General features: G+C 49.5%; 7 protein-coding genes, 6 non-coding genes and 29 pseudogenes across 13 annotated transcripts; 36 read left to right on the top strand and 6 right to left on the bottom strand.

The window, feature by feature from the left end:
• The first annotated feature begins 115138 nt into the window (after positions 1-115138).
• Positions 115139-125718, top strand: LOC119948205 (heat shock cognate 71 kDa protein-like). The gene is made up of 2 exons (XM_038770113.1): positions 115139-115869; positions 124872-125718. The coding sequence occupies exons 1-2, from the start codon at positions 115139-115141 to the stop codon at positions 125716-125718; spliced, it is 1578 nt and encodes a 525-aa protein (XP_038626041.1).
• Positions 119690-121271, top strand: LOC119947957 (annotated as a pseudogene).
• Positions 125719-128595: 2877 nt separating the features above from the next.
• On the top strand, positions 128596-129492 carry LOC119948215 (annotated as a pseudogene).
• Positions 129493-132085: 2593 nt separating this feature from the next.
• LOC119948204 lies at positions 132086-135157 on the top strand (annotated as a pseudogene).
• Positions 135158-137039: 1882 nt separating this feature from the next.
• Positions 137040-138623, top strand: LOC119948203 (annotated as a pseudogene).
• Positions 138624-140517: 1894 nt separating this feature from the next.
• Positions 140518-140589, bottom strand: TRNAA-CGC. The gene has a single exon. It is a non-coding gene; the product is annotated as a tRNA-Ala (tRNA).
• A 1780-nt stretch (positions 140590-142369) lies between these two features.
• LOC119948202 lies at positions 142370-150815 on the top strand (annotated as a pseudogene).
• TRNAA-CGC lies at positions 145890-145961 on the bottom strand. The gene has a single exon. It is a non-coding gene; the product is annotated as a tRNA-Ala (tRNA).
• Positions 149242-150203, top strand: LOC119948213 (heat shock cognate 71 kDa protein-like). Its single transcript, XM_038770121.1, is given in 2 exon segments — positions 149242-149680; positions 149683-150203. Coding segments are annotated over 2 exon segments (960 nt in total).
• A 3075-nt stretch (positions 150816-153890) lies between the features above and the next one.
• LOC119948214 lies at positions 153891-154867 on the top strand (annotated as a pseudogene).
• Positions 154868-157308: 2441 nt separating this feature from the next.
• Positions 157309-160339, top strand: LOC119948201 (annotated as a pseudogene).
• Positions 160340-162226: 1887 nt separating this feature from the next.
• LOC119948199 (heat shock cognate 71 kDa protein-like) lies at positions 162227-163786 on the top strand. Its single transcript, XM_038770111.1, has one exon. It carries the CDS (start codon positions 162389-162391, stop codon positions 163784-163786), a length of 1398 nt encoding a protein of 465 aa, XP_038626039.1. The 5' UTR covers positions 162227-162388.
• Positions 163787-166795: 3009 nt separating this feature from the next.
• On the top strand, positions 166796-168318 carry LOC119948198 (annotated as a pseudogene).
• A 1888-nt stretch (positions 168319-170206) lies between these two features.
• On the bottom strand, positions 170207-170278 carry TRNAA-CGC. The gene has a single exon. It is a non-coding gene; the product is annotated as a tRNA-Ala (tRNA).
• Positions 170279-171950: 1672 nt separating this feature from the next.
• On the top strand, positions 171951-173528 carry LOC119948197 (annotated as a pseudogene).
• A 3306-nt stretch (positions 173529-176834) lies between these two features.
• Positions 176835-178408, top strand: LOC119948196 (annotated as a pseudogene).
• A 2856-nt stretch (positions 178409-181264) lies between these two features.
• On the top strand, positions 181265-182843 carry LOC119948195 (annotated as a pseudogene).
• A 3157-nt stretch (positions 182844-186000) lies between these two features.
• On the top strand, positions 186001-187424 carry LOC119947847 (annotated as a pseudogene).
• Positions 187425-189151: 1727 nt separating this feature from the next.
• Positions 189152-189762, top strand: LOC119947849 (heat shock cognate 71 kDa protein-like). The gene has a single exon (XM_038769500.1). The coding sequence runs from the start codon at positions 189214-189216 to the stop codon at positions 189745-189747; it is 534 nt and encodes a 177-aa protein (XP_038625428.1). The 5' UTR covers positions 189152-189213; the 3' UTR covers positions 189748-189762.
• Positions 189763-192187: 2425 nt separating this feature from the next.
• On the top strand, positions 192188-193766 carry LOC119948194 (annotated as a pseudogene).
• Positions 193767-196802: 3036 nt separating this feature from the next.
• Positions 196803-199837, top strand: LOC119948193 (annotated as a pseudogene).
• A 1893-nt stretch (positions 199838-201730) lies between these two features.
• On the top strand, positions 201731-203301 carry LOC119948192 (annotated as a pseudogene).
• Positions 203302-205178: 1877 nt separating this feature from the next.
• On the bottom strand, positions 205179-205250 carry TRNAA-CGC. The gene has a single exon. It is a non-coding gene; the product is annotated as a tRNA-Ala (tRNA).
• Positions 205251-206400: 1150 nt separating this feature from the next.
• LOC119948190 lies at positions 206401-215466 on the top strand (annotated as a pseudogene).
• TRNAA-CGC lies at positions 210538-210609 on the bottom strand. The gene has a single exon. It is a non-coding gene; the product is annotated as a tRNA-Ala (tRNA).
• Positions 213895-214855, top strand: LOC119947848 (annotated as a pseudogene).
• Positions 215467-218559: 3093 nt separating the features above from the next.
• On the top strand, positions 218560-223829 carry LOC119948188 (annotated as a pseudogene).
• Positions 223830-226819: 2990 nt separating this feature from the next.
• LOC119947934 lies at positions 226820-228272 on the top strand (annotated as a pseudogene).
• Positions 228273-231309: 3037 nt separating this feature from the next.
• LOC119948187 lies at positions 231310-232954 on the top strand (annotated as a pseudogene).
• Positions 232955-234874: 1920 nt separating this feature from the next.
• Positions 234875-234948, bottom strand: TRNAA-CGC. Its single transcript has one exon. It is a non-coding gene; the product is annotated as a tRNA-Ala (tRNA).
• Positions 234949-236654: 1706 nt separating this feature from the next.
• LOC119948186 lies at positions 236655-238250 on the top strand (annotated as a pseudogene).
• A 3360-nt stretch (positions 238251-241610) lies between these two features.
• Positions 241611-243207, top strand: LOC119948185 (annotated as a pseudogene).
• Positions 243208-246094: 2887 nt separating this feature from the next.
• LOC119948184 lies at positions 246095-247696 on the top strand (annotated as a pseudogene).
• A 3198-nt stretch (positions 247697-250894) lies between these two features.
• On the top strand, positions 250895-253544 carry LOC119948183 (annotated as a pseudogene).
• Positions 253545-254053: 509 nt separating this feature from the next.
• Positions 254054-255187, top strand: LOC119948182 (annotated as a pseudogene).
• Positions 255188-257097: 1910 nt separating this feature from the next.
• Positions 257098-263608, top strand: LOC119948181 (heat shock cognate 71 kDa protein-like). The gene is given in 3 exon segments (XM_038770107.1): positions 257098-258132; positions 258135-258576; positions 263088-263608. Coding segments are annotated over 3 exon segments (1998 nt in total).
• On the top strand, positions 261721-262715 carry LOC119947986 (annotated as a pseudogene).
• A 3217-nt stretch (positions 263609-266825) lies between the features above and the next one.
• Positions 266826-268238, top strand: LOC119948180 (heat shock cognate 71 kDa protein-like). The gene is made up of 2 exons (XM_038770106.1): positions 266826-266858; positions 266913-268238. The coding sequence occupies exons 1-2, from the start codon at positions 266841-266843 to the stop codon at positions 268236-268238; spliced, it is 1344 nt and encodes a 447-aa protein (XP_038626034.1). The 5' UTR covers positions 266826-266840.
• Positions 268239-271146: 2908 nt separating this feature from the next.
• LOC119948179 lies at positions 271147-272722 on the top strand (annotated as a pseudogene).
• Positions 272723-275993: 3271 nt separating this feature from the next.
• On the top strand, positions 275994-277986 carry LOC119948177 (annotated as a pseudogene).
• A 2988-nt stretch (positions 277987-280974) lies between these two features.
• Positions 280975-282559, top strand: LOC119948176 (annotated as a pseudogene).
• A 2948-nt stretch (positions 282560-285507) lies between these two features.
• LOC119947995 (heat shock cognate 71 kDa protein-like) lies at positions 285508-286411 on the top strand. Its single transcript, XM_038769768.1, has one exon. It carries the CDS (start codon positions 285508-285510, stop codon positions 286402-286404), a length of 897 nt encoding a protein of 298 aa, XP_038625696.1. The 3' UTR covers positions 286405-286411.
• The last annotated feature ends 1111 nt before the right edge of the window (positions 286412-287522 follow it).

Here is a 287522-nt window from a genome sequence, read left to right as displayed (position 1 = left end):
TGGAAAGAGTGTTGGCTTGGGAGTCAGAGGTCGTGGGTTCAAATCCCGGCTCAGCCACTTGTCAGCTGTGTGACCTTGGGCAAGTCACTTAACTTCTCTGGGCCTCAGTTCCCTCATCTGTAAAATGGGGATTAAGACTGTGAGCCCCACGTGGGACAACCTGATCACCTTGTATCCCCCCCAGTGCTTAGAACAGTGCTTTGCACATAGTAAGTGCTTAACAAATACCACCATTATTATTAATAATAAATACCACTGACTGGTCGAGGGTTTGATTTTGTATGTTTTGTGCCAGAGGTGCATTCAGCCACCTGGAGGCAGGGGGATGGACCAGATGACCCTTTGAAGACCCTGCCTTCCAGTGCTGGTTCTCCCAGGGCCAATCTGGGCATTGCATATATGGCAGGGATGCAGCCGGATGTCCCCCCCTCAATCGTCAGTTCCCGCCTGTCCCTTCCACACCCTCCCCTTACCCCTCACCCCCCCCACCCCCGGCCTGTTATTAAAGCAAGGAAGGGGGATGAAGGCCTTTCTGGGGCTTTTTGGGTTGTCCCCTCCCATCAGAATCAGGCCCATTGTTCCTGCTCCCTTTTCTCTGTCTTTTGAAAACCCACCCCCTAGCTTAAGAGAAAGCAGAAAGTCAGGGCCAGGGGGAGGTTCTAAAGGGAAACTCTGACAGCAGTGGCTATTTACAATGCCCTAGGGCGACGGCCATCCCGCCTTTCCCACCCTGCCTTAGCTCTTATTGACACAATTATTCTGCTTCATTACACTTATTTAAAACCTGATCCACCTGCTGCTAAACACAACTCTGATTTGTTCACAACTGCCTGGGTCCCTGTAATTATCTGTGAAGAGGACAAATTACCTGTAAAATATCTTCCAACTTTTCCTCACATTCTGCAGGGCAAGATGGCTTGCGTCCAAGCAGAAGCCTAGTCAGTTCGTTGGGGAGGCTGGATTTCGGCTCAGCCTCAAGAAAGCCCTTCTCCAGCTACGTAGGGACCTCGGTACCCAGCCAGGGTAGCTGGGGTTTGTTTGGTTTCAGCTAACCATAATTGCCGCCATTTCCTGAGATGATTTGGGGCACGTTTGAAGTTGGCCATGAGACACAGGCCGGCTGCCTGTTTGGGAGCTTTTCAAGGGTCGGCAGGCGGGGGCCTGTGAGGGGCGGGGGTGGCGGGAGAGAAGAGGAGGAGAGACCGACAGAGCAGGGAGAGGGGGGCTGGAGAGACAGAGCGGGAGAAATAAGAATTGTGATATTTGTTAAGCATTTACCATGTGCCAAGCACTGTACAAAGTGCTGGGCTAGCTTTGTTCTATGCAGATAGGCCAGAGGCCCTGTCATTCATTCATTCATTCATTCTATCGTATTCATTGAGCACTTACTGTGTGCAGAGCACTGTACTAAGCGCTTGGGAAATACAAGTTGGCAACATATAGAGATGGTCCCTACCCATCAATGGGCTCACAGTCTAGAAGGGGAGGGAGAACAGATATTTAGTGCCCATTTTATAGATGAGGAAACTGAGGCATAGGGGAAGTCAAGTGACTTGCCCAAGGTCACCCAGCAGGTAAGTGATGGAGCTGGGCTTAGAACCCAGGTCTTCTGACTCCCAGGATGTGGCTCTTTCCACTAGGCTGTGCTGCTTCTCTAAGACGAGTGAAGTGATTTGCCCAGGGTCACACAACAGACAAGCGGCACAGCTGGAATTAGAACCCCCGTCCTCTCACTCCCAGGCCTGCACTCTTTCCACTAGGCCATGCTGCTTCTCTAAGAAAGAGAGAGAGAGAGGGTGGAGGGGGGAGAAACAGGAGAGAAAAGAGGGGAAGGAGGGGGCAAGAGAGAGACAGATGCAGAGATCAAGAATGAGAGTGAAGATGTGCACACACACCCACGTATATATGAAGATATATATATATATATATAAACATCTGCCACTAACTGTCATCTGTTTACTCATGACTCTGAGAGCTTACTCCCAGGGAATGGCTGGCAGTAGGGAAGAAATGAAGTCTGGAAGGCCAACTAGTATGCTAGAATTCTGGAAACCACAAAGCTCAGAAAAGGAAAGTAATCTACCATTATGGGAACCCTGAAATTCCCCAGTCTCTGGAGAAGCCAAGGTCGATGGGGACAAGGCGCCTTTGTCCCTCTTTCTAGAACATGCTACATCAGCAAAATGGCTAAGCAGTTTAATCGCGAGCTGTGTTATCACACTGGAAATCCTGATTCCCTATTCTCCCGTCCCTTGTGAGCTATCCTTTGAAGAGCCTCGAGGATGGGTTCCTCTAAGTTTTAAGGGTGTGACTAAAATTATTTGGCTCAGGACAGATTTCTGATGCAATCCATCAGTTGATCATTAACCAATCAGGGGTATAGATTGAACGCCTCCTGAGGGCTAGGCCCTGTATTCAGCACTTAGGAGAACACAGCATAGTAGCAATCAATCAATCAATCGATCAATGGTATTTATTGAGCATTTACTGTGTGCAGACCACTGTACTAAGCACTCAGAAGAAGACTACTGTCTACAGAGTTGGTAAACACATTCCCTTCCCTCACGGAGCTTGCACTCTGGTGGAGGAGACAGACGGGCAAAGATGATCTCCAGAAAGTGAGAGCAGGATGCATTTTTACTGCTAGTAACCCTATCTCAACTTCTCAGTACCGAGCCCTAGGGAAGTTGGGATGTGGGAGGGTGAGGGAAGAGGGATAGAAGGACCTGGAAAAGAGGCAGGATGGGATCTGAAGAGAAGGGCATAGGGGCTGTTGGCTATTAGAGAAAGCAGAGGCTCCTACTCCCTGCCACGGAGTGCGATATTCCCGCTGATTCCTTGATAGCTAGACCTGCTTCAGTCGAGAAGCGGTATGGTGTAGGGTTCTAATACCGTCTCCACCACTTGTCTGCTGTGCGACCTTGGGCAAACCACTAATCAGCAGGGTCAGCTCCCCTCGACCTTCCCCGAGCTGCCCCCACGGGAGCCGACCCTCCTCAGTCCCCACCGTTGGGTTCCGTGGCTTCTCCTCGGCCTTTGAGCGGACATCGGCATCCCTAGGTCTCCGTGATAACCGTTCATCGCTCTTAGTCCCTCCTCCAACGGTCTGTTGATCCGCACCTCGCGGCCCGATCCGCCGGGAGTGGGGAGGCACCTTCTGGACAACGTGAACGGTGGCTCAGGCCATCAGCACGTGCCACAGATGAGAGGGTACGGAGGAGGGGAAGGGCAGCATCAACAGGTCGGAACTCCCCCCTCTCTGCGGAGCTCAACCCAGACCACAATTTGGAGCCAGAGTAGTATCTACATGGGCACCACGGCCCAAGGGAACCAGTTTTTCAGCTAAGCCTGAGGACAAGGCAGCAAGTGACTCTGATTTCTCCCAAGCGCTTAGTACAGTCTCTGCGCACAGTAAGCACTCAATAAATTGAATAAATGAATGCATGAATGAATGCATGAAGTAACTTGTACTTCCCAAGTTCTTATTACAGTGCTCTGCACACAGTAAGTGCTCAATAAATACGATTGAATGAATGAATGAATTTCCCTCTGAATTAGGCTGGAGGAGGGTTGGGATCACGTCATCTCTAGAATCCAGGCTTCACTTGGCCTTCAACTCTCAGCTTTCAGTGGGGGCTTATCAGCGTGTGCTATCCCTCCACCCCAAAACGAAGCAGCGTGGCTCAGTGGAAAGAGCACGGGCTTGGGAGTCAGAGGTCATGGGTTCAAATCCCAGCTCTGCCACTTGTCAGCTGTGTGACTTTGGGCAAGTCACTTAAGTTCTCTGTGCTTCAGTTCCCTCGTCTGTAAAATGAGGGAACAGTTCCCCCTTCTAGACTGTGAGCCCGTTGTTGGATAGAGACTGTCTCCATATGTTGCCAACTTGTACTACCCAAGCGCTTAGTACAGTGCTCTGCACACAGTAAGTGCTCAATAAATATGATCGAATGAATGAATGAATAAAATGGGGATTAAGACCGTGAGCCCCACGTGGGACAACTTAATCATCTTGTATCCTCCCCAGCGCTTAGAACAGTGCTTTGCACATAGTAAGCATTTAACAAATGCCATCATTATTATTCCCCCTGAAGTTGGCATCATGGCCATCCCATCTCCTATTTTGTTTCTCCAACCTGCTACTCAGTAATGCTTGGATCCATTCTAGTGTCCCCTTGCCCCCAGGACCACAAAGACCACCTAGTCCTCACCCTACCATGGACCAAGGGAACCAAATTTTCAGTTGACCGAGAGGACCAGGCACTAAGCGATTTCCATTTCCCGCCGACCTGGGTGTGCGGAAAGCCAGGATCACATCTTTTCTTGGATCCAGGCAGCACTTAGCTCTGAACCCTGAGCTTTCAATGGGTGATTATCAGCAAGGGCTGTCTCTTCCAGCCAGCATGAAGATAGCCATACACCCAAACTGCTTCCATGTAGTAGGCTTCAGGCCACCTCCGCCTTTGTTTCCCAGGCCTGGCAGGCTATAATCATCATGCCTTTCCTACCAGCCCCTTCCCCCTGGGTCCACAGAGACGGCTTAGTTTTTTCCCTAAATGGATCACGGGAACCCACTTATCAGTCAATCGATAGCAAGAGGTGCCTCGTGATTCCGATTTCACTCCAATTTGGATGGGACAAGCGCCAGGCACTCATCAGTTTTAGAATCCATGGCCACAGAGTTTGGGGTTTATAACGGCTGGGCTGCTTCTTTCCACTCTCGGCCCCCTGGTCTCCTGGACGCGGTCCTTCCCGGCCCCTTGACATCCCACTGATTATGGCAGTAGCATTAGTAATAATAAAAATAATAATAATTAGGGCATTTGTTAGATGCTTTCATTAGTAATAATAATAATAATTTTGTTATTTGTTAAGTGCTTTCTATGTGCCAAGCACTGTTCTAAGCGCTGGGGGAGATACAAGGTAATCAGGTTGTCCCACATGGGGCTCACAGTTTTAATCCCCATTTTCCAGCTGAGGTAACTGAGGCCCAGAGAAGTGAAGTGTCTTGCTCAAAGTCACACAGCTGATAAGTGGTGGAGCTGGGATTAGATCCCATGACCTCTGACTCCCAAACCCATGCTTTTTCCACTGAACCACACTGCTTCTCTTACATGTGCCAGACACTCAACTAAGTGCTGGGGTGGATACAAGCAAATCGGGTTAGACACAGATCCTGTCCCACGTGGGGCTCACCATCTCAATCCCCATTTTACAGCTGAGGTAACTGAGGCACAGAGAAGTGAAGTGACTTGCCTGAGGTCACACAGCAGACAAGCGGCGGAGCCAGGATTAGAACCCAGGTCCTCTGACTCCCAGGCTCAGGCTCTATCCACTTCGCCATGATCCCTGCCCTCGAGGAGTTGACAGTCTACTGTGGACACAGCATTGGACTGAGCACTTGGGAGAATACACTACAACAGATAGAAGATAATCAGGTCAGACCCAATCCCTGTCCTATGTGGAGCTCACAGTCTAAGGGAAAGGGATAATAGGGATTGAATCCCCATTAGGCATATGAGGAAACCGAGGCCCAGAGAAGCCTTGGTGTGTCTTGGTTCCATCATCATCATCAATCGTATTTATTGAGCACTTACTGTGTGCAGAGCACTGTTGATGGTGTAAGGTGTTGATGGTGTAAGGTAAGGAGATACAAGGTGATCAAGTTGTCCCACCTGGGGCTCACAGTCTTAATCCCTATTTTACAGATGAGGTAACTGAGGCTCAGAGAAGTTAAGTGACTTGCCCAATGTCACACAGCAGACATGTGGCGGAGTCTGGATTCAAACTCATGCCCTCTGACTCCAAAGCCCATGCTCCTGAGCCATGCTGGCTCATATTCAGATCACTGGATCGACGGCCATTAATTTGTTGATGATTAATAATTTGGACAGTTCCCCACCCCGGCTACAAAAACCCATCTTCGGCTCTTATCTAAGCTAACTTTGATCAGAGCCCAGAGTCTATATAGGATTAGAGATGTCCCAGTCGGCCCCTCCCCGATTGCTGAGTTTCAGTTCACACATGAATGCGAGCGGCAGAGGGAAAACAGCAATTAAATCCTCTGGGAACAGCATCGGTAATCACCGAGTCCGTCCGAGCTCTCCCAGCTCAGCTGGGGGCAGGCTTCAGTGACCAAAGAGAGGGCTAACCCCGATGAATCTTCCGTGACGACATCATAACGCGGGCAGTGAGATCAACCTACGTCTGTGGCACAGATTGGAGTGGAAGGGGGGAGCTGGTTGGAAATCCAGAGCCACAGCTCTTCAGTTCCTTGGCAAGATCCCCGGGTGGGTACTTCGTCAAGCTGGGTGCCCGGGCCCCTCCTCCAAATGGCCGGGGCGAAGCCTTCTTCACTGAGGGGATCGGCCGAGCGGCACGGGGTAGCGGAACAAAGAGGGCTCGCATCCCGAGGCCCAACCGAGGCTGGGTGGAATCTGGCTCGGCCAGTTTTCCAGAGTCGGACTGACATCCGTTGTTCCCGGGCCAGTTTTGCCGAGATTGAGAAACTGCGGGCAGCAGTTCTACACCCCCAGCCTGATGAAGAAAGTTTTCAAAGTTGCCTTAGATGAAAATTTGAAAGCGATTAAAAAAAATAGTTGAACTCTTTCCATCCATGTGCAATAGTAATGAACCCCAATTCAGGACACTCTGGCTAAATGGTCTTGGGTGGGAACGTCAGCTGTGGCCCAGCCGTAAACATCCTTTCTGAATGTCTTTTTCTGCAGCCAGTGAGCTGGGGCTCTGAAGACCTGGGAATGACCGTGGCCGGGTCTCAGGGTCAACAGGCCCGAAGACGTAACTCCTGTGGACAGAGCCCCGCAGCACTTAAGTCCATATTCAGTCATTCATTTATTCAATTTTTTGAGCGCTTACTTTGTGCAGAGCATTGTACTAAGCTCTTGGGAGAGCAAAATATAGCAATAACTTTCCATTCTGATGCTTCCCCCACTCGTGATTTATTTCTAGACTGTGAGCCCATTGTTGGGTAGGGATTGTCTCTATCTGTTGCCGAATTGTACTTTCCAAACGATTAGTACAGTGCTCTGCACACAGGAAGCGCTCAATAAATTCGACTGAATGAATGAATTTTAATGTCTGCCTCCTCCTCTTAGACAGTAAGCTCCTCGAGGGTGCGGATCTTCATGTCTACTGATGCTATTGGACTCTCCTGAGTCCTCATCACAGTGTTCTGCACACAGGAGACTGTAAGCTATTTCAGGGCAGGGATTGGGGCTACCAAGTTCATTGTGCTCTCCCAAGCTGTCAGCTCCTTGAGAGCAGGACTCACGCTATTAAGTCTACTGAACTCTCCCAAGCACTTAGTACAGTGCTCTGCACACATTAAGCACTCGATAAACACCATCAATTGATGGAAAATGTGCAGAAGTGAAAAATATCCACCCTGCCTTCAAAGAGCTTCCATCTCATGAGAGAGGTAGGAGACGAATGTACGAATACTCCCTTGTTAAGAGGGTGAGGGTGGATATAAGTAATATACACCTGCCATCTTGGGAGTGACACCCGACCCTATCAATCAATCAATCAATCGTATTTGAGCACTTACTGTGTGCAGAGCACTGTACTAAGCGTTTGGAAAGTACAAGTTGGCAACATATAGAGGCGGTCCCTACCCAACAGTGGGCTCATCGTGTTGCGGATGGGGGGGAGGGAAATGAAGCCCGGTGGAACAGAGGGAGGGGAGAATCCACCTGAAATTTTAGAAAGTTCCGAGCTGTTGGTGAAATCACCCCAGCACTTAGTACAGTGCTTAGTGAATGAACACGGCAATAATAGTCCTTGTGAGATGGATAATTCAATAGTAGTAGTAGTAGTAGTACTAATCAATCAATCAATCCATCAGTGATATTTATTGAGTGCTTACGGTATGCAGAGCACTGTACGTGGTTGGGAAATATAATACAATGGGATGGGAAACACTCCCTGTCCTCAAGGAGGTCACAGTCTAGAGAGGGGAGAGAGACATTAAATTGATTATGGGTATGGACATGTTCCCTGTCTTAATGTCTGTCACCCTCTCAAGACCCTTGTGGACAGGGAATGTTTCTACCAGCTCTGTTGTACTGGACTCTCCCAAGTACATAGTACAGGGAGGGAGTAAGGGGAGAGAGGGTTTAGTTGGGGAAGGCCTCTTGGAGGAGATGTTATCTTAAAAAGGCTTTGAAAGTAGAAAGAGTGATGGTCTGTCAGATATGGAAGGGGAGGGAGATCCAGGCCAGGGGGAGATCGTGGGCGAGGGGTCGGCGGCAAGATAGACGAGGTCAAGGTACAGTGAGAAGATTAGCATTAGAGGAGCGAAGTGTACGGGCTGGATTGGAGTTGGAGAGCAGTGAGGTGAGGTAAGAAGGGGGCGAGGCGATTGACTGCTTTAAGGTGAGGAGTTTCTGTTTGAGGCGGAGGAGGATGGGCAACTACTGGAGGGTTGTAAGGAGTGAGGAGACGTGGTCTGAACCCCGTCCATAGGCTGACGCCAGACCCCCGGTCTCTACAGACCTTCCCGAGCTAATAGTAGTACCATCATTCATTAGATGGAGGTCGCTGTGACTGCCGAGCAAAGCAGCATGGCTCAGTGGAAAGAGCGTGGGCATGGGAGTTAGAGGTCATGGGTTCTAATCCCTGCTCCGCCACTTGTCGGCTGTGTGACTTAGGACCAGTCACTTAACTTCTCTGGGCCTCAGTTACCTCATCTGTAAAATGGGGATGAAGACTGTGAGCCCCACTTGGGACAACCTGATCACCTTGTAACCTCCCCAGCTCTTAGACCAGTGCTTTGCACATAGTAAGCGCTTAATAAATGCCATTATTATTATGACGATTATTACCAGGATCTCGGGGGACAGAAACAAGGACAGAGACACAAACTCCCTGAGCTCAGGGACTTACAATGCAACAGAGACCAACGTTCTGGAGTTTTGTTCGTGCTATTTACCGTCCTTTCCACCCTATCTCTGGACTTCTCCCTTGCCGACTCCTCCCGCTGTGTGACGTCGTCCATTTCTCAATTGTTCTCTCTGTCAAAAACATTCCCTGATACCCCGCCAACTTTCTCCTCCTTGGCTTCGGCCCAAAACAGTTTGTTCATTCCTGACATCCAGACATTAAAACGCGTAGCAAGATCAAACATGCATAATGGAAAGCTACCTATACATGTCTCCTTCGTGCCTTTTTCAGCGCATTCTTATGCAGAGAGAACCTCTTTTCTAGAAGAGTGGAATTTAGGAATAAAATGTCTTTTGGCATCTTTAGAAGGTGAAATGCCTGTTGGAATAACATGTTTTACTTCCACACCCAGCAGTAATTTAGCATGGAAACTCCATGAGGGTAAGGAATGGGTCTACTGACTCTGGTGTTCTGCACTCTCCCAAGTGCTTAGTACAGTGCTCTGCACACAATAAGAGCTCAATAAATACCACTGATTGATTGAGAGATTGTGTCTTTTGCCTTTATTGTCCTCTTCTGAGCTCTTAGTACAAGCAAAATTACTGATTTATTGACTATGCATATATGTATTTATATATATATATATATATATATATATATATACATATATATATATATATATATATATAGTATTTGTTAAGCTCTTACTATGTGCCAGGCACTGTACTAAGCACTGGGGTAGATGCAAGCTAATCAGTTTGGACACAGTTCCTGTCCACATGGGGTTCACAGATTTAATTCCCATTCTACAGATGAGGTAACTGAGGCGCCAGAGAAGCGAAGTGTTATGCCCAAGGTCACACAGCATACAAATGGTAGAGCCAGGATTAGAACCCACATCCTTTTGGTTCCCAGGCCCGGGCTCTATCCTCTAGGCCATGCTGCTTCTCTTATTATCTCAATAAATATTATTAACTGCTTGTCAAATCAGACATCCAGGATTTAAAAAGGCCTTTTGTATACCACATCACAGGTCAAGATATCTGGGAGACTAGAGACACCATGTACAACCTTATTGTGAAGAGCGCTCATTTAATATACCATTGATTGATTGATTGCTAAATGCCAGAATCATTACAAGATATTCAGATCGGACCCAGTCCCTGAGCTATACGGGACTCACAACCTAAGCAGTAAAGAGAGGAAAGCATTCTTATCCCCATTTTACAGATGAAGAAACTGAGGCCCGAAGAGGTGAAACGACTGGCCCAAGGTCACCCACAAGGCCAGGGGCTGAATTGGAACTAGGGCCCAGGTCTCCTCATTTCCAGGCCTCTTTGCTTTCCTCTAGGCTGGAATGTATCAGGGCAGACCATCTGGAGGAGATGGGTTTTTACCAAAGGTCTCAGCTAGCAGAAAATAATCAGCCAGTCAGGTAATTGCTAAACCATCTTCATATCCATTCCGTACGGGTCGCCCCGGGAAGAAAATCTGCTGTCAAAAAACGGACCACCAGAGGGTCAGCTAGAACACCTGGAGGATGCTCGGGGAAGGCTGTTACTACTACCGATGCTGGTATGTGGTGGGGGGGCAGGGGGCAGAAGGGGGGCACCTGCATTCGGGGTTCATTCGACCACTCGGTCCGAAGCCCACATCATCCTTGCCATCCATCCCGGAGGAAGACCGATGACTTGAAGGGGAAAACCATTCTGGGAAAGCAGCTGCAAAATATTTGGAAGCGTGGTTATTCCTTTCCTCAGCTGACCTCGAAGACGGGCTGTGAAGTTGGCTAAGATACCTTTTTTGTTATTTTTTTTCTAATGGTATTTGTTAAGTGCTTACTATGTGCCAAGCGCTGTACTGAGTGCTGGGGTAGATACAAGCTAATCAGGTCGGACACAGTCGCTCTCCCGTATGGGGGTCACAGTCTTAATCCCCATTTTGCAGGTGAGGTTACAAGTCCGAAGTAGCAAAAGTGATTTGCCCAACGTCACACAGCAGACAAGGGTGGAACCGGGATTGGAACCCAGATCCTTCTTACTCCCAGCCCCGGGCTCTTTCCACTAGGCCGCACTGCTTTTCACATCTTTCTGTGACTGACTCCAAAGTCAATAACTGCCAAACAATCACCAAAAAATGGAAAAAATCAGCACCTTGCACATAATAATAACAATAATAATAATAATAATAATAACGATGATGATGGTATTTGTTAAGCGCCAAGTGCCAAGTACTGTTCTAAGCACTGGGGTAGATACAAGGTTATCAGGTTGTCCCACGTGGGGCTCACAGTCTTAATCCTCATTTTACAGATTAGGTAACTGAGGCAAAGAGAAGTGACTTGCCCAAAGTCACATAGCTGATAAGTGGTGGAGTCAGGATTAGAACCCATGACCTCTGACTTCCAAGCCCGGGCTCTTTCCACTCACACATACACACTCACACATCCTAAAAACACAAAGTTGTGTATCTCTAAGGTCTCCGCCCTCCCCCCGATCTCGAGTCCAGCCATCGTATTTTCTTCCCCAAACAGGCACCCGGGGGGAGAGCGATGATTCTTTCATTAAAGGTCTCTCAGCTGATGAAAAGCTGTCCTGGGACGGATCAGCACCGTGGCAAGCTGATGCCACGCTCAGCCACCGTCACCCTCAAACTGGAGTCATCCGCAAGACGGCACCTAATTCCGTTCCGGTTTCTAATACCACGGCAGCCGGGGTGGTGGGTGAGGGGCAGTGGCGGGGGGATTTCTTAGACCGGCCGGCTTCTTTGCAGAATGCACACCCAATGTAAATTACACAGTGAAGCCGGTAGAGGGGCATAATTTATTTCACAAATAAACAAACATTATTTCGTTCCTCTGTGGCTACTGCAGTTATAATGAAAGTCTAAAAACAACTGTAAGGCTTCTGACCATGAAATTATAAGGCAAGGAAATGGATTTAGATAACTGTAAGATCCTTAATTGTATGTTTGTACAGTCCCAGACCAGGTTCCTACTCAAATTTAGCCCTCGCTTGAATAGCACATTTTTTTTATTTTTATTTTACCCCTTTCCATCTCATCTGCGGGCCTCGCTACGCTTCACAGTGGGGATGGTAGAGCCTCCAGCAGATCAACTGGGTGACTTATTCGAGCTGCAGAAAGAGCTCAATAAATACCACTGATCGATCGATGGGGGATGCGGCCTATGAATCGATCGTCAATCAATCAATAGTATTTATTAGGCATTTACTGTGGGCAGAGTACTGTAGTAAGTGCTGGGGCGAGGACGATATATCAGAGTTGGTAGATGTGTTCCCTCGCCCACCTGGAGCTTGCAGTCCAGAGGAATGAAATGAAATGAAACAAATGAGAAAACAAAACAGAAGCCAGCCTCCGTGAGAAAAACTGAGGAGAAAATATTAAGGGAAATGCCACAAGATCTTTTTTCCCAAGCACAGTCTTACTGACTACAAACATAGTCATCATCTTGAAAAACAATCCACCCAAAAACACCGATTTAAGAATCCCCAGAGGCTTAAGTTCCACTGGCTTTGTTTTTTCCCTTCTTCCTCCAAGCAAGATGGGGACCGGACATGACAACGGGCCAGCCGGAAAGGGAGAGGCTACCGTCGCGGGCAAGAGGTGAATTCGTGGGCTGCTGAGCGCTCGAGACTGTCAACTCGTTGTGGACAGGGAATGCGTCTGTTTATTGTTAAACTGTATTCTCCCAAGCGCTTAGTACAGTGCTCTGCACACAGTGAGTGCTCAATAAATACAATAGACTGACTGACTCTAGTGAGGGTGGCCTGCAAGCCGGGGTGAGTCAGGGCTGAGAGAGGCTGGGGAGGGAGGGTGAGGATGCAGTGCTTGGCCAAATGTTCCCGTGGGTAACACGGGGACGACACCAGGCTGGAGTGGCACTGTGACCCGGAGGGCAACGGTCCCTGTAGCCCCTGGGGTCTTCACTGCCCACATTGGCCGGCTGTTTTTTCGCTGTTTTTTCGTGACACGTGTCAGCTGGCTGTTTTTCAGGACTCCCACTGGGCTTGTTCCCATTGCAGAGCACTCCAGGCAGCTCTTGCATCAGAAACAGGGTGGCTGATTCCCTTGTATCTACCCCAGCACTTAGAACAGTGCTTGGCAATTAGTAAGCACTTAACAAATACCACCATTATCATTATTATTAAGTGGATTGAGCGTGTGTCTGGGAGTTAGAGGACTTGGTGCTAATGCCGGCTCCGCCACTCATCTGCTATGTGACCTTGGGCAAGTCGCTTCATTTCTCTTAGGGAAGTAGCTCAGCCTAATGGAAAGTGCCTGGGGCTGGGAGTCAGAGGACCTGGGTTCTAATCCCAGTCCTGTATGTAGACAAGATCTCTGCACTGGAGGAGTTTACAATATAGCAAGGAACGAACAAATGAAGTTTTTCTAGAGTGTGAGCCCATTGTTGGGTAGGGACCGTCTCTATATGTTGCCAACTTGTACTTCCCAAGCACTTAGTACAGTGCTCTGCACACAGTAAGCGCTCAATAAATATGATTGAATGAATGAATGAATGAAGGGCTAATAGCTCTGTATTATGATGAAGTAAAAACGCTCTGGAAAACTTTGCCTTTTTAACTGTCATTAGTAATGAGAACTGACCTCCTTTCAGAAACAATTTCTTCAGACTGCAAAGCTATGTTCATTTCACCTAATCAATCATACTAGAAATCAGCATGAAAAGTCCCCTAAAGATATAATCCCTGCTGACTCCACCTCTATAAATTACTCAGATTAACCAGAACTTTTAAATTTGGAGACAATGATGAACCTCAAGAGGTAAAGGGGGAGAAATAAACAAAGAAGGGTGGAGGAATAGGGGCCACAGATAAGAGTCTGGTACATGGCTCAGTGGAAAGAGCATGGCTTGAGAGTCAGAGGTCATGGGTTCAAATCCAGGCTCCACCGCTTGTCAGCTGTGTGACTTTGGGCAAGTCATTTCACTTCTCTGTGCTTCAGTGACTTCATGTGTAAAATGAGGATTAAGATTGTGAGCCCCACGTGGGACAACCTGATCACCTTGTATCCTCCCCAGTGCTTAGAACAGTGCACATAGTAAGCGCTTAACAAATACCAAAATTATTATTATTATCATTATCGTTTAGATCTTCTAGACTGTGAGCCCATTGTTGGGTAGGGACCGTCTCTATATGTTGCTGACTTGTACTTCCCAAGCACTTAATACAGTGCTCTGCACACAGTAAGCGCTCAATAAATAAGATTGAATGAATGAATGAATGCCAAAAACAGATCACACATACTGCTTTTTCAACTGCTCTTTGTTCTCTTTTTAATCAATCAATCATATTTATTGAGCGCTTAGTGTGTGCAGAGCCCTGAACTAAGCACTTAGGAGAGTACAAAAAACAAACAAACCCATAAAACAGCATTCTGGAGCTTCTTTCCCAAACTGACTCTACCAAAATTCTTCCCACCACCCCCCTGAAGTCCACAGGGAAATATATTCCACAGTGGACAATGGCAGAGTGCATCTTAAATGCATGTTTGGGTGAGGCTAAATGAGTGTTTAAATGTTTGGAGTAAAAAAAAAAGTGTTTCTCTCTTCCATTTAGAATTATTTAAAGCCAATTTTCTTAATGGCATTTGTTGAGCACTTACTATGTGTCAAGCACTGTTCTAAGCTCTGGAGTAGATACAAGTTAATTAGGTGGGGCACAGTACCTGTCCCACATGGGGCTCAGAGTCTAAGTAAGAGGAAGAACAGGACTTAATCCCCATTTTACAATTGAGGAAACTAAGCAGGCAGATGACTTCCCCAAGGTCACACAACAAGCAATTGGCAGACCCAGGATTAGAATCAAGGTCCTCTGACCATCAAGTCTGTGCTCTTTCCACTAGCCCACACTGCTTCTCTTAAGTGAATGATTCCTTAAGTGATCAGAAGAGTGGGAAATTTCGGGAATGATAGAAATGAGTTATAGTAACAGTATGAGCGAGCGAGGAGGGTGAAATAATGACTGAGATAAGGAAGATTTGGAAACATAACATGAGAATGCCCTGGAATGGGGCCAGCCTTCTGGACTACGATTATATCGCTAACCTAATTAACTTATACCTACCTCAGCAATTGGCACAGGGTTTGACACATAGTAAGCGCTTAACGAATGCCATTAAAATAGAGGGCTTGAGCTGTAGTTCCTAAAGAAAAGACTTTCCAATTGTCATAAGCATAAACCTCTGCAAAGGGGTGGCCAACATTTCTCAGCTTAGATTTTTCTCTCCCTAACTGGGCTGAACTGTTTTCCTCCCGCAGATAGTGAGAGGCCCAGTCGGTCCAGAGAAGAGCAGGCTGAGTAGGCTGGACACCTAATCAATCAATCAATCGATGGTATTTACTGTGTGTCAAACACTGTTCTAAGAGCTGGGGTAGGCTCAAGTTGCTGGGTGACCTTGGGCAAGTCACTTCACTTCTCTTAGAGGAGAAGCGCGGCCTGGTGGAAAGATCGCGGCCCTGGGAGACAGTGGCCTGGGTTCTCGCCTGGCTTGCTGGTGTGATCTTTGAGCACTGTACTAGGCGCTTGGGAGAGGGCAATATAACAGAGTTGGTAATAATAATAATAATCATAATAATGATGGCATTTATTAAGTGCTTACTATGTGCAAGGCACTGTTCTAAGTGCTGGGGAGGTAACAAGGTGATCAGGTTGTCCCACGGGGGGGCGGGGAGGGGGCTCACAGTCTTAATCCCCATTTTACAGATGAAGTAACTGAGGCCCAGAGAAGTTAAGTGACTTGCCCAAAGTCACACAGCTGACAATTGGCGGAGCGGGGATTTGAACCTATGACCTCTGACTCCAAAAACTGGGCTCTTGAGCAACGTTGCTTCTCTGGTAGACGCATTCCCTTCCCACAAGGAGCTTGCAGTCTGGAGACGCTGCATAGTCTAGTGGCAAGGGCACGGGCTCGGGAGTCAGAAGTTGCGGGTTCTAATTCTGCTCATTACTCATTCAATGGTATATAATTTTGTTGTATTTATTTTGTTGCCAAATTGTACTTTTCAAGCACTTAATACAGTGCTCTGTACATAGTAAGTGTTCAATATATATGATTGAATGAATTCAATGAGCACCTACTATGTGCAGAGCACTGTACTGATTGCTTGGGAGAGGATAATAAGGTTGGTAAACACGATCCCTTCTCTCAAGGACCTTACAGTCTACAGGGTGCAGGGCACTGTACTGAGCATTTGGGAGACAACAGAGCTAGTAGACACTTCCTACTGTGTGCATAGCACTGTGTTAAACACCTGGGAGAGTCCAATACAGTTAGAAGACATGAGCCCTGCCTTCTGGGAGTTTGCCATCTTGCTGGGGGAGAAAAAAAAAACAAAAATACTACCCATCTCTTGAGGGAGTGTGTCTCAGGGAACCGATTCATTCACTCAGTCGTACTTCTTGAGTGCTTACTAAGTGCTTGAGAGTACAATATAACAACAAACACCAGTATAACAACACATATGAATAAAGGTTCGCTACAGCATTCATTCATAAAAAGCCTATGAAGATAGAGCTTAGTTTGAACACAAGAAAGCCAAGTCATAGTGGGGAGAGGAAGCTTTAGGATTAAAGAATTTCAGAGCTGAAGGTTGTTGAATTACTTGGAAAAGGGCGGAGAACCCCAAGATGGGGGAATTTGACAGGAAGGGAAGTTTTCCATCTGGATGATGGGTTGGAAGAAACCCCTCTCTCATCCCCAGTGGATTCTCTGAGGCCATGAGTTGTTTTCATGTCATCTAAAGCTGTAATAATAATAAACAGAAAAAGATACTATTAATAACAATCATTCATGGAATTCCGTGAAAGCAGAGCACTCTGTTAAACCGCAATTCTGGCCACGGTGTTCCCAGTAGGAGACAGAGTACAAGAAGTTGGAACTGGGTTTTCTTCAACGTAAAATTTGCAGGACATGTCAGCCCTCTCTTCAAAAATTTCCAGCGGCTGCCCGTCCACCTCGGCATCAAACAAAAATTCCTCACCATTGGCTTTAAAGCAATCTACCACCTTGCCCCCTCCTACCTCACCTCACTTCTCTCCTTATACATCCCGGCTCGAATACTCCGGTAACCTTCTCGCTGTTCCACATTCTCCCCTATCTCACCACCCACCCCTAATCCACGTCCTGCCTCTGGCCGGGAACGCCCTTCCTCCTCAAATTTGACAGATGATTACTCTCCCCCTCTATTTAAAGCCTTATTGAAGGCACATGTTTTCCAAGATGCACCCCCACCCCTTTCCTCATCCCCCACTCTCTTCTGCATCATCCCCCCCCCAGCCCCACAGCACTTATATATCTGTAATTTATTTATTTGTATTGATGTGTCTCCCCCACTCTAGACTGTACGTTCACTTTGGGCAGGGATTGCATCTGTTTATTGTTGTACTCTCCCAAGTGCTTAGTACAGTGCTCTGCACACAGTAAGTGCTCAATAAATAAATGAATAAATGAATACACACCTGACAGAGCCAGGTTTGAAACCAATGGGCCACTACTGTGTTCCGAACACTGACTGTACTAAGCTCTTGGAAAAGTTCACTAGATGTAAAAGACATAGTGTCTCCCCTCAAGGAGTTTATAATCTAGTGGATTCTTCTGTCCAATCAGTCAGTGGTATTTATTGAGCACTTACTGTGGGCAAAGCATTGGACTAAGTGTTAGGGAGAGGTCAGTAAAACAGTTGGCAGGCATATTCCCTGCCCACAATGAGCTTACATTCTAGATGGGGTTCCTTTGAGTAAGTTTCTGCTTTTATGTATTAAATGATACCACGTTGGCCTGAAAGACTGAATGTAGTTTCCCATTTTTTGTCCTACCCTCTGACCCTGGGGTGAAGATTCTGGCTAAGGAAATTGGGGAGGAGACTCCAGGTGAAGGGCTCCCCCCTACCACCTCCTCCCGATTGTCTGCCACAACTACCCTCTGAAACAGATTTGTGTGGTGTGCCTGGAAGCAGGCACACAAATCCCCTTGTCAGCTGTGTGACCTTGGGCAAGTCATTTAACTTCTGGGCCTCAGTAACTTCATCTGTAAAATGGGGATGAAGACTGTGAGCCCTACGTGGGACAACCTGATTACCTTGTATCTACCCCAGAGCTTAGAACAGCACTTGGCACATAGTAAGCACTTAACGAATACCAACATTATTATTATTATTATTATTATTATTATTATTAAAAGTGGATGCAATTTGCCACCCAGCTAAATACTTCTTCCGCATCACCCTGCTCCCTTTATTCATCCCCCCCTTCCAACCCCACAGAGCTTAGAACAGTGCCTGGCACATAGTAAGTTCTTAACAAATTCATTATTATTATTGTTATGTCCCTATCATTTTATTTATATGAATGCCTGCCTCCCCGTCTAGACTATAAGCTCACTGTGGGCAGGGAATGTGTCAGTTATATTGTTGCACTGTACTCTCCCAAACGCTTAGTATAGTGCTCTAAGCCCTCAATAAATACAATTAACCGACTGACTTCCACACCAAGGAATTCCCAGCTCTATTTCCAAAAAGTCAAGAGGATTTGCTTCCCACGTCTTTCCTTTTGAAGGCTACCTTGCAAATAAGTTTAAAATCTCCCAGCCACTAAACTATTTTCACCGGATTTGCTGCAGAGCTGGGATAATTGAGGTTCTTTATTACTTCCCCTTAGCAAGTGACCACTTAGAAGACTGTTAAACTCATTGCAGACAGGGAATGTGTCTGTTAAATTGTCATGTTGTACTCTCCCAAGTGCTTAGTTCAGTGCTCCGTACACAGTAAGCACTCAACGAATATGATTGATTGAATGCTGACTTACCACTTTCTGCAACGTAGCGGAGTCTATTTATCATGATGGGCTTATGGAAAGGTTCAGTAACCCTTATGCCTGATCTGCGCTGGGCTGGTGAAGAGTTGTTTTCCAGAAAGGTTGAAGGAAAATCTAGACAACCCCTGAACTAGCCAAGACTTGGCAAACATTGTTTAAGGTTATATAAAGCTTATAAAAAAAAAAAAACAGGAAGCAAGGAGCCCAGGGGGATAATACCAAAGAAACGGTAGAACAGACCGATGTGCAAATGAGAAGTCTGAGAAAAAGACACAGGACGATGAATTCAAAACCGTTCCTCACTGCTGTGGCCAAAGGACGGTACGAGAGGAAATTGGAATACTGACAAAGTTGAGCATCCTGGATTCTACATCTGTATTACACATCTGTAATACATCCTAGATCACATAAAGTTAGGCGATCAATTCATTCATTCAATTGTATTGAGCGCTTACTGTGTGCAGAGCACTGTACTAAGCACTTGGGAAGTACAAGTTGGCAACGTATAGAGACGGCCCCTACCCAACAGTGGGCTCACAGTAATTATTGAGCATTTACTATGTGATGAACACTGTATTGAGCACTTGGTAGAGTCCAGTAGAGTTAGTAAGCATGATCCCCACCCTCAAGGAGCTTACCATCTGTTTTTTTTAACAGTATTTGTTAAGCACTTATTCATCTATTCATTCGATCATATTTATTGAGCACTTGTGTGCAGAGCACTATGCAAAGCGCTTGGAAAGTACAATACACTTATTATATGTCAGGTACTGTACTAAGTGGGGGTAACAATAATAATAATAATGGCATTTATTAAGCGCTTACTATGTGCAAAGCACTGTTCTAAGCACTGGGGAGGTTACAAGGTGATCAGGTTGTCCCATGGGGAGCTCAGTCTTAATCCCCATTTTACAGATGAGATAACTGAGGCCCAGAGAAGTTAAGTGACTTGCCCAAAGTCACACAGCTGGGATTTGATCCCATGCCCAGGCTCTTTCCACTGAGCCATGCTGCTTCAGCTAATCAAGTTGGATACAGTCCATGCCCACATGAGGCTCACAGTCTTAATTCCCATTTTACAGATGAGGTAACTATGGTGTTTCCAGTGCCAATGTATGGATCCAAAAGCTGGACAGTGAAAAATCAGGATAGAAAGAACATTGATTCTTTTGAATCGTGGTGTTGGATGAGGCTTTTGTGAATACCAAGGACTGCCTGAAAGACAAACAAATGGATTTTGGAGCAAATTAAACCAAAGTGGTCTTTGGAAGGCCAAATGACTCGACCTAGATGAGCATATTTTGGACACATAATCAGGAGGACTGATTCTTTGGAGAAGACACTAATGCTAGGAAAAGTCCAGGGAAAACATGGAAGAGGTGGACCAGCAGCTAGATGGACAAACCGTAACAACAATAACGGAAGAACTGTTAGAACATTGCAGATTATGGCAGAGGACAGTTCTGGAGAGGGTATATCCATGGAGTCACTATGAAACAGAAACGACCAAGACGGCACTTAATAATAATAACTGAGGCCCAGAGAAGTGAAGCGATTTGTCCAAGGTCACACAGTAGACAAGTGGCGGAGCTGGAATTAGAACCCAGGTCCTCTGATTCCCAGGCCCGTGCTCTTTCCACTAGGCCACGCTGCTTGTCTTCCGTGTGCAGGGCACTTTACTGAGTTCTCGAGGGAGGAAAATAAAGTTCGTTCTCGCCTGTCCCGCCATTCGTTCTCGCCTGTCCCGCCATCGACCCCCGGCCCACGTCATCCCCCGGGCCTGGAATGCCCTCCCTCTGCCCACCCGCCAAGCTAGCTCTCTTCCTCCCTTCAAGGCTCTACTGAGAGCTCACCTCCTCCAGGAGGTCTTCCCAGACTGAGCCCCTTTCTTCCTGTCCCCCTCTCCATCCCCCCCATCTTACCTTGTTCCCTTCCCCACAGCACCTGTATATATGTATATATGTTTGTACATATTTATTACTCTATTTTACTTGTACATATCTATTCTATTTTATTTTGTTAGTATGTTTGGTTTTGTTCTCCATCTCCCCCTTTTAGACTGTGAGCCCACTGTTGGGTAGGGACTGTCTCTATATGTTGCCAACTTGTACTTCCCATGTGCTTAGTACAGTGCTCTGCACACAGTAAGTGCTCAATAAATGATTGATTGATTAGTAGACAAAATCCCTGTCCTCAAGGAGTTTTATGGTCTACTACAGGCAGAACACTGTACTAATTTCTTGGGAGAGGCAATTTTACAAAGCTAACTTTAGAGACTTAGCCACCCTAAGAAAAGCATATGATGTCATTAGGTTATTCTGCATGCACACCTAGTTTGCTGCTTAAAGCTCATTGTTGGGTAGGGATCATCTCTATATGTTGCCGACTTGTACTTCCTAAGCGCTTAGTACAGTGCTCTGCACACAGTAAGCACTCAATAAATATGATAGAATGAATGAATTACCCAGGTAGGCTGCAGTGTACGGTGATGATGTCATAGGGAACTCCGTCCAAATCCTTGAACATAGAGCATTTCTCTATGGGGAGGGTCTCACTTCTCTTTTGAGGGAAAGCAGTATGATCTGGCAGAAAGAGCCCTGGCCTGGGAATAAGGGAGCCTGGGTTCTAATCCCGGCTCTGCTACTCACCTGCTCTGTGTCCTTGGGCAAGCCACTTCACTTCTCTGTACCTCAGTTTCCTCATCTGCAAAATGGGAATTTAATACCCGTTCCCCATCCCACTTCAGACTGTGAGCCCCATACGGGACAGGGACTGTATCCAGCCTTCTATTGACCCGAACATTTAGTACAGTGCTTGGCACATACTAAATGCTTAACAAATACCTCAATTATTATTGAAATTAATAATAATAATGAAAGTGCTTACTATGTGCCAAGCACTGTTCTAATCGCTGGGGTAGATAAAAGTTAGTCAGGTTGTCTCATGTGGGGCTCACAGTCTTCATCCCCATTTTATAGATGAGATAACTGAGGCACAGAGAAGGTGAGTGACTTGCCAAAGGTCACACAGCTGACAGACGGTGGTGCCGGGATTAGAACCCATGACCTCTGACTTCCAAGCCCATGCTCTTTCCACTAAACCAAGCTGCTTATTATTCAGGAGTTCCCAGGTGTGGACAGCTACCTAACTTCTGTTTTTTTTCGGACTTATTCCCAGACTCCAGCACTGTGGATGTGCTGGGTCCCTGATGGGAAGTTCAGAGAAGATTTTTAGTTAGCAATGAAAACAATGGGGATTAAAGAAAAATAATGGTGGAGTGAATCTTCCAGTCAAGGGAAACAAAATCAATCAGTGGTATCTAATGAGCACTTACTGGGTGCGGAACACTGTACTACTACTACTGCTAATAATAATGGCATTAAGTGCTTACTATGTGCATAGCACTGTTCTAAGCACTGGGGAGGTTACAAGGTGATCAGGTTGTCTCACGGGGGGGCTCACAGTCTTAATCCCCATTTTACAGATGAGGTAACTGAGGCACAGAGAAGTTAAGTGACTTGCCCAAAGTCACACAGCTGACAACTGGTGGCGGGATTTGAACCCCTGACCTCTAACTCCAAAGCTAATGTTCTTTCCACTGAGCCACGCTGCTTCTACTAAGCATTTGGGAGTATACAACAGAGTTGTCAATCGGTCAGTCAGTCAATTGAATTTATTCTGTCATATTTATTATGATACATTGTATTGTATCATAAGAGTTGTAAGACACATTCCCTGCCCACAATGAGCTTAGAGGAATTAAATTAATGTAAACAAATGAAAAAATTAGAAAATGAAACAAGTCTGCCACTGTGAGAGAAACTGAGGAGAAAATATTAAAGGAAATGCCGCAAGATCATTTCTCACAAACACGGTCTTTCTGACTACAAACATCATCTTGAAAAAACGCCACCCAAAACCACCGATTTAAGAATCCCGAAAGGCTTAATTTTCACTGGTTTTTTGTTTCCCCTCCTTCCCCCAAGATGCCAGAAGCCATATTTTCTGTCCCCCAGAATGTTTTAGAAAGTTTAAAATGGCTGACGTGGAACCAGGGAGAAACCTAGCACTAATGATGCTAGAAAAAATGAATTCAGAGCCTTACCCCCAGTTCCTTCAAGTAACCAGACCAGTAAGGAATGATGAAGTCATTGTAGCCTCCTGGAAGACTTTGTCAAGTTTAAATGTTAAAAGGCAACTTGACTCTCCCAAAAGGGAAATATTTTATCCTTTGCATCATGGGTTATCCATTAACTTGCAGTTGAAAACGGGTAAGAGAAAAGATACTCAAGGGTCAGAGAAACTCAAACAGGGATGAAAACATGAATTGCTTTCCTAGAACAATATTGTGCTGAGTGATATGCAAATAATCAGAAACATATTGGGCGGATTATGTTTCCCTCGAAATGCATTCGCTTTTAAAAATTATGGGACAAAGTTCTTGGCAGAAACGTAACTGAGTGAAGCAGGCATGTTTGGGGTTTTGCCAACCTCAAAATCTCTGGAAAAAAATAGTTTATGACTTCCCCCCCAGCCTCCAGAAACCAAGATGCCTCCCCATCACCCGCTTCCCTGGCCAGGATGGACTGATTAGTCCATAGATAGTTTGGTTTGACGCATTAATTCGGAACCTTCCCTTACCTTCAATCTGTTGGATGGTTTGTTTTCCCCAAAGTGCTTTTGCATTTATTTCATTTCAGTCTTACAATCGCCCCAGGAGGGTGGGGCAGGGGTTATAATCTCCATTTTTCAGATGAGGAGACTGAGGACCAGAGAGGTTAAGGTGACGTACCCTTGGTCACACAGCAGGCCGGTAGTAGAAGAGGCACTGGAACCCAAGACTCCAGACTCCCAAGCCTGTTTTCTTTCGTTCGCGAACCAGCTCTTCCCAGTTGAAGGAATCCTAAAAACCAGGGGGAATTCTGGGATTCGACTGCTTAAACGTGACCCTCCCTGTTCTTTCAGGGGGCAAAAAGCCCCCAGCAACAGGCTAGTTTTAGAAAATTGTACCAAAGTCCTGGAAATGGTGGGGGTTGGAGGGGAGGGGGTATTTCAGAGAAACTGACCAGACTGCTTTGACTGCCTGCGTTTCTGCTCTTGCTCCCTTTAAATGTTTGAATTTCCATGTCCGGCCTGGAGTCTGCTCAGCACATACTCAGTTTAGGTCCACAGCATCCTGAGACTTTTACAGAGAAGCAGTGTGGTCTAGTAGATAGAGCCCGGGATGTGAGTCAGAGGGCCTGGGTTCTAATTCTGGCTCCGCCGTGTGCCTGCTGTATGACTTCAGGCAAGTCACTTCACTTCTCTGGGCCTCGGTTTCCTCGCCCAAAAATTCATTCATTCAATCGTTTTTATTGGCACATACTGTGTGCAGAGCACTGTACTGAGCGCCTGGGAGAGTACAGTACATCGATCAACAGTCACATTCGCTGCCCACAATGAGCTTTGTCGAGACGAGGGGAGACAGACAATATAAATAAATGGGGATTCTGCATCTGTTCTCCCCCCTATTTAGATTGTGAGCCCCAAGTGGGACAAGGACTGTGTCTGACCTGATTAACTTTCATTCAATTGTATTTATTGAGCACTTACTAAGCACTTGTAAAGTACAATTCAGCAACAGAGACGGTCCCTACCCAACAACGGGCTCACAATCTCTACCCCAGCGCTTAGAACAGTGCTTGCTTGATGTATAGTAAGGGACTATGTCAGATCCATGTATACTACATCTACCCCACCGTTTAGCACGGTACCTGGCAAATAATAAGGGATTAACAGATAGTACTATTATTATTATTATTATCCCAGTATGCTGAGAGGCTTTAGTCTCCCTCTTCCCCCACATGACCGCTCTTAGAGTCACTTATGGGGAGGGGGAAAGCACATAAACTTGGGCTGGTCTTCTGACAGCTGAGCTTTCAACAAATACTTCTCGTTCCCTTTCTGTCTCTGCAGACTAACCTGATGTCTTCCTAGTGGTTTGCTTCTGTTGTACTCTCCCAAGCACCTATCACAGTGTTCTGCACACAGGAGGCACTGGGTTCAGTGCTCTGTACATAGTAGATGCTCGATATAGTGCTCTGCAACAGTAGACACTCAGTACAGAGCTGTACACACAGTAGGGGCTCAAAACACTGCTCTGTCCATTGTAGTTGTCCAGTACAGTGCGCACACAGTTGGCACCCAGTACAGTGTTCTGCATACTGTGGCCGCTCAACAAATTCCACTGATTGTTTAGGTGCGATTGTTGATGGAGTGTTACCTCAAGGAACTCAGGAAAAGCAACTGACAAAGATTATGTATAATAAACTACTGATTTAGATTCATGTCTGTCTCCCCACCTAGACAGGGAAAGTGCCTACCACCTCAGTTGTATTGGACTCTCCCAACCACTTAGTTCAGTGCTCTGCATGCAGTAAGCGCTCAGTAAATACCACTGATTGGCCAATCGGCAATTTACTTTAATGTCTATCTCCCCTCTAGACTGTAAGCTCACTGTGGGCAGGGAACTTCTGTTGTATTGGACTCATCCAAGGGCTTAATACGGTGCTCTGCACATAGTAAGCGCTCGATAAATACCAGCGATGATGATGATAATGACAGTGATAAAATGGAAACTGTCTGAAACTTCCTGAGTCGCTGATCCTGAAAGCCCATCGATCAAGCGTATTTATTGAGCACTTACTGTGTTCCGAGCACTGCACTAAGTGCCGGGGAAGAGAACACTGAAGCATGGGCTTGGGAGTCGGAGGTCGTGGGTTCTAATCCCGGCTCCGCCACTTAGCTGTGTGACTTTGGGCAAGTCACTTAACTTCTTTGTGCCTCAGTTGCCTCATCTGTAAAATGGGGATTAAGACTGTGAGACCCACGGGGGACAACCTGATTTATCTTCAATCTACCCCTTTGCTTAGAACAGTGCTTGGCACATAGTAAGCGCTTAATAAATACCATTATTATTAAAGGATGAACCAGTGTTGGTCCCTGGCTCCCAATCCCAAAGACACATGAGGAGGGATGGAATATATTCATTCAATTGTATTTACTGAACGCTTACTGTGTGCAGAGCACTGTACCACACACTTGGAAAGTATAATAAAGCAATAAATGATTTTTAAGCTCATTGTGGGCAGGTAAGGTGTCTTTTTATTGTCGTATTGTCCTCTCCCAAACACTTAGTACAGTTCTCGGTACACAGTATGTGCTCAATAAATTTGATTGAATGAATGATTGGGGTTCAGGATCAGCAACTGAACGGGAGTTTCAGCGTGTCCCATTTTATCACCATCATCATTACTGGCTGGTATTTATCGAGCACTTACTATGTGCAGAACACTGTGCTAAGCCCTTGGATGAGTCCAACACAACAGTCGGTTGACACGTTCCCTGCCCACAGTAATAATAATGGCATTTGTTAAGCACTTACTATGTGCAAAGCACTGTTCTAGCGCTGGGGAGGTTACAAGTGATCAGGTTGTCCCACGGGGGGCTCACAGTCTTAATCCCCACTTCACAGATGAGGTAACTGAGGCACAGAGAAGTGAAGTGACTTGCCCAAAGTCACACAGCTGACAATTGGGGGAGCCGGGATTTGAACCCCTGACCTCTGACTCTAAACCCCGGGCTCTGTCCACTGAGCCACGCTGCTTCTCTGAGCTGACAGTCTAGAGGGGGAGATGGATGTTCAAGTTCATTGCCGATCGGTCAATCAGTGCTATTTATGGAGCGCTTACTGCGCGCAGAGCACTGAACTAAGTGCTTGGGAGAGGACGACACTTGATTTCTTTAGCTCCCTTGGTAAAAAAAGAAAATGTTGTCATTTTCATGTAGGTTTTTAAAGAGCCGCAGCTTCTGAATGGGGGAGCAGCTCCCCTTTGTGGCTACTCCGAGTGACTGCCTGCTAGCCCCCAGGTGTTCAATACAGAGAGAAGCAACAGCCTCTGTAGCCCCTCAGGCCCCCCCCCAAAAAATCCTTCCCCCCCCCCCCATTGCCAACAGTCCTAGTGATAAGCCCTAGAGATAATGCAAATTTGCTTTAGTCAATGTTTTGAATTAACTCTCGTGCACGCAACATAACAGGATGATATCGTACTGGTACAGTTTTTCCCCAGCTGAGTGGCCACCACGCCATCTCCCCTGCCGATCTGTCCACCCGTGCTATTTACTGAACGCTTACTGGGTGCAGAGTACTGGACTAAGCGCTTGGGAGAGGGCAGCGCAACGGAATTGGTGGACTCGTCCTCTGCCCCATGAGGAGCGTACAGTCTAGAGGGGGAGACGGACATTAATATAAAGAGATTGCAGGTGATAATCAATTATAACTGTGGTATTAAGCACTTAGTATATGTCAGGCACATACAAGCAAATCGGGTGGGACATGGTCCCTGTCAATCAATCAATCGATCGTATTTATTGAGTGCTTACTGTGTGCAGAGCACTGTACTAAGCGCTTGGGAAGTACAAGTTGGCAACATAGAGAGACAGTCCCTACCCAACAGCAGGATCACAGTCTAGAAGGGGGAGACAGAGAAAAAAACCAAACATACTAACAAAATAAAATAAATAGAATAGATATGTACAAGTAAGATAAATAGAGTAATAAATATGTACAAACATACATGCATATATACAGGTGCTATGGGGAAGGGAAGGAGGTAAGATGGGGGGATGGAGAGGGGGACAAGGGGGAAAGCACCCTGTCCCGCATAGGGCTCACAGTCTTATTCCCCATTTTACAGATGAGGTAACTGAGGCACAGAGAAGTGAAGTGACTTGCCTAAGGTAACACAGCAGACAAGTGGTGGAGTCGGGATTAGAACCCATGACCTTCTGATGCCCAGGCTCTATCCACTACACCATCCCATCTCCATCACCCCCTGCCTTACCTCCTTCCCTTCCCCACAGCACCCGTATATATGTTTGTACATATTTCTTACTCTATCTTACTTGTACATACCTATTCTATTTATTTTCTTTTGTTAATATGTTTAGTTTTGTTCTTTGTCTCCCCCTTCTAGACTGTGAGCCCACTGTTGGGTAGGGACCTTCTCTATATGTTGCCAACTTGTACTTCCCAAGTGCTTAGTACAGTGCTCTGCACACAGTAAGCACTCAATAAATACAATTGAGTGCTCTGAACCAGCTACCCTTTGACCTATGACCCCGGGTACCTTGGATCTAGGACCCCAGTGTACATCCCTGCTAATAGAGAGCCAGTCATTCGTGCCACCATCTTTGTAAAGGGTAGTAGACCGTCTTTGAGAGAATCAATCCATCAGTGGAATTTTTTGAGCACTTACTGTGTGCAGAGCACTGTACTAACTGCTTGGGAGAGGACAACACAACAGACTTGGTAGACACGATCCCTGCCCACGATGAGTTTACAGTCTAGAGAGAAGTCTATGGGAAGCAACATGGCTTAGTGGATAGAGCATGGGCCTGGGAGCTGAGTGGTCATGGGTTCTAATTCATTCAATCGTATTTATTGAGTGCTTACTGTGTGCAGAGCACTGTACTAAGTGCTTGGGAAGTACAAGTTGGCAACATATAGAGACGGTCCCTACCCAACAGCGGGCTCACTCTGCCACTTGTCTGCTGTGTGGACTTGGACAAGTAACTTTTCTCCTCTGTGCCTCAGTTACCGCATCTGTAAAATGGGGATTAAGACTGTGAGCCCTATGCGAGACAGGAACCGTGTCCAACCCGATTTCCTTCTATCCACCCCAGTGCTTACTACAGTGCCTAGAACACAGTAAGTGCTTAACAAATATCACAAATATCATTTATTATTATCTGGGAGTCAGAGGTCATGGGTTCTAATCCTGGCTCTGCCGCTTGTCAGCTGTGTGACTTTGGGCACGTCACTTAACTTCTCTGTGCCTCAGTTCCCTCATCTGTAGAATAGGGATTAAGACTGTGAGCCCCATGTGGGACAACCTGATCACCTTGTATCCTCCCTAGTGCTTAGAACAGTGCTTTGCACATAGTAAGTGCTTAACAAATGCTATTATTATTATTATCATTCTACAGGGGGCCATCTTTGGAAAGTCCTGTGTGGTTGGTCCCTGAGGAGATGGTTTTAACCTCATTTTATGTCTGAACCTAACTAGGGTTAGGGTTCAGGTTAGGGTCACGGCCACGTTCTTCTAGTATCACAGTAGATCATTTAATAACTGAATTAGACTGTAAGCTCCCCCTCTAGACTGTAACCTCATTGTGGGCTGGGAATGTCTGTTTATTGTTATACAGTACCCTCCCAAGTGCTTAATACAGTGTTTTGCACACAGTAAGCACCCAATAAATATGACTGAATGAATGGAAGGCCCATCTGTAGGATCGATCTTCACATCTCCAGACTCTGCCCCTTCAATCAACCAATCATATTTAGTGAGGGCTTACTGTGTGCAGAGCACTGTGCTAAGCACTTGGGAGAGTGCAATACTAAAGAGTTGGTAGACACATTCCCTTGCCCACAATGATTTTACAATCTACGGTATTCTATAATCCAAGAAAAAGAGCACAATCCTGGGAGTCAGGAGATCCAAGTTCTGGTTCCAACTCTGCCACTCGCCTGCTGTGTGACCTTAAACAAGGCACCTTAACTTCTCTGTGCCTCATCTGGAAAATGGGGATGATATCTGTCTCCCTCTTAAATTGTGAGCCCTGAGTAGGACAGCGACTGATCTATTTTGGTTATCGTGCATCTATTCCAGAATTGAGCCCAAAATAGGTCCTTAGTAAATGCCATAAAAAGAAACCCTATTTGAGTGCACAATGTGGCAAGCAGCATGTGGCCTTCCAGAAAGAACAGAGGACCTGGGTTCTAATCCCAGATTCTGATCCATTATCTATAAATGGGGGATTAAGTATGTGAGCCCCATGCAGGACATTGGCCGTGTCCATCTGATTATCTTGTCATCTAATCCAACACTTCAGACAGACATTAATACAACTAATATATTAATGGGACTCAATGCTTAAAACCCCAATTACAGATGAGGTAACTGTGGCTCAGAGAAGTGAAGTGACTTGCCCGAAGTCACCCAGCAGACAAGTGGCAGAGCTGGGATTAGAACCCAGGTCCTTGAACTCCTAGGCCTGTGCTAGTCTCGAGGGGAAGACAGAATTTAAGAATAATTTATAATACATAATTTATAGATATGTATATAAGTGCTGTGGGGCTGAGGGTGGGGAAAAATACCAAATGTCCAAAGGGCATAGATACAAGTACGTATGTAGATGATGTAGAAGGAAGAGCGAGCCAGAGAAAAGAAGGCTTAATCTGAGAAGGAATAATAATAATAATAGCATTTGTTAAACACTATCTGCCAGGCACTGTAATGAGCCCTGGGGTGGATACAAGCAAATCTGACTGGACACAGCCCCTGCCTGTCCCACAGAGTGCTCAGTCTTAAATCCGCATTTTACGGATGAGGTAATTGAGGCCCAGTGAAGTGACTTGCCCAAGGTCACACAGAAGACAAGTGGCACAACTAGAATTAGAACCCAGGTCCTTTTGACTCCCAGGCCTATGCTCTAGCCACTAGGCACACCGCTTCTCAAGGAGCAGAAATGCCTTGATTTCAAGTCTTCTCATTATCAAGTGAATTGAAGCTTTTCTTTTCAAAGAAGGGTGTAGTGATTTTTCCAATGGTTCGGGGGGCCTATTTATACTCAAAGCAAATGAGAATGGATTGGCAGAAATAATCTTTTGAAGCCAGATTTATTTTAACCTCTGAGATGAACTTGGGAAATGTTCTGCTCTTGTCAAATTAGACTGTGAACGCTGTAATAATAATGCTGATTCTTGTATTTGCTGATGTGCCAAGCACTGTTTATAGCCAAGACAATCTGATCAAACTCAATCCCACAGTTTAAGGGGGAGGGAGAACAGGTCCTTTATGGTTTGGTGAATTGACAATACCACATTCAATTCTATAACAGTGATGTTGAACTGCCTCCTACGTTCAGTTTTAGGCAATTTCCACAGTCAATGAGCAGTTTGTTTGCACCCTCTCCATTCTTCTTAATAGTGTAGGTTCTTCCTCAAAGATGTGTGGATTGACTCTGAAACAATCTCTCTCTCAACCTGTGGGAAGATGAATCGATCCTTCTTGTGTCCTGGGCACTAACTGGGGCTAGAGCACTCTCTATGAGTCATGGGGAGAGCCCCGGAAAACCAGGAGTGAAAGGATTCACATTCCCTCTGGGTTGACAGTGAAGTCAAGAGGCCGTGGAGCAGCCTTTGGGGTCAGGGCCTTCCATCCAAACTCTGGAACTCGTTGGCGGGAGCCATGGAGGAGATAGGTGGGGTTGAAAAAAGATAAATCCTAGTCAGCAAGGCCCCAGGGTCATGGCATCCACATTGGCCAGGAGCGAACCTGCAGAAAACCGGGATAAAATCTGACCTAAGAAGTGCTGCTCCTTAAGACTCGGGCTAAACAGAGTCACATTTACCTCAATGGTTGTTCTTTCACAGCCCCCACCCCCACCCCCCAGTGAGGTTTCAGCCGGGGCCGTTGGGATGGGGGCAGGGAGAGGTGAAGTGTAAGGAGAGAACCAATCATAGCACTGTTGCCAAGGCCATTCATTCATTCAATCGTATTTATTGAGGGCTTACTGCATGCAGAGCACTGTACTAAGCGCTTGGGAAGTACAAGTCGGCAACATATAGAGATGGTCCCTACCCAACAATGGGCTCAGTCTAGAAGGGGGAGACAGGCAACAAAACATGTAGACAGGTGTCAAAATTGTCAGAACAAATAGAATTATAGCTATATGCACACCATTAACAAAATAGAATAGTAAATATGTACCAGGAAAATAGAGTAATAAATCTGTACAAATATATAAAAGTGCTGTTGGGAGGGGAAGGGGGTAGGGTGAGGGGATGGGGAGGAGGAGAGGAAAAAGGGGGATCAGTTTGGGAAGGCCTCTTGGAGGAGGGGAGCTCTCAATAGGGCTTTGAAGGGAGGAAGAGAACTAGCTTGGCAGATGTGTGGAGGGAGGGCATTCCAGGCCAGGAGAAGGACGTGGGCCGGGGGTCAACAGTGAGAAGCCGAGCTGGGTGTGGGCTCCCCTGCTCTGGGGTGGGTGGGAATGGTGTTGGGAAAGTGGTCGGACGAGGAGGTTAGGCAAAGAGATAAGCTGATAAATGGACTAACAGATGATAAACTAGACTGTAAACTCATTGTGGGCAGGGATTGTGTCTGTCTAGCGGTCTATTGTACACGCCCAAGCACTTCATTCACGCTCTGTCCACAGAAACGCTCAATAAATGCGATTGAATAAACGGACAAATCATTTAGTGTAGGGACAGGCAAAGAGGTGCCTGACAACAAAGAAATGGCGTCCTGAGGCCCCTAACTTAAAAGACATACAGAGAGTTGGAGCAATGGGCCCCCTGCTCCCAATTTTGAGAGAAATGGAGTCGAGTGGCCCTTTGTGGGCACAGTAGGAATAAGCGAAGTACCAAGAAGTCGTGTGGGCTGCTTGGAAAGCCGGGGGAAGGAGGGCGGTTTGGCGGGCGGTGACGATGGAGCCCTGCAGCCGGGCCACCTCCGTGAGGCGAGAAATGCCCGGGAGGGGCCCACAGTATTCTGCCCGGGCCTGGCCCCGGCCCACAGAAACACAGCCTTGGCTGATGTTGACCTTGGCCAGGCGGCGGGAGGGGAGCGGCCGGGACTGGAGAAAATGTTCCTCGTTCCCTGTTGGGCTGTGCAGCCCGGAGTCATGCGGCGAAGGGACCCGGGGCCTGTTCGGGGGTGCCAATGGGGCCTGGGGGATCAAGAAAGGAGACTCGGGGCAGGGGTGGCAGACACAGTAAGAGCTTAACAAATACCACCACACACAGTAGGGTGAGGACTAGTTGGTCTTGGTGATACCAGGGGTAAAGGACTCAGGCATTACGATGTAGCAGCTCAAAGAAAACCAAACAGGAGATGGGATGGCTGTGATGCCAACCGCAGGAAAATAGTTTGGACATGCAGCAAGCTTCATTTTGGGATGGAGGGACATCAAATATGGATAAGCACCCTCTGGAAGCTCAGGGTTCAAATGTGGATGAGCACCCTCTGAAAGCTCAGAGTTCAAGGCCAAGTGATGTGCTGAATGCCCTGCCCTCTTCCATCTCACTGTAGAGAAATCCGAGTCATGTGGAACCTAGTATGGATAAGAAGTTTTCCTTGATCCATTTAGGGAAAGGACTAGCTGATCTTTGTGGAACCAGGGAGAAGGGTTCGCTAGGAAAGGCCCAGTGATTATAGCCTTCCAGGTCTGAGAAACAAAATCAAGGTGGCCATGACGTTAATTCTGTGAGAGCAGTTTGGGTGTATGGGAAGTTTCACACGGGGTGGAAGGGACATTATGTGCTGATGATCACCCATTGAAAGCTCAGGGTTCAAGGCTAAGTGAAAATTGGGTTCTAAAAGTCACGGGGTCTCAGCGTTCCTTCAGCCCAGCTCAGAGACAAATGGGAGTCACTTGGTGGCTGGCACTCTTGCTTTCACAGAAAATGTGGTTCCCTTGGACCATGGTTCTCATGTGTCGGACTAGGTGGTCTTTGTGACCCTGGGGGTAAGGATCCCCTAGGAAGGAACCTAACATTACCCCATAGCAGGTCACACAAACACAATAGGAGATGGGATAGCCATGATGCCAACTGCAGGAGGGCAGTTCTTATGTATGACAAGGTTTATGCCAAGACAATGACTCTCCTCATCTTCTAAGCCTTATTGAAGGCACACCTCCTCCAAGAGGCCCGCCCTAACTAAGCCCTCCTTGCCTCTTCTCACACTCCTGTCTGCATCGCCCTGACTTGTTTCCTTGATTCATCCCCTCCCAGCCTCACAGCACTTATCTGTAATTTTTATTTGTTTATATTAAAGTCTGTCTACCTCTTCAGACTACAAGCTTGTTGTGGGTAGGGAATGTGTCTGTATATTGTTATTTTTTACTCTCCCAAGCACTTAGGACATCGAACGTGGTGATCTTTTTCGGTTCGGGAAAAGGGGCTGCTAGGAAGGACACAATGATTATAACCTTCCAGGCCTGGGAAACCAAATAAGAGGAGGACATGAAGCCTACTGCATGGGTGCAGTTTGAGGGTGTGGCAAGCCTCATGCCGGTTGGAAGAGACAGACCTTGCTGGTAATCACCCATTGAAAGCTCAGGGTTCAGCGCTAAGTGATGCCTGGATCCTGTAGGTTTCAGGTCAAAGAAACAAAATGGGTGGTGGGATGGCTGTGAAGCCAACTGCAAAGGGCAGGTTTTGCCATGAGGCAAGCTTCCATTTGGGGTGGAGGGACAGCACACGTTGATAAGCACCCACCGAAAGCTCAGAGTTGAAGACCGAGCGATGTCTTGATTCTAGAAGTGATGAGTACTCGGGAACCTCCCAACCAGTTAGTAGAGAAATCAGAGTCATGAGGCTCCTGGTGTTATTAACTGACTGATAATCAATCAATCAATCAATCGTATTTATTGAGTGCTAACTGTGTGCAGAGCACTGTACTAAGCGCTTGGGAAGTACAAGTTGGCAACATATAGAGACAATCCCTACCCAACAGTGGCTCACAGTCTAAAAGGGGGATTCCCTTGGTCCATTTAGGGCGAAAACTAGGTGGTCTTTATGGATCCAGGGGGAAGTGGTCTCTAGGAGAGCAGCATGGCCTATTGGATAGAACACAGACCTGGAGTCAGAAGAACTTGGGTTCCAATCCTAGCTCTGCCACTTGTATGCTGTATGACCTTATGCAAGTCCCTTGACTTTTCTGGGCCTCAGTTACCTCATCTGGAAAATGGGGATTAAGACTGTGAGCCCCACTTGGGACAGGGACTGTGTCCAACATTATTTACCAGTGTCTGCCCCAATGCTTAATACAGTACCTGGCACATAGTAAGCCCTTAACAAATACCGCAGTTATTATTGTTATTATTATTATTATTATTATTATTATTATTATTATTATTATTATTATTATTATTATTATTACAAAAGGCACAAGGATTATGGGCTTCCAGGCCTTGGAAACAAAATAGGAGTTAGCCATAATGCCAACTCCATGACAGTCTGGGTATTTGGCAAGCTTCATGCCGGCTCTGTGACAGAAAATTCCAATAAGCACCCACTGAAATGTCAGAGTTGAAGGCCAAGTGTGGCCTGGTATCGAAACGTGACGCACTTCCTGCGTTTCTCAACCCAAGTTGGAGAGAAATTGGAGTCCCTTGGCTCCTTGCTGTCTTGATTAACTGAAAAATGGTTTCCTTTGGTCCATGATGCCCATGTAGGGTGATGACTAAGCTATCTTTGTGATCCCAGTGGGAAGGAACCTCTGTAATGGATCCATGCCTAACTGGTCAGAAAAACAATATGGGAGGTTGGCTGACTGTGATGCCAACTGCAAGGGAGCAGTTTTAGCGTGTGCCAAGCTTTATTATGGTATGGAGCGATGGCATTTGCTGATAAGCCCCCATTGAAAGCTCAGAGTTAACAGTTAAACAGGCTAAATGATGCCTGATTTCTAGAGGTGATGAGTAACTGATGCTTCTTCCACCTAGATTCGAGAGAAATCAGTCAATGTGGCACTTGATGCTATCGACTGATAGATAAGTGGGGTCCCTTGGTCCATTTACGGAGAAACCTAGGTGATCTTTCTGGACCCTAGGGGAAGGAAACAATAATTATAGCCTTCAAGGCCTGGGAAATAGGATTGGAGGTGGCTGCCATGTCTACTCCAGAAGAGCAGTGTGGGAGTGTAGCAAAATCATGTCCTATCACAGCTGGGGTTTCACTCAGTGCCCCGGCTTTACTCAACACCTTGTTATTTGGAAGGTGCCCCCTGCCCTCCCCCGAGGCCATGTTGCTCCAAGAAGGCAGGTCAGGCAATGAGGTGGAGATCATGAGGTGGTTGCAGGAGGGACTAAGAGTGATGAACAGGTACCATGGATACTGAGGGTTGCCAACTTCCTGTCCAACTGCCAGTGAGAAACTATGGAATCCAACGGACATCAAGGGGACTGAGGGAAGGTTTGCTCCCATGGGAGCATCTTCGCCAAGGCCGAGGGAAGCTGCCCGTCTCAGCCGGGGGTGGGAATATGCAAATGAGAGCATGTGTTCCAACTGCCACCCGCGTAACCGTCCTGCGCTCATTCCCTGGGCCGGCGGACAGCCATGTGTTGTGCTCACCCCGAAAGGAGTGGGATTAGAGGAGACTGACTTGGAGCGAGCTGTGGTCTTTGTGTTCTCTATGCTGCGCTTCTCTGGTAGCGGTGGCAGGACACGGCAGCACCAGCAGATAGAGCAGGAGCCTGGGTGTCAGGTCTCTCAAGGGTTCTAGTCCAGGCTCTGCCACTTATCTGCTGTGTGACGTTGGGCAACTCACTTCACATCTCTGTGCCTGTTACCTCATCTGTATAAGGGGGATTGAGACTGTGAGCTCCATGTGGGACAGGGACTGTGTCCATGCAGTTTACTTTTGTCCATCCCAGCTATTAGTACAGTACCTGCGACAAAGTAAGATCTTGACAAATACCATAATTATCGTTGTTATCGTGGTTATGATACCAACTGCAGGAAAGTAGTTTTGGCATGCGGCAATCTTCCTTTCTCACAGTAGAGAGAAGTCGGAGTCAAATGGCACCTGGTACCGATAAGCAGGTTTCCTTGGGCCATTTAGGGAGAGAACTAGCTTGGTTTTTGTGGGCCCAGGTGGAATAGGTCACTAGGAAAGGCACCGTGATTACAGCATTCCCGGCCTGGGAAACAAAATAAAGGTGGCCGTGATGTCAATTCCATGAGAGCAGTTTGGGTGTATGGCACACTTCACGTGGGGTGGGGGGGAGGGACAGCATGTCCTGAGAATCACCACTAAAAGCTCAGGTTTCAAGGCCAAGTGAAATCTGGATTCTAGAAGTCGTGGGGTCCCAGCTTTCCTTCAACCTACTTTGCAGAGAAATAGGGATCACGCAGTGCCTGGCCCTCTTGCTTAACAGAAAAATTGGTTCCCTTGGTCCTTGGTGCTCATGTATCATGAGGACTAGGTAGATTTTTGTGATCCTGGGGGGAAGGAGATGCAAGAATGGATCCAAACTATACTCCATAGTTGGTCACAGAAACAAAATAGGAGATGGGATAGCCATGATGCCAACTGCAGGAGAGCAGATTTGGTGTGTGACAAGCATCATGCCCAGACAATGACTCTCGCCACCTTCACAGCCTTATTGAAGGCACATCTCCTCCAAGAGGACTTCCCTGACTAAGCCTTCCTTTTCTCTTCTCCCACACCCTTGGGTGACACCCCAACTTGTTCCCTTTATTCATACCCTCCTCCCAGCTCCACAGCACTTCTGTACTTATCTGCAATTTTTCTTTATATTAATGTCTGTCTCTCCTTCCAGCCTGTAAACTCACTGTAGGCTGTGAATAGGTCTGTTAGGTTATATTGAACACTCCCAAGTGCTTAGTACATTGATCTGCACGAAGTAAATGTTCAAAAAATACGAATGACTAACTGACTGAAGAGGAGGGACAGTGGAGCTGATAATCTCCCGGTGAAAGCTCAGAGTTCAAAGTGAAATGATGTCTGGATTCCTGAGGTGAGGAGTCCTCGGCACTCCTCCCACCCAGGTCGGAGAGAAATTGGAGTCACATGGCTCCCGGTGCTATCGATTGGCAGATAAGTGGGTTCCCTTGGTCCAAGGTGCCCATTTAGGGAGAGATGTAGGCCGGTTTTTTTGGCCCTTGGCAAAGGGGATAAGAAGGACACAGTGATGATAGCCTGCCAGGCATGGGAAACAGAATAGGCAGTGGCCCTGATGTCAAATCCATGAGAGCTGTTTGGGTATAAGACAAGCTTCATACTGGCTGGAAGAGACAGCCCATACTGATAATCACCCATCCAATGCTCAGCGTTCAAAGCTAAGTGATGCCTGGATTCCAGAGGTTTCAGGGCCCAGGAGCTTCTCCTGCCGAGGGGGAATTGCAGTCACTTGTTGCTTGGCCCTCTTGATTAACAGAAAAGTGGGCACCTTTGGTGCACAATGCCCACCTGAACCAAAGACTAGGAGGTCTCTGTGGCCCTGGGCAGAAGGGCCCACGAGTAAGGACATAGATATTCTAAGCACCACATCGCAGCAAGGCCATTAAAGAACACACGAGATGTCCCTGATGCCAACTGCACGGAATACATTTTGGCAGGTGGCAAGCTTCATGCCAGGAGGAAGGGACAGTGGGAGCTGATAAGCAGCCATTGAAATGTCAGAATTCAAGGTCAAACGATGCCTGGATTCTCGAGGAGATGTGGCCCTTACGCTCCTCCCACCCTGGAGGGAGAGAAATTGGAGTTATTTGACACCTCGACCTTCTTAAATAATGGAAAACTGTGTTCTTTTGGTCCATGGTGCCCATGTAAGATGAGGACTAGGCAGTGTTTGGGCTCCCCGGGGAAGGGGCCACTAGAATGGATCCAAGCATTACTGTTTAGTGGGTAGAAGAAACAAAATAGGCGGTGAGATGGCCGTGATGCCAACTGCAGGGGGAAGGTGTTGGTGTGCGGCAAGCTTCCAGTAGGGGTGGAGGGACCGTAAACGTTGATAAGCATCCACTGAAAGCTCAGAGTTGAAGACCAAGCGATGCCTTGATTGTAGAATTGATGAGTGCTCGGGGATCCTCCTGCCCAGTTTGTAGAGAAATCGGAGTCATGAGGCTCCTGGTGTTATTCACTGGCTGATAAGTGGATTCCCTTGGTCCATTTAGGGAGAACACCAGGTGGTCAGGGGGACGTGGTCTCTAGGAGAGCAGCATGGCCTAATGGATAGAACACAGGAGTCAGAATGGCTTGGGTCCCAATCCGGGCTCCGCCACCAGTATGCTCTATGACCTTATGCAAGTCCCTTGACTTTTCTAGGCCAGTTACCTCATTTGGAAAATGGGGATTAGGACTGTGAGCCCCACTTGGGACAAGGACTGTGTACAACATGATTTTCCTGGGTCTGCCCCAGTGCTTAGTACAGTGCCTGGTGCATAGTAAGCACTTAACAAATACCACAGTTATCATTGTTATTCCTTCATTCATTTAATTGTATTTATTGAGCGATTACTGTGTGCCGAGCACTGTACTAAGCACTTCGGAAGTACAAGTTGGAAGTTTATTATTTATAAACCAGTTGTTATGTTCATTATTAGTATTAGAAAAGGCACAAGAATTATGGACTTCCAGGCCTTGGAAATAAAATCGGAGGTGGCCATGATGCCAATTCCATGACAGTTTGTGTTTGGGAAGCTTCATGCCGGGTCTGTGACAGAAATTTCCGATAAGCACTCACTGAAATGTCAGTTGAAGGCCAACTTTGACATGGAATCGAGAGGTGATATGCTCCCAGCGCTTCTCAACCCAAGTTGGAGAGCAATTGGAGTCCCTTGGCCCCTTGCCCTCTTGATTAACTGAAAAATGGGTTCCTTTGGTCTATGATGCCCATGTAGGGTGACGACTGAGCTATCTTTGTGATCCCGGTGGGAAGGAGCCTCTATAAGGATCCATGAATTACTGCCTAGCTGGTCAGAAAAACATCATGTGAGGTTGGGTGACTGTGATGCCAACTGCAGGGGAGCAGTTTTATCGTGTGCCAAGCTTCATTATGGAATGGAGGGACAGCACTTGCTGAAAAGCACCCACTGAAAGGTCAGAGTTGAAGGCTAAGTGATGCCAGGTTTCTTGAGGTTATGAGTAACCGATGCTCCTTCCACCCAGATTCGAGAGAAATCGGGGTCAATGTGGCACTTGGTGCTATCGACTGATCGATAAGCGGGGTCCCTTGGTCCATTTAAGGAGAAACTTAGGTGGTTTTTCAGAACCTGGGGGAAGGAAACTATGATTATAGCCTTCCAGGCCTGGGAAACATAGTAGGAAGTGGCAGTGATGTCTTCTCCAGGAGAGCAGTGTGAGGGTGTCACAAGATCATGTCCTATTACAGCTGGGGTTTGACCCAGTGCCCCAGCTTTACTCAACACCTTGTTATTTGGAAGGTGCCCCCTGCCCTCCCCCGAGGCTGCGTTGCTCCAAGAAGGCAGGTCAGGCCATGAGATGGAGATCATGAGGAGGTTGGAGGAAGGACTAAGAGTGATGAACGGGTACCATGGATACTAAGGGTTGCCAACTTCCTGTTCAACTGCCAGTGAGAAACTGTGGAATCCAACGGACATCAAGTGGACTGAGGGAGGGTTTGCTCCCGTGGGAGCATCTTTGCATGGGCCAAGGGGAGCTGCCTGTCTCAGCTGGGGGTGGGCATACGCAAATGGGAGCATGTGTTCCAAGTGCTGCCCGCGTAAACGTCCTATGCTCAGTCCCTGGGCCGGCAGACGGCCGTGTGTTGTGCTCACCCCAAAGGGAGTGGGATTAAAGGAGCCTGACTTGGAGCGAGCTGTGGTCTGTGTGTTCTCTATGCTGCGCTTCTCTGGGAGCAGTGGCAGGACACAGCAGCACCAGCAGATAGAGCATGAGCCTGGGTGTCAGGTGGTCACGGGTTCTAGTCCGGGCTCTGCCACTTGTCTGCTGTGTGACGTTGGGCAAATGACTTCACATCTCTGTGCCTGTTACCTCATCTGTGAAAGAGGGATTGAGACTGTGAGCCCCACGTGGGACAGGGACTGTGTCCACTCAGTTTGCTTTTATCCATCTCAGCACTTAGTACAGTACCTGCCATGTACTAAGAGCTTAACAAATACCATAATTATCGTTATCATTATGGCTATGATACCAACTGCAGGAAAGTAGTTTTGGCATGCAGCAATCTTCCTTTTGGGATAGAGGGACACCACATATTGAGAAGCCCCCACTGAAAGCTCAGAGTTCAAGGCCAAGTGATGCCTGAATTCTAGCAATTATGAGTGCCCAGCCCTCATCCCAATCACAGTGGAGAGAAATCGGAGTCACGTGGCACCTGGTACCGATAAGCAGGGTTCCTTGGGCCGTTTAGGGAGAGAACTAGCTGGTTTTTGTGGACCCAGGTGGAAGAGTTCACTAGGAAAGGCACAGTGATTCTAACCTTCCCGGCCTGGAAAAAAAATAAAGGTGGCCATGATGCCAATTCCACGAGAGCAGTTTGGGGGTATGGCATGCTTCACGTGGGGTGGGTGGGAAGGACAGCACGTCATGAGAATCACCACTAAAAGCTCAGGTTTCAAAGCCAAGTGAAACCTGGGTTCTAGAAGATGTGGTGTCCCAGCATTCCTTCAACCCTCATCACAGAGATATCGGAGTCACTTGGTGCCTGGCCCTCTTAACAGAAAAATTTGTTACCATCATCCGTGGTGCTCATGTAAGCATGTGGACTAGGTAGACTTTGTGATGATGATGATGATGATGGCATGTGTTAAGTGCTTACTACGTGGAAAGTACTGTTCTAAGTGCTGGGGAGGATGTTAGATGATCAGGTTGTCCCTCGTGGGGCTCAGTCTTCATCCCCATTTTATAGATGAGGTAACTGAGGCACAGAGAAGTTAAGTGACTTGCCCAAAGTCACACAACTGACAAGTGGCAGAACCAGGATAAGAACCCACGACCTCTGACTCCCAAACCTGCGCTCTTTCCAGTAAGCCACGCTGCTTCTTATGCAAGTCACCTGACTTCTCTGGGCCTCAGTTACCTCATCTGAAAAATGGGAATTAAGACTTGTGAGCCCCACTTAGGATGGGAACTGTGTCCAACACAATTTACCAGTGTCTTCCCCAGTGCTCAATACAGTGCCTGGCACATAGTAAGCACTTAAAAAATAACACAGGTATTATAATTATATTATTATTAGAAAAGGTGCAATGCTTATAGACTTCCAGGCCTTGGAAACAAAATAGGAATTGGCCAAGATGCCAACCCCATGACAGTTTGGGTGTTTGGGAAGCTTCATGCCGGGTCTCAGTGACAGATATTTCCAATAAGCCCCCACTGAAATGTCAGAGTCGAGACCAAGTGTGGCCTAGATTTGAGAGGTGATGCACTTGCAGCATTTCTCAACCAAGGTTGTAGAGAAATTGGAGTCCCTTGGCTCCTGGCCCTCTTGATTAACTGAAAAATGGGTTCCTTTGGTCTGTGATGCCATTGCAGGGTGATGACTAAGCTATCTTTGTGATCCCGGTGGGAAGGAGCCTGTATAATGGATCCATGAATTACTGCCTAACTGGTCAGAAAAACAACATGGGAGGTTGGGTGACTGCGATGCCAACAGCCAGGGAGCAGTTTTGGATTGTGCCACGCTTCATTATGGAACCGAGGGACAGCACTTGCTGATAGGCACCCTGTGAAAGGTCAGAGTTGAAGGCTAAGGGATGCCTGGTTTCTAGAGGTGATGAGTAAACAATGCTCCTTCCACCCAGATTCGAGAGAAATCAGAGTCAATGTGGCACTTGGTGCTATCAACTGATCGATAAGCGGGGTCCCTTGGTCCATTTAAGGAGAAACCTAGACGGTCTTTCTGGACCCTGGGGGAAGGGAACAGTGATTATAGCCTTCCAGGCCTGGGAAACAAAATAGGAGGTGGCCACGATGCCTACTCTAAAAGAGCAGTGTGGGGGTGTGGCAAGATCATGTCCTATCACAGTGCCCCGGCTTTACTCAACACATTGCTATTTTGATGAAGCCCCCTGCCCTCTCCCGAGGCCATGTTGCTCAAAGAAGGCAGGTCGGGCCACGAGGTGGAGAGCAACAGACCGTTGGAGGAGGGACTATGAGTGATGAACAGGTACCATGGAAACCGAGGGCTGCCAACTTCCTGTTCAACTGCCAGTGAGAAACTATGGAATCCAACGGACATCAAGGGGACTGAGGGAGGGTTTGCTGCCATGGGAGCATCTTCGCATGGGCCAAGGGAAGCTGCCCGTCTCAGCCGGGGGTGGGCATATGCCAATGAGAGGATGTGTTCAAACTGTCACCCGTGTAAACATCCTGCGCTCAGTCCCTGGACTGGCAGGTGGCTGTGTGTTGTGCTCTCCCCAAAGGGAGTGGGATTAAAGGAGCCTGACATGGAGCGAGCTGTGGTCTGTGTGTTCTGGCAGGGGCAGATAATAATAATAATAATAATGATAGCATTTATTAAGTACTTACTATGTGCAAAGCACTGTTCTAAGCACTGGGAGGGTTACAAGGTGATCAGGTTGTCCCATGGTGGGGGGGGGGGGGGGCTCACAGTCTTAATCCCCATTTTCCAGATGAGGTAACTGAGGCACAGAGAAGTTAAGTGACTTGCCCAAAGTCACACAGCTGACAATTGGCGGAGTGGGGATTTGAACCCATGATTCTGACTCCAAAGCCCGTGCTCTTTCCCCTGAGCCATGCTGCTTCTCTTAGATGAGTGGCAAAACTAATGTTGGTTGATGGGGGCCAGTGCCTGATGCAGCCAGGAGAGGATTAGGCAATCTTTGTGGTTCTGAGGGAAAGGGGTTGTTAAGAAGGACACCAGAATTAGAGCATAGCTGGTCTTGGGAACAGAAGGGTAGCGGGGCCTTAATTTGAACTGCGGGGAGGCAGTCTTGGCATGTGGCAAGCTTCATTTTGAGGTGGAGGGGCAGAACGCCCTGAGAAGCACCCAGTGAAAGCTCAGAGCTGAAGGCCGTGGGATGTCTGGATTTTAGAGGTGATGAGTGCTCGGTGCTCCTCCCACACAGATTCCAGGGAAATCGGAGTCACGGGTCATTTGGTGTTATTGCTAGAGTGATAAAGTGATTCTCTTCATCCATTTAGGGAGGGAACTAGATGGTCTTTGTGGCCCTGAGGGAAGGGGCTGCTAGGCAAAGGAATAATTATTATAACCTTCCTGGCCTCAAACAAAAACTCCTCACCCTCGGCTTCAAGGCTTTCCATCCCCTCGCCCCTCCTACTTCACCTCCCTTCTCTCCTTCTCCAGCCCAGGCCGCACCCTCCACTCCTCTGCCGCCCCTAACCTCCTCACTGGGCCTCGTTCTCACCTGTCCCACCATCGACCCCAAGCCCACGTCCTCCCCCGGCCTGGAATGCCCTCCCTGCACACATACGCCAAGCTAGCTCTCTTCTTCCCTTCAAAGCCCTTCTGAGAGCTCACCTCCTCCAGGAGGCCTTCCTGGACTTAGGCCCCTTTTTCCTCTCCTCCTCCCCAACCCCCGCCCTACCTCCTTCCCCTCCCCACAGCACTTGTATATATTTGTACAGATTTATTACTCTATTCATTTTCCTTGTACATATTTACTATTCTATTTATTTTGTTAATGACGTGCATATAGCTTTACTTCTATTTGTTCTGACGATTTTGACACCTGTCTACATGTTTTGTTGTCTGTCTCCCCCTTCTGGACTGTGAACCCATCGCTGGGTAGGGACCGTCTCTATATGTTGCCGACTTGTACTTCCCAACTGCTTAGTCCAGTGCTCTGCACACAGTAAGCGCTTAATAAATACGATTGAATGAATGAAATAAAATAGGAGATATCTGTGACGCCTGCTTCGTGGAAGCAGGTCAGTTGCATGGGAAACGTCTTGCCAGGTTAGAAGAATAACACACATTGCTAAGTACCCACTGAGAGCTCAGAGTTCAAGGCTAAGTGATGCCTGGGTTCCAGTAGTGATGCATCCCCGGTAATCCTCTGACACAGGTCGGAGAGAAATTGGAGTCACGTGGCTCCTGGAGCTAGTCATTGTGTTCCCTTGGTCCAAGGTGCCCATTTAGGGAGAGAACATGGTGGTCTTTTTGGCCCTGGGGAAAGGGGCTGCTAGGAAGGGCACAATGATTATAGCCTTCTAGGCCTGGGAGACAAAATTAGGAGGTGGCCATAAAGCCTACTGCACAGGAGGAGCTAGGGGGTGTGGCAACCTTCATGCTGGCTGGAAGAGATACCCCGTGCTGATAATCACCCATCAATAGCTCAAGTTTCAGAGCTAGGTGATGCCCGGATCCTAGAGGTTTCAAGTCGAAGAAACAAAATGCGTGGTTGGCTGGCTGTGACGGCAACTGCATGGGGCAGGTTTTGGCGTGTGGCAAGCTTTCGGTAGGGATGGAGTGACAGCACACGTTAAGAAGCACCCACTGAAAGCTCAGAGTCGAAGGCCAAGTGATGCCTGATTTCTACAGGGGATGAGTAACCAGTTTTCCTTCCACCAAGATTTGAGAGAAATCGGAGTCCGTGCGATACTTGGTGCTGTTGATTGACCAATATGCAGGTTACTCCCGTCCATTTAGGGAGAAATCTAGGTGGTCTTTCTGGACCCTAGGGGAAGGGGACAATGATTATAGTCTTCCAGGCCTGAGAAACAAAAGAGTAAGTGGCCGTGATGCCAACACCATGAGAGCAGTGTGGGAGTTTGACAAAATCATACCCTATCGCAGCTGGCGCTTGACCCAGTGCCCCGGGTTTCTACAATGCCTTGTTATTTTGGAGGCACCCCCTGCCCTCCCCCCAGATCACGTTGCTCCAAGAAGGCAGGTCGTGCTACGAGGTGAAGAGCCACAGACTGTTAGAGGAGGGACTAAGAGTGATGAACGGCTACCATGGAAACCAAGGGCTGACAACTTCCAGTTCAACTGCCAGTGAGAAGCTGTGGAATCCAACGGGCAGCTCGGGGACAAAGGAGGGTTCGCACCCGTGGGGAGCACCTTCGCGAGGGCCAAGGAGAGCTGATCGGTTCAGCTGAGTGCGGACCTATTTAAATGAGAGGATGTGTTGAAACCGCCGCCCCCCCCCCAAACTGTATAAACAGCCTGCGCTCAATATCTGTCCAGGCGGGTGGCTGTGAGCTGAGCCCACCTGGGAGTTTGTGGGATTAAAGGAGCCTGATAGAGAGCGAGCCGTTGTCTGTGTGCTCTCTACACTGTACTTCTCTGACAGTGGTAGCAGGATGCAGCAGCTGCAGATAGAGCACCAGCCTGGGAGGCAGAAGGTCGTGGGTTCTAATTCCAGCTCTGCCACTTGTCTGTGGTGTGATCTTGGGCAAGTCACTTTACTTCACTGGGGCTCAGTTTCCTCATCTGTAAAATGGGGATTGAAGCTCTGAGCCCCATGGGGGACAAGGACAGTCCAACCCGATTTACTCATAATCACCCCAGCTCTTAGTACGGTGCCTGGCACAAAATAAGGACTTCACAAATACCACCATTCATTCATTCATTCAATCGTATTTATTGAGCACTTACTGTGTGCAGAGCAGTAGGGTGAGGACTAATCAGTCTTGGTAATCCCAGGGGTAAAGGAATCAAGCGATACTATGTAGTAGCTCAAAGAAATAAAACAGGAGATGGGATGGCTGTGATGCCAACTGCAGAAAAATCGTTTGGGCATGTGGCAAGCTTCCTTTAGGATGGAGGGACATCACATATTGATAAGCACCCACTGCAAGCTCAGAGTTCAAGGCCAAGTGATGCCTAGGTTCTGTAAGTGCTGAACATCTGGCCCTCTCCCATCTCACTGTAGAGGAATCCGAGTCACGTGGAACCTAATATGAATAAGCAGGTTTCCTTGATCCATTTAGGGAGAGAACTAGCTGATCTTTGTGGACACAGGGAGAAGGGTTCTCCAGGAAAGGCCCAGTGTTTATAGCCTTCTAGGCCGGGGAAACAAAATCAAGGTGGCCATGACGTTAATTCTGTGAGAGCAGTTTGGGTGTATGGCAAGCTTCATGTGGGGTGGAAAGGACATTACGTGCTGATGATCACCTTTTGAAAGCTCAGGGTTCAAGGCCACGTGAAAATTGGGGTCTTTTAAATCATGGTTTCTCAGAGTTCCTTCAGCCCAGCTTGGAGAGAAATGGGAGTCACTTGGTGCCTGGCCCTCTTGCTTAACAGAAGAATTCGTTCCCAAGGACCATGGTTCTCATGTAGCGTGTGGATTAGGTGGTCTTTTAGACCCTGGGGGGGAAGGGGACGCTAGGATGGATCCTAACATTACTCCATAGCAGGTCAAAGAAAAACAATAGGAGATGGGATAGCTATGATGCCAACTGCAGGAGAGCAGATTTTGTGTGACAAGCTTTATGCGAAGATAATGACTCTCCCCACCTTCAAAGCCTTATTAAAGGCACAACTCCTCCAGGAGTCTCTCCCTAAGCCCTCCTTTCCTCTTCTCCCACTCCCTTTTGCATCACCCTGACTTGTTTCCTTAATTCATCCCCCTCCCCAACCCACAATACGTATCTGTAGTTTTTATTTGTTTATATTAATGTCTGTCTCCCCCTCCAGATTACAAACTTGTTATGGGTGGGGGAATATACCTGTATATTGTTATCTTGTACTCTCCCAAGCACTTAGGACATAGAACGTGGTGGTCTTTTTTGGCCCTGGGAAAGGGGGCTGCTAGGAAGGGTACAATGATTATAGCTTTCCAGGCCAGGGAATCAAAATAGGTGTCCATGAAGCCTACTGCATGGGAGCAGTTTGAGGATGTGGCAAGCTTCATGCATGCTGGAAGAGGCAGTCCATGCTGGATAATCACCCAGTGGAAGCTCAGGGTTCAGCACTTAGTGATGCCTGGATCCTATAGGTTTCAGGTCAAACAAACAAAATGGGTGGTGGGATGGCTGTGATGCCAACTTCAGGGGACAGGTTTTGCCGTGTGGCAAGCTTCCATTTGGGGTGGAGGGACTGCACACATTGATAATCGCCCACTGAAACCTCAGAGTCGAAGACCAAGTGATGCCTTGATTTTAGAAGTGATGAATAACTGGGGATCCTCCCACCCAGTTTGTAGAGGAATCAGAGTCATGAGACTCCTGGTGTTATTAACTGACTGATAAGTGGATTCCCTTTGTCCATTTAGGGAGAAAATTAGGTGGTCTTTATGGATCCAGGGGGAAATGGTCTGTAGAACAGCACCATGGCCTAGTGGATAGATCACTGACCTATGTGTCAGCAGGGCTTGGGTTCCAATCCAGACTCCACAACTTCTATGCTGTATGACCTTATGATGATGATGATATTTGTTAAGCACTTTCTATGTGACAAGCACAGTTCTAAGCACTGGGGGAGATACAAGTTTATCAGGTTGCCCCAAGTGGGGCTCACAGTCTTAATCCCCATTTTATAGATGCACAGAGGCACAGAGAAGTTAAGTGACTTGCCCAAAGTCACACAACTGACAAGTGTCAGAACCAGGATAAGAACCCACGACCTCTGACTCCCATGCCCATGCTCTTTCCAGTAAGCCACGCTTCTTCTTATGCAAGTCACTTGACTTCTCTGGGCCTCAGTTACCTCATCTGGAAAATGGGGATTTAGACTGTGAGCCCCACTTGGGACGGACTGTGTCCAACATGATTTATCAAGGTCTGCCCCAGTGCTTAGTACGGTGCCTGGCACATAGTAAACACTTAACAAATACCACAGTTATTATTATTATATTTATTATTTTTAGAAAAGGTACAATGATTATAGACTTCCAGGCCTTGGAAACAAAATAGGAGTTGGCCATGATGCCAACTCCATGACAGTTTGCGTGTTTGGCAAGCTTCATGCCGGGTGGCATAGGAGTTGGCCATGATGCCAACTCCATGACAGTTTGCATATTTGGCAAGCTTCATGCCGGGTGGCAGTGACAGAAAATTCCAAAAAGTACCCGCTGATATGTCAGAGTCGAAGGCCAATTGCGGCCTGGATTCGAGAGGTCATGCGCTTGCAGCATTTCTCAACCAAGGTTGGAGAGAAATTGGAGCCCCTTGGCTCCTGGTCCTCTTGACTAACTGAAAAATGGGTTACTTTGGTCTGTGATACCCATGTAGGGTGACGACTAAGCTATCCTTGTGATCCCGGTGGGAAGGAGCCTGTACAATGGATCTATGAATTACTGCCTAACTGGTCAGAAAAACAACATGGGATGTTGGGTGACTGTGATGCCAACTGTAAGGAAGCAGTTTTGTCAATCAATCAATCGTATTTATTGAGCACTTACTGTGTGCAGAGCACTGTACTAAGCGCTGTCGTGTGCCAAGCTTCATTATGGAATGGAGGGACAGCACTTGCTGATAAGCACCCACTGAAAGCTCAGAGATGAAGGCTAAGTGATGCCTGGTTTCTAGAGGTGATGAGTAACCGATGCTCCTTCCACCCAGATTCGAGAGAAATCGGGGTCCATGGGGCACCTGCTGCTATCGATTGATCGATAAGCTGGATCCCTTGGTCCATTTATCCATTTACAGAGAAACCTAGGTGGTCTTTCAGAACCTGGGTGAAAGAAACTATGATTATAGCCTTCCGGGCCCGGGGAAACTAAATTGGAGGTGGCCGCCATATCTACTCCAGGAGAGCAGAGTGGGGGTGTCACGAAATCATGTCCTATCACAGCTGGGGTTTGACCCAGTGCCCCGGCTTTACTCAACACCTTGTAATTTGAAGGTGCCCCCTGCCCTCCACCGAGGCCGGGTTGCTCAAAGAAGGCAGGTCAGGCCATGAGGTGGAGATCATGAGGTCACCAATGACCTCCTGCTTGCCAAATCCAACAGCTCCTACTCTATCCTAATCCACCTCGACCTCTCAGCTGCCTTCGACACTATGGACCACCCCCTTCTCCTCACTCAACACGCTATCCAACCTCGGCTTCACAGACTCTGTCCTCTCCTGGTTCTCCTCTTATCTCTCCGGACATTCATTCTCAGTCTCTTGCGGGCTCCTCCTCCCCCTCCCATCCCCTTACTGTAGGGGTTCCTCAAGGGCCAGTTCTTGGTCCAATTCTGCTCTCCATCTACACTCACTCCCTTGGTGAACTCATTCACTCCCATGGCTTGAACTATCATCTCTACGCTGATGACACCCAAATCTACATCTCTGCCCCTGCTCTCTCCCTGTCCCTCCAGGCTCGCATCTCCTCCTGCCTTCAGGACATCTCCATCTGGATGTCTGCCCGCCACCTAAAACTCAACATGTCCAAGACTGAACTCCTTGTCTTCCCTCCCAAACCCTGCCCTCTCCCTGACTTTCCCATCACTGTTGATGGCACTACCATCCTTCCCGTCTCACAAGCCCACAACCTTGGTGTCATCCTCGACTCTGCTCTCTCGTTCACCCCTCACATCCAATCCGTCACCAAAACCTGCCGGTCTCACCTCCACAACATCACCAAGATCTGCCCTTACCTCTCCATCCAAACCACTACCCCGCTTGTTCAATCCTCTCTGATCTCCTATCCTCCTGTCTCTCCCCACTTCAGTCTATACTTCACGCTGCTGCCTGGATCGTCTTTGTGCAGAAATGCTCTGGGCATGTTACTCCCCTCCTCAAAAATCTCCAGTGGCTACCAATCAACCTATGCATCAGGCAGAAACTCCTCACCCTGGGCTTCAAGGCTGTCCATCGCCTCGCCCCCTCCTACCTCACCTCCCTTCTGTCCTTCTCCAGCCCAGCCTGCACCCTCCTCTCCTCTTCCACTCACCTCCTCACCGTGCCTCGTTCTCGCCTGTCCTGCCGTCGACCCCCGGCCCACGTCCTCCCCCTGGCCTGGAATGCCCTCCCTCCGCACATCCGCCAAGCTAGCTCTCTTCCTCCCTTCAAAGCCCTACTGAGAGCTCACCTCCTCCAGGAGGCCTTCCCAGACTCAGCCCCCTCCTTCCTCTCCCCCTACTCCGCCTCCCCATCCCCTCTGCCTTACCTCCTTCCCCTTCCCACAGCGCCTGTATATAAATTTATACACATTTATTACTCTATTTTACTTGTACATATTTACTATTCTATTTATTTTATTTTGTTAATATGTTTTGTTGTCTGTCTCCCCATTCTAGACTGTGAGCCCACTGTTGGGTAGGGACCGTCTCTATATGTTGCCAACTTGTACTTCCCAAGCGCTTAGTACAGTGCTCTGCACACAGTAAGTGCTCAATAAATACGATTGAATGAATGAATGAATGAGGCGGTTGGAGGAGGGACTAAGAGCGATGACCGGGTACCATGGATACTGAGGGTTGCCAACTTCCTGTTCAACTGCCAGTGAGAAACTGTGGAATCCAACGGACGTCAAGAGGAGTGAGGGAGGGTTTACTCCCGTGAGAGCATCTTCGCTAAGGCCAAGGGGGGCTGCCCATCTCAGCCGGGGGTGGGCATACACAAATGAGAGGATGTGTTGAAACTGTCACCCGCATAAACATCCTGCACTCAGTCCATGTGTGTTGTGCTCACCCCGAAGGGAGTGGGATTAAAGGAGCCTGACTTGGAGTGAGCTGTGGTCTGTGTGTTCTCTATGCTGCGCTTCTCTGTGAGTGATGGCAGGACGCAGGAGCAGATAGAGCATGATCCTGGGTGTCAGGTGGTCACGGTTTGTAGTTTTGGGCTTTTCAACCTGTCTGCTCTGTGCCCCTGAACAAGTCACTTCACATATCTGTGCCTGTTACCTCATCTGTAAAAGGGGGATTGAGACTGTGAACCCCACGTGGGACAGGGACTCTGTCCAACCCAATTTTCTTTTATCCATCCCAAGTGCTTAGTACATTGATCTGCATGAAGTAAATGTTCAAAAAATACGAATGACTGACTGAGGAGGGGGGACAGTGGAGCTGATAATCACCCGGTGAAAGCTCAGAGTTCAAGGTGAAATGATGTCTGGATTTCTGAGGTGAGGAGTCCTCGGCTCTCCTCCCACTCAGGTTGGGGAGAAATTGGAGTCACGTGGCTCCTCGTGCTATCGATTGGCAGATAAGTGAGTTCCCTGGGTCCAAGGTGCCCATTTATGGAGAGAAAGGGGCAGATTTTTGGGCCCCCAGCCAAGGGGCTCCTGAGAAGGACATAATGATGACAGACTGCCAGGCCTAGGAAAAAGAATAGGCAGTGACCCTGATGTCAAATCCATGAGAGCAGTTTAGGTATAGGACAAGCTTCATACTGGCTGGAAGAAACAGCCCATGCTGATAATCACCATCCAAAGCTCAGCGTTCAAAGCTAAGTGATGCCTGGATTCCAGAGGTTTCAGGGCCCTGGGGCTTCTCCTGCCGAGGGTGAGGGGGGAATTGCGGTCACTTGTCGCTTGGCCCTCTCGATGAACTGAAAAGTGGGTGCCCTTGGTCCACAATGCCCACATGAGCCAAGGACTAGGAGGTCTCTGTGGCCCTAGGTGGAAGGGCCCACGAAGGACACAAATATTCTCAGTACCAAATCCAATAAGGACCATAAGAGGTGTCCCTGTTGCCAACTGCACGGAAGCCATTTTTGCAAGTGGCAAGCTTCATGCCAGGAGGGAGGGACAGTAGGAGCTGATAAGCAGCCAGTGAAAGGTCAGGATTCAGGGTCAAATGATGCCTGGATTTTCGAGGTGATGTGACCCTTAGGCTCCTCCCACCCTGGAGGGAGAGAAATCAGAGTTATTTGGCACCTCGACCTTCTTGAATAATGGAAAACTGTGTTCCTTTGGTCCGTGGTGCCCATGTAGGCTGAGGACTAGGTGGTGTTTTGGGTCCCCAAGGAAGGGGCCACTAGAATGGATCCAAGCATTACTGCTTAGTGGGTAGAAGAAACAAAATAGGTGGTGGGATGGCCGTGATGCCAACTGCAGGGGGAAGGCCTGAGGTGATCGGCCAATGAAAAAAAAGTGTGGGGCTGAGGGGGAGGGGACGGACAGGGGGAGAGCTCTGAGGTAGAGAGACGTTGGGCCGGAAGCCTGGCTGGGTATGGGATCGCCATTTCTGGGCTGGGTGGGGACGGTGTCGGGAAAGTGGTCGAATCGACGAGTCGAGCTGATAAACGGACTAAGAGATGATAAAATAGACTGTGAGCTCGCTGTGGGCAAGAAATGTCAGTCGATTGTACACTCCCAAGAGCTTCGTTCATGCTCTGTACACAGAAGCGCTCAGTAAATGTGAATGAATGAATGAATAAATGGACAAATCCTTAGCGTAGGGAGGTGCCTGACGACAAAGAAATGGCGTCCTGAGGCCCCTAACTTAAAAGACGTACAGAGAGTTGGAGCGAGGGACCCCCTGCTCCCAATTTAGAGAGAAATGCAGTCGAGTGGCCCTTTGTGGGCACAGTAGGAATGAGCGAAGTACCAAGAAGTCATGTGGGCACAGTAGGAATGAGTGAAGTACCCAGAAGTCGTGTGGGCTGGCTTGAAAAGCTGGGGGAAGGAGGGCGGTCTGGCGGGTGGTGACGATGGAGCGCCGCAGCCGGGCCACCTCCGTGAGGCAAGAAATGCCCGGGAGGGGCCCGCAGTATTCGACCCAGCCCTGGCCCACAGAAACGCGGCCTTGGCCGATGTTGACCTTGGCCAGGTGGCGGGAGGGGAGTGGCCGGCAATGGAGAAAACATTCCTTGTTCCCCATTGGGCTGTGCAGCCCGGAGTCGTGTGGCCAGGGGACCCGGGGCCTCCTCAGGGGCGCCATTAGGGCCAGAAGGGATCAGGAAAGGCCAGGAAAGGAGGCACGGGGCTGGCGGCCCCGGGGATGAGGGACCAACCACCATTAGGTGATAACGAGAACAAAAAAGTGGCGATTGTGGGGACCCAGCGCTAAGATCCTCCCCCGCCGTGTGGGTTGGTGTTTAAGGGATGAAGATTTCTCCCCATGAGGTGAACATTTCACAGTTGATGCCACTGTCTGCTTTGGCCAAATGGGGCACGGTTTTCAGATTGGGTTTATTCAAGATTTCCCAAACACGAGGCTCCTGGTGCTATTGACTGACTGATAAGAGGACCCTTGGTGGTCTGTATGAATCCAGGCAGAAGGGATCTCTCGGGAAGCAGCATAGCTTAGTGGATAGAGCATAGGCCTGGGAGTTGGAAGGTTCTGATCCTAGCTCTTCCACTTGTCTGTTTGGTGACCTTGAGCAAATCACTTCACCTCTCTGAGCCTCAGTTCCCTCATCTGTGAAATGGGGATTAAGATATCGAGCCCCACAAGGGACGGGGACTGTGTCCAACCCGATTTTGCTTGTGTTAATACCATGCCTGGCACATAATAAATACTTAACAAATACCATAATTATTATTATAATTGTAGACTTGTGAGTCGTGACAACAAAATAGGAGGCGGCCATGATGCTAAGTCCATGGGAGCAGTTTGGGTGTTTGGCAAGCATCATGCTGGGTGGCAGGGACAGAAAATACCAATAAGCATCCACTGAAATGTCAGAATTTAAGGCCAAGTGTGGTCTAGATTCAAGAGGTGATGGGTTCCTGCGTTCCTCCAAACCAGGTCGGAGAGAAATCAGAGTCCCTTGGCACCTAGCCCTCTTGATTAACTGAAAAATGGGTTCCTTTGGTCCATGGTGCCCATGTAGGGTGAGGACTAGGTGGTCTTTGTGATACCAGGGGGAGGGAGCCGCAATAGTGGATCCACACATTACTGCCTGGCATTTCAGAGAAAGAAAATGAGAGGTGGGATGACTATGATGCCAAATGCAGTGAAGCAGTTTTGGCATGTGGCAAGATTCATTATGGTGTGGAGGGACAACACACACTGAGAAGGACCCAGTGAAAGCTCAGAGTTATGCCTGGGTTCTTGAGGTGATGACTAACTGGTTTTCCTTCCACCCAGATTTGAGAGAATCAGAGTCAATGTGGCACTTGGTGCTATTGATAGACCGATAAGCAGGTTCCCTTGGTCCATTTATGGAGAAACCTAGGCAGTCTTTCTGGATCCTGGGGAAAGGGAACAATGATTATAGCCTTCCAGGCCTGGGAAACAAAAATAGCGGGTGGTTGTGATGCCAACTCCATGAGAACAGTGTGGGGGTTTGGCAAAATGATGTCCTATCACAGCTGGGGCTTGATCCCGAGCCCAGTGTTATTTTGTAGGCACCCCCCACCCCCCAGCCGCGTTGATCCAAGAAGGTGGGACGGGTCATGGGGTGGAGAGCAACAGAAATTTAGAGGGGGGGGGACTAAATGCAATGAGCGGTTACCATGGAAGCCGAGGGTTCCCGACTCCCTCTTCAACCTCCAGTGAGAAGCTATGGAATCCAACGGACATCAAAGGGACTAAGGAGGGCAAATCACTTCATTACTCTGTGCCTCAGTTACCTCATCTGTAAAATGAAAATTGTAACAGTGAGCCCCATTTGGGACAGGAACTGTGTCCAACACGATTTGCTTATATACACCCCAGCGCTTAGTATAGTACCTTGCACACAGTAGGTGTTTAGCTAATAGTCCTCACACATTAGGGTGAGGACTAGGTGGTCTTGGTGATGTAGCAGCGCTAAGAAACAAAATAGAAGATGGGATGGCTTTGATGCCAACTGCAGGAAAGTAGGTTTGGCATGTGGCAAGCTTCCTTTTGGAATGGAGGAACATCACATATCGATAAACCCTCCTGAAAGCTCAGAGTTCAAGGATAAGTGATGCCCGGAGTCCAGAAGTACTGAATGCCCATTCCTCTCCCACTCCACTGTAGAAAAATTGGAGTCATGTTGCACCTGGTACTGATAAACGGGTTTCATTGGTCCATTTAGGGAGATAACTAGGTTGTCTTTTGTGGACCTAAGGATATGGGTTCACTAGGAAAGGAACAAAGATTATAGCCTTCCAGGCCTGGAAAACAAAATCTGGGTGGCCACGGTGACAACTCGTTGGGAGCCGTTTGGGTGAATGTCAAGCTTCGTGTGAGGTGGGAGGGACGTTATATGCTGATAATCGCCCATTGAAACCTCAGAGTTCAAGGCCAAGTGAAACCTGAGGTCTAAAAGTCAGTTCTCCTTCAACCCAGCTCAGAGAGAAATGGGGATCACTTGATGCCTGACCCTCTTGCTTAACAGAAAATTGGTTCCCTTAGAACATGGTTCTTATGTAGCATGAGGACTAGGTGGCTGTTGTGATTCTGGGAGGAAGGGCCGCTAGGATGAATCCAAACCTTACTCCATAGCAGGTCAAAGAAACAAAAGAGGAGGTGGGATAGCCATGATGCCAACTGCAGGAGAGCACATTTTGTTTGACAAGCTTTATGCCAAGACAATGACTCTCCCTACCTTCAAAGCCTTATTGAAGGCACACCTCCTCCAAGCCATCCGTTCCTCTTCTCCCACTACCTTCTGCATTGCCCTAACTAGTTCCCATGATTCATCCCCCCTTCCAGTCTCACAGCCCTTGTATACTGATATGCAATTTTTCTTTATTTATACTAATGTCTGCCTCCTCCTCTAGGCTGTAAGCTCGTTGTGGGTGGGAATTTGTCAGTATACTATAATTTTGTACTCTCCAAAGTGCTAGTACATTGACCTGCACAGAGTAAGCATTCAATAAATACAGTTGACTGACTGATGAGTAGGAGGGACAGCAGAGCTGATAATCACCCCCTGAAAGTTCAGATTTCTAGGTGAAGTGATGCCTGGATTCCTGAGTTGAGGAGTCCCTGTTGCTCCTCTCACCCAGATTAGAGAGAAATTAGTCATGTAGCGCCTGGTGCTATTGTGTCATATAAGCGGATGCCCTTCATTCAAGGTGCCCATCTAGGAAGAGAACAGGGCGGTCTTTTTGGGCCCCAGTGAAGGAGATCCTAAGAAGGACACAACGATTGTAGCCTGCCAGTCCTGGGAAACCGAATGGGAGGTGGCCATGTTGTCAACTCCATGGGAGCAGTTTGGGCATATGGCATGCTTCATACTGGCTGGAACAGACAATACATGCTGATAATCACCCATTGAAAGCTCAGGGTTCAAAGCTAAGTGATGCCTGAATTTTACAGGTTTCAGGGCAATGAGTTCCCCCTGTCCAGTGCTAAGGGAAATCAGTCACTTGATGCTTGGCCCTCTTGATTAACAGAAAAATCGGTGCCCTTGGTCAACGATGGCCATGAGAGGCAAGGACTAGGAGTCTCTGTGGCCCTGGGTGGAAGGGCCCATGAAGAAAGGCAAAAATATTTTAAGTACCACATCACAGCAAGTATATTAAAGAATGCTGGATGTGACCTTGATGCCAACTGCATGAGAGCAGTTTTGGCATGGCAAGCTTCCTGCTGGGTGGGAGGGACAACAGGAGCTGATAAACAGCCATTGAAACGTCAGAGTTCAAGGCCTAGAATCTTGAGGTGACAAGGGCCTGACACTCCTCCCAGCCTGGAGGAAGAGAAATCATAGTTATTGGGCCCTTGCAGGCCTGGGAAACAAAATAGGAGGTGGCTGTGATGCCCACTCCAGGACAGCAGTGCCGGGGGTTGGACAAATCATGCCTTATCACAGCTGTGCCCCAGGTCTCCCCAACGCCTTGTTATTTTTGAGGGGACTCTGCCCTCCTCCCAGACCACGTTGCTCCAAGAAGGCAGATCGGGCTATGAGGTGCAGAGCAACAGACCATTGGAGGAGGGACTAAGGGTGACGAACGGGTACCATGGAAACTGAGGGGTGCCAACTTCCTGTTCAACTGCCAGTGAGAAGCAATGGAATCCAACGGAAATCACGGGGACCAAGGGGGTTAGCTCCCATGGGAGCAACCCCGCACGGGCTGAGGGGCGGCCAGGGGGGGATTTATGGAAATGAGAAAATGTGTTGAAACTGCCATCCATGTAAACGATCCTTTGCTCAGTCCCTGGACCAGCAGGCGGCCGTGTGCTGAGCCCTCCAGGGAGTTTGTGGGATTAAAGGAGCCTGATCGGGAGTGAGCAGTTGTCTGTGATCTCCCTAGGTTTCCATTTCTCTGGGAGTGATAGCAGTGTTGCATAGTGGATAGACCACGAGCCTGAGAGTCAGAGGTTCATGGGTTCTAGTCACTGCCACTTGTCTGTGGTGTGACCTTGCACAAATGCCAAGACAAAGACTCTCCCCACCTTCAAAGCTTTATTGAAGGCACATCTCCTACAGTGACCCTAAACCAGAGCCCACCCGCCCAAAGCTAAGGGAAATCAGAGTCATTTGGCGCTTGGCCCTCTTGATTAACAGAAAAATGGGTTCCTTGTGTCCACGATGCCCACGTGAGGCAGGGACCATGAGTCTCTGTGGCCCTGGGTGGAAGGGCCCACGAAGAAATGCACCAATATTCCAAGTACCGCATCACATCAAGTATATAAAAAAACATTGGAGGTGGCCCTGATGCCAACCGCATGAAAGCAGTTTAGTCATGACAAGCTTCATACCGGGTGGGAAAGACCACAGGAGCTGTGAAACAGCCATTAAAAGGTCAGAGTTCAAGGCCAGCTGATGCCTGGAATGTCGAGGTGACATGGCCCTGACACTTCTCCCAGCCCGGAGGGAGAGAAATCGAACTTATTTTGCCGTAGCTATAGTTAATGGGATCCCTTGTTCCATGGTGCCCAGGAAGGATGAGTACTGGGTGGTTTATGTTGTCTCGAGGTGTAGGACCCACTAAACTGGATCCAAGCATTACTGTATAGCGGGTCAAAAAAAATAGGTGGTGGGATGGCCTGTAATGCCAACTGCGGGGGTGCAGTTTGGGAATATGGTGAGCTTCGTTTTGCAGTGGAGGGCCATCATCCATGATGCCTGATTTCTAGGAGCAGTCAGGTTGTATGGCAAGCTTTATGCCAGGTTTGAGGAACAGCGCCTGCTGATAATCACCCATTGAAAGACTAGAGTTGAAGGCCAAGTGGTGCCTGCATTCTAGAAGAAATGAGTGCCTGGGCAGAAGGGGTGAAGGAAGAAGGGTGGAGAATTAAGGAGGGAAGAGAAGAAAGAGGGATGGAGGAGGAAGGCAGCAGCTCATCACCTTTGCACCCACACAATCCGATGAAGAAGTTGAAAATCTCTAGGAAGCCCAAATCACAATTCTGCTTGTAGCACTTCAGCCAGCAACCCTCCAGAGACTTGAACAGGACAGACAAGGGAAGGAGGGGAATGAACTCAGGGGAGGGAGAGGGGAAAGGAAACCCGACACTCCGTGGGACGCGGGGGGGGAAATCCTAAATGCCCACTGCCCGTCCTCAGCCACCTGATTCCAACCCCCATGCATATCATTCATTAATTTGTTCGATCGTATTTATTGAGCACTTACTGTGTGCCGAGGATTGTACTAAGCGCTTGGGAAGTACAAATCGGCAACATATAGAGACAGTCCCTACCCAACAATGGGCTAACAGTCTAGAAGGGGGAGACAGACAACAAAACCAGACAAGTAAACAGCTGTCAATACCATCAGAATGAATAGAGTTATAGCTATATACACATCATAAATAAAATATACTAAATATGTACAAAGAAAATAGAGTAATAAATATGTGCAAAAATGCAAATGCTGTGGGGAGGGGAAGGGGGTGATGGAGTGGGGAGGAAAACACGGGGGGTTCAGTCTGGGAGGTGAGCTCTCAGTAGGGCTCTGAAGGGAGGAAGAGAGCTAGGTTGGTGGATGTGTGAAGGGAGGGCATTCCAGGCCAGAGGAAGGACGTGGGCCAGGGGTCGACAGCGAGACAGTTGAGAACGAGGCACAGTGAGGATGTTAGCAGCAGAAGAGCAGAGTGTGCAGGCTGGGCCATAATGCAGTAGTGAACTGGGCTTCTGCATTATCCATGCAATTAACAGAAATACAATACAGGCCTAACAGAGTGTGTAACTGGGCAGCATGATTGGAAAACAGCCTAGGAGACTGTTGGTACAGCTGACAGACTTGGGATATCTCTTGTAATGCTGTAGTTTTGTGTCCTGAGACAAGTCGACACATGATAATGTGCTCCAGTAAAATAACTTGGAAAGAAGATAATGTAGGACTGCAGTCTAACATTTTCAGCTTTTCTAGTTGCATAAGTGCTTTGTGTATTTCTGAGCCTTCTCCAAATAGCCTGCTTGCATTGAGTGCATTACCGTAACCAGGTAGACGAGGACACACATATGCTCCATTGGCAGCCAATGGAAGAGATCAGTAGGGTTGGTGGGTCACATTTCATCATCATGAAGTGTGGAAGTGGCTTGAATGCATTGCTAGAGCTGCTTTAAACATGGCTTCACACTTTTCACCTGCCCAGCATCCAGGTAATTAGTCGAAGAACCAGAAAAAACACCCAGAGGGACTCCTTCTGAATGGGGTTTCCTTGCTAGTTTTCCACTATTTGTCCACAGAGGGTTAAGAGTGGATGAACTTCTTGCAATTTCTCCAGGGAAGGAGACTCCCGATCCCTTCTGGCAGTGCTCTCTGAGGTCTCTCCTCCTCCCATCTTACCATCCTCCAAATCTGCCAAAACGCATGGGCCCAGCCTACGGAGGGCTCCAAGGGGATGATTATTTTGTGGGCCTCGGTCTTTCCCTTCATGGCACTCCTGCACATTTTCACAGTTTCGAAGAGGTCTCTGGGCAGGGTCTCCCGCACCTCCTCATGATCCTGAAAGTCCCGTCCAGCCCCAGCCTCTTTCCTCGAATACTTTGCCTTCTGTAAGGGGCAGTTGATCAGTGAGTACAATGTTGGTTGACGGGGGCCGGTGACTGAGCTAGCCAGGAGAGGACCTGGCAGTCTTTGCAGTTCTGAGGGAAATGGGCAGCAAAGGAGGACACTGGATTTAGAGTTAAAGCTGGTCTTGGGAACAGAAGGGTAGGGGGCCCTGATGCCAGCTGCGGGGAAGTAGTTTTGGCATATGGCAAGATCCGTTTTGGGGTGGAGGGACGGCGCACCCTGAGAAGTACCCAGTGAAAACTGAGAATTGAAGATCATGCAATGCCTGGATTCTAGCAGTTATGAGAAGCCAGCACTCCTCCCAAACCGATTCCAGAGAAATCGGAGTCTCATGTGGAACTTGGTGTTATTGTTTGAGCGATAAGGTGGCTACGTTGGTCCATTTAGGGAGAGAATTACATGGTCTCTGTAGCCCTGAGGGAAGGGGCCTGTAGGGATGGGCACAATCATGATAACTTTTCTGGCCTGGGAAGCAAAATCGGTAATGTCTATGCTGCCTGCCGCTTGGAAGCAGTTTGGTAGTATGGCGATCTTCTTGCCAGGTTAGAGAAATACCACACATTGCTAAGCAAAATAGGTGGTGACCATGATACCAGCTCCCTGAGAGCAGTTTGGGTTTTTGGCAAGCTTCATGCTGGGTGGGAGGGACAGAAAATGCCAATACGTGCACCCATTGAAAGACTAGAGTTGAAGGCAAAGTCATGCCTGCATTTTAGAAGAAATGAGCGCCTGGGCAGAAGGGGTGAAGGAGGAAGGGTGGAGAATTAAGGATAGAGGGAAGAGGAGAAAGAGGGATGGAGGAGGAAGGGAGCAGCTCATCACTTTTGCACCCTCACAATCTGATGAAGGAACTGACAATCTCTAGGAAGCCCAAATCACAATTCTGCTTGCAGCGCTCTAGCCAGCCATCCTCCAGAGACTTGAGCAGGACAGACAGGGGAAGGAGGGGAATGAACTCAGGGGAGGGAGAGGGGAAAGGAAATTGGAGACTCCATAGGATGGGGGGAAATCCTAAATGCCCACCGCCCGTCCTCAGCCCCCTGATTCCAACCCCCATGCGTCTCATTCATTCATTCACTCGATCGTATTGGTTGAGCACTTACTGTGTGCAGAGTACTGTACTAAGCGCTTGGGAAGTAGAAATCGGCAACAAATACAGTCCCTACCCAACAATGGGCTCACAGTCTGGAAGGGGGAGACATACAACAAAACAAGACAAGTAAACAGGTGTCAATACCATCAGAATAAATACAGTTATAGCTATGTACATATCATTAATAAAAGATATTAAATATGTACAAAGAAAATGGGGTAATAAATATGTACAAAAATATACGAGTCTGTGGGGAGGGGAAGGGGGTAGGGCAGAGGGAGGGAGGGGGGTGATGGGGAGGGGAAGAGGAGGAGAGGAAAAAACGGTGGGTTCAGTCTGGGTGGTGAGCTCTCAGTAGGGCTTTGAAGGGAGGAAGAGAGCTAGTTTGGCACATGTGTGGAGCAAGGGCATTCCAGGCCAGAGGAAGGAAATGGGCCGGGGGTCGATGGCAGGACAGACAAGAACCAGGCCCAGTGAGGAGGTTAGCGGCAGAGGAGCAGGATGTGCGGAATGTGCCATAATGCAGTAGTGAACTGGGCTTCTGCATTATCCATGCAATTAACGGAAATACAAGACAGGCTTAATAGAGTGTGTAACTGGGCAGCATGATTGGAAAACAGCCTAGGAGACTGTTGGCACAGCTGACAGACTTGGGATGTCTCTTGTAATGCTGTAGCTTTGTGTCCGGTGATGAGTCGACACATGATAATGTGCTCCAATAAAATAACTTGGAAAGAAGATGATGTAGGACTGCAGTCTAACATTTTCAGCTTTTCTAGTTGCATAAGTTCTTTGTGTATTTTTGAGCCTTCTCCAAATAGCCTGCTTGCATTGAGTGCGTTACTGTAACCGGGTAGACGAGGACACACATATGCTCCTTTGGCAACCAATGGAAGAGATCAGTAGGGTTGGTGGGTCAAATTCATTATCATGAAGTGTGGAAGTGGCTTGAATGCATTGCTGGAGCTGCTTTAAACATGCTTCACACTTTTCCCCTGCCCAGCATCCAGGTAATGAGTCACTTGAAGACCCAGAAAAAACACCCAGAAGTACTCCTTCTGAATGGGGTTTCCTTGCCAGTTTTCCACTATTTATCCACAGAAGGTTAAGAGTGGGTGAACTTCTTGCAATTTCTCCAGGGAAGGAGACTCCCGGTCCCTTCTGGCAGTGCTCTCTGAGGCCTTTCCTCCTCCCCTCTCACCGTCCTCCAAATCTCCCAAAACGAATGGGCCCAGCCTACGGAGGGCTCCGAGAGGATGATTATTTTGTGGGCCTTGGTCTTTCCCTTCATGGCCCTCCTGCATGTCTTCACGGTTTCAAAGAGGTCTCTGGGCATGGGCTCCTGCACCTCCTCATGGGCCTGAGAGTCCCGTCCACCCCTGGCCTCTTGCCTTGAATGCTTTGCCTTCTGGAAGGGGCAGTTGAGCAGTGAGTGCAATGTTGGTTGAAGGGGGCCGGTGACTAAGCTAGCCAGGAGAGGACCTGGCAGTCTTTGCTTTCCTGAGGGAAATGAGCAGCGAAGGACACCGGAATTAGAGTTAAAGCTGGTCTTGGGAACAGAAGGGTAGGGGACCCTGATGACAGCTGTGGAGAAGTAGTTTTGGCATATGGCAAGATCTGTTTTTGGGTGGAGGGACGGCACACCCTGAGAAGCACTCAGTGAAAACTGAAAGTTGAAGAGCATACGATGCCTGGATTCTAGCGGTTAGGAGAATCCAGCACTCCTCCCAAACCGATTTCAGAGAAATTGGAGTCTCATGTGCAACTTGGTGTTATTGCTTGAGTGACAAGGTGGTTCCATTGGTCCATTTAGGGAGAGAACTAGGTGGTCTCTGTGGCCCTGAGGGAAGGGGCCTATAGGGATGGGCACGTCCGTATATTGTTATATTGTACTCTCCAAAGTGCCAGTACATAGACCGGCACAGAGTAAGCGTTCGATAAATAAAATTGACTAACTGACCAATGAGTAGCAGGGACAGCAGAGCTGATAATCACCCTCTTCAAATTCAGTGTTCTAGGTGAAGTGATGCCTGGATGCCTGAATTAAGGAGTCCCTGGCACTCCTCTCACCCAGGTAAGAGAGAAATTGGAGTGCTGTAGCTCCTGGTGCTATTGTGTCATGGGTTCCCTTGGTTCAAGGTGCCTATTTAGGAGGAGAACGGGGAGGTCTTTTTGGGCCCCGGTGAAGGAGATTCTAAGAAGGACACAAAGACTGTAGCCTGCCAGGCCTGGGAAAACAGGATGGGAGGTGGCCCTGTTGCCAACTCCATGGGAGCAGTTTGAGGATATGGCAAGCTTCATACTGGCTGGAACAGACAGCACATGCTGATAATCACCCATTGAAAGCTCAGGGTTCAAAGCTAAGTGATGCCTGAATTTCAGAGGTCTCAGGGCCCTAAGCTCCCCCTTCTTGGTGCTAAGGGAAATCAGTCACTTGATGCTTGGCCCTCTTGATTAACAGAAAAATGGGTGCCCTTTGTCCACAATGCCTACGTGAGGCAGGGACTAGGGGTCTCTTTGGCACTGGATGGAAGGGTCCACGAAGAAATGCACAAATATTCCAAATACCAAATCTCAGCAAGTATATTAAAGAATGTTGGAGGTGGCCCTTATGCCAATCAATCATATTTATTGAGCACTTACTGTGTGCAGAGCACTGTACTAAGCACTTGGGAAGTACAAGTTGGCAACATATAGAGACAGTCCCTACCCAACAGTGGGCTCACAGTCTAGAAGAGGGAGACAGAGAACAAAACAAAATATATTAACAAAGTAAAATAAATAGAATAGATATGTACAAGTAAAATAAATAGAGTAATAAATACGTACAAACATATATACATATATACAGGTGTTGTGGGGAAGGGAAGGAGGTAAGGGGGTGGAGGGGGGGGGAGAGGAAGGGGGGCTCAGTCTGGGAAGGCCTCCTGGAGGAGGTGAGCTCTCAGTAGGGCCTTGAAGGGAGGAAGAGAACTAGCTTGGTGGATGTTGGGAGGGAGGGCATTCCAGGCCAGGGGGAAGACGTGGGCCGGGGGTCGATGGAGGGACAGGTGAGAACGAGGCACGGTAAGGTGATTAGTGGCAGAGGAGCGGAGGGTGTGGGCTGGGCTGTAGAAGGAGAGAAGGGAGGTGAGGTAGAAGGGGGCGAGGTGATGGAGAGCCTTGAAGCCGAGGGTGAGGAGTTTCTGCCTGATGCGTAGGTTGATTGGTAGCCACTGGAGATTTTTGAGGAGGGGAGTAACATGCCCAGAGCGTTTCTGGACAACGACAATCCGGGCAGCGGCGTGAATTATGGATTGAAGTGGGGAGAGACAAGAGGATGGGAGATCGGAGAGGAGGCTGATACAGTAGTCCAGACGGGATAAGATGAGAGCTTGAACAAGCAGGGTAGCAGTTTGGATGGAGAGGAAAGGGCGGATCTTGGCAGTGTTGTGGAGCTGAGACCGGCAGGTTTTGGTGACGGCTTGGATGTGAGGGGTGAACGAGAGAGCGGAGTCAAGGATGACACCAAGTTTGCAGGCTTGTGAGACGGGAAGGATGGTAGTGCCATCAACAGTGATGGGAAAGTCAGGGAGAGGGCAGGGTTTGGGAGGGAAGACAAGGAGTTCAGTCTTGGACATGTTGAGTTTTAGGTGGCAGCAGACATCCAGATGGAGATGTCCTGAAGGAGATGCGAGCCTGGAGGGATGGGGAGAGAGCAGGGGCAGAGATGTAGATTTGGGTGTCATCAGCGTAGAGATAATAATTGAAGCCGTGGGAGTGAATGAGGTCACCAAGGGAGTGAGTGTAGATCGAGAACAGAACTGCATGAAACAAAACTGCGTGTAAGCAGTTTTGGCATGGCAAGCTTCATGCCGGGTGGGAGGGACCGCAGGAGCTGAGAAACAGCCATCGAAAGGGCAGAGTTCAAGGCCAACTGATGCCTGGAATCTCGAGGTGACATGGCCAGCCTGGACGAAGAGAAATTGTAGTCATTGGGCCCCACCCCTCTTGATGAACTGAAAAATGGGATCCCTTGTTCCATGGTGCTCAGGATGAGAACTAAGTGGTCTTTGTTATCTCGCGGGGTAGGAGCCACTAAAATGGATCCAAGCATTACTGTGTAGCAGGTCAAAAAACAAAATAGGTGGTGGGGTGGCCGTGATGCCAACTGCAGGGGAGCAGTTCTGGGGTGTGGCAAGCTGCATTTTGAAGTGGAGGGCCATCACCCAGAATGCCAGCTTTATAGAAGCTGTTGGGTTGTATGGCAAGCTTTATGTCAGATTTGATGATCAATGGTTACAGCCTTCCAGGCCTGGGGAACCAAATAGTAGGTGGCTGTGATGCCCCCTCCAGGACAGCAGTGCGGGGGGTTGGCAAAATCATGCCCTATTGCGGCTGTGCCCAGCTCTCCCCAATGCCTTGTTATTTTTGAGGCGACCATGCCCTCCCCCCAGACCACGTTGCTCCAAGAAGGTAGATTGGGCCATGAGGTGGAGGGCAACAGACTGTTGGAGGAGGGACTAAGGGTGGCGACGGGTACCATGGAAACCGAGGGGTGCCAACTTCCTGTTCAACTGCCAGTGAGAAGCAACGGAATCCAACGGAAATCAGGGAAATGAAGGGGGTTAGCTCCCATGGGAGCATCCTCGCACTGGCTGAGGGGCAGCCGGGGGGTGGGGATTTTTGCAAATGAGAAAATGTGTTGAAACTGCCATCCGTGTAAACAGTCCTGCACTCAGTCCCTGGACGGGCCGGCAGTCATGTGCTGAGCCCTCCCGGGAGTTTGTGGGATTAAAGGAGTCTGGCCGGGAGTGAGCAGTTGACTGTGATCTTTCTAGGCTTGCATTTCTCTGAGAGATAGCAGTGTGGCATAGTGGATAGACCACGAGCCGTAGAGTCAGAGGTTCATGGGTTCAAGTCGCTGCCACTTGTCTGTGGTGTGACCTTGCACAAATGCCAAGACAACGACTCTCCCCACCTTCAATGCTTTATTGAAGGCACATCTCCTCCAGAGACCCTACACCTGAGCGCCCCCCCATCCCTGCCCAAAGTTATGGGAAATCAGAGTCACTTGACACTTGGCCCTCTTGATTGAGAGAAAATTTGGTTTCCTGGGTCCATGATGCCCATGTGAGGCAGTGACCATGAGTATGTGTGGCTCTGGGTGGAAGGGCCCACGAAGAAATGCACAAATATTCCAAGTGCTGCATCGCAGCAAGCTGATAAAAAAAAAAAAAAAAACCATTGGAGGTGGCCCTGATGCCAACCGCAAGAAAGCAGTTTTGTCATGGCAAGCTTCATGCCGGGTGGGAGGGACCACAGGAGCTGATGAACAGCCATTGAAAGGTCAGAGTTCAAGGCCAACTGATGCCTGGAATGTCGAGGTGATATTGCGCTGACACTCCTCCCAGCCCAGAGGGAGAGAAATCGTAGTTATTGGGCCATACTTATAGGATAATGGGATCTCTTGTTCCATGGTGTCTGGGAACAGATGACAACTAGGAGGTTTTTGTTGTCTCGTGGTGTAGGACCCACTAAAATGGATCCAAGCATTACTGTGCAGCACGTCAAAAAAATAGGTGGTGGGATGGCCTGTAATGCCAAATGCAGGGGTGCAGTTTGGAAATGTAGTGAGCTACATTTTGCAGTGGAGGACCATCGTCCATTATGCCCTCTTTCTAGGAGCAGTTGGGTTGTATGGCAAGCTTTATGCCAGGTGTGAGGCACAGGGCATGATGATAAGCAGCCACTGGAAGTCTAGAGTTGAAGGCCAAGTGATGCCTGCATTCTACAAGAAATGAACACCTGGGCAGAAGGGGTAGAGGAGGAAGGGTGAAGAATTAAGGATAGAGGGAAGAGGAGAAAGAGGGATGGAGGAGGAAGGGAGTAGCTCATCACCTTTGCACCCACACAATCTGATGAAGAAGTTGACAAGCTCTAGGAAGCCTAAATCACAATTCTGCTCGTAGCTCTCCAGCCAGCCATCCTCCAGAGACTTGAGCAGGACAGATTGGGAAGGAGGGGAATAAACTCAGGGGAGGGATAGGGGAAAGGAAATCGGAGACTCCAGGAGACAGGGGGACATCCTAAAAGCCCACCGCTCATCCACAGCCCCCTGATTCCAACCCCCATGTGCTGCATTCATTCATTCGATCATATTTATTGAGCACTTATTGCATGCTGAGTACTGTACTAAGTGTTTGGGAAGTGAAACGTGAGTTCTAAAAGTCATGGGGTTTCAGTGTTCCTTCAACTCAGCTAGGTGAGAAATCGGGATCATTTGATGCCCGGCCCTCTTTCTTCACAGAAAAATGGGTACCCTTGGAACATGGTTCTTATGTAGTGTGTGAACGAGATGGTCTTTGTGATTCTGGGAGGAAGAGATGCTAGGATAAATCCAAACGTTCCTCCATAGCAGGTCAAAGCAACAAAATTAGAAGTGGCTAGCCAACTGCAGGACAGCACATTTTCTGTTTGACAAGCTTTATGCCAAGACAATGACTCTCCTTGCCTTCAAAGCCTTACTGAAGGCACACTTCCTCCAAGAGGCCTTCCCTGAATAAGCCATCCTTTCCTCTTCTCTCACTACCTTCTGCATTGCCCTAACTACTTCCCATGATTCATCCCCACCTTACATTCTCACAGCCCTTGTATACTTATATGCAATTATTCTTTATTTAAACTAATGTCTGCCTCCCCGTCCAGGCTAAGGGATCAGGGTCTCAGAGGTTTTGGGGCCCTGAGCTCTCCCTTCTCAGTGCTAAGGGAAATCAGTCTCTTGATGCTTGGTCCTCTTGATTGACAGAAAACTGGGTGCCCTTGGTCCATGATGCCTAGGTGAGGCATGGACCTGGAGCCTCTGTGGCCCTGGGTGGAAAGGCCCACAACGAAACGCACAAATATTCTAAGTACCACTTTGCAGCAAGTATATTAAAGAACACTGGAGGTGGCCTTGATGCCAACTGCATGAAAGCAGTTTTGTCATGGCAAGTTTCATGTCGGGTGGGAGGGACAGCAGGAGCTGAGAAACAGCCATTGAACGGTCAGACTTCAAGGCCAACTGATGCCTGGAATCTCGAGGTGACATGGCCCTGACAGTCTTCCCAGACTGGAGGAAGAGAAATCGTAGTTATTGGGCCCCACCCCTCTTGATGAACTAAAACATGGGATCCCATGTTCCATGGTGCTCAGTACAAGAACTAGGTGGTCTTTATTGTCTCGCGGTGCAGGAGCCACTAAAATGGATGCAAGCATTACTGTGTAGCATGTCAAAAAACAAAATAGGTGGTGGGATGGCCACGATACCAACTGCAGGGGAGCAGTTCTGGGGTGTGACAAGCTGCATTTTGAAGTGGAGGGCCATCACCCATTATGCCAGCTTTATAGAAGCTGTTGGGTTGTATGTCAAGCTTTATGCCAGGTTTGATGATCAATGATTATATCCTTCCAGGCCTGGAAAACCAAATAGGAGGTGGCTGTGATGCCCACTCCAGGACAGCAGTGCAGAGAGTTGACAAAATCACGCCCTATAGCAGCTGTGCCCCTGGTCACCCCAATGCCTTGTTATTTTTGAGGCGACCCTGCCCTCCCCCCAGACCACGTTGCCCCAAGAAGGCAGATCGGGCCATGAGGTGGAGAGCAACAAACTGTTGGAGGAGGGACTAAGGGCGACGATGGGTACCATGGAAACCGAGGGGTGCCAACGTCCTGTTCAACTGCCAGTGAGAACAACGGAATCCAGCGGACATCATGGGGACGAAGGGGGTTGGCTCCCATGGGAGCAACCTCGCACGGGCCGAGGGGCAGCCGGGGGTGGGGGGGATGTATGCAAATGAGAAAATGCATTGAAACTGCCATCCGTGTAAACGATCCCTTGCTCAGTCCCTGGCCCGGCAGGCGGCTATGTCCTGAGCCCTCCCGGGAGTTTGTGGGATTAAAGGAGCCTGATCGGGAGTGAGCAGTTATCTGTGATCTCTCTAGGCTTGCATTCCTTTGGGAGTGATAGCAGTGTGGCATAGTGGATAGACCACGAGCCTGAGAGAGGTTCATGGGTTCTAGTCGCTGCCACTTGTCTGTGGTGTGACTTTGCGGAAATGCCAAGACAATGACTCTCCCCACTTTCAAAGCTTTATTGAAGGCACATCTCCTCCAGAGACCCTAAACCTGAGCACCCCCGCTGCCCATAGCTAAGGGAAATCAGAGTCACTTGGTGCTTGGCCCTCTTGATTAACAGAAAAGTGGGTTCCCTGGGTTAATGATGCCCACATGAGGCAGGGACCATGAGTCTCTGTGGCCCTGGGTGGAAGGGCCCACGAAAAAATGCACAAACATTCCAAGTACCGCATTGCAGCAAGTATATAAAGGAACATTGGAAGTGGCCCTGATGCCAACCGCATGAAAACAATTTAGTCATGGCAAGCTTCATGCTGGGTGGGAGGGACCGCAGGAGCCATGAAACAGCCATTGGAAGGTCAGAGTTCAAGGCCAGCTGATGCCTGGAATGTCGAGGTGGCATTGCGCTGACACTCCTCCCAGAGGGAGAGAAATTGTAGTTATTTGGCCATAGTTATAGTTAATGGGATCTCTTGTTCCATGGTGTCCGGGAACAGATGAGAACTAGGTGGTTTTTTTTTTTTGTCTCATGGTGTAGGACCCACTAAAATGGATCTGAGCATTATTGGGTAGCAGGTCAAAAAAAAAGAAATAGGAGGTGGGGTGGCCTGTAACGCCAACTACAGGGATGTAGTTTGGGAATGTGGTGAGCTGCATTTTGCAGTGGATGGCCATCGTCCATTATGCCTGCTTTCCAGGAGCAGTTGGGTTGTATGGCAAGCTTTATGCCAGGTTTGAGGCACAGCACATTCCTATAAGCACCCATTGAAAAACTAGAGTTGAAGGCCAAGTGATGCCTGCATTCTAAAAGAAATGAGCGCCTGGGCAGAAGGGGTAAAGGAGGAAGGGTGGGGAATTAAGGATAGAGGGAAGTGGAGAAAGAGGATGGAGGAGGAAAGGAGCAGCTCATCACCTTTGCACCCACACAATCTGATGAAGAAGTTAACAGTCTCTAGAAAGCCCAAATCACAATTCTCCTTGTAGCGCTCCAGCCAGCCACCCTCCAGAGACTTGAGTGAGACAGACGGGGGAAGGAAGAGAATGAACTCATGGGAGGGAGAGGGGAAAGAAAATCGGAGACTCTATAGGACGGGGGGAAATCCTAAACACCCACCGCCCATCCTCAAACCCCTGATTCCAACCCCCATGCATCTCATTCATTCATTCATTCAATCGTATTTATTGAGCACTTACTGTGTGCAGAGTACTGTACTAAGTGCTTGTGGAGTACAAATCGGCAACATATAATAATAATGGCATTTGTTAAGCACTTACTATGTGCAAAGCACTGTTCTAAGCACTGGGGAGGATACAAGGCGATCAGATTGTCCCATGCATGGCTCTCAGGTTCACAGTCTTAATCCCCATTTTATAGACGAGGTCACTGTGGCCCAGAGAAGTGAAGTGACTTGCCCAAGGTCAAACAGCTGACAAGCGGTGGAGCTGGGATTTGAACCCATGAGCTCTGACTCCCAAGCCTGGGCTCTTACCTCTGAGCCACGCTGCTTCTCCATGGAAGACATAAAGAGACAGTCTCTACCCAACAATGGGCTCACAGTCTAGAAGGGGAAGACAGACCACAAAACCAGACAAGTAAACAGGTGACAATACCATCAGAAAAATAGAGTTATGGCTACATACAAATCATTAATAAAATATAGTAAATATGTACAAAGAAAATAGAGTAATAAATATGTACAAAAATATACAAGTGCTGTGGGGAGGGGAAGGGGGGCGATAGGAAAGGGAGGAGGAGGAGAGGAAAAAACGTGGGGTTCAGTCTGGGAGGTGAGCTCTCAGTAGGGCTTAGAAGGGAGGAGGAGAGCTAGTTTGGCGGATGTGTGGAGGGAGGGCATTCCAGGCCAGACGAAGGATGTGGGCCGGGGGTTGACGGTGGGACAGACGAGAACGAGGCCCAGTGAGGAGGTTAGCGGCTGAGGAGCAGAGTGTGCGGGCTGGGCCGTAATGCAGCAGTGAACTGGGCTTCTGCATTATCCGTGCAATTAACAGAAATACAATACAGGCCTAATAGAGTGTGTAACTGGGCAGCATGATTGGAATACAGCCTAGGAGACTGTTGGCACAGCTGACAGACTTGGGATATCTCTTGTAATGCTGTAGCTTTGTGTCCCGTGATGAGTCGACACCTGATAATGTGCTCCAATAAAATAACTTGGAAAGAAGATAATATAGGACTGCAGTGTAACCTTTTCAACTTTTCTAGATGCTTTGTCTGTGTATTTCTGAGCCTTCTCCAAATAGCCTGCTTGCATTGAGTGCATGACTGTAACCAGGTAGATGAGGACACACAAATGCTCATTTGGCAGCCAATGGAAGAGATCAGCAGGGTTGGTCAAATTTCATCATCATGAAGTGGGGAAATGGCTTGAATGCATTGCTGGAGCTGCTTTAAACATGGCTTCACACTTTTCACCTGCCCAGCGTCCAGGTAATGAGTCACTTGAAGAACGAGAAAAAACACCCAGAGGGACTCCTTCTGAATGGGGTTTCCTTGCCAGTTTTCCACTGTCCACAGTGGGTTAAGAGTGGGTGAACTTCTTGCAATTTCTCCAGGGAAGGAGACTCCCGGGCCCTTCTGGCAGTACTCTCTGAGGTATCTCCTCCTCCCCTCTCACCGTCCTCCAAATCTCCCGAAACAAACGGACCCACCCTACGGAGGGTTCCGAAGGGATGATTATTTTGTGGGCCTCGGTCTTTCCCTGCATGGCTCTACTGCCCATTTTCATGGTTTCGAAGAGGTCTCTGGGCAGGGGCTCTTGCACCTCCTCATGGGCCTGGGAGTCCCGTCCACCCCCGGCCTCTTTCCTCAAATGCTTTGCCTTCGGGAAGGTGCAGTTGAGCAGTGAGTGCAATGTTGGTTGACAAGGACCGGTGACTGAGCTAGCCAGGAGAGGACCTAGAAGTCTTTGAGATCCTGAGGGAAATGGGCAGCGAAGAAGGACACTGGAATTAGAGTTAAAGCTGGTCTTGGGAACGGAAGGGTATGGTGACTTTATGCCAACTGTGGGGAAGTAGTTCTGGGATATGGCAAGCTCCGTTTTGGGGTGGAGGGGTGGCACACCCTGAGAAGCACCCAGTGAAAACTGAGAGTTGAAGATCATGCGATGCCTGGATTCTAGCGGTTAGGAGAAACCAGCACTCCTCCCAAACCAATTCCAGAGAAATCGGGGTCTCATGTGTAACTTGGTATTATTGCTTGAGTGTTAAGGTGGGTTCTGTGGGTCCATTTAGGGAGAGAACTAGGTGGGCTCTGTGGCCCTGAGGGAAGGGGCCTATAAGGAAAGTCACAATCGTGATAACTTTTCTGGCCTGGGAAACAAAATAGGAAATGTCTACAATGCCTGCTGCTCGGGAGCAGTTTGGTAGTATGACAAGCTTCTCGCCAGGTTAGAGGAATAGCACGCATTGATAAGCACCCACTGAAAGCATCAGAGTTGAGGGCCAAGTAATGCCTGGTTTCTAGAGGTGATGAGTAACCGGTTTTTCTTCCACTCAGATTTGAGAGAAATCGCAGTCGATGTGGCACTCGGTGCTATCGATTGACCGATAAGCAGTTTTCCTCTGTCCCTTTAGGGAGAAACCTAGGCTGTCTTTCTGGACCCTGGGGAAGGAAACAATGATTACAGCTATCGAGGCCTGGGAAACAAAATAGGAGGTGGTTGTGATTACCACTCCAGGACAGCAGTGCGAGGGGTTGGCAAAATCATGCCCTAACGCAGCTGTGCCCAAGGCCTCCCCAACGCCTTGTTATTTTTGAGGTGACCCTGCCCTCCACCTAGGCCATGTTGCTTCAAGACTGCAGATTGGGCCATGAAGTGGAGAGCAACAGACTGTCAGAGGAGGGACTAAGGGCGATGAACGGATACCACGGAAACCGAGGGTTGCTAACATCCTGTTCAACTGCCAGTGAGAAGGTTTTGAATCCAACGGAAATCACGGGGACTAAAGGGGTTAGCTTCGCAAGGGCCGAGCGGAGCTGATTGTTTCAGCCACGGACAGATTTATGCAAATGAGAAAATGCATTGAACCTGCCACCCATGTAAAGAATCCTGCACTCAGTCCCTGGACAGGCAGGCGGCCGTGTGCCGAGCCCTCCCATTAGTTTGTGGGATTAAAGAAGCCTGAATGGGAGTGAGCAGTTGTCTGTGTGCTCTCTAGGCTTGCACTTCTCTGGAAGTGATCGCAGCATGGCCTAGTGGATAGACCACGAGCCTTAGAGTCATACATTCCTGGGTTCTAGTCCCTGCCACTTGTCTGTGGTGTGACCTTGGGCAAATCACTACCCTTCTCTGAGCCTCAGTTACCTCATCTTATAACAGGGATTGAGACTGTGAGCCCCATGTGGGACAAGGATTGTGTACGACCCAATTTGTGGGTATCCACCCCAGCACTTAACATGGTACCCGGCACACAGTAAGGGCTTAACAGATACAACCACCCACAGTAGGGTGAGGACTGGGCAGTTTTGATGGTCCCGGGGGTAATGGATCCAAGCGTGACGATGTAGCAGCTAAAAGAAACAAAATAGGGGATGGGATGACTTGGATGCCAGGTGCAGGAGAGTAATTTTGGCATGAGGCAAGCTTCCTCTTGGGATGGAGGGACATCACATATCGATAAGTCCACCTGAAGGCTCAGAGTTCAAAGCTGTGATACCTGCATTCTAGAAGTGCAGAATACCAGGCCTTTTCCCACCACACTGGAGAGAAATCAGAGTAATGTGGCCCATGGTACTGATAAGCGGGTTACCTTGGTCCAATTAGGGAGAGAACTAGGTGTTCTTCGTGGACCCTGGGAGAAGGGCTCACTAGGAAAGGCACAAAGATTAAAGCCTTCCAGGCCTGGGAAACAAAATCAGGGTGGCCGTGGCGCCAACTCGAGATGGGAGGGACGTTATATGCTGATAATCACCGATTGAAAGCTTAGGGTTCAAGGCCAAGTGGAACCTGAGCTCTAAAAGCCACGGGGTCTCAGCATTCCCTCAACCCAGCTCGGTGAGAAATCGGGGTCATTTGATGCCTGGCCCTCTAGCTTAACAGAAAAATTGGTTCCCTTGGAACATGGTTCTTATGTAGTGTGAGGGACGAGGTGGTCTTTGTGACTGTGGGAGGAAGAGCCACTAGGATGAATCCCAACGCTCCTCCACAGCAAGTCAAAGCAACAAAAATGGAGGTGGCTAGCCATCATGCCAACTGCAGGAGAGCACATTTTCTGTTTGACAGGCTTTTGCCAAGACAATGACTCTCCCTGCCTTCACAGCCTTACTGAAAGCACACTTCCTCCAAGAGGCCTTCCCTGACTAAGCCATCCTTTCCTCTTCTCTCACTACCTTCTGCATTGCCCTAACTAGTTCCCATGATTCATCCCCCCTTCTATTCTCACAGCCCTTGTATAATTATATTCAATTATTCTTTATTTAATCTAATGTCTGCCTCCCCCTCCAGGCTGTAAGCTCGTGGTGGGCAGGGAATATGTCAGTATACTCTTACTCTGTACTCTCCAAAGCACTAGTACATTGACCTGCATAGAGTGAGCGATCGATAGATACAATTTACTAACTGACCGATGAGTAGGAGGGACAGCAGAGCTGATAATCACCCCCTGAAAGTTCAGAGTTCTAGGTGAAGCGATGCCTGGATTCCTGAGGTGATGAGTCCCTGGTGCTCCTCTCACCCAGGTTAGAGAGAAATTGGAGTCCTGTAGCTCCAGATGGTATTGTGTTGTATAAGTGTGTTCCCTTGGTTCAGGGTGTCCATTTAGGCAGAAAACGGGCCTCCCAGCCTGGAGGAAGAGAAATCGTAGTTATTGGGCCCCACACCTCTTGGTGAACTGAAAAATGGGATCCCTTGTTCCGTGGTGCTCAGGAGGAGAACTAGGTGGTCTTTGTTGTCTCGAGGGGTAGGAACCACTAAAATGGATCCAAGCATTACTGTGTAGCATGTCAAAAAACAAAATAGGTGGTGGGATGGCCGCGATACCAACTGCAGGGGAGCAGTTCTAGGGTGTGGCAAGCAGCATTTTGAAGTGGAGGGCCATCACCCATTATGCCTGCTTTATAGAAGCTGTTGGGTTGTATGGCAAGCTTTATGTCAGGTCTGATGATCAATGATTATAGCCTTCCAGGCCTGGGAAACTAAATAGGAGGTGGCTGTGATGCCCCCTCCAGGACAGCAGTGCGGGGGGTTGGCAAAATCATGGCCTATTGTGGCTGTGCCCAGGTCTCCCCAACGCATTGTTATTTTTGAGGCGACCATGCCCTCCCCCCAGACCACGTTTCTCTAAGAAGGTAGATCAGGGCATGAGGTGGAGAGCAACAGACTGTTGGAGGAGAGACTAAGGGCGACGAACGGGTACCATGGAAACTGAGGGGTGCCAGCTTCCTGTTCAACTGCTAGTGAGAAGCAACCGAATCCAACGGAAATCAGGGGGACAAAGGGGGTTAGCGCCCATGGGAGCATCCTCACACGGGCCGAGGGGCGGCCAGGGGGGGATTTATGCAAATGGGAAAATGCGTTTAAATTGCCATCCGTGGAAATGATCCTGCGCTCAGTCCCTGGACGGGCAGGCGGCCATGTGCTGAGCTCTCCCAGGAGTTTGTGGGATTAAAGGAGGTTGACCGAGAGTGAGCAGTTGTCTGTGATCTTTCTAGGCTTGCATTTCTCTGAGAGTTATAGCAGTGTGGCATAGTGGATAGACCACGAACCTTAGAGTCAGAGGTTCATGGGTTCAAATTGCTGCCACTTGTCTGTGGTGTGACCTTGCACAAATGCCAAGACAACGACTCTCCCCACCTTCAATGCTTTATTGAAGGCACATCTCCTCCAGAGACCCTACACCTGAGCACCCCCCAACTCTGCCCAAAGTTATGGGAAATCAGAGTCACTTGATGCTTGGCCCTCTTGATTAAGAGAAAAGTGGGTTCCGTGGGTCCATGATGCCCACGTGAGGCAGTGACCATGAGTCCGTGTGGCTCTGGGTGGAAGGGCCCACGAAGAAATGCACAAATATTCCAAGTGCTGCATCGCAGCAAGTTGATAAAAAAAAACATTGCAGGTGGCCCTGATGCCAACCGCAAGAAAGCAGTTTTGTCATGGCAAGCTTCATGCCGAGTGGGAGGGACCGCAGGAGCTGATAAACAGCCATTGAAAGGTCAGAGTTCAAGGCCAACTGATGTCTGGAATGTCGAGGTGACACGGCCCTGACACTCCTCCCAGCTTGGGGGGAGAGAAATCGTAGTTATTGGGCCATAGTTATAGCTAATGGGATCTCTTGTTCCATGGTGTCCGGGAAGGATGAGAAGTAGGTGGTTTTTTTGTCTCGCGGTGTAGGACCCAATAAAATGGATCCAAGCATTACTGTGCAGCAGGTCAAAAAAAATAGGTGGTGGGATGGCCTGTAATGCCAACTGCAGGGGTGCAGTTTGGGAATGTGGTGACCTTCATTTTGCAGTGGAGGGCCATCGTCCATTATGTCCACTTTCTAGGAGCAGTTGGGTTGTATGGCAAGCTTTATGCCAGGTGTGAGGCACAGGGAATGCTGATAAGCAGCCACTGAAACACTAGAGTTGAAGGCCAAGTGATGCCTGCATTCTAGAAGAAATGAGCGCCTGGGCAGAAGGGGTACAGGAAGAAGGGTGGAGAATTAAGGATAGAGGGAAGAGGAGAAAGGGGGATGGATGAGTAAGGGAGCAGCTAATCACCTTTGCACCCACACAATCTGATGAAGAGGTTGACAATCTCTAGGAAAGCCAAATGACAATTCTGCTTGTAGCTCTCCAGCCAGCCATCCTCCAGAGACTTGAGCGGGACATCATCATCATTGGCTTGAGCTGTACTAAGCACTTGGGAAGTACAAATTGGCAACATATAGAGACAGTCCCTCCCCAACAGTGGGCTCACAGTCTAAAAGGTGCGGGGGGGGGGATCCAAGCATTACTGTGTAGCATGTCAAAAAACAAAATAGGTGTTGGGATGTCATCCGTGTAAACGATCCCTTGCTCAGTCCCTGGCCCAGCAGGTGGCCGTGTGCTGAGCCCTCCCGGGAATTTGTGGGATTAAAGGAGCCTGATTGGGAGTGAGCAGTTGTCTGTGATCTCTTTAGGCTTGCATTTCTCTGGGAGTGATAGCAGTGTGGCATAGTGGATAGACCACAAGCCTGAGAGTCAGAGGTTCATGGGTTCTTGTTGCTGCCACTTGTCTGTGGTGTGACCTTGCGCAAAGGCCAAGACAACGACTCTCCCCACCTTCAATGCTTTATTTTGAAGGCACATCTCCTCCAGAGACCCTAATCCTCCCAACCGCCCCCCCCCCCCACCCCCGCCACCGGCCAAAGATCAGGGAAATCAGAGTCACTTGACGCTTGGCCCTCTTGATTAATAGAAAATTGGGTTCCCTGAAATTGGGTTCCCTGGGTCCATGATGCCCACATGAGGCAGGGACTATGAGTCTCTGTGACCCTGGGAGGAAGGGCCCACGAAGAAATGCACAAATATTCCAAGTGCCACATCGTTGCAAGTATATAAAAGAACATTGGAGGTGGCTCTGATGACAACTGCATCAAAGCAGTTTTGTCATGGCAAGCTTCATGGGTAGGGCAGAGGGAGGGAGGGAGGGGGCGATGGGGAGGAGGAGGAGAGGAATAAATGGGGGGTTCAGTCTGGGAGGTGAGCTCTCAGTAGGGCTTTGAAGGGAGGAAGAAAGCTAGTTTGGTGGTTATGTGGAGAGAGGGCACTCCAGGCCAGAGGAAGGAGGTGGGCCAGAGGTCGACGGTGGGACAGATGAGAACGAGGCATATTGAGGAGGTTAGCAGCAGAGGAGCAGAGTGTGCGGGCTGGGCTGTAATGCAGTAGTGAACTGGGCTTCTGCATTATCCATGCAATTAACAGAAATATAAGATAGGCCTAATAGAGCTTGTCACTGGGCAGCCTGATTGGAAAACAGCCTAAGAGACTGTTGGCACAGCTGACACTTGGGATACCCCTTGTAATGCTGTGGCTTTGCGTCCCGTGACAAGTTGGCACATGATAATGTGCTCCCATAAAATAACTTGGAAAGAAGATAATGTAGGACTGCAGTCTAACATTTTCAGCTTTTCTAGTTGCATAAGTGCTTTGTGTATTTCTGAGCCTTCTCCAGATTGCCTGCTTGCATTGAGTGCATTACCATAACCAGGTAGACGAGGACACACATATGCTCCTTTGGCAGCCGATGGAAGAGATCAGCAGGGTTGGTAGGTCAGATTTCATCATCATGAAGTGTGGAAATGGCTTGAATGCATTGCTGGAGCTGCTTTAAACATGGCCTCACACTTTTAACCTGCCCAGCATCCAGGTAATGAGTCACTTGAAGAACCAGAAAAAACACCCAGAGGGACTCCTTCTGAATGGGGTTTCCTTGCCAGTTTTCCACTGTTTGACCACAGAAGGTTAAGAGTGGGTGAATGTCTTGCAATTTCTCCAGGGAAGGAGACTCCCGGTCCCTTCTGGCAGTGCTCTCTAAGGTCTCTCATCCTCCCCTCTCGCCATCCTCCAAGTCTGCCAAAACTAATGGGCCCAGTGTACGGAGGGTTCAGAGAGGATGATGATGGTGTGGGGCTCAATATTTCCCTGGGTGGCCCTCCTGACCATCTTCACAGTTTCTAAGAGGTCTCTGGTCAGGGACTCCTGCACTTCCTCCTGAGCCTGAGAGCCCCATCCACCCCTGGCCTCTTAACTCGAACACTTTGCCTGGAAGGGGCAGTTGAGTGGTGAATGCAGTGTTGGTTGACAGGGGCCGGTGACTGACCTAGCCAGGAAAAGACTAGGCAGTATTTCCTGAGGAAATGGGGCCGCTAAGAAGCACACCAGAAATAGGGTTATGCTGGTCTTATAGGGGGCCCTGAAGCCAACTCTGGGGCAGTAGTTTTGCCATGTGGAAGGCTTCATTTTGGAGTAGAGGGACAGCATATTCTGAGAAGGACCCAGTGAAAGCTGAGCGTTGAAGATCATGAGATGCCTGGATTCTAGTGGTCATGAGTAACCAGCACTCCTCCCAAACAGATTCCAGAGAAATCGGAGTCATCTGTCACTTGGTGTTATTGCTTGAGTGATACGATGGTTCCATTGGTCCATTTAGGGGAAGAACTAGCCGGTCTCTGTGGCCCTGAGGGAAGGGGAAATGATTATAACCTTTCTGGCCTGGGAAACAAAATAGGAAATGTCTATGGTGCCTGCTGCATGGGAGCAGTTTGGTAGCCTGGCAAGCTTCTTGCCATGTTAGAGGAATAGCACACATTGCTAAACAATCACTGAAAGCTCAATCTCGAGTCTAAGCAATGCCAGGTTCCCATAGCGATGGATTCTCAGTGTTTCTCCCACCCAGGTTGGGGAGAAATTGGAGTCACTTGGCTCTTTTGTTATTCCTTGTGGAATAGGTCTGTTCCCTTGGTCCAAGGTGTCCATTCAGGGAGAGAACGTGGCAGTCTTTTTGGCTCTGAGGAATGGGGCTGCAAGAAAGGACACCATGATTACAGCCTTCCAGGCCTGGGAAACCAAATAGGAGGTGGCCATGAAGCCTACTGCGTGGCACCAGTTTAGGGGCGTGGCAAGCTTCATACTGGATGGAATGGGCAGCACATACTTATAATCACCCACTGAAAGCTCAGGGTTCAAAGCTAAGCGATGCCTGAATTTCAGAGGTTTCAGGGCCCTGAGCTCCCCCTTCTCAGTGCTAAGGGAAATCAGTCACTTGATGCTTGGCCCTCTTGATTAACAGATAAACGGGTGCCCTTGGTCCACGATGCCTACGTGAGGCAGGGACTAGGGGTCTCTGTGGCCCTGGATGGAAGGGCCCACGAAGAAAGGCACAAATATTCCAAGTACCACATCGCAGCAAGTATATTAAAGAACGTTGGAGGTGGCCTTGATGCCAACTGCATGAAAGCAGTTTTGGCATGGCAAGCTTCATGCCGGGTGGGAGGGACAGCAGGAGCTGAGAAAGAGCCATTGAAAGGTCAAGGCCAACTAATGCCTGAAATCTCGAGGTGACATGGCCAGCCTGGAGGAAGAAAAATCGTAGTTATTGGGCCCCACACCTCTTGATGAACTGAAAAATGGGATCCTGTGTTCCATGGTGCTCAGGATGAGAAATAGGTGGTCTTTGTTGTCTCGCAGGGTAGAAGCCAATTAAATGGTTCCAGGCATTACTGTGTAGCAGGTCAAAAAACAAAATAGGTGGTGGAATGGCTGTGATGCCAACTGCAGGGGAGCAGATCTAGGGTGTGGCAAGCTACATTTTGAAGGGGAGGGCCATCACCCATTATGCCTGCTTTCTAGAAACTGTTGGGTTGTATGGCAAGCTTTATGCTGGGTTTGATGATCAATGATGGTAGCCTTGCAGGCCGGGGAAACAAAATAGGAGGTGGCTGTGATGTCCACTCCAGGACAGCAGTGTGGGGGGTTGGCAAAATCATGCCCTCTCACAGCTGTGCCCCAGATCTCACCAAAACCTTGTCACTTGTGAGGAAACCCTGCCCTCCACCGAGACCACGTTGCCCCAAGAAGGCAGATCGGGCCATGAGGTGGAGAGCAACAAACTGTTGGAGGAGGGACTAAGGGCGACGAATGGGTACCATGGAAACTGAGGGGTGCCAGCTTCCTGTTCAACTGCCAGTGAGAAGCAACGGAATCCAACAGAAATCAGGGGGAGGAAGGGGGTTAGCTTCCATGGGAGCATCACCACACAGGCCGAGGGGCGGCCAGGGGGGATTTATGCAAATGAGAAAATGCGATGAAACTGCCATCTGTGTAAACGATCCCTTTCTCAGTCCCTGGACCTGCAGGCTGCCGTGTGCTGAGCCCTCCCGGGAGTTTGTGGGATTAAAGGAGCCTGATCGGGAGTGACCAGTAGTCTGTGATCTCTCTAGGTTTACATTTGTCTGGGAGTGATAGCAGTGTGGCATAGTGGATAGACCACGAGCCTGAGAGTCAGAGGTTCATGGGTTCTAGTTGCTGCCACTTGTCTGTAGTATGACCTTGCACAAATGCCAACGACTCTCCCCACCTTCAATGCTTCATTGAAGGCACATCTCCTCCAGAGACCCTAAACATACCCGCCCCCAGCCAAAGCTCAGGGAAATCAGAGTCACTTGACACTCGGCCCTCTTGATTAACAGAGAAATGTTTTCCCTGCATCCAGGATGCCCACGTGAGGCAGGGGCCATGAGTCACTTTAGCCCTGGGTGGCAGGGCCCATGAAGAAACGCACAAATATTCCAAGTGCTGCATCGCAGCAAGTATATAAAAGAACATTGGAGGTGGCCCTGATGTCAGCTGCATGAAAGCAGTTTTGTCTTGGCAAGCCTCATGCCGGGTGGAAGGGACCGCAAGAGCAGATAAGCAGCAGTTGAAAGGTCAGAGTTCAAGGCCAACTGATGCCTGGAATGTCGAGGTGACATGGCCCTGACATTCCTCCCTGTTCGGGGGGAGTGAAATCGTAGTTATTGGTCCGTAGTTATAGCTAATGGGATCTCTTGTTCCATGGTTCCTGGGAAGGATGAGAACTAGGTGGCTTTTGTTGTCTCACGGTGTAGGCCCCACTAAAATGGATCCAAGCATTACTGTGCAGCAGGTCAAAAAAAATAGGTGGTGGGATGGCCTGTAATGCCAACTGTAGGGGTGCAGTTTGGGAATGTGGTGACCTTCATTTTGCAGTGGAGGACCATCGTCCATTATGCCCACTTTCTAGGAGCAGTTGGGTTGTATGGCAAGCTTTATGCCAGGTGTGAGGCACAGGGCATGCTGAGAAGCAGCCACTGAAAGACTAGAGTTGAAGGCCAAGTGGTGCCTGCATTCTACAAGAAATGAGCGCCTGGGCAGAAGGGGTAGAGGAGTAAGGGTGGAGAATTAAGGATAGAGGGAAGAGGTGAAAAAGGGATGGAGGAGGAAGGGAGCAGCTCATCACCTTTGCACCCACACGATCTGATGAAGAAGGTGACAATCGCTAGGAAGCCCAAATCACAATTCTGCTCGTAGCTATCCAGCCAGCCATCCTCCAGAGACTTGAGCTAGACAGACTGGGAAGGAGGGGAATAAACTCAGGGGAGGGAGAGGGGAAAGGAAATCGGAGACTCCATGAGATGGGGAAATCTTAATAGCCCACCACTCATCCACAGCCCCCTGATTCCAACCCCCATGTGCTGCATTCATTCATTCATTCGATCATATTTATTGAGCACTTATTGCATGCTGAGTATTATACTGCTTGGGAAGTGAAACGTAAGTTCTAAAAGTCATGGGGTTTCAGTGTTCCTTCAACTCAGCTAGGTGAGAAATCGGGGTCATTTGATGCCTGGCCCTCTTTTTTAACAGAAAAATGGGTTCCCTTGGAACACGGTTCTTATTCTGTGTGTGAACGAGGTGGTTTTTGTGATTCTGGGAGGAAGAGCCACTAGGATGAATCCAAACGTTCCTCCAGAACAGGTCAAAGCAACAAAATTGGTGTTGGCTAGCCAACTGCAGGAGAGCACATTTTCTGTTTGACAAGCTTTATGCCAAGACAATGACTCTCTCTGCCTTCAAAACCTTACTGAAGGCACACATCCTCCAAGAGGCCTTCCCTGACTGTTATCCTTTCCTCTTCTCTCACTACCTTCTGCACTGACCTAACTAGTTCCCATGATTCATCCCCCCTTCCATTCTCACAGCCCTTGTATACTTATATGCAATTATTCTTTATTTAAACTGTCTGCCTCCCCCTCCAGGCTGTCAGCTCGTTGTGGGCAGGGAATATGTATACTCTTATTCTGTACTCTCCAAAGTGCTAGTACACTGACCTGCACAGAGTAAGCATTCAATAAATGCAGTTTACTAACTGACCAATGAATAGGAGGGACAGCAGTGCTGATAATCACCCCATGAAAGTTCAGAGTTCTAGGTGAAGTGATGCCTGGATTCCTGAGGTGATGAGTCCCTGATGCTCCTCTCCCCCAGGTTAGAGAGAAATTGGAGTCCTATAGGTCCTGGTGCTAATGTGTCATATAAGCGAGTTCCCTTGGTTCAAGGTGCCCATTTAGGAAGAAAACGGGGCGGTCTTTTTGTGCCCCAGTGAAGGAGATCCTGAGAAGGACACAATGATTGTAGCCTGCCAGGCCTGGGAAACAGAATGGGAGGTGGCCCTGTTTCCAACTCCATGTGAGCAGTTTGGGTACCCGGCAAGCCTCATACTGGCTGGAACAGACAGCGTATGACAATAATCTCCCATTGAATGCTCAGGGTTCAAAGCTAACTGAAGCCTGAATTTCAGAGGTTTTGGGGCCCTGACCTCTCCCTTCTCAGTGCTAAGGGAAATCGATCACTTGATGCTTGGCCCTGTTGATTAACAAAAACTGGGTGCCATTGGTCCACGATGCGTAGGTGAGGCATGGACTAGGAGCCTCTGTGGCCCTGGGTGGAAACGCCCACGAAGATATGCACAAATATTCTAAGTACCACATTGCAGCAAGTATATTAAAGAACATTGGAGGTGGCCTTGATGCCAATGACATGAAAGCAGTTTTGTCCTGGCAAGCTTCATGCCGGATGGGAGGGACAGCAGGAGAGGAGAAACAGCCACTGAATGGTTAGAATTCATGGCCAACTGATGCCTGGAATCTCGAGGTGACATGGCCCTGACAGTCTTCCCAGCCTGGAGGAAGAGAAATCGTAGTTATTGGGCCCCACCCCTCTTGATGAACTATAACATGGGATCCCGTGTTCCATGGTGCTCAGGACAACAACTAGATGGTCTTTGTTGTCTCACGGTGTAGGAGCCACTAAAATCGATGCAAGCATTACTGTGTAGCAGGTCATAAAACAAAATAGGTGGTGGGATGGCCACGATGCCAACAGGTGGGGAGCAGTTCTGGGGTGTGGCAAGCTGCATTTTGAAGTGGAGGGCCATCACCCATTATGCCTGCCTTATAGAAGCTGTTGGGTTGTATGGCAAGCTTTATTCCAGGTTTGATGATCAATGATTATAGCCTTCCAGGCCTGAAAAACCAAATAGGGGGTGGCTGTGAGGCCCACTCCAGGACAGCAGTGCGGGGGGTTGACAAAATCATGCCCTATTGCAGCTGTGCCCCTGGTTACCCCAATGCCTTGTTATTTTTGAGGCGACCCTGCCCTCCCCCCAGACCACGTTGCCCCAAGAAGGCAGATCGGGCCTTGAGGTGGAGAGCAACAAAGTGTAGGAGGAGGGACTAAGGGTGATGATGGGTATCCTGGAAACCGAGGGCTACCAACTTCCTGTTCAATTGCCAGTGAGAAGCAACGGAATCCAACGGAAATCACGGGGACGAAGGGGGTTAGCTCCCATGGGAGCAACCTCGCATGGGCCGAAGGGCAGCCAGGGAGGGATTTATGCAAATGAGAAAATGCGTTGAAACTGCCATCCGTGTAAACGATCCCTTGCTCAGTCCCTGGTCCGGCAGGCAGCCATGAGCAGAGCCCTCCCGGGAGTTTGTGGGATTAAAGGAGCCTGATCGGGAGTGAGCAGTTGTCTGAGATCTCTCTGGGCTTGCATTTCTCTGGGAGTCATGGCAGTATGGCATAGTGGATAGACCACGAGCCTGAAAGTCAGAGGTTCATGGGTCCTTGTCACTGCCACTTGTCTGTGGTGTGACCTTGCACAAATGCCAAGACAATGACTCTCCCCACCTTCAATGCTGTATTGAAGGCACATCTCCTCCAGAAACCCTAAACCTGAGCACCCCCCACCCCTGCCCAAAGCTAAGGGAAATCAGAGTCACTTGACGATTGGCCCTCTTGATTAACAGAAAATTGGGTTCCCTGGATCCATGATGCCCACGTGAGGCAGCGACCATGAGTCTGTGTGGCCCTCGGTGGAATGGCCCACGAAGAAATGCACAAATATTCCAAGTGCTGCATCGCAGCAAGTATATAAAAAAACATTGGAGGTGGCCCTGATGCCAACTCCATCAAAGCAGTTTTGTCATGGCAAGCTTCATGCCGGGCGGGAGGGACCGCAGGAGCTGTTAAACAGCCGTTGAAAGGTCAGAGTTCAAGGCCAACTGATGCCTGGAATGTCGAGGTGACATTGTGCTGAAACTCCTCCCAGCCCAGAGGGAGAGAAATCGTAGTTATTGGGCCATAGTTAAAGTTAATGGGATCTCTTGTTCCATGGTACCTGGGAACAGATGAGAACTAGGGGGTTTTCGTTGTCTCGTGGTGTCAGACCCACTAAAATGGATCTGAGCATTACTGGGTAGCAGGTCAAAAAAAAGAAATAGGTGGTGGGATGGCCTGTAATGCCAGCTGCAGGGGTGAAGTTTGGGAATGTGGTGAGCTTCATTTAGCAATGGAGGGCCATCGTCCATTATGCCCACTTCCTATGAGCAGTTGGGTTGTGTGGCAAGCTTTATGCCAGGTTTGAGGAACAGCGCATGCTGATAAGCATTCACTGAAAGACTAGAGTTGAAGGCCAGGTGATGCCTGCATTCTAGAAGAAATGAGCGCCTGGGCAGAAGAGGTAAAGGAGGAAGGGTGGAGAATTAAGCATAGAGGGAAGAGGAGAAAGAGGGATGGAGGAGGAAGGGAGCAGCTCATCACCTTTGTACCCACACAATCTGATGAAGGAGTTGACAATCTCTAGGAAGCCCAAGCCACAATTCTGCTTGTAGCTCTCCAGCCAGCCATCCTCCAGGGATTTGAGCGGGACAGACCGGGGAAGGAGGGGAATGAACTCAGGGGAGGGAGAGGGGAAATGTAAACGGAGACTCCATGGGATGGGGGGAAATCCTAAATGCCCACCGCCCGTCCTCAGCCCCCTGATTCCAACCCCTATGCATCTCATTCATTTATTCATTTGATCGTATTTATTGAGCACTTACTGTCTGCCGAGTACTGTACTAAGCGCTTGGGAAGTACAAATAGGCAACATAAAGAGACAGTCCCTACCCAACAACGGGCTCACAGTCTAGAAGGGGGAGACAGACAACAAAAAAACAAGACAAGAAAACAGGTGTCAATACCATCAGAATAGAGTTATAGCTATGTAAAACAGCATTAATAAAATATAGCAAATATGTACAAATAAAATAGAGTAATATGTATGAAGAAAAATATATGCATGCTGTGGGGAGGGGAAGTGGGTAGGGCAGAGGGAGGGAGGGGGACGATGGGGAGGGGAGGGGAGGAGAAGGACAGGAAAAAACGAGGGGTTCCGTCTGGGGTGAGCTCTCAGTAGGGCTTTGAAGGGAGGAAGAGAGCTAGTTTGGCACATGTGTGGAGGGAGGGCATTCCAGACCAGAGGAAGGACGTAGGCTGGGGGTCGACAGCGGGACAGACAAGAACAAGGCCCAGTGAGGAGGTTAGTGGCCGAGGAGCAGAGTGTGCGGGTTGTGCCATAATGCAGTGGTGAACTGGGCTTCTGCATTATCCATGCAATTAACAGAAATACAGTACAGGCCTAATAGAGTGTGCAACTGGGCAGCATGATTGGAAAACAGCCTAGGAGACTTTTGGCACAGCTGACAGACTTGGGCTATCTCTTGTAATGCTGTAGCTTTGTGTCCCGTGACAAGTCGACACGTGATAATGTGCTCCAATAAAATAACTTGGAAAGAAGATAATATAGGACTGCAGTCTAACATTTTCAGCTTTTCTAGTTGCATAAGTTCTTTGTGTATTTCCGAGTCTTCTCCAAATAGCCTGCTTGCATTGAGTGCATGACTGTAACCAAGTAGATGAGGACACACATATGCTCCGCTGGCAGCCAATGGAAGAGATCAGCAGCATTGGTAGGTCAAATTTCATCATCATGAAGTGTGGAAATGGCTTCAGTGCATTGTTGGAGCTGCTTTAAACATGGCTTCACACTTTTCACCTGCCCAGCATCCTGGTAATGAGTCACTTGAAGACCCAGAAAAAACACCCGGAGGGACTCCTTCTGAATGGGGTTTCCTTGCCAGTTTTCTACTATTTATCCACAGAGGGTTAAGAGTGAGTGAACTTCCTGCAATTTCTACAGGGAACGAGACTCCCGGTCCTTTTTGGCAGTGCTCTCTGAGGTCTCTCCTCCTCCCCTCTCACCATCATCCAAATCTGCCGAAACTAACAGGCCCAGCCTACAGAGGACTCCGAGGGGATGATTATTCTGGGGGCCTCCGTCTTTCCCTGCATGCCACTCCTGCCCATTTTCACGGTTTCGCAGAGGTCTCTGGGAAGGGGCTCCTGCACCTCCTCGCGGGCCTGAGGGTCCCGTCCACCCCTGGCCTCTTTCCTCGAATGCTTTGCCCTCTGGAATGGGCAATTGAGCCCTGAGTACAATGTTGGTTGATGAGGGCCGGTGACTGAGCTAGCCAGGAGAGGACCTAGAAGTCTTTGAGGTCCTGTGGGAAACGGGCAGCGAAGAAGGACACCAGAATTAGAGTTAAAGCTGGTCTTGGGAATGGAAGGGTAGGGGGCCCTGATGCCAACTGCGGGGAAGTAGTTTTGGCATATGGCAAGCTCTGTTTTGGGGTGGAGAGACGGCACACCCTGAAAAGCACCCAGTGAAAACTGAGAGTTGAAGATCATGTGATGCCTGGATTCTAGTGGTTAGGAGAAACCAGCACTCCTCCCAAACCGATTCCAGAGAAATCGGGGTCTCACGTGTAACTTGGCATTATTCCTTGAGCGTTAAGGTGGTTCCGTTGGTCCATTTAGGGACAGAACTAGGTGGTCTCTGTGGCCCTGAGGGAAGGGGCCCATAGAGAAAGGCACAATCATGATAACTTTTCTGACCTGGGAAACAAAATAGGAAATGTCTACAATGCCTGCTGCTCGGGAGCATTTTGGTAGTATGGCAAGCTTCTCGCCAGGTTAGAGGAATAGCACGCATTGATAAGCACCCACTGAAAGCTTCAGAGTTTAGGGCCAAGTAATGCCTGGTTTCTAGAGGTGATAACTGGTTTTTTTCCTCTCAGATTCGAGAGAAATAGGAGTTAATGTGGCACTCGGTGCAATCGATCGACCGATAAGCAGGTTCACTTGGTCCCTTTAAGGAGAAACCTACCCCGTCTTTCCGGACCCTGGGGAATGGAACAATGATTACAGCCTTCCAGGCCTGGGAAACAAAATAGGAGGTGGCTGTGATACCTACTCCAGGAGAGCAGTGCGAGGGGTTGGCAAAATCATGCCCAAGTGCAGCTGTGCCCCAGGTCTCCCCAAAGCCTTGTTATTTTTGAGGCGACCCTGCCCTCATCCCAGGCCATGTGGCTTCAAGAAGTTAGATGGGGCAATGAGGAGGAGAGCAAAGGACTGTCGGGGGAGCGACTAAGGGTGATGAATGGGTACCATGGAAACTGAGGGCTGCCAACTTTCTGTTCAACTGCCAGTGAGAAGCTATGGAATCCAACGGAAATCACGGGGACTGAAGGGGTTAGCTTCACAAGGGGCCGAGTTGAGCTGATCGTTTCAGCCAGGGACAGATTTATGCAAATGAGAAAATGCGTTGAAACTGCCACCCGTGTCAAGAATCCTGCGCTCGGTCCCTGGCCCGGCAGGCGGCCGTGTGCCGAGCCCTCCCGGGAGTTTGTGGGATTAAAGAAGCCTGACCGGGTGTGAGCAGTTACCTGTGTACTCTCTAGGACTGCACTTCTCTGGGAGTGACAGCAGTGTGGCCTAGTGGACAGACCGCAAGCCTGAGAGTCATAGGTTCATGGGTTCTAGTCCCCACCACTTGTCTGTGGTATGACCTTGGGTAAATCACTACCCTTCTCTGAGCCTCAGTTACCTCATCTTAAAACAGTGATTGAGACTTTGAGCCCCATGTGGGACAAGTATTGTATCTGACCTGATTTGAGGGTATCCACCTCAGTGTGTAGCATGGTACCTGGCACACAGTAAGAGCTTAACAGATACCACCACACATAGTAGGGTGAGGACTGGGCAGCCTTGATGGTCCCAGGGATAAAGGATCCAAGAGTTACGATGTAGAAGCTCAAAGAAACAAAATAGGTGATAGAATGACCTGGAGGCCAGGTGCAGGAGAGTAATTCTGGCATGCAGTAAGCTTCCTCTTGGGATGGAGGGACATCACATATCGATAAGCCCTCCTGAAAGCTCAGAGTTCAAAGCTAAGTGATACCCAGATTCTAGAAGTGCAGAATACCCGGCCCTCTCCCACCCCACTGTAGAGAAATCGGAGTCATGCGACACCTGGTACTGCAGAGTGGGTTTTCCTGGTCTATTTAGGGAGTGAACTCGGTGGTGTTTGTGGACCCAAGGAGATGGGTTCCCTAGGAAAGGCACAAATATTAAAGCCTTCCAGGCCTGGGAAAGAAAATCATGGTGACTGTGGTGCCAACTCCATGGGAGCAATCTGGGTGTATGTCAAGCTTCATGCGAGGTGCTAAGGACATTCCATGCTGATAATCACCCATTGAGAGCTCAGGGTTCAAGGCCAAGTGAAACCTGAGCTCTAAAAGTCATGGGGTCTCAGCGTTCCTTCAACCCAGCTCAGTGAGAAATCGGGGTCATTTGATGCCCGGCCCTCTTGCTTAACAGAAAAATTGGTTTCCTTGGAACATGGTTCTTATGTAGTGTGAGGACGAGGTGGTCTTTGTGACTGTGGGAGGAAGAGCCACTAGGATGAATCCCAATGCTCCTCCACAGCAAGTCAAAGCAACAAAATTGGAGGTGGCTAGCCGTCATGCCAACTGCAGGAGAGCACATTTTCTGTTTGACAAGCTTTATGCCAGGACAATGACTCCCCCTGCCTTCAAAGCCTTATTGAAGGAACACTTCCTCCAAGAGGCCTCCCCTGACTAAGCCATCCTTTCCTCTTCTCTCACTACCTTCTGCATTGCCCTAACTAGTTCCCATGATTCATCCTCCCTTCCATTCTCACAGCCCTTTTATACTTATATGTAATTTTTCTTTATTTATATTAATGTCTGCCTCTCCCTCTAGGCTGTAAGCTCGTTGTGGGCAGGGAATATGTCAGCATACTATTATTCTGTACTCTCCAAAGCGCTAGTACATTGACCTGCACAGAGTAAGCATTCGATAAATATGGTTAACTGACCGATGAGTAGGAGGGACAGCAGAGCTGATAATCGCCCCCTAAAAGTTCAGACTTCTAGGTGAAGTGATACCTGGATTTCTGAGTTGAGGAGTCCCTGGTGCTCTTCTCACCCAGGTTAGAGAGAAATTGGAGTCCTGTAGCTCCTAGTGCTATTGTGGGTTCCGCTGGTTCAAGGTGCCATTTGGGCAGAGAACGTGGCGGTCTTTTTGGGCCCCGGTGAAGGAGATCCTAAGAAGGACACAATGATTATAGCCTGCCAAGCCAGGGAAACAGAATGGGAGGTGGCCCTGTTGCCAACTCCATGGGAGCAGTTTGGGGATATGGCAAGCTTCATGCAGACTGGAACAGACAGAAATCTGATAATCACCCATTGAAACCTCAGGGTTCAAAGGTAAGTGATGCCTGAATTTCAGAAGTTTCAGGGCCTTGAGCTCTCGCTTCTCAGTGCTATGGGAAATCAGTCACTTGATGCTTGGCCCTCTTGATTAACAGAAAACTGAGTGCCCTTGGTCCACGATGCCTAGGTGAGGCAGGGACTAGGGGTCTCTGTGGCCCTGGGTGGAAGGGCCCCCGAAGAAAGGCACAAATATTCCAAGTACCAAATCGCAGCAAGTATGTTAATGAACATTGGAGGTGGCCTTGATGCCAACTGCATGAGAACAGTTTTGGCGTGGCAAGCTTCATGCCGGGTGGGAGGGACAGCAGGAGCTGATAAACAGCCATTGAAAGGTCAGAGTTAAAGGCCAACTGATGCCTGGGATGTCGAGGGGACAAGGTCCTGGCACCCATCCCAGCCCGGAGGGAGAGAAATTGTAGTTATTGGGCCATAGTTATAGTTAATGGGATCTCTTGTTCCATGGTGCCCGGGAAGGATGAGAACTAGGTGGGTTTTGTTGTCTTGCAGTGCAGAACCCACTAAAATGGATCCAAGTATTACTGTATAGCAGGTAAAAAAAAAAAAGATGGTGGGATGGCCTGTAATGCCAACTGCAGGGGTACAGTTTGGGAATGTGGTGAGCTGCATTTTGCAGCAGAGGGCCATCGTCCATTATGCCTGCTTTCCAGGAGCAGTTGGGTTCTATGGCAAGCTTTATGCCGGGTTTGAGGCACAACACATTCCTGTAAGCACCCATTGAAAGACTAGAGTTGAAGGCCAATTGATGCCCGCATTCTAGAAGAAATGAGTGCCTGGGCAGAAGAGGTGTAGGAGGAAGGGTGGAGAATTAAGGATAGAGGGAAGAGGAGAAAGAGGGATGGAGGAGGAAGGGAGCAGCTCATCAGCTTTGTACCCACACAATCTGATGAAGAAGTTGACAATCTCTACGAAGCCCAAATCACATTTCTGCTTGTAGCGCTCCAGCCAGCCACTCTCCCTCCAGAGGCTTGAGTGAGACAGACGGGGGAAGGAAGGGAATGAACTCACGGGAGGGAGAGGGGAAAGAAAATCGGAGAATCTATGGGACGGGGGGGGGACATCGTAAACGCCCACCGCCCATCCTCAAACCCCTGATTCCAACCCCCATGCATCTCATTCATTCATTCATTCATTCATTCAATCGTATTTATTGAGCAGTTACTGTGCGCAGAGTACTGTACTAAGCGCTTGGGGAGTCCAAATCGGCAACATATAATAATAATGATGACATTTGTTAAGCACTTACTATGTGCAAAGCACTGTTCTAAGCGCTGGGGAGAATACAAGGTGATCAGGTTGTCCCACGCGGGGCTCACAGTCTTAATCCCCATTTTATAGATGAGGTCACTGTGGCCCAGAGAAGTGAAGTGACTTGCCCAAGGTCAAACAGCTGATGAGTGGCAGGGCTGGGATTTGAACCCATGACCTCTGACTCTCAAGCCCGGGCACTTTCCACTGAGTCATGCTGCTTCTCCATGGAAGACATATAGAGACAGTCCCTACCCAACAATGGGCTCACAATCTAGAAGGGGGAGACAGACCACAAAACTAGACAAGTAAACAGGTGTCAGTACCATCAGAATAAATAGTTATAGCTATATACACATCATTAATAAAATACAGTAAATATGAACAAAAAAATAGAGTAATAAATATGTTCAAAAATATACGCATACTGTGGGGAGGGGAAAGGGGTAGGGCTTAGGGAGGGAGGGGGCAATGGGGAAGGGAGGAGGAGGAGAGGAAAAAACAGGGGTTTAGTCTTGGAGGTGAGCTCTCAGTAGGGCTTAGAAGGGAGGAAGAGAGCTAGTTTGGCAGATGTGCGGAGGGAGGGCATTCCAGGCCAGACAAAGGACATGGGCTGGGGGTTGATGGTGGGACAGATGAGAACGAGGCCCAGTGATGAGGTTAGCAGCTGAGGAGCAGAGTGAACGGGCTGGGCCATAATACAGTAGTGAACTGGGCTTCTGCATTATCCATGCAATTAACAGAAATACCATACAGGCCTAATAGAGTGTGTAACTGGGCAGCATGATTGGAAAACAGCCTAGGAGACTGTTGGCACAGCTGAGAGACTTGGAATATCTCTTGTAATGCTGTAGCTTTGTGTCCCGTGATGAGTCGATACATGTTAATGTGCTCCAATAAAATAACTTGGAAAGAAGGTAATATAGGACTGCAGTATAACATTTTCAACTTTTCTAGATGCATCAGTGCTTTGTCTGTGTATTTCTGAGCCCTCTCCAAATAGCCTGCTTGCATTGAGTGCATTACCGTAACCAGGTAGATGAGGACACGCATATGCTCATTTGGCAGCCAATGGAAGAGATCAGCAGGGTTGGTAGGTCAAATTTCATCATCATGAAGTGTGGAAATGGCTTGAATGCATTGCTGGAGCTGCTTTAAACATGGCTTCACACTTTTCACTTGCCCAGCATCCAGGTAATAGGTCACTTGAAGAACCAGAAAAAACCACCCAGAGGGACTCCTTCTGAATGGGGTTTCCTTGCCAGTTTTCCACGGTTTGTCCACAGAGGGCTAAGAGTGGGTGAACGTCTTGGAATTTCTCCAGGGAAGGAGACTCCCGGTCCCTTCTGACAGTGCTCTCTGAGGTCCCTCCTCCTCCCCTCTCACCGTCCTCCAAATCTCCCGAAATAAACGGGCCCAGCCTACAGAGGGCTCCGAGGGGATGATTATTTTGTGGGCCTCGGTCTTTCCCTGCATGGCGCTCCTGCCCATTTTCACAGTTTCGAGGTAGTCTATGGACAGGGGCTCTTGCACCTCCTCATGGAGTGTCCCGTCCACCCCCAGCCTCTTTCCTCGAATGCTTTGCCTTCTGGAAGGAGCAGTTGAGTGGTGAGTGCAATGTTGGTTGATGGGGGCCAGTGACTGAGCTAGCCAGGAGAGGACCTAGAAGTCTTTGTGGTCCTGTGGGAAATGGGCAGCGAAGAAGGACACCGGAATTAGAGTTAAAGCTGGTCTTGGGAATGGAAGGGTACGGGGACCTGATACCACCTGTGGGGAAGTAGTTTTGGGGTATGGCAAGCTCCGTTTTGGGGTGGAGGGACGGCACACCCTGAGAAGCACCCGGTGAAAACTGAGAGCTGAAGATCATGCGATGCCTGGATTCTAGCGGTTAGGAGAAACCAGCACTCCTCCCAAACCGATTCCAGAGAAATCGGGGTCTCATGTGTAACTTGGTATTATTGCTTGAGTGTTAAGGTGGATTCTGTGGGTCCATTTAGGGAGAGAACTAGGTGGGCTCTGTGGCCCTGAAGGAAGGGGCCTATAGGGAAAGGCACAATCATGATAACTTTTCTGGCCTGGGAAACAAAATAGGAAATGTCTACAATGCCTGCTGCTCGGGAGCAGTTTGGTAGTATGACAAGTTTCTCGCCAGGTTAGAGGAATAGCGCACATTGATAAGCACCCACTGAAAGCATCAAAGTTGAGGGCCAAGTAATGCCTGGTTTCTAGAGGTGATGAGTAACTAGTTTTTTTCCACTCTGATTCGAGAGACATAGGAGTTAATATGGCACTCGGTGCTATCGATTGACCGATAAGCAGGTTCCCTCGATCCCTTTAGGGAGAAACCTAGGCCGTCTTTCTGGACCCTGGGGAAGGGAACAATGATTACAGCCTTCGAGGCCTGGGAAACAAAATAGGAGGTGGCTGTGATGCCCACTCCAGGAGAGCAGTGCAAGGGGTTGACAAAATCATGCCCAAGTACAGCTGCGCCCCAGATCTCCCCAAAGCCTTGTTATTTGTGAGGCGACCCTGCCCTTGTCCCAGGCCATTTGGCTTCAAGAAGGCAGATGGGGCCATGAGGTGGAGAGCAAAAGACTGTTGGAGGAGGGACTAAGGGCAACGAACGGGTATCACAGAAACCGAGGGCTGCCAACTTTCTGTTCAACTGCCAGTGAGAAGCTCTGGAATCCAACGGAAATCACGGGGACTAAAGGGGTTAGCTTCACAAGGGCCGAGCAGAGCTGATCGTTTCAGCCAGGGACAGATTTATGCAAATGAGAAAATGTGTTTAAACTGCCACCCGTGTCAAGAATCCTGAGCTCAGTCCCTGGACTGGCAGGCGGCCGTGTGCGGAGCCCTCCCGGGAGTTTGTGGGATTAAATCAATCAATCATATTTATTGAGCGCTTACTGTGTGCAGAGCACTGTACTAAGCGCTTGGGAAGTACAAGCTGGCAACACATAGAGACAGTCCCTACCCAACAGTGGGATTAAATCAATCAATCGTATTGAGCGATTACTGTGTGCAGAGCACTGTACTAAGCGCTTGGGAAGTACAAGCTGGCAACATATTGAGACAATCCCTACCCAACAGTGGGCTCAGAGTCTAGAAGGGGGAGACAGAGAACAAAACCAAACATACTAACAAAATAAAATAAATAGAATAGATAGGTACAAGTAAAATAAATAAATAGAGTAATAAATATGTACAAACATATATACATATATACAGGTGCTGTGGGGAAGGGAAGGAGGTAAGATGCGGGGGATGGAGAGGGGGACGGGGGGGAGAGGAAGGAAGGTGCTCAGTCTGGGAAGGCCTCCTGGAGGAGGTGAGCTCTCAGTAGGGCCTTGAAGGGAGGAAGAGAGCTAGCTTGGCGGATGGGCAGAGGGAGGGCATTCCAGGCCAGGGGGAGGACGTGGGCCGGGGGTCGATGGTGGGACAGGAGGGCTGAGTAGGTGCGAATGAGGTTGTCGTTAATGTAACTTGGTGATAACAAGGGCCTTTTTCCCGGGGTGGGGGGGGGAGAGTCAGTCTGGACCGGACCGGGAAGGGGGGGGATGGGGGACACTGTAAGGAAGGTCGCTTAAGTGGGGGGGGGGGTGGAAGCAGTGGGCATCTATGGCGTCACTCGGAGGAGAGGAGCCTTCTGGGAGCAGCGAGGGCCACGCGGTGGTGATGGCGGGCGGGCCTCTCGGGAACGGAGATTAAAGAAGGATTAAAGAAGCCTGATCGGGTGTGAGCAGTTATCTGTGTACTCTCTAGGCTTGCACTTCTCTGGAAGTGATTGCAGCATGGCCTAGTGGTTAGACCACGAGCCTTAGAGTCATACGTTCCTGGATTCTGGTCCCTGCCACTTGTCTGTGGTGTGACCTTGGGCAAATCACAACCCTTCTCTGAGCCTCAGTTACCTCATTTTAAAACAGGGATTGAGACTGTGAGCCCCATGTGGGACAAGGATTGTGTCCGACCCGATTTGAGGGTATCCACCCCAGCATTTAGCATGGTACCCGGGACACAGTAAGGGCTTAACAGATACAACCACACACAGTAGGGTGAGGACTGGGCAGTTTTGATGGTCCCGTGGGTAATGGATCCAAGCGTGATGATGTAGCAGCTCAAAGAAACAAAATAGGGGAAGGGATGACTTGGATGCCAGGTGCAGGAGAGTAATTTTGGCATGAGGCAAGCTTCCCTTGGGATGGAGGGACATCACATATCGATAAGTCCTCCTGAAGGCTCAGAGTTCAAAGCTAAGTGATACCTGCATTCTAGAAGTGCAGAATACCCGGCCTTTTCCCACCACACTGGAGAGAAATCGGAGTCATATGTCCCCTGGTACTGATAAGCGGGTTACCTTGGTCCAATTCTGGAGAGAACTAGGTTGTCTTCGTGGACCCCGGGAGATGGGCTCACTAGGAAAGGCACAAAGATTAAAGCCTTCCAGGCCTGGGAAACAAAATCAGGGTGGCCGTGGCGCCAACTGTATGGGAGTAGTTTGGGTGTAGGTCAAGCTTCATGCGAGGTGGGAGGGACATCATATGCTGATAATCACCCATTGAAAGCTTAGGGTTCAAGGCCAAGTGAAACCTGAGCTCTAAAAGTCATGGGGTCTCAGCGTTCCCTCAACCCAGCTCGGTGAGAAATCGGGGTCATTTGATGCCCGGCCCTCTTGCTTAATAGAAAAATCGGTTCCCTTGGAACATGGTTCTTATGTAGTGTGAGGACGAGGTGGTCTTTGCGATTCTGGGAGGAAGGGCCGCTAGAGTGAGTCTGAAAGTTACTGCATAACAGGTCAAAGTGACAAAATTGAAGGTGGGCTAGCCATGATGCCAACTGCAGGAGTGCACATTTTCTGTTTGACAGGCTTTATGCCAAGACAATGACTCTCCCTGCCTTCAAAGCCTTACCGAAAGCACACTTCCTCCAAGAGGCCTTCCCTGACTAAGCCATCCTTTCCTCTTCTCTCACTACCTTCTGCATTGCCCTAACTAGTTCCCATGATTCATCCCCCCTTCCATTCTCACAGCGCTTTTATACTTATATTCAATTTTCTTTATTTAATCTAATGTCTGCCTCCCCCTCCAGGCTGTCAGCTCGTTGGGGGCAGGGAATATGTCAGTATACTCTTACTCTGTACTCTCCAAAACGCTAGTACATTGACCTGCACAGAGTGAGCTTTTGATAAATACAATTTACTAACTGATTGATGAGTAGGAGGGACAGCAGAGCTGATAATCACCCCCTGAAAGTTCAGAGTTCTAGGTGAAGTGATGCCTGGATTCCTGAGGTGATGAGTCCCTGGTGCTCCTCTTACCCAGGATAGAGAGAAATTGGAGTCCTGTAGCTCCTGGTGTCGTATAAGTGGATTCCCTTGGTTCAGGGTGCCCATTTAGGAAGAGAACGGGGAAGGAGATCCTGAGAAGGACACAATCATTGTAGCCTGCCAGACCTGGGAAACAGAATGAGAGGTGGCCCTGTTTCCAACTTCATGGGAGCAGTTTGAGTACCTGGCAAACTTCATACTGGCCGGAACAGACAGCACATGCTGATAATCGCCCATTGAAAGCTCAAGTTTCAAAGCTCAGTGATGCCTGAATTTCAGAGGTTTCGGGGCCCTGAGCTCTGCCTTCTCAGTGCTATGGGAAATCAGTCACTTGATGCTTGGCCCTCTTGATCAACAGAAAACTGGGTGCCCTTGGTCCACGATGCCTAGGTGAGGCATGGACTAGGAGCCTCTGTGGCCCTGGGTGGAAGGGCCCACGAAGAAAGGCACAAATATGCTAAGTAACAAATCGCAGCAAGTATATTAAAGAACATTTGAGGTGGCCTTGATGCCAACTGCATGAAAGCAGTTTTGTCATGGCAAGTTTCATGCCGGGTGGGAGGGACAGCTGGAGCTGAGAAACAGCCATTGAAAGGTCAGAATTTAAGGCCAACTGATTCCTGGAATCTCTAGGTGACATGGCCCTAACAGTCTTCCCAGCCTGGAGGAAGAGAAATCGTATTTATTGGGCCCCATCCCTCTTGATGTACTAAAACATGGGATCCCGTGTTCCATGGTGCTCAGGACAATTACTAGGTGGTCTTTGTTGTCTCGAGGGGTAGGAGCCACTAAAATGGATGCAAGCATTACTGTGTAGCATGTCAAAAAACAAAATAGGTGGTGGGATGGCCACGATGCCAACTGGTGGGGAGCAGTTCTGGGGTGTGGCAAGCAGCATTTTGAAGTGGAGGGCCATCACCCATTATGCCCACTTTATATAAGCTGTTGGGTTATATGGCAAGCTTTATGCCTTACAAGCCATTTATGCCATACAAGCTTTAAGAGAAGCAGTGTGGCTCAGTGGAAAAGAGCCCGGGCTTTGGAGTCAGAGGTCATGGGTTCAAATCCCGGCTCCGCCACTTGTCAGCTGTGTGACTTTCGGCAAGTCACTTCACTTGTCTGGGCCTCATCTGGAAAATGGGGATTAAGATTGTGAGCCCCCTGTGGGACAACCTGATCACCTTGTAACCTCCCCAAACGCTTAGAACAGTGTTTTGCACATAGTAAGTGCTTAATAAATTCCATCATTATTATTATTATTATATGCCAGGTTTGATGATCAATGATTATAGCCTTCCAGGCCTGGAAAACAAAATAGGAGGTGTCTGTGATGCCCACTCCAGGACAGCAGTGCAGGGGGTTGAAAAAATCATGCCCTATCACAGCTGTGCCTCAGGTCTCCCCAACGCCTTGTTATTTTGGAGGCGACCCTGCCCTCCCCTGAGACCACGTTGCCCCAAGAAGGCAGATCGGGCCATGAGGTGGAGAGCAATAGACCGTTGGAGGAGGGACTAAGGGCGACGACAGGTACCATGGATGCTGAGGGGTGCCAATGAGAAGCAATGGAATCCAACGGAAATCAGGGGGACGAAGGGGGTTAGCTTCCATGGGAGCAACCTCGCACGGGCCGAGGGGCGGCCAGGGGGGGATTTATGCAAATGAGAAAATGCGTTGAAACTGCCATCCATGTAAACGATCCCTTGCTCAGTCCCTGGCCCGGCAGGCGGCCGTTTGCTGAGCCCTCCCGGGAGTTTGTGGGATTAAAGGAGCCTGATCGGGAGTGAGCAGTTGTCTGTGATCTCTCTAGGCTTGTATTTCTCTAGGAGTGATAGCAGTGTGGCATAGTGGATAGACCACGAGCCTGAGAGTCAGAGGTTCATGGGTTCTAGTCGCTGCCACTTGTCTGTGGTGTGACCTTCCACAAATGCCTAGACAACGACTCTCCCCACCTTCAATGCTTTATTGAAGGCACATCTCCTCCAGAGACCCTAAACCTGAGCGTCCCCCCCCCCGCCCCCCGCCCAAAGCTAAGGGAAATCAGAGTCACTTGACACTTGGCCCTCTTGATTAGCAGAGAAATGGGTTCCCTGGGTCCACGATGCCCACGTGAGGCAGGGACCATGAGTTTCTGTGGCCCTGGGTGGAAGGGCTCACGAAGAAACGCACAAATATTCCAAGTGCTGCATGGCAGCAAGTATATAAAAGAACATTGGAGGTGGCCCTGATGCCAACTGCATCAAAGCAGTTTTGTCATGGCAATCTTCATGCCGGGTGGGAGGGACCGCAGGAGCTGATAAACAGCCATTGAAATGTCGGAGTTCAAGGCCAACTGATGCCTCGAATGTCGAGATGGCATTGCCCTGACACTCCTCCCAGCACGGGGGGAGACAAATCGTAGTTACTGGGCCATAGTTATAGTTAATGAGATCACTTGTTCCATGGTGCCCGGGAAGGATGAGAACTAGGTGGTTTTTGTTTTCTCGCAGTGTAGGACCCACTAAAATGGATCCAAGCATTACTGTGTAGCAGGTCAAAAAAAAAAAGAAAAATAGGTGGTGGGATGGCCTGTAATTCTAACTGCAGGAGTGCAGTTTGGGAATATGGTGAGCTTCATTTTGCAGTGGAGGGCCATCATCCATTATGCCTGCTTTCTAGGAGCAGTTGGGTTGTATGGCAAGCTTTATGCCAGGTTTGTGGCACAGCACATGCCGATAAGCACTCACTGAAAGACTAGAGTTAAAGGCCAATTGATGCCAGCATTCTAGAAGAAATGAGCGTCTGGGCAGAAGGTGTAGAGGAGGAAGGGTGGAGAATAAAGGATAGAGGGAAGAGGAGAAAGAGGGATGGAGGAGGAAAAGAGCAGCTCATCACCTTTGCACCCACACAATCCGATGAAGTTGACAATCACTAGGAAGCCCAAATCACAATTCTGCTTGTAGCACTCCATCCAGCCATCCTCGAGAGACTTGAGTGGGACAGATGGGAGAAGGAGGGGAATGAACTCAGGGGAGGGAGAGAAGAAAGGAAATCGTAGACTCCATGGGATGGGGGAAATCCTAAATGCCCACTGCCCGTATTCAGCCCCTTGATTCCAACCCCCATGTGTCTCATTCATTCATTCATTCATTCGATCGATCGTATTTATTGTGCACTTTCTGTTTGCAGAGTACTGTACTAAGCGCTTGGGAAATACAAATAGTCAACATATAGAGACAGTTCCTACCCAACAACGGGCTCACAGTCTAGAAGGGGGAGACAGACAACAAAACAAGACAAGAAAACAGGTGTCAGTACCATCAGAATAAATAGAGTTATAGCTATGTGCACATCATTAACAAAATGTAGTAAATATGTACAAATAAAATATAATAATATGTACAAAAATATACAAGTGCTGTGGGAAGGGGAAGGAGATAGGGCAGAGGGAGTGAGGAAGGGCGATAGGGAGGGGTGGAGGAGGAGAGGAGAAAACAGGGGGGTTCAGTCTGGGAGGTGAGCTCTCAGTAGGGCTTTGAAGGGAGGAAGAGAGCTAGTTTGGCAGGTGCGTGGAGGGAGGGCATTCCAGGCCAGAGGAAGGACGTGGGTCAGGTGTCGACGGTGGGACAGATGAGAACGAGGCCCAGTGAGGAGGCTATCGGCAGAGGAGCAGGATGTGCGGGCTGGGCCGTAATGCAGAACTGGGCTTCTGCATTATCCATGCAATTAACAGAAATACAAGACAGGCCTAATAGAGTGTGTAACTGGGTAGCATGATTGGAAAACCGCCTAGGAAACTGTTGGCACAACTGACAGACTTGGGCTATCTCTTGTAATGCTGTAGCTTTGTATCCCGTGACAAGTCCACACATGATAATGTGCTCCAATAAAATAACTTGGAAAGAAGATAATATAGGACTGCAGTCTAACATTTTCAGCTTTTCTAGTTGCATAAGAGCCTTGTCTATGTATTTCTGAGCCTTCTCCAAGTAGCCTGCTTACATTGAGTGCATTGCTGTAACCAGGTAGACGAGGATACACATATGCTCCGTTGGCAGCATATGGAAGAGATCAGCAGGGTTGGTGGGTCAAATTTCATCATCATGAAGTGTGGAAATGGCTTGAATGCATTGCTGGAGCTGCTTTAAACATGGCTTCACACTTTTCACCTGCCCAGTATCCAGGTAATGAGTCACTTGAAGACTCAGAAAAAACACCCGGAGGGACTCCTTCTGAATGGGGTTTCCTTGCCAGTTTTCCATTATTTATCCACAGAGAGTTAAGAGAGAGTGAACTTCCAGCAATTTCTCTAGGGAAGGAGACTCCCGATCCCTTTTGGCAGTGCTTTCTGAGGTCTCTCCTCCTCCCGCTCACCGTCCTCCAAATCTCTCAAAACTAACGGGCCCAGCCTATGGACTGCTCCGAGGGGATGATTGTTTTGTGGGCCTTGGTCTTTCCCTGCATGACACTCCTGCCCATTTTCACAGTTTTGCAGAGGTCTCTGGGCAGGGGCTCCTGCACTTGCTCATGAGCCTGAGAGTCCCTTGCAACCCTGGCCTCTTTCCTCGAATGCTTTGCCTTCTGGAATGGGCAGTTAAGCCATGAGTGCAATGTTGGTTGATGAGGGCCGGTGACTGAGCTATACAGGAGAGGACCTAGAAGCCTTTGAGATCCTGAGGGAAATGGGCAGCGAAGAAGGACACCGGAATTAAAGTTAAAGCTGGTCTTGGGAACGGATGGGTAGGGGGCCCTGATGCGACCTGCGGAGAAGTAGCTTTGGCATATGGCAAGCTCCGTTTTGGGGTGGAGGGATGATGGCACACCCTGAGAAGCACCCAGTGAAAACTGAGAGTTGAAGATCATGCGATGCCTGGATTCTAGCGGTTAAGAGAAACCAGCACACCTCCCAAACCGATTCCAGAGAAATCGGGGTCTCATGTGTAACTTGGTATTATTGCTTGAACGATAAGGTGGTTCTGCTGGTCCATTTAGGGAGAGAACTAGGCGGTCTCTGTGGCCCTGAGGGAAGGGGCCTATGGGGAAAGGCACAATCATAAAAAGGTTTCTGGCCTGGGAAACAAAATAGGAAATGTCTATGATGCCTGCTGCTTGGGAGCAGTTTGGTTGTATGTCAAGCTACTTGCCAGGTTAGAGGAATACCACACATTGCTAAGCACCCACTGAAGGGTCAGAGTTGAGGGCCAAGTGATGTCTGGTTTCTAGAGGTGATGAGTAACCGGTTTTTCTTCCACTCAGATTCGAGAGAAATCACAGTCAGTGTGGCACTCGGTGCTATCGACTGACAACCTGATAAGCAGGTTCCCTCGGTCCCTTTAGGGGCAAACCTAGTCTGTCTTTCTGGACCCTGGGGAAGGGAACAATGATTACAGCCTTCCAGGTCTGGGAAACAAAATAGGAGGTGGCTGTGATGCCCACTCCAGGAGAGCAGTGCAGGGGGGTGGAAAAATCAGGCCCAAGTGCAGCTGTGCCCCAGATCTCCCCAATGCGTTGTTACTTTTGAGGCGACCCAGCCCTCCCCACAGGCCACGTTGCTTCAAGAAGACAGATCGGGCCATGAGGTGGAGAGCAACAGACTGTCAGAGGAGGGACTAAGGGCGACGAACGGGTACCATAGAAGCTGAGGGCCGCCAACCTCCTGTTCAACTGCCAGTGAGAAGCTCTGGAATCCAACGGAAATCACGGGGACTAAAGGGGTTAGCTTCGCAAGGGCCTAGCAGGGTGCTGATCGTATCTGCTGTGGGCGGATTGATGCAAATGAGAAAATGCGTTGAAACTGCCACCCGTGTCAAGACTCCTGCGCTCAGTCCCTGGACCGGCAGACGGCCGTGTGCTGAGCCCTCCCGGGAGTTTGTGGGATTAAAGGATCCTGACTGGGAGTGAGCAGTTGTCTGTGTGCTCTGTGGGCTTGCACGTCTCTGTGAATGATAGCAGTGTAGCACCATGGCTCAGTGGAAAGAGCCCGGGCTTGGGAGTCAGAGGTCATGGGTTCAAATTCCTGCTCCGCCTCTTGTCAACTGTGTGACTTTGGGCAAATCACTTAACTTCTCTGGGCCTCAGTTACCTCATGTGTAAAATGAGAATTAAGATTGTGAGCCCCACATGGGACAACCTGATCACCTTGTATCCTCCCCAGAACTTAGAACAGTTCTTTGCACATAGTAAGTGCTTAACAAATACCAAAATTACTGCTATTATTATCCCCCCTCCCAGCCCCACAGCTCTTATGTACTTTTCTGCAATTTTTCTTTATTCTTATTAATGTCTGTCTCCCCCTCCAGACTGTAAGCTCAATGTGGGCATTGAATATGTCAGTATATTGTTAAATTGTACTCTCCAAAGTGCTAGTACATTGACCGGCACAGAGTAAGCGTTCAAAAAATACAATTGACTAACTGATTGATGAGTAGGGGGGACCGCAGGGCTGATAATCACCCACTGACAGCTGTGAGTTCTAGGTGAAGTGATGCCTGGCTTCCTGAGTCGAGGAGTCCCTGACGCTCCTCTAACCCAGGTTAGAGAGAAATTGGGGTCCTGTAGCTCCTGGTGCTATTGTGTCGTATAAGCGGGTTCCCTTGGCTCAAGAAGAAACAAAACGGGAGGTTGGCAGGAATGCCAACTGCAGGGGAGCAGTTTTGACATATGGCAAGTTTCCATTTCATGTTTGGGGGACAGCATATGCTGATGAGCACCCATTGAAAGGCTAGAATTGAAGGCCTAGTGATGTCTGAGTTCTAGAAGAGATTCATTCATTTGTTCAATCGTATTTAGTGAGCGCTTCCTGTGTACAGAGCCCTGTACTAAGCGCTTGGAAAGTACAATTTGGCAACAGAGACAACCCCTACCCAACAACAGGCTCACAGTCTAGAAGGAGGAGACAGACAACAAAACAAATAGACAGGCATAGATAGCATCAAAATGAATAGAATTATAGATATATACACATCATTAATAAAATAAATAGAATGATAAATATGTAGAAATATACACAAGTGCTGTAGAGCGGGGAAGGGGGTAGAGCAGAGGGAGGGAGTAGGGGTGATGAGGAGGGGAGGCGGAACAGAGGAAAAGGGGTGCTGAATCTGGGATGAGATGAGTGCCTGGGAAGAAGGGGTGGAGGAGGAGGAGGAGGAGGAATGGAGGAGGAAGGGAGCCTCTCTCCACCTTTGCACCCACACGATCTGGTGAAGAATTTGGCAAGTTCTGGGAAGCCCAAGTCTTGATTCTTCTTGTAGCTCTCCAGCCAGCCATCCTCCGGAGGGACTGACTGACGGGGGAAGAAGGGAGATGGACTCAAGGGCTGGAGAGGGGAAGCGAAATCGAGGGCTCCAGGGGACAGAGGGGAAGCATAAATCCCCAGCGCCCATCCACAGCCTCCGGTTTCCAACTCCCGCGCATCCCCAGGAAAGGAGACTCCCGGCCACTTCTGGTGGTGCTATCTGAGGTCTCGCCTCCTCCCCTCTCGCCGTCCTCCAAGTCTGCCGAAACTAACGGGCCTAGCCTACGGAGAGCTCAGGGAGGATGATGACGGTTCGGGGCTCGGACTTTCCCTGCATGGCCCTCCTGCCCAACTTCACGGTTTCTAAGAGGTCTCTGAGCAGGGACTCCTGCACCTCCTCCTGGGCCTGAGAGCCCCATCCACCCCTGACCTCTTTCCTAGAAAACTTTTCCTTCTGGAAGGGGGGCAGTGGAGCGGTTAGTTGACGGGGGCCAGTGACTGAGCTAGCCAGGAAAAGACTAGGCAATATTTCCTGAGGAAAAGGGGCCGCTAAGAAGGACATCAGCATTGGGGTTAAGCTGGTCTTGGGAACAGAAGGGTCAGGGGCCCTGATACCAAATGTGGGGAAGTAGTTTTGGCATGTGGCAGGCTTCATTTTGGAGTAGAGGGACAGCACACCCTGAGAAAGACCCAGTGAAAGCCAAGAGTTGAAGATCATGTGATGGCTGGATTCTAGCGGTCACAAGTAACCAGCACTCCTCCCAAACAGATTCTAGAGAAATTGGAGTCATGTGTCACTTGGTGTTACTGCCTAAGTGATAAGGTGGATCCGTTGGTCGATTTAGGAAAAGAACTAGGTGGTCTTTATGGCCCTGAGAGAAAAGGCCTATAGGGAAAGGCCCAATGATTATAACCTTTCTGGCCTGGGAAACAAAATGGGAGGTGGCTGTGATGCCCAATCCAGGAGAGCAGTGTGAGGGGTTGGCCAAATCGTGCCCTAGTGCAGCTGTGCCCCAGGGCTCCCCAACACCTTGTTATTTTTAAGGCGAACCTGCCCTCCCCCCAGGCCACGTTGCTTCAAGAAGGCAAATCAGGCCATGAGGTGGAGACCAACAGACTGTTGGAGGAGGGACTAAGGGCGACAAACGGGTACCACGGAAACCGAGGGCTGCCAACTTCCTGTTTAACTGCCAGTGAGAAGCCCTGGAATCCAACGGAAATCACGGGGACTAAAGGGGTTAGCTTCGCAAGGGCTGAGTGGAGCTGATAACTGGGAGTGAGCAGTTGTCTGTGTGCTCTCTGGGCTTGCACTTCTCTGGAAGTGATAGCAGCATGGCCTAGTAGATAGGCCACGATCCTGAGAGACGTTCATGGGTTCTTGTCCCTGCCACTTGTCTGTGGTGTCACCTTGGGCAAATCACTTCCCTTATCTGGGCCTCAGTTACCTCATCTGTATGAGACCGTGAGCCCCATGTGGGACAAGGACTGTGTCCGACATGATTTGCCGGTATCCACCCCGGTGCTTAGGACAGTTCCCAGCACACAGTTAGGGCTTAACAGATACCACCACATACAGTAGAGTGAGGACTGGGCAGTTTTGATGGTCCCGGGGGTAAATGATCCAAGCGTTACGATGTCGCAGCTCAAAGAAACAAAATAGGGAATGGGATGGCTTCGATGCCGACCGCAAGGGAGTAATTTTGGCATTTGGCAAGGACAGGCAGGACAGCAGATTTGGTGTGTAATGAGCTTTACACCAAGACGGTGACTCTCCCCACCTTCAAAGCTTTATTGAAAGCACATCTCGTTTAGAGACCTTTGCTGACTAACCCCTCCTTTTCTCTTGTCCCACTCCCTTCTCCATCACCCTGACTTGTTCCCGTGATTCACCCCCTTTCCCAGCCCCACAGCACTTATGTACTTATCTGAAATTTTTCTTTATTTTTATTAATGTCTGTCTCCCCCTCCCGACTGTAAGCTCAATGTGGGCATGGAATATGTCAGTATTGTACTCTCCAAAGTGCTAGTACATTGACCGGCACAGAGTAAGCGTTCAATAAATACAATTAACTGACTGACAAGCAGGGGGAACCGCAGGGCTGATAATCGCCCGCTGACAGCTAAGAGTTCCAGGTGAAGTGATGCCTGGCTTCCTGGGTTGAGGAGTCCCTGGTGCTCCTCTCACCCAGGTTAGAGAGAAATTGGAGTCCTGTAGCTCCTGGTGTAATTGTTTCGAATAAGCGGGTTCCCTTGGCTCAAGAAGAAACAAAATGGGAGGTCGGCTGGAATGAGAACTGCAGGGGAACAGTTTTGGCATGTGGCAAGTTTCCGTTTCGTGTTGGGGGACAGCGTATGCTGATAAGCACCCATTGAAAGCCTAGAATTGAAGGCTTAGTGATGCCTGAATTCTAGAAGAGATTCATCCATTCATTCAATCTTATTTATTGAGCGATTCCTATGCGCAGAGCTCTGCACTAAGCACTTGGAAAGTACAACTCGGCAACAGATAGAGACAATCCCTACCCAACAACTGGCTCACAGTCTAAAAGGGAGAGAAGGACAACAAAACAAAACAAGTAGACAGGCATAGATAGCATCAAAATGAATAGAATTATAGCTATACACACATCATTAATAAAATAAATAGAATAATAAATATGTACAAATATAAACAATTGCTGTACATTGGGGAAGGGGGTAGAGCAGAGGGAGGGAGTAGGGGCGATTGGGAGGAGAGGAGGAGCAGAAGAAAGCGGGGGCTGAGTCCGGTATGAATTGAGCACTTGGGCAGAAGGGGTGGAGGAGGAGGAGGGATGGAGGAAGAAGGGAGCCTCTCTCCACCTTTGCACCCACCCGATCTGATCAAGAAGTTGACAAGCTCTGGGAAGCCCAAGTCTAGATTCTTCTTGTAGCTTTCCAGCCAGCCATCCGCTGGAGCGACTTAATGACAGGGAAAGGAGGGAGATGGACTCAGGGGGTGGAGATTGGAAGGGAAATCTGGGCTCCAGTGGAACGAGGGGAAGCCTAAATCCCCACCGCCAATCCACAGCCTCCTGCTTCCAACCCCTGTGCGTCTCCAGAGAAGGAGACTCCCGGCCCCTTCTGGCGGTGCTCTCTGAGGTCTCGCCTCCTCCCTTCTCGCCATCCTCCGAATCTGCCGAAACTAATGGGCCCAGTCTGTGGAGGGTTCGGAGAGGATGATGACGGTGTGGGGCTTGGTCTTTCCCTGTGTGGCCCTCCTGCCCATCTTCATGACTTCAAAGAGGTCTCTGGTTGGGAGCTCCTGGGGCTCCCGACCAGCGACCCATCCACTCCAGGCTTCCTTCCTTCTTTCCTTCTGGAAGGAGTGGATGAGGGGTGGTGATGGGGAGTCGGGGGGGGGGGTTGCTTGAAGCAGCACAGAGAGGACTAGACAATCTTCGCAGTCCCGAGGAGAAAGGGCCACAAAGAAGGACACCAGCATTAGAGCTTATCTGGTCTTGGGAACAGAATGGTAGGGGGCCCCGATGCAAACTACAGGGAAGCAGTTTTGGCATATGGCAAGGTTCAATTTGGGGTGAAGGGACGGCACACCCGGAGAAGCACCCAGTGAAAGTTCAGAGTTGAAGACCATGCGATGCCTGGATTCTAGAGGTGATGAATGCCAGGCACTCCTCCCAAACAGATTCCAGGGAAATCGGAGTCGTGTGTCACTTGTCGTTATTGTTTGAGTGATAAGGTGGTTCCGTGGGTCCATTTAGGGAGATAACTAGCCAGTCTTTGTGGCCCTGAGGGAAGGGGCCACTGCGAAAGGCACAACAATTATAACCTTCCCCGTCTGGGAAACTAAAAAGGAGGTGCCTGTGATGCCCACTGCATGGGAGCAGTTTGGCAGTAATGCAAGCTTCCTGCCAGGTGAGGGGAATAATAATAATAATGGCATTGATTAAGCACTTACTATGTGCAAAGCACTGTTCTAAGCGCTGGGGAAGTTACAAGGTGATCAAGTTGTCCCCTGTGGGGCTCACAGTCTTAATCCCCATTTTACAGATGAGGTAACTGAGACACAGAGAAGTGAAGTGGCTTGCCCATAGTCACACAGCTGACAATTGGTGGAGCTGGGATTTGAACCCATGACTTCTGACTCCAAAGCCCACGCTCTTTCCACTGAGCCACACAGCTTCTCTAATAGCAAAATAGCACATGCTGAATGCTCCCACTGAAAGCTCAGAGAGCAAGGCAAAATGATGTCTGGGCTCTAGAGTCGATGGAGTCCCCGCGCTCTTCCAATGCAGGTCGGAGAGAAATCGGAGCCACCTGGTGTCTGGCCCTCTTGCTTAACTGAAAAAGTGATTCCCTTGGTTCAAGGTGCCCTTTTAGGTGAGGATCAGGTGGTCTTTGTGGTCCTGGACTGGAGGGGCCACTAAAATGGATCCAAACATTACTCTGTAGCCAGTCAAAGACACAAATGGGATAGCCATTTTGCCAACTGCAGGAGACCAGATTAGGGTGGGACAAGCCTCATGTCGTGAAGGAGGGACAGCGGGGTTGATAAGCACCCAGTGGAAGTTCAGAGGTCAAGGTGAAGTGATGCCTGGATTCCTGAGGTGCTGAGTCCCCGGCGCTCCTCCCACCCAGGTCAGAGAGAAATTGGAGTCACGCGGGTCCTTGGGCTATTGTGTCAGATAAGCGGATTCCCTTGGTCCGGCGTGCCCTTTCAGGGAGAGAACGAGGTGGTCTTTTTGGCCCCCATTGAAGGAGCTGCTAGGAAGGACACAGTGATCGCAGCCTGCCAGGCCTGGGAAACAGAATAGGAGGTGGCCCTGATGTTAAATCCATGGGAGCAGGTTGGGTAGATGGCAAATTTCATATTGGCTGGAACAGACAGCACATGCTGATGATCACCAGCTAAGTGATGCTGTAGTCTAGAGGTTTCAGGGCCCTGAGGTTCCCCCTACCAAGGGTGAAAGGAAATTGGAGTCACTTTGTGCTTGACCCTCTTGATTAACAGAAAGGGTGGGTTTCCTTGGCCCACGTTGCCCACGTGAGGCACGGACTAGGAGGTCTCTGTGGCCTTGGCTGGAAGGGCACACGAAGAAGGGCACAAATATTCTAAGTATCACATCGCAGCAAGCCTATTAAAGAACGTAAGAGGTGGCCCTGATGCCAAATGCATGGAAGCAGTTTTGGCATGTGGCAAGCTTCATGCCAGGAGGGAGGTATAGTACGAGCTAAGAAGCAGCCGTGGAAAGGTCACAGTTCAAGGCCAAATGATGCCTGGATTCTCCAGGTGACATAGCTCTCCTGCCTCCCCGGAAGCAGATAAATCCTAGTTATTTGGCACCAGACCCTCTTGATTAACTGAAAAATGGGTTCCTTTGGTCCATGACGCCCATGTAGGGTGAGGATTAGGTGGTCTTTGTGATCCCGGGGAGAAGGGGCCACTATAGTGGATCCATGCATTACTGCCTAACCAATCAGAGAAACAAAATGAGAGGTGGGATGACCGTGATGCCAACTGCAGGGGAGCAGTTTTGGCTTTTGGTAAGCTTCATTTGGGGATGGAAGGACAGCACATACTGATAAGCACCCACTGAAAGCTCAGAGTTGAAGGCCAAGTGATGCGAAGTGAGGTGATCAACGGGCGGTTGGAGAAGGGACTAAGAACAGTGAAGGGCTACCATGGAGACCGAGGGTGGCCAACTTCCCGTTCAACTGCCAGCGAGAAACTGTGGAACCCAACGGACGACACGGGGACGGAGGAGGGTCGGCTCCCGTGGGGGCATCTCGGGTAGGGCCGAGGGGAGCCGGCTCTGTCAGTTAGGGGCAGGCTTATACAGATGAGAGAATGCGTCGAAACTGCCCCCCATTTAAACGGCCTGCATTCAGTCCCCGGACAGGCAGGGAGGCCGTGTGCTGAGCCCTCCCGGCAGGGAGCGAGATTAAACCTGCCTAACTTGAAGCCACCTGTTGTCTCTGTCTTCTCTCTATGATGCACCTCTCTGGGAGAAGTAGCAGTAGGGTGAGGACTAGGGGGTCTTTGTAGTCTGGGGGGAAGTGATCCAAGCATAACGATGTAACAGATCAAAGAAACAAAATAGGAGATGGGATATCTGTGGTCCCAAATGCAGGGAAGTAGTTTTGGCATGTGGCAACCTCCCTTTTGGGGTGGAGGGACTCCACATATTGATAAGCACCCACTGAAAGCTCAGAGTTCCAGGCCAAGTGATGCCTGAATTCTAGAAGTGCCGAATGCCCATCTTCTCCCACCCCACTGTAGAGTAATCGGAGTCACGAGGCTCCTGGTACTCTAGATTGATAAGTAGGTTCCCTCCATCCATTCAGGAAGAGAACTAGCCAGTCTTTGTGAACGCAGGGCAAAGAGGCCGCTAGAAAAAGCACAATGATTTTAGGCCTCCCAGCCTGGGAAAAAAAATAGAAGGTGGCCGTGATGCCAACTCCATAGGAGCAGTTTGGGCGTATGGCTAGCTTCATGCAGGATGGGAGGTAACGGAGCCTCTGAGAATCACCTATAGAAAGCTTAGGGTTCAAGGCTTAGTGAAACTCTGGTTCTAGAAGTCACGGGGTCTCAGCACTCCTTCAACCCAGGTCAGAGAGAAATCTGAGTCATTTGGTGCCTTGTGGTCTTGCTTAACTGAAAAATTGGTTCTCTTGGACCATGATGTCCGTGTAGAGTGAAGACTAGGTGATCTTTGTGGTCCTGGGTGAAAGGGCCTGCTAGAATGGATCCAAACATTACTCTGTAGCAGGTCAAAGAAACAAACTAGGACGTGGGATGGCCACGATGCAAATGAAAGGAAAGCAGATTTAGCTTGTCAAGCTTCGTGCCGAGGCAATTACTCTCCTAACCTTCAAGGCCTTATTGAAGGCACGTTCCTTCCACGAGACCTTCCCTGACATAAGCCCTCCTTTCCTCTCCTCCCACTCCCTTCTGTATCACCCTGACTGGCTCCCTTTATTCATCCCCTCTCCCGTTCCCACAGCCTTTATGTACTAATCTGTAATTTTTAAAAAATTTACATTAATGTCTGCCTCCCTTTCTGTACTGTGAGCTGGTGGTGGGCAGGGAATATATGTTTTATTTTTATATTGTACTCTCCCAATATACTCAGAAAATACGATTGAGTGTCTGACTGCTGGCTAAAACTGACAGCGTTAGTTTATAATCACCCATTGAAAGCTCGGGTTCAAAACTAAGTGATGCCTTGGAGCTCTCCCAGCTGAGGGCCAAGGGAAATCGGAGTCACTTGACACTTGGCCCACTTGATTAACAGAAAAGTGGGCACCCTTGGTCCATGATGCCCACGTGATGTGAGGACTAGGAGGCTTCTGTAGCCCTGGTAGGAAAAGGTCACTAAGAAGGGCACAAAAATTCTAAGTATCACCTCATAGCAAGTCTATTAAAGATCCTAAAAGGTGGCCCTGATGCCAACTGAATGGAAGCAGTTTTGGCATGTGGCAAGATTCACACCATGCAATGGGAAAAGCCTTGGTCTATTTAGGGAGAAAACTAGGCGGTCTTTGTGCCCCTGGGCGAAAGGGGTCACTGGGACAGGCACAATGATTATAAAGGCCTGGGGAAAGAAAAATAGGAGGTGGCTGGGATGCCCACTCCAAGGGAGCAGTTTGGGGGTACATCAAGCTTCAAGTGGGGTTTGAGGGACAGCACATGCTGATAAGCCCCCACTAAAAGCTTACCGGTCAAGGCCAAATGATGCCTGGATCCTAGAGGTGACTAGGCCTGGCCCTCTTTCCAGCCTGATTGGGGAGTCCCGTGGCACTTGGTTTTATTGCTTGACTGAGAAGGTGGTTCCCTTGGTCCCCTTACAGAGAGAACTAGGCGATCTCTGTGGCCCTGAGGGCAGGGACTGCTATAGATGGCACGACGGCTCTACCCTTTCTGTCCTGGGAAACAGGTATATTGGCCTTGAACTTACTTGTTTCGATGTCTGTCTCCCTGCTTCTAGACTGTGAGCCTGTTGTTGGGCAGGGATTGTCTCTGTTGCCGAACTGTACTTTCCAAGCACTTAGTATTCATTCATTCATTCAATCGTATTTACTGAGCTCTTAATGTGGACTAAGCGCTTGGCAACGTATAGAGACGGTCCCTACCGGACAACGGGCTCACAGTCTAGAAGGGGAAGACAGACAACAAAACAATACATGTGGACAGGTGTCAAGATCGTCAGAACAAAGAGAATTAAAGCTAGATGCACATCACTAACAAAATAAATAGAATAGTAAATATGTACAAGTAAAATAGAGTAATAAATCTGTACAAATTATACAAGTGCTGTGGGGAGAGGAAGGAGGTAGGGCGGGGGGGATGGGGAGGAGGAGAGGAAAAGGGGGGATCAGTCTGGGAAGGCCTCCTGGAGGAGGTGAGCTCTCAGGAGGGCTTTGAAGGGAGGAAGAGAGCTAGCCTGGCCGATGTGTGGAGGGAGGGCATTCTAGGCCAGGCCAGTACAGTGCTCTGCACACAGTAAGCACTCAATAAATACGATGGAATGAATGAATGAATGAAAATAGGAGGTGTCTCTGATGCCCGCTGTGTGGGAGCAGATTGGATGTATGGCAAGCTTCATGCCAGGTTTGAGGAACTTCACTCGCTGGTAAGCACGCACTGAAAGCTCAGAGTTCAAGGTCAAGTGATGCCTGGGTTCTAGAGGTGATGAGGTCACAGCATTCCTCCAACCCAGGTTGGAGAGAACTCGAAGTCATTTGGTGTCTGGCCCTCTAGCTTAACTGAAGAAGTCGTGCCCTTCGGTTCATGGTGCCCATGTAGGGTGAGGACTAGGTGGTAATTGTGGTCCTGGGGTGAAGAGGCTGCTAGAATGGATGCCAACATTACGGGGTAACAGATCAAAGAAACAAAATAGAAGGCGGGACAGCCATGATGCCAACCGCAGGAGAGCAGATTTGGCATATAATAATCTTTCTGCCTGGTAGGAGGGACAGCGGGACTGATAATCGCCCAGCTAAATCTCAAAGTTCAAGGTGAAGTGATGCCTGGATTCCTGTGGTGTTGAGTCCCCGGTCCTCCTCCCACCCAGGTTGGAGAGAAATTGGAGTCATGTCGCAGCTGGTGCTATTCCCTGTGGGAAGCAGCGTGGCTCAGTGGAAAGAGCCCGGGCTTGGGAGTCAGAGGTCGTGGTATCTAATCCCCGCTGTGCCGCTTGTCAGCCGTGTGACTTTGGGCAAGTCATTTCACTTCTCTGGGCCCCAGTGACTTCATCTGTAAAAGGACGATGAAGAATGTGAGCCCCACGTGGGATAACCCGATAACCTTGTAACTACCCCAGCGCTTAGCACAGTGCTTGGCACATTGTAAGCGCTTAATAATAATAATAATAATGTTGGTATTTGTTAAGCGCTTACTATGTGCAAAGCACTGTTCTAAGCGCTGGGGGGAACACAAGGAGATGAGGTTGTCCCATGCGGGGCTCACAGTCATAATCCCCATTTTACAGATGAGGGAACTGAGGCACAGAGAAGTGAAGTGACTTGCCCAAGGTCACACAGCAAACATGTGGGGGAGGCAGGATTCGAAACCATGACCTCTGACTCCCAAGCCCGCACTCTTTCCATTGAGCCACGCTGCTTCTCTGGTATAAACAAATACCATTATTATTATTATTATTATAAGCGTGTTCCCGTGGTCCCAGGTGCTTATTTAAGGAGAGAAAGAAGCCATCTTTTAGACTCCGGATGAAGGGGCTTTCATTCATTCATTCATTCGTTCATTCAATCAATCGTATTTATTGAGCACTTACTGTGTGCAGAGTACTGTACTAAGCGCTTGGGAAGTACAAGTTGGCAACCTATAGAAACGGTCCCTACCCAACAGTGGGCTCACAGTCTAGAAGGGGGATACAGACAACAAAACCAAACATGTGGACAGGTGTCAAGTCGTCAGAACAAATAGAATGAAAGCTAAATGCACATCATTAACAAAATCAATAGAATAGTAAATATGTAAAAGTAAACTAAATAGAGTGCTAAATCTGTACAAACATATATACAGGTGCTGTGGGGAGGGGAAGGAGGTGTGGGCGGGTGGATTACTGCATCAGTCTCCTCTCTGATCTCCCATCCTCCTGCCTCTCCCCATTTCAATCTATACTTCACGCTGCTGCCCGGATCATCTTTGCGCAGAAACGCTCTGGGCATGTTACTTACCTCCTCAAAAATCTCCAGTGGCTGCCAGTCAACCTACGCATCAAGCAAAAACTCCTCACTCTCGGCTTCAGGGCTCTCCATCCCCTCGGCCCCTCCTACCTCACCTCCCTTCTCTCCTTCCCCAGCCCAGCCCACACCCTCCGCTCCTCTGCCGCCGCTAACCTCCTCACTGTGCCTCGTTCTCGCCCATCCCGCCGTCGACCCCCGGCCCACGTCCTCCCCCTGGCCCGGAATGCCCTCTCTCCGCACATCCGCCAAGCAAGCTCTTTTCCTCTCTTCAAAACCCTACTGAGAGCTCACCTCCTCCAGGAGGCCTTCTCAGACTGAGCCCCCTTTTTCCTCTTCTCCTCCAAATCCCCCCCACCCTACCTCCTTCCCCTCCCCACAGCATCTGTATGTATATATACATGAATATATATATATATATATGAATATATATTCATATTCATTCATGTATTCATTCAACGCAGCGGCAACCCTATGCACTGCTTGCACAGTATCGGCCCGGATCCTAGGCACAATGTCGAAGGGACCTTCAGTTGACATTGATCTTGGCACCACCTACTCCTGCGTAGGAGTCTTCCAGCATGGAAAAGTGGAAATCATTGCCAATGACCAGGTAAATCGAACCACCCCCAGTTATGTCGCCTTCACAGACACAGAGCGTCTTATTGGAGATGCTGCAAAGAATCAAGTTGCGATGAACCCCACCAATACGGTTTGTGATGCCAAGCATCTGATTGGCCGTCGATTTGATGATGCGGTTGTCCAGTCAGATATGAAGCATTGGCCCTTCACGGTGGTGAATGATGCAGGCAGGCCAAAGGTCCAGGTGGAGTACCAAGGGGAGACCAACAGCTTCTATCCAGAAGAGGTGCTATCTATGGTCGTGACAAAGATGAAGGAAATTGCTGAAGCTTACCTTGGGAAGACAGTCACTAATGCTATGGTCACAGTCCCCACTTACTTCAATGATTCCCAACGTCAGGCAACCAAAGATGCTGGAACAATCGCTGGTCTCAATGTGCTCCGTATCATCAATGAGCCAACTGCCGCTGCTATTGCTTATGGCTTGGGCAAGAAGGTTGGTGCCGAGAGAAATGTGTTGATCTTTGACCTTGGAGGTGGTACCTTTGATGTCTCCATCCTCACCATTGGAGATGGGATCTTTGAAGTGAAGTCAAGAGCTGGAGATACCCAGCTGGGTGGGGAGGACTATGACAACCGGGTGGTCAATCATTTCATTGCCGAGTTCATGCGCAAGCACAAGAAGGACATCAGTGAGAACAAGCGTGCCGTCCGCCGCCTGCGTACCGCTTGTGAGCGAGCCAAGTGCACCCTTTCCTCCAGCACTCAGGCCAGCATTGAGATTGATTCCCTCTACGAGGGCATCGACTTCTACACCTCCATTACGCGAGCCCGCTTCGAAGAGCTGAATGCTGACCTGTTCTGTGGCACCCTGGATCCCGTGGGGAAGGCCCTGTGAGATGCCAAGCTCAATAAGTCCCAAATCCATGATATCATCCTTGTTGGCCGCTCCACCCGAATCCCCAAGATCCAGAAACTCCTACAGGACTTCATCAATGGCAAGGAGCTGAACAAAAGTATCAATCAGGATGAGGCTGTTGCCTACGGTGCAGCTGTCCAGGCGGCCATTGTGTCAGGAGACAAGTCTGAGAATGTGCAGGATCTTCTCCTGTTAGATGTGACCACCCCGTCCCTGGGAATTGAAACAGCGGGAGGGGTCATGACTGTCTGGATGAAGCGCATCACCACCATCCCCACCAAGCAGACACAGACTTTCACCACCTACTCAGACAACCAGCCTGGTGTACTCATTCAGGTTTATGAAGGTGCGAGAGCCATGACCACGGACAGCTACCTGCTTGGGAAGTTTGAGTTGACTGGCATCCCTCCTGCTCCCCGAGGTGTGCCTCAGATCGAGGTCACTTTTGAGATCGACGCCAGTGGCATTCTGAATGTGTCTGCTGTGGACAAGAGCACAGGCAAGGAAAACAAGAACACAATCACCAATGACAAAGGGCGTCTGAGTAAAGAAGACCTCAAGCGCATGGTGCACGAGACAGTGTACCTCTAATGTCTCCGAAGCCAGCCTGGATCAACACTGACAGTGGGAGCAAAGGAATTGTGCATCGGGCCACAGCAGGAGTGATTTGCCCTACAGAGAGCTCACCTCCTCCAGGAGGCCTTCCCAGACTGAGCCAGCTTCTTCCTCGTCCCCTCATCCCCCTCTCCATCCCCCTCGTCTTACCTCCTTCCCTTCCCCACAGCACCTGTATATATGTCTATATGTTTGTACATATGCATTACTCGATTGATTGATTGATTTTACTTGTACATATCTAGTCTACTTATTTTCTTTTGTTGATATGTTTGGTTTTGTTCTCTGTCTCCCCCTTCTAGACTGTGAGCTCACTGTTGGGTAGGGACTGTCTCTATATGTTGCCAACTTGTACTTCCCAAGCGCTTAGTACATAGCTCTGCACACATAAGAGCTCAATAAATACGATTGATTGATTGAATGAAAGTGGAAAAAGGGGGCTCAGTCTGGGAAGTTGATGATCGGGCCAGGAGGCACCCTTTGAGGGGGGATTAAGAGTGATGAACTGTTACCGTGGAGACCGAGGGATGCCAACGTCCCACTCAACGGCCAACGAGAAGCCGTTGAACTCAACGTCCAGCGAGAAGCCGTTGAACTCAACGGCAAGCGAGAAGCCGTTGAACTCAACGGCCAACGAGAAGCCGTTGAACTCAACGGACAATGAGAAGCCGTTGAACTCAACGGCCAACGAGAAGCCGTTGAACTCAACGGACCGCGAGAAGCCGTTGAACTCAACGGACCGCGAGAAGCCGTTGAACTCAACGGACAGCGAGAAGCCGTTGAACTCAATGGCCAACGAGAAGCCGTTGAACTCAACGGACAGCGAGGAGGGTTGGCTCCCGTGGGAGCATCTCGGGGAGGGCCGAGGGGAGTTGACCCTGTCAGTCACGGGTGATATTATGCAGAGGAGAGGATGCATCGAAACCGCCACCAGCATAAACGGCCTGCGCTCAGTCCCTGGACCGGTGGGCGACCGTGTGCTGAGCCCTCCCGGGATTGGAGTGGGATTAAACCTGCCTGACTAGGAGCGGCCCGTTGTCTCTGTGCTCTCTATGTTGCACCTTTCTGTGAGTGGTAATAGTAGGGTGAGGACTGGGTGGTCTCTGTGGTCCCCGAGGGGGAATGTGCCACTAAAATGGATTGCATTCATTCATTTATTCATTCAATCGTATTTATCGAGCGCTTACTGTGTGCAGAGCTGGGGACTAAGCGCTTGGGAAGTTCTAGTCGGCAACATATAGAGACGGCCCCTACCCAACGACGGGCTCACAGTCTAGATGACGGAGACAACAAAACAAAACATGTGGTCAGGTGTCAAGTCATCAGAATAAATAGAAGTGAAGCTAGATGTACGTCATTGACAGAATAAATAGAAGGGTAAATATGTACAAGTAAAATAGAGTAATAAATCTGTACAAACATATACAGGTGCTGTGGGTAGGGGACGGAGGTAGGGCGATTCATTCATTCAATCGTATTTCTTGAGCGCTTACTATGTGCAGAGCACTGTACTTTGGGGAGGGGGAGAGGGAAAAGGGGGCTGAGTCTAGGAATCCAAGTATGCCAGTCAAAGGGACAAAATAAGAAGTGGGAAGGCCTTGACGATAATGGCCGGGGAGCAGATTTGGATAGTATAAATAAATACATAATTTTTATATTATATATGTTATGTATATATTATACATAATAAAATAAATTAAAATGAATATTACTCTGTATTTTACTTGTACATATTTTCTTCTACATTATACAAATACTAAAATAAAAAAATGTAAATATATATTACTCCATGTATTTTACTTAAACATATTTACTATTCTATTTAGTTTGTTAATGATGTGCATATAGCTTTAATTCTACTTGTTCTGACGATTTTGACACCAGTCCACATGTTTTGTTTTGTTTTCTGTCTACAGCCTGAGCCTGTTGTTGGATAGGGGCCGTCTCCATATGTTGCCCACTTGGACTTCCCAAGCGCTTAGTACAGGGCTCTGCACCCAGTAAGCGCTCAATAAAAACGACTAAATGAATGAATTGTGGAAAGCTTCATTTTGGGGGGAGGGACGTCACACGCTGCTGAGCCCCCACTGAAACCTCAGAGATGAAGGACCTGTGACGGCTGGGTTATAGAAGTGCTGAGACCCCGGCGCTCCTCCTCGGCAGGGTGGAGAGAAATCGGAGTCGTGTGGCACTTGGTGCTATTGATTGATAAGGGGGCTCTCTAGGCACATTTAGGGAGAGAACTAGCCCATCTTTGTGGACCCAGGGAGGAAGGGTCGCTAGGAAAAGCACAGTAATTATAACCTTCCAGACCTGGAAAGAAAATAGGAGGCAACTGTGATGGCCAATCCATAGGAGCAGTTTGGCGGTATGGCTAGCTTCAGGGCAGGTGGGAGGGACAGCGCACGCTAATAAGCCCCCACGGAAAGCTCGGAGTTGAAGGCCAAGCGAAGCAAAAATTCCTCACTCTCGCTTCAAGGCTGTCCATCCCCTCGCCCCCTCCTACCTCACCTCCCTTCTCTCCTTCTCCAGCCCGGCCCGCACCCTCCGCTCCTCTGCCACTGCTAACCTGCTCACTGGGCCACATTCTCGCCCGTCCCGCCGTCGACCCCCGGCCCACGTCCACCCCCTGGCCCGGAATGACCTCCATCCGCACACCCGCCAATCTGGCTTTCTCCCTCCCTTCAAAGCCCTACTAAGAGCTCACCTCCTCCAGGAGGCGTTCTCAGACTGAGCCCCTTTTTTCCTCTCCTGCTCCCCATCCCCCCCACCCTACCTCCTTCCCCTCCTCACAGCACATATGTAGATATACATATATATATATATATCTATATATATATATATATATATAGATATATATATATAGATATAGATATATTCATTTATTCATTCAACGCAGCGGCAACCCTATGCACTCCTTGCACAGTATCGTCCCGGATCCCAGGCACAATGTCGAGGGGACCTTCAGGTGGCATTGATCTTGGCACCACCTACTCCTGCGTAGGAGTCTTCCAGCATGGAAAAGTGGAAATCATTGCCAATGACCAGGGAAATCGAACCACCCCCAGTTACGTAGCAGTTACGTTAAGACACAGAGCGTCTTATTGGAGATGCTGCAAAGAATCAAGTTGCGATGAACCCCACCAATACGGTTTTTGATGCCAAGCGTCTGATTGGCCGTCGATTTGATGATGCGGTTGTCCAGTCAGATATGAAGCATTGGCCCTTCACGGTGGTGAATGATGCAGGCAGGCCAAAGGTCCAGGTGGAGTACCAAGGGGAGACCAAAAGCTTCTATCCATAAGAGGTGCTATCTATGGTCCTGACAAAGGTGAAGGAAATTGCTGAAGCTTACCTTGGGAAGACAGTCACTAATGCTGTGGTCACAGTCCCCGCTTACTTCAATGAATCCCAACGTTAAGCGAAGAAAGATGCTGGAACAATCGCTGGTCTCAATGTGCTCCGTATCATCAATGAGCCAACTGCCGCTGCTATTGCTTATGGCTTGGACAAGAAGGTTGGTGCGGAGAGAAATGTGTTGATCTTTGACCTTGGAGGTGGTACCTTTGATGTCTCCATCCTCACCATTGGAGATGGGATCTTTGAAGTGAAGTCAACAGCTGGAGATACCCGGCTGGGTGAGGAGGACTTTGACAACCGCGTGGTCAATCATTTCATTGCCGAGTTCATGTGCAAGCACAAGAAGGACAACAGTGAGAACAAGCGTGCCGTCCGCCGCCTGTGTACCGCTTGTGAGCGAGCCAAGCGCGCCCTTTCCACCAGCACCCAGGCCAGCATTGAGATTGATTCCCTCTACGAGGGCATCGACTTCTACACCTCCATTTAGCGAGCCCGCTTCGAAGAGGTGAATGCTGACCTATTCCGTGGCACCCTAGATCCCGTGGGGAAGGCCCTGGGAGATGCCAAGCTCAATAAGTCCCAAATCCATGATATCTTCCTGGTTGGTGGCTCCACCCGAATCCTCAAGATCGAGAAACTCCTACAGGACTTCATCAATGGCAAGGAGCTGAACAAGAGTATCAATCCGGATGAGGCTTTCACCTACGGTGCAGCTGCCCAGGCGGCCGTTGGGTCAGGAGACAAGTCTGAGAATGTGCAGGATCTTCTCCTGTTAGATGTGACCACCCCGTCCCTGGGAATTGAAACAGCGGGAGGGGTCATGACTGTCTGGATGAAGCGCATCACCACCATCCCCACCAAGCGGACACAGACTTTCACCACCTACTCAGACAACCAGCCTGGTGTACTCATTCAGGTTTATGAAGGTGCGAGAGCCATGACCAAGGACAACTACCTGCTTGGGAAGTTTGAGTTGACTGGCATCCCTCCTGCTCCCCGAGGTGTGCCTCAGATCGAGGTCACCTTTGACATCGACGCCAGTGGCATTCTGAATGTGTCTGCTGTGGAAGAGAGCACAGGCAAGGAAAACAAGAACACAATCTCCAATGACAAAGGGCGTCTAAGTAAAGAAGACATCAAGCGCATGGTGCACGAGGCAGTGTACCTCTAATGTCTCCGAAGCCAGCCTGGATCAACACTGACAGTGGGAGCAAAGGAATTGTGTATCGGGACACAGCAGGAGTGATTTGCCCTACAGAGAGCTCACCTCCTCACGGAAGCCTTCCCATACTGAGCCCACTCCTTCCTCTCCCCCTAACCCCCCTCTCCATCCCCCTCGTCTTACCTCCTTCCCTTCCCCACAGCACCTGTATATATGTATATATGTTAGTCCATATGCATTAATCTATTTATTGACTGATTAATTTGACTTGTACATATCTATTCTATTTATTTTCTTTTGTTAATATGTTTGGTTTTGTTCTCTGTCTCCCCCTTCTAGACTGTGAGCCCACTGTTGGGTAGGGACTGTCTCTATATGCTGCCAACTTGTACTTCCCAAGCGCTTAGTACATTGCTCTGCACACAGTAAGAGCTCAATAAATACGATAGATTGATTGAATGAAAGTGGAAAAGGGGGGCTCAGTCTGGGAAGGTGATGATCGGGCCAGGAGGCACCCTTTGAGGAGGGATTAAGAGTGACGAACTGTTACCGTGGAGACCGAGGGATGCCAACGTCCCACTCAACGGCCAACGAGAAGCCGTTCAACTCAACGGAAATCGAGAAACCGTTTAACTCAACGGCCAACGAGAAGCCGTTGAACTCAACGGCCAACGGGAAGCCGTTGAACGCAACGGTCAACGAGAAGCCGTTGAACTCAACGGCCAGCGAGAAGCCGTTGAACTCAACGGCCAACGAGAAGCCGTTGAACTCAACGGCCAACGAGAAGCCGTTGAACTCAACGGACAGCGAGGAGGGTTGGCTCCCGTGGGAGCATCTCGGGGAGGGCCGAGGGGAGTTGACCCTGTCAGTCACGGGTGAGATTATGCAGAGGAGAGGATGCATCGAAACCGCCACCAGCATAAACGGCCTGCGCTCAGTCCCTGGACTGGTGGGCGGCCATGTGCTGAGCTCCCCTGGATTGGAGTGGGATTAAACCTGCCTGACTAGGAGCGGCCCCTTTTCTCTGTCCTCTCTATGTAGCACCTCTCTGTGAGTGGTAATAGTAGGGTGAGAACTGGGTGGTCTCTGAGGTCCCCGAGGGGGAATGTGCCACTAAAATGGATTGCATTCATTCATTTATTCATTCAATCGTATTTATCGAGCGCTTACTGTGTGCAGAGCACGGGACTAAGCGCTTGGGAAGTTCTAGTCGGCAACATATAGAGACGGCCCCTACCCAACGACGGGCTCAGGGTCTAGAAGACGGAGACAGACACCAAAACATGTGGTCAGTTGTCAAGTCATCAGAATAAATAGAAGTAAAGCTGGATGCACATCAATGACAAAATAAATAGAAGGGTAAATATGGCAAGTAAAATAAATAGAGTAATAAATCTGTACAAACATATATACAGGCGCTGTGGGGAGGGGAAGGAGGTAGGGCGACTCATTCATTCAATCGTATTTATCGAGCACTTACTATGTGCAGAGCACTACACTTTGGGGAGGGGGAGTGGAAAAAGAGGGCTGAGTCTAGGAATCCAAGCATGCCAGGCAAAGGAACAAAATAGGTGGGAAGGCCTTGACGTTAATGGCCGGGGAACAGATTTGGAATGTATAAATAAATACATAATTTTTATATTATATATGTTATGCATATATTATAAATAATGAAATAAATAAATAAATGAAAATGAATATTACTCTACGTATTTTATTTGTACATATTTACTTGTACATAATATAGATAATAAAATAAATAAATATAAATATATATTGCTCTTTGTATTTTACTTGCACATATTTACTATTCTATTTAGTTTGTTAATGATGTGCATATAGCTTTAATTCTACTTGTTCTAACGATTTTGACACCAGTCCACATGCTTTGTTTTGTTATCTGTCTAGACCCTGAGCCTGTTGTTGGGTAGGGGCCGTCTCCATATGTTGCCCACTTAGACTCCCCAAGCGCTTATTACAGTGCTCTGTACCTAGTAAGCGCTCAATAAATACGATTGATTGAATGAATGAATTGAGGAAAGCTTCATTTTAGGGGGAGGGACGTCACACGCTGTTCAGCCCCCACTGAAACCTCAGAGATGAAGGCCCAGTGATGGCTGGATTCTAGAAGTGCTGAGTCTCCGGCGCTCCTCCTCGGCAGGGTGGAGAGAAATCGGAGTCGTGTGGCGCTTGGTGCTATTGATTGATAAGGGGGCTGTCTAAGCCCATTTAGGGAGAGAACTAGCCCATCTTTGTGGACCCAGGGAGGAAGAGTCGCTAGGAAAAGCACATTAATTATAACCTTCCAGAGCTAGAAAGAAAATAGGAGGCAACTGTGATGGCCAATCCACAGGAGCAGTTTGGCGGTATGACTAGCTTCATGGCAGGTGGGAGGGACAGCGCACGCTAATAAGCCCCCACGGAAAGCTAGGAGTTGAAGGACAAGCGAAGCAAAAACTCCTCACTCTCTACTTCAAGGCTGTCCATCCCCTCGCCCCCTCCTACCTCACCTCCCTTCTCTCCTTCTCCAGCCCAGCCCGCACCCTCCGCTCCTCTGCCACCGCTAACCTCCTCACTGGGCCTCGTTCTCGCCCACCCCGCGGTCGACCCCCGGCCCACGTCCACCCCCTGGCCATGAATGACCTTCCTCAGCACATCCGCCAAGCTGGCTCTCTTCCTTCCTTCAAAGCCCTACTAAGAGCTCACTTCCTCCAGGAGGCCTTCTCAGACTGAGCCCCCTTTTTGCTCTCCTGCTCCCCATCCCCCCAACCCTACCTCCTAACCCTCCCCACAGCACCTGTATTCATTCATATACTCATTCAACGCAGCGGCAACCCTACGAACTACTTGGATAGTATCGGCCCTGATCCCAGGCACAGTGTCGAAGGGACCTTCAGTTGGCATTGATGTTGGCACCACCTACTCCTGCGTAGGAGTCTTCCAGCATGGAAAAGTGGAAATCATTGCCAATGACCAGGGAAATCGAACCACCCCCAGTTACGTCGCCTTCACAGACACAGAGCGTCTTATTGGAGATACTGCAAAGAATGAAGTTGTGATGAACCCCACCAATACGGTTTGTGATGCCTACCGTCTGATTGGCCGTCGATTTGATGATGCGGTTGTCCAGTCAGATATGAAGCATTGGCTCTTCACAGTGGTGAATGATGCAGGCAGGCCAAAGGTCCAGGTGGAGTAGCAAGGGGAGACCAAAAGCTTCAATCCAGAAGAGGTGCCATCTATGGTCCTGACAAAGGTGAAGGAAGTTGCTGAAGCTTACCTTGGGAAGACAGTCACTAATGCTGTGGTCACAGTCCCCACTTACTTCAATGATTCCCAACTTCAGGCGACCAAAGATGCTGGAACAATCGCTGGTCTCAATGTGCTCCGTATCATCAATGAGCCAACTGCCGCTGCTATTGCTTATGGCTTGTACAAGAAAGATGGTGCCGAAAGAAATGTGTTGATCCTTGACCTTGGAGGTCGTACCTTTGATGTCTCCATCCTCACCATTAGAGATGGGATCCTTGAAGTGAAGTCAACAGCTGGAGATACCCAGCTGGGTGGGGAGGACTTTGACAACCGCGTGGTCAATCATTTCATTGCCAGGTTCAAGCGCCAGCACAAGAAGGACATCAGTGAGAACAAGCGTGCCGTCCGCCGCCTGCGTACCGCTTGTGAGCGAGCCAAGCGCACCCTTTCCTCCAGCACCCAGGCCAGCATTGAGATGGATTCCCTCTACGAGGGCATCGACTTCTACACCTCCATTACGCGAGCCCGCTTCGAAGAGCTGAATGCTGACCTGTTCCGTGGCACCCTGGATCCCGTGAAGAAGGCCCTGCGAGATGCCAGGCTCAATAAGTCCCAAATCCATGATATCGTCCTGGTTGCTGGCTCCACCCGAATCCTCAAGATCGAGAAACTTCTACAGGACTTCTTCAATGGCAAGGAGCTGAAAAAGAGTATCAATCCGGATGAGGCTGTCGCCTACGGTGCAGCTGTCCAGGCCGCCATTGTGTCAGGAGACAATTCTGAGAATGTGCCGGATCTTCTCCTGTTAGATGTGACCACCCCGTCCCTGGGAATTGAAACAGCGGGAGGGGTCATGACTGTCTGGATCAAGCGCAACACCACCATCCCCATCAAGCAGACACAGACTTTCACCACGTACTCAGACAACCAGCCTGGCGTACTCATTCAGGTTTATGAAGGTGCGAGAGTCATGACCAAGGACAACAACCTGCTTGGGAAGTTTGAGTTGACTGGCATCCCTCCTGCTCCCCGAGGTGTGCCTCAGATCGAGGTCACCTTTGACATCGACGCCAGTGGCATCCTGAATGTGTCTGCTGTGGACAAGAGCACAGGCAAGGAAAACAAGAACACAATCACCAATGACAAAGGGCGTCTGAGTAAAGAAGACATCAAGCGCATTTTGCAGGAGGCAGAGTACCTCTAAGGTCTCCGAAGCCAGCCTGGATCAACACTGGCAGTGGGAGCAAAGGAATTGCGCATCGGGCCACAGCAGGAGTGATTTGCCCTACAGAGAGCTCACCTCCTAAAGGAGGCCTTCCCAGACTGAGCCCCCTCCTTCCTCTCCCCCTCATCCCCTTCTCCATCGCCCTCGTCTTACCTCCTTCCCTTCCCCACAGCACCTGTATATATGTTTGGACATATGCATTACTCCATTGATTGATTGATTTTACTTGTACATATCTATTCTATTTATTTTCTTTTGTTAATATGCTTGGTTTTGTTCTCTGTCTCCCCCTTCTAGTCTGTGAGCCCACTGTTGGGTAGGGACTGTCTCTGCATGTTGTCAACTTGTACTTCCCAAGCACTTGGTACATTGCTCTGCACACAGTAAGAGCTCAATAAATACGATAAATTGATTGAATGAAAGAGGAAAAAGGGGGTTCAGTCTGGGAAGGTGATGATCGGGCCAGGAGGCACCCTTTGAGGAGGGATTAAGAGTGACGAACTGTTACCATGGAGACCGAGGGATGCCAACGTCCCACTCAATGGCCAAGGAGAAGCCGTTGAAGTCAACTGCCAACGAGAAGCCGTTGAACTGAACGGCCAACGAGAAGCTGTTGAACTCAACGGCCAGCGAGAAGCCGTTGAACTCAACGGCCAGCGAGAAGACGTTGAACTCAACGGCCAGCGAGCAGCCGTTGAACTCAACGGCCAGCGAGAAGACGTTGAACTCAACGGCCAGCGAGGAGGGTTGGCTCCCGTGGGAGCATCTCGGGGAGGGCCGAGGGGAGTTGACATCTGTCAGTCACGGGTGAGATTATGCAGAGGAGAGGATGCATCGAAACCGACACCAGCATAAACGGCCTGCGCTCAGTCCCTGGACCGGTGGGCGGCCGTGTGCTGAGCCCTCCCGCGATTGGAGTGGGATTAAGCCTGCCTGACTAGGAACGGCCCGTTGTCTCTGTGCTCTCTATGCAGCACCTCTCTGTGAGTGGTAATAGTAGGGTGAGGACTGGGTGGTCTCTGTGGTCCCCGAGGGGGAATGTGCCACTAAACTGGATTGCATTCATTCATTCATTCAATCGTATTTATCGAGCGCTTACTGTGTGCAGAGCACGGGACTAAGCGCTTGGGAAGTTCTAGTCGGCAACATATAGAGACTGTCCATACCCAACAACAGGCTCACAGTCTAGAAGACGGAGACAGACAACAAAACAAAACGTGGTCAGGTGTCAAGTCATCAGAATAAATAGAAGTAAAGCTAGATGCACATCGTTGACAAAATTAATAGAAGGGTAAATATGGGCAAGTAAAACAGAGTAATAAATCTGTTCAAACATATATACAGGTACTATGGGGGGGGGAAGGAGGTAGGGCGATTCATTCAATCGTATTTATTGAGCGTTGACTATGTGCAGAGCACTGCACTTTGGGGAGGGGGAGAGGAAAAATGGGGCTGAGTCTAGGAATCCAAGCATGCCAGTCAAAGGAACAAAATGGGAAGTGGGAAGGCCTTGACGTAAATGAACGGGGAGCAGATTTGGATTGTATAAATAAATACAAATTTTTTATATTATATATGTTATGTACACATGATAAACAATAAAATAAATAAATAAATATAATTACTCTATGAATTTTACTTGTACATATTTACTTGTACATAATATTACTACAAAAATAAATAAATATAAATATATATTATTCTAGGTATTTAACCTGCACATATTTACTGTTCTATTTAGTTTGTTAATGATGTGCATATACATTTAATTCTACTTGTTCTGACGATTTTGACACCAGTCCACATGTCTTGTTTTGTTACCTGTCTGGACCCTGAGCCTGTTGTCGGGTAGGGGCCGTCTCCATATGTTGCCCACTTGGACTTCCCAAGCGCTTATTACAGTGCTCTGCACCCAGTAAGCGCTCGATAAATACGATTGATTGAATGAATGAATTGTGGAAAGCTTCATTTTGGGGGGATGGACGTCACAAGCTGCTAAGCCCCCACTGAAAGCTCAGAGATGAAGGCCCAGTGATGGCTGGATTCTAGAAGTGCTGAATCCCCGGCACTCCTCCTCGGCAGGGTGGAGAGAAATCGGAATCGTGTGGCGCTTGGTGCCATTGATTGATTACGGGGCTCTCTAGGCCCATTTAGGGAGAGAAGTAGCCCATCTTTGTGGACCCAGGAAGGAAGAGTCGCTAGGAAAAGCACAGTAATTATAACCTTCCAGACCTGGAAAGAAAATAGGAGGCAACTGTGATGGCCAATCCATAGGAGCAGTTTGGTGGTATGGCTAGCTTCATGGCAGTTGGGAGGGATATTGCACGCTAATAAGCCCCCACGGAAAGCACGGAGTTGAAGGCCAAGTGAAGGAAAATCTCCTCACTCTCGCTTCAAGGCTGTCCATCCCCTCGCCCCCTCCTACTTCACCTCCCTTCTCTCCTTCTCCAGCCCAGCCCGCACCCTCCGCTCCTCTGCCACTGCTAACCTCCTCACTGGGCCTCGTTCTCGCCCGTCCCACCGTCGACCTCCGGCCCACGTCCACCCCATGGGCCGGAATGACCTCCCTCCGCACATCCTCCAATCTGGTTCTCTTCCTCCCTTCAAAGCCCTACTAAGAGCTCACCGCCTCCAGGAGGCGTTCTCAGACTGAGCCCCCCTTTTCCTCTCCTGCTCCCCAGACCCCCCACCCTACCACCTTCCCCTCTGCACAGCACCTGTACATATATATATATGAATATATATATTTGAATATATGAATGAATATGAATATATTCATATTGATTCATATATTCATTCAACGCAGCGGCAACCCTATGCACTCCTTGCACAGTATCGGCCCGGATTCCAGGCAAAATGTCGAAGGGACCTTCAGTTGGCATTGATCTTGGCACCACCTACTCCTGCGTAGGAGTCTTCCAGCATGGAAAAGTGGAAATCATTGCCAATGACCAGGGAAATCGAACCACCCCCATTTACGTCGTCTTCACAGACACAGAGCGTCTTATTGGAGACGCTGCAAAGATTCAAGTTGCGATGAACCCCACCAATACGGTTTGTGATGCCAAGCGTCTGATTGGCCGTTGATTTGATGATGCGGTTGTCCAGTCAGATATGAAGCATTGGCCCTTCACGGTGGAGAATGATGCAGGCAGGCCAAAGGTCCAGGTGGAGTACCAAGGGGAGACCAAAAGCTTCTATCCAGAAGAGGTGCCATCTATGGTCCTGACAAAGATGAAGGAAATTGCTGAAGCTTACCTTGGGAAGACAGTTACTAATGCTATGGTCACAGTCCCCACTTACTTTAATGAATCCCAACGTCAGGCGACCAAAGATGCTGGAACAATCGCTGGTCTCAATGTGCTCCGTATCATCAATGAGCCAACTGCCGCTGCTATTGCTTATGGCTTGGACAAGAAGGTTGGTGCCGAGAGAAATGTGTTCATCTTTGACCTTGGAGGTGGTACCTTTGATGTCTCCATCCTCACCATTGGAGATGGGACCTTTGAAGTGAAGTCAACAGCTGGAGATACCCACCTGGATGGGGAGGACTTTGACAACCGCATGGTCAATCATTTCATTGCCGAGTTCAAGCGCCAGCACAAGAAGGACATCAGTGAGAACAAGCGTGCCGTCCGCCGCCTGCGTACCGCTTGTGAGCGAGCCAAGTGCACCCCTTCCTCCAGCTCCCAGGCCAGCATTGAGATTGATTCCCTCTACAAGGGCATCGACTTCTACACCTCCATTACGTGAGCCCGCTTCGAAGAGCTGAATGCTGACTTGTTTCGTGGCATCCTGGATCCCGTGGAGAAGGCCCTGTGAGATGCCAAGCTCAATAAGTCCCAAATCCATGATATCGTCCTGGTTGGTGGCTCCACAAGAATCCCCAAGATCCAGAAACTTCTGGAAGCCGTTGAACACAACGGCCAACGAGAAGCCGTTGAACTCAATGGCCAGCGAGTAGCCGTTGAACTCAACGGACAGCGAGAAGCCGTTGAACTCAACGGACAGCGAGAAGCCGTTGAACTCAATGGACAGCGAGAAGCCGTTGAACTCAACGGACAGCGAGAAGCCGTTGAACTCAACGGACAGCGAGAAGCCGTTGAACTCAACGGACAGCGAGAAGCCGTTGAACTCAATGGACAGCGAGAAGCCGTTGAACTCAACGGACAGCGAGAAGCCGTTGAACTCAACGGACAGCGAGAAGCCGTTGAACTCAACGGACAGCGAGAAGCCGTTGAACTCAATGGCCAAAGAGAAGCCGTTGAACTGAACGGACAGCGAGGAGGGTTGGCTCCCGTGGGAGCATCTCGGGGAGGGCCGAGGGGAGTTGACCCTGTCAGTGACGGGTGAGATTAGGCTGAGGAGAGGATGCATCGAAACCGCCACCAGCATAAACGGCCTGCGCTCAGTCTCTGGACCGGTGGGCGGCCGTGTGCTGAGCCATCCCGGGATTGGAGTGGGATTAAACCTGCCTGACTAGGAGCGGCCCGTTGTCTCTGTGCTCTCTGCTGCACCTCTCTGTGAGTAGTAATAGTAGGGTGAGGACTTGGTGGTCTCTGTGGTCCCCGAAGGGGAATGTGCCACTAAAATGGATTGCATTCATTCATTCATTCAATCGTATTTATCGAGCGCTTACTGTGTGCAGAGCACGGGACTAAGCGCTTGGGAAGTTCTAGTCGGCAACATATAGAGACGGTCCCTACCCAACGACGGGCTCACAGTCTAGAAGACGGAGAAAGGCAACAAAACAAAACATGTGGTCAGGTGTCCAGTCATCAGAATAAATAGAAGTAAAGCTAGATGCACGTCGTTGACAAAATAAATAGAAGGGTAAATATGGGCAAGTCAAATAAATAGAGTAAATCTGTACAAACATATATACAGGTGCTGTGGGTGGGGGACGGAGGTAGGGCAATTCATTCATTCAATCGTATTTATTGAGCGCTGACTATGTGCAGAGCACTGTACTTTGGGGAGGGGGAGAGGAAAAAGGGGGCTGAGTCTAGGAATCCAAGCATGCCAGTCAAAGGAACAAAATAGGAAGTGGGAAGGCCTTGACGTAAATGGCCGGGTAGCAGATTTGGATTGTATAAATAAATACATAATTTTTTATATTATATATGTTATGTATATATTATCAACAATTAAATAAATAAATAAAAATGGATATTACTCTATGTAATTTACATGTACATATTTACTTGTACATAATATAAATACTAAAATAAATAAATACAAATATATATTACTCTATGTATTTTACTTGCACATATTTACTATTCTATTTAGTTTGTTAATGATGTGCACATAGCTTTAATTCTACTTGTTCTAACGATTTTGACACCAGTCCATATGTTTTGTTTTGTTGCCTGAATACACCCTGAGCCTGTTGTTGGGTAGGGGCCGTCTCCATATGTTGCCCACTTGGACTCCCCAAGCGCTTATTACAGTGTTCTGCACCCAGTAAGTGCTCAATAAATACGATTGATTAAATGAATGAATTGACGAAAGCTTCATTTTGGGGGGATGGACGCCACACGCTGCTCAGCCCCCACTGAAAGCTCAGAGATGAAGGCCCAGTAATGGCTGCATTCTAGAAGTGCTGAGTCTCCGGCACCCCTCCTCGGCAGGGTGGAGAGAAATCGGAATCGTGTGGTGCTCGGTGCTATTGATTGATAAGGGGGCTCTCTAGGCCCATTTAGGGAGAGAACTAGCCCACCTTTGTGGACCCAGGGAGGAAGAGTCGCTAGGAAAAGCACAGTAATTGTAACCATCCAGACCTGGAAAGAAAATAGGAGGCAACTGTGATGGCCAATCCATAGGAGCAGTTTGGCGGTATGGCTAGCTTCATGGAGGGTGTGAGGGACAGCACACGCTAATAAGCCCTCACGGAAAGCTCGGAGTTGAAGGCCAAGCGAAGCAAAAACTCCTCCCTCTCGGCTTCAAGGCTGTCCATCCCCTCGCCCCCTCCTAACTCACCTCTCTTCTCTCCTTCTCCAGCCCGGCCCGCACCCTCCGCTCCTCTGCCACCGCTAACCTCCTCACTGGGCCTCGTTCTCGCCCGTCCCGCCGTCGACCCCCGGCCCACGTCCACCCCCTGGCCCGGAATGACCTCCATCCGCACATCCGCCAATCTGGCTTTCTCCCTCCCTTCAAAGTCCTACTAAGAGCTCACCTCCTCCAGGAGGCCTTCTCAGACTGAGCCCCCTTTTTCCTCTCCTGCTCCCCATCCCCCCAACCCTTCCTCCTAACCCTCCCCACAGCACCTGTACATATATATATTCATATATTCATTCAACGCAGCGGCAACCCTATGCACTCCTTGCACAGTATCGTCCCGGATCCTAGGCACAATGTCGAAGGGACCTTCAGTTGGCATTGATCTTGGCACCACCTACTCCTGCGTAGGAGTCTTCCAGCATGGAAAAGTGGAAATCATTGCCAATGACCAGGGAAATCGAACCACCCCCAGTTACGTCGCCTTCACAGACACAGAGCGTCTTATTGGAGATGCTGCAAAGAATCAAGTTGCGATGAGCCCCACCAATACGGTTTTTGATGTCAAGCGGCTGATTGGCCGTTGATTTGATGATGCGGTTGTCCAGTCAGATATGAAGCATTGGCCCTTCACGGTGGTGAATGATGCAGGCAGGCCAAAGGTCCAGATGGAGTACAAAGGGGAGGCCAAAAGCTTTTATCCAGAAGAGGTGCTATCTATGGTCCTGACAAAGGTGAAGGAAATTGCTGAAGCTTACCTTGGGAAGACAGTCGCTAATGCTGTGGTCACAGTCCCCACTTACTTCACTGAGTCCCAACCTCAGGAGACCAAAGATGCTGGAACAATCGCTGGTCTCAATGTGCTCCGTATCATCAATGAGCCAACTGCCGCTGCTATTGCCTATGGCTTGGACAAGAAGGTTGGTGCCGAGAGAAATGTGTTCATCTCTGACCTTGGAGGTGGTACCTTTGATGTCTCCATCCTCACCATTGGAGATGGAATCTTTGAAGTGAAGTCAACAGCTGGAGATACCCACCTGGGTGGGGAGGACTTTGACAACCGCGTGGTCAATCATTTCATTGCCGACTTCAAGCGCAAGCACAAGAAGGACATCAGTGAGAACAAGCGTGCCGTCCGCCGCCTGCGTACCGCTTGTGAGCGAGCCAAGTGCACCCTTTCCTCCAGCACTCAGGCCAGCATTGAGATTGATTCCCTCTACGAGGGCACGGACTTCTACACCTCCATTATGCGAGCCCGCTTCGAAGAGCTGAATGCTGACCTGTTCCGTGGCACCCTGGATCCCGTGGTGAAGGCCCTGTGAGATGCCAAGCTCAGTAAGTCCTAAATCCATGATATCGTCCTGGTTGCTGGCTTCACCCGAATCCTCAAGATCGAGAAACTCCTACAGGACTTCTTCAATGGCAAGGAGCTGAAAAAGAGTATCAATCAGGATGAGGCTGTCGCCTACGGTGCAGCTGTCCAGGCGGCCATTGTGTCAGGAGACAAGTCTGAGAATGTGCAGGATCTTCTGCTGTTAGATGTGACCACCCCGTCCCTGGGAATTGAAACAGCGAGAGGGGTCATGACTGTCTGGATCAAGCGCAACGCCACCATCCCCCCAAGCAGACACAGACTTTCACCACCTACTCAGACAACCAGCCTGGTGTACTCATTCAGGGTTATGAAGGTAAGAGAGCCATGACCAAGGACAACTACGTGCTTGGGAAGTTTGAGTTGACTGGCATCCCTCCTGCTCCCCGAGGTGTGCCTCAGATCGAGGTCACCTTTGACATCGACGCCAGTGACATTTTGAATGTGTCTGCTGTGGACAAGAGCACAGGCAAGGAAAACAAGACCACAATCACCAATGACAAAGGGCGTCTGAGTAAAGAAGACATCGAGCACATGGTGCAGGAGGCAGAGAAATACAACGATATAGATGAGAAGCAGAGAGACAAGGTGTCTTCCAAGAACTCTCTCGAGTCCTATGCTTTCAACATGAAGGCAACGGTTGAGGATGAGAAGCTCCAGGGCAAGATCAGTGATGATAAGCAGAAAATCCTGGACAAATGCAACGAAATCATCAACTGGCTGGATAAGAACCGGACTGCTGTAAAGGAAGAGTTTGAACACCAACAGAAGGAGCTGGAGAAGGCCTCACCCTGTCAGCATGCATCCCGTGACCGTCGGTATTCTGTCCCACTCCCTGCACACAGTGGCCATCCCGGATCCCAGTCCCGCAGGCACAAGCTCAAAATTACTCCATCCCAGGCCCTGCTCCCACCACCTCCCTGGAGTACCTCTAATGTCTCCGAAGCCAGCCTGGATCAACACTGGCAGTAGGAACACTGGCAGTAGGGCCCTAGCAGGAGTGATTTGCCCTACTGAGAGCTCACCTCCTCCAGGAGGCCTTCCCAGACTGAGCCCCCTCCTTCCTCTCCCACTCATCCCCCCTCCATCCCCCTCGGCTTACCTCCTTCCCTTCCCCACAGCACCTGTATATATGTATATATGTTTGTACATATTTATTACTCTATTTATTGATTGATTGATCTTGTACACATCTATTCTATTTATTTTATTATGTTAATGCGTTTGGTTTTGTTCTCTGTCTCCCCCTTCTAGACTGTGAGCCCACTGTTGGATAGGGACTGTCTCTATATGTTGCCAACTTGTACTTCCCAAGCGCTTAGTACAGTGCTCCGCACACAGTAAGTGCTCACTAAATACGATTGATTGATTGATATATTTGTACAGATTTATCCCTCTATTTTACTTGTACATATTTACTACTCTATTTATTTTGTCAATAATGTGCATCTAGCTTTATTTCTGTTTACTCTGATGACTTGACACCTGTCCACATATTTTGTTTTGTTGTCTGTCTCCCACTTCTAGGCTGTGAGCCTGTAGGTGGGTAGGGACCGTCTCTATATGTTGCCGACTTGTCCTTCCAAGCGCTTAGTCCAGTGCGCTGCACACAGTAAGCGCTCAATAAATATGATTGAATGAATGAATGAAAGAGGAAAAGGGGGGCTCAGTCTGGGAAGGTGATTATCGGGCCAGGAGGCACCCTTTGAGGAGGGATTAAGAGTGACGAACTGTTACCGTGGAGACCGAGGGATGCCAACGTCCCACTCAACGGCCAACGAGAAGCCGTTGAACTCAACGGCCAACGGGAAGCCGTTGAACTCAACGGCCAACGAGAAGCTGTCGAACTCAACGGACAGCGAGGAGGGTTGGCTCCTGTGGGAGCATCTCGGGGAGGGCCGAGGGGAGTTGACCCTGTCAGTCACGGGTGAGATTATGCAGAGGAGAGGATGCATCGAAACCGCCACCAGCATAAACGGCCTGCGCTCAGTCCCTGGACTGGTGGGCGGCCATGTGCTGAACCCCCCCGGATTGGAGTGGGATTAAACCTGCCTGACTAGGAGCGGCCCGTTATCTCTGTCCTCTCTATGTAGCACCTCTCTGTGAGTGCTAATAGTAGGGTGAGAACTGGGTGGTCTCTGAGGTCCCCGAGGGGGAATGTGCCACTAAAATAGATTGCATTCATTCATTTATTCATTCAATCGTATTTATCGAGCGCTTACTGTGTGCAGAGCACGGGACTAAGCTCTTGGGAAGTTCTAGTCGGCAACATATAGAGACGGCCCCTACCCAACGACGGGCTCAGGGTCTAGAAGACGGAGACAGACACCAAAACATGTGGTCAGTTGTCAAGTCATCAGAATAAATAGAAGTAAAGCTGGATGCACATCATTGACAAAATAAATAGAAGGGTAAATATGGCAAGTAAAATAAATAGAGTAATAAATCTGTACAAACATATATACAGGCGCTGTGGGGAGGGGAAGGAGGTAGGGCGACTCATTCATTCAATCGTATTTATTGAGCACTTACTATGTGTAGAGCACTACACTTTGGGGAGGGGGAGTGGAAAAAGGTTGCTGAGTCTAGGAATCCAAGCATGCCAGTCAAAGGAACAAAATAGGAGGTGGGCAGGCCTTGACGTTAATGGCCGGGGAACAGATTTGGATTGTATCAATAAATACATAATTTTTATATTATATATGTTATGCATATATTATAAATAATGAAATAAATAAATAAATGAAAATGAATATTACTCTACGTATTTTATTTGTACATATTTACTTGTACATAATATAGATAATAAAATAAATAAATATAAATATATATTGCTCTTTGTATTTTACTTCCACATATTTACTATTCTATTTAGTTTGTTAATGATGTGCATATAGCTTTAATTCTACTTGCTCTGACGATTTTGACACCAGTCCACATGCTTTGTTTTGTTATCTGTCTAGACCCTGAGCCTGTTGTTGAGTAGGGGCCGTCTCCATATGTTGCCCACTTAGACTCCCCAAGCGCTTATTACAGTGCTCTGCACCCAGTAAGCGCTCAATAAATACGATTGATTGAATGAATGAATTGAGGAAAGCTTCATTTTAGGGGGAGGGACGTCACACGCTGTTCAGCCCCCACTGAAACCTCAGAGATGAAGGCCCAGTGATGGCTGGATTCTAGAAGTGCTGAGTCTCCGGCGCTCCTCCTCGGCAGGGTGGAGAGAAATCGGAGTCGTGTGGCGCTTGGTGCTATTGATTGATAAGGGGGCTGTCTAAGCCCATTTAGGGAGAGAACTAGCCCATCTTTGTGGACCCAGGGAGGAAGAGTCGCTAGGAAAAGCACATTAATTATAACCTTCCAGAGCTAGAAAGAAAATAGGAGGCAACTGTGATGGCCAATCCACAGGAGCAGTTTGGCGGTATGACTAGCTTCATGGCAGGTGGGAGGGACAGCGCACGCTAATAAGCCCCCACGGAAAGCTCGGATTTGAAGGACAAGCGAAGCAAAAACTCCTCACTCTCTACTTCAAGGCTGTCCATCCCCTCGCCCCCTCCTACCTCACCTCCCTTCTCTCCTTCTCCAGCCCAGCCCGCACCCTCCGCTCCTCTGCCACCGCTAACCTCCTCACTGGGCCTCGTTCTCGCCCACCCCGCGGTCGACCCCCCGGCCCACGTCCACCCCCTGGCCATGAATGACCTTCCTCAGCACATCCGCCAAGCTGGCTCTCTTCCTTCCTTCAAAGCCCTACTAAGAGCTCACTTCCTCCAGGAGGCCTTCTCAGACTGAGTCCCCTTTTTGCTCTCCTGCTCCCCATCCCCCCAACCCTACCTCCTTCCCCTCCCCACAGCACCTGTATTCATTCATATACTCATTCAACGCAGCGGCAACCCTACGAACTCCTTGCATAGTATCGGCCCTGATCCCAGGCACAATGTCGAAGGGACCTTCAGTTGGCATTGATGTTGGCACCACCTACTCCTGCGTAGGAGTCTTCCAGCATGGAAAAGTGGAAATCATTGCCAATGACCAGGGAAATCGAACCACCCCCAGTTACGTCGCCTTCACAGACACAGAGCGTCTTACTGGAGATGCTGCAAAGAATCAAGTTGCGATGAACCCCACCAATACGGTTTTCGATGCCAAGCGTCTGATTGGCCGTTGATTTGATGATGCGGTTGTCCAGTCAGATAGGAAGCATTGGCCCTTCACGGTAGTGAATGATGCAGGCAGGCCAAAGGTCCAGATGGAGTACAAAGGGGAGGCCAAAAGCTTCTATCCAGAAGAGGTACTATCTATGGTCCTGACAAAGGTGAAGGAAATTGCTGAAGCTTACCTTGGGAAGACAGTCACTAATGCTGTGGTCACAGTCCCCACTTACTTCAATGAGTCCCAACCTCAGGAGACCAAAGATGCTGGAACAATCGCTGGTCTCAATGTGCTCCGTATCATCAATGAGCCAACTGCCGCTGCTATTGCTTATGGCTTGGACAAGAAGGTTGGTGCCGAGAGAAATGTGTTCATCTTTGACCTTGGAGGTGGTACCTTTGATGTCTCCATCCTCACCATTGGAGATGGGATCTTTGAAGTGAAGTCAACAGCTGGAGATACCCAGCTGGGTGGGGAGGACTTTGACAACCGCATGGTCAATCATTTCATTGCCGAATTCAAGTGCAAGCACAAGAAGGACATCAGTGAGAACAAGCGTGCCGTCCGCCGCCTGTGTACCGCTTGTGAGCAAGCCAAGTGCACCCTTTCCTCCAGCACCGAGGCCAAAATTGAGATTGATTCCCTCTACGAGGGCATCGACTTCTACACCTCCATTACGCGAGCCCGCTTCGAAGAGCTGAATGCTGACCTGTTCCGTGGCATCCTGGATCCCGTGGGGAAGGCCCTGTGAGATGCCAAGCTCAATAAGTCCCAAATCCATGATATCGTCCTGGTTGGCGGCTCCACCCGAATCCTCAAGATCCAGAAACTCCTACAGGACTTCTTCAATGGCAAGGAGCGGAACAAGAGTATCAATCCGGATGAGGCTGTTGCCTACAGTGCAGCTGTCCAGGCGGCCATTGTGTCAGGAGACAAGTCTGAGAATGTGCCGCATCTTCTCCTGTTAGATGTGACCCCCCCCGTCCCTGTGAATTGAAACAGCGGGAGGGGTCATGACTGTCTGGATCAAGTGCAACGCCACCATCCCCACCAAGCAGACACAGACTTTCACCACCTACTCAGACAACCAGCCTGCTGTACTCATTCGGGTTTATGAAGGTGCGAGAGCCATGACCAAGGAAAACAACCTGCTTGGGATGTTTGAGTTGACTGGCATCTCTCCTGCTCTTCGAGGTGTGCCTCAGATCGAGGTCACCTTTGATATCGACGCCAGTGGCATTCTGATTGTGTCTGCTGTGGACAAGAGCACAGGTAAGGTAAACAAGAACACAATCACCAATACAAAGGGTGTCTGAGTAAAGAAGACATCAAGCGCATGGTGCACGAGGCAGTGTACCTCTAATGTCTCCGAAGGCAGCCTGGATCAACACTGACAGTGGGAGCAAAGGAATTGTGCATCGGACCACAGCAGGAGTGATTTGCCCTACAGAGAGCTCACCTCCTCCAGGAGGCCTTCCCAGACTGAGCCCCCTTCTTCCTCTCCCCCTCATCCCCCTCTCCATCCCCCTCATCTTACCTCCTTCCCTTCCCCACAGCACCTGTATATATGCATATATGTTTGTACATATGCATTACTCTATTTATTGATTGATTGATTTGACTTGTACATATCCATTCTATTTATTTTCTTCTGTTTATATGTTTGGTTTTGTTCTCTGTCTCCCCCTTCTAGACTGTGAGCCCACTGTTGGGTAGGGACTGTCTCTATATGTTGTCAACTTGTACTTCCCAAGCGCTTAGTACATTGCTCTGCACACATAAGAGCTCAATAAATACGATTGATTGATTGAATGAAAGTGGAAAAAGGGGGCTCAGTCTGGGAAGGTGATGATCGGGCCAGGAGGCACCCTTTGAGGAGGGATTAAGAGTGACGAACTGTTACCGTGGAGACCGAGGGATTGCCAACGTCCCACTCAACGGCCAACGAGAAGCCGTTGAACTCAACGGCCAACGAGAAGCCGTTGAACTCAACGGACATCGAGAAGCCGTTGTACTCAACGGCCAGCGAGAAGCCGTTGAACTCAACGGCCAACGAGAAACCGTTGAACTCAACGGACAGCGAGAAGCCGTTCAACTCAACGGCCAACGAGAAGCCGTTGAACTCAACTGAAAGCGAGAAGCCGTTGAACTCAACGGCCAACGAGAAGCCGTTGAACTCAACGGACCGCGAGAAGCCGTTGAACTCAACGGACAGCGAGAAGCCATTGAACTCAACGGACAGCGAGAAGCCGTTGAACTCAACGGCCAAGGAGAAGCCGTTGAACTCAACGGACAGCAAGGAGGGTTGGCTCCCGTGGGAGCATCTCGGGGAGGGCCGAGGGGAGTTGACCCTGTCAGTCACGGGTGAGATTAGGCAGAGGAGAGGATGCATCGAAACCGCCACCAGCATAAATGGCCTGAGCTCAGTCCCTGGACCGGTGGGCGGCCGTGTGCTGAGCCCTCCTGCGATTGGAGTGGGATTAAACCTGCCTGACTAGGAGCGGCCCGTTGTCTCTGTGCTCTCTATGTTGCACCTCTCTGTGAGTGGTAATAGTAGGGTGAGGACTGGGTGGTCTCTGTGGTCCCCGAGGGGGAATATGCCACTAAAATGGATTTCATTCATTCATTCATTCATTCAATCGTATTTATCAAGCGCTTACTGTGTGCAGAGCAGGGGACTAAGCGCTTGGGAAGTTCTAGTCCGCAACATATAGAGACGGCCCCTACCCAACGACGGGCTCGCAGTCTAGAAGACGGAGACAGACACAAAACAAAACATGTGGTCAGGTGTCAAGTCATCAGAATAAATTGAAGTAAAGTTAGATGCACATCGTTGACAAATTAAATATACGGGTAAATATGGGCAAGTAAAATAAATAGAGTAATAAATCTGTACAAACATATGTACAGGTGCTGTGGGGAGGGGAAGGAGGTAGGGCGATTCATTCAATCGTATTTATTGAGCGCTGACTATGTGCAGAGCACTGTACTTTTTTTAATGGCATTTATTAACTGCTTATTATGTGCAAAGCACTGTTCTAAGCGCTGGGGAGGTTACAAGGTGATCAGGTTGTCCCACGGGGGGTTCACAGTTCTAATCCCCATTTTACTGATGAGGTAACTGAGGCACAGAGAAGTGAAGTGTCATGCCCAAAGTCACACAGCTGACGGTTGGATGAGCCGGGATTTGAACCCATGACCTCTGACTCCAAAGCCCGGGCCCTTTTCCACTGAGCCACGCTGCTTCTCAAAATAATTGGAGATGCCGGGGATCGAACCCGGGGCCTCATACATGCGAAGCATGCGCTCTACCACTGAGCTACATCCCCCTCTGAAAATAGGTAAAACCACTAACCCCAACAGTTACGCATTGAGGGCCCACAGCCTGGTGGAGAGCAGGGCCCAAAGAGGGAGAGATAATAACAATGATGGCATACGTTAAGCGCTTACTATGTGCAAAGCACCATTCTAAGCGCTGGTACAACCTGATACAAGGTGATAGGTTGTCCCACGTGGGGCTCACAGTCTTCATCCCCATTTTACAGATGAGGGAACTGAGGCCCATAGACGTTAAGTGGCTTGCCCAAGGTCACACAGCTGACCAAGTGGCTGAGGCGGGACTCGAACCCATGACCTCTGGGGGCTGAGTCTAGGAATCCAAGGATGCCAGTCAAAGGAACAAAATAGGAAGTGGGAAGGCCTTGACGTAAATGGCCGGGGAGCAGATTTGGATTGTATAAATAAATACATAATTTTTTATATTATATATGTTATGTATATATTATAAACAATAAAATGAATAGAAATGAATATTACTCTATGTAATTTACTCGTACGTATTTACTTGTACATAATATAAATACTAAAATAAATAAATATAAATATGTATTACTCTATGTATTTTACTTGCACATATTTACTATTCTCTTTAGTTTGTTAATGATGTGCATATACCTTTAATTCTACTTGTTCTAACGATTTTGACACCAGTCCATATGTTTTGTTTTGTTGCCTGTCTAGACCCTGAGCCTGTTGTTGGGTAGGGGCCGTCTCCATATGTTGGCCCACTTGGACTTCCCAAGCGCTTCTTACAGTGCTCTGCACCCAGTAAGCGCTCAATAAATACGATTGATTAAATGAATGAGTTGAGGAAACCTTCATTTTGGGGGAAGGGACGTCACACGCTGCTCAGCCCCCACTGAAAGCTCAGAGATGAAGGCCCAGTGATGGCTGGATTCTAGAAGTGCTGAGTCCCCGGAGCTCCTCCTCGGCAGGGTGGAGAGAAATCGGAGTCGTGTGGCGCTTGGTGCCATTGATTGATTAGGGGGCTCTCTAGGCCCATTTAGGGAGAGAACTAGCCCATCTTTGTGGATGCAGGGAGGAAGAGTAGCTAGGAAAACTACAGTAATTATAACCTTCCAGACCTGGAAAGAAATTAGGAGGCAACTGTGATGGCCAATCCATAGGAGCAGTTTGGCGGTATGGCTAGCTTCTTGGCAGGTGGGAGGGACAGCGCACACTAATAAGCCCCCACGGAAAGCTCGGAGTTGAAGGCCAAGCGAAGCAAAAACTCCTCACTCTCGCTTCAAGGCTGTCCATCCCCTCGCCCCCTCCTACCTCACCTCCCTTCTCTCCTTCTCCAGCCCGGCCCGCACCCTCCGCTCCTCTGCCACCGCTAACCTCCTCACTGGGCCTCGTTCTCGCCCGTCCCGCCGTCGACCCCCGGCCCACGTCCACCCCATGGCCCGGAATGACCTCCCTCCGCACATCCGCCAATCTGGCTTTCTCCCTCCCTTCAAAGCCCTACTAAGAGCTCACCTCCTCCAGGAGGCGTTCTCAGACTGAGTCCCCTTTTTCCTCTCCTGTTCCCCATCCCCGCCACCCTACCTCCTTCCCCTCCCCACAGCACCTGTACATATATATATATATGAATATATATATGAATATATGAATGAATATGAATGTACTCATATTCATTCATATATTCATTAATATATGAATGAATATGAATGTATTCATATTCATTCATATATTCATTCAACGCAGCGGCAACCCTATGCACTCCTTGCACAGTATCGGCCCGGATTCCAGGCACAATATCGAAGGGACCTTCAGTTGGCATTGATCGTGGCACCACCTACTCCTGCGTAGGAGTCTTCCAGCATGGAAAAGTGGAAATCATTGCCAATGACCAGGGAAATCGAACCACCCCCAGTTACGTCACCTTCACAGACACAGAGCGTCTTATTGGAGATGCTGCAAAGAATCAAGTTGCGATGAACCCCACCAATACGGTTTTCGATGCCAAGCGTCTGATTGGCCGTCGATTTGATGATGCGATTGTCCAGTCAGATATGAAGCATTGGCCCTTCACGGTGGTGAATGATGCAGGCAGGCCAAAGGTCCGGGTGGAGTACCAAGGGGAGACCAAAAGCTTCTATCCAGAAGAGGTGCCATCTATGGTCCTGACAAAGATGAAGGAAATTGCTGAAGCTTACCTTGGGAAGACAGTCACTAATGCTGTGGTCACAGTCCCAGCTTACTTCAATGAATCCCAACGTCAGGCGACCAAAGATGCTGGACCAATCGCTGGTCTCAATGTGCTCCGTATCATCAATGAGCCAACTGCCGCTGCTATTGCTTATGGCTTGGACAAGAAGGTTGGTGCCGAGAGAAATGTGTTGATCTTTGACCTTGGAGGTGGTACCTTTGATGTCTCCATCCTCACCATTGGAGATGGGATATTTGAAGTGAAGTCAACAGCTGGAGATACCCAGCTGGGTGGGGAGGACTTTGACAACCGCATGGTCAATCATTTCATTGCCGAATTCAAGTGCAAGCACAAGAAGGACATCAGTAAGAACAAGTGTGCCGTCCGCCGCCTGCGTACCGCTTGTGAGCAAGCCAAGTGCAGCATTGAGATTGATTCCCTCTACGAGGGCATCGACTTCTACACCTCCATTACGCGAGCCCGCTTCGAAGACGTGAATGCTGACCTGTCCCGTGGCATCCTGGATCCCGTGGGGAAGGCCCTGTGAGATGCCAAGCTCAATAAGTCCCAAATCCATGATATCGTCCTGGTTGGCGGCTCCACCCGAGTCCCCAAGATCCAGAAACTCCTACAGGACTTCTTCAATGGCAAGGAGCGGAACAAGAGTATCAATCCGGATGAGGCTGTTGCCTACAGTGCAGCTGTCCAGGCGGCCATTGTGTCAGGAGACAAGTCTGAGAATGTGCAGGATCTTCTCCTGTTAGATGTGACCCCCCCGTCCCTGTGAATTGAAACAGCGGGAGGGGTCATGACTGTCTGGATCAACTGCAACGCCACCATCCCCACCAAGCAGACACAGACTTTCACCACCTACTCAGACAACCAGCCTGGTGTACTCATTCAGGTTTATGAAGGTGCGAGAGCCATGACCAAGGACAACTACCTGCTTGGGAAGTTTGAGTTGACTGTCATCCCTCCTGCTCCCCGAGGTGTGCCTCAGATCGAGGTCACCTTTGATATCGACGTCAGTGGCATTCTGAATGTGTCTGCTGTGGACAAGAGCACAGGCAAGGAAAACAAGAACACAATCACCAATGACAAAGGGCGTCTGAGTAAAGAAGACATCAAGCGCATGGTGCACGAGGCAGTGTACCTCTAATGTCTCCGAAGCCAGCCTGGATCAACACCGACAGTGGGAGCAAAGGAATTGTGCATCGGGCCACAGCAGGAGTGATTTGCCCTACAGAGAGCTCACCTCCTCCAGGAGGCCTTCCCAGACTTAGCCCCCTTTGTTCCTCTCCCCCTCATCCCCCTCTCCATCCCCCTCATCTTACCTCCTTCCCTTCCCCACAGCACCTGTATATATGCATATATGTTTGTACATATGCATTACTCTATTGATTGATTGATTTGACTTGTACATATCTATTCTATTTATTTTCTTCTGTTTATATGTTTGGTTTTGTTCTCTGTCTACCCCTTCTAGACTGTGAGCCCACTGTTGGGTAGGGACTGTATCTATATGTTGCCAACTTGTACTTCCCAAGCGCTTAGTACATTGCTCTGCACACATAAGAGCTCAATAAATACGATTGATTGATTGAATGAAAGTGGAAAAGGGGGGCTCAGTCTGGGAAGGTGATGATCGGGCCAGGAGGCACCCTTTGAGGAGGGATTAAGAGTGACGAACTGTTATCGTGGAGATCGAGGGATTGCCAACGTCCCACTCAACGGCCAACGAGAAGCCGTTGAACTCAATGGCCAACGAGAACCCGTTGAACTCAACGGCCAACGAGAAGCCGTTGAACTGAACGGACAGCGAGAAGCCGTTGTACTCAACGGACAGCGAGAAGCCGGTGAACTGAACGGCCAGCGAGAAGCCGTTGAACTGAACGGCCAGCGAGAAGCCGTTGAACTCAACGAACAGCGAGAAGCCGTTGAACTCAACGGCCAACGAGAAGCCGTTGAACTCAACGGACAGCGAGAAGCCGTTAAATTCAACGGACAACGAGAAGCCGTTGAACTCAACGGACAGCGAGAAGCCGTTAAACTCAACGGACAACGAGAAGCCGTTGAACTCAACGGACCGCGAGAAGCCGTTGAACTCAACGGACAGCGAGAAGCCATTGAACTCAACGGACAGCGAGAAGCCGTTGAACTCAATGGCCGAGAAGCCGTTGAACGGGAGGGTTGGCTCCCGTGGGAGCATCTCGGGGAGGGCCGAGGGGAGTTGACCCTGTCAGTCACGGGTGAGATTAGGCAGAGGAGAGGATGCATCGAAACCGCCACCAGCATAAATGGCCTGAGCTCAGTCCCTGGACCGGTGGGCGACCGTGTGCTGAGCCTTCCCGGGATTGGAGTGGGATTAAACCTGCCTGACTAGGAGCGGCCCGTTGTCTCTGTGCTCTCTATGTTGCACCTCTCTGTGAGTGGTAATAGTAGGGTGAGGACTGGGTGGTCTCTGAGGTCCCCGAGGGGGAATATGCCACTAAAATGGATTTCATTCATTCATTCATTCATTCAATCGTATTTATCAAGCGCTTACTGTGTGCAGAGCAGGGGACTAAGCGCTTGGGAAGTTCTAGTCCGCAACATATAGAGACGGCCCCTACCCAACGACGGGCTCACAGTCTAGAAGACGGAGACAGACACAAAACAAAACATGTGGTCAGGTGTCAAGTCATCAGAATAAATTGAAGTAAAGTTAGATGCACATCGTTGACAAATATAAGGGTAAATATGGGCAAGTAAAATAAATAGAGTAATAAATCTGTACAAACATATGTACAGGTGCTGTGGGGAGGGGAAGGAGGTCGGGCGATTCATTCAATCGTATTTATTGAGCGCTGACTATGTGCAGAGCACTGTACTTTTTTTTAATGGCATTTATTAACCGCTTATTATGTGCAAAGCACTGTTCTAAGCGCTGGGGAGGTTACAAGGTGATCAGGTTGTCCCACGGGGGGTTCACAGTTCTAATCCCCATTTTACTGATGAGGTAACTGAGGCACAGAGAAGTGAAGTGTCATGCCCAAAGTCACACAGCTGACGGTTGGATGAGCCGGGATTTGAACCCATGACCTCTGACTCCAAAGCCCGGGCCCTTTTCCACTGAGCCACGCTGCTTCTCAAAATAATTGGAGATGCCGGGGATCGAACCCGGGGCCTCATACATGCGAAGCATGCGCTCTACCACTGAGCTACATCCCCCTCTGAAAATAGGTAAAACCACTAACCCCAACAGTTACGCATTGAGGGCCCACAGCCTGGTGGAGAGCAGGGCCCAAAGAGGGAGAGATAATAACAATGATGGCATACGTTAAGCGCTTACTATGTGCAAAGCACCATTCTAAGCGCTGGTACAACCTGATACAAGGTGATAGGTTGTCCCACGTGGGGCTCACAGCCTTCATCCCCATTTTACAGATGAGGGAACTGAGGCCCAGAGAAGTTAAGTGGCTTGCCCAAGGTCACACAGCTGACCAAGTGGCTGAGGCGGGACTCGAACCCATGACCTCTGGGGGCTGAGTCTAGGAATCCAAGGATGCCAGTCAAAGGAACAAAATAGGAAGTGGGAAGGCCTTGACGTAAACGGCCGGGGAGCCCACTGTTGGGTAGGGACTGTCTCTATATGTTGCCAACTTGTACTTCCCAAGCGCTTAGTACATTGCTCTGCACACTGTAAGAGCTCAATAAATACGATAGATTGATTGAATGAAAGTGGAAAAAGGGAGCTCAGTTTGGGAAGGTGATGATCGGGCCAGGAGGCACCCTTCAAGGCCCTGCTGAGAGCTCACCTCCTCCAGGAGGCCTTCCCAGACAGAGCCCCTTCCTTCCTCTCCCCCTCGTCCCCCTCTCCATCCCCCTCATCTTACCTCCTTCCCTTCCCCACAGCACCTGTATATATGTATATATGTTTGTACATATTTATTACTCTATTTATTTATGTTATTTGTACATATCTATTTTATATATTTTATTTTGTTAGCATGTTTGGTTTTGTTCTCTGTCTCCCCCTTTTAGACTGTGAGCCCCCTGTTGGGTAGGGACTGTCTCTATATGTTGCCAATTTGTACTTCCCAAGCGCTTAGTACAGTGCTCTGCAGATAGTAAGCGCTCAATAAATACGATTGATGATGATTAAGAGTGACGAACTGTTACCGTGGAGACCGAGGGATGCTAACGTCCCACTCAACAGCCAACGAGAAGCCGTTGAACCCAATGGCCAACGAGAAGCCGTTGAACCCAATGGCCAGCGAGAAGCCGTTGAACTCAACGGCCAGCGAGAAGCCGTTGAACTCAACGGCCAGCGAGAAGCCGTTGAACTCAACGGCCAGCGAGAAGCCGTTGAACTCAACGGCCAACGAGAAGCCGTTGAACTCAACGGCCAACGAGAAGCCGTTGAACTCAACGGACAGCGAGGAGGGTTGGCTCCCGTGGGAGCATCACGCGGAGGGCCTAGGGCAGTTGACCCTGTCAGTCACGGGTGAGATTATGCAGAGGAGAGGATAATCGAAACCGCCACCAACATAAACGGCCTGCGCTCAGTCCCTGGACCGGTGGGCGGCCATGTGCTGAGCCCTCCCGGGATTGGAGTGGGATTAAACCTGCCTGACTAGGAGCGGTCCGTTGTCTGTGCTGTCTGTGTTGCAGCTCTCTGTGAGTGGTAATAGTAGGGTGAGGACTGGGTGGTCTCTGTGGTCCCCGAGGGGGAATGTGCCACTAAAATGGATTGCATTCATTCATTCATTCAATCGTATTAATCGAGCGCTTACTGTGTGCAGAGCGCGGGACTAAGCGCTTGGGAAGTTCTAGTCGGCAACATATAGAGACGGTCCCTACCCAATGACGGGCTCACAGTCTAGAAGACGGAGACAGACAACAAAACAAAACATGTGGTCAGGTTGTCTAGTCAGCAGAATAAATAGAAGTAAAGCTAGATGCACATCGTTGACAAAATAAATAGAAGGGTAAATATGGGCAAGTCAAATAGAGTAAATCTGTACAAACATATATACAGGTGCTGTGGGTAGGGGAGGGAGGTAGGGCGATTCATTCATTCAATCGTATTTATTGAGTGCCGACTATATGCAGAGCACTGTACTTTGGGGAGGGGGAGAGGAAAAAGGGGGCTGAGTCTAGGAATCCAAGCATGCCAGTCAAAGGAACAAAATAAGAAGTGGGAAGGCCTTGACGTAAATTGCCGGGGAGCAGATTTGGATTGTATAAATAAATACATAATTTTTTATATTATATATGTTATGTATATATTATAAACAAATAAATAAATGAAAATGGATATTACTCTATGTAATTTACTTGTACATATTTACTTGTACATAATATAAATACTAAAATAAATACATAAATATAAATATATATTACTCTATGTATTTTACTTGCACATATTTACTATTCTATTTAGTTTGTTAATGATGTGCATATAGCTTTAATTCTACTTCTTCTGACGATTTTGACACCAGTCCATATGTTTTGTTTTGTTGACTGTCTAGACCCTGAGCCTGTTGTTGGGTAGGGGCTGTCTCCATATGTTGCCCTCTTGGACTTCCCAAGCGCTTATTACAGTGCTCTGCACCCAGTAAGCGCTCAATAAATACGATTGATTAAATGAATGAATTGAGGAAAGCTTCATTTTGGGGGGAGGGACGCCACACGCTGCTCAGCCCCCACTGAAAGCTCACAGATGAAGGCCTAGTGATGGCTGGATTCTAGAAGTGCTGAGTCCCCGGTGCTCCTCCTCGGCAGGGTGGAGAGAAATCGGAATCGTGTGGCGCTCGGTGCTATTGATTGATAAGGGGGCTCTCTAGGCCCATTTAGGGAGAGAACTAGCCCATCTTTGTGGACCCAGGGAGGAAGAGTCGCTAGGAAAAGCGCAGTAATTGCAACCTTCCAGACCTGGAAAGAAAATAGGAGGCAACTGTGATGGTCAATCCATAGAAGCAGTTTGGCGGTATGGCTAGCTTCATGGCAGGTGGGAGGGACAGCTCACGCTAATACGCCCCCACGGAAAGCTCGGAGTTGAAGGCCAAGCGAAGCAAAAACTCCTCACTCTCGCTTCAAGGCTGTCCATCCCCTCGCCCCCTCCTACCTCACCTCCCTTCTCTCCTTCTCAAGCCCAGCCCGCACCCTCCGCTCCTCTGCCACTGCTACCCTCCTCACTGGGCCTCGTTCTCGCCCGTCCCGCCGTCGACCCCCGGCCCACTTCCACCCCCTGGCCCGGAATGACCTCCCTCCGCACATCCGCCAATCTGGCTTTCTCCCTCCCTTCAAAGCCCTACTAAGAGCTCACCTCCTCCAGGAGGCCTTCTCAGACTGAGCCCCCGTTTTCCTCTCCTGCTCCCCATCCCCCCCACCCTAACTCCTACCCCTCCCCACAGCACCTGTACATATATATATATTCATATACTCATTCAACGCAGCGACAACCCTATGCACTCCTTGCACAGTATCGTCCCGGATCCTAGGCACAATGTCGAAGGGACCTTCAGTTGGCATTGATCTTGGCACCACCTACTCCTGCGTAGGAGTCTTCAAGCATGGAAAAGTGGAAATCATTGCCAATGACCAGGGAAATCGAACCACCCCCAGTTACATCGCCTTCACAGACACAGAGCGTCTTATTGGAGATGCTGCAAAGAATCAAGTTGCGATGAACCCCACCAATACGGTTTTTGATGCCAAGCATCTGATTGGCCGTCGATTTGTTGATGCGGTTGTCCAGTCAGATATGAAGCATTGGCCCTTCACGGTGGTGAATGATGCAGGCAGGCCAAAGGTCCAGGTGGAGTACAAAGGGGAGACCAAAAGCTTCTATCCAGAAGAGGTGCTATCTATGGTCCTGACAAAGGTGAAGGAAATTGCTGAAGCTTACCTTGGGAAGACAGTCACTAATGCTGTGGTCACAGTTCCCACTTCAATGAATCTCAACGTCAGGAGACGAAAGATGCTGGAACAATCGCTGGTCTCAATGTGCTCCGTATCATCAATGAGCCAACTGCCGCTGCTATTGCTTATGGCTTGGGCAAGAAGGTTGGTGCCGAGAGAAATGTGTTGATCTCTGACCTTGGAGGTGGTACCTTTGATGTCTCCATCCTCACCATTGGAGATGGGATCTTTGAAGTGAAGTCAACAGCTGGAGATAACCACCTGGGTGGGGAGGACTTTGACAACCGCGTGGTCAATCATTTCATTACCGAGTTCAAGCGCAAGCACAAGAAGGACATCAGTGAGAACAAGCGTGCCGTCTGCCGCCTGCGTACCGCTTGTGAGCGAGCCAAGCGCACCCTTTCCTCCAGCACTCAGGCCAGCATTGTGATTGATTCCCTCTACGAGGGCATCGACTTCTACACCTCCATTACACGAGCCCGCTCCGAAGAGCTGAATGCTGACCTGTTCCGTGGCACCCTGGATCCCGTGGTGAAGGCCCTGTGAGATGCCAAGCTCAATAAGTCCCAAATCCATGATATCGTCCTGGTTGGTGGCTCCACCCGAATCCTCAAGATCGAGAAACTCCTACAGGACTTCTTCAATGGCAAGGAGCTGAAAAAGAGTATCAATCCGGATGAGGCTGTCGCCTACGGTGCAGCTGTCCAGGCCGCCATTGTGTCAGGAGACAAGTCTGAGAATGTGCAGGATCTTCTGCTGTTAGATGTGACCACCCCGTCCCTGGGAATTGAAACAGCGGGAGGGGTCATGACTGTCTGGATCAAGCGCAACACCACCATCCCCACCAAGCAGACACAGACTTTCACCACCTACTCAGACAACCAGCCTGGTGTACTCATTCAGGTTTATGAAGGTGCGAGAGTCATGACCAAGGACAGCAACCTGCTTGGGAAGTTTGAGTTGACTGGCATCCCTCCTGCTCCCCGAGGTGTGCCTCAGATCGAGGTCACCTTTGACATCGACGCCAGTGGCATTCTGAATGTGTCTGCTGTGGACAAGAGCACAGGCAAGGTAAACAAGAACACAATCACCAACGACAAAGGGCGTCTGAGTAAAGAAGACATCGAGCGCATGGTGCAGGAGGCAGAGTACCTCTAAGGTCTCCGAAGCCAGCCTGGATCAACACTGGCAGTGGGAGCAAAGGAATTGCGCATCGGGCCACAGCAGGAGTGATTTGCCCTACAGAGAGCTCACCTCCTCCAGGAGGCCTTCCCAAACTGAGCCCCCTCCTTCCTCTCCCCCTCATCCCCTTCTCCATCGCCCTCGTCTTACCTCCTTCCCTTCCCCACAGCACCTGTATATATGCATATATGTTTGGACATATGCATTACTCTATTTATTGATTGATTGCTTTACTTGTACATATCTATTCTATTTATTTTCTTTTGTTAATATGTTTGGTTTTGTTCTCTGTCTCCCCCTTCTAGACCGTGAGCCCTCTGTTGGGTAGGGACTGTCTCTGCATGTTGTCAACTTGTACTTCCCAAGCACTTGGTACATTGCTCTGCACACAGTGAGAGCTCAATAAATACGATAAATTGATTGAATGAAAGAGGAAAAAGGGGGTTCAGTCTGGGAAGGTGATGATCTGGCCGGGAGGCACCCTTTGAGGAGGGATTAAGAGTGACGAACTGTTACCATGGAAACCGAGGGATGCCAACGTCCCACTCAACGGCCAAGGAGAAGCCGTTGAAGTCAACTGCCAACGAGAAGCCGTTGAACTGAACGGCCAACGAGAAGCTGTTGAATTCAACGGCCAACGAGAAGCCGTTGAACTCAACGGCCAGCGAGAAGCCGTTGAACTCAACGGCCAGCGAGAAGCCGTTGAAAACAACGGCCAGCGAGAAGCCGTTGAACTCAACGGCCAGCGAGAAGACGTTGAACTCAACGGCCAACGAGAAGCCGTTGAACTCAACGGCCAACGAGTAGCCGTTGAACTCAAAGGCCATCGAGAAGCCGTTGAACTCAACGGCCAACGAGAAGCCGTTGAACTCAACGGCCAACGAGTAGCCGTTGAACTCAAAGGCCATAGAGAAGCCGTTGAACTCAACGGACAGCGAGGAGGGTTGGCTCCCGTGGGAGCATCTCGGGGAGGGCCGAGGGGAGTTGACATCTGTCAGTCACGGGTGAGATTATGCAGAGGAGAGGATGCATCGAAACCGCCACCAGCATAAACGGCCTGCGCTCAGTCCCTGGACCGGTGGGCGGCCGTGTGCTGAGCCCTCCCGCGATTGGAGTGGGATTAAACCTGCCTGACTAGGAGCGGCCCGTTGTCTCTGTGCTCTCTATGCAGCACCTCTCTGTGAGTGGTAATAGTAGGGTGAGGACTGGGTGGTCTCTGTGGTCCCCGAGGGGGAATGTGCCACTAAAATGGATTGCATTCATTCATTTATTCATTCAATCGTATTTATCGAGCGCTTACTGTGTGCAGAGCACGGGACTAAGCGCTTGGGAACTTCTAGTCGGCAACATATAGAGACTGTCCGTACCCAACGACGGGCTCACAGTCTAGAAGACGGCGACAGACAACAAAACAAAACGTGGTCAGGTGTCAAGTCATCAGAATAAATAGAAGTAAAGCTAGATGCACATCGTTGACAAAATTAATAGACGGGTAAATATGGGCAAGTAAAACAGAGTAATAAATCTGTTCAAACTTATACAGGTACTGTGGGGGGGGAAGGAGGTAGGGCGATTCATTCAATCGTATTTATTGAGCGTTGACTATGTGCCGAGCACTGCACTTTGGGGAGGGGGAGAGGAAAAATGGGGCTGAGTCTAGGAATCCAAGCATGCCAGTCAAAGGAACAAAATGGGAAATGGGAAGGCCTTGACGTAAGTGGCCGGGGAGCAGATTTGGATTGTATAAATGAATACATAATTTTTTATATTATATATGTTATGTACACATCATAAACAATAAAATAAATAAATAAATTTAATTACTCTATGAATTTTACTTGTGCATATTTACTTGTACATAATATTAGTACAAAAATAAATAAATAAATATAAATATATATAATTCTATGTATTTAACCTGCACATATTTACTGTTCTATTTAGTTTGTTAATGATGTGCATATACCTTTAATTCTACTTGTTCTGACGATTTTGACACCAGTCCACATGCCTTGTTTTGTTACCTGACTGGACTCTGAGCCTGTTGTCGGGTAGGGGCCGTCTCCATATGTTGGCCCACTTGGACTTCCCAAGCGCTTATTACAGTGCTCTGCACCCAGTAAGCGCTCAATAAATACGATTCATTGAATGAATGAATTGTGGAAAGCTTCATTTTGGGGGGATGGACGTCACAAGCTGCTAAGCCCCCACTGAAAGCTCAGAGATGAAGGCCCAGTGATGGCTGGATTCTAGAAGTGCTGAGTCCCCGGTGCTCCTCCTCGGCAGGGTGGAGAGAAATCGGAATCGTGTGGCGCTGGGTGCCATTGATTGATTAGGGGGCTCTCTAGGCCCATTTAGGGAGAGAACTAGCCCGTCTTTGTGGACCCAGGGAGGAAGAGTCGCTAGGAAAAGCACAGTAATTATAACCTTCCAGACCTGGAAATAGGAGGCAACTGTGATGGCCAATCCATAGGAGCAGTTTGGTGGTATGGCTAGCTTCATGGCAGTTGGGAGGGATATTGCACGCTAATATGCCCCCACGGAAAGCTCGGAGTTGAAGGCCAAGTGAAGCAAAAACTACTCACTCTCGCTTCAAGACTGTCCATCCCCTCGCCACCTCCTACCTCACCTCCCTTCTCTCCTTCTCCAGCCCAGCCCGCAACCTCCGCTCCTCTGCCACCGCTAACCTCCACACTGGGCCTCGTTCTCGCCCGTCCCACCGTCGACCTCCGGCCCACGTCCACCCCATGGCCCGGAATGACCTCCCTCCGCACATCCGCCAATCTGACTCTCTTCCTCCCTTCAAAGCCCTACTAAGAGCTCACCTCCTCCAGGAGGCGTTCTCAGACTGAGCCCCCCTTTTCCTCTAATGCTCCCCAGACCCCCCACCCTACCACCTTCCCCTCCTCACAGCACCTGTACATATATATATATGTATATATATGAATATATGAATGAATATGAATATATTCATATTGATTCATATATTCATTCAACGCAGCGGCAACCCTATGCACTCCTTGCACAGTATCGGCCCGGATTCCAGGCACAATGTCGAAGGGACCTTCAGTTGGCATTGATCTTGGCACCACTTACTCCTGCGTAGGAGTCTTCCAGCATGGAAAAGTGGAAATCATTGCCAATGACCAGGGAAATCGAAACACCCCCAGTTACGTCGTCTTCACAGACACAGAGCGTCTTATTGGAGATGTTGCAAAGAATGGAGTTGCGATGAACCCCACCAATACGGTTTTTAATGCCAAGCGTCTGATTGGCCGTCGATTTGATGATGCGGTTGTCCAGTCAGATATGAAGCATTGGCCCTTCACGGTGGTGAATGATGCAGGCAGGCCAAAGGTCCAGGTGGAGTAGCAAGGGGAGACTAAAAGCTTCTATCCAGAAGAGGTGCCATCTATGGTCCTGACAAAGATGAAGGAAATTGCTGAAGCTTACCTTGGGAAGACAGTCACTAATGCTGTGGTCACAGTCCCCACTTCAATGAATCCCAACGTCAGGCGACCAAAGATGCTGGAACAATCGCTGGTCTCAATGTGCTCCGTATCATCAATGAGCCAACTGCCGCTGCTATTGCTTATGGCTTGGACAAGAAGGTTGGTGCCGAGAGAAATGTGTTCATCTTTGACCTTGGAGGTGGTACCTTTGATGTCTCCATCCTCACCATTGGAGATGGGACCTTTGAAGTGAAGTCAACAGCTGGAGATACCCAGCTGGGTGAGGAGGACTTTGACAACCGCATGGTCAATCATTTCATTGCCGAGTTCAAGCGCAAGCACAAGAAGGACATCAGTGAGAACAAGCGTGCCGTCCGCCGCCTGCGTACCGCTTGTGAGCGAGCCAAGTGCACCCTTTCCTCCAGCACCCAGGCCAGCATTGAGATTGATTCCCTCTACGAAGGCATCGACTTCTACACCTCCATTACGTGAGCCCGCTTCGAAGAGCTGAATGCTGACCTGTTCCGTGGCATCCTGGATCCCGTGGAGAAGGCCCTGTGAGATGCCAAGCTCAATAAGTCCCAAATCCATGATATCGTCCTGGTTGGTGGCTCCACCCGAATCCCCAAGATCCAGAAACTTCTGGAAGCCGTTGAACACAACGGCCAACGAGAAGCCGTTGAACTCAACGAACAGCGAGAAGCCGTTGAACTCAACGGACAGCGAGAAGCCGTTGAACTCAACGGACAGCGAGAAGCCGTTGAACTCAACGGACAGCGAGAAGCCGTTGAATTCAACGGCCAAAGAGAAGCCGTTGAACTGAACGGACACCGAGGAGGGTTGGCTCCCGTGGGAGCATCTCCGGGAGGGCCGAGGGGAGTTGACCCTGTCAGTGACGGGTGAGATTAGGCAGAGGAGAGGATGCATCGAAACCGCCACCAGCATAAACGGCCTGCGCTCAGTCTCTGGAGCGGTGGGCGGCCGTGTGCTGAGCCATCCCGGGATTGGAGTGGGATTAAACCTGCCTGACTAGGAGCGGCCTGTTGTCTCTGTGCTCTCTATGCTGCACCTCTCTGTGAGTAGTAATAGTAGGGTGAGGACTGGGTGGTCTCTGTGTGCCACTAAAATGGATTGCATTCATTCATTCATTCAATCGTATTTATCGAGCGCTTACTGTGTGCAGAACAGGGGACTAAGCGCTTGGGAAGTTCTAGTCGGCAACATATAGAGACGGTCCCTACCCAACGACGGGCTCACAGTCTAGAAGACGGAGACAGACAACAAAACAAAACATGTGGTCAGGTGTCAAGTCATCAGAATAAATAGAAGTAAAGCTAGATGCACATCATTGACAAAATAAATAGGGTAAATATGGGCAAGTCACATAAATAGAGAAATAAATCAGTACAAACATATATACAGGTGTTGTGAGGAGGGGAAGGAGGTAGGGCGATTCATTCAATCATATTTATTGAGCGCTGACTATGTGCAGAGCACTGTACTTTGGGGAGGGGGAGAAGAAAAAGGGGGCTGAGTCTAGGAATCCAAGCATGCCAGTCAAAGGAACAAAAAAGGAAGTGGGAAGGCCTTGACGTAAATGGCCGGGGAGCAGATTTGGATTGTATAAATAAATACATAATTTTTTATATTATATATGTTATGTATGTAATATGAACAATAAAATTAATAAATAGAAACGGATATTACTCTATGTAATTTACTTGTACATATTTACTTGTACATAATATAAATACTAAAATAAATAAAAATATAAATATATATTATTCTATATATTTTACTTGCACATATTTACTATTCTATTTAGTTTGTTAATGATGTGCATATAGCTTTAATTCTACTTGTTCTAACGATTTTGATACCAGTCCATATGTTTTGTTTTGTTGCCTGAATACACCCTGAGCCTGTTGTTGGGTAGGGGCCGTCTCCATATGTTGCCTACTGGGACTTCCCAAGCGCTTATTACAGTGCTCTGCACCCAGTAAGCGCTCAATAAATACGATTGATTGAATGAATGAATTGAGGAAAGCTTCATTTTGGGGGGAGGGACGTCACACGCTGCTAAGCCTCCACTGAAAGCGCAGAGATGAAGGCCCAGTGATGGCTGGATTCTAGAAGTGCTGAGTCCCCGGCGCTCCTCCTCGGCAGGGTGGAGAGAAATCGGAATCGTGTGGCGCTTGGTGCTATTGATTGATAAGGGGGCTCTCTAGGCCCATTTAGGGAGAGAACTAGCCCATCTTTGTGGACGCAGGGAGGAAGAGTCGCTAGGAAAAGCACAGTGATTATAACCTTCCAGACATGGAAAGAAAATAGGAGGCAACTGTGATGGCCAATCCATAGGAGCAGTTTGGCGGTATGGCTAGCTTCATGGCAGGTGGGAGGGACAGCTCACGCTAATAAGCCCCCACGGAAAGCTCGGAGTTGAAGGCCAAGCGAAGCAAAAACTCCTCACTCTCGCTTCAAGGCTGTCCATCCCCTCGCCCCCTCCTACCTCACCTCCCTTCTCTCCTTCTCAAGCCCAACCCGCACCCTCTGCTCCTCTGCCACTGCTAACCTCCTCACTGGGCCTCGTTCTCTCCCGTCCCACCGACGACCCCCGGCCCACGTCCACCCCATGGTCCGGAATGACCTCCCTCCGCGCATCCGCCAATCTGGCTCTCTTCCTCCCTTCAAAGCCCTACTAAGAGCTCACCTCCTCCAGGAGGACTTCTCAGACTGAGCCCCCTTTTTCCTCTCCTGCTCCCCATCCCCCCCACCCTACCTCCTACCCCTCCCCACAGCACCTGTACATATATATATTCATATATTCATTCAACGCAGCGGCAACCCTATGCACTCCTTCCACAGTATCGGCCCGGATCCTAGGCACAGTGTCGAAGGGACCTTCAGTTGGCATTGATCTTGGCACCACCTACTCCTGCGTAGGAGTCTTCAAGCATGGAAAAGTGGAAATCATTGCCAATGACCAGGGAAATCGAACCACCCCCAGTTATGTCACCTTCACAGACACAGAGCGTCTTATTGGAGATGCTGCAAAGAATCAAGTTGCGATGAGCCCCACCAATACGGTTTTTGATGCCAAGCGTCTGATTGGTCGTCGATTTGATGATGCGGTTGTCCAGTCAGATATGAAGCATTGGCCCTTCACGGTGGTGAATGATGCAGGCAGCCCAAAGGTCCAGGTGGAGTACAAAGGGGAGGCCAAAAGCTTCTATCCAGAAGAGGTGCTATCTATGGTCCTGATAAAGGTGAAGGAAATTGCTGAAGCTTACCTTGGGAAGACAGTCACTAATGCTGTGGTCACAGTCCCCACTTACTTCAATGAGTCCCAACCCCAGGAGACCAAAGATGCTGGAACAATCGCTGGTCTCAATGTGCTCCGTATCATCAATGAGCCAACTGCCGCTGCTATTGCTTATGGCTTGGGCAAGAAGGTTGGTGCCGAGAGAAATGTGTTGATCTCTGACCTTGGAGGTGGTACCTTTGATGTCTCCATCCTCACCATTGGAGATGGGATCTTTGAAGTGAAGTCAACAGCTGCAGATACCCACCTGGGTGGGGAGGACTTTGACAACCGCATGGTCAATCATTTCATTGCCGAGTTCAAGCGCAAGCACAAGAAGGACATCAGTGAGAACAAGCGTGCCGTCCGCCGCCTGTGTACCGCTTGTGAGCGAGCCAAGCGCACCCTTTCCTCCAGCAGCCAGGCCAGCATTGAGATTGATTCCCTCTACGAGGGCATCGACTTCTACACCTCCATTACGGGAGCCCGCTTCGAAGAGCTGAATGCTGACCTGTTCCGTGGCACCCTGGATCCCGTGGTGAAGGCCCTGTGAGATGCCAAGCTCAGTAAGTCCCAAATCCATGATATCGTCCTGGTTGCTGGCTCCACCCGAATCCTCAAGATCGAGAAACTCCTACAGGACTTCTTCAATGGCAAGGAGCTGAAAAAGAGTATCAATCAGGATGAGGCTGTCGCCTAAGGTGCAGCTGTCCAGGCGGCCATTGTGTCAGGAGACAAGTCTGAGAATGTGCAGGATCTTCTGCTGTTAGATGTCACCACCCCGTCCCTGGGAATTGAAACAGCGAGAGGGGTCATGACTGTCTGGATCAAGCGCAACGCCACCATCCCCCCAAGCAGACACAGACTTTCACCACCTACTCAGACAACCAGCCTGGTGTACTCATTCAGGTTTATGAAGGTACGAGAGCCATGACCAAGGACAACTACCTGCTTGGGAAGTTTGAGTTGACTGGCATCCCTCCTGCTCCCCGAGGTGTGCCTCAGATCGAGGTCACCTTTGACATCGACGCCAGTGACATTTTGAATGTGTCTGCTGTGGACAAGAGCGCGGGCAAGGAAAACAAGACCACAATCACCAATGACAAAGGGCGTCTGAGTAAAGAAGACATCGAGCACATGGTGCAGGAGGCAGAGAAATACAACGATGTAGATGAGAAGCAGAGAGACAAGGTGTCTTCCAAGAACTCCCTCGAGTCCTATGCTTTCAACATGAAGGCAACGGTTGAGGATGAGAAGCTCCAGGGCAAGATCAGTGATGAGGATAAGCAGAAAATCCTGGACAAATGCAACGAAATCATCAACTGGCTGGATAAGAACCGGACTGCTGTAAAGGAAGAGTTTGAACACCAACAGAAGGAGCTGGAGAAGGCCTCACCCTGTCAGCATGCATCCCGTGACCGTCGGTATTCTGTCCCACTCCCTGCACACAGTGGCCATCCCGGATCCCAGTCCCGCAGGCACAAGCTCAAAATTACTCCATCCCAGGCCCTGCTGCCACCACCTCCCTGGAGTACCTCTAATGTCTCCGAAGCCAGCCTGGATCAACACCGGCAGGAGGAAAACTGGCAGTAGGGCCCTAGCAGGAGTGATTTGCCCTACTGAGAGCCCACCTCCTCCAGGAGGCCTTCCCAGACTGAGCCCCCTCCTTCCTCTCCCACTCATCCCCCCTCCATCCCCCTCGGCTTACCTCCTTCCCTTCCCCACAGCACCTGTATATATGTATATGTTTGTACATATTTATTACTCTATTTATTGATTGATTGATCTTGTACACATCTATTCTATTTATTTTATTATGTTAATACGTTTGGTTTTGTTCTCTGTCTCCCCCTTCTAGACTGTGAGCCCACTGTTGGGTAGGGACTGTCTCTATATGTTGCCAACTTGTACTTCCCAAGCGCTTAGTACAGTGTTCCGCACACAGTAAGTGCTCACTAAATACGATTGATTGATTGATATATTTGTACAGATTTATCCCTCTATTTTACTTGTACATATTTACTACTCCATTTATTTTGTCAATAATGTGCATCTAGCTTTATTTCTGTTTACTCTGATGACTTGACACCTGTCCACATATTTTGTTTTGTTGTCTGTCTCCCACTTCTAGGCTGTGAGCCTGTAGGTGAGTAGGGACCGTCTCTATATGTTGCCGACTTGTTCTTCCCAAGCGCTTAGTCCAGTGCTCTGCACACAGTAAACGCTCAATAAATATGATTGAATGAATGAATGAAAGCGGAAAAGGGGGACTCAGTCTGGGAAGGTGATTATCGGGCCAGGAGGCATCCTTTGAGGAGGGATTAAGAGTGACGAACTGTTACCATGGAGACCGAGGGATGCCATCGTCCCACTCAACGGCCAACGAGAAGCCGTTGAACTCAACGGCCAACGGGAAGCCGTTGAACTCAACGGTCAACGAGAAGCCATTGAACTCAACGGCCAACGGGAAGCCGTTGAACTCAACGGTCAACGAGAAGCCGTTGCACTCTACGGCCAGCGAGAAGCCGTTGAACTCAACGGACAGCGAGGAGGGTTGGCTCCCGTGGGATCATCTCGGGGAGGGCCGAGGGGAGTTGTCCCTGTCAGTCACGGGTGAGATTATGCAGAGGAGAGGATGCATCGAAACCGCCACCAGCATAAACGGCCTGCGCTCAGTCCCTGGACTGGTGGGCGGCCATGTGCTGAGCCCTCCCGGGACTGGAGTGGGATTAAACCTGCCTGACTAGGAGCGGCCCGTTTTCTCTGTCCTCTCTATGTAGCACCTCTCTGTGAGTGGTAATAGTAGGGTGAGAACTGGGTGGTCTCTGAGGTCCCCGAGGGGGAATGTGCCACTAAAATGGATTACATTCATTCATTTATTCATTCAATCGTATTTATCGAGCGCTTACTGTGTGCAGAGCACGGGACTAAGCTCTTGGGAAGTTCTAGTCGGCAACATATAGAGACGGCCCCTACCCAACGACGGGCTCAGGGTCTAGAAGACGGAGACAGACACCAAAACATGTGGTAAGTTGTCAAGTCATCAGAATAAATAGAAGTAAAGCTGGATGCACATCATTGACAAAATAAATAGAAGGGTAAATATGGCAAGTAAAATAAATAGAGTAATAAATCTGTACAAACATATATACAGGCGCTGTGGGGAGGGGAAGGAGGTAGGGCGACTCATTCATTCAATCGTATTTATTGAGCACTTACTATGTGCAGAGCACTATACTTTGGGGAGGGGGATTGGAAAAAGAGGGCTGAGTCTAGGAATCCAAGCATGCCAGTCAAAGGAACAAAATAGGAGGTGGGAAGGCCTTGACGTTAATGGCCAGGGAGCAGATTTGGATTGTATAAATAAATACATAATTTTTGTATTATATATGTTATGCATATATTATAAATAATAAAATAAATAAATAAATGAAAATGAATACTACTCTATGTATTTTACTTGTACATATTTACTTATACATAATATAAATAATAAAATAAATAAATATCAATATATATTGCTCTATGTATTTTACTTGCACATATTTACTATTCTATTTAGTTTGTTAATGATGTGCATATAGCTTTAATTCTACTTGTTCTGATGATTTTGACACCAGCCCACATGCTTTGTTTTGTTATCTGTCTAGACCCTGAGCCTGTTGTTGGGTATCTGCCGTCTCCATATGTTGCCAACTTGGACTTCCCTAGCGCTTATTACAGTGCTCTTCACTTAGTAAACGCTCAATAAATACGATTGAATGAATGAATCGTGGAAAGCTTCATTTTAGGGGGAGGGACGTCACACGTTGCTAAGCCTCCACTGAAACCTCAGAGATGAAGGCCCAGTGATGGCTGGATTCTAGAAGTGCTGAGTCTCCGGCGCTCCTCCTCGGCCGGGTGGAGAGAAATCGGAGTCGTGTGGCGCTTGGTGCTATTGATTGATAAGGGGGGCTGTCTAAGCCCATTTAGGGAGAGAACTAGCCCATCTTTGTGGACCCAGGGAGGAAGAGTCGCTAGGAAAAGCACATTAATTATAACCTTCCAGAGCTAGAAAGAAAATAGGAGGCAACTGTGATGGCCAATCCACAGGAGCAGTTTGGCGGTATGACTAGATTCATGGCGGGAGGGAGGGACCGCGAAGGCTAATAAGCCCCACGGAAAGGTCGAAGTTGAAGGCTAAGCGAACCAAAAACTCCTCACTCTCTACTTCAAGGCTGTCCATCCCCTCGCCCCCTCCTACCTCACCTCCCTTCTCTCCTTCTCCAGCCCAGCCCCCACCCTCCACCCCTCTGCCACCGCTAACCTCCTCACTGGGCCTCGTTCTCGCCCGTCCCGCCGTCGACCCCCGGACCACGTCCACCCCCTGGCCATGAATGACCTTCCTCAGCACATCCGCCAAGCTGGCTCTCTTCTTTCCTTCAAAGCCCTACTAAGAGCTCACTTCCTCCAGGAGGCCTTCTCAGACTGAGCCCCCTTTTTCCTCTCCTGCTCCCTATCCCCCCAACCCTACCTCCTTCCCCTCCCCACAACACCTGCATTCATTCATATATTCATTCAACGCAGCGGCAACCCTACGAACTCCATGAATAGTATCGGCCCTGATCCCAGGCACAATATCGAAGGGACCTTCAGTTGGCATTGATCGTGGCACCACCTACTCCTGCGTAGGAGTCTTCCAGCATGGAAAAGTGGAAATTATTGCCAATGACCAGGGAAATCGAACCACCCCCAGTTACGTCGCCTTCACAGACACAGAGCGTCTTATTGGAGATGCTGCAAAGAATCAAGTTGTGATGAACTCCACCAATACGGTTTGTGATGCCAACCGTCTGATTGGCCGTCGATTTGATGATGCGGTTGTCCAGTCACATATGAAGCATTGGCTCTTCACGGTGGTGAATGATGCAGGCAGGCCAAAGGTCCAGGTGGAGTACCAAGGGGAGACCAAAAGCGTCTATCCAGAAGAGGTGCCATCTATGGTCCTGACAAAGATGAAGGAAATTGCTGAAGCTTACCTTGGGAAGACAGTCACTAATGCTGTGGTCACAGTCCCCACTTACTTCAATGATTCCCAACTTCAGGCGACCAAAGATCCTGGAACAATCGCTGGTCTCAATGTGCTCCGTATCATCAATGAGTCAACTGCCGCTGCTATTGCTTATGGCTTGGACAAGAAAGTTGGTGCCGAGAGAAATGTGTTGATCCTTGACCTTGGAGCTGGTACCTTTGATGTCTCCATCCTCACCATTAGATATGAGATCCTTGAAGTGAAGTCAACAGCTGGAGATACCCAGCTGGGTGGAGAGGACTTTGACAACCGCGTGGTCAATCATTTCATTGCCGGGTTCAAGCGCCAGCACAAGAAGGACATCTGTGAGAACAAGCGTGCCATCCACCGCCTGCGTACCGCTTGTGAGCGAGTCAAGCGCACCCTTTCCTACAGCACCCAGGCCAGCATTGAGATGGATTCCCTCTACGAGGGCATCGACTTCTACACCTCCATTACGCGAGCCCGCTTCGAAGAGCTGAATGCTGACCTGTTCCGTGGCACCATGGATCCCGTGGGGAAGGCCCTGCGGGATGCCAGGCTCAATAAGTCCCAAATCCATGATATCGTCCTGGTTGGTGGCTCTACCCGAATCCTCAAGATCGAGAAACTCCTACAGGACTTCTTCAATGGCAAGGAGCTGAAAAAGAGTATCAATCCGGATGAGGCTGTCGCCTACGGTGCAGCTGTCCAGGCCGCCATTGTGTCAGGAGACAATTCTGAGAATCTGAAGGATCTTCTCCTGTTAGATGTGACCACCCCGTCCCTGGGAATTGAAATAGCGGGAGGTGTCATGACTGTCTGGATCAAGCGCAACACCACCATCCCCACCAAGCAGACACAGACTTTCACCACCTACTCAGAAAACCAGCCTGGTGTACTCATTCAGGTTTATGAAGCTGCGAGAGTCATGACCAAGGACAACAACCTGCTTGGGAAGTTTGAGTTGACTAGCATCCCTCCTGCTCCCCGAGGTGTGCCTCAGATCGAGGTCACCTTTGACATCGAAGCCAGTGGCATTCTGAATGTGTCTGCTGTGGACAAGAGCACATGCAAGGTAAACAAGAACACAATCACCAATGACAAAGGGCGTCTGAGTAAAGAAGACATCGAGTGCATGGTGCAGGAGGCAGAGTACCTCTAAGGTCTCCGAAGCCAGCCTGGATCAACACTGGCAGTGGGAGCAAAGGAATTGCACATTGGGCCACAGCAGGAGTGATTTGCCCTACAGAGAGCTCACCTCCTCCAGGAGGCCTTCCCAGACTGAGCCCCCTCCTTCTTCTCCCCCTCATCCCCCTCTCCATCCCCCTTGTCTTACCTCCTTCCCTTCCCCACAGCACCTGTATATATGCATATATGTTTGGACATATGCATTACTCTATTCATTGATTGATTGATTTTACTTGTACATATCTATTCTATTTATTTTCTTTTGTTAATATGCTTGGTTTTGTTCTCTGTCTCCCCCTTCTAGACTGTGAGCCCTCTGTTGGGTAGGGACTGTCTCTGTATGATGTCAACTTGTACTTCCCAAGCACTTGGTACATTGCTCTGCACACAGTAAGAGCTCAATAAATACGATACATTGATTGAATGAAAGAGGAAAAAGGGGGTTCAGTCTGGGAAGGTGATGATCGGGCCAGGAGGCACCCTTTGAGGAGGGATTAAGAGTGACGAACTGTTACCATGGAGACCGAGGGATGCCATCGTCCCACTCAATGGCCAAGGAGAAGCCGTTGAAGTCAACTGCCAACGAGAAGCCGTTGAACTGAACGGCCAACGAGAAGCTGTTGAACTCAACGGCCAGCGAGAAGCCGTTGAACTCAACGGCCAGCGAGCAGTCGTTGAACTCAACGGCCAGCGAGAAGACGTTGAACTCAACGGCCAGCGAGAAGCCGTTGAACTCAACGGCCAACGAGTAGCCGTTGAACTCAACGGCCAGCGAGAAGCCGTTGAACTCAACGGACAGCGAGGAGGTTTGGCTCCCGTGGGAGCATCTCGGGGAGGGCCGAGGGGAGTTGACATCTGTCAGTCACGGGTGAGATTATGCAGAGGAGAGGATGCATCGAAACCGCCACCAGCATAAACGGCCTGCGCTCAGTCCCTGGACCGGTGGGCGGCCGTGTGCTGAGCCCTCCCGCGATTGGAGTGGGATTAAACCTGCCTGACTAGGAGCGGCCCGTTGTCTCTGTGCTCTCTATGCAGCACCTCTCTGTGAGTGGTAATAGTAGGGTGAGGACTGGGTGGTCTCTGTGGTCCCCGAGGGGGAATGTGCCACTAAAATGGATTGCATTCATTCATTTATTCATTCGAGCGCTTACTGTGTGCAGAGCACGGGACTAAGCGCTTGGGAAGTTCTAGTCGGCAACATATAGAGACTGTCCGTACCCAACGACGGGCTCACAGTCTAGAAGACGGAGACAGACAACAAAACAAAACGTGGTCAGGTGTCATCAGAATAAATAGAAGTAAAGCTAGATGCACATCGTTGACAAAATAAAAGGGTAAATATGGGCAAGTAAAACAGAGTAATAAATCTGTTCAAACATATATACAGGTACTGTGGGGGGGGGGGAGGAGGTAGGGCTATTCATTCAATCGTATTTATTGAGCGTTGACTATGTGCAGAGCACTGCACTTTGGGGAGGGGGAGAGGAAAAATGGGGCTGAGTCTAGGAATCCAAGCATGCCAGTCAAAGGAACAAAATGGGAAGTGGGAAGGCCTTGACGTAAATGGCCGGGGAGCAGATTTGGATTGTATAAATAAATACATAATTTTTTATATTATATATGTTATGTACACATCATAAACAATAAAATAAATAAATATAATAATTACTCTATGAATTTTACTTGTACATATTTACTTGTACATAATATTAGTACAAAAATAAATAAATAAATATAAATATATATTATTCTATGTATTTAACCTGCACATATTTACTGTTCTATTTAGTTTGTTAATGATGTGCATATACCTTTAATTCTATTTGTTCTAACGATTTTAACACCAGTCCACATGTTTTGTTTTGTTTTCTGTCTAGACCCTGAGCCTGTTGTTGGGTAGGGGCCGTCTCCATATGCTGCCCACTTGGACTTCCCAAGCGCTTAGTACAGTGCTCTGCACCCAGTAAGCGCTCAATAAATACGATTGAATGAATGAATTGTGGAAAGGTTCATTTTTGGGGGAGGGACGTCACACGCTGCTCAGCCCCCATTGAAAGCTCATAGATGAAGGCCCAGTGATGGCTGGATTCTAGAAGTGCTGAGTCCCCGGCCCTCCTCCTCGGCAGGGTGGAGGGAAATCGGGAGTCGTGTGGTGCTTGGTGCTATTGATTGATAAGGGGGCTCTCTAGGCCCATTTAGGGAGAGAACTAGCCCATCTTTGTGGACCCAGGGAGGAAGAGTCGCTAGGAAAAGCACAGTAATTATAACCTTCCAGACCTGGAAAGAAAATAGGAGGCAACTGTGATGGCCAATCCATAGGAGCAGTTTGGCGGTATGGTTAGCTTCATGGCGGGTGGGAGGGATAGTGCACGCTAATGAGCCCCTACGGAAAGCTCGGAGTTGAAGGCCAAGCGAAGCAAAAACTCCTCACTCTCGGTTTCAAGGCTGTCTATCCCCTCGCCCCCTCCTACCTCACCTCCCTTCTCTCCTTCTCCAGCCCAGCCCGCACCCTCCGCTCCTCTGCCACCGCTAACCTCCTCACTGGGCCTCGTTCTCGCCCACCCCGCGGTCGACCCCTGGCCCACGTCCACCACCAGGCCCGGAATGACCTCCATGCGCACATCCGCCAAGCTGGCTCTCTTCCTCCCTTCAAAGCCCTACTAAGAGCTCACCTCCTCCAGGAGGCCATCTCAGACTGAGCCCCCTTTTTCCTCTCCTGCTCCCCATCCCCCCTACCCTACCTCCTTCCCCTCCCCACAGCACATGTACATATATATATATACATATATATTCATATATATATACATATATATGAATATATGAATGAATATGAATATATGTATATATTCATATTCATTCAAATATTCATTCAATGCAGCGACAGCCCTATGCACTCCTTGCACAGTATCGGCCCGGATCCCAGGCACAATATCGAAGGGACCTTCAGTTGGCATTGATCTTGGCACCACCTACTCCTGCGTAAGAGTCTTCCAGCATGGATAAGTGGAAATCATTGCCAATGACCAGGGAAATCGAACCACCCCCAGTTACGTCGCCTTCACAGACACAGAGCGTCTTATTGGAGATGCTGCAAAGAATCAAGTTGTGATGAACCCCACCAATACGGTTTGTGATGCCAACCGTCTGATTGGCCGTCGATTTGATGATGCGGTTGTCCAGTCACATATGAAGCATTGGCTCTTCACGGTGGTGAATGATGCAGGCGGGCCAAAGGTCCAGGTGGAGTACCAAGGGGAGACCAAAAGCGTCTATCCAGAAGAGGTGCCATCTATGGTCCTGACAAAGATGAAGGAAATTGCTGAAGCTTACCTTGGGAAGACAGTCACTAATGCTGTGGTCACAGTCCCCACTTACTTCAGTGACTCCCAAATTCAGGCGACAAAAGATGCTGGAACAATCGCTGGTCTCAATGTGCTCCGTATCATCAATGAGCCAACTGCCACTGCTATTGCTTATTGCTTGGACAAGAAAGTTGGTGCCGAGAGAAATGTGTTGATCCTTGACCTTGGAGGTGGTACCTTTGATGTCTTCATTCTCACCATTAGAGATGGGATCCTTGAAGTGAAGTCAACAGCTGGAGATACCCAGCTGGGTGGGGAGGACTTTGACAACCGCGTGGTCAATCATTTCATTGCCGGGTTCAAGCGCCAGCACAAGAAGGACATCAGTGAGAACAAGCGTGCCATCCACCGCCTGCGCACCGCTTGTGAGCGAGTCAAGCGCACCCTTTCCTCCAGCACCCAGGCCAGCTTTGAGATGGATTCCCTCTACGAGGGCATCGACTTCTACACCTCCATTAAGCGAGCCCGCTTCGAAGAGCTGAATGCTGACCTGTTCCGTGGCACCATGGATCCCATGAAGAAGGCCCTGCGGGATGCCAGGCTCAATAAGTCCCAAATCCATGATATCGTCCTGGTTGGTGGCTCCACCCGAATCCTCAAGATCGAGAAACTCCTACAGGACTTCTTCAATGGCAAGGAGCTGAAAAAGAGTATCAATCCGAATGAGGCTGTCGCCTACGGTGCAGCTGTCCAGGCGGCCATTGTGTCAGGAGACAAGTCTGAGAATGTGCAGGATCTTCTCCTGTTAGATGTGACCCCCCCGTCCCTGTGAATTGAAACAGCGGGAGGGGTCATGACTGTCTGGATCAAGTGCAACGACACTATCCCCAACAAGCAGACACAGACTTTCACCACCTACTCAGACAACCAGCCTGCTGTACTCATTCGGGTTTATGAAGGTGCGAGAGCCATGACCAAGGAAAACAACCTGCTTGGGAAGTTTGAGTTGACTGGCATCCCTCCTGCTCCCCGAGGTGTGCCTCAGATCGAGGTCACCTTTGATATCGACGCCAGTGGCATTCTGAATGTGTCTGCTGTGGACAAGAGCACAGGTAAGGTAAACAAGAACACAATCACCAATAACAAAGGGCGTCTGAGTAAAGAAGACATCAAGCGCATGGTGCACGAGGCAGTGTACCTCTAATGTCTCCGAAGGCAGCCTTGATCAACACTGACAGTGGGAGCAAAGGAATTGTGCATCGGGCCACAGCAGGAGTGATTTGCCCTACAGAGAGCTCACCTCCTCCAGGAGGCCTTCCCAGACTGAGCCCCCTACTTCCTCTCCCCCTCATCACCGTCTCCATCCCCCTCATCTTACCTCCTTCCCTTCCCCACAGCACCTGTATATATGTATATATGTTTGTACATATGCATTACTCTAATTATTGATTGATTGATTTGACTTGTACATATCTATTCTATTTATTTTCTTCTGTTCATATGTTTGGTTTTGTTCTCTGCCTCCCCCTTCTAGACTGTGAGCCCACTGTTGGGTAGGGACTGTCTCTATATGTTGCCAACATGTACTTCCCAAGCGCTTAGTACATTGCTCTGCACACATAAGAGCTCAATAAATACGATTGATTGAATGAAAATGGAAAAAGGGGCTCAGTCTGGGAAGGTGATGATCGGGCCAGGAGGCACCCTTTGAGGAGGGATTAAGAGTGACGAACTGTTACCGTGGAGACCGAAGGATTGCCAACGTCCCACTCAACGGCCAACGAGAAGCCGTTGAACTCAACGGCCAACGAGAAGCCGTTGAACTCAACGGACAGCGAGAAGCCGTTGAACTCAACGGACAGCGAGAAGCCGTTGAACTCAACGGCCAACGAAAAGCCGTTGAACTCAACGGACAGCGAGAAGCCGTTAAACTCAACGGCCAATGAGAAGCCGTTGAACTCAACGGACAGCGAGAAGCCGTTGAACTCAACGGCCAACGAGAAGCCGTTGAACTCAACGGACAGCGAGAAGCCGTTGAACTCAACGGACAGCGAGAAGCCATTGAACTCAACGGACAGCGAGAAGCCGTTGAACTCAACGGCCAACGAGAGGCCGTTGAACTCAACGGACAGCGAGAAGGGTTGGCTCCCGTGGGAGCATCTCGGGAAGGGCCGAGGGGAGTTGACCCTGTCAGTCACGGGTGAGATTAGGCAGAGGAGAGGATGCATCGAAACCGCCACCAGCATAAATGGCCTGCGCTCAGTCCCTGGACCGGTGGGCGACCGTGTGCTGAGCCCTCCCGGGATTGGAGTGGGATTAAACCTGCCTGACTAGGAGCGGCCCGTTGTCTCTGTGCTCTCTATGTTGCACCTCTCTGTGAGTGGTAATAGTAGGGTGAGGACTGGGTGGTCTCTGTGGTCCCCGAGGGGGAATATGCCACTAAAATGGATTTCATTCATTCATTTATTCATTCAATCGTATTTATCAAGCGCTTACTGTGTGCAGAGCAGGGGACTAAGCGCTTGGGAAGTTCTAGTCCGCAACATATAGAGACGGCCCCTATCCAACGACGGGCTCACAGTCTAGAAGAAGGAGACAGACACAAAACAAAACATGTGGTCAGGTGTCAAGTCATCAGAATAAATTGAAGTAAAGTTAGATGCACATCGTTGACAAATTAAATATAAGGGTAGATATGCACAAGTAAAATAAATAGAGTAATAAATCTGTACAAACTTATGTACAGGTGCTGTGGGGAGGGGAAGGAGGTAGGGCGATTCATTCAATCGTATGTATTGAGCGCTGACTATGTGCAGAGCACTGCACTATTTTAATGGCATTTATTAACCGCTTACTATGTGCAAAGCACTGTTCTAAGCGCTGGGGAGGTTACAAGGTGATCAGGTTGTCCCACGGGGAGTTCACAGTTCTAATCCCCATTTTACTGATGAGGTAACTGAGGCACAGAGAAGTGAAGTGTCATGCCCAAAGTCACACAGCTGACGGTTGGATGAGCCGGGATTTGAACCCATGACCTCTGACTCCAAAGCCCGGGCCCTTTTCCACTGAGCCACGCTGCTTCTCAAAATAATTGGAGATGCCGGGGATCGAACCCGGGGCCTCATACATGCGAAACATGCGCTCTACCACTGAGCTACATCCCCCTCTGAAAGTAGGTAAAACCACTAACCCCAACAGTTACGCATTTAGGGCCCACAGCCTGGTGGAGAGCAGGGCCCAAAGAGGGAGAGATAATAACAATGATGGCATACGTTAAGCGCTTACTATGTGCAAAGCACCATTCTAAGCGCTGGTACAACCTGATACAAGGTGATAGGTTGTCCCACGTGGGGCTCACAGTCTTCATCCCCATTTTACAGATGAGGGAACTGAGGCCCAGAGAAGTTAAGTGGCTTGCCCAAGGTCACACAGCTGACCAAGTGGCTGAGGCGGGACTCGAACCCATGACCTCTGGGGGCTGAGTCTAGGAATCCAAGCATGCCAGTCAAAGGAACAAAATAGGAAGTGGGAAGGCCTTGACGTAAATGGCCGGGGAGCAGATTTGGATTGTATAAATAAATACATAATTTTTTATATTATATATGTTATGTATATATTATAAACAATAAAATGAATAGAAATGAATATTACTCTATGTAATTTACTCGTACATCTTTACTTGTACATAATATAAATACTAAAATGAATAAATAAATATAAATATGTATTACTCTATGTACTTTACTTGCACATATTTACTATTCTCTTTAGTTTGTTAATGATGTGCATATACCTTTAATTCTACTTGTTCTAACGATTTTGACACCAGTCCATATGTTTTGTTTTGTTGCCTGTCTAGACCCTGAGCCTGTTGTTGGGTAGGGGCCGTCTCCATATGTTGCCCACTTGGACTTCCCAAGCGCTTATTACAGTGCTCTGCACCCAGTAAGCGCTCAATAAATACGATTGATTAAATGAATGAATTGAGGAAAGCTTCATTTTGCGGGGAGGGACTTCACACGCTGCTCAGCCCCCACTGAAACCTCAGAGATGAAGGCCCAGTGATGGCTGGATTCTAGAAGTGCTGAGTCCCCGGCGCTCCTCCTCGGCAGGGTGGAGAGAAATCGGAATCGTGTGGCGCTTGGTGCCATTGATTGATTAGGGGGCTCTCTAGGCCCATTTAGGGAGAGACCTAGTCCACCTTTGTGGACCCAGGGAGGAAGAGTCGCTAGGAAAAGCACAGTAATTATAACCTTCCAGACCTGGAAAGAAAATAGGAGGCAACTGTGATGGCCAATCCATAGGAGCAGTTTGGCGGTATGGCTAGCTTCATGGCAGGTGGGAGGGACAGCGCACGCTAATAAGCCCCCACGGAAAGCTCGGAGTTGAAGGCCAAGCGAAGCAAAAACTCCTCACTCTCGCTTCAAGGCTGTCCATCCCCTCGCCCCCTCCTACCTCACCTCCCTTCTCTCCTTCTCCAGCCCGGCCCGCACCCTCCGCTCCTCTGCCACTGCTAACCTCCTCACTGGGCCTCGTTCTCGCCCGTCCCGCCGTCGACCCCCGGCCCACGTGCACCACCAGGCCCGGAATGACCTCCATCCGCACATCCGCCAATCTGCCTTTCTCCCTCCCTTCAAAGCCCTACTAAGAGCTCACCTCCTCCAGGACGCCTTCTCAGACTGAGCCCCCTTTTTCCTCTCCTGCTCCCCATCCCCCCCACCCTACCTCCTACCCCTCCCCACAGCACCTGTACATATATATATATTCATATATTCATTCAACGCAGCGGCAACCCTATGCACTCCTTGCACAGTATCGTCCCGGATCCTAGGCACAATGTCGAAGGGACCTTCAGTTGGCATTGATCTTGGCAACACCTACTCCTGCGTAGGAGTCTTCAAGCATGGAAAAGTGGAAATCATTGCCAATGACCAGGGAAATCGAACCACCCCCAGTTACGTCGCCTTCACAGACACAGAGCGTCTTATTGGAGATGCTGCAAAGAATCAACTTGCGATGAACCCCACCAATACGGTTTTTGATGCCAAGCGTCTGATTGGCCGTCGATTTGATGATGCGGTTGTCCAGTCAGATATGAAGCATTGGCCCTTCACGGTGGTGAATGATGCAGGCAGGCCAAAGGTCCAGGTAGAGTACCAAGGGGAGACCAAAAGCTTCTATCCAGAAGAGGTGCCATCTATGGTCCTGACAAAGATGAAGGAAATTGCTGAAGCTTACCTTGGGAAGACAGTTACTAATGCTATGGTCACAGTCCCCACTTACTTCAATGATTCCCAATGTCAGGCGACCAAAGATGCTGGAACAATCGCTGGTCTCAATGTGCTCCGTATCATCAGTGAGCCAACTGCCGCTGCTATTGCTTATGGCTTGGACAAGAAGGTTGGTGCGGGGAGAAATGTGTTCATCTCTGACCTTGGAGGTGGTACCTTTGATGTCTCCATCCTCACCATTGGAGATGGGATCTTTGAAGTGAAGTCAACAGCTGGAGATACCCACCTGGGTGGGGAGGACTATGACAACCGCGTGGTCAATCATTTCATTGCCGAGTTCATGCGCAAGGACAAGAAGGACATCAGTGGGAATAAGCGTGCCGTCCGCCGCCTGCGTACTGCTTGTGAGCGAGCCAAGCGCACCCTTTCCTCCAGCACTCAGGCCAGCATTGAGATTGATTCCCTCTACGAGGGCATCGACTTCTACACCTCCATTACGCGAGCCCGCTTCGAAGAGCTGAATGCTGACCTGTTCCGTGGCACCCTGGATGCCGTGGAGAAGGCCCTGTGAGATGCCAAGCTCAAGAAGTCCCAAATCCATGATATCGTCCTGGTTGGTGGCTCCACCCGAATCCTCAAGATCGAGAAACTCCTACAGGACTTCTTCAATGGCAAGGAGCTGAAAAAGAGTATCAATCAGGATGAGGCTGTCGCCTACGGTGCAGCTGTCCAGGCGGCCATTGTGTCAGGAGACAAGTCTGAGAATGTGCCGCATCTTCTCCTGTTAGATGTGACCACCCCGTCCCTGGGAATTGAAACAGCGGGAGGGGTCATGACTGTCTGGATCAAGCGCAACGCCACCATCCCCACCAAGCAGACACAGACTTTCACCACCTACTCAGACAACCAGCCTGGTGTACTCATTCAGGTTTATGAAGGTGCGAGAGCCATGAGCACGGACAACTACCTGCTTGGGAAGTTTGCGTTGACTGGCATCCCTCCTGCTCCCCGAGGTGTGCCTCAGATCGAGGTCACCTTTGACATCGACGCCAGTGGCATTCCGAATGTGTCTGCTGTGGACAAGAGCACAGGCAAGGAAAACAAGAACACAATCACCAATGACAAAGGGCGTCTGAGTAAAGAAGACATCAAGCGCATGGTGCACGAGGTAGCGTACCTCTAATGTCTCCGAAGCCAGCCTGGATCAACACTGACAGTGGGAGCAAAGGAATTGTGCATCGGGCCACAGCAGGAGTGACTTGCCCTACAGAGAGCTCACCTCCTCCAGGAGGCCTTCCCAGACTGAGCCCCCTTCTTCCTCTCCCCCTCATCCCCCTCTCCATCCCCCTTGTCTTACCTCCTTCCCTTCCCCACAGCACCTGTATATATGTATATATGTTTGTACATATGCATTACTCTATTGATTGATTGATTGATTTGACTTGTACATATCTATTCTATTTATTTTCTTTTCTTAATATGTTTGGTTTTGTTCTCTGTCTCCCCCTTCTAGACTGTGAGCCCACTGTTGGGTAGGGACTGTATCTATATGTTGCCAACTTGTACTTCCCAAGCGCTTAGTACATTGCTCTGCACACATAAGAGCTCAATAAATACGATTGATTGATTGAATGAAAGTGGAAAAAGGGGGCTCAGTCTGGGAAGGTGATGATCGGGCCAGGAGGCACCCTTTGAGGAGGGATTAAGAGTGACGAACTGTTACCGTGGAGACCGAGGGATGCCAACGTCCCACTCAACGGCCAACGAGAAGCCGTTGAACTCAACGGACAGCGAGAAGCCGTTGTACTCAACGGACAGCGAGAAGCCGTTGAACTCAACGGCCAACGAGAAGCCGTTGAACTCAACGGCCAAAGAGAAGCCGTTGAACTCAACGGACAGCGAGAAGCCGTTGAACTCAACGGCCAACGAGAAGCCGTTGAACTCAACGGCCAACGAGAAGCCGTTGAACTCAACGGACAGCGAGAAGCCGTTGAACTCAACGGACCGCGAGAAGCCGTTGAACTCAACGGACAGCGAGAAGCCGTTGAACTCAACGGCCAACGAGAAGCCGTTGAACTCAACGGCCAAAGAGAAGCCGTTGACCTCAACGGCCCATGAGAAGCCGTTGAACTCAACGGACAGCGAGAAGCCGTTGAACTCAACGGACAGCGAGAAGCCGTTAAATTCAACGGCCAACGAGAAGCCGTTGAACTCAACGGACCGCGAGAAGCCGTTGAACTCAACGGACAGCGAGAAGCCGTTGAACTCAACGGACAGCGAGAAGCCCTTGAAGTCAATGGCCAACGAGAAGCCGTTGAACTCAACGGAGAGCGAGGAGGGTTGGCTCCCGTGGGAGCATCTCGGGGAGGGCCTAGGGCAGTTGACCCTGTCAGTCACGGGTGAGATTATGCAGAGGAGAGGATGCATCAAAACCGCCACCAGCATAAACGGCCTGCGCTCAGTCCCTGGACCGGTGGGCGTCCGTGTGCTGAGCCCTCCCGGGATTGGAGTGGGATTAAACCTGCCTGACTAGGACCGGCCCGTTGTCTCTGTGCTCTCTATGTTGCACCTCTCTGTGAGTGGTAATAGTAGGCTGAGGACTGGGTGGTCTCTGAGGTCCCCGAGGGGGAATGTGCCACTAAAATGGATTGCATTCATTCATTTATTCAGTCAATCGTATTTATCGAGCGCTTACTGTGAGCAGAGCTGGGGACTAAGCGCTAGGGAAGTTCTAGTCGGCAACATATAGAGACGGCCCCTACCCAACGACGGGCTCACAGTCTAGATGACGGAGACAGACAACAAAACAACATGTGGTCAGGTGTCAAGTCATCAGAATAAATAGAAGTAAAGCTAGATGTACATCATTGACAAAATAAATAGAAGGGTAAATATGCACAAGTAAAATAAATAGAGTAATAATTCTGTAAAAACATATATACAGGTGCTGTGGGTAGGGGACGGAGGTAGGGCGATTCATTCAATCGTATTTCTTGAGCGCTTACTATGTGCAGAGCACTGTACTTTGGGGAGGGTTAGAGGGAAAAGGGGGCTGAGTCTAGGAATGCAAGCATGCCAGTCAAAGGAACAAAATGGGAAGTGGGAAGGCCTTGAGGTTAATGGCCGGGGAGCAGATTTGGATTGTATAAATAAATACATAATTTTTTATATTATATATGTTATGTATATATTATACATTATAAAATAAATTAAAATGAATATTACTGTGTATTTAACTTGTACATATTTTCTTGTACATAATACAAATACTAAAATGAATAAATATAAATATATATTACCCTATGTATTTTACTTGCACATATTTACTATTCTATTTAGTTTGTTAATGATGTGCATATAGCTTTAGTTCTACTTGTTCTGACGATTTTGACACCAGTCCACATGTTTTGTTTTGTTTTCTGTCTACAGCCTGAGCCTGTTGTTGGGTAGGGGCCGTCTCCATATGTTGCCCACTTGGACTTCCCAAGCGCTTAGTACAGGGCTCTGCACCCAGTAAGCGCTCAATAAATACGATTGAATGAATGAATTGTGGAAAGCTTCATTTTGGGGGGAGGGACGTCACACGCTGCTGAGCCCCCACTGAAAGCTCAGAGATGAAGGACCCGTGACGGCTGGGTTATAGAAGTGCTGAGACCCCGGCCCTCCTCCTGGGCAGTGTGGAGAGAAATCGGAGTCGTGTGGCGCTTGGTGCTATTGATTGATAAGGGGGCCCTCTAGGCCCATTTAGGGAGAGAACTAGCCCATCTTTGTGGACCCAGGGAGATACGGTCGCTAGGAAAAGCACAGTAATTACAACCTTCCAGACCTGGAAAGAAAATAGGAGGCAACTGTGATGGCCAAATCATAGGAGCAGTTTGGCGGTATGGCTAGCTTCATGGCGGGTGGGAGGGACAGCGCACGCTAATAAGCCCCCACGGAAAGCTCGGAGTTGAAGGCCAAGCGAAGCAAAAACTCCTCCCTCTCGGCTTCAAGGCTGTCCATCCCCTCGCCCCCTCCTACCTCACCTCCCTTCTCTCCTTCTCCAGCCCAGCCCGCACCCTCCGCTTCTCCGCCACCGCTAACCTCCTCACTGGGCCTCGTTCTCGCCCACCCCGCGGTCGACCTCCGGCCCACGTCCACCACCAGGCCCGGAATGACCTCCATCCGCACATCCGCCGAGCTGGTTCTCTTCCTCCCTTCAAAGCCCTACTAAGAGCTCACCTCCTCCAGGAGGCCATCTCAGACTGAGCCCCCTTTTTCCTCTCCTGCTCCCCATCCCCCCTACCCTACCTCCTTCCCCTCCCCACAACACCTGTACATATATATATATATATATTTATATTTATATATTTATATATATACATTCATATATATGAATATATGAATGAATATGAATATATGTATATATTCATATTCATTCAAATATTCATTCAACGCAGCGGCAGCCCTACGCACTCCTTGCACAGTATCGGCCCGGATCCCAGGCACAATGTCGAAGGGACCTTCAGTTGGCATTGATCTTGGCACCACCTACTCCTGCGTAGGAGTCTTCCAGCATGGATAAGTGGAAATCATTGCCAATGACCAGGGAAATCGAACCACCCCCAGTTACGTCGCCTTCACAGACACAGAGCGTCTTATTGGAGATGTTGCAAAGAATGGAGTTGCGATGAACCCCACCAATACGGTTTTTAATGCCAAGCGTCTGATTGGCCGTCGATTTGATGATGCGGTTGTCCAGTCAGATATGAAGCATTGGCCCTTCACGGTGGTGAATGATGCAGGCAGGCCAAAGGTCCAGGTGGAGTAGCAAGGGGAGACTAAAAGCTTCTATCCAGAAGAGGTGCCATCTATGGTCCTGACAAAGATGAAGGAAATTGCTGAAGCTTACCTTGGGAAGACAGTCACTAATGCTGTGGTCACAGTCCCAGCTTACTTCAATGAATCCCAACGTCAGGCGACCAAAGATGCTGGAACAATCGCTGGTCTCAATGTGCTCCGTATCATCAATGCGCCAACTGCCGCTGCTATTGCTTATGGCTTGGGCAAGAAGGTTGGTGCCGAGAGAAATGTGTTCATCTCTGACCTTGGAGGTGGTACCTTTGATGTCTCCATCCTCACCATTGGAGATGGGATCTTTGAAGTGACGTTAACAGCTGGAGATACCCACCTGGGTGGGGAGGACTTTGACAACCGCGTGGTCAATCATTTCATTGCCGAGTTCAAGCGCAAGGACAAGAAGGACATCAGTGAGAACAAGCGTGCCGTCCGCCGCCGGCGTACCGCTTGTGAGCGAGCCAAGCGCACCCTTTCCTCCAGCAGCCAGGCCAGCATTGAGATTGATTCCCTCTACGAAGGCATCGACTTCTACACCTCCATTACGCGAGCTTCGAAGAGCTGAATGCTGACCTGTTCCGTGGCACCCGGGATCCCGTGGTGAAGGCCCTTCGAGATGCCAAGCTCAATAAGTCCCAAATCCATGATATCGTCCTGGTTGTTGGCTCCACCCGAATCCTCAAGATCGAGAAACTCCTACAGGACTTCTTCAATGGCAAGGAGCTGAAAAAGAGTACCAATCAGGATGAAGCTGGCGCCTACGGTGCAGCTGTCCAGGCGGCCATTGTGTCAGGAGACAAGTCTGGGAATGTGCAGGATTTTCTTCTGTTAGATGTGACCACCCCGTCCCTGGGAATTGAAACAGTGGGAGAGGTCATGACTGTCTGGATCAAGCGCAATGCCACCATCCCCACCAAGCAGACACAGACTTTCACCACCTACTCAGACAACCAGCCTGGTGTACTCATTCAGGTTTATGAAGGCTCGAGAGCCATGACCAAGGAAAACAACCTGCTTGGGAAGTTTGAGTTGACTGGCATCCCTCCTGCTCCCCGAGGTGTGCCTCAGATCGAGGTCACCTTTGACATCGACGCCAGTGGCATTCTGAATGTGTCTGCTGTGGACAAGAGCACAGGCAAGGAAAACAAGAACACAATCACCAATGACAAAGGGCGTCTGAGTAAAGAAGACATCAAGCGCATAGTGCACGAGGCAGTGTACCTCTAATGTCTCCGAAGGCAGCCTGGAACAACACTGACAGTGGGAGCAAAGGAATTGTGCATCGGGTCACAGCAGGAGTGATTTGCCCTACAGAGAGCTCACTTCCTCCAGGAAGCCTTCCCAGACTGAGCCCCCTCCTTCCTCTCCACCTCACCCCCCTCTCCATCCCCCTCGTCTTACCTCCTTCCCTTCCCCACAGCACCTGTATATATGTATATATGTTTGTACATATGCATTACTCGATTGATTGATTGATTTGACTTGTACATATCTATTCTATTTATTTTCTTTTGTTAATATGTTTGGTTTTGTTCTCTGTCTCCCCCTTCTAGACTGTGAGCCCACTGTTGGGTTGGGATTGTCTCTATATGTTGCCAACTTGTACTTCCCAAGCGCTTAGTACATTGCTCTGCACACAGTAAGAGCTCACCAAATACGATAGATTGATTGAATGAAAGTGGAAAAGGGGGACTCAGTCTAGGAAGGTGATCATCGGGCCAGGAGGCACCCTTTGAGGAGGGATTAAGAGTGATGAACTGTTACCATGGAGACCGAGAGATGCCAACGTCCCACTCAACGGCCAGCGAGAAGCCGTTGAACTCAACGGCCAGCGAGAAGCCGTTGAACTCAACGGCCAGCGAGAAGCCGTTGAACTCAACGGCCAGCGAGAAGCCGTTGAACTCAACGGCCAGCGAGAAGCCGTTGAACTCAACGGCCAGCGAGAAGGCGTTGAACTCAACGGACAGCGAGGAGGGTTGGCTCCCGTGGGAGCACCTCGGGGAGGGCCGAGGGGAGTTGACCCTGTCAGTCACGGGTGAGATTACACAGAGGAGAGGATGCATCGAAACCGCCACCAGCATAAACGGCCTGCGCTCAGTCTCTGGACCGGTGGGCGGCCGTGTGCTGAGCCATCCCGGGATTGGAGTGGGATTAAACCTGCCTGACCAGGAGCGGCCCGTTGTCTCTGTGCTCTCTGTGTTGCACCTCTCTGTGAGTGGTTATAGTAGGCTGAGGACTGGGTGGTCTCTGTGGTCCCCGAGGGGGAATGTGCCACTAAAATGGATTGCATTCATTCATTCATTCAATCGTATTTATCGAGTGCTTACTGTGTGCAGAGCACGGGACTAAGCGCTTGGGAAGTTCTAGTCGGCAACGTATAGAGACGGTCCCTACCCAACAACGGGCTCACAATCTAGAAGACGGAGACAGACAACAAAACAAAACATGTAGTCAGGTGTCTAGTCATTAGAATAAATAGAAGTAAAGCTAGATGCACATCACTGACAAAATAAATAGAAAGGTAAATATGGGCAAGTAAAATAGAGTAATAAATCTGTACAGAGATATACAGGTGCTGTGTGGAGGGAAGGAGGTAGGTGATTCATTCATTCATTCGGATTTATTGAGCGCTGACTATGTGCAGAGCGCTGTACTTTGGGGAGGGGGAGAGGAAAAAGGGGGCTGAGTCTAGGAATCCAAGCATGCCAGTCAAAGGAACAAAATGGGAAGTGGGAAGGCCTTGACGTAAATGGCCGGGGAGCAGATTTGGATTGTATAAATAAATACATAATTGTGTATATTATATATGTTATGTATATATCATAAACAATAAAATAAATAAATAAATAAAAATATTACTCTATGAATTTTACTCGTACATATTTACTTGTACATAATATAAGTACTAAGATAAATAAATAAAAATATATATTATTCTATGTATTTAACCTACACATATTTACTGTTCTATTTAGTTTGTTAATGGTGTGCATATACCTTTAATTTTACTTGTTCTGACGATTTTGACACCAGTCCACATCTTTTGTTTTGTTGCCTGTCTGGACCCTGAGCCTGTTGTCGGGCAGGGGCCGTCTCCATATGTTGCCCACTTGGACTCCCCAAACGCTTATTACAGTGCCCTGCACCCAGTAAGCGCTCTATAAATACGATTGATTGAATGAATGAATTGTGGAAAGCTTCATTTTGGGGGGATGGACGTCACACGCTGCTAAGCCCCCATTGAAAGCTCATAGATGAAGGCCCAGTGATGGCTGGATTCTAGAAGTGCTGAGTCCCCGGCGCTCCTCCTCGGCAGGGTGGAGAGAAATCGGAGTCGTGTGGCGCTCGGTGCTATTGATTGATAAGGGGGCTCTCTAGGCCCATTTAGGGAGAGAACTAGCCCATCTTTGTGGCCCCAGGGAGGAAGAGTCGCTAGGAAAAGCACAGTAATTACAACCTTCCAGACCTGGAAAGAAAATAGGAGGCAACTGTGATGGCCAATCCATAGGAGCAGTTTGGCGGTATGGCTAGCTTCATGGCAGGTGGGAGGGACAGCGCACGCTAATAAGCCCCCACGGAAAGCTCGGAGTTGAAGGCCAAGCGAAGCAAAAACTCCTCACTCTCTACTTCAAGGCTGTCCATCCCCTCGCCCCCTCCTACCTCACCTTCCTTCTCTCCTTCTCCAGCCCAGCCCGCACCCTCCGCTCCTCTGCCACTGCTAACCTCCTCACTGGGCCTCGTTCTCGCCCGTCCCACCGTCGACCCCCGGCCCACGTCCACCCCATGGCCCGGAATGACCTCCCTCCGCACATCCGCCAATCTGGCTCTCTTCCTCCCTTCAAAGCCCTACTAAGAGCTCACCTCCTCCAGGAGGCGTTCAAAGACTGAGCCCCCTTTTTCCTCTGTTGCTCCCCATCCCCCCCACCCTACCTCCTTCCCCTCCCCACAGCACCTGTACATATATATATATATATATGAATATATGAATGAATATGCATATATATATCCATATTCATTCATATATTCATTCAACGCAGCGGCAGCCCTATGCACTCCTTGCACAGTGTAGGTCCGGTTCCCAGGCACAATGTCGAAGGGACCTTCAGTTGGCATTGATCGTGGCACCACCTACTCCTGCGTAGGAGTCTTCCAGCATGGAAAAGTGGAAATCATTGCCAATGACCAGGGAAATCGAACCACCCCCAGTTATGTCGCCTTCACAGACACAGAGCGTCTTATTGGAGATACTGCAAAGAATCAAGTTGCGATGAACCCCACCAATACGGATTTTGATGCCAAGCGTCTGATTGGCCGTCGATTTGATGATGCGGTTGTCCAGTCAGATATGAAGCATTGGCCCTTCACGGTGGTGAATGATCCAGGCAGGCCAAAGGTCCAGGTGGGGGAGACCAAAAGCTTCTATCCAGAAGAGGTGCTATCTATGGTCCTGACAAAGATGAAGGAAATTGCTGAAGCTTACCTTGGGAAGACAGTCACTAATGCTGTGGTCACAGTCCCAGCTTACTTCAATGAATCCCAACGTCAGGCGACCAAAGATTCTGGAACAATCGCTGGTCTCAATGTGCTCCGTATCATCAATGAGCCAACTGCCGCTGCTATTGCTTATGGCTTGGACAAGAAGGTTGGTGCCGAGAGAAATGTGTTCATCTCTGACCTTGGAGGTGGTACCTTTGATGTCTCCATCCTCACCATTGGAGATGGTATCTTTGAAGTGAAGTCAACAGCTGGGGATATCCACCTGGGTGGGGAGGACTTTGATAACCGCATGGTCAATCATTTCATTGCCGAGTTCAAACGCAAGGACAAGAAAGACATCAGTGAGAACAAGCGTGCCGTCCGCCGCCTGCGTACCGCTTGTGAGCGAGCCAAGCGCACCCTTTCCTCCAGCACTCAGGCCAGCATTGAGAATGATTCCCTCTACGAGGGCATCGACTTCTACAACTCCATTACGCGAGCCCGCTTTGAAGAGCTGAATGCTGACCTGTTCCGTGGCATCCTGGATCCCGTGGTGAAGGCCCTGTGTGATGCCAAGCTCAGTAAGTCCCAAATCCATGATATCGTCCTGGTTGGCGGCTCCACCTGAATCCCCAAGATCCAGAAACTCCTACAGGACTTCTTCAATGGCAAGGAGCTGAACAAGAGTATCAATCCGGATGAGGCTGTTGCTTACGGTGCAGCTGTCCAGGCGGCCATTGTGGCAGGAGACAAGTCTGAGAATGTGCAGGATCTTCTCCTGTTAGATGTGAGCCCCCCCCCGCCCCGTCCCTGGGAATCGAAACAGCGGGAGGGGTCATGACTGTCTGGATCAAGTGCAACGCCACCATCCCCACCAAGCAGACACAGACTTTCACCACCTATTCAGACAACCAGCCTGGTGTACTCATTCAGGTTTATGAAGGTGCGAGAGCCATGACCAAGGACAACTACCTGCTTGGGAAGTTTGAGTTGACTGGCATCCCTCCTGCTCCCCGAGGTGTGCCTCAGATCGAGGTCACCTTTGACATCGACGCCAGTGACATTTTGAATGTGTCTGCTGTGGACGAGCACAGGGAAGGAAAACAAGACCACAATCACCAATGACAAAGGGCGTCTGAGTAAAGAAGACATCAAGCGCATGGTGTACGAGGCAGTGTACCTCTAATGTCTCCGAAGCCAGCCTGGATCCACACTGACAGTGGGAGCAAAGGAATTGTGCATCGGGCCACAGCAGGAGTGATTTGCCCTACAGAGAGCTCACCTCCTCCAGGAGGCCTTCCCAGACTGAGCCCCCTCCTTCCTCTCCCCCTCATCCCCCTCTCCATCCCCCACCTTCCCTTCCCCACAGCACCTGTATATATGTATATATGTTTGTACATATGTATTACTCGATTGATTGATTGATTGATTTGACTTGTACATATCTATTCTATTTATTTTCTTTTGTTAATATGTTTGGTTTTGTTCTCTGTCTCCCCTTCTAGACTGTGAGCCCACTGTTGGGTAAGGACTGTCTCTATATGTTGCCAACTTGTACTTCCCAAGCGCTTAGTACATTGCTCTGCACACAGTAAGAGCTCAATAAATACGATAGATTGATTGAATGAAAGTGGAAAATGGGGGCTCAGTCTGGGAAGGTGATGATCGGGCCAGGAGGCACCATTCAAGGCCCTGCTGAGAGCTCACCGCCTCCAGGAAGGCCTCCCCTTCCTTCCTCTCCCCCTCGTCCCCCTCTCCATCCCCCTCATCTTACCTCCTTCCCTTCCCCACAGCACCTGTATATATGTATATATGTTTGTACATATTTATTACTCTATTTATTTATTTATGTTATTTGTACATATCTATTCTATTTATTTCATTTTGTTAGTATGTTTGGTTTTGTTCTCTGTCTCCCCTTTTAGACTGTGAGCCCCCTGTTGGGTAGGGACTGTCTCTATATGTTGCCAATTTGTACTTCCCAAGCGCTTAGTACAGTGCTCTGCACATAGTAAGCGCTCAATGAATACGATTGATGATGATTAAGAGTGACGAACTGTTACCGTGGAGACCGAGGGATGCTAACGTCCCACTCAACAGACAACGAGAAGCCGTTGAACTCAACGGCCTACGAGAAGCCGTTGAACTCAACGGCCAACGAGAAGCCGTTGAACCCAACGGCCAGCGAGAAGCCGTTGAACTCAACGGCCAGCGAGAAGCCGTTGAACTCAACGGCCAACGAGAAGCCGTTGAACTCAACGGACAGCGAGGAGGGTTGGCTCCCGTGGGAGCATTACGCGGAGGGCCTAGGGCAGTTGACCCTGTCAGTCACGGGTGAGATTATGCAGAGGAGAGGATGCATCGAAACCGCCACCAGCATAAACGGCCTGCGCTCAGTCCCTGGACTGGTGGGCGGCCATGTGCTGAGCCCTCCCGGGATTGGAGTGGGATTAAACCTGCCTGACTAGGAGCGGCCCGTTTTCTCTGTCCTCTCTATGTTACAGCTCTCTGCGAGTGGTAATAGTAGGGTGAGGACTGGGTGGTCTCTGTGGTCCCCGAGGGGGACTGTGCCACTAAAATGGATTGCATTCATTCATTCATTCAATCGTATTTATCGAGCGCTTACTGTGTGCAGAGCACGGGACTAAGCGCTTGGGAAGTTCTAGTCGGCAACATATAGAGACGGCCCCTACCCAACGACGGGCTCACAATCTAGAAGACGGAGACAGACAACAAAACAAAACATGTGGTCAGGTTGTCTAGTCATCAGAATAAATAGAAGTAAAGCTAGATGCACATCGTTGACAAAATAAATAGAAGGGTAAATATGGGCAAGTCAAATAAATAGAGTAAATCTGTACAAACATATATACAGGTGCTGTGGGTAGGGGAGGGAGGTAGGGCGATTCATTCATTCAATCGTATTTATTGAGTGCCGACTATATGCAGAGCACTGTACTTTGGGGAGGGGGAGAGGAAAAAGGGGGCTGAGTCTAGGAATCCAAGCATGCCAGTCAAAGGAACAAAATAAGAAGTGGGAAGGCCTTGACGTAAATGGCCGGGGAGCAGATTTGGATTGTATAAATAAATACATAATTTTTTATATTATATATGTTATGTATATATTATAAACAATTAAATAAATAAAAATGGATATTACTCTATGTAATTTACTTGTACATATTTACTTGTACATAATATAAATACTAAAATAAATAAATAAATATAAATATATATTACTCTATGTATTTTACTTGCACATATTTACTATTCTATTTAGTTTGCTAATGATGTGCATATAGCTTTAATTGTACTTCTTCTAACGATTTTGACACCAGTCCATATGTTTTGTTTTGTTGACTGTCTAGACCCTGAGCTTGTTGTTGGGTAGGGGCTGTCTCCATATGTTGCCCACTTGGACTTCCCAAGCGCTTATTACAGTGCTCTGCACCCAGTAAGCGCTCAATAAATACGATTGATTAAATGAATGAATTGAGGAAAGCTTCATTTTGGGGGGAGGGACGTCACACGCTGCTCAGCCCCCACTGAAAGCTCAGAGATGAAGGCCCAGTAATGGCTGCATTCTAGAAGTGCTGAGTCCCCGGCGCCCCTCCTCGGCAGGGTGGAGAGAAATCGGAATCGTGTGGCGCTCGGTGCTATTGATTGATAAGGGGGCTCTCTAGGCCCATTTAGGGAGAGAACTAGCCCACCTTTGTGGACCCAGGGAGGAAGAGTCGCTAGGAAAAGCACAGTAATTGTAACCATCCAGACCTGGAAAGAAAATAGGAGGCAACTGTGATGGCCAATCCATAGGAGCAGTTTGGCGGTATGGCTAGCTTCATGGAGGGTGTGAGGGACAGCACACGCTAATAAGCCCTCACGGAAAGCTCGGAGTTGAAGGTCAAGCGAAGCAAAAACTCCTCCCTCTCGGCTTCAAGGCTGTCCATCCCCTCGCCCCCTCCTAACTCACCTCTTCTCTCCTTCTCCAGCCCAGCCCGCACCCTCCGCTCCTCTGCCACCGCTAACCTCCTCACTGGGCCTCGTTCTCGCCCGTCCCGCCGTCGACCCCCGGCCCACGTCCACCCCCTGGCCCGGAATGACCTCCCTCCGCACATCTGCCAATCTGGCTATCTCCCTCCCTTCAAAGCCCTACTAAGAGCTCACCTCCTCCAGGACGCCTTCTCAGACTGAGCCCCCGTTTTCCTCTCCTGCTCCCCATCCCCCCCCACCCTACCTCCTACCCCTCCCCACAGCACCTGTACATATATATATTCATATATTCATTCAACGCAGCGGCAACCCTATGCACTCCTTGCACAGTATCGTCCCGGATCCTAGGCACAATGTCGAAAGGACCTTCAGTTGGCATTGATCTTGTCACCACCTACTCCTGCGTAGGAGTCTTCCAGCATGGAAAAGTGGAAATCATTGCCAATGACCAGGGAAATCGAACCACCCCCAGTTACGTCGCCTTCACAGACACAGAGCGTCTTATTGGAGATGCTGCAAAGAATCAAGTTGCGATGAACCCCACTAATACGGTTTTTGATGCCAAGCGTCTGATTGGCCGTCGATTTGATGATGCGGTTGTCCAGTCAGATATGAAGCATTGGCCCTTCACGGTGGTGAATGATGCAGGCAGGCCAAAGGTCCAGGTAGAGTACCAAGGGGAGACCAAAAGCTTCTATCCAGAAGAGGTGCCATCTATGGTCCTGACAAAGATGAAGGAAATTGCTGAAGCTTACCTTGGGAAGACAGTCACTAATGCTATGGTCACAGTCCCCACTTACTTCAATGATTCCCAACGTCAGGCGACCAAAGATGCTGGAACAATCGCTGGTCTCAATGTGCTCCGTATCATCAATGAGCCAACTGCCGCTGCTATTGCTTATGGCTTGGACAAGAAGGTTGGTGCCGAGAGAAATGTGTTGATCTCTGACCTTGGAGGTGGTACCTTTGATGTCTCCATCCTCACCATTGGAGATGGGATCTTTGAAGTGAAGTCAACAGCTGGAGATACCCACCTGGCTGGGGAGGACTTTGACAACCGCGTGGTCAATCATTTCATTGCCGAGTTCAAGCGCAAGCACAAGAAGGACATCAGTGAGAACAAGCGTGCCGTCCGCCGCCTGCATACTGCTTGTGAGCGAGCCAAGCGCACCCTTTCCTCCAGCACTCAGGCCAGCATTGAGATGGATTCCCTCTACGAGGGCATCGACTTCTACACCTCCATTACGCGAGCCCGCTTCGAAGAGCTGAATGCTGACCTGTTCCGTGGCACCCTGGATCCCGTGGTGAAGGCCCTGTGAGATGCCAAGCTCAATAAGTCCCAAACCCATGATATCGTCCTGGTTGGTGGCTCCACCCGAATCCTCAAGATCGAGAAACTCCTACAGGACTTCTTCAATGGCAAGGAGCTGAAAAAGAGTATCAATCAGGATGAGGCTGTCGCCTACGGTGCAGCTGTCCAGGCGGCCATTGTGTCAGGAGACAATTCTGAGAATGTGCAGGATCTTCTCCTGTTAGATGTGACCACCCCGTCCCTGGGAATTGAAACAGCGGGAGGGGTCATGACTGTCTGGATCAAGCGCAACACCACCATCCCCACCAAGCAGACACAGACTTTCACCACCTACTCAGACAACCAGCCTGGTGTACTCATTCAGGTTTATGAAGGTGCGAGAGTCATGACCAAGGACAACAACCTGCTTGGGAAGTTTGAGTTGACTGGCATCCCTCCTGCTCCCCGAGGTGTGCCTCAGATTGAGGTCACCTTTGACATCGACGCCAGTGGCATCCTGAATGTGTCTGCTGTGGACAAGAGCACAGGTAAGGTAAACAAGAACACAATCACCAATGACAAAGGGCGTCTGAGTAAAGAAGACATCGAGTGCATGGTGCAGGAGGCAGGGTACCTCTAAGGTCTCCGAAGCCAGCCTGGATCAACACTGGCAGTGGGAGCAAAGGAATTGCACATCGGGCCACAGCAGGAGTGATTTGCCCTACAGAGAGCTCACCTCCTCCAGGAGGCCTTCCCAGACTGAGCCCCCTCCTTCTTCTCCCCCTCATCCCCCTCTCCATCCCCCTTGTCTTACCTCCTTCCCTTCCCCACAGCACCTGTATATATGCATATATGTTTGGACATATGCATTACTCTATTCATTGATTGATTGATTTTACTTGTACATATCTATTCTATTTATTTTCTTTTGTTAATATGTTTGGTTTTGTTCTCTGTCTCCCCCTTCTAGACTGTGAGCCCTCTGTTGGGTACGGACTGTCTCTGTATGATGTCAACTTGTACTTCCCAAGCACTTGGTACATTGCTCTGCACACAGTAAGAGCTCAATAAATGCGATACATTGATTGAATGAAAGAGGAAAAAGGGGGTTCAGTCTGGGAAGGTGATGATCGGGCCAGGAGGCACCCTTTGAGGAGGGATTAAGAGTGACGAACTGTTACCATGGAGACCAAGGGACGCCAACGTCCCACTCAACGGCCAAGGAGAAGCCGTTGAATTCAACGGCCAACGAGAAGCCGTTGAACTCAACGGCCAGCGAGAAGCCGTTGAACTCAACGGCCAGCGAGAAGCCGTTGAACTCAACGGCCAGCGAGAAGCCGTTGAAAACAACGGCCAGCGAGAAGCCGTTGAAAACAACGGCCAGCGAGAAGCCGTTGAACTCAACGGCCAGTGAGCAGCCGTTGAACTCAACGGCCAGCGAGCAGCCGTTGAACTCAACGGCCAGCGAGAAGCCGTTGAACTCAACAGACAGCGAGGAGGGTTGGCTCCCGTGGGAGCATCTCGGGGAGGGCCGAGGGGAGTTGACATCTGTCAGTCACGGGTGAGATTATGCAGAGGAGAGGATGCATCGAAACCGCCACCAGCATAAACGGCCTGCGCTCAGTCCCTGGACCGGTGGGCGGCCGTGTGCTGAGCCCTCCCGCGATTGGAGTGGGATTAAACCTGCCTGACTAGGAGCGGCCCGTTGTCTCTGTGCTCTCTATGCAGCACCTCTCTGTGAGTGGTAATAGTAGGGTGAGGACTGGGTGGTCTCTGTGGTCCCCGAGGGGGAATGTGCCACTAAAATGGATTGCATTCATTCATTTATTCATTCAATCGGATTTATCGAGCGCTTACTGTGTGCAGAGCACGGGACTAAGCGCTTGGGAACTTCTAGTCGGCAACATATAGAGACTGTCCGTACCTAACGACGGGCTCACAATCTAGAAGACGGAGACAGACAAAACAAAACGTGGTCAGGTGTCAAGTCATCAGAATAAATAGAAGTAAAGCTAGATGCACATCGTTGACAAAATTAATAGAAGGGTAAATATGGGCAAGTAAAACAGAGTAATAAATCTGTTCAAACATATATACAGGTACTGTCGGGGGGGGAAGGAGGTAGGGCGATTCATTCAATCGTATTTATTGAGCGTTGACTATGTGCAGAGCACTGCACTTTGGGGAGGGGGAGAGGAATGATGCAGGCAGGCCAAAGGTCCAGGTGGAGTACCAAGGGGAGACCAAAAGCTTCTATCCAGAAGAGGTGCCATCTATGGTCCTGACAAAGATGAAGGAAATTGCTGAAGCTTACCTTGGGAAGACAGTCACTAATGCTATGGTCACAGTCCCCACTTACTTCAATGAATCCCAAAGTCAGGCGACCAAAGATGCTGGAACAATCGCTGGTCTCAATGTGCTCCGTATCATCAATGAGCCAACTGCCGCTGCTATTGCTTATGGCTTGGACAAGAAGGTTGGTGCCGAGAGAAATGTGTTCATCTTTGACCTTGGAGGTGGTACCTTTGATGTCTCCATCCTCACCATTGGAGATGGGACCTTTGAAGTGAAGTCAACAGCTGGAGATACCCAGCTGGGTGAGGAGGACTTTGACAACCGCATGGTCAATCATTTCATTGCCGAGTTCAAGCGCAAGCACAAGAAGGACATCAGTGAGAACAAGCGTGCCGTCTGCCGCCTGCGTACCGCTTGTGAGCGAGCCAAGTGCACCCTTTCCTCCAGCACCCAGGCCAGCATTGAGATTGATTCCCTCTACGAGGGCATCGACTTCTACACCTCCATTACGTGAGCCCGCTTCGAAGAGCTGAATGCTGACCTGTTCCGTGGCATCCTGGATCCCGTGGAGAAGGCCCTGTGAGATGCCAAGCTCAATAAGTCCCAAATCCATGATATCGTCCTGGTTGGTGGCTCCACCCGAATCCCCAAGATCCAGAAACTTCTGGAAGCCGTTGAACACAACGGCCAACGAGAAGCCGTTGAACTCAACGAACAGCGAGAAGCCGTTGAACTCAACGGACAGCGAGAAGCCGTTGAACTCAACGGACAGCGAGAAGCCGTTGAACTCAACGGACAGCAAGAAGCCGTTGAACTCAACGGACAGCGAGAAGCCGTTGAACTCAACGGCCAAAGAGAAGCCGTTGAACTGAACGGACACCGAGGAGGGTTGGCTCCCGTGGGAGCATCTCCGGGAGGGCCGAGGGGGAGTTGACCCTGTCAGTCACGGGTGAGATTAGGCAGAGGAGAGGATGCATCGAAACCGCCACCAGCATAAACGGCCTGCGCTCAGTCTCTGGACCGGTGGGGCGGCCGTGTGCTGAGCCATCCCGGGATTGGAGTGGGATTAAACCTGCCTGACTAGGAGCGGCCCGTTGTCTCTGTGCTCTCTATGCTGCACCTCTCTGTGAGTAGTAATAGTAGGGTGAGGACTTGGTGGTCTCTGTGGTCCCCGAAGGGGAATGTGCCACTAAAATGGATTGCATTCATTCATTCATAGAATCGTATTTATCGAGCGCTTATTGTGTGCAGAGCACGGGACTAAGCGCTTGGGAAGTTCTAGTCGGCAACATATAGAGACGGTCCCTACCCAACGACGGGCTCACAGTCTAGAAGACGGAGAAAGGCAACAAAACAAAACATGTGGTCAGGTGTCTAGTCATCAGAATAAATAGAAGTAAAGCTAGATGCACATCGTTGACAAAATAAATAGAAGGGTAAATATGGGCAAGTCAAATAAATAGAGTAAATCTGTACAAACGTATATACAGGTGCTGTGGGTAGGGGATCGAGGTAGGGCAATTCATTCATTCAATCGTATTTATTGAGTGCCGACTATGTGCAGAGCACTGTACTTTGGGGAGGGGGAGAGGAAAAAGGGGGCTGAGTCTAGGAATCCAAGCATGCCAGTCAAAGGAACAAAATAGAAAGTGGGAAGGCCTTGACGTAAATGGCCGGGTAGCAGATTTGGATTGTATAAATAAATATATAATTTTTTATATATGTTATGTATAGTAAACAATTAAATAAATAAATAAAAATGGATATTACTCTATGTAATTTACATGTACATATTTACTTGTACATAATATGAATACTAAAATAAATACATAAATATAAATATATATTACTCTATGTATTTTACTTGCACATATTTACTATTCTATTTAGTTTGTTAATGATGTGCATATAGCTTTAATTCTACTTGTTCTAACGATTTTGACACCAGTCCATATGTTTTGTTTTGTTGCCTGTCTAGACCCTGAGCCTGTTGTTGGGTCGGGACCGTCTCCATATGTTGCCCACTTGGACTTCCCAAGCGCTTATTACAGTGCTCTGCACGCAGTAAGTGCTCAATAAATACGATTAAATGAATGAATTGAGGAAAGCTTCATTTTTGGGGGAGGGACGTCACACGCTGCTCAGCCCCCACTGAGAGCTCAGAGATGAAGGCCCAGTGATGGCTGGATTCTAGAAGTGCTGAGTCCCCGGCGCTCCTCCTCGGCAGGGTGGAGAGAAATAGGAATCGTGTGGCGCTTGGTGCTATTGATTGATAAGGGGGGCTCTCTAGGCCCATTTAGGGAGAGAACTAACCCATCTTTGTGGACCCAGGGAGGAAGAGTCGCTAGGAAAAGCACAGTAATTACAACCTTCCAGACCTGGAAAGAAAATAGGAGGCAACTGTGATGGCCAATCCATAGGAGCAGTTTGGCGGTATGGCTAGCTTCATGGCAGGTGGGAGGGACAGCGCACGCTAATAAGCCCCCACGGAAAGCTCGGAGTTTGAAGGACAAGAGAAGCAAAAACTCCTCACTCTCGCTTCAAAGGCTGTCCATCCCCTCGCCCCCTCCAACCTCACCTCCCTTCTCTCCTTCTCCAGCCCAGCCCGCACCCTCCGCTCCTCTGCCACTGCTAACCTCCTCACTGGGCCTCGTTCTCGCCCGTCCCACCGTCGACCCCCGGCCCACGTCCACACCCTGGCCCGGAATGACCTCCCTCCGCACATCCGCCAATCTGGCTTTCTCCCTCCCTTCAAAGCCCTACTAAGAGCTCACCTCCTCCAGGAGGCCTTCTCAGACTGAGCCCCCTTTTTCCTCTCCTGCTTCCCATCCCCCCCACCCTACCTCCTTCCCCTCCCCACAGCACCTGTACATATATATATATTCATATATTCATTCAACGCAGCGGCAAACCTATGCACTCCTTGCACAGTATGGGCCCGAATCCCAAGCACAATGTCGAAGGGACCTTCAATTGGCATTGATCTTGGCACCACCTACTCCTGCGTAGGAGTCTTCCAGCATGGAAAAGTGAAAATCATTGCCAATGACCAGGGAAATCGAACCACCCCCAGTTACGTCGCCTTCACAGACACAGAGCGTCTTATTGGAGATGCTGCAAAGAATCAAGTTGTGATGAACCCCACCAATACGGTTTTTGATGCCAAGCGTCTGATTGGCCGTCGATTTGATGATGCGGTTGTCCAGTCAGATATGAAGCATTGGCCCTTGACGGTGGTGAATGATGCAGGCAGCCCAAAGGTCCAGGTGGGGGAGACCAAAAGCTTCTATCCAGAAGAGGTGCTATCTATGGTCCTGACAAAGATGAAGGAAATTGCTGAAGGCTTACCTTGGGAAGACAGTCACTAATGCTGTGGTCACAGTTCCAGCTTACTTCAATGAATCCCAACGTCAAGCGACCAAAGATGCTGGAACAATCGCTGGTCTCAATGTGCTCCATATCATCAATGAGCCAACTGCCGCTGCTATTGCTTTTGGCTTGGGCAAGAAGGTTTGTGCCGAGGAGAAATGTGTTGATCTCTGACCTTGGAGGTGGTACCTTTGATGTCTCCATCCTCACCATTGGAGATGGGATCTTTGAAGTGAAGTCAACAGCTGAGATACCCACCTGGGTGGGGAGGACTTTGACAACCGCGTGGGTCAATCATTTCATTGCCGAGTTCAAGCGCAAGCACAAGAAGGACATCAGTGAGAACAAGCGTGCCATCCGCCGCCTGCGTACCACTTGTGAGCGAGCCAAGAGCACCCTTTCCTCCAGCACCCAGGCCAGCATTGAGATTGATTCCCTCTACGAGGGCATCGACTTCTACACCTCCATTACGCGAGCCCGCTTCGAAGAGCTGAATGCTGACCTGTTCCGTGGCACCCTGGATCCCGTGGTGAAGGCCCTTCGAGATGCCAAGCTCAATAAGTCCCAAATCCATGATATCGTCCTGGTTGGCGGCTCCACCCGAATCCTCAAGATCGAGAAGAAGTCCTACAAGACTTCTTCAATGGCAAGGAGCTGAAAAAGAGTACAAATCAGGATGAGGCTGTCGCCTACGGTGCAGCTGTCCTAGGCCGCCATTGTGTCAGGAGACAAGTCTGAGAATGTGCAGGATCTTCTGCTGTTAGATGTGACCCACCCCGTCCCCTGGGAATTGAAACAGCGGGAGGGGTCATGACTGTCTGGATCAAGCGCAATGCCACCATCCCCACCAAGCAGACACAGACTTTCACCACCTACTCAGACAACCAGCCTGGTGTACTCATTCAGGTTTATGAAGGTGCGAGAGCCATGACCAAGGAAAACAACCTGTTTGGGAAGTTTGAGTTGACTGGCATCCCTCCTGCTCCCCGAAGTGTGCCTCAGATTGAGGGTCACCTTTGACATCGACGCCAGTGGCATCCTGAATTTGTCTGCTGTGGACAAGAGCACAGGCAAGGAAAACAAGGCCACAATCACCAATGACGAAAGGGGCGTCTGAGTAAAGAAGACATCAAGCGCATGGTGTACGAGGCAGTGTACCTCTAATGTATCCGAAGCCAGCCTGGATCAACAGTGACAGTGGGGAGCAAAGGAAGTGTGCATCGGGCCACAGCAGGAGTGATTTGCCCTACAGAGAACTCACCCCCTCCAGGGAGGCCTTCCCAGACTGAGCCCCCTCCTTCCTCTCCCCCTCATCCCCCCCTCCATCCCCCTCATCTTACATCCTTCCCTTCCCCACAGCACCTGTATATATGTATATATGGTTGGTACATATGCATTACTCTATTTATTGATTGATTGATTTGACTTGTACATATCTATTCTATTTATTTTCTTTTGTTAATATGCTTGGTTTTGTTCTCTGTCTCCCCTTCTAGACTGTGAGCCCTCTGCTGGGTCGGGACTGTCTCTGTATGTGTCAACATGTACTTCCCAAGATCTTAGTGCATTGCTCTGCACACAGGTAAGAGCTCAATAAATACGATAGATTGATTGAATGAAAGTGGAAAAAGGGGGGCTCAGGTCTGGGAAGGTGAGTCGGGCCAGGAGGCACCCCTTTGTAGGAGGGATTAAGAGTGTACTAACTGTTTACCTGTGGGAGGACCGAGGGATGCCAACGTCCCACTCAATACGGCCAACGAGAAAGCCGTTGAACTCAACGGCCAAGCGAGAAGCCGTTGAGAACTCAACGGGCCAGCGAGAAGCCGTTGAACTCAACGGCCAACGAGAAGCCGTTGAACTCAGACGGGCCAAAGAGAAGCCGTTGAAGCTCAACGGACAGCGAGAAGCCGTTGTAACTCAACGGCCAGCGAGAAGGCCGTTGAACTCACCGACAGCGAGAAGCCATTGAACTCAACGGCCAGCGTGAGAGCCGTTTTTAACTCAACGGTCCAATGAGAAGCCGTTAGAACTCAACGGCCAACGAGAAGCTATTGAACTCAACGGACAACGAGGATGTGTTGGCTCCCGTGGGAGCATCTCGGGGAGGGGCCGAGGGGGAGTTGGACCCTGTCAGTCACGGGTGGAGATTATGCAGAGGAGAGGTATGCGTCGAAACCGCCACCAGCATAAACGCGTCCTGCGCTCAGTCCCTGGACCGGTGGGCGGCCCATGTGCTGAGCCCTCCGGGATTGGAGTGTGGATTAAACCTGCTGACTAGGAGCGGCCCGTTGTCTCTGTGCTCTCTATGCTTCACCTCTCTGTGAGTAGTAAGTAGTAGGGTGAGGACTAGGTGGTCTCTGTGTGCCACTAAAAATGGATTGCATTCATTCATTCATTCAATCGTATTATTCGAGCGCTTACTGTGTGCAGAAGCAGTGGACTAAGCGCTTGGGAAGTTCTAGTCGTCAACATATAGAGGACGGTCCCTACCCAACGACGGGCTCACAGGTCCTAGAAGACGGAGACAGGACAACAAAACAAAACAGTGTTGGTCAAGGTGGTCAAGGTCAGTGCAGGAATAAATAGAAGTAAAGCTAGATGCACATCATTGACGAAAATAAATGGTGGGTATAATATGGGCAAGTCCACATAAATAGAGAAAGTAAAGTCAGTACACAACATATATACAGGTGTTGTGAGGAGGGGGAAGGGAGGTAGTGGTGATCCATTCGAGATCATATTTATTGAGCGCTGACTATTTGCAGAGCACTGGTACTTTGGGGAGGGGGGGAGAAGAAAACGGGTGGCTGAGTCTAGGAATCCAAGCATGCCAGTCAAAGGAACAAAAAAGGAAGGTGGGAAGGCCTTGACGTAAATGGCCGGAGGGTAGCAGATTTGGGATTGTAAAAATAAATGCTAATTTTTTATATATATATAGGTTATGTAATGTAATATGAACATAAAATTTATTAAAGTAGAAACGGATAATACTCTAGTGTAATTTACTTGTACATTTTACTTGTACATAATATAAATACTAAAATAAATAAATAATATAAATATATATTATTCTATATATTTTACTTGCACATATTTACTATTCAGATTTAGTTTGGTTAATGATGTGCATATAGCTTTAATTCTACTTGTTCTAAACGATTTTGAGTACCAGTCCATATGTTTTGTGTTTGTGTTGCCTTGAATACACCCTGAGCCTGTTGTTGGGGTAGGGGGCCGTCTCCATATGTTGCCTACTGTGGACTGTCCCAAGCGCTTATTACAGTGCTCTGCACCCAGTTAAGCGCTCAATAAATACGATTGATTGAATAATGAATTGAGGAAAGCTTCATTTTGGGGGGGAGGGGACTTCACACGCAGCTAAGCCTGCCACTGAAATGCGCAGAGATGAAGGGCCCAGTGAGTGGCTGGGATTCTAGAAGTGCGAGTCCCCGGCGCTCCTCCTCGGCAGGGTGAGAGAAGATCGGAATCGTGTGGCGCTTGGTGCTATTGATTGATAAGGGGGGCTCTCTAGGGCCCATTTAGGGAGAGAACTAGTGCCCATCTTTGTGGACGCAGGGGAGGAAGAGGGTCCGCTAGGAAAAGCACAGTGATTATAACCTTCCAGACATGGAGAGAAAATAGGAGGCAACTGTGTGATGGCCAAAGTCCATATGTGGAGCAGGTTTGGCGGATATGGCTAGCTTCATGGCAGGTGGGAGGGGACAGCTCACGCTAATAAGCCCCCACTGAAAGCTCGGAGTTGAAGGCCAGAGCTGAAGCAAAAACTCCTCACTCTCGCTTCAAGGCTGTCCATCCCCTCGCCCCCTCCTAACTCACCTCTCTTCTCTCCTTCTCCAGCCCGGCCCGCACCCTCCGCTCCTCTGCCACCGCTAACCTCTCACTGGGCCTCGTTCTCGCCCGTCCCGCCGTCGACCCCCGGCCCACGTCCACCCCCTGGCCCGGAATGACCTCCATCCGCACATCCGCCAATCTGGCTTTCTCCCTCCCTTCAAAGTCCTACTAAGAGCTCACCTCCTCCAGGAGGCCTTCTCAGACTGAGCCCCCTTTTTCCTCTCCTGCTCCCCATCCCCCCAACCCTTCCTCCTAACCCTCCCCACAGCACCTGTACATATATATATTCATATATTCATTCAACGCAGCGGCAACCCTATGCACTCCTTGCACAGTATCGTCCCGGATCCTAGGCACAATGTCGAAGGGACCTTCAGTTGGCATTGATCTTGGCACCACCTACTCCTGCGTAGGAGTCTTCCAGCATGGAAAAGTGGAAATCATTGCCAATGACCAGGGAAATCGAACCACCCCCAGTTACGTCGCCTTCACAGACACAGAGCGTCTTATTGGAGATGCTGCAAAGAATCAAGTTGCGATGAGCCCCACCAATACGGTTTTTGATGTCAAGCGGCTGATTGGCCGTTGATTTGATGATGCGGTTGTCCAGTCAGATATGAAGCATTGGCCCTTCACGGTGGTGAATGATGCAGGCAGGCCAAAGGTCCAGATGGAGTACAAAGGGAGGCCAAAAGCTTTTATCCAGAAGAGGCTATCTATGGTCCTGACAAAGGTGAAGGAAATTGCTGAAGCTTACCTTGGGAAGACAGTCGCTAATGCTGTGGTCACAGTCCCCACTTACTTCACTGAGTCCCAACCTCAGGAGACCAAAGATGCTGGAACAATCGCTGGTCTCAATGTGCTCCGTATCATCAATGAGCCAACTGCCGCTGCTATTGCCTATGGCTTGGACAAGAAGGTTGGTGCCGAGAGAAATGTGTCATCTGACCTTGGAGGTGGTACCTTTGATGTCTCCATCCTCACCATTGGAGATGGAATCTTTGAAGTGAAGTCAACAGCTGGAGATACCCACCTGGGTGGGGAGGACTTTGACAACCGCGTGGTCAATCATTTCATTGCCGACTTCAAGCGCAAGCACAAGAAGGACATCAGTGAGAACAAGCGTGCCGTCCGCCGCCTGCGTACCGCTTGTGAGCGAGCCAAGTGCACCCTTTCCTCCAGCACTCAGGCCAGCATTGAGATTGATTCCCTCTACGAGGGCACGACTTCTACACCTCCATTATGCGAGCCCGCTTCGAAGAGCTGAATGCTGACCTGTTCCGTGGCACCCTGGATCCCGTGGTGAAGGCCCTGTGAGATGCCAAGCTCAGTAAGTCCTAAATCCATGATATCGTCCTGGTTGCTGGCTTCACCCGAATCCTCAAGATCGAGAAACTCCTACAGGACTTCTTCAATGGCAAGGAGCTGAAAAAGAGTATCAATCAGGATGAGGCTGTCGCCTACGGTGCAGCTGTCCAGGCGGCCATTGTGTCAGGAGACAAGTCTGAGAATGTGCAGGATCTTCTGCTGTTAGATGTGACCACCCCGTCCCTGGGAATTGAAACAGCGAGAGGGGTCATGACTGTCTGGATCAAGCGCAACGCCACCATCCCCCCAAGCAGACACAGACTTTCACCACCTACTCAGACAACCAGCCTGGTGTACTCATTCAGGGTTATGAAGGTAAGAGAGCCATGACCAAGGACAACTACCTGCTTGGGAAGTTTGAGTTGACTGGCATCCCTCCTGCTCCCGAGGTGTGCCTCAGATCGAGGTCACCTTTGACATCGACGCCAGTGACATTTTGAATGTGTCTGCTGTGGACAAGAGCACAGGCAAGGAAAACAAGACCACAATCACCAATGACAAAGGGCGTCTGAGTAAAGAAGACATCGAGCACATGGTGCAGGAGGCAGAGAAATACAACGATATAGATGAGAAGCAGAGAGACAAGGTGTCTTCCAAGAACTCTCTCGAGTCCTATGCTTTCAACATGAAGGCAACGGTTGAGGATGAGAAGCTCCAGGGCAAGATCAGTGATGATAAGCAGAAAATCCTGGACAAATGCAACGAAATCATCAACTGGCTGGATAAGAACCGGACTGCTGTAAAGGAAGAGTTTGAACACCAACAGAAGGAGCTGGAGAAGGCCTCACCCTGTCAGCATGCATCCCGTGACCGTCGGTATTCTGTCCCACTCCCTGCACACAGTGGCCATCCCGGATCCCAGTCCCGCAGGCACAAGCTCAAAATTACTCCATCCCAGGCCCTGCTCCCACCACCTCCCTGGAGTACCTCTAATGTCTCCGAAGCCAGCCTGGATCAACACTGGCAGTAGGAACACTGGCAGTAGGGCCCTAGCAGGAGTGATTTGCCCTACTGAGAGCTCACCTCCTCCAGGAGGCCTTCCCAGACTGAGCCCCCTCCTTCCTCTCCCACTCATCCCCCCTCCATCCCCTCGGCTTACCTCCTTCCCTTCCCCACAGCACCTGTATATATGTATATATGTTTGTACATATTTATTACTCTATTTATTGATTGATTGATCTTGTACACATCTATTCTATTTATTTTATTATGTTAATGCGTTTGGTTTTGTTCTCTGTCTCCCCCTTCTAGACTGTGAGCCCACTGTTGGATAGGGACTGTCTCTATATGTTGCCAACTTGTACTTCCCAAGCGCTTAGTACAGTGCTCCGCACACAGTAAGTGCTCACTAAATACGATTGATTGATTGATATATTTGTACAGATTTATCCCTCTATTTTACTTGTACATATTTACTACTCTATTTATTTTGTCAATAATGTGCATCTAGCTTTATTTCTGTTTACTCTGATGACTTGACACCTGTCCACATATTTGTTTTGTTGTCTGTCTCCCACTTCTAGGCTGTGAGCCTGTAGGTGGGTAGGGACCGTCTCTATATGTTGCCGACTTGTCCTTCCAAGCGCTTAGTCCAGTGCGCTGCACACAGTAAGCGCTCAATAAATATGATTGAATGAATGAATGAAAGAGGAAAAGGGGGCTCAGTCTGGGAAGGTGATTATCGGGCCAGGAGGCACCCTTTGAGGAGGGATTAAGAGTGACGAACTGTTACCGTGGAGACCGAGGGATGCCAACGTCCCACTCAACGGCCAACGAGAAGCCGTTGAACTCAACGGCCAACGGGAAGCCGTTGAACTCAACGGCCAACGAGAAGCTTGTCGAACTCAAACGGACAGCGAGGAGGGTTGGCTCCTGTGGGAGCATCTCGGGAGGGCCGAGGGGAGTTGACCCTGTCAGTCACGGGTGAGATTATGCAGAGGAGAGGATGCATCGAAACCGCCACCAGCATAAACGGCCTGCGCTCAGTCCCTGGACTGGTGGCGGCCATGTGCTGAGCCCCCCGGATTGGAGTGGGATTAAACCTGCCTGACTAGGAGCGGCCCGTTTCTCTGTCCTCTCTATGTAGCACCTCTCTGTGAGTGGTAATAGTAGGGTGAGAACTGGGTGGTCTCTGAGGTCCCCGAGGGGGAATGTGCCACTAAAATGGATTGCATTCATTCATTTATTCATTCAATCGTATTTATCGAGCGCTTACTGTGTGCAGAGCACGGGACTAAGCGCTTGGGAAGTTCTAGTCGGCAACATATAGAGACGGCCCCTACCCAACGACGGGCTCAGGGTCTAGAAGACGGAGACAGACACCAAAACATGTGGTCAGTTGTCAAGTCATCAGAATAAATAGAAGTAAAGCTGGATGCACATCATTGACAAAATAAATAGAAGGGTAAATATGGCAAGTAAATAAATAGAGTAATAAATCTGTACAAACATATATACAGGCGCTGTGGGGAGGGGAAGGAGGTAGGGCGACTCATTCATTCAATCGTATTTATTGAGCACTTACTATGTGCAGAGCACTACACTTTGGGGAGGGGGAGTGGAAAAAGGGGCTGAGTCTAGGAATCCAAGCATGCCAGTCAAAGGAACAAAATAGGAGGTGGAAGGCCTTGACGTTAATGGCCGGGAACAGATTTGGATTGTATAATAAATACATAATTTTTATATTATATATGTTATGCATATATTATAAATAATGAAATAAATAAATAAATGAAAATGAATATTACTCTACGTATTTTATTTGTACATATTTACTTGTACATAATATAGATAATAAAATAAATAAATATAAATATATTGCTCTTTGTATTTTACTTGCACATATTTACTATTCTATTTAGTTTGTTAATGATGTGCATATAGCTTTAATTCTACTTGTTCTGACGATTTTGACACCAGTCCACATGCTTTGTTTTGTTATCTGTCTAGACCCTGAGCCTGTTGTTGATAGGGGCCGTCTCCATATGTTGCCCACTTAGACTCCCCAAGCGCTTATTACAGTGCTCTGCACCCAGTAAGCGCTCAATAAATACGATTGATTGAATGAATGAATTGAGGAAAGCTTCATTTTAGGGGGAGGGACGTCACACGCTGTTCAGCCCCCACTGAAACCTCAGAGATGAAGGCCCAGTGATGGCTGGATTCTAGAAGTGCTGAGTCTCCGGCGCTCCTCCTCGGCAGGGTGGAGAGAAATCGGAGTCGTGTGGCGCTTGGTGCTATTGATTGATAAGGGGCTGTCTAAGCCCATTTAGGGAGAGAACTAGCCCATCTTTGTGGACCCAGGGAGAAGAGTCGCTAGGAAAAGCACATTAATTATAACCTTCCAGAGCTAGAAAGAAAATAGGAGGCAACTGTGATGGCCAATCCACAGGAGCAGTTTGGCGGTATGACTAGCTTCATGGCAGGTGGGAGGGACAGCGCACGCTAATAAGCCCCCACGGAAAGCTCGGATTTGAAGGACAAGCGAAGCAAAAACTCCTCACTCTCTACTTCAAGGCTGTCCATCCCCTCGCCCCCTCCTACCTCACCTCCCTTCTCTCCTTCTCCAGCCCAGCCCGCACCCTCCGCTCCTCTGCCACCGCTAACCTCCTCACTGGGCCTCGTTCTCGCCCCCCCGCGGTCGACCCCCGGCCCACGTCCACCCCCTGGCCATGAATGACCTTCCTCAGCACATCCGCCAAGCTGGCTCTCTTCCTTCCTTCAAAGCCCTACTAAGAGCTCACTTCCTCCAGGAGGCCTTCTCAGACTGAGCCCCTTTTTGCTCTCCTGCTCCCCATCCCCCCAACCCTACCTCCTTCCCCTCCCCACAGCCCCTGTATTCATTCATATACTCATTCAACGCAGCGGCAACCCTACGACCTCCTTGCATAGTATCGGCCCTGATCCCAGGCACAATGTCGAAGGGACCTTCAGTTGGCATTGATGTTGGCACCACCTACTCCTGCGTAGGAGTCTTCCAGCATGGAAAAGTGGAAATCATTGCCAATGACCAGGGAAATCGAACCACCCCCAGTTACGTCGCCTTCACAGACACAGAGCGTCTTATTGGAGATGCTGCAAAGAATCAAGTTGTGATGAACCCCACCAATACGGTTTTGATGCCAAGCGTCTGATTGGCCGTCGATTTGATGATGCGGTTGTCCAGTCAGATATGAAGCATTGGCCCTTCACGGTGGTGAATGATGCAGGCAGGCCAAAGGTCCAGGTGGAGTACAAAGGGGGACCAAAAGCTTCATCCAGAAGAGGTGCCATCTATGGTCCTGACAAAGGTGAAGGAAATTGCTGAAGCTTACCTTGGGAAGACAGTCACTAATGCTGTGGTCACAGTCCCCACTTACTTCAATGATTCCCAACTTCAGGAGACCAAAGATGCTGGAACAATCGCTGGTCTCAATGTGCTCCGTATCATCAATGAGCCAACTGCCGCTGCTATTGCTTATGGCTTGGACAAGAAGTTGGTGCCGAGAGAAATGTGTTCATCTTGACCTTGGAGGTACCTTTGATGTCTCCATCCTCACCATTGAGATGGGATCTTGAAGTGAAGTCAACAGCTGGAGATACCCAGCTGGGTGGGGAGGACTTTGACAACCGCATGGTCAATCATTTCATTTCATTGCCGAATTCAAGTGCAAGCACAAGAAGGACATCAGTGAGAACAAGCGTGCCGTCCGCCGCCTGCGTACCGCTTGTGAGCAAGCCAAGCACCCTTTCCTCCAGCACCGAGGCCAAATTGAGATTGATTCCCTCTACGAGGGCATCGACTTCTACACCTCCATTACGCGAGCCCGCTTCGAAGAGCTGAATGCTGACCTGTTCCGTGGCATCCTGGATCCCGTGGGAAGGCCCTGTGAGATGCCAAGCTCAATAAGTCCCAAATCCATGATATCGTCCTGGTTGGCGTCCACCCGAATCCTCAAGATCCAGAAACTCCTACAGGACTTCTTCAATGGCAAGGAGCTGAAAAGAGTATCAATCCGGATGAGGCTGTTGCCTACAGTGCAGCTGTCCAGGCGGCCATTGTGTCAGGAGACAAGTCTGAGAATGTGCCGCATCTTCTCCTGTTAGATGTGACCCCCCCCGTCCCTGTGAATTGAAACAGCGGGAGGGGTCATGACTGTCTGGATCAAGTGCAACCCACCATCCCCACCAAGCAGACACAGACTTTCACCACCACTCACAGACAACCAGCCTGCTGTACTCATTCGGTTTATGAAGGTGCGAGAGCCATGACCAAGGAAAACAACCTGCTTGGGATGTTTGAGTTGACTGGCATCTCTCCTGCTCTTCGAGGTGTGCCTCAGATCGAGGTCACCTTTGATATCGACGCCAGTGGCATTCTGAATGTGTCTGCTGTGGACAAGAGCACAGGTAAGGTAAACAAGAACACAATCACCAATACAAAGGGTGTCTGAGTAAAGAAGACATCAAGCGCATGGTGCACGAGGCAGTGTACCTCTAATGTCTCCGAAGGCAGCCTGGATCAACACTGACAGTGGGAGCAAAGGAATTGTGCATCGGGCCACAGCAGGAGTGATTTGCCCTACAGAGAGCTCACCTCCTCCAGGAGGCCTTCCCAGACTGAGCCCCCTCTTCCTCTCCCCCTCATCCCCCTCTCCATCCCCTCATCTTACCTCCTTCCCTTCCCCACAGCACCTGTATATATGCATATGTTTGTACATATGCATTACTCTATTTATTGATTGATTGATTTGACTTGTACATATCCATTCTATTTATTTTCTTCTGTTTATATGTTTGGTTTTGTTCTCTGTCTCCCCCTTCTAGACTGTGAGCCCACTGTTGGGTAGGGACTGTCTCTATATTTCAACTTGTACTTCCCAAGCGCTTAGTACATTGCTCTGCACACATAAGAGCTCAATAAATACGATTGATTGATTGAATGAAAGTGGAAAAAGGGGCTCAGTCTGGGAAGGTGATGATCGGGCCAGGAGGCACCCTTTGAGGAGGGATTAAGAGTGACGAACTGTTACCGGAGACCGAGGGATTGCCAACGTCCCACTCAACGGCCAACGAGAAGCCGTTGAACTCAACGGCCAACGAGAAGCCGTTGAACTCAACGGACATCGAGAAGCCGTTGTACTCAACGGCCAGCGAGAAGCCGTTGAACTCAACGGCCAACGAGAAACCGTTGAACTCAACGGACAGCGAGAAGCCGTTCAACTCAACGGCCAACGAGAAGCCGTTGAACTCAACTGAAAGCGAGAAGCCGTTGAACTCAACGGCCAACGAGAAGCCGTTGAACTCAACGTACCGCGAGAAGCCGTTGAACTCAACGGACAGCGAGAAGCCATTGAACTCAACGGACAGCGAGAAGCCGTTGAACTCAACGGCCAAGGAGAAGCCGTTGAACTCAACGGACAGCAAGGAGGGTTGGCTCCCGTGGGAGCATCTCGGGAGGGCCGAGGGAGTTGACCCTGTCAGTCACGGGTGAGATTAGGCAGAGGAGAGGATGCATCGAAACCGCCACCAGCATAAATGGCCTGAGCTCAGTCCCTGGACCGGTGGGCGGCCGTGTGCTGAGCCCTCCTGCGATTGGAGTGGGATTAAACCTGCCTGACTAGGAGCGGCCCGTTTGTCTCTGTGCTCTCTATGTTGCACCTCTCTGTGAGTGGTAATAGTAGGGTGAGGACTGGGTGGTCTCTGTGGTCCCCGAGGGGAATATGCCACTAAAATGGATTTCATTCATTCATTCATTCATTCAATCGTATTATATCAAGCGCTTACTGTGTGCAGAGCAGGGGACTAAGCGCTTGGGAATTCTAGTCCGCAACATATAGAGACGGCCCCTACCCAACGACGGGCTCGCAGTCTAGAAGACGGAGACAGACACAAAACAAAACATGTGGTCAGGTGTCAAGTCATCAGAATAAATTGAAGTAAAGTTAGATGCACATCGTTGACAAATTAAATATACGGGTAAATATGGGCAAGTAAAATAAATAGAGTAATAAATCTGTACAAACATATGTACAGTGCTGTGGGGAGGGAAGGAGGTAGGGCGATTCATTCAATCGTATTTATTGAGCGCTGACTATTGCAGAGCACTGTACTTTTTTTAATGGCATTTATTAACTGCTTATTATGTGCAAAGCACTGTTCTAAGCGCTGGGAGGTTACAAGGTGATCAGGTTGTCCCACGGGGTTCACAGTTCTAATCCCCATTTTACTGATGAGGTAACTGAGGCACAGAGAAGTGAAGTGTCATGCCCAAAGTCACACAGCTGACGGTTGGATGGAGCCGGGATTTGAACCCATGACCTCTGACTCCAAAGCCCGGGCCCTTTTCCACTGAGCCACGCTGCTTCTCAAAATAATTGGAGATGCCGGGGATCGAACCCGGGGCCTCATACATGCGAAGCATGCGCTCTACCACTGAGCTACATCCCCTCTGAAAATAGGTAAAACCACTAACCCCAACAGTTACGCATTGAGGGCCCACAGCCTGGTGGAGAGCAGGGCCCAAAGAGGAGAGATAATAACAATGATGGCATACGTTAAGCGCTTACTATGTGCAAAGCACCATTCTAAGCGCTGGTACAACCTGATACAAGGTGATAGGTTGTCCCACGTGGGCTCACAGTCTTCAACCCCATTTTACAGATGAGGAACTGAGGCCCATAGACGTTAAGTGGCTTGCCCAAGGTCACACAGCTGACCAAGTGGCTGAGGCGGGACTCGAACCCATGACCTCTGGGGGCTGAGTCTAGGAATCCAAGGATGCCAGTCAAAGGAACAAAATAGGAAGTGGGAAGGCCTTGACGTAAATGGCCGGGGAGCAGATTTGGATTGTATAAATAAATACATAATTTTTTATATTATATATGTTATGTATATAATTATAAACAATAAAATGAATAGAAATGAATATTACTCTATGTAATTTACTCGTACGTATTTACTTGTACATAATATAAATACTAAAATAAAATAAATATAAATATGTATTACTCTATGTATTTTACTTGCACATATTTACTATTCTCTTTAGTTTGTTAATGATGTGCATATACCTTTAATTCTACTTGTTCTAACGATTTTGACACCAGTCCATATGTTTTGTTTTGTTGCCTGTCTAGACCCTGAGCCTGTTGTTGGGTAGGGGCCGTCTCCATATGTTGGCCCACTTGGACTTCCCAAGCGCTTCTTACAGTGCTCTGCACCCAGTAAGCGCTCAATAAATACGATTGATTAAATGAATGAGTTGAGGAAACCTTCATTTTGGGGGAAGGGACGTCACACGCTGCTCAGCCCCCACTGAAAGCTCAGAGATGAAGGCCCAGTGATGGCTGGATTCTAGAAGTGCTGAGTCCCCGGAGCTCCTCCTCGGCAGGGTGGAGAGAAATCGGAGTCGTGTGGCGCTTGGTGCCATTGATTGATTAGGGGGCTCTCTAGGCCCATTTAGGGAGAGAACTAGCCCATCTTTGTGGATGCAGGGAGGAAGAGTAGCTAGGAAAACTACAGTAATTATAACCTTCCAGACCTGGAAAGAAATTAGGAGGCAACTGTGATGGCCAATCCATAGGAGCAGTTTGGCGGTATGGCTAGCTTCTTGGCAGGTGGGAGGACAGCGCACACTAATAAGCCCCACGGAAAGCTCGGAGTTGAAGGCCAAGCGAAGCAAAAACTCCTCACTCTCGCTTCAAGGCTGTCCATCCCCTCGCCCCCTCCTACCTCACCTCCCTTCTCTCCTTCTCCAGCCCGGCCCGCACCCTCCGCTCCTCTGCCACCGCTAACCTCCTCACTGGGCCTCGTTCTCGCCCGTCCCGCCGTCGACCCCCGGCCCACGTCCACCCCATGCCCGGAATGACCTCCCTCCGCACATCCGCCAATCTGGCTTTCTCCCTCCCTTCAAAGCCCTACTAAGAGCTCACCTCCTCCAGGAGCGTTCTCAGACTGAGTCCCCTTTTTCCTCTCCTGTTCCCCATCCCCCCACCCTACCTCCTTCCCCTCCCCACAGCACCTGTACATATATATATATATGAATATATATATGAATATATGAATGAATATGAATGTACTCATATTCATTCATATATTCATTATATATGAATGAATATGAATGTATTCATATATCATTCATATATTCATTCAACGCAGCGGCAACCCTATGCACTCCTTGCACAGTATCGGCCCGGATTCCAGGCACAATATCGAAGGGACCTTCAGTTGGCATTGATCGTGGCACCACCTACTCCTGCGTAGGAGTCTTCCAGCATGGAAAAGTGGAAATCATTGCCAATGACCAGGGAAATCGAACCACCCCCAGTTACGTCACCTTCACAGACACAGAGCGTCTTATTGGAGATGCTGCAAAGAATCAAGTTGCGATGAACCCCACCAATACGGTTTTTCGATGCCAAGCGTCTGATTGGCCGTCGATTTGATGATGCGATTGTCCAGTCAGATATGAAGCATTGGCCCTTCACGGTGGTGAATGATGCAGGCAGGCCAAAGGTCCGGTGGAGTACCAAGGGGAGACCAAAAGCTTCTATCCAGAAGAGGTGCCATCTATGGTCCTGACAAAGATGAAGGAAATTGCTGAAGCTTACCTTGGGAAGACAGTCACTAATGCTGTGGTCACAGTCCCAGCTTACTTCAATGAATCCCAACGTCAGGCGACCAAAGATGCTGGACCAATCGCTGGTCTCAATGTGCTCCGTATCATCAATGAGCCAACTGCCGCTGCTATTGCTTATGGCTTGGACAAGAAGGTTGGTGCCGAGAGAAATGTGTTGATCTTTGACCTTGGAGGTGGTACCTTTGATGTCTCCATCCTCACCATTGGAGATGGGATATTTGAAGTGAAGTCAACAGCTGGAGATACCCAGCTGGGTGGGAGGACTTTGACAACCGCATGGTCAATCATTTCATTGCCGAATTCAAGTGCAAGCACAAGAAGGACATCAGTAAGAACAAGTGTGCCGTCCGCCGCCTGCGTACCGCTTGTGAGCAAGCCAAGTGCAGCATTGAGATTGATTCCCTCTACGAGGGCATCGACTTCTACACCTCCATTACGCGAGCCCCGAAGACGTGAATGCTGACCTGTCCCGTGGCATCCTGGATCCCGTGGGGAAGGCCCTGTGAGATGCCAAGCTCAATAAGTCCCAAATCCATGATATCGTCCTGGTTGGCGGCTCCACCCGAGTCCCCAAGATCCAGAAACTCCTACAGGACTTCTTCAATGGCAAGGAGCGGAACAAGAGTATCAATCCGGATGAGGCTGTTGCCTACAGTGCAGCTGTCCAGCGGCCATTGTGTCAGGAGACAAGTCTGAGAATGTGCAGGATCTTCTCCTGTTAGATGTGACCCCCCCGTCCCTGTGAATTGAAACAGCGGGAGGGGTCATGACTGTCTGGATCAACTGCAACGCCACCATCCCCACCAAGCAGACACAGACTTTCACCACCTACTCAGACAACCAGCCTGGTGTACTCATTCAGGTTTATGAAGGTGCGAGAGCCATGACCAAGGACAACTACCTGCTTGGGAAGTTTGAGTTGACTGTCATCCCTCCTGCTCCCCGAGGTGTGCCTCAGATCGAGGTCACCTTTGATATCGACGTCAGTGGCATTCTGAATGTGTCTGCTGTGGACAAGAGCACAGGCAAGGAAAACAAGAACACAATCACCAATGACAAAGGGCGTCTGAGTAAAGAAGACATCAAGCGCATGGTGCACGAGGCAGTGTACCTCTAATGTCTCCGAAGCCAGCCTGGATCAACACCGACAGTGGGAGCAAAGGAATTGTGCATCGGGCCACAGCAGGAGTGATTTGCCCTACAGAGAGCTCACCTCCTCCAGGAGGCCTTCCCAGACTTAGCCCCCTTTGTTCCTCTCCCCCTCATCCCCCTCTCCATCCCCCTCATCTTACCTCCTTCCCTTCCCCACAGCACCTGTATATATGCATATATGTTTGTACATATGCATTACTCTATTGATTGATTGATTTGACTTGTACATATCTATTCTATTTATTTTCTTCTGTTTATATGTTTGGTTTTGTTCTCTGTCTACCCCTTCTAGACTGTGAGCCCACTGTTGGGTAGGGACTGTATCTATATGTTGCCAACTTGTACTTCCCAAGCGCTTAGTACATTGCTCTGCACACATAAGAGCTCAATAAATACGATTGATTGATTGAATGAAAGTGGAAAAGGGGGCTCAGTCTGGGAAGGTGATGATCGGGCCAGGAGGCACCCTTTGAGAGGGATTAAGAGTGACGAACTGTTATCGTGGAGATCGAGGGATTGCCAACGTCCCACTCAACGGCCAACGAGAAGCCGTTGAACTCAATGGCCAACGAGAACCCGTTGAACTCAACGGCCAACGAGAAGCCGTTGAACTGAACGGACAGCGAGAAGCCGTTGTACTCAACGGACAGCGAGAAGCCGGTGAACTGAACGGCCAGCGAGAAGCCGTTGAACTGAACGGCCAGCGAGAAGCCGTTGAACTCAACGAACAGCGAGAAGCCGTTGAACTCAACGGCCAACGAGAAGCCGTTGAACTCAACGGACAGCGAGAAGCCGTTAAATTCAACGGACAAACGAGAAGCCGTTGAACTCAACGGACAGCGAGAAGCCGTTAAACTCAACGGACAACGAGAAGCCGTTGAACTCAACGGACCGCGAGAAGCCGTTGAACTCAACGGACAGCGAGAAGCCATTGAACTCAACGGACAGCGAGAAGCCGTTGAACTCAATGGCCGAGAAGCCGTTGAACGGGAGGGTTGGCTCCCGTGGGAGCATCTCGGGGAGGGCCGAGGGGAGTTGACCCTGTCATCACGGGTGAGATTAGGCAGAGGAGAGGATGCATCGAAACCGCCACCAGCATAAATGGCCTGAGCTCAGTCCCTGGACCGGTGGCGACCGTGTGCTGAGCCTTCCCGGGATTGGAGTGGGATTAAACCTGCCTGACTAGGAGCGGCCCGTTGTCTCTGTGCTCTCTATGTTGCAGCACCTCTCTGTGAGTGGTAATAGTAGGGTGAGGACTGGGTGGTCTCTGAGGTCCCCGAGGGGGAATATGCCACTAAAATGGATTTCATTCATTCATTCATTCATTCAATCGTATTTATCAAGCGCTTACTGTGTGCAGAGCAGGGGACTAAGCGCTTGGGAAGTTCTAGTCCGCAACATATAGAGACGGCCCCTACCCAACGACGGGCTCACAGTCTAGAAGACGGAGACAGACACAAAACAAAACATGTGGTCAGGTGTCAAGTCATCAGAATAAATTGAAGTAAAGTTAGATGCACATCGTTGACAAATATAAGGGTAAATATGGGCAAGTAAAATAAATAGAGTAATAAATCTGTACAAACATATGTACAGGTGCTGTGGGGAGGGGAAGGAGGTCGGGCGATTCATTCAATCGTATTTATTGAGCGCTGACTATGTGCAGAGCACTGTACTTTTTTTTTAATGGCATTTATTAACCGCTTATTATGTGCAAAGCACTGTTCTAAGCGCTGGGGAGGTTACAAGGTGATCAGGTTGTCCCACGGGGGGTTCACAGTTCTAATCCCCATTTACTGATGAGGTAACTGAGGCACAGAGAAGTGAAGTGTCATGCCCAAAGTCACACAGCTGACGGTTGGATGAGCCGGGATTTGAACCCATGACCTCTGACTCCAAAGCCCGGGCCCTTTTCCACTGAGCCACGCTGCTTCTCAAAATAATTGGAGATGCCGGGGATCGAACCCGGGGCCTCATACATGCGAAGCATGCGCTCTACCACTGAGCTACATCCCCCTCTGAAAATAGGTAAAACCACTAACCCCAACAGTTACGCATTGAGGGCCCACAGCCTGGTGGAGAGCAGGGCCCAAAGAGGGAGAGATAATAACAATGATGGCATACGTTAAGCGCTTACTATGTGCAAAGCACCATTCTAAGCGCTGGTACAACCTGATACAAGGTGATAGGTTGTCCCACGTGGGGCTCACAGCCTTCATCCCCATTTTACAGATGAGGGAACTGAGGCCCAGAGAAGTTAAGTGGCTTGCCCAAGGTCACACAGCTGACCAAGTGGCTGAGGCGGGACTCGAACCCATGACCTCTGGGGGCTGAGTCTAGGAATCCAAGGATGCCAGTCAAAGGAACAAAATAGGAAGTGGGAAGGCCTTGACGTAAACGGCCGGGAGGCCCATTGTTGGGTAGGGACTGTCTCTATATGTTGCCAACTTGTACTTCCCAAGCGCTTAGTAACATTGCTCTGCACACTGTAAGACCTCAATAAATACGATAGATTGATTGAATGAAAGTGGAAAAAGGGAGGCTCAGGGTTAGGAAGGTGATGATCGGGCCAGGAGGCACCCTTCAAGGCCCAGCTGAGAGCTCACCTCCACCAGGAGGCCTTCCCAGACAGAGCCCCTTCCTTCCTCTCCCCCTCGTCCCCCTCTCCATCCCCCTCATCTTACCTCCTGTCCCTTCCCCACAGCACCTGTATATATGGCTTGTACATATTTATTACTCTATTTATTTATGTTATTTGTACATATCTATTTTATATATTTTATTTTGTTAGCATGTTTGGTTTTGTTCTCTGTCTCCCCCTTTTAGACTGTGAGCCCCCTGTTGGAGGGACTGTCTCTATATGTTGCCAATTTGTACTTCCCAAGCGCTTAGTACAGTGCTCTGCAGATAGTAAGCGCTCAATAAATACGATTGATGATGATTAAGAGTGACGAACTGTTACCGTGGAGACCGAGGGATGCTAACGTCCCACTCAACAGCCAACGAGAAGCCGTTGAACCCCAATGGCCAACGAGAAGCCGTTGAACCCAATGGCCAGCGAGAAGCCGTTGAACTCAACGGCCAGCGAGAAGCCGTTGAACTCAACGGCCAGCGAGAAGCCGTTGAACTCAACGGCCAGCGAGAAGCCGTTGAACTCAACGGCCAACGAGAAGCCGTTGAACTCAACGGCCAACGAGAAGCCGTTGAACTCAACGGACAGCGAGGAGGGTTGGCTCCCGTGGGAGCATCACGCGGAGGGCCTAGGGCAGTTGACCCTGTCAGTCACGGGTGAGATTATGCAGAGGAGAGGATAATCGAAACCGCCACCAACATAAACGGCCTGCGCTCAGTCCCTGGACCGGTGGGCGGCCATGTGCTGAGCCCTCCCGGGATTGGAGTGGGATTAAACCTGCCTGACTAGGAGCGGTCCGTTGTCTGTGCTGTCTGTGTTGCAGCTCTCTGTGAGTGGTAATAGTAGGGTGAGGACTGGGTGGTCTCTGTGGTCCCCGAGGGGGAATGTGCCACTAAAATGGATTGCATTCATTCATTCATTCAATCGTATTAATCGAGCGCTTACTGTGTGCAGAGCGCGGGACTAAGCGCTTGGGAAGTTCTAGTCGGCAACATATAGAGACGGTCCCTACCCAATGACGGGCTCACAGTCTAGAAGACGGAGACAGACAACAAAACAAAACATGTGGTCAGGTTGTCTAGTCAGCAGAATAAATAGAAGTAAAAGCTAGATGCACATCGTTGACAAAAAAATAGAAGGGTAAATATGGGCAAGTCAAATAATAGAGTAAATCTGTACAAACATATATACAGGTGCTGTGAGTAGGGGAGGGAGGTAGGGCGATTCATTCATTCAATCGTATTTATTGAGTGCCGACTATATGCAGAGCACTTGTACTTTGGGAAGGGGGAGAGGAAAAAGGGGGCTGAGTCTAGGAAATCCAAGCATGCCAGTCAAAGGAACAAAATAAGAAGTGGGAAGGCCTTGACGTAAATGGCCGGGGAGCAGATTTGGATTGTATAAATAAATACATAATTTTTTATATTATATATGTTATGTATATATTATAAACAATTAATAAATAAATAAAAATGGATATTACTCTATGTAATTTACTTGTACATATTTACTTGTACATAATATAAATACTAAAATAAATAAATAAATATAAATATATATTACTCTATGTATTTTACTTGCACATATTTACTATTCTATTTAGTTTGTTAATGATGTGCATATAGCTTTAATTCTACTTCTTCTGACGATTTTGACACCAGTCCATATGTTTTGTTTGTTGACTGTCTAGACCCCTGAGCCTGTTGTTGGGGTAGGGGCTGTCTCCATATGTTGCCCTCTTGACTTCCCAAGCGCTTATTACAGTGCTCTGCACCCAGTAAGTGCTCAATAAATACGATTGATTAAAATGAATGGAGGAAAGCTTCATTTTGGGGGGAGGGGACGCCACACGCTGCTCAGCCCCCACTGAAAGCTCATAGATGAAGGCCCAGTAATGGCTGCATTCTAGAAGTGCTGAGTCCCCGGCGCCCCTCCCCGGCAGGGTGGAGAGAAATCGGAATCGGTGTGGCGCTCGGTGCTATTGATTGATAAGGGGGCTCTCTAGGCCCATTTAGGTAGAGAACTAGCCCACCTTTGTGGAACCCAGGGGAGGAAGAGTCGCTAGGAAAAGCACAGTAATTGTAACCATTCCAGACCTGGAAAGAAAATAGGAGGCAACTGTGATGGTCAATCCATAGAAGCAGTTTGGCGGTATGGCTAGCTTCATGGCAGGTGGGAGGGACAGCTCACGCTAATACGCCCCCACGGAAAGCTCGGAGTTGAAGGCCAAGCGAAGCAAAAACTCCTCACCTCGCTTCAAGGCTGTCCATCCCCTCGCCCCCTCCTACCTCACCTCCCTTCTCTCCTTCTCAAGCCCAGCCCGCACCCTCCGCTCCTCTGCCACTGCTACCCTCCTCACTGGGCCTCGTTCTCGCCCGTCCCGTCCGCCGTCGACCCCCGGCCCACTTCCACCCCCTGGCCCGGAATGACCTCCCTCCGCACATCCGCCAATCTGGCTTTCTCCCTCCCTTCAAAGCCCTACTAAGAGCTCACCTCCTCCAGGAGGCCTTCTCAGACTGAGCCCCCTTTTCCTCTCCTGCTCCCCATCCCCCCACCCTAACTCCTACCCCTCCCCACAGCACCTGTACATATATATATTCATATACTCATTCAACGCAGCGACAACCCTATGCACTCCTTGCACAGTATCGTCCCGGATCCTAGGCACAATGTCGAAGGGACCTTCAGTTGGCATTGATCTTGGCACCACCTACTCCTGCGTAGGAGTCTTCAAGCATGGAAAAGTGGAAATCATTGCCAATGACCAGGGAAATCGAACCACCCCCAGTTACATCGCCTTCACAGACACAGAGCGTCTTATTGGAGATGCTGCAAAGAATCAAGTTGCGATGAACCCCACCAATACGGTTTTTGATGCCAAGCATCTGATTGGCCGTCGATTTGTTGATGCGGTTGTCCAGTCAGATATGAAGCATTGGCCCTTCACGGTGGTGAATGATGCAGGCAGGCCAAAGGTCCAGGTGGAGTACAAAGGGGAGACCAAAAGCTTCTATCCAGAAGAGGTGCTATCTATGGTCCTGACAAAGGTGAAGGAAATTGCTGAAGCTTACCTTGGGAAGACAGTCACTAATGCTGTGGTCACAGTTCCCACTTCAATGAATCTCAACGTCAGGAGACGAAAGATGCTGGAACAATCGCTGGTCTCAATGTGCTCCGTATCATCAATGAGCCAACTGCCGCTGCTATTGCTTATGGCTTGGGCAAGAAGGTTGGTGCCGAGAGAAATGTGTTGATCTCTGACCTTGGAGGTGGTACCTTTGATGTCTCCATCCTCACCATTGGAGATGGGATCTTTGAAGTGAAGTCAACAGCTGGAGATACCACCTGGGTGGGGAGGACTTTGACAACCGCGTGGTCAATCATTTCATTACCGAGTTCAAGCGCAAGCACAAGAAGGACATCAGTGAGAACAAGCGTGCCGTCTGCCGCCTGCGTACCGCTTGTGAGCGAGCCAAGCGCACCCTTTCCTCCAGCACTCAGGCCAGCATTGTGATTGATTCCCTCTACGAGGGCATCGACTTCTACACCTCCATTACACGAGCCCGCTCCGAAGAGCTGAATGCTGACCTGTTCCGTGGCACCCTGGATCCCGTGGTGAAGGCCCTGTGAGATGCCAAGCTCAATAAGTCCCAAATCCATGATATCGTCCTGGTTGGTGGCTCCACCCGAATCCTCAAGATCGAGAAACTCCTACAGGACTTCTTCAATGGCAAGGAGCTGAAAAAGAGTATCAATCCGGATGAGGCTGTCGCCTACGGTGCAGCTGTCCAGGCCGCCATTGTGTCAGGAGACAAGTCTGAGAATGTGCAGGATCTTCTGCTGTTAGATGTGACCACCCCGTCCCTGGGAATTGAAACAGCGGGAGGGGTCATGACTGTCTGGATCAAGCGCAACACCACCATCCCCACCAAGCAGACACAGACTTTCACCACCTACTCAGACAACCAGCCTGGTGTACTCATTCAGGTTTATGAAGGTGCGAGAGTCATGACCAAGGACAGCAACCTGCTTGGGAAGTTTGAGTTGACTGGCATCCCTCCTGCTCCCGAGGTGTGCCTCAGATCGAGGTCACCTTTGACATCGACGCCAGTGGCATTCTGAATGTGTCTGCTGTGGACAAGAGCACAGGCAAGGTAAACAAGAACACAATCACCAACGACAAAGGGCGTCTGAGTAAAGAAGACATCGAGCGCATGGTGCAGGAGGCAGAGTACCTCTAAGGTCTCCGAAGCCAGCCTGGATCAACACTGGCAGTGGGAGCAAAGGAATTGCGCATCGGGCCACAGCAGGAGTGATTTGCCCTACAGAGAGCTCACCTCCTCCAGGAGGCCTTCCCAAACTGAGCCCCCTCCTTCCTCTCCCCCTCATCCCCTTCTCTCCATCGCCCTCGTCTTACCTCCTTCCCTTCCCCACAGCACCTGTATATATGCATATATGTTTGGACATATGCATTACTCTATTTATTGATTGATTGCTTTACTTGTACATATCTATTCTATTTATTTTCTTTTGTTAATATGTTTGGTTTTGTTCTCTGTCTCCCCCTTCTAGACCGTGAGCCCTCTGTTGGGTAGGGACTGTCTCTGCATGTTGTCAACTTGTACTTCCCAAGCACTTGGTACATTGCTCTGCACACAGTGAGAGCTCAATAAATACGATAAATTGATTGAATGAAAGAGGAAAAAGGGGGTTCAGTCTGGGAAGGTGATGATCTGGCCGGGAGGCACCCTTTGAGGAGGGATTAAGAGTGACGAACTGTTACCATGGAAACCGAGGGATGCCAACGTCCCACTCAACGGCCAAGGAGAAGCCGTTGAAGTCAACTGCCAACGAGAAGCCGTTGAACTGAACGGCCAACGAGAAGCTGTTGAATTCAACGGCCAACGAGAAGCCGTTGAACTCAACGGCCAGCGAGAAGCCGTTGAACTCAACGGCCAGCGAGAAGCCGTTGAAAACAACGGCCAGCGAGAAGCCGTTGAACTCAACGGCCAGAGAAGACGTTGAACTCAACGGCCAACGAGAAGCCGTTGAACTCAACGGCCAACGAGTAGCCGTTGAACTCAAAGGCCATCGAGAAGCCGTTGAACTCAACGGCCAACGAGAAGCCGTTGAACTCAACGGCCAACGAGTAGCCGTTGAACTCAAAGGCCATAGAGAAGCCGTTGAACTCAACGGACAGCGAGGAGGGTTGGCTCCCGTGGGAGCATCTCGGGGAGGGCCGAGGGGAGTTGACATCTGTCAGTCACGGGTGAGATTATGCAGAGGAGAGGATGCATCGAAACCGCCACCAGCATAAACGGCCTGCGCTCAGTCCCTGGACCGGTGGGCGGCCGTGTGCTGAGCCCTCCCGCGATTGGAGTGGGATTAAACCTGCCTGACTAGGAGCGGCCCGTTGTCTCTGTGCTCTCTATGCAGCACCTCTCTGTGAGTGGTAATAGTAGGGTGAGGACTGGGTGGTCTCTGTGGTCCCCGAGGGGGAATGTGCCACTAAAATGGATTGCATTCATTCATTTATTCATTCAATCGTATTTATCGAGCGCTTACTGTGTGCAGAGCACGGGACTAAGCGCTTGGGAACTTCTAGTCGGCAACATATAGAGACTGTCCGTACCCAACGACGGGCTCACAGTCTAGAAGACGGCGACAGACAACAAAACAAAACGTGGTCAGGTGTCAAGTCATCAGAATAAATAGAAGTAAAGCTAGATGCACATCGTTGACAAAATTAATAGACGGGTAAATATGGGCAAGTAAAACAGAGTAATAAATCTGTTCAAACTTATACAGGTACTGTGGGGGGGGAAGGAGGTAGGGCGATTCATTCAATCGTATTTATTGAGCGTTGACTATGTCCGAGCACTGCACTTTGGGGAGGGGGAGAGGAAAAATGGGGCTGAGTCTAGGAATCCAAGCATGCCAGTCAAAGGAACAAAATGGGAAATGGGAAGGCCTTGACGTAAGTGGCCGGGGAGCAGATTTGGATTGTATAAATGAATACATAATTTTTTATATTATATATGTTATGTACACATCATAAACAATAAAATAAATAAATAAATTTAATTACTCTATGAATTTTACTTGTGCATATTTACTTGTACATAATATTAGTACAAAAATAAATAAATAAATATAAATATATATAATTCTATGTATTTAACCTGCACATATTTACTGTTCTATTTAGTTTGTTAATGATGTGCATATACCTTTAATTCTACTTGTTCTGACGATTTTGACACCAGTCCACATGCCTTGTTTTGTTACCTGACTGGACTCTGAGCCTGTTGTCGGGTAGGGGCCGTCTCCATATGTTGGCCCACTTGGACTTCCCAAGCGCTTATTACAGTGCTCTGCACCCAGTAAGCGCTCAATAAACGATTCATTGAATGAATGAATTGTGGAAAGCTTCATTTTGGGGGGATGGACGTCACAAGCTGCTAAGCCCCCACTGAAAGCTCAGAGATGAAGGCCCAGTGATGGCTGGATTCTAGAAGTGCTGAGTCCCCGGTGCTCCTCCTCGGCAGGGTGGAGAGAAATCGGAATCGTGTGGCGCTGGGTGCCATTGATTGATTAGGGGGCTCTCTAGGCCCATTTAGGGAGAGAACTAGCCCGTCTTTGTGGACCCCAGGGAGGAAGAGTCGCTAGGAAAAAAGCACAAGTAATTATAACCTTCCAGACCTGGAGAAATAGGAGGCAACTGTGATGGCCAATCCATAGGAGCAGTTTGGTGCGTATGGCTAGCTTACATGGCAGTTGGGAGGGATATTGCACGCTAATATGCCCCCACGGAAAGCTCGGAGTTGAAGGCCAAGGTCGAAGAAAAAAACTACTCACACTCTCGCTTCAAGACTGTCCATCCCCTCTGCCACCCTCCTACCTCACCTCCCTTCCTCTCCTTCTCCAGCCCAGCCCGCAACACCCTCCGCTCCTCTGCCACCGCTAACCTCCACACTGGGCCTCGTTCTCCGGCCCGTCCCACCGTCGACCTCACGGCCCACGTCCTCCCCATGGGCCCGGAATGACCTCCCTCCGCACATCCGCCATCTGTCTCTCTTCCTCCCTTCAAAGCCCTACTAAGAGCTCACCTCCTCCAGGAGGCGTTCTCAGACTGAGCCCCCCTTTTCCTCTAATGCTCCCCAGACCCCCCACCCTACCACCTTCCCCTCCTCACAGCACCTGTACATATATATATATGTATATAATGAATATATGAATGAATATGAATATATTCATATTGATTCATATATTCATTCAACGCAGCGGCAACCCTATGCACTCCTTGCACAGTATCGGCCCGGATTCCAGGCACAATGTCGAAGGGACCTTCAGTTGGCATTGATCTTGGCACCACTTACTCCTGCGTAGGAGTCTTCCAGCATGGAAAAGTGGAAATCATTGCCAATGACCAGGGAAATCGAAACACCCCCAGTTACGTCGTCTTCACAGACACAGAGCGTCTTATTGGAGATGTTGCAAAGAATGGAGTTGCGATGAACCCCACCAATACGGTTTTTAATGCCAAGCGTCTGATTGGCCGTCGATTTGATGATGCGGTTGTCCAGTCAGATATGAAGCATTGGCCCTTCACGGTGGTGAATGATGCAGGCAGGCCAAAGGTCCAGGTGGAGTAGCAAGGGGAGACTAAAAGCTTCTATCCAGAAGAGGTGCCATCTATGGTCCTGACAAAGATGAAGGAAATTGCTGAAGCTTACCTTGGGAAGACAGTCACTAATGCTGTGGTCACAGTCCCCACTTCAATGAATCCCAACGTCAGGCGACCAAAGATGCTGGAACAATCGCTGGTCTCAATGTGCTCCGTATCATCAATGAGCCAACTGCCGCTGCTATTGCTTATGGCTTGGACAAGAAGGTTGGTGCCGAGAGAAATGTGTTCATCTTTGACCTTGGAGGTGGTACCTTTGATGTCTCCATCCTCACCATTGGAGATGGGACCTTTGAAGTGAAGTCAACAGCTGGAGATACCCAGCTGGGTGAGGAGGACTTTGACAACCGCATGGTCAATCATTTCATTGCCGAGTTCAAGCGCAAGCACAAGAAGGACATCAGTGAGAACAAGCGTGCCGTCCGCCGCCTGCGTACCGCTTGTGAGCGAGCCAAGTGCACCCTTTCCTCCAGCACCCAGGCCAGCATTGAGATTGATTCCCTCTACGAAGGCATCGACTTCTACACCTCCATTACGTGAGCCCGCTTCGAAGAGCTGAATGCTGACCTGTTCCGTGGCATCCTGGATCCCGTGGAGAAGGCCCTGTGAGATGCCAAGCTCAATAAGTCCCAAATCCATGATATCGTCCTGGTTGGTGGCTCCACCCGAATCCCAAGATCCAGAAACTTCTGGAAGCCGTTGAACACAACGGCCAACGAGAAGCCGTTGAACTCAACGAACAGCGAGAAGCCGTTGAACTCAACGGACAGCGAGAAGCCGTTGAACTCAACGGACAGCGAGAAGCCGTTGAACTCAACGGACAGCGAGAAGCCGTTGAATTCAACGGCCAAAGAGAAGCCGTTGAACTGAACGGACACCGAGGAGGGTTGGCTCCCGTGGGAGCATCTCGGGAGGGCCGAGGGGAGTTGACCCTGTCAGTGACGGGTGAGATTAGCAGAGGAGAGGATGCATCGAAACCGCCACCAGCATAAACGGCCTGCGCTCAGTCTCTGGACGGTGGGCGGCCGTGTGCTGAGCCATCCCGGGATTGGAGTGGGATTAAACCTGCCTGACTAGGAGCGGCCCGTTGTCTCTGTGCTCTCTATGCTGCACCTCTCTGTGAGTAGTAATAGTAGGGTGAGGACTGGGTGGTCTCTGTGTGCCACTAAAATGGATTGCATTCATTCATTCATTCAATCGTATTTATCGAGCGCTTACTGTGTGCAGAACAGGGGACTAAGCGCTTGGGAAGTTCTAGTCGGCAACATATAGAGACGGTCCCTACCCAACGACGGGCTCACAGTCTAGAAGACGGAGACAGACAACAAAACAAAACATGTGGTCAGGTGTCAAGTCATCAGAATAAATAGAAGTAAAGCTAGATGCACATCATTGACAAAATAAATAGGGTAAATATGGGCAAGTCACATAAATAGAGAAATAAATCTACAAACATATATACAGGTGTTGTGAGGAGGGGAAGGAGGTAGGGCGATTCATTCAATCAATTTATTGAGCGCTGACTATGTGCAGAGCACTGTACTTTGGGGAGGGGGAGAAGAAAAAGGGGGCTGAGTCTAGGAATCCAAGCATGCCAGTCAAAGGAACAAAAAGGAAGTGGGAAGGCCTTGACGTAAATGGCCGGGGAGCAGATTTGGATTGTATAAATAAATACATAATTTTTATATTATATATGTTATGTATGTAATATGAACAATAAAATTAATAAATAGAAACGGATATTACTCTATGTAATTTACTTGTACATATTTACTTGTACATAATATAAATACTAAAATAAATAAAAAATAAATATATATTATTCTATATATTTTACTTGCACATATTTACTATTCTATTTAGTTTGTTAATGATGTGCATATAGCTTTAATTCTACTTGTTCTAACGATTTTGATACCAGTCCATATGTTTTGTTTTGTTGCCTGAATACACCCTGAGCCTGTTGTTGGGTAGGGGCCGTCTCCATATGTTGCCTACTGGACTTCCCAAGCGCTTATTACAGTGCTCTGCACCCAGTAAGCGCTCAATAAATACGATTGATTGAATGAATGAATTGAGGAAAGCTTCATTTTGGGGGGAGGGACGTCACACGCTGCTAAGCCTCCACTGAAAGCGCAGAGATGAAGGCCCAGTGATGGCTGGATTCTAGAAGTGCTGAGTCCCGGCGCTCCTCCTCGGCAGGGTGGAGAGAAATCGGAATCGTGTGGCGCTTGGTGCTATTGATTGATAAGGGGGCTCTCTAGGCCCATTTAGGGAGAGAACTAGCCCATCTTTGTGGACCAGGGAGGAAGAGTCGCTAGGAAAAGCACAGTGATTATAACCTTCCAGACATGGAAAGAAAATAGGAGGCAACTGTGATGGCCAATCCATAGGAGCAGTTTGGCGGTATGGCTAGCTTCATGGCAGGTGGGAGGGACAGCTCACGCTAATAAGCCCCCACGGAAAGCTCGGAGTTGAAGGCCAAGCGAAGCAAAAACTCCTCACTCTCGCTTCAAGGCTGTCCATCCCCTCGCCCCCTCCTACCTCACCTCCCTTCTCTCCTTCTCAAGCCCAACCCGCACCCTCTGCTCCTCTGCCACTGCTAACCTCCTCACTGGGCCTCGTTCTCTCCCGTCCCACCGACGACCCCCGGCCCACGTCCACCCCATGGTCCGGAATGACCTCCCTCCGCGCATCCGCCAATCTGGCCTCTTCCTCCCTTCAAAGCCCTACTAAGAGCTCACCTCCTCCAGGAGGCTTCTCAGACTGAGCCCCCTTTTTCCTCTCTGCTCCCCATCCCCCCCACCCTACTACCTACCCCTCCCCAACAGCACCTGTACATATATATATTCATATATTCATTCAACGCAGCGGCAACCTATGCACTCCTTCACAGTATCGGCCCGGATCCTAGGCACAGTGTCGAAGGGACCTTCAGTTGGCATTGATCTTGGCACCACCTACTCCTGCGTAGGAGTCTTCAAGCATGGAAAAGTGGAAATCATTGCCAATGACCAGGGAAATCGAACCACCCCCAGTTATGTCACCTTCACAGACACAGAGCGTCTATTGGAGATGCTGCAAAGAATCAAGTTGCGATGAGCCCCACCAATACGGTTTTTGATGCCAAGCGTCTGATTGGTCGTCGATTTGATGATGCGGTTGTCCAGTCAGATATGAAGCATTGGCCCTTCACGGTGGTGAATGATGCAGGCAGGCCAAAGGTCCAGGTGGAGTACAAAGGGGAGGCCAAAAGCTTCTATCCAGAAGAGGTGCTATCTATGGTCCTGATAAAGGTGAAGGAAATTGCTGAAGCTTACCTTGGGAAGACAGTCACTAATGCTGTGGTCACAGTCCCCACTTACTTCAATGAGTCCCAACCAGGAGACCAAAGATGCTGGAACAATCGCTGGTCTCAATGTGCTCCGTATCATCAATGAGCCAACTGCCGCTGCTATTGCTTATGGCTTGGGCAAGAAGGTTGGTGCCGAGAGAAATGTGTTGATCTCTGACCTTGGAGGTGGTACCTTTGATGTCTCCATCCTCACCATTGGAGATGGGATCTTTGAAGTGAAGTCAACAGCTGCAGATACCCACCTGGGTGGGGAGGACTTTGACAACCGCATGGTCAATCATTTCATTGCCGAGTTCAAGCGCAAGCACAAGAAGGACATCAGTGAGAACAAGCGTGCCGTCCGCCGCCTGTGTACCGCTTGTGAGCGAGCCAAGCGCACCCTTTCCTCCAGCAGCCAGGCCAGCATTGAGATTGATTCCCTCTACGAGGGCATCGACTTCTACACCTCCATTACGGAGCCCGCTTCGAAGAGCTGAATGCTGACCTGTTCCGTGGCACCCTGGATCCCGTGGTGAAGGCCCTGTGAGATGCCAAGCTCAGTAAGTCCCAAATCCATGATATCGTCCTGGTTGCTGGCTCCACCCGAATCCTCAAGATCGAGAAACTCCTACAGGACTTCTTCAATGGCAAGGAGCTGAAAAAGAGTATCAATCAGGATGAGGCTGTCGCCTAGGTGCAGCTGTCCAGGCGGCCATTGTGTCAGGAGACAAGTCTGAGAATGTGCAGGATCTTCTGCTGTTAGATGTCACCACCCCGTCCCTGGGAATTGAAACAGCGAGAGGGGTCATGACTGTCTGGATCAAGCGCAACGCCACCATCCCCCCAAGCAGACACAGACTTTCACCACCTACTCAGACAACCAGCCTGGTGTACTCATTCAGGTTTATGAAGGTACGAGAGCCATGACCAAGGACAACTACCTGCTTGGGAAGTTTGAGTTGACTGGCATCCCTCCTGCTCCCGAGGTGTGCCTCAGATCGAGGTCACCTTTGACATCGACGCCAGTGACATTTTGAATGTGTCTGCTGTGGACAAGAGCGAGGCAAGGAAAACAAGACCACAATCACCAATGACAAAGGGCGTCTGAGTAAAGAAGACATCGAGCACATGGTGCAGGAGGCAGAGAAATACAACGATGTAGATGAGAGCAGAGAGACAAGGTGTCTTCCAAGAACTCCCTCGAGTCCTATGCTTTCAACATGAAGGCAACGGTTGAGGATGAGAAGCTCCAGGGCAAGATCAGTGATGAGGATAAGCAGAAAATCCTGGACAAATGCAACGAAATCATCAACTGGCTGGATAAGAACCGGACTGCTGTAAAGGAAGAGTTTGAACACCAACAGAAGGAGCTGGAGAAGGCCTCACCCTGTCAGCATGCATCCCGTGACCGTCGGTATTCTGTCCCACTCCCTGCACACAGTGGCCATCCCGGATCCCAGTCCCGCAGGCACAAGCTCAAAATTACTCCATCCCAGGCCCTGCTGCCACCACCTCCCTGGAGTACCTCTAATGTCTCCGAAGCCAGCCTGGATCAACACCGGCAGGAGGAAAACTGGCAGTAGGGCCCTAGCAGGAGTGATTTGCCCTACTGAGAGCCCACCTCCAGGAGGCCTCCCAGACTGAGCCCCCTCCTTCCTCTCCACTCATCCCCCCTCCATCCCCCTCGGCTTACCTCCTTCCCTTCCCCACAGCACCTGTATATATGTATATTGTTTGTACATATTTATTACTCTATTTATTGATTGATTGATCTTGTACACATCTATTCTATTTATTTTATTATGTTAATACGTTTGGTTTTGTTCTCTGTCTCCCCCTTCTAGACTGTGAGCCCACTGTTGGGTAGGGACTGTCTCTATATGTTGCCAACTTGTACTTCCCAAGCGCTTAGTACAGTGTTCCGCACACAGTAAGTGCTCACTAAATACGATTGATTGATTGATATATTTGTACAGATTTATCCCTCTATTTTACTTGTACATATTTACTACTCCATTTATTTTGTCAATAATGTGCATCTAGCTTTATTTCTGTTTACTCTGATGACTTGACACCTGTCCAATATTTTGTTTTGTTGTCTGTCTCCCACTTCTAGGCTGTGAGCCTGTAGGTGAGTAGGGACCGTCTCTATATGTTGCCGACTTGTTCTTCCCAAGCGCTTAGTCCAGTGCTCTGCACACAGTAACGCTCAATAAATATGATTGAATGAATGAATGAAAGCGGAAAAGGGGGACTCAGTCTGGGAAGGTGATTATCGGGCCAGGAGGCATTTGAGGAGGGATTAAGAGTGACGAACTGTTACCATGGAGACCGAGGGATGCCATCGTCCCACTCAACGGCCAACGAGAAGCCGTTGAACTCAACGGCCAACGGAAGCCGTTGAACTCAACGGTCAACGAGAAGCCTTGAACTCAACGGCCAACGGGAAGCCGTTGAACTCAACGGTCAACGAGAAGCCGTTGAACTCAACGGCCACGAGAAGCCGTTGAACTCAACGGACAGCGAGGAGGGTTGGCTCCCGTGGGAGCATCTCGGGAGGGCCGAGGGGAGTTGACCCTGTCAGTCACGGGTGAGATTATGCAGAGGAGAGGATGCATCGAAACCGCCACCAGCATAAACGGCCTGCGCTCAGTCCCTGGACTGGTGGGCGGCCATGTGCTGAGCCCTCCCGGGATTGGAGTGGGATTAAACCTGCCTGACTAGGAGCGGCCCGTTTTCTCTGTCCTCTCTATGTAGCACCTCTCTGTGAGTGGTAATAGTAGGGTGAGAACTGGGTGGTCTCTGAGGTCCCCGAGGGGGAATGTGCCACTAAAATGGATTGCATTCATTCATTTATTCATTCAATCGTATTTATCGAGCGCTTACTGTGTGCAGAGCACGGGACTAAGCGCTTGGGAAGTTCTAGTCGGCAACATATAGAGACGGCCCCTACCCAACGACGGGCTCAGGGTCTAGAAGACGGAGACAGACACCAAAACATGTGGTCAGTTGTCAAGTCATCAGAATAAATAGAAGTAAAGCTGGATGCACATCATTGACAAAATAAATAGAAGGGTAAATATGGCAAGTAAAATAAATAGAGTAATAAATCTGTACAAACATATATACAGGCGCTGTGGGGAGGGGAAGGAGGTAGGGCGACTCATTCATTCAATCGTATTTATTGAGCACTTACTATGTGCAGAGCACTACACTTTGGGGAGGGGGAGTGGAAAAAGAGGGCTGAGTCTAGGAATCCAAGCATGCCAGTCAAAGGAACAAAATAGGAGGTGGGAAGGCCTTGACGTTAATGGCCGGGGAGATTTGGATTGTATATAAATAAATAACTTTTTTATTATATATGTTATGCATATATTATAAATAATAAAATAAATAAATAAATGAAAATGATATACTACTCTATGTATTTTACTTGTACATATTTACTTATACATAATATAAATAATAAAATAAATAAATTAAATATATATTGCTCTATGTATTTTACTTGCACATATTTACTATTCTATTTAGTTTGTTAATGATGTGCATATAGCTTTAATTCTACTTGTTCTGACGATTTTGACACCAGCCCACATGCTTTGTTTTGTTATCTGTCTAGACCCTGAGCCTGTTGTTGGGTATCTGCCGTCTCCATATGTTGCCAACTTGGACTTCCCTAGCGCTTATTACAGTGCTCTGCACTAGTAACGCTCAATAAATACGATTGAATGAATGAATCGTGGAAAGCTTCATTTTAGGGGAGGGACGTCACACGTTGCTAAGCCCCACTGAAACCTCAGAGATGAAGGCCCAGTGATGGCTGGATTCTAGAAGTGCTGAGTCTCCGGCGCTCCTCCTCGGCGGGTGGAGAGAAATCGGAGTCGTGTGGCGCTTGGTGCTATTGATTGATAAGGGGGCTGTCTAAGCCCATTTAGGGAGAGAACTAGCCCATCTTTGTGGACCCAGGGAGGAAGAGTCGCTAGGAAAAGCACATTAATTATAACCTTCCAGAGCTAGAAAGAAAATAGGAGGCAACTGTGATGGCCAATCCACAGGAGCAGTTTGGCGGTATGACTAGCTTCATGGCGGGAGGGAGGGACGCGAAGGCTAATAAGCCCCACGGAAAGTCGGAGTTGAAGGCAAGCGAAGCAAAAACTCCTCACTCTCTACTTCAAGGCTGTCCATCCCCTCGCCCCCTCCTACCTCACCTCCCTTCTCTCCTTCTCCAGCCCAGCCCCCACCCTCCCCCTCTGCCACCGCTAACCTCCTCACTGGGCCTCGTTCTCGCCCGTCCCGCCGTCGACCCCCGGACCACGTCCACCCCCTGGCCATGAATGACCTTCCTCAGCACATCCGCCAAGCTGGCTCTCTTCCTTCCTTCAAAGCCCTACTAAGAGCTCACTTCCTCCAGGAGGCCTTCTCAGACTGAGCCCCCTTTTTCCTCTCCTCCCCATCCCCCCAACCCTACCTCCTTCCCCTCCCCACACACCTGCATTCATTCATATATTCATTCAACGCAGCGGCAACCCTACGAACTCCATGAATAGTATCGGCCCTGATCCCAGGCACAATGTCGAAGGGACCTTCAGTTGGCATTGATCGTTGGCACCACCTACTCCTGCGTAGGAGTCTTCCAGCATGGAAAAGTGGAAATCATTGCCAATGACCAGGGAAATCGAACCACCCCCAGTTACGTCGCCTTCACAGACACAGAGCGTCTTATTGGAGATGCTGCAAAGAATCAAGTTGTGATGAACCCACCAATACGGTTTGTGATGCCAACCGTCTGATTGGCCGTCGATTTGATGATGCGGTTGTCCAGTCAGATATGAAGCATTGGCTCTTCACGGTGGTGAATGATGCAGGCAGGCCAAAGGTCCAGGTGGAGTACCAAGGGGAGACCAAAAGCTTCTATCCAGAAGAGGTGCCATCTATGGTCCTGACAAAGTGAAGGAAATTGCTGAAGCTTACCTTGGGAAGACAGTCACTAATGCTGTGGTCACAGTCCCCACTTACTTCAATGATTCCCAACTTCAGGCGACCAAAGATGCTGGAACAATCGCTGGTCTCAATGTGCTCCGTATCATCAATGAGCCAACTGCCGCTGCTATTGCTTATGGCTTGGACAAGAAAGTTGGTGCCGAGAGAAATGTGTTGATCCTTGACCTTGGAGGTGGTACCTTTGATGTCTCCATCCTCACCATTAGAGATGGGATCCTTGAAGTGAAGTCAACAGCTGGAGATACCCAGCTGGGTGGAGAGGACTTTGACAACCGCGTGGTCAATCATTTCATTGCCGGGTTCAAGCGCCAGCACAAGAAGGACATCAGTGAGAACAAGCGTGCCATCCACCGCCTGCGTACCGCTTGTGAGCGAGTCAAGCGCACCCTTTCCTACAGCACCCAGGCCAGCATTGAGATGGATTCCCTCTACGAGGGCATCGACTTCTACACCTCCATTACGCGAGCCCGCTTCGAAGAGCTGAATGCTGACCTGTTCCGTGGCCCATGGATCCCGTGGGAAGGCCCTGCGGATGCCAGGCTCAATAAGTCCCAAATCCATGATATCGTCCTGGTTGGTGGCTCACCCGAATCCTCACAGATCGAGAAACTCCTACAGGACTTCTTCAATGGCAAGGAGCTGAAAAAGAGTATCAATCCGGATGAGGCTGTCGCCTACGGTGCAGCTGTCCAGGCCGCCATTGTGTCAGGAGACAATTCTGAGAATCTGAAGGATCTTCTCCTGTTAGATGTGACCACCCCGTCCCTGGGAATTGAAATAGCGGGGGTGTCATGACTGTCTGGATCAAGCGCAACACCACCATCCCCACCAAGCAGACACAGACTTTCACCACCTACTCAGAAAACCAGCCTGGTGTACTCATTCAGGTTTATGAAGCTGCGAGAGTCATGACCAAGGACAACAACCTGCTTGGGAAGTTTGAGTTGACTAGCATCCCTCCTGCTCCCCGAGGTGTGCCTCAGATCGAGGTCACCTTTGACATCGAAGCCAGTGGCATCTGAATGTGTCTGCTGTGGACAAGAGCACATGCAAGGTAAACAAGAACACAATCACCAATGACAAAGGGCGTCTGAGTAAAGAAGACATCGAGTGCATGGTGCAGGAGGCAGAGTACCTCTAAGGTCTCCGAAGCCAGCCTGGATCAACACTGGCAGTGGGAGCAAAGGAATTGCACATGGGCCACAGCAGGAGTGATTTGCCCTACAGAGAGCTCACCTCCTCCAGGAGGCCTTCCCAGACTGAGCCCCCTCCTTCTTCTCCCCCTCATCCCCCTCTCCATCCCCCTTGTCTTACCTCCTTCCCTTCCCCACAGCACCTGTATATATGCATATATGTTTGGACATATGCATTACTCTATTCATTGATTGATTGATTTTACTTGTACATATCTATTCTATTATTTTCTTTTGTTAATATGCTTGGTTTTGTTCTCTGTTCCCCCTTCTAGACTGTGAGCCCTCTGTTGGGTAGGGACTGTCTCTGTATGATGTCAACTTGTACTTCCCAAGCACTTGGTACATTGCTCTGCACACAGTAAGAGCTCAATAAATACGATACATTGATTGAATGAAAGAGGAAAAAGGGGGTTCAGTCTGGGAAGGTGATGATCGGGCCAGGAGGCACCCTTTGAGGAGGGATTAAGAGTGACGAACTGTTACCATGGAGACCGAGGGATGCCATCGTCCCACTCAATGGCCAAGGAGAGGCCGTTGAAGTCAACTGCCAACGAGAAGCCGTTGAACTGACGGCCAACGAGAAGCTGTTGAACTCAACGGCCAGCGAGAAGCCGTTGAACTAACGGCCAGCGAGCAGTCGTTGAACTCAACGGCCAGCGAGAAGACGTTGAACTCAACGGCCAGCGAGAAGCCGTTGAACTCAACGGCCAACGAGTAGCCGTTGAACTCAACGGCCAGCGAGAAGCCGTTGAACTCAACGGACAGCGAGGAGGTTTGGCTCCCGTGGGAGCATCTCGGGGAGGGCCGAGGGAGTTGACATCTGTCAGTCACGGGTGAGATTATGCAGAGGAGAGGATGCATCGAAACCGCCACCAGCATAAACGGCCTGCGCTCAGTCCCTGGACCGGTGGGCGGCCGTGTGCTGAGCCCTCCCGCGATTGGAGTGGGATTAAACCTGCCTGACTAGGAGCGGCCCGTTGTCTCTGTGCTCTCTATGCAGCACCTCTCTGTGAGTGGTAATAGTAGGGTGAGGACTGGGTGGTCTCTGTGGTCCCCGAGGGGGAATGTGCCACTAAAATGGATTGCATTCATTCATTTATTCATTCGAGCGCTTACTGTGTGCAGAGCACGGGACTAAGCGCTTGGGAAGTTCTAGTCGGCAACATATAGAGACTGTCCGTACCCAACGACGGGCTCACAGTCTAGAAGACGGAGACAGACAACAAAACAAAACGTGGTCAGGTGTCATCAGAATAAATAGAAGTAAAGCTAGATGCACATCGTTGACAAAATAAAAGGGTAAATATGGGCAAGTAAAACAGAGTAATAAATCTGTTCAAACATATATACAGGTACTGTGGGGGGGGGGAGGAGGTAGGGCTATTCATTCAATCGTATTTATTGAGCGTTGACTATGTGCAGAGCACTGCACTTTGGGGAGGGGGAGAGGAAAAATGGGGCTGAGTCTAGGAATCCAAGCATGCCAGTCAAAGGAACAAAATGGGAAGTGGGAAGGCCTTGACGTAAATGGCCGGGGAGCAGATTTGGATTGTATAAATAAATACATAATTTTTTATATTATATATGTTATGTACACATCAAAACAATAAAATAAATAAATATAATAATTACTCTATGAATTTTACTTGTACATATTTACTTGTACATAATATTAGTACAAAAATAAATAAATAAATATAAATAATATTATTCTATGTATTTAACCTGCACATATTTACTGTTCTATTTAGTTTGTTAATGATGTGCATATACCTTTAATTCTATTTGTTCTAACGATTTTAACACCAGTCCACATGTTTTGTTTTGTTTTCTGTCTAGACCCTGAGGCCTGTTGTTGGGTAGGGGCCGTCTCCATATGCTGCCCACTTGGACTTCCCAAGCGCTTAGAACAGTGCTCTGCACCCAGTAAGCGCTCAATAAATACGATTGAATGAATGAATTGTGAAAGTTTCATTTTTGGGGGAGGGACTTCACACGCTGCTCAGCCCCCATTGAAAGGCTCATAGATGAAGGCCCAGTGATGGCTGGATTTCTAGAAGTGCTGAGTCCCGGCCCTCCTCCTCGGCAGGGGTGTGAGGGGAAATCGGGGAGTCGTTGTGGTGCTTGGTGCTATTGATTGATAATGGGGCTCTCTAGGCCCATTTAGGGAGAGAACTTAGCCAATCTTTGTGGACCCAGGGAGGAAGAGTCGCTAGGAAAAGCACAGTAATTATAACCTTCCAGACCTGGAAAGAAAAATAGGAGGGCAACTGTGATGGCCAATCCATAGGAGCAGTTTGGCGGTAAGGTTAGCTTCATGGTGCGGGTGGGAGGGGATAGTGCACGCTAATGAGCCCCTACGGAAAGCTCGGAGTTGAAGGCCAAGCGAAGCAAAAACTCTCACTCTCGGTTTCAAGGCTGTCTATCCCTCGCCCCCTCCTACCTCACCTCCCTTCTCTCCTCTCTCCAGCCCAGCCCGCACCCTCCGCTCCTCTGCCACCGCTAACCTCCTCACTGGGCCTCGTTCTCTGCCCCACCCCGCGGTCGACCCCTGGCCCACGTCCACCACCAGGCCCGGAATGACCTCCATGCGCACATCCGCCAAGCTGGCTCTCTTCCTCCCTTCAAAGCCCTACTAAGAGCTCACCTCCTCCAGGAGGCCATCTCAGACTGAGCCCCCTTTTTCCTCTCCTGCTCCCCATCCCCCCTACCCTACCTCCTTCCCCTCCCCACAGCACATGTACATATATAAATATACATATATATTCATATATATATAACATATATATAATATATGAATGAATATGAATATATGTATATATTCATATTCATTCAAATATTCATTCAATGCAGCGACAGCCCTATGCACTCCTTGCACAGTATCGGCCCGGATCCCAGGCACAATATCGAAAGGGGACCTTCAGTTGGCATTGATCTTGGCACCACCTACTCCTGCGTAAGAGTCTTCCAGCATGGATAAGTGGAAATCATTGCCAATGACCCAGGGGAAATCGAACCAACCCCCAGTTACGTCGCCTTCACAGACACAGAGCGTCTTATTGGAGATGCTGCAAAGAATCAAGTTGTGATGACCCCACCAATACGGTTTGTGATGCCAACCGTCTGATTGGCCGTCGATTTGATGATGCGGTTGTCCAGTCACATATGAAGGCATTGCTCTTCACGTGGTGAATGATGCAGGCGGGCCCAAAGGTCCAGGTGGAGTACCAAGGGGAGACCAAAAGCGTCTATCCAGAAGAGGTGCCATCTATGGTCCTGACAAAGATGAGGAAGGAAATTGCTGAAGCTTACCTTGGGAAGACAGTCACTAATGCTTGTGGTCACAGTCCCCCACTTACTTCAGTGACTCCCAAAATTCAGAGCGACAAAAGATGCTGGAACAATCGCTGGTCTCAATGTGCTCCGTATCATCAATGAGCCAACTGCCACTGCTATTGCTTATATGGCTTGGACAAGAAAGTTGGGTGCCGAGAGAAATGTTGTTGATCCTTGACCTTGGAGGTGGTACCTTTGATGTCTTCATCTCACCATTAGAGATGGGATCCTTGAAGGAAGCAACATCTGGAGATACCCAGCTGTGGTGGGGAGGACTTTGACAACCCGCGTGGTCAATCATTTCATTGCCGGGGTTCAAGCGCCAGCACAGAGAAGGACATCAGTGAGACAAGCGTGCCATCCACCGCCTAGCGCACCGCTTGTGAGCGAGTCAAGCGCACCCTTTCCTCCAGCACCCAGGGCCAGCTTTGAGATGGATTCCCTCTACGAGGGCATCGACCTTCTACACCTCCATTAAGCGAGCCCGCTTCGAAGAGCTGAATGCTGACCTGTTCCGTGGCACCCTGGATCCCATGAAGAAGGCCCTGCGGGATGCCAGGCTCAATAAGTCCCAAATCCATGATATCGTCCTGGTTGGTGCTCCACCCGAATCCTCAAGATCGAGAAACTCCTACAGGACTTCTTCAATGGCAAGGAGCGTGAAAAAGAGTATCAATCCGAATGAGGCTGTCGCCCTACGGTGCAGCTGTCCAGGCGGCATTGTGTCAGGAGACAAGTCTGAGAATGTGCCGGATCTTCTCCTGTTAGATGTGACCCCCCCGTCCCTGTGAATTTGAAACAGCGGAGGGGTCATGAACTGTCTGGATCAAGTGCAACGACACTATCCCCAACAAGCAGACACAGACTTTCACCACCTACTCATACAACCAGCCTGCTTGTACTCATTCGGGGTTTATGAAGGTGCGAGAGCCATGACCAAGGAAAACAACCTGCTTGGGAAGTTTGAGTTGACTGGCATTCCCTCCTGCTCCCCGAGGTGTGCCTCAGGATCGAGGTCACCTTTTGATATCGACGCCAGTTGGCATTCTGAATGTGTCTGCTGTGGACAAGAGGCACAGGTAGGTAAACAAGAACAACAATCACCAATAACAAAGGGGCGTCTGAGTAAAGAAGACATCAAGCGCATGGTGCACGAGGCAGTGTACCTCTAATGTCTCCCGGAGGCAGCCTTTGATCAACACTGACAGTGGGGAGCAAAGGAATTGTGCATCGGGCCACAGCAGGAGTGATTTGCCCTACAGAGAGCTCACCTCCTCCAGGAGGCCTTCCCAGACTGAGCCCCCTACTTCCTCTCCCCCTCATCACCGTCTCCATCCCCCTCATCTTACCTCCTTCCCTTCCCCACAGCACCTGTAGATATGTATATATGGTTTGTACATATGCATTTTTACTCTAATTATTGATTGATTGATTTGACTTGTACATATCTATTCTATTTATTTTCTTCTGTTTCATATGTTTGGTTTTGTTCTCTGCCTCCCCCTTCCTAGACTGTGAGCCCACTGTTGGGTAGGGACTGTCTCTTATATGTTGCCAACATGTACTTCCCAAGCGCTTAGTACATTGCTCTGCACACATAAGAGCTCAATAAATACGATTGATTGAATGGAAAATGGGAAAAAAGGGGCTCAGTCTGGGAAGGTGATGATCGGGGCCAGGAGGCACCCTTTGAGGAGGGATTAAGAGTGACGAACTGTTACCGTTGGAGACCGAAGGATTGCCAACGTCCCACTCAACGGCCCAACGAGAAGCCGTTGAACTCAACGGCCAACGAGAAGCCGTTGAACTCAACGGACAGCGAGAAGCCCGTTGAACTCAACGGACAGCGAGAAGCCGTTGAACTCAACGGCCAACGAAAAGCCGTTGAACTCAACGGACAGCGAGAAGCCGTTAAACTCAACGGCCAATGAGAAGCCGTTGAACTCAACGGACAGCGAGAAGCCGTTGAACTCAACGCCAACGAGAAGCCGTTGAACTCAACGGACAGCGAGAAGCCGTTGAACTCAACGGACAGCGAGAAGCCCATTGAACTCAACGGACAGCGAGAAGCCGTTGAACTCAACGGCCAACGAGAGGGCCGTTGAACTCAACGGACAGCGAGAAGGGTTGGCTCCCGTGGGAGCATCTCGGGAAGGGGCCGAGGGGAGTTGACCCTGTCAGTCACGGGTGAGATTAGGCAGAGGAGAGGATGCATCGAAACCGCCACCAGCATAAATGGCCTGCGCTCAGGTCCCTGGACCGGTGGGGCGACGTGTGCTGAGCCCTCCCGTGATTGGAGTGGGATTAAACCTGCCTGACTAGGAAGCGGCCCGTTGTCTCAGTGCTCTCTATGTTGCACCTCTCTGTGATGTGGTAATAGTAGGGGCTGAGGACTGGGTGGTCTCTGTGGTCCCCGAGGGGGAATATGCCACTAAAATGGATTTCATTCATTCATTTATTCATTCAATCGTATTTATCAAGCGCTTACTGTGTGCAGAGCAGGGGACTAAGCGCTTGGGAAGTTCTAGTCCGCAACATATAGAGACGGCCCCTATCCAACGACGGGCTCACAGTCTAGAAGAAGGAGACAGACACAAAACAAAACATGTGGTCAGGTGTCAAGGTCATCAGAATAAATTGAAGTAAAGTAGATGCACATCGTTGACAAATTAAATTAAGGGTAGATATGCACAAGTAAAATAAATAGAGTAATAAATCTGTACAAACTTATGTACAGGTGCTGTGGGGAGGGGAAGGAGGTAGGGCGATTCATTCAATCGTATGTATTGAGCGCTGACTATGTGCAGAGCACTGCACTATTTTAATGGCATTTATTAACCGCTTACTATGTGCAAAGCACTGTTCTAAGCGCTGGGGAGGTTACAAGGTGATCAGGTTGTCCCACGGGGAGTTCACAGTTTCTAATCCCCATTTTACTGATGAAGGGTAACTGAGGCACAGAGAAGTGAAGTGTCATGCCCAAAGTCACCACAGCTGACGGTTGGATGAGCCGGTGATTTGAACCCATAGACCTCTGACTCCAAAAGCCCGGGCCCCATTTTCACTGAGCCACGCTGCTTCTCAAAATAAATTGGAGATGCCGGGGATCGAAACCCGGGGGCCTCATACATGCGAAACATGCGCTCTACCACTGAGCTACATCCCCCTCTGAAAGTAGGTAAAACCACTAACCCCCAACAGTTAACGCATTTAGGGGCCCACAGCCTGGTGGGAGAGCAGGGCCCAAAGAGGGAGAGATAATAAACAATGATGGCATACGTTAAGGCCTTACTATGTGCAAAGCACCATTTCTCAGCGCTGGTACAACTGATACAAGGTGATGAGAGGTTGTCCCACGTGGGGCTCACAGGTCTTCATCCCCATTTTACAGATGAGGGAACTGAGGCCCAGAGAAGTTAAGTGGCTTGCCCAAGGGTCACACAGCTGACCAAGTGGCTGAGGCGGGACTCGAACCCATGACATCTGGTGGCTGAGTCTAGGAATCCAAGCATGCCAGTCAAAGGAACAAAATAGGAAGTGGGGAAGGCCTTGACGTAAATGGCCGGGGAGCAGATTTGGATTGTATAAATAAATACATAATTTTTTATATTATATATGTTATGTATATAGTATAAACAAATAAATGAATAGAAATGAATATTACTCTATGTAATTTTACTCGGTACATCTTTACTTGTACATAATATAAATACTAAAATGAATAAATAAATATAAATATGTATTACTCTATGTACTTTACTTGGCACAATATTTACTATTCTCTTTAGTTTGTTAATGATGTGCATATACCTTTAATTTACTTGTTCTAACGATTTTGACACCAGTCCATATGTTTTGTTTTGTTGCCTGTCTTAGACCCTGAGCCTGTTGTTTGGGTAGGGGGCCGTCTCCATATGTTGCCCACTTTGGACTTCCCAAGCGCTTATACAGTGCTCTGCACCCAGGTAAGCGCTCAATAAATTACGATTGATTAAATGAATGAATTGCGGAAAGCTTCATTTTGCGGGGAGGGGACTTCACACGCTGCTCAGCCCCCACTGAACCTCAGAGATGAAGGCCCAGTGATGGCTGTGATTCTAGAAGTGCTGAGTCCCCGGCGGCTCCTCCTCGGCAGGGTGGAGAGAAATCGGAATCGTGTGGCGCTTGGTGCCATTGATTGATTAGGGGGGCTCTCTAGGCCCATTTAGGGAGAGACCTAGTCCACCTTTGTGGACCCAGGGAGGAAGAGTCGCTAGGAAAAGCACAGTAATTATAACCTTCCAGACCTGGAAAGAAAATAGGAGGGCAACTGTTGATGGCCAATCCATAGGAGCAGTTTTGGGGCGGTATGGCTAGCTTCATGGCAGGTGGGAGGGACAGCGCACGCTAATAAGCCCCCACGGAAAGCACGGAGTTGAAGGCCAAGCGAAGCAAAAACTCCTCACTCTCGCTTCAAGGCTGTCCATCCCCTCGCCCCCTCCTACCTCACCTCCCTTCTCTCCTTCTCCCAGCCCGGCCCGCACCCTCCGCTCCTCTGCCACTGCTAACCTTCCTCACTGGGCCTCGTTCTCGGCCCGTCCCGCCGTCGGACCCCCGGCCCACGTGCACCACCAGGCCCGGAATGACCTCCATCCGCACATCCGCCAATCTGCCTTTTCTCCCTCCCTTCAAAGCCCTACTAAGAGCTCACCTCCCTCCAGGACGCCTTCTCAGACTGAGCCCCCTTTTTCCTCTCCTGCTCCCCATCCCCACCACCCTACCTCCTACCCCTCCCCCACAGCACCTGTACATATATATATATTCATATATTCATTCAACGCAGCGGCAACCCTATGCACTCCTTGCACAGTATCGTCCCGGATCCTAGGCACAATGTCGAAGGGACCTTCAGTTGGCATTGATCTTGGCAACACCTACTCCTGCGTAGGAGTCTTCTAGCATGGAAAAGTGGAAATCATTTGCCAATGACCAGGGAAATCGAACCACCCCCAGTTTACGTCGCCTTCGACAGACACAGAGCGTCTGTATTGGAGATGCTGCAAAGAATCAACTTGCGATGAACCCCACCAATACGGTTTTTTGATGCCAAGCGTCTGATTGGCCGTCGATTTGATGATGCGGTTGTCCAGTCAGATATGAAGCATTGGCCCTTCACGGTGGTGAATGATGCAGGCAGGCCAAAGGTCCAGGGTAGAGTACCAAGGGGAGACCAAAAGCTTCTATCCAGAAGAGGTGCCATCTATGGTCCTGACAAAGATGAAGGAAATTGCTGAAGCTTACCTTGGGAAGACAGTTACTAATGCTATGGTCACAGTCCCCACTTACTTCAATGATTCCCAATGTCAGGCGACCAAAGATGCTGGAACAATCGCTGGTCTCAATGTGCTCCGTATCATCAGTGAGCCAACTGCCGCTGCTATTGCTTATGGCTTGGACAAGAAGGTTGGTGCGGGGAGAAAATGTGTTCATCTCTGACCTTGGAGGTGGTACCTTTGATGTCTCCATCCTCACCATTGGAGATGGGATCTTTGAAGTGAAGTCAACAGCTGGAGATACCCACCTGGGTGGGGAGGACTATGACAACCGCGTGGTCAATCATTTCATTGCCGAGTTCATGCGCAAGGACAAGAAGGACATCAGTGGGAATAAGCGTGCCGTCCGCCGCCTGCGTACTGCTTGTGAGCGAGCCAAGCGCACCCCCTTTCCTCCAGCACTCAGGCCAGCATTGAGATTGATTCCCTCTACGAGGGCATCGACTTCTACACCTCCATTACGCGAGCCCGCTTCGAAGAGCTGAATGCTGACCTGTTCCGTGGCACCCTGGATGCCGTGGAGAAGGCCCTGTGAGATGCCAAGCTCAAGAAGTCCCAAATCCATGATATCGTCCTGGTTGGTGGGCTCCACCCGAATCCTCAAGATCGAGAAACTCCTACAGGACTTCTTCAATGGCAAGGGAGCTGAAAAAGAGTATCAATCAGGATGAGGCTGTCCGGCCTACGGTGCAGCAGTCCAGGCTGGCCATTGTGTCAGGAGACAAGTCTGAGAATGTGCCGCATCTTCTCCTGTTAGATGTGACCACGCCCGTCCCTGGGAATTGAAACAGCGGGGAGGGGTCAGTACTGTCTGGATCAAGCGCAACGCCACCATCCCCCACCAAGCAGACACAGACCTTTCACCACCTACTCAGACAACCAGCCTGGTGTACTCATTCAGGTTTATGAAGGTGCGAGAGCCATGAGCACGGACAACTACCTGCTTGGGAAGTTTGCGTTGACTGGCATCCCTCCTGCTCCCGAGGTGTGCCTCAGATCGAGGTCACCTTTGACATCGACGCCAGTGGCATTCCGAATGTGTCTGCTGTGGACAAGAGCACAGGCAAGGAAAACAAGGAACACAATCACCAATGACAAAGGGCGTCTGAGTAAAGAAGACATCAAGCGCATGGTGCACGAGGTAGCGTACCTCTAATGTCTCTCGAAGCCAGCCTGGATCAACACTGACAGTGGGAGCAAAGGAATTGTGCATCGGGCACAGCAGAGAGTGACTTGCCCTACAGAGCGCTCACCTCCTCCAGGAGGCCTTCCCAGACTGAGGCCCCCTTCTTCCTCTCCCCCTCATCCCCCTCTCCATCCCCCTTGTCTTACCTCCTTCCCTTCCCACAGCACCTGTATATATGTATATATGTTTGTACATATGCATTACCTATTGATTGATTGATTGATTTGACTTGTACATATCTATTCTATTTATTTTCTTTTCTTAATATGTTTGGTTTTGTTCTCTGTCTCCCCCTTCTAGACTGTGGAGCCCACTGTTGGGTGTAGGGACGTATCTATATGTTGCCAACTTGTACTTCCCAAGCGCTTAGTACATTGCTCTGCAACACATAAGAGCTCAATAAATACGATTGATTGATTGAATGAAAGTGGAAAAAGGGGGGCTCAGTCTGGGAAGGTGATGATCGGGGCCAGGAGGGCACCCTTTGAGGAGGGATTAAGAGTGACGAACTGTTACCGTGGAGACCGAGGGATGCCAACGTCCCACTCAAACGGCCAACGAGAAGCCGTTGAACTCAGACGGACAGCGAGAAGCCGTTGTAACTCAACGGACAGCGAGAAGCCGTTGAACTCAACGGCCAACGAGAAGCCGTTTGAACTCAATCGGCCAAAGAGAAGCCGTTGAACTCAACGGACAGCGAGAAGCCGTTGAGAACTTCAACGGCCAACGAGAAGCCGTTGAACTCAACGGCCAACGAGAAGCCGTTGAACTCAACGGACAGCGAGAAGCCGTTGAACTCAACGGACCGCGGAGAAGCCGTTGAAATCAACGGACAGCGAGAAGCCGTTGAACTCAACGGCCAACGAGAAGCCGTTGAACTCAACGGCCAAAGAGAAGCCGTTGACCTCAACGGCCCATGAGAAGCCGTTGAACTCAACGGACAGCGAGAAGCCGTTGAACTCAAACGGACAGCGAGAAGCCGTTAAATTCAACGGCCAACGAGAAGCCGTTGAACTCAACGGTACCGCGAGAAGCCGTTGAACTCAAACGGACTAGCGGAGAAGCCGTTGAACTCAACGGACAGCGAGAAGCCCTTGAAGTCAATGGCCAACGAGAAGCCGTTGAACTCAACGGAGAGCGAGGAGGGTTGGCTCCCGTGGGAGCATCTCGGGGAGGGCCTAGGGCAGTTGACCCTGTCAGTCACGGGGTGAGATTATGCAGAGGAGAGGATGCATCAAAAACCGCCACCAGCATAAACGGCCTGCGCGCTCAGTCCCTGGACCGGTTGGGCGTCCGTTGTGCTGAGCCCTCCCGGGATTGGAGTGGGATTAAACCTGCCTGACTAGGACCGGCCCGTTGTCTCTGTGCTCTCTATGTTGCACCTCTCTGTGAGTGGTAATAGTAGGCTGAGGACTGGGTGGTCTCTGAGGTCCCCGAGGGGGAATGTGCCACTAAAATGGATTGCATTCATTCATTTATTCAGTCAATCGTATTTATCGAGCGCTTACTGTGAGCAGAGCTGGGGACTAAGCGCTAGGGAAGTTCTAGTCGGCAACATATAGAGACGGCCCCTACCCAACGACGGGCTCACAGTCTAGATGACGGAGACAGACAACAAAACAACATGTGGTCAGGTGTCAAGTCATCAGAATAAATAGAAGTAAAGCTAGATGTACATCATGACAAAATAAATAGAAGGGTAATTATGCACAAGTAAAATAAATAGAGTAATTAATTCTGTAAAAACATATATACAGGTGCTGTGGGTAGGGGGACGGAGGTAGGGCGATTCATTCAATCGTATTTCTTGAGCGCTTACTATGTGCAGAGCACTGTACTTTGGGGAGGGTTAGAGGGAAAAGGGGGCTGAGTCTAGGAATGTCAAGCATGCCAGTCAAAGGAACAAAATGGGAAGTGGGAAGGCCTTGAGGTTAATGGCCGGGGAGCAGATTTGGATTGGATAAATAAATACATAATTTTTTATATTATATATGTTATGTATATATTATTCATTATAAAATAAATTAAAATGAATATTACTGTGTATTTAACTTGTACATATTTTCTTGTACATAATACAAATACTAAAATGAATAAATATAAATATATATTACCCTATGTATTTTACTTGCACATATTTACTTTTCTATTTAGTTTGTTTAATGATGTGCATATAGCTTTAGTTCTACTTGTTCTGAACGATTTTTGACACCAGTCCACATGTTTTGTTTTGTTTTCTGTCTACAGCCTGAGCCTGTTGTTGGGTAGGGGCCGTCTCCATATGTTGCCCACTTGGACTTCCCAAGCGCTTAGTACAGGGCTCTGCACCAGTAAGCGCTCAAATAAATACGATTGAATGAATGAATTGGTGGAAAGCTTCATTTTGGGGGGAGGGACGTCACACGCTGCTGAGCCCCCACTGAAAGCTCAGAGATGAAGGACCCGTGACGGCTGGGTTATAGAAGTGCTGAGGACCCCGGCCCTCCCTCCTGGGCAGTGTGGAGAGAAATCGGAGTCGTGTGGCGCTTGGTGCTATTGATTGATAAGGGGGCCCTCTAGGCCCATTTAGGGAGAGAACTAGCCCATCTTTGTGGACCCAGGGAGATACGGGTCGCTAGGAAAAGCACAGTAATTACAACCTTCCAGACCTGGAAAGAAAATAGGAGGCAACTGTGATGGCCAAATCATAGGAGCAGTTTGGCGGTATGGCTACTTCATGGCGGGTGGGGAGGGACAGCGCACGCTAATAAGCCCCCACGGAAAGCTCGGAGTTGAAGGCCAAGCGAAGCAAAACTCCTCCCTCGTCGGCTTCAAGGCTGTCCATTCCCCTCGCCCCCTCCTACCTCACCTCCCTTCTCTCCTTCTCTCCAGCCCAGCCCGCAACCCTTCCGCTTCTCCGCCACCGCTAACACCTCCTCACTGGGCCTCGTTCTCTTCTCGCCCACTCCCGCGGTCGACCTCCCGGCCCACGTCCACCACCAGGCCCGGAATGACCTCCATTCCGCACATTCCGCCGAGCTGGTTCTCTTCCTCCCTTCAAAGCCCTACTAAGAGCTCACCTCCTCCAGGAGGCCATCTCAGACTGAGCCCCCTTTTTTCCCTCTCCTGCTCCCCATCCCCCCTACCCTACCTTCCTTCCCCTCCCCACAACACCTGTAACATTATATATATATATATTTATATTATATATTTATATATATACATTCATATATATGAATATATGAATGAATATGAATATATGTATATATTCATATTCATTCAAATATTCATTCAACGCAGCGGCAGCCCTACGCACTCCTTGCACAGTATCGGCCCCGGATCCCAGGCACAATGTCGAAGGGACCTTCAGTTGGCATTGATCTTGGCACCACCTACTCCTGCGTAGGAGTCTTCCCAGCATGGATAAGTGGAAATCAATTGCCCAATGACCAGGGAAATCGAACCACCCCCCAGTTACGTCGCCTTCACAGACACAGAGCGTCTTATTGGAGATGTTGCAAAGAATGGAGTTGCGGATGAACCCCACCAATACGGTTTTTAATGCCAAGCGTCTGATTGGCCGTCGATTTGATGATGCGGTTGTCCAGTCAGATATGAAGCATTGGCCCTTCACGGTGGTGAAATGATGCAGGCAGGCCAAAGGTCCAGGTGGAGTAGCAAGGGGAGACTAAAAGGCTTCTATCCAGAGAGGTGCCATCTATGGTCCTGACAAAGATGAAGGAAATTGCTGAAGCTTACCTTGGGAAGACAGTCACTAATGCTGTGGTCACAGTCCCCAGCTTACTTCAATGAATCCCAACGTCAGGCGACCAAAGATGCTGGAACAATCGCTGGTCTCAATGTGCTCCGTATCATCAATGCGCCAACTGCCGCTGCTATTGCTTATGGCTTGGGGCAAGAAGGTTGGTGCCGAGAGAAATGTGTTCATCTCTGGACCTTGGAGGTGGTACCTTTGATGTCTCCATACCTCACCATTGGAGATGGGATCTTTGAAGTTGACGTTAACAGCTGGAGATACCCACCTGGGTGGGGAGGACTTTGACAACCGCGTGGTCAATCATTTCATTGCCGAGTTCAAGCGCAAGGACAAGAAGGACATCAGGTGAGAACAGCGGTGCCGTCCGGCCGCCGGCGTACCGCTTGTGAGCGAGCCAAGCGCACCCTTTCCTCCAGCAGCCAGGCCAGCATTGAGATTGATTCCCTCTACGAAGGCATCGACTTCTTACACCTCCATTACGCGAGCTTCGAAGAGCTGAATGCTGACCTGTTCCGTGGCACCTCGGGATCCCGTGGTGAAGGCCCTTCGAGATGCCAAGCTCAATAAGTCCCAAATCCATGATATCGTCCTGGTTGTTGGCTCCACCCGAATCCTCAAGATCGAGAAACTCCTACAGGACTTCTTCAATGGCAAGGAGCTGAAAAAGGAGTACCAATCAGGATGAAGCTGGCGCCTACGGTGCAGCTGTCCAGGCGGCCATTGTGTCAGGAGACAAGTCTGGGGAATTGTGCAGGATTTTCTTCTGTTAGATGTGACCACCCCGTCCCTGGGAATTGAAACAGGTGGGAGAGGTCATGACTGTCTGGATCAAGCGCCAATGCCACCATCCCCACCAAGCAGACACAGACTTTCACGCACCTACTCAGACAACCAGCCTGGTGTACTCATTCAGGTTTATGAAGGCTCGAGAGCCATGAACCAAGGAAAACAACCTGCTTGGGAAGTTTGAGTTGACTGGCATCCCTCCTGCTCCCCGAGGTGTGCCTCAGATCGAGGTCACCTTTGACATCGACGCCAGTGGCATTCTGAATGTGTCTGCTGTGGACAAGAGCACAGGCAAGGAAAACAAGAACACAATCACCAATGACAAAGGGCGGTCTGAGTAAAGAAGACATCAAGCGCATAGTGCACGAGGCAGTGTACCTCTAATGTCTCCGAAGGCAGCCTGGAACAACACTGACAGTGGGAGCAAAGGAATTGTGCATCGGGTCACAGCAGGAGTGATTTGCCCTACAGAGAGCTCACTTCCTCCAGGAAGCACTTCCCAGACTGAGCCCCCCTCCTTCCTCTCCACCTCACCCCCCTCTCCATCCCCCTCGTCTTACCTCCTTCCCTTCCCCACAGCACCTGTATATATGTATATATGTTTGTACATATTGCATTACTCGATTGATTGATTGATTTGACTTGTACATATCTATTCTATTATTTTCTTTTGTTAATATGTTTGGTTTTGTTCTCTGTCTCCCCCTTCTAGACTGTGAGCCCACTGTTGGGTTGGGATTGTCTCTATATGTTGCCAACTTGTACTTCCCAAGCGCTTAGTACATTGCTCTGCACACAGTAAGAGCTCACCAAATACGATAGATTGATTGAATGAAAGTGGAAAAGGGGGGACTCAGTCTAGGAAGGTGATCATCGGGCCAGGAGGCACCCTTTGAGGAGGGATTAAGAGTGATGAACTGTTACCATGGAGACCGAGAGATGCCAAACGTCCCACTCAACGGCCAGCCGAGAAGCCGTTGAACTCAACGGCCAGCGAGAAGGCCGTTGGAACTCAACGGCCAGCGAGAAGCCGTTGAACTCAACGGCCAGCGAGAAGCCGTTGAACTCAACGGCCAGCGAGAAGCCGTTGAACTCAACGGCCAGCGAGAAGGCGTTGAACTCAACGGACAGCGAGGAGGGTTGGCTCCCGTGGGAGCACCTCGGGGAGGGCCGAGGGGAGGTTGACCCTGTCAGTCACGGGGTGAGGATTACACAGAGGAGAGGATGCATCGAAACCGCCACCAGCATAAACGGCCTGCGCTCAGTCTCTGGACCTGGTGGGCCGGCCGTGTGCTGAGCCATCCCGGGATTGGAGTGGGATTAAACCTGCCTGACCAGGAGCGGCCCGTTTGTCTCTGTGCTCTCTGTGTTGCACCTCTCTGTGAGTGGTTATAGTAGGCTGAGGACTGGGTGGTCTCTGTGGTCCCCGAGGGGGAATGTGCCACTAAAATGGATTGCATTCATTCATTCATTCAATCGTATTTATCGAGTGCTTACTGTGTGCAGAGCACGGGACTAAGCGCTTGGGAAGTTCTAGTCGGCAACGTATAGAGACGGTCCCTACCCAACAACGGGCTCACAATCTAGAAGACGGAGACAGACAACAAAACAAAACAGTGTAGTCAGGTGTCTAGTCATTAGAATAAATAGAAGTAAAGCTAGATGCACATCACTGACAAAATAAATAGAAAGGTAAATATGGGCAAGTAAAATAGAGTAATAAATCTGTACAGAGATATACAGGTGCTGTGTGGAGGGAAGGAGGTAGGTGATTCATTCATTCATTCGGATTTATTGAGCGCTGACTATGTGCAGAGCGCTGTACTTTGTGGGAGGGGGAGAGGAAAAAGGGGGCTGAGTCTAGGAATCCAAGCATGCCAGTCAAAGGAACAAAATGGGAAGTGGGAAGGCCTTGACGTAGAATGGCCGGGGAGCAGATTTGGATTGTATAAATAAATACATAATTGTGTATATTAATATGTTTATGTATATATCATAAACAATAAAATAAATAAATAAATAAAAATATTACTCTATGAATTTTACCTCGTACATATTTACTTGTACATATATAAGTACTAAGATAAATAAATAAAAATATATATTATTCTATGTATTTAACCTACACATATTTACTGTTCTATTTAGTTTGTTAATGGTGTGGCATATACCTTTAATTTTACTTGTTCTGACGATTTTGACACCAGTCCACATCTTTTGTTTGTTGCCTGTCTGGACCCTGAGCCTGTTGTCGGGCAGGGGCCGTCTCTCATATGTTGCCCACTTGGACTCCCCAAACGCTTATTACAGTGCCCTGCACCCAGTAAGCGGCCTCTATAAATACGATTGATTGAATGAATGAATTGTGGAAAGCTTCATTTTGGGGGGATGGACGCACACGCTGCTAAGCCCCCATTGGAAAGCTCATAGATGAAGGCCCAGGTGATGGCTGGATTCTAGAAGTGCTGAGTCCCCGGCGCTCCTCCTCGGCAGGGTGGAGAGAAATCGGAGTCGTGTGGGCGCTCGGTGCTATTGATTGATAAGGGGGCTCTCTAGGCCCATTTAGGGAGAGAACTAGCCCATCTTTGTGGCCCCAGGGAGGAAGAGTCGCTAGGAAAAGCACAGTAATTACAACCTTCCAGACCTGGAAAGAAAATAGGAGGCAACTGTGATGGCCAATCCATAGGAGCAGTTTGGCGGTATGGCTAGCTTCATGGCAGGTGGGGAGGGACAGCGCACGCTAATAAGCCCCCACGGAAACGCTCGGAGTTGAAGGCCAAGCGAAGCAAAAACTCCTCACTCTCTACTTCAAGGCTGTCCATCCCCTCGCCCCCTCCTAACCCACCTTCCTTCTCTCCTTCTCCAGCCCAGCCCGCACCCTCCGCTCCTCTGCCACTGCTAACCTCCTCACTGGGCCTCGTTCTCGCCCGTCCCACCGTCGGACCCCCGGCCCACGTCCACCCCATGGCCCGGAATGACCTCCCTCCGCACATCCGCCAATCTGGCTCTCTTCCTCCCTTCAAAGCCCTACTAAGAGCTCACCACCTCCAGGAGGCGTTCAAAGACTGAGGCCCCCCCTTTTCCTCTGTTGCTCCCCATCCCCCCCACCCTAACTACCTCCTTCCCCTCCCCACAGCACCTGTACATATATATATATATATATGAATATATGAATGAATATGCATATATATATCCATATTCATTCATATATTCATTCAACGCAGCGCAGCCTATGCACTCCTTGCACAGTGTAGGTCCGGTTCCAGGCACAATGTCGAAGGGACCTTCAGTTGGCATTGATCGTGGCACCACCTACTCCTGCGTAGAGTCTTTCCAGCATGAAAAGTGGAAATCATTTGCCAATGACCAGGAAATCGAACCACCCCCCAGTTATGTCGCCTTCACAGACACAGAGGTCTTATTGGAGATACTGCAAAGAATCAAGTTGCGATGAACCCCACCAAATACGGATTATTGATGCCAAGCGTCTGATTGGCCGTCGATTTGATGATGCGGGTTGTCCAGGGTCAGATATGAAGCATTGGCCCTTCACGTGTGTGAATGATCCAGGAAGGCCAAAGGTCCAGGGTGGGGGAGGACCCAAAAGCTTCTATCCAGAAGAGGGTGCTATCTATGGTCCTGACAAAGATGAAAGGAAATTGCTGAAGGCTTACCTTGGGAAGACAGGTCACTAATGCTGTGGTCACAGTCCCAGCTTACTTCAATGAATCCCAACGTCAGGCCGACCACAAGATTCTGGAACAATCGCTGGTCTCAATGTGCTCCGTATCATCAATGAGCCAACTGCCGGCTGCTATGCTTATGGCTTGGACAAGAAGGGTTGGTGCCGAGAGAAATGTGTTCATCTCTGACCTTGGAGGTGGTACCTTTGATGTCTCCATCCTCACCAATTGGAGATGGTATCTTTGAAGTGAAGTCAACAGCTGGGGATATCCACCTGGGTGGGGAGGACTTTGATAACCGCATGGTCAATCATTTCATTGCCGAGTTCAAACGCAAGGACAAGAAAGACATCAGTGAGAACAAGCGTGCCGTCCGCCGCCTGCGTACCGCTTGGTGAGCGAGCCAAGCGCACCCCTTTCCCTCCAGCACTCAGGCCAGCATTGAGGAATGATTCCCTCTACGAGGGCATCGGACTTCTACAACTCCATTACGCGAGCCCGCTTTGAAGAGCTGAATGCCTGACCTGTTCCGGGGGCATCCTGGATCCCGTGGTGAAGGCCCTGTGTGATGCCAAGCTCAGTAAGTCCCAAATCCATGATATCGTCCTGGTTGGCGGCTCCACCTGAATCCCCCAAGATCCAGAAAACTCCTACAGGACTTCTTCAATGGCAAGGAGCTGAACAAGAGTATCAATCCGGATGAGGCTGTTGCTTACGGTGCAGCTGTCCAGGCGGCCATTGTGGCAGGAGACAAGTCTGAGAATGTGCAGGATCTTCTCCTGTTAGATGTGAGCCCCCCCCCGCCCCGTCCCTGGGGAATCGAAACAGCGGGAGGGGGTCATGACTGTCTGGATCAAGTGCAACGCCACCATCCCCACCAAGCAGACACAGACTTTCACCACCTATTCAGACAACCAGCCTGGTGTACTCATTCAGGTTTATGAAGGTGCGAGAGCCATGACCAAGGACAACTACCTGCTTGGGAAGTTTGAGTTGACTGGCATCCCTCCTGCTCCCCGAGGTGTGCCTCAGATCGAGGTCACCTTTTGACATCGACGCCAGTGACATTTTGAATGTGTCTGCTGTGGACGAGCACAGGGAAGGAAAACAAGACCACAATCACCAATGACAAAGGGCGTCTGAGTAAAGAAGACATCAAGCGCATGGTGTACGAGGCAGTGTACCTCTAATGTCTCCGAAGCCAGCCTGGATCCACACTGACAGTGGGAGCAAAGAGAATTGTGCATCGGGCCACAAGCAGGAGTGATTTGCCCTACAGAGAGCTCACCCTCCTCCAGGAGGCCTTCCCAGACGTGAGCCCCTCCTTCCTCTCCCCCTCATCCCCCTCTCCCATCCCCCACCTTCCCTTCCCCACAGCACCTGTATATATGTATATATGTTTGTACATATGTATTACTCGATTGATTGATTGATTGATTTGACTTGTACATATCTATTCTATTTATTTTCTTTTGTTAATATGTTTGGTTTTGTTCTCTGTCTCCCCTTCTAGACTGTGAGCCCACTGTTGGGTAAGGACTGTCTCTATATGTTGCCAACTTGTACTTCCCAAGCGCTTAGTTACATTGCTCCTGCACACAGTAAGAGCTCAATAAATACGATAGATTGATTGGAATGAAAGTGGAAAATGGGGGCTCAGTCTGGGAAGGTGATGATCGGGCCAGGAGGCACCATTCAAGGCCCTGCTGAGAGCTCACCGCCTCCAGGAGAGGCCTCCCCTTGCCTTCCCTCTCCTCCCCTCGTCCCCCTCTCCCATCCCCCCTCATCTTACCTCCTTCCCCTTCCCCACAGGCACCTGTATATATGTATATATGTTTGTACATATTTATTACTCTATTTATTATTTATGTTATTTGTACATATCTATTCTATTTATTTCCATTTTGTTTAGTATGTTTGGTTTTTGTTCTCTGTCTCCCCTTTTAGACTGTGAGCCCCCTGTTGGGGTAGGGACTGTCTCTATATGTTGCCAATTTGTACTTCCCAGAGCGCTTAGTACAGTGCTCTGCACATAGTAAGCGCTCATGAATACGATTGATGATGATTAAGAGTGACGAACTGTTACGTGGAGACCGAGGGATGCTAACGTCCCACTCCACAGACAACGAGAAGCCGTTGAACTCAACGGCCTACGAGAAGCCGTTGAACTCAACGGCCAACCGAGAAGCCGTTGAACCCAACGGCCAGCGAGAAGCCGTTGAACTCAACGGCCAGCGAGAAGCCGTTGAAACTCAACGGCCAACGAGAAGCCGTTGAACTCAACGGACAGCGAGGAGGGTTGGCTCCCGTGGGAGCATTACGCGGAGGGCCTAGGGCAGTTGACCCTGTCAGTCACGGGGTGAGATTATGCAGAGGAGAGGATGCATCGAAACCGCCACCAGCATAAACGGCCTGCGCTCAGTCCCTGGGACTGGTGGGCGGCCATGTGCTGAGCCCTCCCGGGATTGGAGTGGGATTAAACCTGCCTGACTAGGAGCGGGCCCGTTTTCTCTGTCCTCTCTATGTTACAGCTCTCTGCGAGTGGTAATAGTAGGGTGAGGACTGGGTGGTCTCTGTGGTCCCCGAGGGGGGGACTGTGCCACTAAAATGGATTGCATTCATTCATTCATTTCAATCGTATTTATCGAGCGCTTACTGTGTGCAGAGCACGGGACTAAGCGCTTGGGGAAGTTCTAGTCGGCAACATATAGAGACGGCCCCTACCCAACGACGGGCTCACAATCTAGAAGGACGGAGACAGACAACAAAACAAAACATGTGGTCAGGTTGTCTAGTCATCAGAATAAATAGAAGGTAAAGCTAGATGCACATCGTTGACAAAATAAATAGAAGGGTAAATATGGGCAAGTCAAATAAATAGAGTAATCTGTACATAACATATATACAGGTGCTGTGGGTAGGGGAGGGAAGGGTAGGGGGGGCGATTCATTCATTCAATCGTATTTATGAGTGCCGACTATATGCAGAGCACTGTACTTTGGGGAGGGGGGAGAGGAAAAAGGGGCTGAGTCTAGGATCCAAGCATGCCAGTCAAAGGAACAAAATAAGAAGTGGGAAGGCCTTGACGTAAATGGCCGGGGAGCAGATTTGGATTGTATAAATAAATACATAATTTTTTATATATTATATATGTTATGTATATATTATAAACAATTAAATAAATAAAAATGGATATTACTCTATGTAATTTACTTGTACATATTTACTTGTACATAATATAAATACTAAAATAAATAAATAAATATAAATATATATTACTCTATGTATTTTACTTGCACATATTTACTATTCTATTTAGTTTGCTAATGATGTGCATATAGCTTTAATTGTACTTCTTCTAACGATTTTGACACCAGTCCATATGTTTGTTTTGTTGACTGTCTAGACCCTGAGCTTGTTGTTGGGTAGGGGCTGTCTCCATATGTTGCCCACTTGGACTTCCCAAGCGCTTATTACAGTGCTCTGCACCCAGTAAGCGCTCAATAAATACGATTGATTAAATGAATGAATTGAGGAAAGCTTCATTTTGGGGGGGAGGGACGTCACAACGCTGCTCAGCCCCCACTGAAAGCTCAGAGATGAAGGCCCAGTAATGGCTGCATTCTAGAAGTGCTGAGTCCCCGGCGCCCCTCCTCGGCAGGGGTGGAGAGAAATCGGAATCGTGTGGCGCTCGGTGCATATTGATTGATAAGGGGGCTCTCTAGGCCCATTTAGGGAGAGAACTAGCCCACCTTTGTGGACCCAGGGAGGAAGAGTCGCTAGGAAAAGCACAGTAATTGTAACCATCCAGACCTGGAAAAGAAAATAGGAGGCAACTGTGATGGCCAATCCATAGGGAGCAGTTTGGCGGTAGTGGCTAGCTTCATGGAGGGTGTGAGGGACAGCACACGCTAATAAGCCCTCACGGAAAGCTCGGAGTTGAAGGTCAAGCGAAGCAAAAACTCCTCCCTCTCGGCTTCAAGGCTGTCCATCCCCTCGCCCCCTCCTAACTCACCTCTTCTCTCCTTCTCCAGCCCAGCCCGCACCCTCCGCTCCTCTGCCACCGGCTAACCTCCTCACTGGGCCTCGTTCTCGCCCGTCCCGCCGTCGACCCCCGGCCCACGTCCACCCCCTGGCCCGGAATGACCTCCCTCCGCACATCTGCCAATCTGGCTATCTCCCTCCCTTCAAAGCCCTACTAAGAGCTCACCTCCTCCAGGACGCCTTCTCAGACTGAGCCCCCGTTTTCCTCTCCTGCTCCCCATCCCCCCCACCCTACCTCCTACCCCTCCCCACAGCACCTGTACATATATATATTCATATATTCATTCAACGCAGCGGCAACCCTATGCACTCCTTGCACAGTATCGTCCCGGATCCTAGGCACAATGTCGAAAGGACCTTCAGTTGGCATTGATCTTGTCACCACCTACTCCTGCGTAGGAGTCTTCCAGCATGGAAAAGTGGAAATCATTGCCAATGACCAGGGAAATCGAACCACCCCCAGTTACCGTCGCCTTCACAGACACAGAGCGTCTTATTGGAGATGCTGCAAAGAATCAAGTTGCGATGAACCCCACTAATACGGTTTTTGATGCCAAGCGTCTGATTGGCCGTCGATTTGATGATGCGGTTGTCCAGTCAGATATGAAGCATTGGCCCTTCACGGTGGTGAATGATGCAGGCAGGCCAAAGGTCCAGGTAGAGTACCAAGGGGAGACCAAAAGCTTCTATCCAGAAGAGGGTGGCCATCTATGGTCCTGACAAAGATAGAAGGAAATTGCTGAAGCTTACCTTGGGAAGACAGGTCACTAATGCTATGGTCACAGTCCCCACTTACTTCAATGATTCCCAACGTCAGGCGACCAAAGATGCTGGGAACAATCGCTGGTCTCAATGTGCTCCGTATCATCAATGAGCCAACTGCCGCTGCTATTGCTTATTGGCTTGGACAAGAAGGTTGGTGCCGAGAGAAATGTGTTGATCTCTGACCTTGGAGGTGGTACCTTTGATGTCTCCATCCTCACCATTGGAGATGGGATCTTTGAAGTGAAGTCAACAGCTGGAGATACCCACCTGGCTGGGGAGGACTTTGACAACCGCGTGGTCAATCATTTCATTGCCGAGTTCAAGCGCAAGCACAAGAAGGACATCAGTGAGAACAAGCGTGCCGTCCGCCGCCTGCATACTGCTTGTGAGCGAGCCAAGCGCACCCTTTCCTCCAGCACTCAGGCCAGCATTGAGATGGATTCCCTCTACGAGGGCATCGACTTCTACACCTCCATTACGCGAGCCCGCTTCGAAGAGCTGAATGCTGACCTGTTTCCGTGGCACCCTGGATCCCGTGGTGAAGGCCCTGTGAGATGCCAAGCTCAATAAGTCCCAAACCCATGATATCGTCCTGGTTGGTGGCTCCACCCGAATCCTCAAGATCGAGAAACTCCTACAGGACTTCTTCAATGGCAAGGAGCTGAAAAAGAGTATCAATCAGGATGAGGCTGTCGCCTACGGTGCAGCTGTCCAGGCGGCCATTGTGTCAGGAGACAATTCTGAGAATGTGCAGGATCTTCTCCTGTTAGATGTGACCACCCCGTCCTGGGAATTGAAACAGCGGGAGGGGTCATGACTGTCTGGATCAAGCGCAACACCACCATCCCCACCAAGCAGACACAGACTTTCACCACCTACTCAGACAACCAGCCTGGTGTACTCATTCAGGTTTATGAAGGTGCGAGAGGTCATGACCAAGGACAACAACCTGCTTGGGAAGTTTGAGTTGACTGGCATCCCTCCTGCTCCCCGAGGTGTGCCTCAGATTGAGGTCACCTTTGACATCGACGCCAGTGGCATCCTGAATGTGTCTGCTGTGGACAAGAGCACAGGTAAGGTAAACAAGAACACAATCACCAATGACAAAGGGCGTCTGAGTAAAGAAGACATCGAGTGCATGGTGCAGGAGGCAGGGTACCTCTAAGGTCTCCGAAGCCAGCCTGGATCAACACTGGCAGTGGGAGCAAAGGAATTGGCACATCGGGCCACAGCAGGAGTGATTTGCCCTACAGAGAGCTCACCTCCTCCAGGAGGCCCTTCCCAGACTGAGCCCCCTCCTTCTTCTCCCCCTCATCCCCCTCTCCATCCCCCTTGTCTTACCTCCTTCCCTTCCCCACAGCACCTGTATATATGCATATATGTTTGGACATATGCATTACTCTATTCATTGATTGATTGATTTTACTTGTACATATCTATTCTATTTATTTCTTTTGTTAATATGTTTGGTTTTGTTCTCTGTCTCCCCCTTCTAGACTGTGAGCCCTCTGTTGGGTACGGACTGTCTCTGTATGATGTCAACTTGTACTTCCCAAGCACTTGGTACATTTGCTCTGCACACAGTAAGAGCTCAATAAATGCGATACATTGATTGAATGAAAGAGGAAAAAGGGGGGTTCAGTCTGGGGAAGGTGATGATCGGGCCAGGAGGCACCCTTTGAGGAGGGATTAAGAGTGACGAACTGTTACCATGGAGACCAAGGGACGCCAACGTCCCACTCAACGGCCAAGGAGAAGCCGTTGAATTCAACGGCCAACGAGAAGCCGTTGAACTCAACGGCCAGCGAGAAGCCGTTGAACTCAACGGCCAGCGAGAAGCCGTTGAACTCAACGGCCAGCGAGAAGCCGTTGAATAACAACGGCCAGCGAGAAGCCGTTGAAAACAACGGCCAGCGAGAAGCCGTTGAACTCAACGGCCAGTGAGCAGCCGTTGAACTCAACGGCCCAGCGAGCAGCCGTTGAACTCAACGGCCAGCGAGAAGCCGTTGAACTCAACAGACAGCGAGGAGGGTTGGCTCCCGTGGGAGCATCTCGGGGAGGGCCGAGGGGAGTTGACATCTGTCAGTCACGGGTGAGGATTATGCAGAGGAGAGGATGCATCGAAACCGCCACCAGCATAAACGGCCTGCGCTCAGTCCCCTGGACCGGTGGGCGGCCGTGGTGCTGAGCCCTCCCGCGATTGGAGTGGGATTAAACCTGCCTGACTAGGAGCGGCCCGTTGTCTCTGTGCTCTCTATGCAGCACCTCTCTGTGAGTGGTAATAGTAGGGTGAGGGACTGGGTGGTCTCTGTGGTCCCCGAGGGGGAATGTGCCACTAAAATGGATTGCATTCATTCATTTATTCATTCAATCGGATTTATCGAGCGCTTACTGTGTGCAGAGCACGGGACTAAGCGCTTGGGAACTTCTAGTCGGCAACATATAGAGACTGTCCGTACCTAACGACGGGCTCACAATCTAGAAGACGGAGACAGACAAAACAAAACGTGGTCAGGTGTCAAGTCATCAGAATAAATAGAAGTAAAGCTAGATGCACATCGTTGACAAAATTAATAGAAGGGTAAATATGGGCAAGTAAAACAGAGTAATAAATCTGTTCAAACATATATACAGGTACTGTCGGGGGGGGAAGGAGGTAGGGCGATTCATTCAATCGTATTTATTGAGCGTTGACTATGTGCAGAGCACTGCACTTTGGGGAGGGGGAGAGGAATGATGCAGGCAGGCCAAAGGTCCAGGTGGAGTACCAAGGGGAGACCAAAAGCTTCTATCCAGAAGAGGTGCCATCTATGGTCCTGACAAAGATGAAGGAAATTGCTGAAGCTTACCTTGGGAAGACAGTCACTAATGCTATGGTCACAGTCCCCACTTACTTCAATGAATCCCAAAGTCAGGCGACCAAAGATGCTGGAACAATCGCTGGTCTCAATGTGCTCCGTATCATCAATGAGCCAACTGCCGCTGCTATTGCTTATGGCTTGGACAAGAAGGTTGGTGCCGAGAGAAATGTGTTCATCTTTGACCTTGGAGGTGGTACCTTTGATGTCTCCATCCTCACCATTGGAGATGGGACCTTTGAAGTGAAGTCAACAGCTGGAGATACCCAGCTGGGTGAGGAGGACTTTGACAACCGCATGGTCAATCATTTCATTGCCGAGTTCAAGCGCAAGCACAAGAAGGACATCAGTGAGAACAAGCGTGCCGTCTGCCGCCTGCGTACCGCTTGTGAGCGAGCCAAGTGCACCCTTTCCTCCAGCACCCAGGCCAGCATTGAGATTGATTCCCTCTACGAGGGCATCGACTTCTACACCTCCATTACGTGAGCCCGCTTCGAAGAGCTGAATGCTGACCTGTTCCGTGGCATCCTGGATCCCGTGGAGAAGGCCCTGTGAGATGCCAAGCTCAATAAGTCCCAAATCCATGATATCGTCCTGGTTGGTGGCTCCACCCGAATCCCCAAGATCCAGAAACTTCTGGAAGCCGTTGAACACAACGGCCAACGAGAAGCCGTTGAACTCAACGAACAGCGAGAAGCCGTTGAACTCAACGGACAGCGAGAAGCCGTTGAACTCAACGGACAGCGAGAAGCCCGTTGAACTCAACGGACAGCAAGAAGCCGTTGAACTCAACGGACAGCGAGAAGCCGTTGAACTCAACGGCCAAAGAGAAGCCGTTGAACTGAACGGACACCGAGGAGGGTTGGCTCCCGTGGGAGCATCTCCGGGAGGGCCGAGGGGAGTTGACCCTGTCAGTCACGGGTGAGATTAGGCAGAGGAGAGGATGCATCGAAACCGCCACCAGCATAAACGGCCTGCGCTCAGTCTCTGGACCGGTGGGCGGCCGTGTGCTGAGCCATCCCGGGATTGGAGTGGGATTAAACCTGCCTGACTAGGAGCGGCCCGTTGTCTCTGTGCTCTCTATGCTGCACCTCTCTGTGAGTAGTAATAGTAGGGTGAGGACTTGGTGGTCTCTGTGGTCCCCGAAGGGGAATGTGCCACTAAAATGGATTGCATTCATTCATTCATAGAATCGTATTTATCGAGCGCTTATTGTGTGCAGAGCACGGGACTAAGCGCTTGGGAAGTTCTAGTCGGCAACATATAGAGACGGTCCCTACCCAACGACGGGCTCACAGTCTAGAAGACGGAGAAAGGCAACAAAACAAAACATGTGGTCAGGTGTCTAGTCATCAGAATAAATAGAAGTAAAGCTAGATGCACATCGTTGACAAAATAAATAGAAGGGTAAATATGGGCAAGTCAAATAAATAGAGTAAATCTGTACAAACGTATATACAGGTGCTGTGGGTAGGGGATCGAGGTAGGGCAATTCATTCATTCAATCGTATTTATTGAGTGCCGACTATGTGCAGAGCACTGTACTTTGGGGAGGGGGAGAGGAAAAAGGGGGCTGAGTCCTAGGAATCCAAGCATGCCAGTCAAAGGAACAAAATAGAAAGTGGGAAGGCCTTGACGTAAATGGCCGGGTAGCAGATTTGGATTGTATAAATAAATATATAATTTTTTATATATGTTATGTATAGTAAACAATTAAATAAATAAATAAAAATGGATATTACTCTATGTAATTTACATGTACATATTTACTTGTACATAATATGAATACTAAAATAAATACATAAATATAAATATATATTACTCTATGTATTTTACTTGCACATATTTACTATTCTATTTAGTTTGTTAATGATGTGCATATAGCTTTAATTCTACTTGTTCTAACGATTTTGACACCAGTCCATATGTTTTGTTTTGTTGCCTGTCTAGACCCTGAGCCTGTTGTTGGGTCGGGACCGTCTCCATATGTTGCCCCACTTGGACTTCCCAAGCGCTTATTACAGTGCTCTGCACGCAGTAAGTGCTCAATAAATACGATTAAATGAATGAATTGAGGAAAGCTTCATTTTTGGGGGAGGGACGTCACACGCTGCTCAGCCCCCACTGAGAGCTCAGAGATGAAGGCCCAGTGATGGCTGGATTCTAGAAGTGCTGAGTCCCCGGCGCTCCTCCTCGGCAGGGTGGAGAGAAATAGGAATCGTGTGGCGCTTGGTGCTATTGATTGATAAGGGGGCTCTCTAGGCCCATTTAGGGAGAGAACTAACCCATCTTTGTGGACCCAGGGAGGAAGAGTCGCTAGGAAAAGCACAGTAATTACAACCTTCCAGACCTGGAAAGAAAATAGGAGGCAACTGTGATGGCCAATCCATAGGAGCAGTTTGGCGGTATGGCTAGCTTCATGGCAGGTGGGAGGGACAGCGCACGCTAATAAGCCCCCACGGAAAGCTCGGAGTTGAAGGACAAGAGAAGCAAAAACTCCTCACTCTCGCTTCAAGGCTGTCCATCCCCTCGCCCCCTCCAACCTCACCTCCCTTCTCTCCTTCTCCAGCCCAGCCCGCACCCTCCGCTCCTCTGCCACTGCTAACCTCCTCACTGGGCCTCGTTCTCGCCCGTCCCACCGTCGACCCCCGGCCCACGTCCACACCCTGGCCCGGAATGACCTCCCTCCGCACATCCGCCAATCTGGCTTTCTCCCTCCCTTCAAAGCCCTACTAAGAGCTCACCTCCTCCAGGAGGCCTTCTCAGACTGAGCCCCCTTTTTCCTCTCCTGCTTCCCATCCCCCCCACCCTACCTCCTTCCCCTCCCCACAGCACCTGTACATATATATATATTCATATATTCATTCAACGCAGCGGCAAACCTATGCACTCCTTGCACAGTATGGGCCCGAATCCCAAGCACAATGTCGAAGGGACCTTCAATTGGCATTGATCTTGGCACCACCTACTCCTGCGTAGGAGTCTTCCAGCATGGAAAAGTGAAAATCATTGCCAATGACCAGGGAAATCGAACCACCCCCAGTTACGTCGCCTTCACAGACACAGAGCGTCTTATTGGAGATGCTGCAAAGAATCAAGTTGTGATGAACCCCACCAATACGGTTTTTGATGCCAAGCGTCTGATTGGCCGTCGATTTGATGATGCGGTTGTCCAGTCAGATATGAAGCATTGGCCCTTGACGGTGGTGAATGATGCAGGCAGCCCAAAGGTCCAGGTGGGGGAGACCAAAAGCTTCTATCCAGAAGAGGTGCTATCTATGGTCCTGACAAAGATGAAGGAAATTGCTGAAGCTTACCTTGGGAAGACAGTCACTAATGCTGTGGTCACAGTTCCAGCTTACTTCAATGAATCCCAACGTCAAGCGACCAAAGATGCTGGAACAATCGCTGGTCTCAATGTGCTCCATATCATCAATGAGCCAACTGCCGCTGCTATTGCTTTTGGCTTGGGCAAGAAGGTTGGTGCCGAGAGAAATGTGTTGATCTCTGACCTTGGAGGTGGTACCTTTGATGTCTCCATCCTCACCATTGGAGATGGGATCTTTGAAGTGAAGTCAACAGCTGGAGATACCCACCTGGGTGGGGAGGACTTTGACAACCGCGTGGTCAATCATTTCATTGCCGAGTTCAAGCGCAAGCACAAGAAGGACATCAGTGAGAACAAGCGTGCCATCCGCCGCCTGCGTACCACTTGTGAGCGAGCCAAGAGCACCCTTTCCTCCAGCACCCAGGCCAGCATTGAGATTGATTCCCTCTACGAGGGCATCGACTTCTACACCTCCATTACGCGAGCCCGCTTCGAAGAGCTGAATGCTGACCTGTTCCGTGGCACCCTGGATCCCGTGGTGAAGGCCCTTCGAGATGCCAAGCTCAATAAGTCCCAAATCCATGATATCGTCCTGGTTGGCGGCTCCACCCGAATCCTCAAGATCGAGAAGAAGTCCTACAAGACTTCTTCAATGGCAAGGAGCTGAAAAAGAGTACAAATCAGGATGAGGCTGTCGCCTACGGTGCAGCTGTCCAGGCCGCCATTGTGTCAGGAGACAAGTCTGAGAATGTGCAGGATCTTCTGCTGTTAGATGTGACCACCCCGTCCCTGGGAATTGAAACAGCGGGAGGGGTCATGACTGTCTGGATCAAGCGCAATGCCACCATCCCCACCAAGCAGACACAGACTTTCACCACCTACTCAGACAACCAGCCTGGTGTACTCATTCAGGTTTATGAAGGTGCGAGAGCCATGACCAAGGAAAACAACCTGTTTGGGAAGTTTGAGTTGACTGGCATCCCTCCTGCTCCCCGAAGTGTGCCTCAGATTGAGGTCACCTTTGACATCGACGCCAGTGGCATCCTGAATGTGTCTGCTGTGGACAAGAGCACAGGCAAGGAAAACAAGGCCACAATCACCAATGACAAAGGGCGTCTGAGTAAAGAAGACATCAAGCGCATGGTGTACGAGGCAGTGTACCTCTAATGTATCCGAAGCCAGCCTGGATCAACAGTGACAGTGGGAGCAAAGGAATTGTGCATCGGGCCACAGCAGGAGTGATTTGCCCTACAGAGAACTCACCCCCTCCAGGAGGCCTTCCCAGACTGAGCCCCCTCCTTCCTCTCCCCCTCATCCCCCCCTCCATCCCCCTCATCTTACATCCTTCCCTTCCCCACAGCACCTGTATATATGTATATATGTTGGTACATATGCATTACTCTATTTATTGATTGATTGATTTGACTTGTACATATCTATTCTATTTATTTTCTTTTGTTAATATGCTTGGTTTTGTTCTCTGTCTCCCCCTTCTAGACTGTGAGCCCTCTGCTGGGTCGGGACTGTCTCTGTATGTTGTCAACTTGTACTTCCCAAGAGCTTAGTGCATTGCTCTGCACACAGTAAGAGCTCAATAAATACGATAGATTGATTGAATGAAAGTGGAAAAAGGGGGCTCAGTCTGGGAAGGTGATCGGGCCAGGAGGCACCCTTTGAGGAGGGATTAAGAGTGACGAACTGTTACCGTGGAGACCGAGGGATGCCAACGTCCCACTCAACGGCCAACGAGAAGCCGTTGAACTCAACGGCCAACGAGAAGCCGTTGAACTCAACGGCCAGCGAGAAGCCGTTGAACTCAACGGCCAACGAGAAGCCGTTGAACTCAACGGCCAAAGAGAAGCCGTTGAACTCAACGGACAGCGAGAAGCCGTTGAACTCAACGGCCAGCGAGAAGCCGTTGAACTCAACCGACAGCGAGAAGCCATTGAACTCAACGGCCAGCGTGAAGCCGTTTTAACTCAACGGCCAATGAGAAGCCGTTAAACTCAACGGCCAACGAGAAGCTATTGAACTCAACGGACAACGAGGAGTGTTGGCTCCCGTGGGAGCATCTCGGGGAGGGCCGAGGGGAGTTGACCCTGTCAGTCACGGGTGAGATTATGCAGAGGAGAGGATGCGTCGAAACCGCCACCAGCATAAACGTCCTGCGCTCAGTCCCTGGACCGGTGGGCGGCCATGTGCTGAGCCCTCCCGGGATTGGAGTGGGATTAAACCTGCCTGACTAGGAGCGGCCCGTTGTCTCTGTGCTCTCTATGCTTCACCTCTCTGTGAGTAGTAATAGTAGGGTGAGGACTAGGTGGTCTCTGTGTGCCACTAAAATGGATTGCATTCATTCATTCATTCAATCGTATTTATCGAGCGCTTACTGTGTGCAGAACAGGGGACTAAGCGCTTGGGAAGTTCTAGTCGGCAACATATAGAGACGGTCCCTACCCAACGACGGGCTCACAGTCTAGAAGACGGAGACAGACAACAAAACAAAACATGTGGTCAGGTGTCAAGTCATCAGAATAAATAGAAGTAAAGCTAGATGCACATCATTGACAAAATAAATGGGGTAAATATGGGCAAGTCACATAAATAGAGAAATAAATCAGTACAAACATATATACAGGTGTTGTGAGGAGGGGAAGGAGGTAGGGTGATTCATTCAATCATATTTATTGAGCGCTGACTATGTGCAGAGCACTGTACTTTGGGGAGGGGGAGAAGAAAAAGGGGGCTGAGTCTAGGAATCCAAGCATGCCAGTCAAAGGAACAAAAAAGGAAGTGGGAAGGCCTTGACGTAAATGGCCGGGGAGCAGATTTGGATTGTATAAATAAATGCATAATTTTTTATATTATATATGTTATGTATGTAATATGAACAATAAAATTAATAAATAGAAACGGATATTACTCTATGTAATTTACTTGTACATATTTACTTGTACATAATATAAATACTAAAATAAATAAAAATATAAATATATATTATTCTATATATTTTACTTGCACATATTTACTATTCTATTTAGTTTGTTAATGATGTGCATATAGCTTTAATTCTACTTGTTCTAACGATTTTGATACCAGTCCATATGTTTTGTTTTGTTGCCTGAATACACCCTGAGCCTGTTGTTGGGTAGGGGCCGTCTCCATATGTTGCCTACTGGGACTTCCCAAGCGCTTATTACAGTGCTCTGCACCCAGTAAGCGCTCAATAAATACGATTGATTGAATGAATGAATTGAGGAAAGCTTCATTTTGGGGGGAGGGACGTCACACGCTGCTAAGCCTCCACTGAAAGCGCAGAGATGAAGGCCCAGTGATGGCTGGATTCTAGAAGTGCTGAGTCCCCGGCGCTCCTCCTCGGCAGGGTGGAGAGAAATCGGAATCGTGTGGCGCTTGGTGCTATTGATTGATAAGGGGGCTCTCTAGGCCCATTTAGGGAGAGAACTAGCCCATCTTTGTGGACGCAGGGAGGAAGAGTCGCTAGGAAAAGCACAGTGATTATAACCTTCCAGACATGGAGAGAAAATAGGAGGCAACTGTGATGGCCAATCCATAGGAGCAGTTTGGCGGTATGGCTAGCTTCATGGCAGGTGGGAGGGACAGCTCACGCTAATAAGCCCCCACGGAAAGCTCGGAGTTGAAGGCCAAGCGAAGCAAAAACTCCTCACTCTCGCTTCAAGGCTGTCCATCCCCTCGCCCCCTCCTACCACACCTCCCTTCTCTCCTTCTCAAGCCCAACCCGCACCCTCTGCTCCTCTGCCACTGCTAACCTCCTCACTGGGCCTCGTTCTCTCCCGTCCCACCGACGACCCCCGGCCCACGTCCACCCCATGGTCCGGAATGACCTCCCTCCGCGCATCCGCCAATCTGGCTCTCTTCCTCCCTTCAAAGCCCTACTAAGAGCTCACCTCCTCCAGGAGGCCTTCTCAGACTGAGCCCCCTTTTTCCTCTCCTGCTCCCCATCCCCCCCACCCTACCTCCTACCCCTCCCCACAGCACCTGTACATATATATATTCATATATTCATTCAACGCAGCGGCAACCCTATGCACTCCTTGCACAGTATCGTCCCGGATCCTAGGCACAGTGTCGAAGGGACCTTCAGTTGGCATTGATCTTGGCACCACCTACTCCTTCGTAGGAGTCTTCCAGCATGGAAAAGTGGAAATCATTGCCAATGACCAGGGAAATCGAACCACCCCCAGTTATGTCACCTTCACAGACACAGAGCGTCTTATTGGAGATGCTGCAAAGAATCAAGTTGCGATGAGCCCCACCAATACGGTTTTTGATGCCAAGCGTCTGATTGGCCGTCGATTTGATGATGCGGTTGTCCAGTCAGATATGAAGCATTGGCCCTTCACGGTGGTGAATGATGCAGGCAGGCCAAAGGTCCAGGTGGAGTACAAAGGGGAGGCCAAAAGCTTCTATCCAGAAGAGGTGCTATCTATGGTCCTGATAAAGGTGAAGGAAATTGCTGAAGCTTACCTTGGGAAGACAGTCACTAATGCTGTGGTCACAGTCCCCACTTACTTCAATGAGTCCCAACGTCAGGAGACCAAAGATGCTGGAACAATCGCTGGTCTCAATGTGCTCCGTATCATCAATGAGCCAACTGCCGCTGCTATTGCTTATGGCTTGGGCAAGAAAGTTGGTGCCGAGAGAAATGTGTTGATCTCTGACCTTGGAGGTGGTACCTTTGATGTCTCCATCCTCACCATTGGAGATGGGATCTTTGAAGTGAAGTCAACAGCTGCAGATACCCACCTGGGTGGGGAGGACTTTGACAACCGCGTGGTCAATCATTTCATTGCCGACTTCAAGCGCAAGCACAAGAAGGACATCAGTGAGAACAAGCGTGCCGTCCGCCGCCTGTGTACCGCTTGTGAGCGAGCCAAGCGCACCCTTTCCTCCAGCAGCCAGGCCAGCATTGAGATTGATTCCCTCTACGAGGGCATCGACTTCTACACCTCCATTACGCGAGCCCGCTTCGAAGAGCTGAATGCTGACCTGTTCCGTGGCACCCCGGATCCCGTGGTGAAGGCCCTGTGAGATGCCAAGCTCAGTAAGTCCCAAATCCATGATATCGTCCTGGTTGCTGGCTCCACCCGAATCCTCAAGATCGAGAAACTCCTACAGGACTTCTTCAATGGCAAGGAGATGAAAAAGAGTATCAATCAGGATGAGGCTGTCGCCTAAGGTGCAGCTGTCCAGGCGGCCATTGTGTCAGGAGACAAGTCTGAGAATGTGCAGGATCTTCTGCTGTTAGATGTGACCACCCCGTCCCTGGGAATTGAAACAGCGAGAGGGGTCATGACTGTCTGGATCAAGCGCAACGCCACCATCCCCCCAAGCAGACACAGACTTTCACCACCTACTCAGACAACCAGCCTGGTGTACTCATTCAGGTTTATGAAGGTACGAGAGCCATGACCAAGGACAACTACCTGCTTGGGAAGTTTGAGTTGACTGGCATCCCTCCTGCTCCCCGAGGTGTGCCTCAGATCGAGGTCACCTTTGACATCGACGCCAGTGACATTTTGAATGTGTCTGCTGTGGACAAGAGCGCAGGCAAGGAAAACAAGACCACAATCACCAATGACAAAGGGCGTCTGAGTAAAGAAGACATCGAGCACATGGTGCAGGAGGCAGAGAAATACAACGATGTAGATGAGAAGCAGAGAGACAAGGTGTCTTCCAAGAACTCCCTCGAGTCCTATGCTTTCAACATGAAGGCAACGGTTGAGGATGAGAAGCTCCAGGGCAAGATCAGTGATGAGGATAAGCAGAAAATCCTGGACAAATGCAACGAAATCATCAACTGGCTGGATAAGAACCGGACTGCTGTAAAGGAAGAGTTTGAACACCAACAGAAGGAGCTGGAGAAGGCCTCACCCTGTCAGCATGCATCCCGTGACCGTCGGTATTCTGTCCCACTCCCTGCACACAGTGGCCATCCCGGATCCCAGTCCCGCAGGCACAAGCTCAAAATTACTCCATCCCAGGCCCTGCTGCCACCACCTCCCTGGAGTACCTCTAATGTCTCCGAAGCCAGCCTGGATCAACACCGGCAGGAGGAAAACTGGCAGTAGGGCCCTAGCAGGAGTGATTTGCCCTACTCAGAGCCCACCTCCTCCAGGAGGCCTTCCCAGACTGAGCCCCCTCCTTCCTCTCCCACTCATCCCCCCTCCATCCCCCTCGGCTTACCTCCTTCCCTTCCCCACAGCACCTGTATATATGTATATGTTTGTACATATTTATTACTCTATTTATTGATTGATTGATCTTGTACACATCTATTCTATTTATTTTATTATGTTAATACGTTTGGTTTTGTTCTCTGTCTCCCCCTTCTAGACTGTGAGCCCACTGTTGGGTAGGGACTGTCTCTATATGTTGCCAACTTGTACTTCCCAAGCGCTTAGTACAGTGTTCCGCACACAGTAAGTGCTCACTAAATACGATTGATTGATTGATATATTTGTACAGATTTATCCCTCTATTTTACTTGTACATATTTACTACTCCATTTATTTTGTCAATAATGTGCATCTAGCTTTATTTCTGTTTACTCTGATGACTTGACACCTGTCCACATATTTTGTTTTGTTGTCTGTCTCCCACTTCTAGGCTGTGAGCCTGTAGGTGGGTAGGGACCGTCTCTATATGTTGCCGACTTGTTCTTCCCAAGCGCTTAGTCCAGTGCTCTGCACACACAGTAAGCGCTCAATAAATATGATTGAATGAATGAATGAAAGCGGAAAAGGGGGACTCAGTCTGGGAAGGTGATTATCGGGCCAGGAGGCACCCTTTGAGGAGGGATTAAGAGTGACGAACTGTTACCGTGGAGACCGAGGGATGCCATCGTCCCACTCAACGGCCAACGAGAAGCCGTTGAACTCAACGGCCAACGGGAAGCCGTTGAACTCAACGGCCAACGGGAAGCCGTTGAACTCAACGGTCAACGAGAAGCCGTTGAACTCAACGGCCAACGGGAAGCCGTTGAACTCAACGGTCAACGAGAAGCCGTTGCATTCTACGGCCAGCGAGAAGCCGTTGAACTCAACGGACAGCGAGGAGGGTTGGCTCCCGTGGGAGCATCTCGGGGAGGGCCGAGAGGAGTTGTCCCTGTCAGTCACGGGTGAGATTATGCAGAGGAGAGGATGCATCGAAACCGCCACCAGCATAAACGGCCTGCGCTCAGTCCCTGGACTGGTGGGCGGCCATGTGCTGAGCCCTCCCGGGATTGGAGTGGGATTAAACCTGCCTGACTAGGAGCGGCCCGTTTTCTCTGTCCTCTCTATGTAGCACCTCTCTGTGAGTGGTAATAGTAGGGTGAGAACTGGGTGGTCTCTGAGGTCCCCGAGGGGGGAATGTGCCACTAAAATGGATTGCATTCATTCATTTATTCATTCAATCGTATTTATCGAGCGCTTACTGTGTGCAGAGCACGGGACTAAGCGCTTGGGAAGTTCTAGTCGGCAACATATAGAGACGGCCCCTACCCAACGACGGGCTCAGGGTCTAGAAGACGGAGACAGACACCAAAACATGTGGTCAGTTGTCAAGTCATCAGAATAAATAGAAGTAAAGCTGGATGCACATCATTGACAAAATAAATAGAAGGGTAAATATGGCAAGTAAAATAAATAGAGTAATAAATCTGTACAAACATATATACAGGCGCTGTGGGGAGGGGAAGGAGGTAGGGCGACTCATTCATTCAATCGTATTTATTGAGCACTTACTATGTGCAGAGCACTACACTTTGGGGAGGGGGAGTGGAAAAAGAGGGCTGAGTCTAGGAATCCAAGCATGCCAGTCAAAGGAACAAAATAGGAGGTGGGAAGGCCTTGACGTTAATGGCCAGGGAGCAGATTTGGATTGTATAAATAAATACATAATTTTTATATTATATATGTTAGGCATATATTATAAATAATAAAATAAATAAATAAATGAAAATGAATACTACTCTATGTATTTTACTTGTACATATTTACTTATACATAATATAAATGATAAAATAAATAAATATCAATATATATTGCTCTATGTATTTTACTTGCACATATTTACTATTCTATTTAGTTTGTTAATGATGTGCATATAGCTTTAATTCTACTTGTTCTGACGATTTTGACACCAGCCCACATGCTTTGTTTTGTTATCTGTCTAGACCCTGAGCCTGTTGTTGGGTATCTGCCGTCTCCATATGTTGCCAACTTGGACTTCCCTAGCGCTTATTACAGTGCTCTGCACGTAGTAAACGCTCAATAAATACGATTGAATGAATGAATCGTGGAAAGCTTCATTTTAGGGGGAGGGACGTCACACGTTGCTAAGCCTCCACTGAAACCTCAGAGATGAAGGCCCAGTGATGGCTGGATTCTAGAAGTGCTGAGTCTCCGGCGCTCCTCCTCGGCCGGGTGGAGAGAAATCGGAGTCGTGTGGCGCTTGGTGCTATTGATTGATAAGGGGGCTGTCTAAGCCCATTTAGGGAGAGAACTAGCCCATCTTTGTGGACCCAGGGAGGAAGAGTCGCTAGGAAAAGCACATTAATTATAACCTTCCAGAGCTAGAAAGAAAATAGGAGGCAACTGTGATGGCCAATCCACAGGAGCAGTTTGGCGGTATGACTAGCTTCATGGCGGGAGGGAGGGCCCGCGAAGGCTAATAAGCCCCACGGAAAGGTCGAAGTTGAAGGCTAAGCGAACCAAAAACTCCTCACTCTCTACTTCAAGGCTGTCCATCCCCTCGCCCCCTCCTACCTCACCTCCCTTCTCTCCTTCTCCAGCCCAGCCCCCACCCTCCGCCCCTCTGCCACCGCTAACCTCCTCACTGGGCCTCGTTCTCGCCCGTCCCGCCGTCGACCCCCGGACCACGTCCACCCCCTGGCCATGAATGACCTTCCTCAGCACATCCGCCAAGCTGGCTCTCTTCCTTCCTTCAAAGCCCTACTAAGAGCTCACTTCCTCCAGGAGGCCTTCTCAGACTGAGCCCCCTTTTTCCTCTCCTGCTCCCCATCCCCCCAACCCTACCTCCTTCCCCTCCCCACAACACCTGCATTCATTCATATATTCATTCAACGCAGCGGCAACCCTACGAACTCCATGAATAGTATCGGCCCTGATCCCAGGCACAATATCGAAGGGACCTTCAGTTGGCATTGATCGTGGCACCACCTACTCCTGCGTAGGAGTCTTCCAGCATGGAAAAGTGGAAATCATTGCCAATGACCAGGGAATTCGAACCACCCCCAGTTACGTCGCCTTCACAGACACAGAGCGTCTTATTGGAGATGCTGCAAAGAATCAAGTTGTGATGAACTCCACCAATACGGTTTGTGATGCCAACCGTCTGATTGGCCGTCGATTTGATGATGCGGTTGTCCAGTCACATATGAAGCATTGGCTCTTCACGGTGGTGAATGATGCAGGCAGGCCAAAGGTCCAGGTGGAGTACCAAGGGGAGACCAAAAGCGTCTATCCAGAAGAGGTGCCATCTATGGTCCTGACAAAGATGAAGGAAATTGCTGAAGCTTACCTTGGGAAGACAGTCACTAATGCTGTGGTCACAGTCCCCACTTACTTCAATGATTCCCAACTTCAGGTGACCAAAGATCCTGGAACAATCGCTGGTCTCAATGTGCTCCATATCATCAATGAGCCAACTGCCGCTGCTATTGCTTATGGCTTGGACAAGAAAGTTGGTGCCGAGAGAAATGTGTTGATCCTTGACCTTGGAGGTGGTACCTTTGATGTCTCCATCCTCACCATTAGAGATGGGATCCTTGAAGTGAAGTCAACAGCTGGAGATACCCAGCTGGGTGGAGAGGACTTTGACAACCGCGTGGTCAATCATTTCATTGCCGGGTTCAAGCGCCAGCACAAGAAGGACATCTGTGAGAACAAGCGTGCCATCCACCGCCTGCGTACCGCTTGTGAGCGAGTCAAGCGCACCCTTTCCTACAGCACCCAGGCCAGCATTGAGATGGATTCCCTCTACGAGGGCATCGACTTCTACACCTCCATTACGCGAGCCCGCTTCGAAGAGCTGAATGCTGACCTGTTCCGTGGCACCATGGATCCCGTGGGGAAGGCCCTGCGGGATGCCAAGCTCAATAAGTCCCAAATCCATGATATCGTCCTGGTTGGTGGCTCTACCCGAATCCTCAAGATCGAGAAACTCCTACAGGACTTCTTCAATGGCAAGGAGCTGAAAAAGAGTATCAATCCGGATGAGGCTGTCGCCTACGGTGCAGCTGTCCAGGCGGCCATTGTGTCAGGAGACAATTCTGAGAATCTGAAGGATCTTCTCCTGTTAGATGTGACCACCCCGTCCCTGGGAATTGAAATAGCGGGAGGTGTCATGACTGTCTGGATCAAGCGCAACACCACCATCCCCACCAAGCAGACACAGACTTTCACCACCTACTCAGAAAACCAGCCTGGTGTACTCATTCAGGTTTATGAAGCTGCGAGAGTCATGACCAAGGACAACAACCTGCTTGGGAAGTTTGAGTTGACTAGCATCCCTCCTGCTCCCCGAGGTGTGCCTCAGATCGAGGTCACCTTTGACATCGAAGCCAGTGGCATTCTGAATGTGTCTGCTGTGGACAAGAGCACATGCAAGGTAAACAAGAACACAATCACCAATGACAAAGGGCGTCTGAGTAAAGAAGACATCGAGTGCATGATGCAGGAGGCAGAGTACCTCTAAGGTCTCCGAAGCCAGCCTGGATCAACACTGGCAGTGGGAGCAAAGGAATTGTGCATCGGGCCACAGCAGGAGTGATTTGCCCTACAGAGAGCTCACCTCCTCCAGGAGGCCTTCCCAGACTGAGCCCCCCTCCTTCTTCTCCCCCTCATCCCCCTCTCCATCCCCCTTGTCTTACCTCCTTCCCTTCCCCACAGCACCTGTATATATGCATATATGTTTGGACATATGCATTACTCTATTCATTGATTGATTGATTTTACTTGTACATATCTATTCTATTCATTTTCTTTTGTTAATATGCTTGGTTTTGTTCCCCTTCTCCCCCTTCTAGACTGTGAGCCCTCTGTTGGGTAGGGACTGTCTCTGTATGATGTCAACTTGTACTTCCCAAGCACTTGGTACATTGCTCTGCACACAGTAAGAGCTCAATAAATACGATACATTGATTGAATGAAAGAGGAAAAAGGGGGTTCAGTCTGGGAAGGTGATGATCGGGCCAGGAGGCACCCTTTGAGGAGGGATTAAGAGTGACGAACTGTTACCATGGAGACCAAGGGACGCCAACGTCCCACTCAACGGCCAAGGAGAAGCCGTTGAAGTCAACTGCCAACGAGAAGCCGTTGAACTGAACGGCCAACGAGAAGCCGTTGAATTCAACGGCCAACGAGAAGCCGTTGAACTCAACGGCCAGCGAGAAGCCGTTGAACTCAACGGCCAACGAGCAGCCGTTGAACTCAACGGCCAGCGAGAAGCCTTTGAACTCAACGGCCAGCGAGAAGCCGTTGAACTCAACGGACAGCGAGGAGGGTTGGCTCCCGTGGGAGCATCTCGGGGAGGGCCGAGGGGAGTTGACATCTGTCGGTCACGGCTGAGATTATGCAGAGGAGAGGATGCATCGAAACCGCCACCAGCATAAACGGCCTGCGTTCAGTCCCTGGACCGGTGGGCAGCCGTGTGCTGAGCCCTCCCGCGATTGGAGTGGGATTAAACCTGCCTGACTAGGAGCGGCCCGTTGTCTCTGTGCTCTCTATGCAGCACCTCTCTGTGAGTGGTAATAGTAGGGTGAGGACTGGGTGGTCTCTGAGGTCCCCGAGGGGGAATGTGTCACTAAAATGGATTGCATTCATTCATTCATTCATTCAATTGTATTTATCGAGGGCTTACTTTGTGCAGAGCACGGGACTAAGCGCTTGGGAAGTTCTAGTCCGCAACATATAGAGACGGTCCCTACCCAACAACTGGCTCACAGTCTAGAAGACGGAGACAGACAACAAAACAAAACGTGGTCAGGTGTCAAGTCATCAGAATAAATAGAAGTAAAGCTAGATGCACATCGTTTACAAAATTAATAGAAGGGTAAATATGGGCAAGTAAAATAGAGTAATAAATCTGTACAAACATATATACAGGTACTGTGGGGGGGAAGGAGGTAGGGCGATTCATTCAATCGTATTTATTGAGCGCTGACTATGTGCAGAGCACTGCACTTTGGGGAGGGGGAGAGGAAAAATGGGGCTGAGTCTAGGAATCCAAGCATGCCAAAGGAACAAAATAGGAAGTGGGAAGGCCTTGACGTAAATGGCCGGGGAGCAGATTTGGATTGTATAAATAAATACATAATTTTTTATATTATATATGTTATGTATATATCATAAATAAAATAAATAAATAAAATTACTCAATGAATTTACTTGTACATATTTACTTGTACATAATATAAGTACTAAAATAAATAAATAAATATAAATATAAATTATTCTATTTATTTAACCTGCACATATTTACCGTTCTATTTAGTTTGTTAATGATGTGCATATACCTTTAATTCTACTCGTTCTAACGATTTTGACACCAGTCCACATGCCTTGTTTTGTTACCTGACTGGACTCTGAGCCTGTTGTCGGGTAGGGGCCGTCTCCATATGTTGCCCACTTGGACTTCCCAAGCGCTTATTACAGTGCTCTGCACCCAGTAAGTGCTCGATAAATACGATTGATTGAATGAATGAATTGTGGAAAGCTTCATTTTGGGGGGATGGACGTCAAACGCTGCTAAGCCTCCACTGAAAGCTCAGAGATGGAGGCCCAGTGATGGCTGGATTCTAGAAGTGCTGAGTCCCCGGCGCTCCTCCTCGGCAGGGTGGAGAGAAATCGGAATCGTGTGGTGCTCGGTGCTATTGATTGATAAGGGGGCTCTCTAGGCCCATGTAGGGAGAGACCTAGCCCATCTTTGTGGACCCAGGGAGGAAGAGTAGCTAGGAAAAGCACAGTAATTATAACCTTCAAGACCTGGAAAGAAATTAGGAGGCAACTGTGATGGCCAATCCATAGGAGCAGTTTGGCGGTATGGCTAGCTTCATGGCAGGTGGGAGGGACAGCGCACACTAATAAGCCCCCACGGAAAGCTCGGAGTTGAAGGCCAAGCGAAGCAAAAACTCCTCACTCGCTTCAAGGCTGTCCATCCCCTCTCCCCCTCCTACCTCACCTCCCTTCTCTCCTTCTCCAGCCCAGCCCGCACCCTCCGCTCCTCTGCCACTGCTAACCTCCTCACTGGGCCTCGTTCTCTCCCGTCCCACCGACGACCCCCGGCCCACGTCCACCCCATGGCCCGGAATGACCTCCCTCCGCACATCTGCCAATTTGACTCTCTTCCTCCCTTCAAAGCCCTACTAAGAGCTCACCTCCTCCAGGAGGCGTTCTCAGACTGAGTCCCCTTTTCCCTGTCCTGTTCCCCATCCCCCCCACCCTACCTCCTTCCCCTCCCCACAGCACCTGTACATATATATATGAATATATATATATGAATATATGAATGAATATGAATGTTTTCATATTCATTCATATATTCATTCAACGCAGCGGCAACCCTATGCACTCCTTGCACAGTATCGGCCCGGATTCCAGGCACAATGTCGAAGGAACCTTCAGTTGGCAAAGATCTTGGCACCACCTACTCCTGCGTAGGAGTCTTCCAGCATGGAAAAGTGGAAATCATTGCCAATGACCAGGGAAATCGAACCACCCACAGTTAGGTCGCCTTCACAGACACAGAGCGTCTTATTGGAGATGCTGCAAAGAATCAAGTTGTGATGAACCCCACCAATACGGTTTTCGATGCCAAGCATCTGATTGGCCGTTGATTTGATGATGCGGTTGTCCAGTCAGATATGAAGCATTGGCCCTTCACGGTGGTGAATGATGCAGGCAGGCCAAAGGTCCGGTGGAGTACCAAGGGGAGACCAAAAGCTTCTATCCAGAAGAGGTGCCATCTATGGTCCTGACAAAGATGAAGGAAATTGCTGAAGCTTACCTTGGGAAGACAGTCACTAATGCTGTGGTCACATTCCCAGCTTACTTCAATGAATCCCAACGTCAGGCGACCAAGGATGCTGGACCAATCGCTGGTCTCAATGTGCTCCGTATCATCAATGAGCCAACTGCCGCTGCTATTGCTTATGGCTTGGACAAGAAGGTTGGTGCCGAGAGAAATGTGTTCATCTTTGACCTTGGAGGTGGTACCATTGATGTCTCCATCCTCACCATTGGAGATGGGATCTTTGAAGTGAAGTCAACAGCTGGAGATACCCAGCTGGGTGAGGAGGACTTTGACAACCGCGTGGTCAATCATTTCATTGCCGAATTCAAGTGCAAGCACAAGAAGGACATCAGTGAGAACAAGCGTGCTGTCCGCCGCCTGCGTACCGCTTGTGAGCAAGCCAAGTGCACCCTTTCCTCGAGTACCGAGGCCAGCATTGAGATTGATTCCCTCTACGAGGGCATCGACTTCTACACCTCCATTACGCGAGCCCGCTTCGAAGAGGTGAATGCTGACCTGTCCCGTGGCATCCTGGATCCCGTGGGGAAGGCCCTGTGAGATGCCAGGCTGAATAAGTCCCAAATCCATGATATCGTCCTGGTTGGCGGCTCCACCCGAGTCCCCAAGATCCAGAAACTCCTACAGGACTTCTTCAATGGCAAGGAGCTGAACAAGAGTATCAATCCGGATGAGGCTGTTGCCTACGGTGCAGCTGTCCAGGCGGCCATTGTGTCAGGAGACAAGTCTGAGAATGTGCAGGATCTTCTCCTGTTAGATGTGACCCCCCCTGTCCCTGTGAATTGAAACAGCGGGAGGGGTCATGACTGTCTGGATCAAGTGCAAAGCCACCATCCCCACCAAGCAGACACAGACTTTCACCACCTACTCAGACAACCAGCCTGGTGTACCCATTCAGGTTTATGAAGGTGCGAGAGCCATGACCACGGACAACTACCTGCTTGGGAAGTTTGAGTTGACTGGCATCCCTCCTGCTCCGCGAGGTGTGCCTCAGATCGAGGTCACCTTTGACATCGACGCCAGTGGCATTCTGAATGTGTCTGCTGTGGACAAGAGCACAGGCAAGGAAAACGAACACAATCACCAATGACAAAGGGCGTCTGACTAAAGAAGACATCAAGCGCATGGTGCACGAGGCAGTGTACCTCTAATGTCTCCGAAGCCAGCCTGGATCAACACTGACAGTGGGAGCAAAGGAATTGTGCATAGGGCCACAGCAGGAGTGATTTGCCCTGCAGAGAGCTCACCTCCTCCAGGAAGCCTTCCCAGACTGAGCCCCCTCCTTCCTCTCTCCCTCATCCCCCTCTCCATCCCTCTCCTTCCCTTCCCCACAGCACTTGTATATATGTATATATGTTTGTACATATGCATTACTCGATTGATTGATTGATTTTACTTGTACATATCTATTCTATTTATTTTCTTTTGTTGATATGTTTGGTTTTGTTCTCTGTCTCCCCTTTCTAGACTGTGAGCCCACTGTTGGGTAGGGACTGTCTCTATATGTTGCCAACTTGTACTTCCCAAGCGCTTAGTACATTGTTCTGCACACTGTGAGAGCTCAATAAATACGATAGATTGATTGAATGAAAGTGGAAAAAGGGGGCTCAGTCTGGGAAGGTGATGATGGGGCCAGGAGGCACCCTTCAAGGCCCTGCTGAGAGCTCACCTGCTCCAGGAGGCCTTCCCAGACTGAGCCCCTTCCTTCCTCTCCCCCCCTTCCCATTTCCATCCCCCTCATCTTACCTCCTTCCCTACCCCACAGCACCTTTATATATGTATATGTTTGTACATATTTATTACTCTATTTATTTATGTTATTTGTACATATCTATTCTATTTATTTTATTTTGTTAATATGCTTGGTTTTGTTCTCTGTCTCCCCCTTTTAGACTGTGAGCCCACTGTTGGGTAGGGACTGTCTCTATATGTTGCCAATTTGTACATCCCAAGCGCTTAGTACAGTGCTCTGCACATAGTAAGCGCTCAAAAAATACGATTGATGATGATTAAGAGTGACGAACTGTTACCGTGGAGACCGAGGGATGCCAACGTCCCACTCAACGACCAACGAGAAGCCGTTGAACTCAACGGCCTACGAGAAGCCGTTGAACTCAACGGCCAAGGAGAAGCTGTTGAGCTCAACGACCAACGAGAAGCCGTTGAACTCAACGGCCAAGGAGAAGACGTTGAACTCAACGGCCAACGAGAAGCCGTTGAACTCAACGGCCAACGAGAAGCCGTTGAACACAACGGCCAACGAGAAGCCGTTGAACTCAACGGCCAGCGAGAAGCCGTTGAACTCAACGGCCAGCGAGAAGCCGTTGAACTCAACGGACAGCGAGGAGGGTTGGCTCCCGTGGGAGCATCTCGGGGAGGGCCGACGGCAGTTGACCCTATCAGTCACGGGTGAGATTATGCAGAGGAGAGGATGCGTCGAAACCGCCACCAGCATAAACGGCCTGCGCTCAGTCCCTTGACCGGTGGGCGGCCATGTGCTGAGCCCTCCCGGGATTTGAATGGGATTAAACCTGCCTGACTAGGAGCGGCCCGTTGTCTCTGTGCTCTCTATGCTGCACCTCTCTGTGAGTAGTAATAGTAGGGTGAGGACTTGGTGGTCTCTGTGGTCCCCGAGGGGGAATGTGCCACTAAAATGGATTGCATTCATTCATTCATTCAATCGTATTTATGGAGTGCTTACTGTGTGCAGAGCACGGGACTAAGCGCTTGGGAAGTTCTAGTCGGCAACATATAGAGACGGTCCCTACCCAACGACGGGCTCACAGTCCAGAAGACGGAGACAGACAACAAAACAAAACATGTGGTCAGGTTGTCTAGTCATCAGAATAAATAGAAGTAAAGCTGGATGCACATCGTTGACAAAATAAATAGAAGGGTAAATATGGGCAAGTCAAATAAATAGAGTAAATCTGTACAAACATATATACAGGTGCTTTGGGTAGGGGAGGGAGGTAGGGCGATTCATTCATTCAATCGTATTTATTGAGTGCCGACTATGTGCAGAGCACTGTACTTTGGGGAGGGGGAGAGGAAAAACGGGGCTGAGTCTAGGAATCCAAGCATGCCAGTCAAAGGAACAAAAAAGGAAGTGGGAAGGCCTTGACGTAAATGGCCGGGGAGCAGATTTGGATTGTATAAATAAATACATAATTTTTTAGATTATATATGTTATGTATATATTATAAACAATTAAATAAATAAAAATGGATATTACTCTATGTAATTTGTACATATTTACTTGTACATAATATAAATACTAAAATAAATAAATAATAAATATATATTACTCTATGTATTTTACTTGCACATATTTACTATTCTATTTAGTTTGTTAATGATGTTCATATAGCTTTAATTCTACTTCTTCTAACGATTTTGACACCAGTCCATATGTTTTGTTTTGTTGACTGTCTAGACCCTGAGCCTGTTGTTGGGTAGGGGCTGTCTCCATATGTTGCCCACTTGGACTTTCCAAGCGCTTATTACAGTGCTGTGCACCCAGTAAGCGCTCAATAAATACGATTGATTAAATGAATGAATTGAGGAAAGCTTCATTTTGGGGGGAGGGACGCCACACGCTGCTCAGCCCCCACTGAAAGCTCAGAGATGAAGGCCCAGTGATGGCTGGATTCGAGAAGTGCTGAGTCCCCGGCGCTCCTCCTCGGCAGGGTGGAGAGAAATCGGAATCGTGTGGCGCTCGGTGCTATTGATTGATAAGGGGGCTCTCTAGGCCCATTTAGGGAGAGAACTAGCCCATCTTTGTGGACCCAGGGAGGAAGAGTCGCTAGGAAAAGCACAGTAATTACAACCTTCCAGACCTGGAAAGAAATTAGGAGGCAACTGTGATGGCCAATCCATAGGAGCAGTTTGGCGGTATGGCTAGCTTCATGGCAGGTGGGAGGGACAGCGCACACTAATAAGCCCCCACGGAAAGCTCGGAGTTGAAGGCCAAGCGAAGCAAAAACTCCTCACTCTCGCTTCAAGGCTGTCCATCCCCTCGCCCCCTCCTACCTCACCTCCCTTCTCTCCTTCTCCAGCCCAGCCCGCACCCTCCGCTCCTCTGCCACTGCTACCCTCCTCACTGGGCCTCGTTCTCGCCCGTCCCGCCGTCGACCCCCGGCCCACTTCCACCCCCTGGCCCGGAATGACCTCCCTCCGCACATCCGCCTGTCTGACTTTCTCCCTCCCTTTAAATCCCTACTAAGAGCTCACCTCCTCCAGGAGGCCTTCTCAGACTGAGACCCCGTTTTCCTCTCCTGCTCCCCATCCCCCCCACCCTACCTCCTACCCCTCCCCACAGCACCTGTACATATATATATTCATATATTCATTCAACGCAGCGGCAACCCTATGCACTCCTTGCACAGTATCGTCCCGGATCCTAAGCCCAATGTCGAAGGGACCTCAGTTGGCATTGATCTTGGCACCACCTACTCCTGCGTAGGAGTCTTCCAGCATGGAAAAGTGGAAATCATTGCCAATGACCAGGGAAATCGAACCACCCCCAGTTACGTCGCCTTCACAGACACAGTGCGTCTTATTGGAGATGCTGCAAAGAATCAAGTTGCGATGAACCCCACCAATACGGATTTTGATGCCAAGCGTCTGATTGGCCGTCGATTTGATGATGCGGTTGTCCAGTCAGATATGAAGCATTGGCCCTTCACGGTGGTGAATGATGCAGGCAGGCCAAATGTCCAGGTGGAGTACAAAGGGGAGGCCAAAAGCTTCTATCCAGAAGAGGTGCTATCTATGGTCCTGACAAAGGTGAAGGAAATTGCTGAAGCTTACCTTGGGAAGACAGTCACTAATGCTGTGGTCACAGTTCCACTTACTTCAATGAATCCCAACGTCAGGAGGCCAAAGATGCTGGAACAATCGCTGGTCTCAATGTGCTCCGTATCATCAATGAGCCAACTGCCGCTGCTATTGCTTATGGCTTGGGCAAGAAGGTTGGTGCCGAGAGAAATGTGTTGATCTCTGACCTTGGAGGTGGTACCTTTGATGTCTCCATCCTCACCATTGGAGATGGGATCTTTGAAGTGAAGTCAACAGCTGGAGATACCCACCTGGGTGGGGAGGACTTTGACAACCGCATGGTCAATCATTTCATTGCCGAGTTCAAGCGCAAGCACAAGAAGGACATCAGTGAGAACAAGCGTGCCGTCCACCGCCTGCGTACCGCTTGTGAGCGAGCCAAGCGCACCCTTTCCTCCAGCACTCAGGCCAGCACTGTGATTGATTCCCTCTACGAGGGCATCGACTTCTACACCTCCATTACGCGAGCCCGCTCCGAAGAGCTGAATGCTGACCTGTTCCGTGGCACCCCGGATCCCGTGGTGAAGGCCCTGTGAGATGCCAAGCTCAGTAAGTCCCAAATCCATGATATCGTCCTGGTTGCTGGCTCCACCCGAATCCTCAAGATCGAGAAACTCCTACAGGACTTCTTCAATGGCAAGGAGCTGAAAAAGAGTATCAATCAGGATGAGGCTATCGCCTATGGTGCAGCTGTCCAGGCGGCCATTGTGTCAGGAGACAAGTCTGAGAATGTGCAGGATCTTCTGCTGTTAGATGTGACCACCCCGTCCCTGGGAATTGAAACAGCGAGAGGGGTCATGACTGTCTGGATCAAGCGCAATGCCACCATCCCCCCAAGCAGACACAGACTTTCACCACCTCCTCAGACAACCAGCCTGGTGTACTCATTCAGGTTTATGAAGGTACGAGAGCCATGACCAAGGACAACTACCTGCTTGGGAAGTTTGAGTTGACTGGCATCCCTCCTGCTCCCCGAGGTGTGCCTCAGATCGAGGTCACCTTTGACATCGACGCCAGTGACATTTTGAATGTGTCTGCTGTGGACAAGAGCACAGGCAAGGAAAACAAGACCACAATCACCAATGACAAAGGGCGTCTGAGTAAAGAAGACATCGAGCACACGGTGCAGGAGGCAGAGAAATACAACGATGTAGATGAGAAGCAGAGAGACAAGGTGTCTTCCAAGAACTCCCTCGAGTCCTATGCTTTCAACATGAAGGCAACGGTTGAGGATGAGAAGCTCCAGGGCAAGATCAGTGATGAGGATAAGCAGAAAATCCTGGACAAATGCAACGAAATCATCAACTGGCTGGATAAGAACCGGACTGCTGTAAAGGAAGAGTTTGAACACCAACAGAAGGAGCTGGAGAAGGCCTCACCCTGTCAGCATGCATCCCGTGACCGTCGGTATTCTGTCCCACTCCCTGCACACAGTGGCCATCCCGGATCCCAGTCCCGCAGGCACAAGCTCAAAATTACTCCATCCCAGGCCCTGCTGCCACCACCTCCCTGGAGTACCTCTAATGTCTCCGAAGCCAGCCTGGATCAACACCGGCAGGAGGAAAACTGGCAGTAGGGCCCTAGCAGGAGTGATTTGCCCTACTCAGAGCCCACCTCCTCCAGGAGGCCTTCCCAGACTGAGCCCCCTCCTTCCTCTCCCACTCATCCCCCCTCCATCCCCCTCGGCTTACCTCCTTCCCTTCCCCACAGCACCTGTATATATGTATATGTTTGTACATGTTTATTACTCTATTTATTGATTGATTGATCTTGTACACATCTATTCTATTTATTTTATTATGTTAATACGTTTGGTTTTGTTCTCTGTCTCCCCCTTCTAGACTGTGAGCCCACTGTTGGGTAGGGACTGTCTCTATATGTTGCCAACTTGTACTTCCCAAGCGCTTAGTACAGTGTTCCGCACACAGTAAGTGCTCACTAAATACGATTGATTGATTGATATATTTGTACAGATTTATCCCTCTATTTTACTTGTACATATTTACTACTCTATTTATTTTGTCAATAATGTGCATCTAGCTTTATTTCTGTTTACTCTGATGACTTGACACCTGTCCACATATTTTGTTTTGTTGTCTGTCTCCCACTTCTAGGCTGTGAGCCTGTAGGTGGGTAGGTACCGTCTCTATATGTTGCCGACTTGTACTTCCCAAGCGCTTAGTCCAGTGCGCTGCACACAGTAAGCGCTCAATAAATATGATTGAATGAATGAATGAAAGAGGAAAAGGGGGGCTCAGTCTGGGAAGGTGATTATCGGGCCAGGAGGCACCCTTTGAGGAGGGATTAAGAGTGACGAACTGTTACCGTGGAGACCGAGGGATGCCAACGTCCCACTCAACGGCCAACAGGAAGCAGTTGAACTCAACGGTCAACGAGAAGCCGTTGAACTCAACGGCCAGCGAGAAGCCGTTGAACTCAACGGCCAACGAGAAGCCGTTGAACTCAACGGCCAACGAGAAGCCGCTGAACTCAACGGACAGCGAGGAGGGTTGGCTCCCGTGGGAGCATCTCGGGGAGGGCCGAGGGGAGTTGACCCTGTCAGTCACGGGTGAGATTATGCAGAGGAGAGGATGCATCGAAACCGCCACCAGCATAAACGGCCTGCGCTCAGTCCCTGGACTGGGGGGCGGCCATGTGCTGAGCCCTCCCGGGATTGGAGTGGGATTAAACCTGCCTGACTAGGAGCGGCCCGTTTTCTCTGTCCTCTCTATGTAGCACCTCTCTGTGAGTGGTAATAGTAGGGTGAGGACTGGGTGGTCTCTGAGGTCCCCGAGGGGGAATGTGCCACTAAAATGGATTGCATGCATTCATTTATTCATTCAATCGTATTTATCGAGCGCTTACTGTGTGCAGAGCACGGGACTAAGCGCTTGGGAAGTTCTAGTCGGCAACATATAGAGACGGCCCCTACCCAACGATGGGCTCAGGGTCTAGAAGACGGAGACAGACACCAAAACATGTGGTCAGTTGTCAAGTCATCAGAATAAATAGAAGTAAAGCTGGATGCACATCATTGCCAAAATGAATAAAAGGGTAAATATGGGCAAGTAAAACAGAGTAAGAAATCTGTTCAAACATATATACAGGTACTGTGGGGGGGCGGGGGAAGGAGGTAGGGCGATTCATTCAATCGTATTTATTGAGCGTTGACTATGTGCAGAGCACTGCACTTTGGGGAGGGGGAGAGGAAAAATGGGGCTGAGTCTAGGAATTCAAGCATGCCAGTCAAAGGAACAAAATGGGAAGTGGGAAGGCCTTGACGTAAATGGCCGGGGTCAGATTTGGATTGTATAAATAAATACATAATTTTTATATTATATATGTTATGCATATATTATAAATAATGAAATAAATAAATAAATGAAAATGAATATTACTCTACGTATTTTATTTGTACATATTTACTTGTACATAATATAGATAATAAAATAAATAAATATAAATATATATTGCTCTTTGCATTTTACTTGCACATATTTACTACTCTATTTAGTTTGTTAATGATGTGCATATAGCTTTAATTCTACTTGTTCTGACGATTTTGACACTAGTCCACATGCTTTGTTTTGTTATCTGTCTAGACCCTGAGCCTGTTGTTGAGTAGGGGCCGTCTCCATATGTTGCCCACTTAGACTCCCCAAGCGCTTATTACAGTGCTCTGCACCCAGTAAGCGCTCAATAAATACGATTGATTGAATGAATGAATTGAGGAAAGCTTCATTTTAGGGGGAGGGACGTCACACGCTGTTCAGCCCCCACTGAAACCTCAGAGATGAAGGCCCAGTGATGGCTGGATTCTAGAAGTGCTGAGTCTCCGGCGCTCCTCCTCGGCAGGGTGGAGAGAAATCCGAGTCGTGTGGCGCTTGGTGCTATTGATTGATAAGGGGGCTGTCTAAGCCCATTTAGGGAGAGAAGTAGCCCATCTTTGTGGACCCAGGGAGGAAGAGTCGCTAGGAAAAGCACATTAATTATAACCTTCCAGAGTTAGAAAGAAAATACGAGGCAACTGTGATGGCCAATCCACAGGAGCAGTTTGGCGGTATGACTAGCTTCATGGTGGGAGGGAGGGCCCGCGAAGGCTAATAAGCCCCCCGGAAAGCTCGGAGTTGAAGGCCAAGCCATGCAAAAACTCCTCACTCTCTACTTCAAGGCTGTCCATCCCCTCGGCCCCTCCTACCTCACCTCCCTTCTCTCCTTCTCCAGCCCAGCCCGCACCCTCCGCTCCTCTGCCACCGCTAACCTCCTCACTGGGCCTCGTTCTCGCCCACCCCGCGGTCGACCCCCGGCCCACGTCCGCCCCCTGGCCATGAATGACCTTCCTCAGCACATCCGCCAAGCTGGCTCTCTTCCTTCCTTCAAAGCCCTACTAAGAGCTCACTTCCTCCAGGAGGCCTTCTCAGACTGAGCCCCCTTTTTGCTCTCCTGCTCCCCATCCCCCCAACCCTACCTCCTTCCCCTCCCCACAGCACCTGTATTCATTCATATACTCATTCAACGCAGCGGCAACCCTACGAACTCCTTGCATAGTATCGGCCCTGATCCCAGGCACAATGTCGAAGGGACCTTCAGTTGGCATTGATCTTGGCACCACCTACTCCTGCGTAGGAGTCTTTCAGCATGGAAAAGTGGAAATCATTGCCAATGACCAGGGAAATCGAACCACCCCCAGTTACGTCGCCTTCACAGACACAGAGCGTCTTATTGGAGATGCTGCAAAGAATCAAGTTGTGATGAACCCCACCAATACGGTTTGTGATGCCAACCGTCTGATTGGCCGTCGATTTGATGATGCGGTTGTCCGGTCAGATATGAAGCATTGGCCCTTGACGGTGGTGAATGATGCAGGCAGGCCAAAGGTCCAGGTGGAGTAGCAAGGGGAGACCAAAAGCTTCAATCCAGAAGAGGTTCCATCTATGGTCCTGACAAAGGTGAAGGAAGTTGCTGAAGCTTACCTTGGGAAGACAGTCACTAATGCTGTGGTCACAGTCCCCACTTACTTCAATGATTCCCAACTTCAGGCGACCAAAGATCCTGGAACAATCGCTGGTCTCAATGTGCTCCGTATCATCAATGAGCCAACTGCCGCTGCTATTGCTTATGGCTTGGACAAGAAAGTTGGTGCCGAGAGAAATGTGTTGATCCTTGACCTTGGAGGTAGTACCTTTGATGTCTCCATCCTCACCATTAGAGATGGGATCCTTGAAGTGAAGTCAACAGCTGGAGATACCCACCTGGGTGGGGAGGACTTTGACAACCGCGTGGTCAATCATTTCATTGCCGGGTTCAAGCGCCAGCACAAGAAGGACATCAGTGAGAACAAGCGTGCCGTCCGCCGCCTGCGTACCCCTTGTGAGTGAGCCAAGCGCACCCTTTCCTCCAGCACCCAGGCCAGCATTGAGATGGATTCCCTCTACGAGGGCATCGACTTCTACACCTCCATTACGCGAGCCCGCTTCGAAGAGCTGAATGCTGACCTGTTCCGTGGCACCCTGGATCCCGTGGGGAAGGCCCTGCGAGATGCCAGGCTCAATAAGTCCCAAATCCATGATATCGTCCTGGTTGGTGGCTCCACCCGAATCCTCAAGATCGAGAAACTCCAACAGGACTTCTTCAATGGCAAGGAGCTGAAAAAGAGTATCAAGCCGGATGAGGCTGTCGCCTACGGTGCAGCTGTCCAGGCCGCCATTGTGTCAGGAGACAAGTCTGAGAATGTGCAGGATCTTCTGCTGTTAGATGTGACCACCCCGTCCCTGGGAATTGAAACAGCGGGAGGGGTCATGACTGTCTGGATCAAGCGCAACACCACCATCCGCACCAAGCAGACACAGACTTTCACCACCTACTCAGACAACCAGCCTGGTGTACTCATTCAGGTTTATGAAGCTGCGAGAGTCGTGACCAAGGACAACAACCTGCTTGTTAAGTTTGAGTTGACTGGCAACCCTCCTACTCCCCGAGGTGTGCCTCAGATCGAGGTCACCTTTGACATCGACGCCAGTGGCATCCTGAATGCGTCTGCTGTGGACAAGAGCACAGGTAAGGTAAACAAGAACACAATCACCAATGACAAAGGGCGTCTGAGTAAAGAAGACATCGAGCGCATGGTGCAGGAGGCAGAGTACCTCTAAGGTCTCCGAAGCCAGCCTGGATCAACACTGGCAGTGGGAGCAAAGGAATTGCGCATCGGGCCACAGCAGGAGTGATTTGCCCTACAGAGAGCTCACCTCCTCCAGGAGGCCTTCCCAGACTGAGCCCCCTCCTTCCTCTCCCCCTCATCCCCTTCTCCATCGCCCTCGTCTTACCTCCTTCCCTTCCCCACAGCACCTGTATATATGCATATATGTTTGGACATATGCATTACTCTATTCATTGATTGATTGATTTTACTTGTACATATCTATTCTATTTATTTTCTTTTGTTAATATGCTTGGTTTTGTTCTCTGTCTCCCCCTTCTAGACTGTGAGCCCACTGTTGGGTAGGGACTGTCTCTGCATGTTGTCAACTTGCACTTCCCAAGCACTTGGTACATTGCTCTGCACACAGTAAGAGCTCAATAAATACGATAAATTGATTGAATGAAAGAGGAAAAAGGGGGTTCAGTCTGGGAAGGTGATGATCGGGCCAGGAGGCACCCTTTGAGGAGGGATTAAGAGTGATGAACTGTTACCATGGAGACCGAGGGATGCCAACGTCCCACTCAACGGCCAAGGAGAAGCCGTTGAAGGCAACTGCCAACGAGAAGCCGTTGAACTGAACGGCCAACGAGAAGCCGTTGAACTCAACGGCCAGCGAGAAGCCGTTGAACTCAACGGCCAGCGAGAAGCCGTTGAACTCAACGGCCAGCGAGAAGCCGTTGAACTCAACGGCCAGCGAGCAGCCGTTGAACTCAACGGCCAACGAGCAGCCGTTGAACTCAACGGCCAACGAGAAGCCGTTGAACTCAACGGACAGCGAGGAGGGTTGGCTCCCGTGGGAGCATCTCGGGGAGGGCCGAGGGGAGTTGACATCTGTTAGTCCCGGGTGAGATTATGCAGAGGAGAGGATGGATCGAAACCGCCACCAGCATAAACGGCCTGCGCTCAGTCCCTGGACCGGTGGGCGGCCGTGTGCTGAGCCCTCCCGGGATTGGAGTGGGATTAAACCTGCCTGACTAGGAGCGGCCCGTTGTCTCTGTGCTCTCTATGCAGCACCTCTCTGTGAGTGGTAATAGTAGGGTGAGGACTGGGTGGTCTCTGTGGTCCCCGAGGGGGAATGTGCCACTAAAATGGATTGCATTCATTCATTTATTCATTCAATCGTATTTATCGAGCGCTTACTGTGTGCAGAGCACGGGACTAAGCGCTTGGGAACTTCTAGTCGGCAACATATAGAGACTGTCCGTACCCAACGACGGGCTCACAGTCTAGAAGACGGAGACAGACAACAAAACAAAACGTGGTCAGGTGTCAAGTCATCAGAATAAATAGAAGTAAAGCTAGATGCACATCGTTGACAAAATAAAAGGGTAAATATGGGCAAGTAAAACAGAGTAAGAAATCTGTTCAAACATATATACAGGTACTGTGGGGGGGCGGGGGAAGGAGGTAGGGCGATTCATTCAATCGTATTTATTGAGCGTTGACTATGTGCAGAGCACTGCACTTTGGGGAGGGGGAGAGGAAAAATGGGGCTGAGTCTAGGAATCCAAGCATGCCAGTCAAAGGAACAAAATGGGAAGTGGGAAGGCCTTGACGTAAATGGCCGGGGTCAGATTTGGATTGTATAAATAAATACATAATTCTTTATATTATATATGTTATGTACACATCATAAACAATGAAATAAATAAATATAATTACTCTATGAATTTTACTTGTACATATTTACTTGTACATAATATTAGTACAAAAATAAATAAATAAATATAAATATATATTATTCTAGGTATTTAACCTGCACATATTTACTGTTCTATTTAGTTTGTTAATGATGTGCATATACCTTTAATTCTACTTGTTCTGACGATTTTGACACCAGTCCACATGTCTTGTTTTGTTACCTGTCTGGACCCTGAGCCTGTTGTCGGGTAGGGGCCGTCTCCATATGTTGCCCACTTGGACTTCCCAAGCGCTTATTACAGTGCTCTGCACCCAATAAGCGCTCGATAAATACGATTGATTGAATGAATGAATTGTGGAAAGCTTCATTTTGGGGGGAATGGACTTCACAAGCTGCTAAGCCCCCACTGAAAGCTCAGAGATGAAGGCCCAGTGATGGCTGGATTCTAGAAGTGCTGAGTCCCCGGCGCTCCTCCTCGGCAGGGTGGAGAGAAATCGGAATCGTGTGGCGCTTGGTGCTATTGATTGATTAGGGGGCTCTCTAGGCCCATTTAGGGAGAGAACTAGCCCGTCTTTGTGGACCCAGGGAGGAAGAGTCGCTAGGAAAAGCACAGTAATTATAACCTTCCAGACCTGGAAAGAAAATAGGAGACAACTGTGATGGGCAATCCATAGGAGCAGTTTGGTGGTATGGCTAGCTTCATGGCAGTTGGGAGGGATATTGCACGCTAATAAGCCCCCACGGAAAGCTCGGAGTTGAAGGCCAAGTGAAGCAAAAACTACTCTCGCTTCAAGACTGTCCATCCCCTCGCCCCCTCCTACCTCACCTCCCTTCTCTCCTTCTCCAGCCCAGCCCGCAACCTCCGCTCCTCTGCCGCCGCTAACCTCCCCACTGGGCCTCGTTCTCGCCCGTCCCACCGTCGACCTCCGGCCCACGTCCACCCCATGGCCCGGAATGACCTCCCTCTGCACATCCGCCAATCTGGCTCTCTTCCTCCCTTCAAAGCCCTACTAAGAGCTCACCTCCTCCAGGAGGCGTTCTCAGACTGAGCCCCCCTTTTCCTCTAATGCTCCCCAGACCCCCCACCCTACCACCTTCCCCTCCTCACAGCACCTGTATATATATATATATGAATATATATATATATATGAATATATGAATGAATATGAATATATTCATATTGATTCATATATTCATTCAACGCAGCGGCAACCCTATGCACTCCTTCCACAGTATCGGCCCGGATTCCAGGCACAATGTCGAAGGGACCTTCAGTTGGCATTGATCTTGGCACCACTTACTCCTGCGTAGGAGTCTTCCAGCATGGAAAAGTGGAAATCATTGCCAATGACCAGGGAAATCGAAACACCCCCAGTTACGTCGTCTTCACAGACACAGAGCGTCTTATTGGAGATGCTGCAAAGAATCAAGTTGCGATGAACCCCACCAATACGGTTTGTGATGCCAAGCGTCTGATTGTCCGTCGATTTGATGATGCGGTTGTCCAGTCAGATATGAAGCATTGGCCCTTCACAGTGGAAAATGATGCAGGCAGGCCAAAGGTCCAGGTGGAGTACCAAGGGGAGACCAAAAGCTTCTATACAGAAGAGGTGCCATCTATGGTCCTGACAAAGATGAAGGAAATTGCTGAAGCTTACCTTGGGAAGACAGTCACTAATGCTATGGTCACAGTCCCCACTTACTTCAATGAATCCCAACGTCAGGCGACCAAAGATGCTGGAACAATCGCTGGTCTCAATGTGCTCCGTATCATCAATGAGCCAACTGCCGCTGCTATTGCTTATGGCTTGGGCAAGAAGGTTGGTGCCGAGAGAAATGTGTTCATCTTTGACCTTGGAGGTGGTACCTTTGATGTCTCCATCCTCACCATTGGAGATGGGACCTTTGAAGTGAAGTCAACAGCTGGAGATACCCAGCTGGGTGAGGAGGACTTTGACAACCGCATGGTCAATCATTTCATTGCCGAGTTCAAGCGCCAGCACAAGAAGGACATCAGTGAGAACAAGCGTGCCGCCCGCCGCCTGCGTACCGCTTGTGAGCGAGCCAACTGCACCCTTTCCTCCAGCACCCAGGCCAGCATTGAGATTGATTCCCTCTACGAGGGCATCGACTTCTACACCTCCATTACGTGAGCCCGCTTCGAAGAGCTGAATGCTGACCTGTTCCGTGGCACCCTGGATCCCGTGGGGAAGGCCCTGTGAGATGCCAGGCTCAATAAGTCCCAAATCCATGATATCGTCCTGGTTGGTGGCTCCACCCGAATCCCCAAGATCCAGAAACTTCTGGAAGCCGTTGAACACAACGGCCAACGAGAAGCCGTTGAACTCAATGGCCAGCGAGAAGCCGTTGAACTCAACGGTCAGCGAGAAGCCGTTGAACTCAACGGACAGCGAGAAGCCGTTGAACTCAACGGCCAAAGAGAAGCCGTTGAACTGAACGGACACCGAGGAGGGTTGGCTCCCTTGGGAGCATCTCCGGGAGGGCCGAGGGGAGTTGACCCTGTCAGTCACGGGTGAGATTAGGCAGAGGAGAGGATGCATCGAAACCGCCACCAGCATAAACGGCCTGCGCTCAGTCTCTGGACCGGTGGGCGGCCGTGTGCTGAGCCCTCCCGGGATTGGAGTGGGATTAAACCTGCCTGACTAGGAGCGGCCCGTTGTCTCTGTGCTCTCTATGCTGCACCTCTCTGTGAGTAGTAATAGTAGGGTGAGGACTTGGTGGTCTCTGTGGTCCCCGAGGGGGAATGTGCCACTAAAATGGATTGCATTCATTCATTCATTCAATCGTATTTATCGAGCGCTTATTGTGTGCAGAGCACGGGACTAAGCGCTTGGGAAGTTCTAGTCGGCAACATATAGAGACGGTCCCTACCCAACGACGGGCTCACAGTCTAGAAGACGGAGAAAGGCAACAAAACAAAACATGTGGTCAGGTGCCTAGTCATCAGAATAAATAGAAGTAAAGCTAGATGCACATCGTTGACAAAATAAATAGAAGGGTAAATATGGGCAAGTCAAATAAATAGAGTAAATCTGTACAAACATATATACAGGTGCTGTGGGTAGGGGATCGAGGTAGGGCAATTCATTCATTCAATCGTATTTATTGAGTGCCGACTATGTGCAGAGCACTGTACTTTGGGGAGGGGGAGAGGAAAAAGGGGGCTGAGTCTAGGAATCCAAGCATGCCAGTCAAAGGAACAAAATAGGAAGTGGGAAGGCTTTGACGTAAATGGCCGGGTAGCAGATTT

The sequence above is a fragment of the Tachyglossus aculeatus genome, chromosome X4 (genome assembly GCF_015852505.1).
Source record: "Tachyglossus aculeatus isolate mTacAcu1 chromosome X4, mTacAcu1.pri, whole genome shotgun sequence".
NCBI lineage: Eukaryota > Metazoa > Chordata > Mammalia > Monotremata > Tachyglossidae > Tachyglossus > Tachyglossus aculeatus.
The sequence above is the reverse complement of the archived record's forward strand: the minus strand, read 5'-3'. Positions and strand labels throughout refer to the sequence as shown.

Bases quoted from the DNA above. Each gene is read 5' to 3' on its own strand.
- LOC119948205 (XM_038770113.1), top strand. From the start codon at position 115,139: ATGTCGAAGGGACCTTCAGTTGACATTGATCTTGGCACCACCTACTCC. The intron at 115,870-124,871 runs GTTCATGCGCAA...TTTCATTGCCAG, and splicing joins GTCAATCATTTCATTGCCGA to GTTCAAGCGCCAGCACAAGA.
- LOC119948199 (XM_038770111.1), top strand. From the start codon at position 162,389: ATGAACTCCACCAATACGGTTTGTGATGCCAACCGTCTGATTGGCCGT.
- LOC119947849 (XM_038769500.1), top strand. From the start codon at position 189,214: ATGGTCCTGACAAAGATGAAGGAAATTGCTGAAGCTTACCTTGGGAAG.
- LOC119947995 (XM_038769768.1), top strand. From the start codon at position 285,508: ATGTCGAAGGGACCTTCAGTTGGCATTGATCTTGGCACCACTTACTCC.